Below are 288,358 nucleotides of genomic sequence, written 5' to 3' on the forward strand. Positions count from 1 at the left end.
TCGCATGCTAGGAAATTTTGCTTCAGTAGACATTTAATGCAAATTTCAGTCGGTATCCACACTGAAGTCTTTGCTTGTTGAGAGTTGATAAATTTAAATGGCGCTTGCCTCAAGTGAAAAGATCTGAGTTTTATACTGTAGTATTCGCTGTGGATCTTAAAAACAATGCATGCACAACTTACATTTAATGTATGAATTCATTTTTTCATTTCAAAAACGCAGACACTTTTTAAAGCAATGTGCAGCCATGAATTTGGCAGACTGCTTAATTCCATATACAGTAAGGATGTAGCAGGGAGCCTTTTCCATTTTGAATCAAATGGAATTTGTGATTTGCATGCACCTTTTGAGTCAAAATCAAACATTTGCCCTGGATTGGCCCTAGTTTAATTAAAATGATGAGAATGTGTGATATGCTTTTGGTCTAAGGCAAAAAGGATGCACAGCACTGAAATTTGGAACAAACATAAAAAAAATTGAGAAATGCATGGTTGGAAGTGATAAGAAATGCCAAGACTATGTATTACATGGGATCACGGGATGAAAATAGAAAATATCCTAAAAAAATTCTGGCATACTGTGAAACTGTTGTCGGAAGGTTTGGATAGGATTACATGCTTTATGGATAATGTCCCTGTAACTAGCACTGCCGAGGTTTGTAATCTTTTCTGTGGTCTTTCTGTAGAGCTGATGGGGATGCTCATCGGTGTGAGCAGATTTTCCCCTCTCAGTTTGGTGTAAGGGAAGGGGATTTTATCTTGGACTTGGGCTGGAAGAACTGGTGGGTATCTTAACATTTGCATAGATATGTGTATACATATTCATTTCTTTATGTGGTAGGGGCACGTCTCTCATAAATGTAAGTTCTAGAAAACAATTGCTCATTTCTAGTGAGTGTCATCAATTTAGGTAACCACGGGTTCTCTCTCTGTTATTCCTATCACTTATGCCTTTGTGCAGTGCAGGATTCAGGAATTTGGGGTATCAATATTTCAAGATGTTGGTAAACTGGCTTTTGAAAACCTTTAAGCATGAACTTTCCTTTTGCCTTTCAAACCACAATGTCCAGAAATGAGAAATACAGGCATGTCCTCCTACCCCAGTTTGCAGTAGCTCGCCAGCAAGGAGGAGGTGTGTGTTGTGAATTGCTCAGAAGAGCTCCATCTCAATGCGTGAATTAGTGGATGAAGGACTTAATCCCTCCTCCTGCATTGCTTTCATATGTCTGCTTCATCCAGCCTACCCGGACTTGCTTTCCACTGTCCCACCATCCTTTTGAGTCACTACTTTGCTCAGGTTGAAGGTAACCAAAAGCAGGGAAGGGGGGTAATGTTTTAAGAACACATTTTCCCCAAAAAAAGTCCATTTAAAAAAATGTAATTTCAAAAGGCTGTTAAAAAGAGAAGACGATAGAAATAGATTTTGTTTTCACAAGAAGAAAATGGCCAGTTGAACAGCTGATTTATTTACAGTCTAAAAGCTTTTCACTTTTAAGTTGCTTGCTAGATACCAGTCAAGAAAAGAACAAAGGCGGATTTCATCTGACCTAATTTTAGCCATCCAAAAGCTGGTCTCTGGTTCAGCCTAGCCACTTGGGCTGCTTTTATAGTCATCAGAAAGACCCAGGCTCCTCCACGGGATGTTTCATCCCACCTGCCCTGGACACGTGCCTCCGGCCGCGGTGGGAGACGAGGCGATGCTCTGTCGGCCGAGCGCTGGCTGCCGTGCGGAGGCGCGAACGGCCCCGCAGGACTGACGTCGCGGCAGTAGCTCTTCAGCTGGTCACGCAAACATGAAAGGAAGCAAAGTGAAGATATTATAGTGCCGATATTGGTTTAAAGGGTCATTTTTGTAATCACCGTTGAAAACTAGTGTCAGCTGCATATGGCAATTTCATATGATAAAATTCCTTCCCATATTAATTTTCCTCTTTTATGAAGAAACCCACGTTGGGTCTCCATCAGCCCATCCCATTTCCTACAGCACCGTGAGAGCTGACTTTATTTCAATTTGTAAATACTTTGATGTCTGTGGACTTGGCTCTTGTACAGTCCTAAACTACCAGCAGGAGGTAATAGTTTCCAGGACTTAACTTTACTTGATTTCCCACTATTCTTCAGGCTCCCTGATTTGCATTCGTCTTAAGGGGGAACTATTCATCTTCAAGCTGAATTTTCTTCTGCTATTTGGGCTTGTGGAGTCACGCAAGGTTCCGTTCTTGCAAATCAACCCCTCCATATGGTTTGAGAAGAATGGGTGGAAATGTGAATAGAAGGGGCCAAGCAGCAAAACTCCAGATGATTTGGGAAGAGGAGAGAAGGAAGCAGAGAGACGCAAAGCCTAAGAGCTGGGCTGGGAATTACTTGAAGAAACTGGTGAGGATTTGTCCCACTGTCACTCACCCTGCCCTTCGTGCAGCATCTGAAGGGAGAGGAAAGTGTAAGAAAACTTCTATTTTTTCCCTATATCTGCAGCAATGCTTCCAGGGGACCAGTTTTCTCACCTCCTCCTGTAATATCCCGGGTCTCACATTGAAACAAAGCCAGTCCACCCAGACAGTCGCTCTCCTCCTGGTTTCAGTCTCCAGGAGCCACCGGGTTGCACTCCCAAAAGCCACGTAACATGCTGAGGTTAAATCTGAGCAATCAGCTAATGAGGTTAAACCCTGGGTGAGGATAAAGCCCAGCTCAGCCCTGGCTCTTATCACATACAGCAAAATGCCCAGGAAGGAGAGGAGCAAGAGGAATTGGTGACTGAGAGGAGGTGTTCCTGCCCCCAAGGGCATCTTCAGCCAGGACAGGAGGGAAACTGGGCAAAACAGCTCTGTGTATGATCGCCTCGGACCCCAAGACAGGGAGTTCAGTGCCCCCCACCAGTATCAAGCATCCTTTTAAAACTCTGAGCGAGTGTATCCATAAAAACGTCAGTCAGCATTGCTGTCATCCTGCCATGCACGGGTCTCGCAGCTTTTAGGGCTGTCACGAGTGTCCCTGTCCCTTAAGGAGAGGTCGATGAGGCATCCTAGGATGCCCAGTGCAGAAGCAGACTTAATGTAGGTACAGCTTATTGCCACGGGTCAGATGGAGCGAGAGACGCATAAACATCCCGTCTTTGAGAAAGATGCCTTCTGCAGCCTCCAGGCTACTCAGCGTACCCTGAAGGACTGAGCTCTTTGCACAGAGAAAAGACAACCCCAGCACTTAATGCGATTTTAGAAGAGACATCTTGCTCCCCCTCCCTCAAACTGTTTTGGTTTGGTGCCCAGAACATCTGGTCACCCTATAGCCTTTTTTTTAATCCAATAGATACATTTTCTCAGCACATTGCCGACTGCCAACAGATGAGCTGCAACTGCTGGCACCAGGGAGCCAGCGAGACATTAACATGCACGGCGTCTCCGCAGGCAGCCCCCCCTCCCACGCTGGCACTCGGGGGTGCTGCCGCGGGGCCGCGCCGGGCTTTGCCGGTCCCAGCCCTGCATCGCCGCACGCCCAAATTAAACGTACCCGCTTGCACAGGGCACATTTGTTTCCACTTTAAATGTGAGATTTAGCCCCAGCTGAAGGGAAGGGGGGTTGTTCTATTTTGAGAATGGCGTAGGCTTTGGGGTTTTGTTTTTGGGGGAGAAGCAGCAGCGAGTCTGTACGGCTGAGCTACGTGCCCACGGCAGCAGCCCCGCACCCCAGCTGAGCCCGGGATGGGCACCGGGGCTGGCTGCTGCCACTGCCACCGGTGGTCGGAGACCAGGAATGGCCCCCGCCACCGCTGAAGTGGGTGTGCAGCCCCGGGCAGCTTTAGATCTGGAAATTGTCATTATCAAATTTCTTACACAAACAGAAATATACTTCCAAGGCTTTTACCATCAGCCATTTGCAGGCGTAGGAACTCTTTTCCTGTAGAAACTCCCGGCAGCGATGGATCCCCACCCCAGACCTCACCTGTGCCAGGGAGCGTGAAAGCTATCCATCATGGCTCGTGCCCGTGTCTGGAGCTTTGCAGAAGCAGACGTGGCTCCCCACCCGCTGCTCGGGCCAGTCCAGCGTGGCCTGAGATGACGCAGACACCTACCTCATGCCCATGCCAGGGAGCATTACTTTGCAAGGTCGTCTCCCCAAGGCGTGCGCTCCCAAGGGATAAAAACTGTCCATTAAACCCAACCACGAGTAGCTCAGGGTGGGAAGTGAATGCTGGCAGTTGCTTTGCTGTGACACACGTGTAGGAGGATGCACAGAGGCCCTCCGGGGTGGGAGGGCACCAAGGACCCTCAGGAGCTCCAGCAGAGCCCATGGGGACCTCAGAGAACCACCGCGAAGTGGCAAACATCTCTGCTGAGGACCAGGCTGAGCCTACAGCCCGTGAGTGAGGGGTCTTGGGGTGCCAGGGGCAGCTCTGGAGAGCCTCTGCGCTAGTGACAGAGGGGGAGGCATGAGGACGCCCCAAAGGCGTTCCCTTTCCTGGATGCATCACGCACGCTGCGCATCTCACGTCATTTTGGGGAAGAAATTCGTAACACGACAGCTTTCTGCTGGCCGGATGGCTGTGTCCAGCCTTGCCACTAAGCACTTGCTCGCCGGAGGGGCACAGGGTGTGCTCCCCTGGCACTTCGGGTGAGTGATTAACAGGGAAGAGCCCACAGCCCACAACTGGCTCAGTCTGGGGGTCCTCTGGCACCTGCCACCACAAAAGCCTCACTACACGCAGTCAGATGGCTTCAGCACATGCTACGGTAACCTGACTTTTTATCTCTCTTGTGTATTCCCCTACAAATTTGTTTAAAATGTTGCTATAATGTCAAAAGAGACCCTTAGGATCATCAGATTTCAGAGGTCTAACTTAAAAAAAAAAAAAAAGCCCAAGGACCTCAGCATACCTAGCCAAGCAAAATGTGTTAGAGCCAAGAATATTGATCAATCAGCTCTCTAGCCCAGCACCACCACCGTTTCTGCCAGCTGCTTCAGGGTATAAGCACCCAGCGAGGAGCACCCCAGTGCCCTCTGCCAGGCTGGGGAGGACGACGGGACCGAGCTCCACCGCAGCCATCCCAAGGGAGCATCATCACCGCAGCACAGCGTGGAGGAAACCCCTGGGGCAAGAACCGGCCGTGCCGTGCGGGAACAGCAGTCATGGACCCGTGTCCTGCAAAAAAGCTCTGAGCCCGTCGCCTGCCAAGCCCTGCCACGGCGTTTGCACTCCTTCGCCGCTCATTTGTGCCTCGGTTTGGGTTGATATTGCGCTTGCTTTTTGGAAAGACGAAAGAGGAGGCCCTGTGAAGCACGAGCCCGTGGATGGTGGGTGTTGCTGTGTGATGGGGCTTTCAGCCTGGGCGCCCGGGGTCGCATCCTGCTGCCCAGCACGGGATGCGGGAACCGCACGGCCCCGGGTCTCCCGCGGGAAGGAGAGGTGCTGGTTCACCGAGCGGCAAGGGGAAAAGCACAGCCGAGTGCAGCACTGTTTGGGTTAGCAATACGCTAATATTAGTACAAATTGTAACATTTAAAAAAGTGTAACAAAATAAGCAAATGTTTTTTTCAAACCTTACCTCAGTCATGACATAAGTATTTCAAGATGTTCACCAAAGTATTACAAATCACAGTGTGGGCTATCAATCTGTCAATGAATAGCACAAGCTTTGGTATTTTCGAGTGATATTTGAAATCCTAACCCCAGAAGAAAACTAAGTCAGGCAGTAACATCCTGTTTTCCGCAGAGAGCGTTCAGCTTCCCCAGCAGTGGGAAAAGGCTGCCGTAGCTGCACTCCTCATTCCTTAGCAAAGCATGTAATGCAAAGCACCAAGCATTAAGCCCTTCTGTTTTACACTGCACACTGATTTGGAAGCAAATATTTTTCCAACAACATCACCAAATTGAAAGCACTTTGCAAATCTGAAACCTTCTCACAATATTGTTTTGGAAAAAACCTGACTGAGCGAGCGTCGATCTGTCAGTGACAGAAGCCATCGCTGACAATTTAGCTGGAAAGTGCTAACCCACCGTGTCAAGCAGCGCTGCCACCCCGCACATCCCGGCAGGCTGCGGGCGGGCGCTGAGCCCCCCTTCCCCGGGCGCTGGACCGGCCCCGGCCCCGGGCCCATCCAAGGAGAGGCCAGATCCGGACACCCCGGCCTGGCTGCGCTGGAGCCGCCAGCCATCCCATCCCATCCATCCCATCCCATCCCATCCCATCCCATCCATCCCATCCCATCCCGTCGCATCCCATCCCGTCCCATCCCGTCCCGTCCCGTGGGGACCAGCGGGGGAAGCCGCAGCCGAGGCTGGACAGAGACGGGCGCTCGCTGCCACTGCCACCCTCCCACCCCCCCACCCCCCCACACACCCACCCCCCCAGCCCGCGTGGGCCTCTCACCCGGCTTTTTGGGGTGAAATCCGGCAAAGTGCATCTCCCGCGAGGTGGCACTCCTCCGTCTTCTTTGCCCGCCGCGAAGGGCTGGAAACCCGAGGCTGCAGGGAAAGGCATGGCAAGGCGCCTTCTTCCTTTCCCTCCTGACAGGAGCGATGCCCTGGCACTGCAATTGTGGCCGATACTTGCTTTTTACCGTTTCACAATTTTATTAGAATATTCTACTGAACGGGCCTAGAGCGCTGGAAATGCAAACGTGACAAACAGGCAAAGCCGTGGCAGAAGGTAGACTAGAGAAATACAAAAGTCGGAGGCACAATCCCGTTGCGACCGTGCGAGGCCACAGCGCGGATACAGCGCCTGCGTCGGTGGTGCCCCCGAGCATCCCACCTGCGGGCTGGCATCCTTCGGGGCACCGCCGCACCTACCGAAACGGGCACCACGCAGCGGGTGCCGCCCGGCCGGGCAGGGGTGGCCAAGGGACCTGGCTGCCGGGTGCTCGCCAATCCTGCCGGGGAAAAATCTTCACCTCTTTGCTATTTCCTTGGGGTGAATACAGACTACGAGGCCGCGTCCCGGCCACGGGCATTGCGAGAGGTTGCCTTTCAGCAGACAAAGGGAAGGAGAAGCAAAAAGAAACACAGAAAGCGGCGAGTTCTGCCTTGCCAAAGCAGCCAGGCAGACTGGTTCTTTTTTCAGCTGTTTTGTGACTGAAGGAACTTCCAAGAAAAGAAAGAAGAAAAAAAAAAAGCCCATCGTTTTGATTGAGATCACCAGTAAGCAAAAATAGTTGAAGGGCCAAGGATGTAGCCTCAAAGCATTGTGAAATGTTGGGGGGCAGGGTTTAAATCTAAACCTAGATGATTCACCATAAATAATAAAAATTGATTAAAAAAAAAAAAGAAAAAAGTTTAAAATTGCAGAAACGCAGAGCAAGACACCCTAAGCAGCAGGAACTGCGCCCGCCCGAGGCCGAGCCCGATGTCCCCAGCTCCTGGCACGTGTGATGTGCAAACAACTGGCAGCGGGATGCTGGGCCGAGGGCTGGGGCCCAAAGCCTTACCTGGGGGGGCTGCCGCTCGCCCTCCCAGGCGCTCGGGGAGGGGAGCATTGGCCCTCCGAGACTGGAATGAAATATATGACAGATGGTTTAAAAAAAAGCAATTATCAAAGGGGAAGATTTTGGAACATATCCTTTGAAATAAAAATTTGTTTAGCATTTTTAGCAGCTGAAATAATTTTCAGAACATCTGATGAGAGATTTAAGTGCTTCATTTCCTCCTCTCACTCGCCAAGCCATCCGTTTGAAGACTGTCTGTGGCACATCTCGTTCTCTGTTTTATTGCTATTGGTATTTTTCATTGGATAATGGTAGAATTAGAGATCAATGGAAGAGAGGTATGAACCACAATATTCCCGTCCGTTTGAATGTGCGGGTGCTTTTGAAATGCTCCGCGGCTTTGCAGAAGATGGAAGAAACATATTCTGTGATTCTTTAAATACAACTACGTGAAAGTATGTCTTATTACATCTTTCCTTTCTTCCCCACTTTTCTCTGTTCTTCTGTTCTTCCTCCACAAAAAAAAAAAAAAAAAAAGAAAAAAATAAAGGAGAGAAAAGGGGATTAGCCATCTACCTTGTCCGTTATCCATAGGAAGTACCAGATCACTGGAAAAATTAATAAGATCACGTACCTGAGGGTGAGAAAGTACCCTTATATCACAAGCTGCAGGCAGCTGCCCAGCAATGCAATGTAACTTCTCTTTGAGCTCTAAGACGTGATCTTCCTTTCAAGGCTAGAGAAGAAAAACAGGCACTGCATTATCTAAACGTTAAGGACAGATCGCAGTTAAAAATTTGTGACTTCTTCCTAGCTCGAGTGTGTTAATTTTCAGCTTCAAAATTTCCAGCCCTTTTCTCCACAGGCTCCCGTTGGAGTCGGAGCCATGCTGGTACGGCCGCCTTACCGCCCTGATACTTACTCGGTGGAATGTGAATTCACGTTAAATTCACCAGGGCTGCTTGCACCTGCCACTCCGGGTGATCGATGGCTGGAGATCAGTGCAATACGCATTGCTGTGTTCAGAAGATGCTTCTTAAGAAGAGTGAGAGTATTATATGGAATGCTTGCTCGTTTTTAAGGACTAAGGTAAAAAGAAATGAGGTGAGTTTCTGTATGCTGCACTTGCCCAGCGCTGATTTTCAGCGTTTTCTGAAACTCGGGACTAATTGTTAAAGTGTCCTGCTGTTTGAAAACTGCTCCAAAATATTCCAGCTTGCACAAGGAATTTGGATCGTGAAGAGTGATTTGAAGAGGAGTATAGCCTCTAATAGCTTCCATCAAAGCAGATCCTGAGTTATGAAGAGGTCTTCCAGTCTACCCACATAACCCAGCCGCAGGCAAGGGTCGACTTATCTATTACAACTTCTGGACTCAGAGTCATATTCACAATAAAATATTCATTAATAAAAACGCCCAGCAATAGTAGGCACTTCTCCCTAAATTCAGATTCAGTCCCTATGTAAACAATAGCACCAAAATTCAAGACGAGGTCCCAGCTGCTGTGGATTTTCTGCCCGTAGATGGTGGCCACCTTCCCCACGGCACCCACCCGAGCCCACACGCCACGGGTGCTGCCCGTCGGGTGAATTCGGACGTGGTGTCAGCAGCAGGTCCTCCTGCTCGGAAGCAGATCCCTCCGACGGGAGCTGCCCGTGCAGGCGGAGGGCACCCCAGTTCTCCTGGGCGGTTAACCTCCGCGTTGGGGACCCCTGGGAAACGTCTGGAGACGCTTCACGTTCCATGGGATGAGTCTCGGGAAAGAGGATAACAAGGCCCTGAACGAGATTAAAGAAGTTCGCCGCTTCTGCTGCGAATTTGGAGGAGAAATGCACTCTAATCTTCCACCGAAGGGGAGATTCAAGGCATTTAAGTCTCTTAAGCCGTGTTTGTTAGGGCTCAGCCGCGAACTCCCCTCCAGCTCTGCAGCTCCGTCCCGCGGAGGGGGCGAGGGGAGGGAGGATTGCTGCCGGCCCGGGGGGCAGCGGGGGCTCTGTGCCAGGAGGCCACTGCCAGGGCTGGGGCGTCGAGAGCTGCGGCACCCCTGCTCTGCACAACGTACCTGGGGTGCTCAGGCTTCTCGCCGCTCCCATCCTCGTCACCGCTTTGGACCTTTCCTGCCTCGAAGCCGCGGCACTCGCACGCGGCGTCCGGGAAATTACCACCTAAAAAAGGAGGGCAAAGAAAGGTAAGAAAAAATGCGCCGAACCCCAGACCCATCCCTGGGGAACCGAGTGGTCAGATGTGGTGTCCTGGTTTTGGCTGGGGTAGAGTTAATGAGCTGCAAAAGCTGCTCTTTTTATGGGAAAAAGAAGGATAACTAACCTTACAGCTAAATACGACTAATGAGAGACTAAGAATATGCATTTTGAATGTTCAGTGTAGTTATATCTAGGTTGAAGGATTTTTTTTTTTTAATTATTATTTTTGCAGCATAGACCTGAGTAGAAAAAATCCCAAATGTCAACGGGTGGATCTAAGCATCGTGGAAATGAAAGCGGAATCCAAGCGGATCACAAACTTGCAGCTTTTCTTTTTTTTTTTTTTTTTTTTTTGATAAACACTGCATGGGAATCAGAGAGGCTCGGTGAGAAAGTGTGCAATGTCTACCGGGGTTTGCTTTGGGAGGAGCAGAGGTGCTGCCGGTGGCTGTGGATGCCCGCGGGGCACGAGCCCATCCACCCCGGCGAGGAATCTGCCACGCTGCTCGTGCTGACCCCTCCGGAGGAAATCGCACCGAGAGCTCCTCGCTGCCGGCTACAGCACATGCGATAGGAATTCATCCCCCGGCATGAGAAAAACAGCTTTCCTGAAATCCTGCCGTATCCCCGGGGCGTACCCCCGGGCGGGTGGAAGGGGCCGTGCGGCGGGTCAGGATGCGGGGGAGCCCGCAGGAAGCCGATTCCCTGGCTGGCGGCAGGCGCAGCCCCACGATGCCGGGGAAACATGTGAGAGAAATGAAGCAAGTGCTTTCAGGGGAAAACTGAGGAAACGCCGCGCTGGAGTCGGTTTAGCAATAACTGAAACGCGGCCATCGGGAGCTGGGGGCTGCGGGATGTTTTGCATTCCCGTGCTCTGGAAGAAAGGTGCTAATTTTCCCGGGTGGACGTTGCTTGGGGTTTTGCGAGGGCCAGGGGTCAGTACCGTGGCAAACAGGCACATCACAGGAAGGGTGCTGCTATAAAAAAGAAAATCCTTTTTTTTTCCCCTGATTTCAGTGAGCTGAAAGTCAGTGCAAGGGTAGCGAGGAGCTGTACGGCACAGAAGTCAATGCACTTGCTTTGGTTCAAGGAGTCACCAGGGCTCCCCAGAGCAGAACTGAGCGGACACGGGGCAGCCCTGGCCGCAGAGCACGATGCTTTCTGTGCGTGCCCGCACGCTGCATCTGTCCCGGCTGAGTGAACCATTTCAGTGCTTGGGATCCAGCATCTTCCCTGGGAAAAACTTAATATAGTCTTGGGGCAACTTCCCAGGTCTGAGACTTCTTTTTTTTATTTTGTCAGGACTCTCATGTAGGCAAATCTGTGGTTTCCTAGGACTGAGATAAACTAAAATAAATGTGATTTAATCAAGGAGACTCAGCCATGAAAGATGAGTGCAAAGGGGAGTCATGTTTGGGAGTACACTAAATCTTTATGGATTTTGCTGTGCAGCTACAAGGGGACCAAAACACGCAGAGATGTGAATTGCTCCAGGGGCATGAGGTTCTCATTTAAAGTTTTCATGCCTGTCGTCTTTCCCTGTTATTTTTTATTTTATTTATTTTTTCTCTGCAATAAAGATTGAAGTGACTGTCTTCATCTATTTCAATCATAGATTTTTCTGATTAGACCCCCAAGGAAAATGAAAAATGCATTGGGCATCTAAGTGTGACTCGTGTTTCCTTAACCAGCGCGCTGCAGATGTGTGTGTGCAGCAGATCCTCTGTAAGAAACCAGGGTAGTCTGGAAAAATGCTTCTGCCATCTGGCTAGGAGGGTGCCCAGCCTTTACAGGACTTTCCTGGGAAGTTTTAAGGTTCAGACTCTGGTTTCCTTTTAACCTGACATTCCTGGTAAGTTTGAGTAGGAAAGTGCATTTGAGGAGCGATGCAGTAGCTGCTGCAGACGCTACGTTTAGGAAATAAGCAGTTTGGCACCAAGCCTGGGCCTCCGTGGGCTGGCTGAGGAGCCTCGGCGGGGCGGGAGGCATGAGGGGCTGCACCCGCCGGTCCCGAGCACCGAGGTGTAGCCAGGGCTCGTTTTCTTCCGACAGCGGCTTCCCATCCACCAGAAACTCCTGAGGCACGGTGAGCATCACTCAGAGAAACCTCCCTATTTCAGTGACCGGCTGCAGGGCATGGAGTGGGGTGACATCTCCTAAATGAGCTTTTAAGCTCTTTTTTAACCCTTATTACTGATTTCTTCATAACTTTCTTTGCATGTTTCTTATTTGTAGGTACCAGGGAGGTATCTGTTTCTCATCCAGGACCATGCCAGTCATTTCGGAAGCCTTCACCCTCAAGCGTGTGGTGCCAGTCCGGCCATTGCTGACACAGGGTAGCACCTCGAAAGTCAGAGGGGCTGCTCATGGCACTGTCCTGCAGGAAACATTTCGAGGTTCGAGCTCAATATGACAGTAGAATATTGAATATAGAATAATATCAAATATTATCTAAAAAAAAAAGTATGCCTTTAATGGTAGTGGAGGATTGTCTCCTGGAAATGGTCACCGATGTGCTGTAATGCGGTATAGGTGGCATAGAACCGGGTACACACCACTGACTCGAGCAGTGAGAGATATTAACTGTCCCATTTTGCAAAGGTTTACTGGTGTCTGATGTCTTGCTTGTCCACAACACTCAGAGCTTTGAATTGAAAATGGAAGCGTTATTAAGCAGAGAAGTAGCGCAGTTGCACGTTAGTTTGCTGATAGGGGAGAATCTGTAGAATTTCCTTCGTTCCTGCATCGTGCAGGACAGCGCGTTCCTCTTCCTTGGGTTTCAAAGGATTTTATGTGCCGTTCAGATGAAGGGACAGGAGACACAGTGCTCTACCGGGCAAATAACGTGTGTTGTACTCGTGGATATACTCAGAGCCTGGGCTGGGCTACGGCAACTCCAGCAGAGCCTTTCTGGCCCGGCCAGCCCATAACACGTGGTTTAAAGCCTGCCGGAGGAAGAAACGCGGTCCCCTTGCCAGGAGCCCACAGAAAGCCCCCTGCATCGCTGCGGTCCCACCGACACCCCTCGAACCATGGGGACCGTGGGGAAGCATCGAGGCAGGACGGGGTGGGCTCACCCTCTCAAGAAGTTTTACCCCCTTTTCCTGCAACATCCCTGCAAAGAGACGCTTCGAGATTTGCTGACGGTGGAACGGGCATCCCTGCACTTCTTCGCCAAGACCTTCCCGTTTGGACACGGCCGACCCACAGCTGCCCTCCGGCACCGCGGCAGGGGACCGTGCCGGCAGGATTACGCAGCAGCAGCGACTATCTCAGCCGGCCAGCATCTCCCGGTACCAGCTCTGGTCTGTTGTTCCTGCAGCCTCCCCAGAGACAGCCGGAGTGGCCCCGGTGGGAAGCGGCCGGCATCTCCACCCAGAACAACGTCGGCCAGGCCGAGTCGGCCATGCCCAGAAAACAGACGTGCAAAAACCAAGCGGTTTTGCCCATGTAAGAGGAACCGTTAGGCTGAAAGCTGGGGCACCCGGTGAGAAAGCTGAAAGGTGCTGCCTGGTGTGGGGCTTCCTATCTGCAAATAGTACCTTATGCTAAAAAATAGAACAGACTATGAAGAAAATGCGTTGAGTTGAGCCAATATCAGCGCTTCGGGATAAGGGAGTCCAAGGAGATGAAGCATGTTTAATGTAATTACACATCCACTTCTTGTGATGTACGAGCATGCGAAGCATTACTAATCCCCAAACAGATACCTGCAGGGAGGACGATCACGAACAGCTGTTTGGACAACAAGAAATGAACCACACGAACTCCCGGTTCTGCAGGCTTTCGGCAGAGACGCTCGGGAGTCAGCGCTTGCCTGGTAAGTGCAAGATTTACAAGGAATTAAACAGTGCTCCATAAGAAAGTGCATTAGTTTCTTATATAAATCGCACTGCCAACTCATTTATTATTGTAATAAGCTTCAGCATTTCCATTATTGGAGAGGACTTCTCCCGAAATGAAAAATGACTTCCCTAACTCAGTACATGGAACTTGCCGTCATACCTGGTTTGGCTTCCTCTTTCAGACGGCATGAAAGAAGACATAAAGCCTTATGCCCAAAGAGTGCTATTGATTGCAAACTAATGCGTTGTGTGAGTTTATTGTGTATTTGGGAGTTAATAAATAAGAGAGATAATAATGCAAACAGTATCTCTCCTCTTGGCTTACTCAAGAAATCTCCTACTTGGTGGCTGCTGAGGACAGTTAAGCTGCCAGCACCGTTGTTTACGTGTAGCCCATTTAATTACGAGAACCTATAAACTCTTTACCATTGTATTACAGTACTTTAATAATCTGTATTTTATATACACCTAGCTTCCAAGTTTATTACACTTATTATCAAGCATTCACTTAAGCGAATAATTAGAATGACTTTTGCAAATTTTCGGGGCTTGCAGAAAGCTGGCTGGATGAGGAGCGGCCGTTTCCTCGGCGGGCTGCGGGCTGCGGGAAGGATTGACGGGACTGCTGGAAACGCTCCTGCAGTGGCTTCTCAGAGCACTGAGGGAAACCCCTCTATCATTAAGGGCTGGCAACAAATGAGGGGGTTTCTCCACACAACACATCAGTGCACATCTGAACACGTGGGCGGAGGTATCGTCCCGTGTCCCAGGACTTGACCCTGGGGGCATCTGCTGTCGCTTCCCATGAGGGAAATAGAAGAAGAGCAAAATATCTGTACGTATCTGCCAACACAGATATCAGGGCCCCTGAGGACTGAGTCCAGTGGCACTGTGGTCAGACATCACGTACAGTTCTACCAAAGCTATTGGGAGGTTATTTCACAACCGTGTATAAAACACCTCCCAAGAGACCGTTTCTGAACACGCAGCAAAGCGCCGGAGGGGCCCAGGCGATGCCCAGCAGTTTCCCTCCTGCACCGTGAGCAGTGCAAGGTGAGGCTCTGCCCTGGCACACGGGAATAGCTTTCTGATGCTTCTGGATGCGTGCATTGGACTGGCTTCTATCCACAGCTGGCAAAATGGAAGTCTTGCTGCCGGGCTGAAGTCCTCAGCTGGTGAGGGCGTAGCCTTTCGATCATTTCTAGCATTATTAAAATGCTTTTGGAGCATAAGAACCACAGAAATTAAGTTAGTGGCTCTTTGAAACAGGGATGTATCAGGTATGGCACATACTTATCCAGGGTATACTTGCCACAGCAAACACGTCCCTGTGGCTAGGAAGATTTTCCGCAGGGGTTCTTCAATGCCTGGACTCGTTCAAAATGCAGGACTATGGCTGATCATCAGCTTGAACAAAATCACGTCGGTTACAACCACTTTGTGCTGCGACAGGAACGTAGTCCTCCACGGCAGCGAGCTGGCCGTGCCCCAGCCCTGCCACGTGCCGAAGCCTGGTGAAGCGACTGAGCCCCGAAGCAGGGCCATGCCCAGGGCGGGTGCGGGCACCCCTGCCACCTCTCCAGTGAGCGTACAGCACCTCTGTCACGGTCACCTCCACCTGACGCCGTATTTCATCACTGCTAACAAAAGCACATCGATATCTTCTGCCCTAAGCATGTGCAGAGAGGCAATAGCATTTTTTCCTGCCGTTATTGTCCGTGCACGCTGTAAGCGGTAGATATAGGTCAGGGAACCATTAGACCGGATAGAAATCAGAACTGAGATTGGTTTTCAACACAGATCTGATCAGTTCAGATAAAAACAAAATCTAGCCACGTTTGTATAAACAACTCAGACATAATTATTTTTAAACTATTGGCCAATGTACATGTTGCCATGTGTGTCCTGCTTTCAGGAATTAATGTCTTTTACTCATAAGCCACCTACTGCTGTTTACTTTATTAATGACATTCTGGTCATCTCTCCTGAGGGCAGTAAATGAAAGCTAAATTTGGCTCACTGTCTTCATTTCAATGATTTAGTCTATCAGGCACTGACTCTTTATAAAGCTGCGCTAAACGTGAACAAATATAAAGAGAATTATTGTTTACTGCTAATGAGCAATCATGTGGCAATAGCTCTGTTTTGCTGCAGAAGTGAAGAGAATTTTCCATTGTTCCTTCCCAAAGACAGCGCTGGTGTTATCCGTGTCTGACGGCTCTTAGTCACGACCTCCGGTAACCACCACAGAGAGCAGCCGTCACCCCACACATGTTGCAAAACACCCAGAGCCACCCATCGAGATGTTTCGGGGAGGCTGGATAGTTTCACTATGAGCAAAAACGAATGAGTCCTCCTAAAAGAAAACATATTGGCATCCACTAAACAGGTCACTGCTATACTAGACGTGATAATACGTTTCTTAAGCTGTACATTTTCTCCGGTTCTTTAGATGTTCGATAACGCGTGGACCACCCAAGTTAATTTCATGCAAATGTAATTTAACAGATTCCTCGTGGAGGTCTTCGAAATGTCTCCAGCTTCTTGCGATGCATCCATCTAAAAAGGAACGGGATTTTATGCTAGCTCAATACTTTAAAGACAGGGTTGAACTGTACAGTAAAAATGTATTATTTACACACACACACACATACTTCTCAGGGATGAGATGTTGCTAGCAGTTGGATCCTTGCAGCCTCCTTCCCACCACTGCTGCACCGGCATCCCTGCCCGGGGAAAGCAATGCAGCTCCGGGGACGGGAGCGGTGGCGGGGACCCACGTGGGTCCCCCAACGAGGGGCGGACATTTGGGGCGGTGAGAGAAGGCAGCAGGGATACCAGCTTCCATCGGCTTTTAGCGTCGGACGAGATGATAGCTGCCGAGAAGGAAAAGAAACCACGCTCTCATTCAGACGGCGCAGACAGCGCCTCGTGCCACGCGTCTCACAGCTGAGGACCTTTTCCAGCACCGTTAAACCTTGGTTCATCTCAGACAAAGCAAAAGCGTGTGGGCAGGATCCCCTCCGGGCAGCGGCGTGCCTGGGCGGGCGACGGGCGCAAGTGCGCCCGTCGCCCGCCCAGGCACGCCGCTGCCCGGAGGGGATCCCATCGGATCCAGGGCTGGGCACCCTCTGGATGCTTCAGCTTCATCCAGGAAACCATGGCAGCAAGAAGCAGCAGGGAAATGACAGCTACGTTTTTACTTCGCACAACGGAAACCAACTTGACTCACCAGACCGAGCGTTTCAGCTCAAATAACGATTCCCATTAAAGAAATGACAACCCTGCCTTATAATGTGTAGTGTATAAAGAAAGGCATTTCTAGTATGGAAAACTAATTGGTTTAGGAATCAAATTTGAAAAATGCAACATCTTCATACAGCAGTGGGAGTGCAAACACTCCTATTTTAATGAGCTTCCTCTAAAGGAGGCTAATGCGTAATATTTCTCTGTATGAGTTTGCATTAGAAATCTGCTGAGATGGGAATACTCATTACCTGCTACTATCTGAGCTTTGCACAAAAATATTGGCTTCTCCTGAGTAACCTGACGTGATTATCAATGGCTTGGGGAAGGCATCGTGTGATCGAGGCCTGAAACAACCGTCGTGATATTGCAGGTGCGCGGTGAAATTTTTGCAAAGATGCAATGACTTCTTAGAAACTATGCACGATGAATTTTAAACGGATCTGGGAAACTCTTAGTCCTGGTGTCTCAGATCAGCCCCATCTTTTCCACTCGCTTTCTAATGAGCCTCATTTATACTGTTGGAAACATATTTTTCTCATTACTTCTCTGTAATTCTGGAGTACGTGCTTCAGTGGGACTGAGAAACTCCCACGCACACGCGAGGTGCGGTTGTGCTGCTCACCGGCCGGGCTCGTGCCGCAGTCGGGACACCCTGGGTGCGGCGCCGGTGGGAGCAGCCTGGCACGCCGGCGGCCGTCTGATCGCTCAGCTGCAGCCGGGAAGGGAGCCGGGAGCTTCAGCTGCGTGCTGAAGGGTAGCCGTGCTGGGTCTGGCGTATGCAAGAGGCAGGGCAAAACGTCAATTTACATGTGAGAATAGATTTCGTCAGGGACCGTGCCTACAGGTTATTTGCTCTTATCTTCCCTGCTACAAAACCCCGTGAAGCCAATTTAGACAGTGCAATGCTGACCTTTGAAAAGCAGAACCGTAACGCTCAAGAAATTATATCTTTACAGCTGTACCCTATTGTTGCCAGCCACCTTTCGTTCAAAGGCGATGGGATCCCCGGCTTTACCGAAACTTGCAGCATCTCCCTCCGTGCGGTTCGCGTGCCCGTGCTTCGCCGTACGCTGGCATCTCCTTCACCCCGTGCCGCCTTGGGGTGATCCTGGAGAAGGGGTTCCCTGTCTGCGTGCTTTCTCGTGGGTCTGCCGGGCCATTCGAGTAGTTCAGCTTGCCGGCGTCAGAGGCCCTGCAGAGAAATGATTGAGCAATTTCTATGCCCAACAGCTCTTTTCAAGTTGATGAATTTTTGAATTTCGTTTCTGAAGGCTAACTTTTCAACAACAAGATATACTCACCCAGTGCACGCAAATGAAACAGTTTAAGACTGAGGATACGAGCGCAAAGAGTCCTGCTGTAATTGAGACGTTCGCTGCATACAGAAAACGCCGTGAAAAAGGAACCTTGAATTTTTCTGCTGGCCACTTAAGTGGGAATTTATTGACGAGCATTGAAACTATAAACACAAGCTCCTGCTGTTCTGAATCTGTAGACCAAAATGGTCTGAAGGGAGGAAAACCTCACGTAGGTGTCGTGGGTGCATGTGGCCCCAGGCGCCGCTGCCCTGCCCTCGGCAAACCCCGGCAAACCCCGGCAAACCCCTGCCCGACCACCGCTCCCCCCTCGGCCGGCGGCTCGCGCCGGGGGGACGGCGCAGTGCCACCCCGCAGGGACCGAGCCCGGCCCTTCCCACGAGGGCTTTTCCTTCAGAAAGCGAAGCCAACGGAACAGTTTGGAGCGGTTCGACTACTTCACATAGATCACAGATTCAGCAAGAAGCAAAAACCACAGGCATTTTGCCGGCAGGAGCGTGTATGAGGCTGGAAAAGGTTGGTTGTTTCTAGTGGGGTGTTTTTCTTTTATTATTTGGCTTTCTACCAGGATGAACCCCGGCGTCCATCCCAATATCCGAGCAGAGCAGGAGGGCTGTGCAAATGCAGCGCCCACGCTACAGGGCCGCGGCTCTTTCTGCGGCCCCACCTTCACGAGGAGAAGCAGAAAAGGTGATGTCTGTGCTAGCAGGGCTTTATATACATTTGTACTCCTTGCTATTTAAGATTAAAATCCCCTTCATGGTGATCGTATACATTTCCCCAAGTAAAATTAAAGAACTTTTTCCTCACCTTATCTTCAAAAGCTGTAGCCAGAACTGTTAATGAATATGCCACTATGCTTATTAGAGTTGTTGTTTGTTTGCATTCAGCTAAAATAAATTTGAAGAAAGGCTTGCCAGATGCTTTTTTAAAAACAGTGGTAGAAAAAAACCCACTTGAGCATGGGTGTTTGGGAAAGAATTTTATTTGCATGCCTTCATTTATTTTCGTTTCCAGCTTGCTTTTACAAATGTTGAAAACCACAGAGAAATCTGACTTTGCTAGGGCTCCTTCTCCAACAAGCAACACTGTGCTGAGCGGTACGTAATACTTCAGGCTTTACATGTCACCACGAGAGCTACTTATAAACCACAATAAAGAGTGCATTTACAAGGAACGCTTGAGCTCTTCAAAGCAGACACTGCTCTTCACCTGAATGCGGAGCTTGGAAGCGCTTCTTCAGTAACCGTGTTGCAAACCCAGAATAACTGCTCGGAAATAACAGGAAACCCCCCTGTGAAATACTTGTGGTCGAGCGGCTGTGACGCCCGGTTGCCTTACCAGTCACCCCACCCTCACAGGCATGGGAAAGCGCGGTCTTGCCACCCCTGCAAGCCCCCCACCATGGCAATGGGACTGGGATCTTCACTAGCCAAGCTGTGCTGGATGGTGGCCTGGCTCCTTTCAGTCACATCTAGCAGCTGGGTACGGGGGACACCGGCCCGCCTGTTCCCAGTGCGTCCCCAGCTTCTGCTCCTCGGACCACCGATGGTCCGTGGACAGCAGTGTGGCAACCTTCCTTGAAAACATGAACCTTCCAGACTGGACGTTAGGAAGCATTTCTTTACCGAGAGGGTGGTCAAACCCTGGAAGAGGCTTCCTGGAGAGGTGGTTGATGCCCCAAGCCTGTCAGTGTTGAAGAGGCATTTGGACAACGCCCTTAATACCATGCTTTAACTTTTGGTCAGCCCTGAAGGGGTCAGGCAGTTGGATGAGATGATTGTTGTAGGTCCCTTCCAACTGAAAATAGTCTATTCTATTCTACTTCTGTTCTATTCTGCTTCTATTCTATTCCTGTTGGTGGCTGTGGCCGCAAAAGGCAAGGGAGCATCTGCCAGAGGTTTTGGAAAGAGGTGACAGGGGCCGTGCTGCCCGCGCTGCCGTGTGTTTCAGAGGCTGCTGCTTCTTCCTTTCCTTCTCCAGCCAGGGAGGTGGGGGAGGCAGCGGTGGTGGGGGCTTCACCTCCCGAACAGGGCAAAGCGAGGGCACCCATCCCTCTTGGGCGACGAGGCAGCCTCACAGATGCAGACCTTAGAAGAGTGCTTGGAAAGGTCAGGAGCATACATTAAACCTGCCTCCTGGCTGCCTCGGCATATGCTGGTGGGTCTTCTGTGGCTGGTAACCTCGGGCAAAACTGACCTGGCAGCCGGGACCTGCCGCGTCCCCTCGACTCGCCCCCCACCCACCTGCGGAGCGATGCCAAGAGGGAAACGGGAGTGTCAGCTTTCCTGGGCAGAGGGAAAACCAGGCATTTTCCTGAGTGGCTGTTAGGAAAAGAGATGGGAAACAACAGCGACAGAAACAGGAGTCAGTCCTGACTGACGGTGATGGTTGATTATCTGATAGCACCCAGATACGATGCTGCCTACGAGATTTATCAAACTGCTAGGTCAGCACCTAAATATTTAAGGGAAAGGACTAAATTGAGTTATCGTTTGATAGAGAGGGTTATTATCGGTGAAGTGCGAGCAGCACCACGTTGCAGTTCAGTCGTGTAGGGCAGTGGCTTGGGGCAGGACCTGCAAACACGTGGAGCCACGCTGGCCCCATGAGCAGCCTGGGCACGGCTGCCCCTGGAAGAGGAGCCAGCAGCCCTGGGGAGCAGGGCTGACCCACACTGGGGTGTCTGTAGTGGTTTTAGGGCTGCAGATCACAGTACAAGGCTGCGAGGGCAGAGCACGCCCGGCCAGTGCTGGCTCAGCCGTCCTGGAGCAGCTCCTTCGCCCAGGAGGGCTGCAGCTCACAAGCACGGTCCCGCACCGGGAACAAGACCCCTCCAGCCCCCGTGCTGGGAGGGGGCCAGGCGGCATGCTGCGGGTGCCGGGCACTGGCCTGGCCCGACGGGACAGGGCACAGAGCCGAGACAGGCAGAGCATCACTGCGCAGGGCAGTCACCTCCGTCCCGGGAAGCCCCGAGTCCCCGGCTGCCGGAGGTGGGCAGCCTGGGGAGGAGCGCTGCTGCCTGCTTGCCCGTGTCTCACGCTGCAGCGGCGTTGGCCGTTGCCAGAGCAGGTTACCAAGCTGGACGCGCTGCTGGGCCAGCCCTTCGTGGGTCATCCCTGTGCCCTTGCAAAGACCGGCAACGCTACAGCAGCCCCGACTGCCCAGCTGCCATCACGAGGGAGCCAGAGGAAGGAGTAGGACCCGGGACGGTGCCCACAGCACCCTCCCGCCAGCACAGCGTATGTACTTCTTGCTCAGGGATGCACTTAGGCTTGCCAAATGGCTTTTACAGAAGCCACCAGACTGGGTTAAAACTCCAGAGGCTGCCAGACTGCCCTTTGGAGAGGATTTTTTTAACTATTGTCATCTTGGTGTTTAAGCCTCCGTGGTTCAGCCCCTAGAAATGCTGCTGGCTGTCCCCACAGCAGAGCGGAGCCCGAGGCACGTGTCCTCCCACGCCTGGTGGGCACCATGCCCTGCCCCTGCCCATGCTGGGCTCCCCCCCAAAAAGCACCAGCAGCCTGAGGAGGGGGCAGAGAGACCCCCCTCCTGGGACACCCCAATTCTGCCTTGCGCCAGAGCCGGTGGTGGCACTTACTGGCGGAGGAAGCCCATTGCACACAACTGCCAGCACTGTGAAGGGAGAAGCAAAACTGTAATGCACAGCAAGAATAGCAGCCTGTATGTGGGGGGACAGGAAGGCAGCTTTGAAAATGAAAAATATTCATTTAACAAGAAATAAGAGCTCCAGATCCTGCTGCCAGCTATAATTGTGCAGCCTCGCTGAATTCACCGAGGTTGCAAGGGTTAAGGGAGAGCAGAATTTGGCCAGTGGCTGAAATAGATAAGCCATATGTCTGCACACTTCTGAATGTGGAACAGAAATAATTACGTGATGTTCCCGCTGATAGTAAACCTACTATATTATCACCAGAAATTACAGTTTTTCCCAGTATTTATGTTTTCAATAAAACACGTTGCAAGAAAATTGATATTACGTTGAAGTTTTTGTTTCATAAGGAAAATGCAAATAAATTGCCATTGCAACGTTCCTCGGCTCTACGGACAGTTGAACTAGATGGCGTGGCGGGCTCTCTGCCGATGTTTCAGCATCGACTTGGAGCCAGACGGCAGGAGAGAGAGGCTCCTGGGAGGGGGACCGTCCTCCGAAACGTGGCCACGGCCAGCCCTGCCTGATCCCTGGGGGCCCGGCTGCCTGCCCGGGGTGAGGGGTGGCAGGGGAGGGTTGGGTGCATGAGTGCATGGGTGCATGGGTTTCTGCAGGGATGCCTGGCCAGGCTGCAGCAGGGGCCACCCAGAGCCTTCACCCATCCCCTGCGTGCCGGCTCTCGCACGCAATGGCAAGAGCATCCTCAGACCGACACTGCATGGCGGCTCTTTGTGCGCAGCGAGCCACGCGCCAGCTATCACCAGCTATATGTGTTTACATTCCTTCTGCTTAATATTTCTGTAATCTTCTCTGGCATCATACACTCGTAATTTTTCTCCTCCTACTTCACACTTTTGATAAGCCTTCTGGTCCCGCAGCAGATGCATTGTGAATCTTCTCCTTCTAAGTATCTTGCATATGTTTCATTAAAAGTGTTTGTTTCTTTGATCAGCTTGAAGTTCTGATGTGAAAAAAAAAAAAAAAAAAACTACCAACTTTTTGGACTTTGCTTGGCAGCACCCGGCCCCGAGATGAGTAGCAGCGTCTCGGTACAGGCAGTCACTCAGGGTCCCAATGTCAGTCATTTACTCTTTGCCAATTGATTTGCCTGTCCTCCCGACAATGGCTACAATGTGCACTGGCACCCAAAGATAGAAAACGGGCTTTTTATCCGCTACACTGTGCAACTGCACATGAAAGAACATGGTGGGAGGTGCCAAATGGGAGCAGCAGAAATCGGGATATATTTCACCCGCCGTTGCTTAGCGATGGGAAGCGCGGGCAGGCTGGCATTTCCCGCAGCGGGGGCACCAGCCCCCCGCGCTCCCACCCGGGGTGGGCCAGCCCCAGGCACGGGGAGAAGGGTGGCTGCGGTGGCCGGAGGGGAGAGGGCAGGCGTGGGGTGCCTTGGACCCCGGCAAGCGCCTGTGGAGAGGGCTTGTGGTGGAGCTGCACAGCCCTGCGCGGTAAACTGAGGCACTGCCTGCACTGGGGACAAGCCTGCCCGTACGCAGGTGGAAGTGCTGCCAGCGTGTGCCACCCCGCGCAAGGGTCCCAGTGCTCTTCATGGGTGCCTGGTGCCCTTGGGGCTTCAAGGAGCTCCAGGGCAGGTTTGACAGACTGGGACAGTCAAGCTGCATCCAATGTGGGAAGAGATGGGAGAGCGTGCTCAGGAGAGCAGCAGCTTGCAGAGGGCAAGCCTGGCCCCACATCGCCACCGCTGCCACCACTAGCACCACCAATGCCACTGCCACCACCTCCCTGCACAGCGCAAGGAAACCACTCAGCCGACGGGGTCTCACCCAACCCAGCTCATGCTGTTTCTGAGTGCCAGTGCAGGGCCCGGGCAGATCCCGGGAGTCAGCCCATCCCCGATGGATTTTGGGCTGTGCTGGCAGCTGCCCTCCCCGCAGCGTTTTATCTGATCCCCTTGTACGACACCAAAGCCTTTACAGCCTGCCCCGCAGCCAGCTCGGCGGCATGTGCCACCTCCCCCGGGCTGCACCGTGCCCCAGCGCAGAGCCCGCAGAGCGCACCTCCGGCCAGGAGCCGAGCCTGCAACGAGCAACGGGTGCATGAGTTGCAAGCAAAGACCTTCTCCTGCTGCGGGTCTGGGGGCTTGTGGGGAGGCAGCCCCATGCCAAGGGGGACGGGGGCTCGCCAGCCCCACTGCACGCCGCAGCAGGGCATCACTGCCAGCGCTCCCAGGAGCAGCCGCAGCCAAGCGGCATTGCCAAGGCATCGCCCTGCCAGGCGGGAAGCACGGCCATTCTCATGTTGTGGGTGCTCACCCCAGCACTACCACCATCCCAGCGAGGGAAAGGCTGCCGGCACGGCTGCGGTGCTGGGGGACAGGGCAGCACAGCCCCGTGGGGCAAGGGGCACAGTGGGGCACCTGCAGACCCTCTCCCCCTCCCCTCCTGCAGCTTTCAGGGCACCTCACGGGCATCCTGCCCCGTCCCCGGGCTGTGCCAGCAGCCAGGCTGGGGTGTCGGGCAGGGCCCTGGGGACGGGGTCTGCAGGACTGGGGGCCACCCTCTGCCTGCCACGCAGAGGCACAGGAACTCACCCCCCGGCACGTTTCCAACCGCGCCGTGAAGCTGCCACCTGGGGCTTCGCACCTCTGCTCCCCCATGGGAAATGGCAGTAATAATTACGATAATAAGAGCAACAACAATAACATTTTCTTTTATGCTTGTACATAACTAGACTAAAGAGTGTGGCGCATGCAGGTGCAATGGCCACGCTGCTATTAGCCTTAATATCACTGCCTGCTACTTGCCCCACATGATTTATTTATTGCCGCTTGTGTTACCATCTCTTTCACATGGTGCAGACGTAAGTCATTTCCAGGATAAACTAACTGTAAAAACCAGTTCGTTCAATTATTGCTAAAAAAGGTGCAATTTAAAGGTAGAAAAGGGTGAGCATCTTCTGTCTGCCTTGCTGGCAGAGGCCAATGTCTCCCCATACTTTCAGCCAGGAAGAGTCAAAACGCTTTCACAAACCCCCCCTCAGCAGCGGGAGGCCAGACGATCCCACGGGTTTCTGCAAGGATACCATCCAGCTAATGCACTGTAAAAACATCCCCCTTAAATATCCCCAGCATGTGCTGTCGGGAAAGCCTGGCCGAGCTCCGGCTCGCTCCGAAGGCCGGTGAGACGCAGGCTCAGGCAGTGCGAGCACCGAGGACTTTAACTCCACTCCAGACACCCTGCACAGCGCCAGCAAAATTCCTGCCTGGATTAATAGCGCCGTGCACATATTTTTATTGAATCACTCTTAACACAGCTGCCATTCATAAAATACCTAAGCCTGTACTTTTATTCCTGTTGGAAAACATATTTAGTTACAATTCCTACAAATGTGTGGATGTTAAAAATAACAGTATCCTGCAAGCCCTAACACATATGGCATTTTAACTTCCACTAAATCACGTAAGAGTATCCTAGATTATCTAATTCCACATCCCTTTATAAAAGCAGTATTACACCTTATTTCAGGACGCTTTAGCCCCGGGTGAGGAACGTGAGGCTCAGCCGCAGAACTCGGGGCTGGCGACGGGCGGCAGCCCCGGTCCCGTGCCCCAAGCCCTGCAGCACCCTCCTCTCCTGCCTCGCGCCCCTGTGGAGAGCTGCTGTGCGGGGGAATTAATGGTTTCTTACTGCTCCGATGGATCAACTTTTCGCCTGCGTAGCACTGCGGAGCAGTATGGAAAAGGAGGCGTAGGGCACCTCACGTATTTTCCCCTCCGTTTTTAACCCCTCCAGAGCCCTGTTGCTGGCAAGCAGAGGATGCCTACCTTCCATGAGACTGGCAGCTTGGGTGTAAGGTGGGAACGCTCCTGCTGCAGGAGATCATCCTCCCCCCGTGGGGAGGTGGTGCGGAGACCGGGAGCAGCCAGGCATGCAGGCAAACCCCTGCTTCTGTACGGCCCCTCCGTGGGGCGGCTGGGGGCCAGGAGAGAGGAGCCAGCGAGGGGAGCGTGCTGCCTCCCGCTCCTCCACGCAGCCCTCTCCAGCACGGGGGCTTCCCGCTGGGGAGCAAGGGCTTTTGTCCTCTGTTTGCCACGGGCAGGGGTGCCGAGGGAGAGGATGCGTCCTGTCCAGCGCAGCTTCGCATGGGAACTCGCATTTCTTCCCACTTAAATCTGGAATTGCACCTGGCAAAACCCTGTCCTTCACCCAGTCCCTACCAAACCAGTCGGGAGAGACCACACCAGTTTCGGCGGGCGTTGCACCGAGCCGTGACCAGCAGCGGCTCTCCTTGGGGCGAAGCAGGGTCTGCACCCACCGCCCCGCTCCCGTCCCCAGGCAGGCAGCCCCGCCAGCTGCGGGCACCGCGGCCACGTTTTACGTCGACTCGGTCTCACCTTGGCTTCCAGACAGCGAGAAGTTAGGAGGAGGGAGCTCCGTCCTTGGCAGTCCATCATCGCGGCTCTGGTGGGGAGGAACAGATGCTGCTTGCTGCTCATGCTGTCCTGGAGGTTGCTGAACAATTTGGGCGTGATGGATGCGGCGCTCCGAGCTGATTTCCAGCCGCGCCGCGGGCAGCCCCAGGAAGGGGCTCCGTACCCGCCCGGCCGCTGCCCGCCGCAGGCTCCCTGCGCAGCTCTTCCAGCCAAAGTCCCCCGGACACCGCTCTGGAGCGGATCCATCGGTGGTCCCCACTCGGTCCCGGCAGCAGCTCTGGAGCCTATGGCTGCTCCTTGGTGCGAAAAGCGTGGTCTGCTTCCAGCCGTCCGCCCCCGTTGAGCCCAGCCAGCAGCAGCTCCGGCGGGGTCTGCCCTGTCCCCTTCCCAGCTCCACTGCCCACTGGAAATGACCATTTTCTGATAAGGTTGGCTCAGTATTAAAAAAAATACCCATAGATACTTACCTCACTTACAATATTAAGACCCAATGAAATACTCAAGCTTAAATTTAATTAACTGCAATTATTTGCGCAGTGGTCAACTAATCTATGCCCATCCCTAAACACGTGATAAAATCCTTTAAAGCAGCGAGGCCTTCACTTGTGCAGCACTTTTCTGCTGTCTCCGGTTTTCAGCTGCCCCTTTTCCCCCTGTGCCTGGCACAGCTACAGGTGGTTTGTGCAGTGAAACGTCTGCTGCCTGTACCTGTCCCATTTGCACCCAGGACCGGGCGTTAACGAAGCGCCATGCCCACGCTGCCCTGCGCGGAACAAAAAAGCCCAAACGGCCGAGGAAAAGGCAGGATAGCGCGGTTCGACACTTGCCGACTGGCTCGGATAGAGTCCTCCCTGTCATTGAAAGTCATCGTGCCCCCAACTGTTCAGAAGTTTCACATTCAATTTTTCTGATGTCTTTTATGAAAAATGATAGTTCCTTACCCATCACAGAAGATATTTTCCCCGGCAGGTATGCTGTCGAACATGTTGCATTCACAACATGACACAAAATCTAAAAATCACAGAGAGACTAATTACTGGAGGAAAATTACACCAAAAGACCCATTTCCTGGTGATGGAGATGACAGCCCGGCGCCCGGCGCCCGGCCCCCCCCGGCCGGTTTGGGCAGCTCGCCCGCAAGATGCTGTCACACCCCGCTGCCGGCACGCCGCGGCGGAGCCGGGGAGCGAGGCTCAGCACCCGCGAGCCCCCACCGCTGCGCTGCACCCCATCACCGTGCCCCAACGCCTTTGGAGCGGGGAGGTCACGCCGGGACGGCTCCTGCTCCACCAAGCACCTCGGAAATGGGATTTTCCTGATGTCCCGCACCTCAGGGCTCCCCCAGCCCCTCTCACACAAAGTTTTTCAGTTTCCTCACGTTTTGCCGCCTTCTGCTTCTTGAACTCCGGCGATGGCAAAGGAGCAGTGATCCCGAGCGAGCTCCGGTCCCCACGCTGCTCTTCCCGCACCGTGGCCCCGTCAGCACATCCTGCCCCAGGCTCAGCAGTCCCCGCAGGTCTGCAAACCCCAGGGATCCCAGCGGCACCAGTGTTACCAGTGGGCTGAACGCATCGGTGGCTGAGGAAAGCACGAGGATTCAGACCCCCGAGGGGAGACCGCCGCTCCGCCGCCGCCCATGAGACGGGTCCGGCACAGCCCGCAGCATCCAGCCACCTAAAATAAATCTAAAAATACTTAAAATTAAAACCTGCCATGCCTCCTTGCTCTCTACTTTCCATACTTCTTATCAGAAAGTAATATTAACTCTTATGTAGATATGCAATTAAATTAATGCTGCAATAATTACAAATATAGTCAAATAATCCTTCAACTGTAAGACTTTATATAAAAGCAAAAATGCCACAAAGATAATTTATATGAAAGCTGAGGTATGGTTGATGAATTAGTTCATATTTACCTAGATTATGTATAATAAATGTAATGTATATCATTTATATCTATATAGTTCTAATTTAGTTGGAATTGGAAAATAATGCAACATGAATTCATACGAAAAACAATTTTGTACAGGAAAATTAAAATGGTAGAGCATATTGTTTTATATGAAATATTGAGCTGTGCAATCGTATTTGTTATATGCTTTAAGCAGGCTTCAGTAGGAAAAACATATTTGTTCCCTTTGGAGCTTCTTTATAAGTGTATAAAAGCTTTCATTTCATATGGTCATAAACGGGTGGAATTTCACAAAAACGCCATCAACATTTTTCTCCCTTTTTCCATCAACATTAAAATGTGATAAACAGATATTCAGAAACGCACACCACCTCAAACTTTGTTTCTTTTGTGTTAAGTTATTCAGAGAGCTATTCTCGCTTGTTAACAAAAAATAATTATTAAAAACTAATGACGATTTCTAAGAATCACTTTTGTGGAAAAAAAAAAACAACACCCAAACAAACCCAACGCATTCTGCCTGCTCTGCTGCTGCACCCGTGTCTTTGAACCCACGTCTGCACAAGGGCTCTGCTTTGGCACGCGTTTAGCCACGAAGAAGCCAAGAGCAGGTTGCATCCAACGCCGCGCTGGCAGATCCGCATCGGCCGGAGCAGAGCCCCGGCACTCACTGATGTTAAGCGCACCCGCAGCCCGGTGACCTCCTGCTCCTCGCCGCAGCTCTGCTCCCCGCAGCTCTGCTCCCCGCCAGCACGCACCGTGCTGCACTCGGAGCCGGCAGTCAACAACTCAGGACAGAGAGGTCCCAACAAGGACGGTCACCTTTCTTAACCAGATCACACCGTTAGTTCTCAGGGGTGTTTAGCTAGCTAAATTTGAGCAAATGCACCCTTCTGCCCTGTACACACGCATCGTATCATTCCAATACTTCACTCCGTGAGATGACTGCTGCCGTGAAGACCCCGCAGAGCACGCCGTGCCCCTCGCAAGCCTCATCAGACGCTTCTGAGGACAACCACCTTCCTGGCTGTACGAACGAGCAAGAAGCTGCCGGTCACCACCCGCCGCCTTGTGCTGCAGAGGTACCAGCAGAGATCAGAAAGAGCCCGCAGAGCTTTGGAAAGTTTTGGGAGATGAACCTCAGATTTTTAAAATTTGACAGGGGAAATATGGCAATAATGCTGGCTTCTGGTCCGCTTGCAGTTGAACAGAAAGTAACTGCAACCGCCTGAGCTGCCGGAGCTTCGCACACCCGACAGCGCTTTGGGCAGACGGTGCTCGCCCCGCTGCGCTCAGGCTGTCCGTGGGCGATGGAGTACCCGGTACTGGGGACACCGCGGTACCGAGGCGTCTGGGGGATTCGGGGGCAAGGTGAGCTGCCGCTGGGGCTGTAACCGATACCACGGATGGCGTGAGCACTTCTCACCCAACCGCTCTCAGCTCTGCAGAAACGTCGGGTTTGCCCGTGCCCGCGCCAACCCAGCAGAACAGCCCGTGTGGGCAGTCCTCACGCTTCCCAGGGCCTGCAGGACTCGGCTTTTAGACTAATACTATTTAAAGTAGTATTCAGATCACCTAGGTGTTCACCCGGCCGTCACGGCACCCGGGACGGCTTGCACAAACGTCGGCAGTTCCCAGGACATCACCAGAACTCGATAACCAAAACCGGCCCCTGCAAGGAGACAAAGCAAAAGCCACCCCCGCGAACAGCACCAGCTACGGAAATTCAACAGCCCGCGGAACAACTGCCAAGGTACGGCCAGAGCCTTCACGGCTGCAGATGGGTGGGGACAAAGCCAGTGAGATAAATTGCCAAGAGAAGGGTTTTCCCCATAAACTCCATTTTGAAAGCCCCCCTTTTCCCCTGCTGCCTTAGGAGAATATTGCAAGCGTTTTAGAAACAGGCTACGTGGATGTATCTGAGGCAAGGAGTGGCTTCCAGCATAGCGTAAAAAATACTAGAAAGAGGGAGCTAAAGCAAACTGCAGGCCAAAATAACACACACCAAATCCTAAGGAGACCCAGCGATTGGGCTTGCTGGTCACGTACACGCCCCATCAGACAGCCTTCGGTTTGTCTCCGGCCAATGCACATTTCTCGCGTCTGGGAGGTAAATGCACCTCTCTCTGCTCATACCAGGGGACAGGGGCACCCCAGGGTACCCAGACACCCGGGACAATGTCGCTCCTTCTCCCCGGGGTGCGACACCTCGCCCCGGCTGGCCGGCAGCCTCCCGCATACGGGGCAGGGGGTGAGAGAGGCATACCCAGGAGGAAACCGCTGACTTCTGCCAGATTTTCATGTATTCTCGGTAACATGGTGTTTAAGGGGGGGAAAAAAGGGAGCTGGTGTCATTGTTACAGCTCGCGCTGTGTGCCAAGCTGCCAGGATGCTGCCAAAGATAACGGAGTCTTTAAGATGTCTATTAAAAACTCCTGGTATTACGAGATGCAAAAGAACTAGCACTGTGCAGATGTAGAAAGTAATTATGCAATTCTTATGTAAAATATGCAAGCTTATTTTCCAGGAATGATGCATGGCCTTAAAATGACATCTCAATTTCTTCCCACTCTGGAGTACACCGGAGATGTCTCACTCTTCCAGCTCTCCAGGGCTAGAGCTGGCTTTTTCCACCACTGAAACCCAGAGCCAGGAGGACTTGTCAGAGGAAAAAAAGGATTTTCTTAGATCAAATAAATTTTTAAGCAACCTGCGTATCTGCATGCAGCGCATCCAGCTGATCCAAAACGCATGCATGTGCACATAACTCACATAAGAAAGACGAGCTTGAAAAAGAGTAGTTCCATATTAAAAAAAACCTACTAACACAGACGAAGCGTTAGACGCTGAAACAGCGCCGAGTTCAGAAGTGCCACCACCAAGGTCCCAGGCTGTTGCAGCGCGGGTGCCGTAGCTGCTGCGCGAGGAAGCACAACGGCTGTTGTGCATTAAATGGCCGGTGCCTCCGTTTGCGGAGGGAACCGTATGCCGTTTACCTTTGCTGATGACACGGTTGACTCCTCATGCCCAGGCTGCGATGGGTTCCCAGCCACCGGATCAAACTCCCATGCTCACAGCCCGGATTTGTTCTGCTGAGCCCACGCCTGAGCCGCTCGGTGAAGCCACCCTTCTGCTGGGGTTGCGGCCTCCGCCGGGACGAACGCTGTCCCATGCCACGTCCACGCACATCCTCCATCCCTTTGCACCTCTCCTCGGCCCTGACACGGGCAGTACCTCTCCACGCAATCCCAATGCTCGTTTTCTCCTCTCCCGTCCTTCAGGCTGTTGCTGGAGACGCAGGCAGCAGCTGCCCCGAGGTAGGGTCGGGTGGACACGGGGCATCGCCGCATTCACGTTTTCAAGCCCTTCAGGGGCAGCAGCAGACAGGTCAATGGCTCCTTAACGCTGTCTGGCAAGAAATGGGGAAAGAAGCGGGGTGATGTAAGGTACAACTCACCGCGGAAATATGTGCCGAACCTGCCCTGGGAGCTTTCAGAGAATGCGTATTCCAAGCTTTAGACTATAAATAACCTATCACCTGATTGTGAAGAACGTAGTTTAGCACGAGGCACTAGCTAGAGTCACACAGTGAACTAAAATGATGTACGAAAAGTGTTTCACTGGGAGTTGTAACACAGATTACTTACAGTTGCGAGCAAGGTCTAGCTCTTTAGAAAAATGGACTGATAAAATGCATATCTTAGATCTCCAAATAGATCTTGCCAGCTCTCAAAATAGTCCACAAATTAATCGCACAATTATGAATCCCTCCTTTTCTTTGATTTAGCACCATCCCCTTCAGGAAAAAATTTCCCCAAGTTAAAGCACTTCGGAAAATATTCCGCATATGTGCTCACACATAATCATTTTTTCCTCTCTCCAGTCCCTCCTTCGTCCGCTCAGTTCTCCTCACCTCGCCAGGTTAAGTACTTTCCTCTGTCAAATATCCCTTTGAAATCCATTTCATCTGAAACACCAACACCTTTTAACCAAGTAATAAGGGAAGGGCTGGAGGGGGAGCACCGGTGCAGCATACCTGGGCAAGGCACGGCAGGTAAGGTGCCACGAGCGGCCTTGGCCATGCGAACAGCCTCCACTCAAGTCAACGAAGGTCTGCAGAGAGACCTCGTAGCCATGCAGAGAGACCTCGTAGCCGTGCAGAGCGAACCCGGCTGCAAGCAGGCACAGGAGAGGGAGTTTGGGGTCCCACACGGGGACATCGGTGGCCATGGTCTACTCAACCCCTTCAGGACCCGTCCTATCAGCACGTCTTGGCTGGCTGCAGTGAAACCAACGGGTGCTCGGTGACTATGGCAGATGGTTGAGGAAGGGCAAATAGAGCAAAAACATTAGTCTGCTATTAAGAAAATCAATAAAATTCACAGGTGTTAGTTTTAAAAACAGTCACTTGCTGCTTTCACATTAGAAGTTAGCTACTCAATTAAAAATCCTAAATTATTGTTCTCCTGCTACATCATCTCCTCTCCTTGCTATCTGCCAGCTGTAAGAAGTTTCTTCTTGTTCCTCCTCCAGTTGCCACTACTCACAATTTTGCACGGAGAGAACACAACCCTTATCGTTTCTTGATGGTGTAAAGACTCAATATAACCAAGAATTATTTCCACATGCCTCATATAAGTGCAGCAGTACAATAATAGTCACAATTGTAATATCCTCCACAGAACAATATTTCTGTTCTGAATAGAGCAGGATGAAAAATTCCCATTAAAACTTTCATTTTTCAGTTGTCAACCACCTTTTTCCAAAACCACTTTTTTTGTTTTCTCTCACGGACAACTTTTTAGTCTCCAGGGTTCCTTATCACTGAAAGTCACATTCCCCTTCCCAGCCCTAGGACAGAGATCCTTTGTCCATCAGTGGGACCGTGTCACTTCCATTTATCGACCTTTTCTGGCTCGAGAAGCAGCCCCACGACATTAGCCTTTTGTAATCGTCAATTTTGCACCTAAGCGCGAACTGCCCTTAAGAAGTAAGAGCCCAGCGTGCAGGGTGGGCCAGGGAGGAAAGCCGGGCTGGACAACCAGTCACACGGTTGGGTTGATTCTGCATGTGTTTGGCTATTTAAACTTCACTTTTTGCAGGACACAAGGCCTGTCTGCGTTTTGGTGATCTGACCGATGATCAGATGAGCATCCCATGCCTGCGCTTACCTCGATACCTACATCACCACGCAGGACTTCAGAATTACAAAAATATAAACCATGAAAAACGAAAGAGCAAAAGATTAAAAATGTGAGAAAGAATAAATTAATATTTCCTGAAAGTTCACTTGAGGAAAAAAAAAAAAAGGCATTTTCCCAGTGAATGGCATACTTATAATCTCTCTGTTTCACTGCCTGAGACCACAGAGTAGAGAGGCAGTGGTCTTGGTGAGTAAAATACATGTTACAAAGGTTAGAAAAAGTCACCGAGCAATTTTTATTATCTGTTTTTTTGTCAAGATGCTGAAAGTTGAAAATTTCCCCCAGTGTTAATAATACAGTATTAGTTACACATGACTGCTTTACTGGAGTTAAACCAACATGACTCCTGCTCATTCCGACCTGAATTTCTCCAGCGGCCAGCTATTTAAGAAAACAAAAGTCTTCATAATTTGCAATACAGGTCAGTACCTAGTAGGACAGGAGCCTTAATGCAGACCAAGCCCTATTTTGAACTCTGACGATTTGCAAAACATACCACAGGAAAATCTGCTCTGTGGCAAAAATTTGGGAATTTCCAAGATAAATCTCCTAAAGAATTCCTGCTTGAGAACAAACCACATCCGAGCGTTAGGCTGATATCTTAATGCACAGATACTCATCTATAAACCAGCACAGCTCAGATGGGTCCAGATCATTTGTTTGGATGATTTGGGGGTTCACGAGTGAAAATCTACTGCTGAGAACGTCCAAGAAAAATGGGCTCTAGCAAGAAAAGGGATTTCCTGAGGCAAGGTCGGCAGAGCCGGCGGCACTCGGCACGCTCCCAGCAGCAGACCTCCTCACTTTGCAGGATCAGGCAGGTAGGTTTCCTTGGCAGCTCCTCCACGATGATACCTACCCCTCTGTAAATCCAGGGCTGTCAGGAAAGTTCACGTTATCATCATCATCATGGGAACCGAAGAAACTCAGTTTCCCTCTGCACTAGACGCTAAATATTCTCCATCTTCTGCATTTGGCTATATTGGTTTTATACCAGTGTATCTGAATAGAAAGGCCCAGTAGATTTAACAAAAGAAATTGGAAACATTTCTAGCAGAAATTAGTTTTAACTTAAGCATTTACATGCTCTTTAGTAGATACAACAATGTTATTTTTATGAGGACCAACAAACTCTGTGGCTAATATTCACTGAAGATAGAAGAGATCCTGGAAATTCATCTTCCCCAGCTTTCCATGTTGTAAAACCAGCGTTCGTATGGCAAGCACGGCTGGGCGCAGAGGTTCGTGGGCTGAGCAAAGGGTGCAACCCAGCACGGAGCCAGGCATCTCCCCTGGCTTCCCACTGGCTGCGAACACGCCATGGAGAGCTTTTCTCTCCTTTCTCTCCCTGTCCCCGTGCCACGTCCCAAGTCCGTGCCGGGACAGCTGTTGTGGGTTAACCCCAGTGGGCAGCGCAGCCCCCCCAGCCGCTCGCTCACTCCCCCCCAGCGGGATGGGGGAGAATCAGAAGGATAAAAGGGAGAAAACTGGTGGGTTGAGATAAAGGCAGTTTCACAGGTAAAGCACAAGCTGTGCGCGCAGGCAAAGCAAAAGGAGGAATTCCTTCACTCCTTCCTATCGTCAGGCAGGCGTTCAGCCATCGCCAGGACAGCAGGGCTCCAGCACGCCTAACGGCGACTGGGGAGGACAAACGCCATCACTCCGACCGTCCCCGTCCTCCTCCTTCCCCAGCTTTTACTGCTGGGCGCGATGCCCTGCGGTCTGGGACACCCCTTGGTCAGTGGGGTCAGCTCTCCGGGCTGTGTCCCCTCCCAGCCCCTCTGCCCCCAGCCTGCTCGCTGGCGGGGCAGGGTGAGGAGCAGAGAAGACCTCGACGCTGTGCAAGCGCTGCTCAGCAATAGCTGACACATCCCCGTGTTATCAACACTGCTCTGGTCACAAATCCAAAACACAGCACCGTGCCAGCTGCTATGAAGAAAACTAACCCAGGACAACCACGGACAAATATTATAAACAGGGTGTCCTCTGCTCCTTCAGGAACGTCATCGCCAAAACCAGCCGCTCTTCCGAGGAATACAGGCTCAACCACACGTGGACCGTCCTGCCGCGGTACGGACAGGCAGCCCTGTGCCAGTTCAACACAGGTGAGCCCCACCTCGCCTACACCGAAACAGGGTCAGGAGTTCTACTCTGAACAACTCTGGAGCTCCACTTTCCCGACCCAGGATTGGGGAGCATTTACAGAGAAGAGGCGGGAGCTTTGACGCTCAGAAGTCATCTGTTTTCATCCCTTTCACCATATACCAGCGTTTGCATCCAGTACAACTTTAAAAACACATTTGCTCATCATTAGCCCTGCTATTCCGTGTGGAATCCCATAAATTACAGCTGCTGCTAGCAAATTAAGATGTATATAGGGAAATCATTCACAAACCCTGTATCTGTTGCATCTGGAAGTTCTGGAGTGTTGATTAGTTAAATACATAATTATGAGATAGCCTTAAAGGCAAAAATTGTAAGCAGTGACTTTTGCTAAGGAGTCTCCTGTTGGTGTTATCATACAAAATACAAAATACTGCGAGTTTAAAGAAGAAATTTATCTTAAAGAAAAAAGTTGAAAGACTTGTGCTGAAGATACGACTTCTTCAGAACATTTCTTCACAAGTTAGATAATAATTAAATACAAATTAATTACTCCCACAAAGCATGTCATTTCGGCAAAAGCCTGCATTTTTAAGGAACATTAGCATCTTGTTCTGCAATTACACAGCTTGGAAGCATACAGTTTGGTTTCATTTTTGTACTATTGCTTCTAGACTCTATAGGTTCACGCTAATTTCAAAAGAAACCATTCATTTCCACATGTAGCATGTCAGCAATGCAAATAACATGTTGGCACAAGCCAGACCAAGAGGGACTGAAAACCGGCAATCCAGTGTGAGCACCGAGAAGCGATCCAGAGAGCCAGCAGCGTAACTGAAATGGCTCTGCCAGCTCCCAGTACGGGACAGCACTCACCCAGGCACGGAGCCCCGCCGAGGGCAGCGGGACTACTGACCAGCTTGACGTTACGTCCATGCTTACGCGCTCCCTTGGACAGAAACCTAAGGCAGCAACAGCAGTTGTTTCTAAAGTTTTTCCTGATTTTTTTTTTTTTAATAAAAAAAACATACTACCAAGGCAGATTTTTTATTTTTGCCAAGAGTGCTTGAGGAGTGGGGTTCAGTAACCACGTAGCGGTAGTCCACCTTGTGCCTGCCTTCAAAGCATCAGGCCAAGACTCACGCAACGTGTGGATGAAGGGCAGGCACAATAATGAAGTGGACAGCACGATAATGAAGTGCATCCAGAAAAGTGAAATTTTTGCCTTTAGAGGAATTCCTCCATGGCAAAATTTGGCTTTGCATTGAATCAGGAAAATCCAAATACTAAAAATATCTGTGTAATGGAAACTCCCAAATATTTCAGTTTGAAAGTATCAACGTGACCTTATGCAAATGAAGCATTTTGACCTTTATACGTTATTTTAGATAGTACAAAATGCTATCCTAAAATCAATCAGAAAGGTAATTTTCCATTTTGTTTGTGAATCCTCTCAAAATTCTTTCACTGCAAATTTTATGAAAAGTGCAACGTCCCCGTAAACCATTTCAGTTTCAACAAAAGTATATTTTCCAATGAAAAATTGTTCAAATGTTCTTTTCTGCCAGCTTTAACTGCTCTGACTTGTTGAAAAAAGCTCTGGGAATTTCTAGGGGATAATTGTTTTAACCATTCAGCCTCACAGCTCATTATCATGAGTTCTTTATCTAGAGGAAAATCTCTGCTAACATGAGGAGTCACTGGGAACTCTCAGGTGCTTTCTGCCTTTGAAAAATCAAGCCGTTTGATTGAATTTCTGAATATAGCTTTTTTTCCCCCCCTCTGCCTCCTGTGCTGGAAGCAGAATTATATTAAATTACATCATATGGTAATTTATTGTTTATGCACGATATTGGAAGTGCTGATTGAATATCCAAAATATGACATTTGAAATCACGTCTTTACCTCACTCCACGGTAATAAAGGACTATCGTACCCTGGCGTATTTATAGCCTCGAACGGAGGAGTCGGTTATGTGCCAGGTAATCGTCTACTGGCTCAATGCACAGGCCCCGAGACTCACCAGTCAGAAGCAAGCCGTACGGATCAATACAAAGCACGACTGTACCTCGCGATCAGCAAACCCTCGCGAAACCCGGCCCGCAGAGCCCCGCGGCTGCTCCGGCGTCAGCCCTCGCTGCTCTCGGCCGCTACCGTCCCTCTCCCCAGCAGCACCCGGGCAAGCAGCGGCTGCTTGCTCCAGCCTCCCAGCAATAGCCCTCTCCGCTCAACGTACACCTCCTGACTGCGGCAGGCAGAATTATTTAGCTTGCCGCAGAGGAGCATTTCTCCATCGCATCGAAAGCCGTAAAAAGTGGACGTAAGCAGGAGATCCTTGCCAAAAAAAAAAAAAAATGAAAGTCACTGCTGAAAGCTTATTCATTTAAATGGAAGATTCACAAAATAGAAGTAGTTTCCTGTCTGGATTTTTTTTTTCTTTCAGTGATAACTGATGCTTTCAGCTTTTTCAAACCAACAGCTTTTTAAGACATATTTAGTTATAAACACGTTTTTCCCTAACAGAAGAAGTCAAGATTCAAATTAAGTGCTAGAGGTTAATAAAGGAACATTTTGATAGCTTTCAACTTTTTTCCCTTCAGTTTGTTGACTCACAGAAAATTCAGTTAGTTTTTGCCCTGATTTGGGCTAACAGCATTGTCGGAACCTAGAAAAACTGCAGTGGGACCAGGAGCGTGTTCCCTGCCCAGGTTTTAAAGAAATTCACAGCTTGGAGCAGCAGCCAGAACTGCACTGAAGGCACTTGCTATAGCATTAAGAGAGACGACGAGACAGGTCACTCCGACATCGTATCAAACAGAGAGGGACTGCATGCACACAGCAGTGAGGTTTCCACAGTTAACGTGGGGTGGGGGATATTCCCCCTCCCTGGTGATGCCGTCATGGCCCACGCTGCCGCTGCCTCTCCCGGGGGCAAAAGGGGGGCTGAGCCCTGCTGCCCCCGCGCCCCCCCAGCCGCTCCCTGCCCTGCTGCCCCCGCGCCCCCCCAGCTGCTCCCTGCCCTGCTGCCCCCCGCGCCCCCCCAGCCGCTCCCTGCCCGGCCACCCTTCCTCAGAGCCGGCCAGGCGAGAGGATGCGACGCTTCCATGGGCAAAGATGCTCTCCCGCAGCACTTGACACGCAAGTGGATGTGAAGAATTCGATGAAGTGCTAGATTAGGGCTTTTAAAATAATTGTGATAAATGATAGCATCTGCATGCACTAATTTCCCTCAAGATGTGTTAGATTAATTTTATGAAATTAACGTCCAGAATAGCAAACATTAGCCATTTGCGTGACCAACGCTTTGAATCCGTTTGAGCTCTCGCAGTTTTGCACGTGCTGTCAAGCATTTTGAATCCAGGGAACAACTCAGATTTAGGGGGGAACCCAGGGAGGGAGCCCAAAGCTGGGCTTCTGACCGGGTACTTGGGAAATTCACGTTATGTGGGTAAACTGATAACTTGGGCATTTCAGCGTCTATTGGAGCTGAACTGAGCATCTAACCAGGACACCCACATTCCAGGGCTTGGCACTAATATTTTGTAATATTATTCCCATGTATTAGCATACTCCAGTTGCGTGCCATGCTGCTCACACTGAAGGGTGAGGGATCCTTTAGTCACGTTTGCTGAATCCTGGGAGCGATTCACGGCTGAGGACAGGCAGTTCTCAGAGCTAAACAGGACCCGACCTGGGCTTTTCAATACCGTGCATATTACTTATTCCCACATAACACACAGCTGAAGGGGATGGTTCGGTTCACTTTCCTTTTGACAGACTGCAGGGAACAGAAGGTGATTTTTACTGTCCAGAGACATGTGAAGTGCTGCAATCCCCTGCTCCTCCTCTTTCTCAAGATCTGGGACTAAATCTCCAATGCCACCAAGTTGACATGGGTGTTTGAATACACACCGTCTCCTCATCTGGTTCAATGAGCTTCATCACACGTAACGAGATGTCTGTGAGATACGAGCATCTGGAGGAAGAAAGCTGAGCTGAAACTCAGCCCAGAGGAAATGGAAGTTGGAAGAAATATGGTAACACTTAGCAGAGCAAGCCAAGACCATGAGTCTCTCCTCTGCTGAGGGAATCCACACTCCCGCTGCCAAAACCTGGTTACTGCAGGCAGCCTACTCTGCCGGTTGGGCTGGAGTGTCAAGAAACAAAGAGATGATCCATGCATTGGCCCCATCCCTTCCAGACCTACCAACCCCAGCAGCCCATCCAACATCTATGGGACGAACTCCAGCCGGTCCCTCTACCTGAAGATCAAACCCACCAGACCCCTGCTGAACGGCAAGCACAAGGGAAGCAGGGCAGGTTTTGTACCTGTATCACAGAGGTGACCAAGGCCTCTTTTGTTGTCCCACTTCTGGACCCCACAGATCCTTTCAGATCCCTCTGAGTAAGGAGACAAGACACCGGGACTCGGACAAGGAGGGGCTGCAGAACAGCCACAGTCAGGGCTTCCCGTTGGGCCCACGGGGAAACAGAGCGCCTTGAGCAAGCGATAAAAAAGGGGTTTCTAGGAAGAATGCAAAATTGACCCTGTTGTTCTCTGAAGTGCCCCTGTAGCTGTGTATATCGGCACTCAGGTTAAAACCAGAGTTACCAGGAGCTCACCTGCACGGTCCGAACTGCTGCTGGCTCTGCAGGTAGGCGAGTACTACGTTGTGCCCTACAGCAAGCCGCTTTGCCACCATTTTCCACATAACACTTCTAGAACCAAGGACATAGAAAACTTAGAGGAAAGGGAAAGATTGAAAAATAAGACAAGACACATTCACACACCAAGATAAAAGACATACAACAGCCTTAACTGCGTACTGCAGACATACCTGCCCCTGGAAAGGGGTCCACGTTCCACCCGTTTGGCGTTGAAGCTGTTATGGCCAAGGCCACCTCCTGAATCGCTGAAGGCTTTCCAGCTGGACACTTTGTTCTGAGGAAGAAAACACACGAGGTACTGGGATCACTTCATCTGCACTCAAATTCGCACCTCCAAGACGGACCCAACAGGACACGCCTCAGTGTCAAAACACTTCCCCCCCCCCCCCCCCCCCCCGCCCGTTCTGTGTATTTCCTCAGGAATCTCAAGATGAAGCAGGCTTCTTGCTCAGGCAGAACTCACAACTGATGCAGCCCTGAGCCACAGGCTTCAAAAAATAATGCTTAACTGCAATTATCGGTGTCTGATAACAATTATCAACTCATGTATTGAATGCATTTGGGTTTGTTTATAATTTTAAAATATTTCTGTAATTTGACCATAGGGATTTTTATTTTGTATATATATTACACACACACACAAACGTTTATATAAATGTGTATATATATATATGTATACAGACACGCAGACGACTTTCACACCTATGGGAGCACATTCTTGAGGTTGCACCACGATTGCTGTCAGCTCTCACTTCAGTTCCTGGTTGGGATCTGCGGTCCTGACCTCACCCATAAACGTCCCCGTGTGGTCCCCAACAGCCGCAGGGCCGACATTTCAGCAGAACCCCGTGCACACAGAAGCATTTGTCCCTAAGTGTTGTGGTTTATCTCTTGTATCAGCGCTACCCAAGTACTCTGCTCTTCACAAACTCACGTGTGTGTACCAAGTTAATTTTCATTTTGCTAATTTTGAGGAAAGGAAAGCTGACATGTTAGAAGAACTTGGGCTTGGGAATGGAAAGTGACAGTAGAGATAAGGATTTGTGGAGTTTTGGAGGTTTTTGGCTGGATTTGGCTAAGAACACACTGATGACGTAACACAGTGACACAGGTACCTGCCCAGCCCCACCGAACACATTTTGTTTGGAATCCCGCTCAGAGACGGCCCGACGGGTCGCTGGGATGAGCTGGATGAGCAGTTCGCTGTTAGCAGTAAGAGCGTGCTGCAGCGAGCCGCTGGGACGGGATCCAGCGAGGGCCAGACGTCCCAAGGAGCAGATCGTTTCACTGGAGAGGAGGCTGGTGTGCAGCATAAAGCACCGACATGGTGTCTGCCAGCCCCGTTTGCTCCACGGCCGGCAGCGCTGGGACTGACGGGGAGGCAAGTTTGCTTTTCTTCTGCTAGCTTGGGCATGAGAGGAGCCGCAGGGGAGAGAAATCCCGTAACAAAACTGCACGGGCAGCACGAACTAACCGGGGGGCTAGGCGGAGGATGCAGACAGCTCGTGGGGAGCAGGGAGGAGGGAAAGCTGCAGCCTATGGAATTAATCTTCAGCTTTTGGGACGCTGATGAGTTTTCTAATGAAACATGTACTTTGCTGAAGCAACCATGACTGTGGTTAAAAGTGGATTAGGACAGGAGCTGCAGAGACGGAATTCGGAGCGCCCTGACCAGCGACAGAAGGATGAAGGTTTTGCAGGAGCAGCAGCCCGAGTGCATCGAAAGAGCCTCTGTCTGTCGGGTTTTTTAACCTTACCTGCGTGGGTCGCAGCAGCAGAGGCCGTGAGCTACGCTGCAGGAGGCACTCGAGTGCAGCATTAGCCACACGCAGCTGCAGAGAGTCTAGTATTTGGTGGCCCTTTACAGCCCCAGCTCCCCACATCAAGTCACCTTTAACATCTGCTCACGGCCCAAAGAGAAAACGTTTAGAAATAGAAGCTTGTTCTACCTTAAGAGACAGGGCCAAATACAACAGAGCACGTGGTTTTTAAATGTTACTTATTATTTATCAACCTATTGCTTTCTAGGGAGTACCTCTAACTCAGTTTTTGAATGCTGGGAGCAGCAATGCTGCAACAGAGAGCTTTCCTGCTTGGCCAAGGCAAGGAACAACTTTCTCTTCTCCGATGCAATGACAACGCCAACCCCAGCAGCATCCCTCTGACAGCCCCGGACACGCCAGCATTCAGTGCTGGTGCCGGGCAGGCGTTGCTGTGAACTTGGGAAGACCTTCCCCACCCCGCCGTCGGTACCAAGGCACAGGGCAAGTCACGTACCCACCGTCAGAGCGGTCCTGCTGCCGCGGAGCCTGCCGAGCAGGGGGGTGGCGAGCAGGAGATGCCGGCGGCGCAGGCAGTCGCCCTTCGGAGGAGCACGCCAGGATTAAGCTGTCAGTCTTGCGGGGGTCTGCTCAAACCAGAGACGCAGCCCGCGAAACAAAAGACGACAGGCAGGCTGGAGGGGATCAGCGGGGAGAGCTGCTCCTCACGGCTACGTGTGCAGATACGGGAATAAAAAGAAAGTTACTTCCCCCCCAAAACACACACACACCTCTCACCAGAGGTCCTGCCAGCAGCAGGCAGGTTGTGGGTAATCCATCTAAATGTAGATTCACTCTGGCAGTTACAGTTCTGAATTAGAAAAAACAATGAGACAATCTGTCAGAGTGCCTAATAGAGACATATAGTTCAGATACCTCTGAAATTTTAGGTGAATTAATTTAAAACAACACAGACTTGCAAAACCATACAAGTTAACCTTTTAACCGGATACATATCATTTCTTCTCCTCTTCACGTCTCCGAATGGAGAGGAAATTTCCGGGATCAAAGGTAGCTGCTACAGCACGGCTGAAAGGAAATACTACAGTAATAGAGCCAGGGCTATTCAACATTCGTTCACCGATCGCAATTCTAGCTCTCATGGTGCTGTAGTTTTGAGGACTTCTATAGTTTTACCTGTGTCTCCCACTGTTTTCACCCCTGCACAGAACGCAGGCCCTGAAGAAAGCAGGTCTGCCACCTCCCTCTCCTAAACTAGGTCCTTCTTCTGTCGGAACAGCAGCATCACCCCTTCTCTACACTGACAATACTGGCAATCTTCAAAACAAAAAATAACATTTTACAGGTGTGGAAGGATGTTGGCGATGCCATCGGCTCGGTGTCTGTGTGTGCCATCCATTCCGCTCCCATCAGCGGCTGGAACTCGGCACACGTTTACGAGCATTTTGATTTTGTCTCTGCATTGTTTTCAATTAGAGGCTTTTTTGCGTGTGACGCACCAAGGGAAAAACAACACTTAGAGTTAGAACTAAGGTACTCCCGGAGACAAATATGATTAACGGGATAATCTTGTAGATTACAATAGTTAGAGGCAGTTCCTGCCATTTCCCGCTCTCCAAGGACTGGTTCTACTCGCATCCAATACAGACAGCTGCGGATTCCTCAGCACCATTGGTTTCCAATGTAGGACTACGTTCGACATTTTAAAACTCCTGTAATGTGCATCCTCTATAATTGTGTATTGTCTAGACTGAGTTTTACAAATTTAATCTTAAATAGCGTAATTTCTTGATTGAGGGAATTTTTGCGGAGCTAGCTGCATACAGGCTCGCCTTTGCATAAATATATGCACGCGCACACCCACAGTGCTCGCATCCATTGCGAGTAATATCCTTAAGTTAATCACATCCTAATTAAACAATGATCGAGTCTTACTAAACAACCCCGTTGTCACTGAGAAGATGTGTACCTGATGGGTGACAGCAGCGATGGCTCCTGACTTCCATCTGCGTTTCCATGCAAGCAGAGGGCTGCAAACACGCGGCAAGAGGCATCTACTGAACTTCGGGGCAAGTTTCTTAAGCTGTACAAGTGGACACCACAGGAGGGATTAATTGCGATAGCTTCTGTTGGATTAAAGCTCAGGTTTCTACTAAATTAAATATGGTCAAACCCCTCTGCTACCGAATTCAGGTTATTTTTCTCTGGCCCTTTACGTTCTGCAGCACTCTGAAAACAAATGACAAAAGACAGAATACGTTTTATCAGGGAAAAATTACTTTGGCAACTGTCTGGCAGACCACCAATTTCAGATTCTGGCATAAGAATACAAGATTAATATTTCCAGTAAGGTGATCAGCAAGAAAAATTTCTCTGTATACATTGGCACACATTGTCGACACTGGGCTTCCGTCAGCGGCACGGTGAAAGCAGTGAAGCAGAGCACTTGTTTCAGAGGTTTGTTTCTGATCAGCTCATAACAACTCCGGCAGCATCACCCACACGCAGTCACTTCATGGGATGGGTTTGATTGGGGGTTTTTTTTGGTTTTTGTTTGGTTTTTGAAGTGTTCACATCCAGCCACGGGAGGTGGTGGGGAAGGGAAAACAAACGAGTGCAAAACTCAACACAAGAGACAAATTGTACAGCAAATCTCACACTCGCAAAGTTTCAGAACACACAAGATTCAGATTATATATTCTAAGGTAGCAAAATTAATTGAACTTAATCACCTAAACCTTTGCAACACTCTGCTGTTCCAACCGAATGCAACAGGAACAGGATTTAAGCACAAGCCTAGCAGGATGCTGAACGACCTCCTAACTTGTCCTGACCCTGGCTCCATACGGAAGCGCTACGCAGGACGTATTTTTCAATCTGAGAACTGAGTGCTAATTTGGGGTATTTTGAACGTTTTTTTTTAATTTGATCAGCTTGCGTAAACTACTTATTACTGTTTACCATAATTCACGTGAAGTTTTTAATTATATATGCAAACAGAATCTTCGCGTGGAGCTAGACAAGTGGCACGTTGTCCCATGGTAGCACCCGCCTCACCGCTCCTGCGACTGTCCCTCTCCAACGAGGGCACTTTTAGCTTCTGCCCCAAGCACAGATGTAGGGGAACCTGGAAGCAAAGAGGTGATAGCTTTGGGGTTCCCCCCGCCACGTAGCTCACCTGTACCCTCTGCCAAAGCTGGGGGGGTTGCTAATTGAAGTTTCCCTTGAAGTTATTAGCCTGCGCATAGACGGGTTCTTCTGGCTTTCACACTAACTTAATTTTTAATTGACGTAGGCTTGTTTTTCCCTTTTCTTCTGTTGTTTTGTAGTATCGAGTACCAAGCAACAGCCCTCAGACTTTCCCCCTGCCCAACAGCCCCAGAACGAAGCGGCAGACGCTGCAACCCACCCACCTCACCGGGTAACGGGTCCGTCACCCATCCCCGCTCCCCCCCAAGGCATTAACATCACAGCCGCGCCGAGCAAGGCGCATGCCCGCCACTCGCTCCTCACACCGCTCCAGGAATTGCTGATTTTTTTTTTTTTTCTAATTATTTTTTTTTTTGCCCGTTTGGAACACAAACAACCGGAGCGGTTGTATTACCCGTGTCGTGCCCCCCCCCCCCCCCCTTAAGGCTCCCACCCACCAGGGAACCGCACAGGCGTGTCTCCCAGCAGCACCCAGAGCACCCTTCCCTCCCTCGCTCCCCGGGCTCGGGCCCGCAGCACCCACCCACCCCCGCCCCGCGCGCGGGACGCGCCCCCGCCGGGCGGGCTCCGCCGGGCCGGCAGCGCCACCTGCTGGAGGCGGGCGGCATAGCGCCGCGGGGGCCTGCCGGCACCGGCGCGCCCGCCTCCCGCCCCCGGACCCCGCTCGGCCCCGCGACGGCGTTGCCCGTGGCGGGGAGCGGAGGTCAGGGCTGCGGGGCTGGGGGCGGGCGAGGCGTCGCGAACAGCCCCCGCAAGGCCCCGAGCGGGAGGGCGGCAGGAGAGGTCCTCCGCTTCCAGCGCAAACGGCCGCATCGCCGCGCCTCTGCGCGCAGGCTGCTGCCGCAGAACCACAGGATGGTTTGGGGTGGAAGAGAGCTTTAAAGGTCATCTCGTCCAACCCCCCCTGCCGTGAGCAGGGACATCTTCACCTCCATCAGGTTGCTCACCTGGAGTGGTTCCAGGGATGGGGCATCTACCACCTCCACGGGCAACCTCTTCCAGTGTCTCCCCACCCTCACCGTAAAACGTTCCTTCCTCATACCTAGTCTGAATCGCCCCGCTTTCAGTTTAAAACCATTACCCCTTGTCCTATGGCTACAGGCCCCGTGAAAAAGTCCGCCGCCGGACGAGGCGTTTGGCGTGCTGTGAACAAGAAGCCCTGAGCAGCGCTGCCGGCACCAGCTCCTGGCTACAGCAGGGCCGGGGCAGGAGGGCAGGCAGGACTGGACGAGGCCCTCGGGGAAGGCACCCCGGGGCCAGGCAGCCGAGAAGGACACCGAGGGCACGCACACGCGCGTGCAAGGCTACCAGCAAAGCTGCCCTCGACTGCTGCAAAGAAGCAAACGTCCTGTTTGCTTCTTTGCTGGAACAGTCTGTTTCTTCAAACAGATCTCCAATAAGAAAAAAAAAAATTGTCTTTTAATGTTTAAATAAGGTCAGCCATTGTAAGAAAGCTGTAGCCACTTAAACTTAGAAAAACAGTATCCACCCAGAATTATGCACGAACAAATGAGATCTCAATTAAGCCAGCCACAGACATTAGGTAGCTGTGTTCAAGCAACATTTCATCAACACATAAATTAAAGAGTGCTGTGGTACATTATCTGTGCACCCTCACTAGGTTTGTTTCAGCAATACCCTGCATTTCAATGAAGAAAAATCAAGTGAAAAACTTTCAAAATTCTGCCAATATTCAAGGCCAATTAAGGAGGAGTTGCTTTGACATCAGTCTTGATGCAAAAAAAAAAAAACCACCACACCCAACAGAAGTTTGAAGATTATCAAAAGATAATCAAGAGGCAGGAGTACAGTTAATACCAGTCAACACAGCTTTATAAAAAATACAACCTTATCAAGCAAACTAATTTATATATATACATTCTTCAGCAAGATTCTATACTCAGAAAGGTAATTTAGTTATTTATTTCTTCCATCCTGCCCAGCTTTCTGATAAAAACTGGCATTCTGACATCAGTAAAACACATTAAGTACCTTTAAAGAATAGTCCAGAAGTAGCTGGAATAGACTCACGGCCTCCTGCGCGCGGTCACAGAGCAGCTCCCCAGAAAGAGGGTGGTAAAACTGGCCCTGCCCAGGGCTCCGACTGGCGATGCAGAGCTCAGCCTGGGGTCATCCCTGACGGCAACATCCAGGTAACGGAGAGCAGCACAAGAAAAGTGCCTAGGGATAAAGCACAGAACGATCCGGACTGCTCGGTATCCGACCATTGCAGCAAACTGCTTCTTCATACAGCCGGCTTGGATCCAACTTTCTCCAGGCATGGTTCTGTACATGCATTTTTATTTTTTAACGACAAGCTTGCATACTTTATTTCAGGCACAAAGCATGCTGAGCCATGAAGGTGGCGGTGAGGAAGAGCAGAGGGCAGGGGAGCAACACTGCATCCACAGCGTTGTTTACACAACATAAATCTCTTCTCCTATTCACCGCTAAAGAAGAAACCTTATTCTATCATTTAACGTTTTCATGTTGTGCAATTCTTCAAGGGAACTTTATTGGAGATTCATTATCAAGACAACCATTCTGTCATTAAAGGCTACAGGAGAAAAGAAATTACACATACTTGTATGTTCTAAACCACCTTTGCAACATGCTGGCATCAAGCAGGGGAATGCTCTCCTGAACTTTAAAAGAAATACTTCTTTTGAGAATTATTCACAGAACAAGTCACTCTCTTTTCAGTGCATGCAAAAATGCATGGCATGAAGGAAGACACTTGATTAAGACCCTCCAAAGTTTCAGCCACAGGAAGAGATACATTTGGTATCATAGAGTCAAATCTTTAAGAAACCTAGAAATGAATAGTTAAGACGCACAGAATACACTTTAGTTCATGCCAGACTTGGCTAGGAATTAAATTCAGTGATGAAGACTCATGTTCCCTAGCACAAGTGAATTTTATACTATGCAAAGTGCTGATATTTGAGTCAGGACCTAGGTATTTTATTGGCATATCTCAAAAATAATCTTCTAAATCCAGTTACAAACTGGCTGTTAAAGAAAAAAAAACCTATAACTTTTTCAAAAGTGGAGTTTGCTGTGGGTTAAGTTGTTAACCCTTTGGACACCAGAAGTCCTCTCATTTTGTTACTTGTGGCATTCCTTGTACATACAAAGTATTTTGAATACTATACCTAAAAGAGCACCACGTCTGCAAAAGCAGCTATGCAAGTGCCATCAGGGTATTTCCCCCTACGCAGGATTTAACTAGCCCAGGACATCTGCCCCCAAGTCCAGCCTGTGTAAGACGTTCACACAGAAGCGTTTGGGAAGGCAGCCATGGGTTCTTCACCTCCCGATTCCGCTACCAAGCCCTCTCATTGCTCCAGCACTACCAAGCCGACCTGAGCAAAAGGAGGAGAGGAGTCTACGCATTTCTGCTTCTTTATCACCTCGGACCATACTCTTGATTTCCTCCTCACCACGTTTTAAGAGGATGCGTCACATTAGGCGTCCTATTGCCTACAAAAGGTTACAAGCATCTTCGGCTAACTGAGAAGTAGGGCATGTGGTATTTTGAAGGAATCGGGCAGATTAAAGATGTACCTCCTTGACCACAAGCACTTTTTCAGGCTTTAGCTTCTAACCGTTGTTACTTCTTATACTTTCTCCATTAATTTAGCAGCCAAATGATATTTAGAGGTTAGTCTTCTAATACCTCAAACTCTTATCAGAAATAAAAACATTGAGGACTATAAACATGAAAATAAACAACTTCCCTAGTGCTGTATTTGCTCTCTCCAGCAGTCTTTAGATCAAGTCCAGCAGCTCTCTGGTAATATATGCTTATTAATCTCAATACACAAGCAACATAAAGGATGAAGACGAGACAAGCCTACATCAAAGGCTCCCAGTGTACAGTATCTGCTAGCAATTCAAGTCCCCCTTCTCAGCCTTTTCAATGCATCCACGCAGGAACATTTCACACGCCGATACTCTTAATTAAGGCATCCCACTGCGGATTAATTCTGTTATGCAGTCCCCAACCTGATACCCTGGCCAATATGCTCAGTCCTGGGGAACCCCACGGCGCAAGAGCCTTTTGGCGTTCAAAGACGCTCAGCAAACCTGACGCCCAGCTTGCCAGCCCTGAAGGAAGCGAGAGAAGGTTCCAGCTAAAACTGTTCTTTAAGCTACCAGCTGAACTAGGACATTTGCTGTAAAATACACGTGCACCCACAGATTTTCAGCAACCTTTCAGCATCTCACTGGAAGTTCAACAGATCAACCTTTGCTAGAAACAAAGCAGCAAGAGGCGGGCCGGCTGAAGGGGGACAAGGGGACAGGACTGCTGTCAAAGCTGGGTCAGACCTTGCCAAGGCACGCATCAAAGCACGTAAATAATTTTGCACGCACATACCACTTGCCTCAGTGAGGCTTCTGAGCACTACAACAGCTTATTTCACCTGCCCATCCCAAACAAACGTCAGCCTTAGGATATATCAAAAGCAGCGAACCGATTGAACCTGACAACAGTGAGTGTCAGTCATCTGTAGCCTGGACTAGCAACAAATTCCAATCATCACAGCCTCGGCGCTGTTTGAACACAGGCAGCCTTACAGCCCCCTTTTAGGGCTCCTACTCAGTTACGGAACAGATCACCTTATCAGTGTGACTTTTCCCGTAAAAAAAAAAAAAAAAAAAACCACTCAGACACCCCAGGCCAAGCAGTTGCATTGCAAGTGCTCATCCTGCGAGATCCACGTGCACCAGGAACACCACGTATAAGCGTAATGCCACTTAAAAGACAGTATTGCATCATAACTTCAGTTCTGTGGTTTTTAGCTCCTTGTGCACAATTCTACCCCGTTTTCCATTAAGTGAAACATGTGACAGTTACCTCTAAACATTTATTTAGATCTATGTACATAGTATTACCATGGAAGGTATGCATCATGCAACCAAGGAAATCACAGAAGAGTCTCATAAACAATATAAATTTGACTAATCTGTTACAAAGATGAGAATCACTAGGTTATCAAATCTCTCAGGTATAAATATTATGAGGTAAGCAATACTTAAGATGAGGCACTTAAACAATAACCCAAAAGGTAATTAGTGTACAAAATTATAAACAGGAACAGTTATTCATATTGCCCTCAATTATATTTAAAAATGATTTATAGTCTATATACAGTGTGTTACATGCCTTACACCCCCCACTGAAGCAAAACATTAAGGAAGTGTGAAAGAAACCAAGCCACCATCGCATGCCATTGACTATAATACAGGTAGACGAGTATCTTGGAGTACGCAGCGATACAGTGAAAGAAAAAAGTGCCTCTCAAAGAACGCTTTTCTAGACAATCCCCAGTTTTCTCTTTGGAGAAAATATCTACACTAACAGAAAGTTAACTTGGTATTAACACACAAATCTGCCAAGCCAGAAGAGAACCACCCTACTGTGTTCAAGGAAGGAATGCCAATTAGGACAGGATTTAAGCCTTAGTGGGATTTATGGTAATTAGAAATGTAACAAATTTAACTTTACAAAGAAATTAATTATGCCAATTAAAACACTTAGCAAGTTTTACTGGGAATTTATACAGTATTATATGTATACGGTGCTGATCAATGCCTGATTTATTAAAGTTACTTAGGGCACACTTCCAAGAAAATTTACCAAAGTAGTATAGCAATTCCAATTAAGATGTAAAATTAATATTTGCAATAAACATTTCCTTATCAAGATTCAGAGAGAGGAAAAACACCCAATAAAAAAGTAAGGAATTTATGTTCAGGTGGGGTGCACAAACATCTAAGTCCCCATAACCGCACAGCTTGCTAGAGTCTGCCTGGGAAATGAGGTCAATATTTTCTAATAATATTAAAAAAAAAACAAACACTTCCAAAAGACTCAAGAATTCTCAGTGCCAAACAGCTTGCATCAGCATGCCGTTTGTGACAAATCTGCACGTTAATGGAATGGTAACTTAAAATATGCTTCCTCCTCCTATGCTTTTTGAGGTGGGGAGGGAAATGGAAATTCCCAGAACAGGTCAGTTATTCCTATCTGAGAAGTATCTGTATTTTGTGAGAACAATGATCCTAAGTTCACTCGGTCTTACAGCAAAGTAGCTCGGATTTTATTTTTAGGTGGCCTCTGAAGGCCACCTATGTTTTACTTACATTTGCCGTTTTAAACTCTCTGAACAAATGCAAGCTACATTATGTCTTCTGTTTCTAAAGATAAGCCAGTCGAGTTTTGAAGTTTAAATGGAACAAAGGAAGAGCCACAGTTACTAGAATAACAAAATTAAACTTGGCAAAAGTAATGAATTTTATTTACAAATACATGTACGAGGATTACAACAGAAACACACTAGGGAAACTCCATCTCAACAAAAGCAATGATTTATTGGTAATGGCATTAAATGAAACAGATTGACAGTCTCTGGTTATGGTCAAGCAATTATCCAGGAGCTGTAGATAAAAGTGAAGATCTCTTTGATTGCGATAAGGCCTTCCAGTGTCTTTTGCATCCTAGTGGCTCTCTCCTTTTTTGCCAACTACCTGATAAGAGAAAAAAACAGAAATAATGTTTAACCAGAAAAGTCCTGCCAAGTATTTTTTAAAGTAAGTCTCAAAATAAACAAGTGCGACTGCATTTTCAACTAAGTTAATGCATTTAAACATGCATTATTGTAGCACTTGCAGAAGCTGTGAATCCCTTTAAAGAGTTCAGAGGGATGCAAGACACACAAGACACCTTATCTTTAGTACTCATACAGACAGCAAAGCTTCCATCTCATTTTGAGAAGTTAGTAACTGCAACAGAACAGACTACACTTAAAAAAATATGTGTTATATACCAAGCATTCAACTTTAATACACTATATAAAAATATTATAGTGGGAAGAGAACCACTGGGCGCTCAAATATAAGTTTGTTCATTTCCCTGGGCATCCTTGCCATGTACCTCACTGAGAACGTTTACCTTCTAATACAGCTCAAACCTATAAAGAAATCTGGAAGTCACCTGATTTTCAGTTATTCCTTGTCAAAACATTATTCCTTACCAAGTCTCCTTCCAATCTCCAATTCTGCAAACTCCACCTGGAATCAGAGTCAGCTTAGTGCTTCCCTTTCCTGAAAAGATCACCACTGCCACCAGACTCTGGTGAGTCAATTTGCCAGCCAACAGCCAGTGCAACTCCAGCACTCTATATACTGCTATGCAGGTTTAAAGTTAGCGTAGTTCACTGCAGAGGGGTATCCAGTCCCCCTCCTTAAGGTAACTGAACACAAAATCCTGAGAGCAGAAAACGATGCCATTTTAGTCACTTTTCTGAAAAGATTCAGACATAATTCTAGTGCTCTTGCAGACCCTCCAAAAAATATCCATTTATAAGACAAACCAAAATAAAAAGAAAATAAGTCTTAAAGCTTAAGACTTCAAACTGCAGGAGTGACCTTGGGCAAGGCACCGATTCCCAATTCATTTCCATCTAACTAGAGAGCAGCACTTATGGCTCTGACAAGGTGTAGTCAGAATTCACATGAACAGAGATATGAACATCACACTAATGGAGCATAGAATTTCCCATTACTACTCATAATAACGCTGAAAACGAAGGAGTAAAACCTTTCTCGTATTCTAACCAATTGACTGCTATAGCAAATGTGTTAAGTATTAATTACCTCTGCAGTTAAGTGACAATATACCACACAAGATTCATACAGTCAATAGCAAAATATAGAACTGAGGGGAAAAAAACAAACAAAAAACCCAAACCCCAAAACACCCACAGCCCTGAACTTGGGAAGTCTCATAGACCCACTGGAAGTATTCTTCCTGGTCCTTCCCCTTTTTTCATTTCTTGTCAAGCTTCAGGAGGGAGAATTTTTCACTATCCAGCTGCTTTTGGTCAGCTGAGTTAGCACCATCACAAGGTAATTGAGATCTACTGACAAAAAGTACTTTTAAAGACCATTTTCACCTCCAAGGAACCCTTGACCAGGAGCATTTCACCAAGCTGTAAATTCAACCTAAGGCTTAAGGTCAGGAAAATTCCAATCTGACAACATGAGGAAAGAAGAAAAGAATCAGAAGCCCAATCAGTTGCATTAAGATCCAATTAATCAAGTTAAAAAAAATACAGTTAAACTTGTCAAGAAGCAATATTTATTCTTTGTGTGTTTCCAAAGCACCAAACTGTGTTCACACACAGATTAAGCAAAAAGAAAAAAGAAAAAAGAAAAAACACAGTTAAAAGATTAAAGATTAGCTGTTAGCAAGTGTGGAACATCAATGAAAAATATTGCTATACCAGTCTGAGGCAGAAATTGACAACTCGCCCATGTGTATTATCTGTGAAAATCAATCACACCAATATGGATATTTTGTCATCACAGATCAAAGAAACCCTTTTTCTGACCATCCCACTCCACCTTCCCGAAAGGAAATGGGCTGTTTAAACTTAAACCAAACAACTGTCGTTATTCTTTTCTCAGAAGTAGGTCCATTTTCCTTCCTTTTACAGAAAAAACTGCCATCTAGTGCATTCTAAGGTAGTGGTTACAGCCAGTAATTCCCACACAACAGATGATGCTTTTGGGGCAGGCTTTTCTTCAATCGTTTGGCTTTTTCCCAAGCATCAGTCCAGAGCCTGACAGTGACAAAACCACAACCAACTCTATGGTTCATTACCAAGAGTAGGACTGGAAACACTTTATTACTGAACCTTCCAGAGCAGAGTTGGTTTTGTTTTAAATATGTATAAAGAGGTCGAGCAAGTAAAATTAGCAGGATGCTGTTGGAGAACCCTAATCAGGCCACATATGTACAAACACTCACCGACTCCTCACTGTGTCTTCCCTGAGCAGATGCCCAGTGCCACCAGAGGGACAATAAAGAGTAGTACTTTGCAGCCCATTCTGGCTTGCCTACTACTTACTGAATGGTCACAAAGAAGAACACTAAGCTCCACTAAGATACTAAAAAAAGTCAAGTCTTAGTAGAGCGTCACACAAGCTGCATCTCAAACAGCTTTATAAAATTCAATACAGTCTGAAAAAATAGTTACAGAAAATAACTTGTTAAAGTGCTGTATGGTATGTTTTAAAACTGTCAAGTTCAGGATAACAGTGGGACAGAAATTTGGTAAGACTGAAAGGTAAAGAGAAGTGTTTAAGGTAAGATTTGGAGTGGGGAGGGAGGGGCTGGATGAGTTGATGAGTCAGAAGGTAGAGAAGGCTTTTCCTGATGGTAGAAGGTGCAGAGAAGGCAGCTCTTGCATCAGTGCTGAGATTGTGGAAAGGGTGAAAGAGATGCTAGATGAGCAGAGGGAGCAAGGAAGGGAGTAGTGCAAGACCAATCTTATTATTACTTTTTAATTTCTTCTGCCTTTTTAGTTCTTTAGAAATGGGAAGTTAAGCTGAAAAACAAACAAACAAGACATTATAAGAAAAAAAAGCAGCAGCATGTAGTGCAAATAAGCAGTTCTGAAAGAAAGCCTTCATTCAAGAGGGGACAAAAGAAAATATCCCACAACCTGTCGATATTCATCTATGCCCCAACCTCAAAACTGAGCAGCAGTATGTTTTATTCATTAATACCAGAAATAAACAAGAACTATATTGGACATCAGTGGTTGCATGCTCTTCCAAAAACAAAAGCATGTTTACAAGTTCACCACAAGATTCACAGGAACCTACCTAATACTAAGCTATCAATCAATAGTAAAAAACCCACAGAACTTGCACCTTTACTCTACACTTCTAGCTGTCTGCCCACAAAGTAGTCCAACTGAGCATCTTTGAGCATCAGAAGCAGATCTCAAATGCAATCTACTACAACTCAAATGCAGTCTACTATAATAGTTTGCATGATCAGTTATGCCTTAAGTCAGACCCTGTGTGGCCAAGAAACAGCAGCATAAACACTTCTAGTGTTAAGGATTTTTTTTTTCTTTAAAAACAAACATGCCTTCAAATCAAGCTTTTCCAAAAGTATTTCAGCATATATTAAATACATACAGGAAAGGAATGTTCATCCTAGTCCTCTGCTGTTGAGGGCCTCTTCATTTAAACAGGGCAGAGAACAGGTCTCTCCCCACTACTCTCTGTGCTTAACTCACTACACTGCAGTCAGTTCTAAGCAGAAATTTTGTCCTTGGTGTCCCCCTTTTCCATCACTCCAAAGACTTCCCTCCTCCCCAGAGCATAAAAGTCAAGTTGTGCAAGAAGCAGGATACACACAACATATTAAAACAAGTTTGAAAGCAGGTTTTATAACTTTACTCACTCAATCCAACAATACCAACTACATGCAAGAAAAGGAAAGAAGTTTTTTTACAGTGAGACCAATCAATCACTGGAACAACCTCCGCAGGGATGTGGCGGAGTCCCCATCGCTGGAGGTTTTCAAGATGTGATTGGACAGGGTGCTAGATAGTCTCATTGAGGCTCCCTTTCCCATGCAAGGTTGGATCAGGTGATCTTTCGAGGTCCCTTCCAACCTGGGCTGTTCTGTGATTCTATGTATGTCCAAACTAACCTGAGGCCAAAATCACTAATGAAGGACTGACTTAACTACACCTGCTTAGTACTTTTGTTATTTTTCAGAGCAGATAAATTTCAGCATTCTATTTGATAGTACAAGTACTGGAAACAATGCCTCATTTATATTAAACACATGAACTGACTCCCTAATCAAGAAGAGGTGATTCTTCTTACAGCTCTGTTGGTGTTAGAGCACCACACAAGCAAACACAAGTTTTCCTCAACTGTCTGAAGGACATGGGACCTGCAGTTATGCACCTTAATAATCAACTGCTGAGCGGCAAGCTGCTGTAACTAAAAGCATACGTTCAGATCCCACCCCAACTGGGATGCAAAATACATTAGCCTGATCCTTAGCAGAAGTCATTCAAACCAATGTGTCGTTTTTATTTTTTTACTTTGAAACTGAATGTGCATACAGTCAACTGAGCAGAGATGTGATCAATCATAAAAACATGACTGGAATCACATTCATGTCCACTTCTTAACTCAAGCCCTTCAAATAAGATATTTAACAGATTCTTACAAACACTTCTCAAACTCAGGGGAAAAAAACATTCTCCCATCATATTGCAATACTATTTCTATCATAATTAGAGGAGAAATATGAACAGTAGAGACAGACTGAGATGAGGGAGTGAGACAGATGAAAGCAGTGAGGAGTAGTGTGGGTAACTACTCAAGGAGATGAAAAGAAAAATAAGGTTTCCCAGCTAATCTACAAACCTAAATATAATTAATGCCCAACGCTATATTAAGGTTTCATAACTGACAGGATCACTGGAAGAGAGGAAACAAAAGTTAAAATTCCTAAGAGCACTGCAATTCTGCCAGACTACACATCCCATTTGTTATGATGAAATATTTTAACAGCCTAATATTAAAACTACATGTTCAGGAAGCAAAATAGGAATATTACATACAGTGTCGATGAGTATCTGAATTGAGACAGGATTAGCCACTTCATAACCCAGTAGTGCCTGCTCCTCTATTTAAGGCTGTTCTGACCAGATCCTTAAGATCCTGATGTTACCAGCACAATGCTAACACTGTGGGACTGTTTGGTGTCTACATAGTCTTGTAGGTTTGGGCCCTCTCCCCTTCCATTTAAATGGATGTCACAAGACACAAAGGCACACTCCTTGATGGTGCCAAGACGTTCACCTGCAAACTTCAAGGAAACCAAAATTGTTAACTGGTACAGCATTTACCAGGCCATATAGCCGCTTCCAAGCATCCGCACTGCATCTAGAACTGCAAGAGATCTGTAAATCCCCTCTAACTACAGTAGAGGGCTGAGACGCCTGGAGACCCACGCTATTTTTAATGCCTTTATAGGGCTGAGAGGGGCATGTGTGAATTAAAAAAACCACTCCCCACACAAACACTGACTGGAGCTCAGATTGTTACAGCAGTCAGTTTCAGGCTAAGGCAGTACTTCAGTACTGTGTCCACCAAACTAACATTTTGTCCATGCAACTTAAAACAATGTAGGAAGCACATGTTGTGCAGACTCAACACCAGTCTCAAGCCCATGTAACATTCTATAAAAAACCTGAATTGCTTTACCAAGTGCACCCCAATCAGCATTATCAATTAAAAAAAAAAATCACTACTTTAACAGTCAGAAGGTCATATTTAAAGAGTGCACTTGTTGAAAATAAACTTTCAGTACTTTTGAAAGCAAAACTGATTTACAGAGTTTACAGAGAACTGAGATGGAGATCAAATACTGAGTCAGAGTCCCATTCCACTCACAACAATACCAGAAAGTACTGCAGATTAACGATGTTAAAATAGTAATTTCATAACTCATTGCAGGGGATGCCCTAATACCACAAGTACTGACAAAAAAGCCATATAAAACAAAAAAGTGTAAGCAGATTGTAAATCAATTAACATTTCTAGTTTGGGGAGAATTGGAAGTGCTATATTAGGAAGGTCTAAAATTGTTATCCAGTTAATTTTAGTACATTAGAACAACTTCTTCAATTACTTCAAGTTTCATTGAAAGGCAGCAAAACCAATTAAACTTCTATTAATTAACTTAATTATTACCTGCAAAGATAATAAGTTTTACATGTAGAAGTTAAGATCAGGTTTTGATGTTAAAAATTCCAAGTACATGACATGTTGGTGAGTGCTAGTGTTTTTAACCTTCTGAAGTTACGGTTATTTGTATCAAATCCTGTGGTGCTTTCAATGTTATTGGTTTGTAGGCGGGTGTTACAGCAGTATTTGCCCTCTTACAAAGGCTTCTCAGTTTTAAAGCAGTTTATTTTAATAAGACTTACTACATTTTTAAAAAGTTGCAAGTAGCTTTAAAGTTTCAATCCTTTCAAACCCGTTTCACATTCTCAAAAAAAAAAATCAATTGAGAGTGCCTTATTGTTCAGCACTAGTGTGTCTAAAGTCATACTGTAACAAGTTGTTTGCTTCTTCATTTTGTCTTTAAAAAGCAGATATGTTTAATATAACAGACACCTTGTGACCAAATATTTTTCAGATCTCAAGCTTAATGCTACCCAGTGAATAAAATCCTTCAAAGTCAAAGTCAAGTCAATCACAAGGAGTCTAATTTGTACATGCAATTGCTTCTCTACTTCCTGAACACCATCAGAAAGCAAGTTTCAAAATGAAGACAAATCTCACAGCTGTTAAAAAAACCAACATTGTCTAAAGTGTATAACTTTAGAGTCCCTCAAGTTTTCATATATACATTCTTACCAGTTATTTTTACAAAATTGATGAACAAAAACTTGTAAGCGAGACCAAAGATCTGTAAGATAAAGCTACACATTTTCTTTTGGATGCCAAAACTACCTTAAGTTGTGGAATTGTAGTAACAACCAAGTGTATTTGTTCTGTCAACCCATTTTCAATAGGTTTAAAACATTCAAAAGTGCTTTTAAGAAAGAGGACTCACTCGCTTGAAGTCATTCATATTCGTTGCTTGGACTGGAGTTCCAATAAACGTGAAGTATGTAATTCTTGTTGTCTCTTCGTCACCATGATTGGATTGGACAAACAACTAAAGAAAAAAAAACCCAAACACAAGAGTTAAGGTAAACTGTCCATCTCTGAATTAATGCATAAAATGTTAGGTGCCCAAGATTTTTGGACTAACCAAATTAACACTTTTTCCAATTATAAATGCCTCTGTAACCTTTCGAGAAGCTACAGTCCTCTTATTTTAAATGATGATTATATAGAATGCTATTATTTTCCCGGTAGTTTGTTAAAAAACCCACACTGCTTGGATTTTCCCAGCTTCCACTTCCAACCTGAGACCACATTCAGCAAGCAAAAACAGGATCTAAGAAGTCACAATTCACTATTCACTGGAATCTAACTTGAAATGAAGTTAAATATCAATTTAACTATGTTTGCTGAAGCCCCTAAGACTATTCATGTGTAGTTTACTACTACAGCTTGCATAATTATGTGTTTTACAGCATGAATACTAGATCTATGAAGTTATTTTAGGGTTTCAAACAAATATCAAGCTTCTTTTGAAATATGAACTAAGGAATTATTGCTGGCACCACTACACTTTTTTTAGAGTGGACAAATGAAAGAAAAATTTTTTTGCATGAAGTAGTATTAGTAAGGAACTTGGAGTTAGAAGAGCAATGAGGTATTTGTAGATCTTGCCACACTATTGTGAGCACGGAGAAAGGAGGAATAAAAAAGCAAGCAAGTAGTGGCATCAGAAGCAGAGGAAAGAAAGGAGAGAGAGGACAGCAGGTGGGCAAGGGACAGCACGTGTAGCTACTATCTATGAAAATGCCCTTTCTGCCTCAGGAATTGCCTGTGCCACAGTCCACCAAATGCTGGAGGGTACGCATCACTACATGCTTGCCCTATACTTAGAAATTTTTTTGTGACAACACTGGACGCTTGCAAGCGCGTGATAAGCAAGGTGGATTGCTGATCTAAACCAGTAGAGATTCACCCCTCCAAGCGGCTTCCCTGTAGTTGGAAGACTGTGTATTTTCCTGTACAAAGAAGATGCATGGAAGGTGAGGGTTGAAGTGCCGAAGAAAGTACTCTTCTGACAGAAAGAAACAGAAGAGCACGCCAAGGACCGACTTTTGTCGAACAGAGGTGAACTGCAGTGTGTTCAGAGATTCTGTCTCAGTAATGATATGAAAAGTTCAACAAGTACAGAGAAAAACAAATGTCACTGAAGTAGCAGTAATGAAGAGAAGCACACAACAAGTGGGGAAAAACAGCATTAGATATGCTGAATTACATGGATTAAAACTACCAGGTATAGAATTAATAAACCAGGTAAGTTAAAACTAACAAACCTAGCAGTGATATCTAGAAATGAAGTATGAATTTCCTAATACTGACATGGAAATGTTCAATAAGTATTTCTGATTATACATGGCAGAAAAGCAGGACAATTTGTTACTTGGTAACCGTTACGCGTGATGGAGCCCTGCTTTCCTGGAGATGGCTGAACACCTGCCTGCCGATGGGAAGCGGTGAATGAATTCCTTGTTTTGCTTTGCTTGCACACGCAGCTTTTGCTTTACCTATTAAACAGTCTTTTATCTCAACCCACGAGTTTTCTCACTTTTACTCTTCTGATTCTCTCCGCCATCCCACCAGGGGGGAGCGAGCGAGCGAGCAGCTGTGTGGGGCTTAGTTGCCGGCCAGGGTTAAACCACAACAATATGACAACTGTGCCTCCTCCAGTTCATTAGGAACCAAAGGGAAGATTTTTATCCACAGGACTATGTAAGCAAGCAAGCAGAACTTCATCACCTGCACCGAAAAGCCAGGTGGTGGACAAGATGACTGGCCATCTCATTTTCAGGAAGTCTTAAATACAGAACCCAGGTTTAGCTAGGAAACTAGGGGAGTGCTACTGCAGTGCCCACACGCAAAGAGTGCAAACAAGCAGAACATCTATTTAATCACCTTATCACTTGTCTAGTGTTTGCACATCATCCTGTCTAAAGCTGACAGAGGATGTTATTAAAGAACAAATACATAACTTGTACTTGTCAGCACAGCTTTGTAGAATGTAAGCCTATGTGACCAATCTCCATTTCATCTGGGGGAGGATAAAGTTGGTCACAAAGGTATCTCCATAGAAATAACAGACATGAAAAGGAGTTATTTAGGTTCGCCTCCCATTACCTTTAAAATAATTGCTAGTAAAACGTTGCTAAACATGAAAGTAGCTGACTGATCTAAAATGCAGTCCACAAATAGTAATTTAGAAATTTACCAGAAACCTTTTTACAGAAGAAGTGTGATGAAAAGACTGAGGGTGGGTCAATGTTTTGGAGTTACCTGTAACTCATAAGCAGCTGGTGATTTCTGTGGCCAGCCCACTAAAATATAGTTTAATTCAATCAACTATAAGTCCATACACTTGCAAACACATAATTCAGGCCACGAAAAGCATTTCCATGGAAAAGAATTCAGGGGTCGTATTGGAAAAAACAGTCCAACACAATACTGCAGGAAATAGGGCTAACGCAGTACCAGGATGATGCCAAGCATAAAGCACCAGCATCAATGTAGTCATTGCACATATTGCACTAGAACGTGTATTTCTAAAATGGAAGAGGAGAAACCACACCTGCATTTAAAGAGTGAAAAACCCTATGTGAAATCTGTGGAAAGCCTCTTCCAGCAAGAGAATTAGAAAGCTCATTAAAAGACAAAGGTGATTTGATTACAGCATTTAAGAACCCTCACAGAGAGCAGGTACTGAATTTAAAGACATTGCAAGTACTTCACTTGATACTCAGAGAAATCTGTCACTCCTGCAATCAGATTAGTGAGAAACTGGATTCCTTGTCTCCTCAACTCTTCAAATGAAGAAAAGATGCCTTTCAAGAAGGTATGTTAGTAAAAACGCAAGTTGTGTTAAACAGCACACTAGCTCATGAAGAGGTGAAAGCGAACCTTATGTCTCATACTGCATCAAGAGACATTGCATGCACATGGCCTTGGTCTCACCTTAAATTCCTGAAATACTTCTAGCATAAACATACAGTATGCAATCAGCAGAGAGAAACTAGGAACATTTGCAATGAAATCAACAAACATGCACAGTGCTTTAAAAGCCTATGAAGTGTTCAGCCTGCACAGACCTCAGAACAGAAACTTTACTTACAGTTACACTGTTAACATTCTGAAATTTTACATAGCGAAGCTGGACAATACCATCTTCTTTAATATCATCTGGTGTCAGCTCCAGGGCTTGAGTTGGTTCACTTCTTTCTGCTTCTTCAAAATCCATAGATCGAGGAAGGTTGATAAAGATTTTTATGTACTTTGGACCTTGCCCTGTGTTAAAATATAGGAGTGGTATTCCATTGTTTAATTATATTTCCAAAACTCTGCTTGAGAAGCCCTTGCTTGTCAGAGTCTCTAGACACCACTCAAGGAAGGCATGAGCTTCTATAGTTCTAGTATCTTATCTGCCAATCCTACATCGCCACTCTGGGTATTGAAGGACATCCAAAGTTGTGCTACTCATCTACGTGTCAGAGAGAATTCCGCAAAAAAATCCAATAAAAAGTCTAAAATTAATAGTTTTGCCCTGTCATATAACACTTGAACATTTTATGTAATTTTATAACGTAAACTGAGTTATCATAAAAAACTAAGCTGTACCTTTCAGTAGGTCTCACATTAATTCTCGAATTAAATGTAAGTTTCTCTTTGCAGTATATCAAACTACAGTAAATACTTGTATTTTTGTCATACCAAATACCCTTGCACAAGGTCAGTGAAAAACAAATGAGATTAATTTGTTATGTAATTCATTTACAATAAATTTACTGAAGCTGCTGTGGGATTCTCAGAAGGTAAAAGGTTCCAGGGACAACAGTGTCATTTTTAGAAAATTCAGCTAAATACGGGCAAAGCTTTGGTTTCAAAGCTATGACTAAACTGACACTTCACTCACCATTATCTGGCCCCTGAAGTTTCATAGAATAAAGCTTGACAGGTTGACTAAAAGCTACAGTAATAAGCAGCTGTGGAGAAAAAAAAAAGTTCTGTTAACCACTGTTTTCTTCAGTCTTAAAAACAAACATAGCATAATAATTAACTAGAAATAAATCAGAGCTTTGAAATAAAATTAAGTACTTACCTTCACTATATTCCACACATGCACTAGTCTGTCACTTTAAAATATCAGAAAATGCTACTCTGCTTGGAATTTTTTCCATACATAAAGGGATGTGAAACTGGAAATGCTACAACAACCTTTGTACACTAATTTTACTTACATGCTACTACCATCTCCCACTCTTACTTACACCACCATAACAATATAAAGTAGATAAGTTCTTCAAAAAAATGCTTGCAGACCAGACCATCATTGAAAATATCTCACTTAAAAATATCTACTGTACCTGCTCATCACAGTCTGATTCCAAGTAGGTAGAGTCTTTACGTAAACAATTATCAAATCCGTGCTCATCACTCTCATTAAGACATTCACAGCCGGCTTTATTGATAAATGGCATTAAATCCATCTGAAAGTAAAAGCAAGAGCATTGCTGAGTGCATGGTAAGTGCACCATGAACTCATCTGGGATCAGTAACCATTGGAATGAATGAAATTCTTCATTCAGCAGATTAAAGTAAGACATACAGAAAACCTCAGGCGTTTATATCAAAAGACTTTACAAACAAAAACTACAAGTACTATAGTATTTACATGTATCTGGTTCATAACTGAACGATGTTTTTCCCCTCCATTCAAAATCCTGCCCCCCTGGAACACATGCTTGCCATTCTGAGAATAAGAAATTGGGCACAGGGAGAATTTTCAGATACACTTTTGATAAACAAGACTACAGCACCATAAGCCACACCACAACACAGACAAACCGACATTAGACTGGAGTTATGATCAACTTAATAGAAAAAAACACAGCAGAAATGGGCCTCCCCAAAAATATACTATATATTGCCAAACAAATTAAAAAACCACCACTATAGTTCTTACCGGGCTTTATACGCAAAGCTAGTCTTATTTTACTTCTTTTTCAGCACTGTATACAAATTAACTTTATGAAACCTTTTCCTACTTCTTTCTCCATATACTTTGGTAAAAACACAGAACAACAGAAAACAGAAGCTACACTATTCACCATGAACCAGCTTGTTTTATTGCTCAGCTCTTTTGTAAAGGGTCCAACTAAAAGCTTTAACATATATGCATTCTCAGATTAAAGCAGACTGCTATCCATGCTCCGAGCCATTTAAAAGGTGGTATTATTGCAGAGGCAGAACAATCTGTATCAATTTCCAGATAACCAGGATTCTTTGCCTGCAACTAAAGTAAACCAATTCCAATTGAAGCACAATAAGCCAGGCTGAAAATCAAGTATTTCATATCTTAAGACCTGAAGACAGAGTATCAACATCTCACACCATAGCAATACAAATTCAAGATCAGTGTACAGTCATAGAACAGTCCAGATATAAGAAACTAAAGGAACTTTTAGGATGACAACCCAAAATATCCTTCTTAAAGGCATATATTAGGTCCCAAAGAATAATATACCACTCTTGGAAAAAAGCACACACTAGCTTGAAAATTACTGCGTACAACTCAGGCCATAGCTTCATGGTACCAACAGAATCGGAAAACAGGCCGCTGAGAGAACAACTCATTTCCTGTATGCCACTTCCCTTAGCTCTTGCAACTATGTTATTCTGAGCAAAAAATACTGATCCCCCTCCCAGCATCCAAATGAAGGCTTACCTTGCAACTCGCATGCTCAGTAGATACAAGGTAAGAAAAGAGAAGGAATGCACAGCTGCACCAAGAGAATAAGGACACTTTCCTGGAGTCAGGAAAGTCCAGTTTGGGTCAAGCATATCCTAAAATAGCATTTCAGCCTACCACTCACGGGTCAAATGGAATTCCTGCTTGGCTCATACAGCCCTGAACATACTCAGGACTTGATTCGTAGGGGTAAGGCACCATCTCCTGCAAGGTTGACTTTTAATAGAAGATGGTACATTCATCTCAAAACCAATCTAACTAAGCAGACCTGAACTTGCTACTTGAATGATTTGCAGTGTGTTTAGGGCTCCAAAGCTAAGCAGCTGAACCTTTGTCTTTTGACATTCCCATAGTTCTACAGAGGATTTCACAATAATTATAAATGTAAGCGTACACATTTAAAGTGAAGTGCAACGCATGCCGTGGAACAGTTAGCAAGTAGCTGAACAGCTAGAAATTCAAGTGACCTGCGCCCTTGCAGTTTATTTAAACGAGAAATATTCAGCTGGATTTGCACCCTGCTTACATTTGCCTGATAGGATACAGCTAGCTATGAATTTAAAATACTTAACCTCCAAAAAACTTGGTTTTGCATTTAACAACATAATTTTGGGTTCTATAGATACTCATCACAGCTAAGCTTAACGTATTAGATTTGCTAATGCAAAGTAATGTGCACACTACAGCAACTAGCTAAGCACTGAACTGTGACATATGATTTAGGTGAAATGTAATACACCACATAACTAACTGTGTTTATACTTTTGGTAGAACAATAGACAATCTCATTTAAGGAGTAATATTACACCAAGGATTGCTTGGAGAATACCACCTAAGACGACAGCTCTAGGAAAGTGTTTTGTCACATTAGAGTTCTCATTTACATGTGTTTGTTAGTACAGCTGTCAGACAGGCTTATGATTTGCAATGCACAATTGCCTTGAGGTAACCTGAAAACACACAGAACGTAGTGAAAATAATTTCCTGAGAGCACCAGTATTTCTAAGTGGATTGCTCCCTTACTGAAATTCTGGCCAAAAGTTCAAGTATCCCTACATAGTTTTGATTCACCTAGAAGACATGGGCAAATAATGCCATGATAAAAGAGAAATCTATTCATGAATACCAATTTTCAAATTCTTCGGAAGAAAATGTTGAAGTCAAATTTTAGTTATGAGAGATTTTGATGCAAGGTTTAAAAACCATTCGGTTTGAGAACATACATTGAGAAACATTCACTTTTCTTTTTTACAAATTACTGAAGAATTACACGTTATTTACTTAATTTACATTAGCTGTGAATGCCTGACCAACAATTACTGGAGAGATATGCAGTACCCCTACAGAAGCGAAACGATAGGCATTAAGCATTAAATTGAAAGCAAATTCATGATCAGCAAGAAGTAATTCTTGTATGCCACTCAGACGAGGCACATAATCTTTTCCAAGCATTCCTGTGACATATTTTTTACTTTATATATTTTTATACCCTTGTCATTCTTTTACAGGCAAGAAGAAATCTAAAGAGAACACTTTGTAGTACCATCCACTTTTGCAAACATTAGCAATTAGGCAGAAGAAAATATATCATGAGATATCGTTTATCTAACAATACCCTCCCAAAAGCATCCTATTTTCAGGGCAAGCTGCTATAGAGGAAGATGGAGCTGAACCGTTACGAAGGTTAATTCCTTTGGCAACAGGAATCTCTTCCTCTCTCTTTTTTTTTTTTTTTAAAAGAGATGAAATAAAGAGAATTAAAGAAAGGGTAGGGAGCAAGAAGAAAAAAGGAAAACCCCAAATGAACCTACCACCACATAAACAGAGAGGATTTCTTAAGGAAGCAACTTCTCAACGTTTTTGACAACCATGTCTAACAATGTCTTTTCCCATGGACATTTTTACAGTTTAAAAAATGTTTTGGGAAGACAGATTGGGATGTCTGAGAAGAAAGAAGCAGAATAAGCAGCTGCAGCAAAAAGTTCATCATAAAACATTAAATTAATGATTTTAATGACTAAGGGCTATGCATGGAGATTTTTCTTAAAACATTTTACAATTCTATAACCATACTTACTAAATATATACATTAGTTTTTTAATTTTGTCTGAAAAAGGAAACCCAGACAAGTGATCTTCTCAAAGCCACAGGGAACTTGCAGTTTTGCCTAAAGTAGTATTATTTGACTTAGAGTATGCTTAGAAAGCAACAGATTTTTTTTTTTTTAAACATTCAGGTTACACAAACATTAAAAAAGATTTATCTTAAGAGATGCATACATATCCTTTTGGGATATCTGTGTCTTCGCTGTTTCCAGGATCATTCTCCAGGTGCTGTTTAATTTTTTCTTCTAAACCTACAGCATCTGCTCCTTGATATTGGTCGATTCGCACTTTGTTTCGGAAAAACAGAAATGTCGGTGTTGCTGATATATTATTGGTAGCAGCTGTTCCCTAGAATACATAAATTAGTTACAAGTGTTACCTGACAGAGTATTACCAATATTAGACAGAAACATTAGCTTGCTTCACCTAGTTAAGAATGCACACACTAGATACTAATCAAGCTACATCACCTCAAACATCACAAACAAAATTGTTGTCTGAGTTAAAGCTGTTTATAAAATAACAAATATTAAGTTGTGCTTTTACACATTTGGGCACTCTTTGAATGGATTTCACATTGTCAGTAGATTTGTTGGTACATCATAAAAATCATATTATTCATTTGCTCTCAAAAGTGGAGGATGGCTTAACTTAACACTTTCATTTTACAAGCTTTCTTTACACCTGCATTCCTTCCTCTCCCAAGCCACATGCATGCACACCCAGGAATTGCAGCCTGCTGCTGTAGAAGGTGAATTCCATTTGATTTCTACCTGTATTCACACCTGTTATGCACCCATATAGTTTTTCCAAAACTTTCCATAATTTGCAAACATTGTTACCACTTTGATGTTCATCTCTCTCCATCATAATTTGTAGTAATTCAAGACACTTCCTTTCAACACACCATTGTTAATTTTTGTTAACAACCCTTAAGTCAATCAATAGCTCACCTGCAACACTGTTGTCTGTTAAAAACAGTTGAGTAGTACTTGAGAGGAATCTAATCCCACTAATCATATCAGTTTATTGCATTTTTCATTTTGCTCAATAATTACACCAATATTTGTTTGGAAAGACTTACTCTTTTTAATTCATACTGGTGCTATCTTCTACATTTAACGGTATTATCTAAATAGTACAAGCAGCAGGAATTGTTAAACTGTCTGTACACTGCTTAAATGACGGACATCACAGTGGTAACCGCAAGAATACTTTTCTAAATATAAGTGTTGTTTGCTCACATGTTTGTGCGTATCTTAATTTTGGAGAATTTCACAATATGGCTATTCGTGATTCACCAAACACATCAACAGCCACAGGAAACTACTCTTAGTATACCATCTGAACAGTTTTTCTTCAAGTTTCCCATTCACTTCATTATATGCTCTTTCTCTTACAACTGAAAATATGTTTTTGAATACCAACCTGGCATTGATGCACATCTACTTCCAAAAAAGTTGCCTGGGGATATTTGTTACTCAGAGCATTGAAAGCTGGGGCTATCCTTAAACAAGGGCCACATCTGTGAAGACAACATACAGTTTAACTTAACTCAATCTTTTTTTGAAAAATGTCCGCCCCAAATAGAATTAGCACATTCGTGTTCTTACTGATATCCTTGGTACATGTAAAAATAACCTTCCTACCTGGCTGACAGATGGTGAGCAATCCTGGTGATACAATTAAGAATGACATTTAGAAACACATCATGAAGCGTTAATTCCCACTTCCTCAGACAGCTTCAATGTCACATGATTAGCTTCACCTATTAATTAATACTAACTTCATATTTTCCATCTAATGGGTTTAGCTCCAGCATCTTTTACTGCAAGCCAAAGTCCTGCTAACTAAAGTGATGTAAGGGAGGGCAAAGGGTTGCCTGCTTTTCCCGAAACAGCAAAAAACACTCTTAACAGAAAACTAGTACTAGCACTCCACGTTACCTCCAGTGGAAAAAATAGTATCTATAGTAAAATCTACATATGACTTGAAATATTTAACAGTAATAATGTATCAAACCTTTAGCAGGAATCATAACATTCTTACTACAATAAATCTCACTTACTACAACTGTAACCAGTTACTACCATACTTATTTGACCCTGTGTCCTGGTTTCAGCTGGGGTAGAGTTAATTTTCTTCCTAGTAGCCAGTATAATGCTGTGTTTTGATTAGCGTGAGAATAATGTTGATAACACACTGATGTTTTTCATTGTTGCTAAGTAGTGTTTCTACTAAGTCAAGGATTTTTCAGCTCATCATGCCAAGCCAGCAGGAAGGCTGGAGGGGCACAAGAAGCTGGGAGGGGACACAGCCAGGACAGCTGACCCCAACTGGCCAAAGGGCTATTCCATACCATAGGATGTCATGCCTAGTATATAAACTGGGGGGAGTTGGCGGGAGGGGTGGATGGCTGCTCGGGAACTAACTGGGCATTGGTTGGCAAGTGGTGAGCAATTGCACTGTGCATCGCTTGCTTTGTATATTTTAATTCTTTTAGTACTATTATTGTCATTTTTTTATTATCATTCTTTTCCTTCCTTTCTGTCCTACTAAACTGTCTTTGTCTCAACCCACAAGGGTTGGTTTTTTGGTTTGTTTTTTCTTTTGATTCTCTCCACCATCCCACTGGGTGGGGGGAGCAAGTGAGCGGCTGCCTGGTGCTTAGCTGCCAGCTAGAGTTAAACCACAACACTCTGGTAGAACAGACCTGACTTCTGCTGACTTAACCGTATCACCTTTGCTGAAAATATATATTTGTTAATTATTATACCTTTGCTGGCATATATGAAGTGTACAGATGCAACTGTTCCTGTAAAGAAATAGTCTCACAACTCAGCTTGCTGTGAAAGAAGCAATTAAAAAGCAAAACACCGAAAAACCCCAGTAGAAACTCCCTCCAACAGCATATCAACGCAGGCCATATCTAAACCAGAGAGCTCTGTCAATGTGAATCTGCCAACACATACAGCTGTAAAACAGCACAGACGAGATCCACTTCACCTTTCCTATTCTCTCTTGATAGGGGGTGCATGGATCTATAGCAGCATAGCAAGGCAAACTCACAGATATTTATACGTTAACACATGAAGCCATTAATCTAACTGGAACCTAATATATTGGGTCGTCTGTAACCAAAACACTTTCCTGGGCACACGTGTACACAGTATTACTGAGACCACCAACACCTCTACAGTTACAGGTGAAGCTGACTTACCTAAAAAAAAACAAGCCCAACCCCATAACTAAGAAGCATCAATCAGACATCAGATGCGTGTATATCAATGCTTTTTGCAGTACCCGTTCAGATACCCAGCTAGTGATTCTTGTGGCCTCTTCGGAGTATAACATCTTTCAGCAGCTCTTTCACAACCTTAGACCTGAAGTCTTTTGAGCTCCAAACAGCCATTGGAAGTGGAATGGTTCAACTGTACATTTAAATAAGGGGTGGAAAGATGAAGAAAAAGAGTATAGGCACTAAAAGCTAGGACTTCGACAATAATGAGGTGCATTTTGAAGCCCGAGACCCCCAATATTATTGCTATTCTCCCTAATTCCACAGTGATCTGTGGATAACTGAATTGTCAAGACTTCCTTCGGTTGCCAATTCATCCAGATTACACCACAGTTGTACTTCAAATCCCTGGTGAGTAGGGAGGAAAAAGGACATCTGCTTGCCCTGGGCAAAAAGGATGAGGATCCAGCTAAGTTTTATTAAGGTGGAAGATGTTTTTAACAGAAACCAAGCAAGATGCAGATGTCTGTGCCCTCTGTTAACAGCGGCTTCCTGACCTGCAACCGGATTTTAAGCCAGCGTAGCACCTGATCGCCTCAGAGCACCTGAAGAGTGACAGGTTCAGAGGACGGGGGAAGTTGGCTCAGCTGCAAAAAGGTGAATTTAACACCAGAAATAGGAAACACCATTCCGATGCTGTCACTATATCGATACGCTACAGATAGGGAGCGTCACTAACGATAAAAAAAACAATTCGCTCGCCGCTTTTGCCCCCAGAAGCTGGCTAGCGACCAAAATGATACAGCGTTTTGCCAGCTAACCGCACTTCTCAAGCCTGAAACCTTGCCTCAAAAATAAATAAAAAAAAAAAACAAACCCAAAACCTCTTAAGGCCCCCAACGGTTCTCACCGTCCCGGGGAGCCTCCCTCAGTCCCAGAGCAGGGCGGGAACGACAAGGCCGGCTGATGGGGCGGCAAGGAGAAGCCTCCCGGTGGGTCAGGCCCAGCTCCCACTCTCCGCCGCCTCAGCGGGAACGAGGCCGCGGCGGGCGGGCGGGGGCCCAAGGGCAGGGGCGACGCGGGGCGCTCCCCGCGTCGCCCCTGCCCACCGTGAAGGGAACCGGGAGCCCATAACCCACCCTCACTCACCCCCGCATGGTGAACTTCACCACGGCCAGGCGGGAGCCGGCAGCGCTGAGCTCAGGCTGGAACTCGGTGTCGTTCGCGATCACCTTCACGCCCACCATCCTCGCCGGGCGGCGGCGGGGCCGGCGCTGAGGGGAAAGGGGAGGGGGGGGGAAAGGGAGGGGATACGACAACAGCGGCGGGGACGGTAGCGGTGCCGGCCTGCTATTTGCAGCGTCACGGCGGGAAGGGGGCGCCCGGCATGCACCGCTCGGCTCAGGGCGCAGGCGCGGCCGCCACGCCGCTGCCAGCCTAGGCCCGCCGGGCGGACATCTTGAGGGCGGAGCGGGGGCGCTGCCTCTCGCGAGAGTCGCGCCCGGTCGCCGCCATTTTGGGAGAGGGCAGTGAGCGAAGGGGCGAAGCCGCCGCCAGGCCGTCAGCCATTTTAGTTAGGGGCAAGGGGAGGGGAGGTGCGCCATCTTGGTCTGGGGCAGGAGGCGGCTGAGGAGGAGGAGGAGGAGGAGGAGGAGGAGGGCGAGGGCGGGTGAAGCCCGGTTGTAGAGCCCCGCCGGCGGGAGAAGGGCTGGGCACCGCGACTAGGAGCAGCTGCGGAGCCTGGCCAGGCTGGACGCCATCCCTTCCTCAGGAACGAGGAGGAGAACCTGCGCTCGGCCTTCCTGTTCCAAGGCCCACCCCAATGTTTTGGCCAGAACTAGTTCTAGAAACGCAGGAATTAAAAATAAGCCATTTTTTATCCTGCAAGTCTTCTGTCGACAAGAGTTGAAACAGAGGAAATTAGGCCTTACTGCTCTGCTGTGACTTTTGAGGATGAGCGGAGCAGTGCTCTGATTGACGCTAGGTGCTGAAGCCGCCTCCGACACCACTAGTACCAGATGTACAAAATCAGCAAAGAAACTCACTCGGTTGTCAAAATACCCCATATCCCACCTCCCCGACAGGCGTTGTCTGCCGCGACCGAAGCTCACTAATGTCTGTTGCGTACCGTAACAACGTAGAGCTGAGGACTTGCTGCAGCTGGAAGGCACCCTGGGAGGCTGCTCGTGCCCTGGCAGCTACAGGCGTGCCCAGGCGGTTCCGAGCATCTCCAAGGATGGAGATCTGGAGACATCTCTGGGAAACCTGTCCCAGTCTTTGACCGCCCTCAAGGTAAAGGAGTTCCCCTTCAGTAAAGGTCTCCCTGAGCCCTCTCATTAATACGTCCATTGGTGACACAGATAAAACGGTATAATTAATGTTTAAAGTAACAAGATGAAAATGTTTAACATTTTAATAAGCACCTTATTTTAAGAAAACTTAATGCTTTCCGTAAGTCAAGAAACATCCTTGAGCCTTTTATAGCAGCTAGTTTAAAACAGTCTCTCTAAACATGAGAGCAAGAAAAAATACCTACTCCTGTTGTGATATAATGCCGCATGACTTTGACCAACACTGGCTTCGGGAATTTATTATTACAGGACAACTGGAGAATCTCCATTCTCCCAGCTGAACGTAATTCACATGCTAAATAGGCTGCTGTTACAGACAGGCATCTGTTCTTCTTGGATGACAGCGTATCCATCGTCACTTGCCAGGGGTCACGTGGCTGTGTGTAATTTGCATATCCCTATACGGATATATCGATACAGCTCAGCATTGCTTTTATCATCAAAAATATACCAACATAGTAACAATGTTTATCCATACTTTTATATTCCACAGTTGAACTGAAATTGCTTACTAATTCAACAGCGATAAAAATTTGGAGTTGCTTTGTCTTTAGGGAACTGGCGGTATGGAACGTATCTGATACCAAGTCCCCATATAGGTAATGTGTTATGTGCCAACATATAGTAAAGCACATTGTGAACTAATTTCAGCATTTTAATTACTTCTGGCCAAGAGAAAGTGTGCTCTCTAGTTTCAACTGCAGAAATAATTTTCCCTTTCTGTCCTAAACAGCTGTGATGTATTGATGTACACTGTTAAACAGCTGATAGCAAAAAGAAAACCACCACTGAACTGCCGTTAGCATCAGCATCTTTGATGATCTGTATGTAACTAAAACCAATTATTCCCACACGCAAAAAGCTAACAGCAAAAATGTTGTTTTGGCTGCAAAGAAAATACAGAAATAAAGTCAATAACCTACACACCTTCTTAGCATGGTCCATTGACAAGGCCCAGAGAACAAATCCAGCTTATGTAGGCTGCTATCTGCAAGACCTCTGCTTTATTTCACCCAAAAGTTGGAAAACGTGTAGGGGAGGAATTCCCTCAAAATGTGCTAACTTAAAAATCGCCCTAGTTTTGTTATTGACTCGTTTTTGTGACATTATGGGGATGACACTTCGCTTCTGCAGACAGAAATTACACAACAATTTTTTTTCAGTTTCCTGATACTGTTTTTTTATAAAGCAAAGCGAGTGTGATAACAACTGAAAAAATTAGGAGGCGTAAACGCTCAGAAGCAGTAAGGGGGAAAAAATAGAGAGAGATTAGCGAAATGTTTGTATTAACCACGTTCCAGGATAAACGAAGTAAAAATAGAAATTAAAACCAGAACTTTCCCTACCCCGTTTTGCAATGTCATTACCGACAACTTACCAGCACGCTTTATACGCCCCGCACGTGCTTTTGCATAAATTTCACCTCGAGCAGGCGTCAGAGAACAGCACTTTTATGCTCAAAACCAGAAGCATTCCCACGACACTGCCGTACAGCTTCTACCACTTATGAAGCCCTTCAATAATTGCTAAACGTAAGTCATTCCTCACAGCTCTCCCCCCAAGCTTCCTCGAGATCTCTGATCCGGCGCCCCCTGCCCGCCCTTCTCCCCGGGGGCTGGGGACGCGGCGGGGCCGGCCTTCCCCTCAGCTAGCCGTGAGGTGGGCCCAAACCGCCCCGGGCCGGGGCAGGGGAGAGCCCGCTGCCCGCTCCGCTCCGGCTCCCGGCCCTGACGGCGGCACCGCCACCCGGCCGTACTCGCCGTGCCCGGGCACGCCTCCCTGCGCCCCTCGCCTGGCCCAAGGCCCCAGCCCGGGCCGCCTCCCTCCCGGGAACCCCCTCCCCTCCCCTCCCCGCCGCCGCCGCCGCGCCCCCCCCTCACGCAGCCGCCGCGGCAGAACGGGACCGCTCCGCCGCCCGGTTTCCATGGCGACGCCGGCTGTCTCTGCCTGCCGTCAGTCACGACAGCCGGGGGCTTTGCGACAGTGGTGGTAAGAGTCACGGCAGCCGGCGGTGTCAGCTGGTCGCCGCACCGGGCGCGGGTGAGGGAGCGCGGCGGGGGCGCGGCGCCCGGGGACCCTCCCCACCGCCCCGGCGGGGACAGGTGAGTGCTCACCGGCTGCCGACAACCTTCGGGCAGAGGACACCCTCTCCCGCGGGCGAGGGGGGGGGGGCGGCGCCCGGTGGGGCTCGCCGCCGGCCCCCGCGCTGCCCCGGCCACCGGCAGGCTGGCGGCGGCTCTCGGCCCCCCCCCGGGCGGCGGGGCGGGCCGCCATGTTGTGCGGGAGGGGGCGGCGGCGGCACCTGCCTGGGGGCGATAGCAGCCTCCGGCCCCGGGGGGGGGTGCGGCAGCAGGTGGCGGCCTGCGGGCTCCCGCCCCCCGCCCGCTGAGGCGGCGGCGCGGTGTGAGCGGGGGCGGAGTGGGCCTCGCCGCAGGGCTCGGCCTGGCGTGCCCTCGCCGGGGGGCGGATAAAAGGGGGGGGGGAGTCGGTCACGCCGCGGAAAGGCCGCCCGTGTTCCGCGGGGAGCGGCGGTGCGCGCCCGCCCGCCCGCGCTTGGAGGGGACCCTCCGCTCCCCGGCTGCGCGCCCGCCCGCCCTCCGCAGCCCCGGCCCTTCCCTCCGTATCCACACCGGCGCCCTGGGAGCCGCCGGCACCCTGCGGCAGGAGGCTCGGGGGGCTTCACCTGCGCGGGCGGTGCCAGGTACCGGCTCTCCACCGTAAGGCTTGCAGGTCTCGGGCTTGTGCTTTCAACAAGTTTCAACCCAGAATGCGCCACCGTCCTGTGCGCACCGTGGGCTTGCGCTTTTTTGTAATGCCTTGGATGTGTCACAGGACTCGGTAATAAGCGACCCATTATTAAAGGGATGGAGAGCTCCTTCTCTGTTAAGGGGAAGCTGTCTGAGAAGTGACTCTTCATACAGAAATAATCCTTTGTAGGAGCTTGAATTACTTTTAACGCCAAATTTTTGTTACATCGCGGCCTAATCTGTTTCCTTTTTTCTGTGACATTATTGGCAACTAGGGATATGATTTAGAGTTTACTTTGCAGCTGCTTTGGATAACTGGTCTTCATGTGATCATGACAGTTTTAAACAGGAAAAATATATGCGGATTTAATGTGTCATCAAAGTAAGTGCCAGAAAAACCTGCAAATGGCTTTCAAAGGCATCTGTTAATGATAATGAAGGATTTGGAGTCCCAAATTATTATTTCCTCTCTTGTTTTATAACCTTCTACGTATACAGGGAGTGGTGGGTTTTTCTGGGGGGTAACCAATCTTACCTTCATATTGTTAAATATTTTTAAATCAGACTTTTGTAGTCGTTCACTCAGCTGGGGCAAGGGGCAAGCAATAATCTTTCATTGGGTTGTCACTGTTGTTATTGCCACCTAAAGATTAAGGAAGAGCTTGTGTCTCAACTAGTTACTTTTCAATTTCTGTTTTGGAACACAACTTTGTATTTGTTGCATTTATTTTTGATCTTGAGTGTATTGGGAAGGTTTGACAGTAACACGATCTTTTTATTTAGATTAATGTAATAAGTAATGGCTAATTCAAGGTAGAGCGTCCTGTGACAAGTATTGTCTCGGGGTCCTTGAAATACAGGTATGTTATATGATGCAGCACTGCAGTTTGGAGATAGCTGTTACAGATAAATTGACTTAGGGGGATGTGGAGGTACTGGCTGCTCAATGTTATAGAGAAACTCCCAATTTAGGGAAAAAGCAAAGAAGACTTGAGGTGATGAATTTTGAATCAACAAAGTACATGGGGATAAAAGGCAGCCAGGTGCCGTTAATTTTTCAATCCTTGATGAGCATAATGAGAATGAGGGTCTGGTTTGTTAGTCATTATTACCTGGATTGAAATCACCTTTTCACTTCACATAAATTTCAATGTAGCCTAACAGTTTTGACCAAGTTCAAAATGGTAGGTTAGTTCTCTCCTGCAGAAACGCTTAGCTCTGTTTTAATGAGTAGGGTTAGTGAGGTCAGTGTGAATATTCATAGTAGTAAAATTAAGTGTGCCGTGTTTACGAAATTGGGGCCTTTGAAAAGTCCTTGCACCTCTTGGTTCTGTAGGGATGCATCAGTTCTTGATAGCTGTTGGGGGCTTTTTTGTGTGTATTGAAACAAGTAAAGTTGAGTATCAAAATGAACATAGTTGCCAGTTTAACTCCCCAGCTGCTATCCCATTTTGTGTGTGTGTGTGCATGCATGTCCATGGGGGTGGCATTAAAACTTCTGGTTTACCTATCTTTCTTGATTGTATGGCTAACAAAATTGGTTGCATTCTTCACCTGTTTACTCATAATACTCTATTAGTGAAAAATTACATTTTTTAAATACTTCTTTTTATGAGTAGTTTTTAGCATAGTGTTGCAATAATCTCTTTGTAGCTGCAAATCAGAAAGGTGTGCTGTTAATTGGATGAAGTATAAAGGTACAGTTATTGTTCTCTAAGTTTTGTATTCAGTGCTTATCAGATGCAAGCTGAAATGATAACGATTTGCTGCATGTGTCAAAGTGTAAGACCTGACCTTATTGTTTTATAGTATTTTGTATCCTGCAGATATGGTCCAAAATTTCTTTTAGCTAATAAAAAAAAAATTGAGGATTTATTTGTTGAAAAAGCATTACCTTTTTAAAAGGTTTCTCAGAATTCTCAGTTGGCGTGAATTTACAAAGGGCAAGTTGCGCATAACCAACCTGATAGCCTCCCACGATGAGATGACTGGTTTGGTGGATGAGGGAGAGCAGCGAGTGTTGTTTATCTTGACTGTAGTAAGGCTTCAGCACCATTTCCCGTAAGATCCTTACAGACAAGCGGATGATGTATGGGTCTGGATAAGTGGACAGTGAAGTGGATTGAAAACCCATGGAATGGTCGGGCTCAAAGGGCTGCCGTTGGCGGCACGAAGTCCAGCTGGAGGGTAGCTGAGCACTGGAACAGGTTGCACAGGGCGAGGTTGTGGAGTCTCCATCCTTGGAGATATCCAGAACTCGACTGGACACGGTCTGGGGCAACCTGCTGTAGCTGACCCCGCTTTTGCAGGGGGTTGGAGGGTATGATCTCCCGAGGTGCCTGCCAACCTCGGCTGTTCTGTGATTCAAACTCATTTTGTTAATGATAGCTTAAGAAAGGGATCAAATGCAAAATATTTTTGCTTTGTAGTGAGTCAAAAGTAATTCCAAAAGACTGACAATTACTGATAGACCTTCAGAAACCAGCAGAATTTGGTTGACATAGCAAACTTTACTGACCATTTGTATTTAATAACAGAATTGTTTATTTATCCACCACCTACTTAGGTGTGATTGTCTAAATATGTGGGTTCTGATAGTGAAAGGTTTCTGCAGCTCTGGGTAAAGTACTTAATTTTCTTCTCCCTACCTCATTAATCCTTTTTCTCCATTCCCAAGTATTAAATGGAAAAGGTCATTTGTAATTAAACTTAAAATAATCAGATTTTTATAAAATGCATTTGATTATTCAAATGGAAGCCATGATGTAACAGAAATGTATGATGTTACCATAAATGTATGATTGTCTTTATGTAAATTACTGTAGGAGGGGTGTTACAATGCTTAATTAATGTCTTTTTGAATGAGAGATCCCGTATGTGTGAAAAATATTAGGCATAAAAATTGCTGTTCACTTGAAAATATGCAGTCCACTTAGGTTTGTCCTGATGTCATGGATGGCAGCCATCTCTACTTATTGGTGGCAAATCTGAATAACAATGTAATTTAAATTCTGCTGAAAATACAGAAAAATGGCATTAACATGTGGTAAACATTGATAGGGAAAAGAATGATTTATTCTTAACCTTTCTGAGTTGCTTTGTTTGAACGTAAGCACAGTTACATTTATTTAAAAGCAGATGTTTGTTTGGCAGCCTTTAATGGTTCGTTTTGGAGCTGTTACATACTGAGAGCATATACGATAAAGAAACAGTCAATTCATAGATGTATTTTTTTTGCAGGTTCTGTTAGTGTCCACACATATCCTAAGATTAATTATTTATATGCATGTGCTTTAATTGAAATAAATGTGTTTGGAAAGAGCTCTTCTTGGCTTTCGCTGTGCTCTGTTAAGACAAAGGTAGATTTATTTATCTTTCTACTTCTTTCCCAAAAGACACGCTCCTTTCTCCTGGCCTGCCTTGTATCCTTCCCGTGCGCCTGGTGTACCTGGATCCATCTCCCCAAGGAAACGGGCTCGAGCGCAGCACGGGGCTCGCTGAGCTCAGTCTGGGCAGCGTCATGCCACAGTGCTGTAATGGGACATGAAAGTACTGAAGTACTCCACGAATCTGACTGGGTTTATGTACAGCTGACACTCTCTGTTTCTGTTTGAGAGATACCACTGCGATTTGCTCCAGACTTGAGCAATCCATAGCACTTAAGGGTGCAGTGCTTCTGAAAGCGCCCAGGTAACTGTGGATTCCAGTGGGGTCACATGTGGCAGATCAGCAACGTGATGGTTGCTTAGTGTTCATGCACATAGGCTAAACCTAAAACAGGTTTCTTTTTGGTGACGGAACTGAAGTTACTCTCCTGGTTTTGTAGTTTAGCAATATTACTGATGTTTTAAAGTTATGTGTGCAAACTGTTAGGGCTAAATGCTGTAAGAGAGTGAAGAATTTGCGTGCTTCTGTCTGCCTCGTCTGTGCTTTGAAAGTCATCAGCAGATCAAATGAGTTGCGCAGTGTGTTTAGTTGTACTGAAGGATGATGTTAATCGTACCTTCTGGTTATCTCGCCTGGAGACATCTCCAATCCCGTGTTCTTCCTTCCTCTCCTTTAGCTTTGCTTTCTACTTGTGCAGTCTGCAACATCATTATCCCTGCTTCTTAAAGCTTTCCTCATGTATCTACCCACTGGAATACATGAGGGCAAGGAAATCTGCATACGTATCAGATGCTGTACTGGTCACAACTGTTTCTCTTTCCCTGCACACAGGTCATGGAAATACTCCCAGCTAGAGGATTATATCCACTTGCTGGTGACAGGCGCAAAAGGAAACTGGTTTTATTGTCCCAGGGCAATGCAGAGGGGAAACGTAGCTTTTGCTAGCTGCTGGGCTTCCTACCATAAATTAATGTTGTTTGGGTGCTTTTTCTGGCTGTAAAAATCCTTATTATGGATGCTGTTTCAGAGTAAATAAGTTGAGGCTTACAAGGTTTAATGAGGTCTCGAGGTTTCCCATCATGACTGAAAGTTGTGGGAAAACTTGAGGCAATTGCAAATAAAATGTTCCTGTTTCAGGAACAGTTTGTATACAGGTGGAGGAAGGTTTGTGGATTTTTTTGCCTGTCTGTTGCTGTCACTTGGAAAGATAAAAGTATGTGCAAAAATGAGATGGACAGGAATGCTAATGATTTTTTAAAATACTGGAATTAGTTTCCAAGCGTGAGTTGTGGCAGACGGTAATAACCCATGTGATAAAGGCTTTGAGTCCTACTGTGGTTTGTATGCAGAATCTTCTTGTTTAGGTGTTATTCTGATTTGCTGCATATTAGGTTTATTTTGCATGACAGATGAGGCAGAGGACCAGAAAAATTACATGACTCTACCTTTAATCTGTTATAGAAACAATTGTGTTAAAGCTCTCTGACCGTGCATCTGACCTTTGTCTTTATACCCATGGCTATCCTACCTGGTCATTCCCCTGATCATATTGAACAATAAGCTACTGTTAACTTTAAAATTTTCTATGCATCTGCCTTGTAACTTCATCATCAGACTTTGATTTGAAATTACTATTATGTTTTCTGATTGTAATTTGGTTCAATAAGTTAGCTGTGAATAGTTTGCCATAGTTTACTAGTCCCGAAAGTGCTAGTATTTAGAGGACTATGGCTCAATAAAGATGTTATGTGAGTCTTTGATTCAGTATTTAATATGTTGTACTTAAGAAATCAGTTTAATAGCTTTACTCAATTAGGGATTTATCCCAGATTATGAAACTTGCCTAAATACCAGCCTTAAGCAGTGAAGTTGAGAGTCACTTGACTATTCTACCAGATTAGCATATTTTTAATTTTTTTGGATCGTCTGCTAATCTAAAGAATCACTTTCTCTTTAAATACAAAGAACATAACTGAGATGTATGTGTCTATAACTCTAACTGGCTTATATTTTGGCAATATAGTGGACCTAGTAACAAAATCATGAAAAAGGCTGAGGTACTCGGTGACATTTTTGCCTTGGTTTTTATGGGGAAAATAAAAATCCATAGGACCAGACAGTGGCTAATGTGGTTGGGAGACTGCTTTCTATGGTTGGAAGGTCGTGGTGACGGGGGCAAGCTCCTGACGACCATGGAAAGTCCCGCATCTGAAATGGCACACGGGCTGGGGGACAGCGGGCTGGGGGACAGCGGGCTGGGGGACAGCTTTGCGGAAAAGGAGCTGGGCATCCTGGTAGATAAGAAGCTGTGTCTCCTTGAGGCCGAGAGTGAGTTGCGTGCTGGACTGTATTAGCAAGACTAGCCAGCAGGTCAAGAAAAGGAGAGGAAGGATTACGCGTCTGCACTGCAGTACTGTGCACGGTCTGGGGCTTCCCGGTACAAGGAAGCCATTGATGTGTTGGAGTGATCCAGTGGAGGGCTATCGGGGTGGTTCAGCATTTGTGTCTGCAGTTAGGTAAAGATATAGCAGCAGAAAAATGGAGATCTAAGATACTTTAGTTTGAATAAAAAAAAAAAAACCCAAACCCACATCTTTAGTTTATATTTTTCTAGTCATCATGTCGGGCGAAACATGCCCCGCCACTCTGGACTATTCTGGTACATCCTCAAAGAGATCACAGCTTATGGGTATAAGTAGTAGCTATCCGCTGTAGGCGATGAGCGGAAGAGCCAGCGTTATTTAGAGGGAATACGAGAGACTGTATGGGTTTGGGATACTAAGTGGCACCTATCAGGGTTGTGCAAAGGGACTGAAGAAGTGGGGCTTTGAGTCCAAAGATGTGAGTGGAAATAACTTCCTAAGGCACTGCAAATGATAGTGATGTTGTGATTTACATTGCAGCTTTCACCTTCTGAAAAAGCAAACATGAGAGAGAGAAAAGATCCTTTGTTGTGGGGCAGAGAACGAAAAAGAGAGCCTCTGCGTTTGTCAAGTCTTTTCAGGAACGTCTTTTCCCACATCCCTGCGTCTGTGTATTTCTTGTTTCTTTGAGAGAGGTAATTTGAAAGTGAAGCAGAATAACTACAAGTATGCTTTTATACCTACATGTATTTATACATACATATATTTATATACACGCATACACCCCTACATACATGTAATAACACCAACTCATTCTTTTATTGGGTGTTTGGAGGAAGGAAGCTGGGATTGTGGTGCTCGTGGAAGTGATAGAGAAAAACTTAACAATCCTAACGAAGACAGAGGGGTATTAAGCAGGAAGAACTCTACTCGGTTTCATGTCTCCATTTTCCAGTTCAAAGTTCCAGTTCCCTTTTCTGCAAAAATAGTTTATTCTAGAAAGGTATAAATAACTAGAATGTGGGATTTCATTTGTAGTGACTCACTGCATACTTTTTGACCATTTGTCAATGGTACAGTGTTTATTTGCTACTGTAGTTTGTCATCATTGATGTAAAAATTATTGATTTTTTACAGACGATAAGTGAGTTTTGGTTTTTGCAGGGGATGTATTCAGTGTTCGCCAATGATAGAGGAGGGTTGTTCTTTGTAGACTGAATTCTTCAGCTGTTAAAATGAGCTTGTGTTACTTTCTGAAAATGAAGTTTTTAATGAAGGCATTGCGGTACCATAATAAAAAACTAGACGGAAAGAGGTAGTTTTTCTTTTTGCTCTCTCTCTCCCAAGGGTTGATATGAAATATTGTAAGAATTCTGTTTCTCTTGGATAGAAGTTTTGAAGTATGAATATCTGTAAGCCTTTAGAAAATATTTTGCTGTTAATGTTTCCAGTGCTTTCTCTCATGTTTTTCTGCATGGAAAATATAAAATACATTAGATTACTTATATGTGCTAATACTTTTGTGTGTTGTAATATCCTAGACGTTCCTTTTGAAAATTCAGTTTAAGTATATATTTATAGTGCTATCGATTTTTAAAGCTTTTATAAATAGTTTGGAAGAGCATTAAACTGACTTCAAAATTCAAGGAACAATTTTGTGCCCTGGTAGGGGAGCTTCTGTATTTATTCAAAAGTGCAGCCGTTTGCATCACTGAAACAATCAGATGGCATGTAAATACTGTGACTTGGTCCCTGAACTGTGAGCGATAGGAAATGAAAGGAATGAGAAGAGATTTTTATGTTGCTTATCAGCTTTTTTACTCCTAGATTTTTCAGCTCTGAAATTAGTGATGGATTACTGTATCCATTAAAACTTAGTGCGTAGATTACACTAAAGATCAAATACCATTTACTGTTATGAAAAAAACCCTTGGAAGAAGTGTGGTCAAACAAGTACTTTTGAGATGACTTCTAGGCAGTGTGTCCCCTAGTCAGGGGGTGAGAGGAACGCTCTGTGTGTGTTACCTGCGGGGGCTGCGGTTGTGGCATCTTTCGGGATTAATCTGGGCAGTTTTGCATTTCTAGTCCACAGTAGTGGAGCTGCTGAAGGGAGCTTTTTGCAGGTAGCAAGGGAAGAACACTTTGTGAAGAATGTTGTGCCCTGATTGGTATTCAGGTGCTTCAATATACATAAAGCAAAGAAATTTCCATCTCTCCACACCTTTCCTAGTGTGTCCTTTGTTTTATTTCATTACAAAAATTGGGTGGTAAAAGAGTTAAATGGGTATTTTTTGTTTGTTTTGGTGGTGGTTGTTGTTTATGATTTCATTTTTTTGTATTACGTCTCAACAGTTTATTTCTGTTTTTCACTATACTTTTATGGTTATTTCACTCTAAAGCAAGTATTTTTAGAATTGTAGCTCTTAGTAAGGTCACCATATTCTTTCCAATTTTTTAATTATTTTACAGTTCTGTATTGTGATCATCCAGACAGAACAATTGATCTCCCATTGCATAACCATTAACACTACATTTACAGGCATGTTTTACAACTACTAATTCCAGGGTAGCTTTTAGTATGTTGCAGTAGTTTAAATGCTTGATTGTTGGTCTTTATTTATACTTGTACATTAAATAACAACTCTGACTAAAATAAGTAGTTGTTAATAAAGATGGTCCAATCGGATGCAAGAAAAGAGTTGGCATAAAATGACACTTCAAAGTAAGTGAAATTACTGGTTTTATGATGTGGATTTTGTGAAAAACCATAATGCATCTCTCACTTTTCAGAAGTTTGAGGCTTGGTACAGCCAGCTGGCCCTGTAAGCTGTTTTACAGTTTGTAATACTTAACTATTCATTATTCTGCTCGTGCTGTCTTCCTTTCCCCTGTTTTTCCATGTACATTATCAGGTTCAATTTCTCTGGCTGCAGAGGTTGGTTGCACTAGGAGTATAGGCAGCATTGGTCAAAATTAATAAAAAAACCTACTTTCTTGTAGAAATTGCACTGTAATTTTTATGTAGATGAGAGGTGACATTAATTTGTGTTGAACTCCATGTAGTATAGTAAAAAAACAATGTTTTGAAATAGAATGTATTTTTGATACAAAAAGCACTTGTTTAAGTGTGGCAGTCGCCACTGGAAATGGCTAGGGTAATGAGAGATCAAAAGGTCAAGTTCGCGGCTGATGCAAGCAAGATCTCTGTGGTTGCCTCTGTTTATATCAAATCCGAGTTTGTCTCAAAGGGGAGACACTAAACCTTGCATGATGGTTTTCAGTGGAACTGCAGATTATTTGATTAAATTCCCACAACTTCCATGGAAATCTGGAGCTCACGCTTGTGCTTTCTTTGAAAAGGAAGGGGATTGTTTTGTGGTGTGGTGTTCAGCAACGGCTGGGCGGTGGGTCGGCATGACTCTACTCGTGTGCTAGTTAGTTCCTTATAGCCATCGCTGTCGTCTGATCGGAGTATCACGGGGACGCAAAGGGGAACTGTGGTTATCGCAGTGGGGAAGTGGAGTTGTAGTGAACCTTACTTAGATTCAGGATGACCTTTATTTTTCCTCTGTCATAATTCAGAATTTTTTCCCCGCTTCTGAAGTGCTGTAAAATAGGTTTATGTATCTGTGAACAAATGGAAATATTGCTGGATCGCCCAAGCTAGAAGAATACGTATGTATCTATAGAAAGACAGGAAAATATGCATTTTTAAAAAATATTTCTTCAGTGAATCCTGCATGTGTTTGGTGTGTTTACGCTCCTCTAAATCAGAAATTCTGCTCTGGTTTGAGCTGTGGTAAGTTCAGAACATAAACCTCCACAAGGTAGTACATAAGGAACATTTATTTAACACAACCGTTTCACCTGTTCATTTATCACAAAATGCTCCAAGCAATAACTTTCCATAACTCAAACTTCTACTGCGGCAGAATAGAGTAATTCCTACAACTCTGTTTGAATCCAGAATAAGAGACCGATAAGAAAATGTCAGTCATTCTTGACATATTTTCTCTGCTTGATGGTTACAAGTACCATTTTTCAGTTGTTTCTGAGAGAGTAATAGTAACTGGAATAGATCTAATGTATGTCTTATATGAACTTATCATTAGTACAATCAAAATACAACTTAAATTCCGGCATTTTTATTTATTAAATGCAGGATATACCCCAAAAGTATACCCCAAACAATCATGAGTTCAGTTGGTTACCTGGAAAGCAAAAGGAAGTCTTGTATTTACAGTTTCCTTTTCCTGCACTGGATTTTCTTGTGTTCCCTGCCACAGGGGTGCAGGCAGGGGGTGCAGGCAGGCAGTCCCCAGAGCTGCTGCTTGCATTGGCCCTTGCCCAGCGGGAGAACTGACAATACGTTGACAAGCTCAGTATAAGCAAACTCAGATTCAAGGATTGTACGTAATAAAAACATTTAAGTGGTTGGCAAGCTCAGAATGTTGCTAACAAAAACAGTGGTTGGTTTTGGTGTTTAAGTCTTGTGCTAAACCTCCTGGTTTTTATTACTACAACTTGAGTTTCTATGATGTTTTCTTTTTCTCTGAAGTTGATTCAAACACGTTTGTTGTTCTCTATTTCCCAGTCACCAAGAAAATTTATAAGATACTAAGAGTTGCTATGAAGATAGTGTTGCATCTATTTCTTGTTGGATAGTGGCCACAATCTAGTCCGTATGGCAAATCATGGTGATCGAAACTACCTTCAGATATTAAATAAGCACATCTAGTGCTACTGTAATTCCTCAACAGACTTCTATTTGAGTAGCTGTCTGGTCAATTGTTGCTTTCTTTTTCAATACAAATTGACTCTTTAAAAAAGAACAAAAAAAAGGGAAAAAGGGCGTTTTAAGTCCACAGATGAACTTTGCAACGTTTGTCAAATCCGCTGAGTCAGCCGGTTTGGCTGAAGTCATGCTGCAGTGCCACTGAGTTTGACTTGCAGGGCGCTTTTTCTTGTCTTGGGTTTCAGCAGTGTAGCAAAGCTCACACAACGGCACGCTCGCAGCCTGTCGTTGCACTGTGCCACGCTTCCCCCTCGGTGGGAGCTGTAGGTGGTCTGCGGGAGAAAAGTCTGCTGCGGCTTAAAGCTGGCTGGGATCGGCGGGGCTGGGGCACAGTGTCTTGTCGAAATGGGGAAGGGGAGAAGGAGGGGTCAGTTGTCACAAAATCATCAGCATCAAAATGACTGGCTTACATGAGACTGTCAGCTTTCATGCAGAATAAATAAAAATGCAACCTTCATTGAATAAAAGGTGACACCATGGATCCTGAAGTGCCATAGTGCAGGGGGTCACCAGAGTAAGTCGGTGCCTACTTGTCAAGTCTCTTCAGCTCTGGTTCGGGATCCAGCTCATGGCGGTTGGCAGCGGTGGAGAAATGAGAGAGCATAAGAAGTGGTCTGCACTTCCTGTATTTATTCCTTTCCTAGCTTTCTTTAGTTCTAAATAGTGTAGATAATGCTAGTAAGGATTTTTTCCCCTCAAACCATATCTTTTGATATTGCCTGTTCTAATTCCTTTTCCATCACCCCATCTAAGCAGCTTCTGTTTGCATGTGGCTCTGCCTGCCATAGAAGGCAGGCTATAGAAGTAAATCTTGAGCCACAGATATTAGAGAGGTGACACTTTGAAAATATTTACCACTCAGGCTTAGAAACCAGAAACTGAAAGGTTCAAAACTAACATACATTTAGGCTATTTCTAATTAGCTTTTGTTTGTTTAGTTAGCCTCTTCAGCTGTGTGTGTGAGGTGGTATGAACTACCAGAGAAAGAGTATGAATTAAGGAATGGCATTAACCTTGAAAATGTCTTCTACCTCTAATTTCACCTAATGCAGGATACTACATATTCCAACATAAATATCCATTTGAAAAAGCTATGTCAACATGAGAGTGTTCTAACACAGCAGTATTTTTGAAAAGTGCATAGTCATCTGTAGAAAGCTCCAGAGCCTATTTTTGACTAAAGGTTGTTGCATTTGCAAACAGGGATGAACTCTACTATCGGGCATATAATAGCACTGCAGCCCTGGGACTTAAAGCATTTGTTACTTCAAAATTATTTGAAAAAGAGTGATTTTGGCAAAAGTACCTGCGTGCATAGGGATATGCTATTTGGTACCTATATGTGTAGGGAAATGCCACTTTGAAAAGTATCTTCTGCAAAATGTGTAAGAAATCAAAATGGTGAAGTCATAATACTACCACAGTTCACCATATTTTTCAAGTGACTGTTTAAAGAATGTTATTTAATCCATATATGAAGATGAACGCATTCCCTGATGAGAGGTGAGATTGTGTACTCTAATTTATTTGAAGAATGGCATATATAGTGACTATGTTTCTTTTGTATAAAACGTTTATGAAATCACTTCAGACCAATTTTTTAAGTTTTTGTGAGGATAAGAATGTGCTAAGTGCAGGAATGGCATACCTGCTGAGACATAATATTTATTATCTTGATTAAATTGACAGGCGTGAAAGCAAAATGGCAGGAAACAGCCTTGTTCTGCCCATCGTCCTGTGGGGCCGTAAAGCCCCCACGCACTGCATATCCACCCTGCTGCTCATGGAGGACGCGTCAATGATCGTCACGGGGTGCCACGATGGACAAATATGCCTCTGGGACCTTTCTTTGGATTTAGAGGTAAGACTAAAGTCTGTATAATCCTAATTTTGTGTTTAAAGTGTGTATCATTGTTGCCAGTGTGACTTTATTCTTCGATATTATAGTACCCATTCTGGTCTTCAGTTCTTTCTATGCCCTGTTCACTTGTCCTTTCTTCCTCCCTCTCATGAGGCCTGGATTGACACTATATGCTTCCCATAGGGAATATTTCAGATTAGAAAGAGACGTTTTTGCTCTTGAACTTTGTTGCTGCTCCTGCAGTAATTTTTTTAAGTAATTACTTCCTCTTTCCTGGAGCTGCTCTAGACTAGTTGTTACTTTCAAGTTTAGCTGCTTGATATTGTTTTGTGAAAACAGATTCCAGTGATCAGAGGACTGTACTTAGAGAACTTTTTAAGGTTATTATTTTATTCAACCATTTTTTTTTCCATGAAAACTGAAAGAGGAAAAAGGCTAGTAGCAGAGATAAAGGTTGATGGTTAATTGTTTTATGCCAGTGGCTGCCCTAGAGTTGAAATCTGCAAGTGTCTAATTTGAACATGATCTCGTAGTTTGCCTTGGTACAAAGAGTTTTAAACTCTTGGAATGGAATAGCAAAACAATCCTTTCTTGTAAAAAAAGCAGCATGCTTCAGGAAAAGTTTATACTGAATACCTAAAAATCTCAATGTCTGTGAGACATTTACCCCCATAAATTATGTTTATGTCTGGTATTTTTAAAAAGAAAGAAAGGGAGAAAGCAACTAGTTCTTTCTAGAAAGGACAAATAAAGGGCAGTTTTCTTTTTTATCTTTAATCTATGCATGGGCTTTATATAAACTTACTTATGAATATATAGGGTTGTGAACTATACTTGATGGGGGGGGGAGAAACTATTGTTGCAGTACAACACAAGTTTTTAATTCAAATTGGGCCAAATTCTGCTTATGATTTAAAAATATTGATCGTGTAAGTTTGCAAAATGCATTTTTTTTTTTTTTTCACAAATTTGCATTACAGTATTAGGTAGAAACTTTTTTTTACGTACTATGTGCAAACTCTTTCAAGATTATATATTCGCTGCTATGCTGATTAAATGTGTGTGTATATTAACACATATATTTATATAATATGTAAAATGGAAATCTGGAGTACGTATATTCTGGTTAAGTAATAGTGCCTATGTTATTTTTACTTCACGTTTTATTTCCCTGATTCTAGATTAATCCCAGAGCTCTGTTGTTTGGTCATACAGCCTCAATTACTTGTTTATCAAAGGCCTCTGCTTCCAGTGAAAAGCAGTATATAGTGAGTGCATCAGAAAGCGGGTGAGTTTCCCCAGGATTTATTAATATGCAGATCTGTTAAATAATGGAACTTGAGGGTAGAGGAGAGATCAGGTTGTTTACATACATGGTATTTTTTACTTAGTATAATGTCTATAGGTATTCCAAATGATGGGACTTCTCCACCGCAGATACTGAGCGTGGTGTGAATTTTGGATTCGTGGCCTGAAAGGAGCGTAGGGAAGTGCCCGAGGTCCCGGCGGGCTTCCTCTGTTATTTGTTGTACCGTGGGAGCCAGTGGCAGGACACCGCACGGTTGTATGTAAAGCAGTATGTGGAGCACTGGATATGATTTATGTTTGGATGGGCAATGAGATGTGCGACGACGTTTCCTTCAGTCAAGGCACTTCTGTGCTTTCTGTCATGTTTTTGCTTGTGCGAGTTTGTCAGTTCAGTTGACAGTAGATGCGTATTTTGCTCCTTTTTCTCTGCTTATCCAAGATCTGTTTCTTGAGTGAAAGCAAGCTTGAGTGGTAGTGTAGCTTGCTGGCAGGAAATGATGCGTAATACCTGTTTTAAAATGTGGAAACCTGTCGCACAATTTATCTGTATTTCAGTTACAGTGTTTGATTTTTATCCTTAAGAAAAAATATGTCAGCAAATACATTTTGTTTTTTAAGAGGTTTTATTTACTAATCAGAGTAACTGTTTGGAGGGCAGCAGGGGGAAGGATTTCTCATGCAACTGACATCAATGAGGATTGCAGTCAGTATGACTTCTTTCCTTTAAATTACCTCTAACTTTTCAATAAAATATACTTTGTACATTCACATTTTAGCCTAGATTTTGGGCTAATTTATTGAAAAGATACACAATTTGATAAATTACAAGTCAAAGCTTTGGGGCCAACTAGTTTTGTCGTTCATAATTCACATGTTATCTCCCCCCCCACCTCTTCTTCCCATCCTCTGCCTCAGGCTGAGTACAGAATCTTTAGTAACCCGACCATCTCTACTGGGAGGGCACTTTCAGCTGGCTAAATAACTTGTTCTACTGCGGTTTCATGCTGTAGCTTTTGCTGTCTGAATTCAGTTCCCCTCCTGCTACCCAGAGCTTTTCCCCCGTGCCCCTGGGTGTTAGCGGCCGTCGGGAGCTGGGATCAGGCTCAGTGCAGCCGGGCTGGCAGTGCATCTCAGGCAGGAGGGGGAAGAGGACCCAGCTTAAACAGCCTTGCAGAGACAGGGAGCCCCTGCCGAGACAGCTTCCAGCATTTTCTCAAGCCCTTCAAGGCCAGACGGCAGCTTATCTGAGTTGGCTGTGAGGCCAGGCTAGCCCTGGCAAGTGAGGAGGATGCATTCCCCATATCCCTGTATCTATGCTCATACTCTGGCTGGCTATATGAAAGTGAGTCCTTGTTACCAGCAAGCCATTTCTAGGAAACAGGCCATGGACTTGCTCTTCTGATAGAGTCATTCGGGAAGGCAGGAGCTTTTTTCCCCAAAATAGAGCCTAGTTTTTGTTCAGGGAGTTGGAGTAACTACTCTTGTTATCAAGAGTCTAGAATAGCTTCTGAGTTTCTAAGTAGAGGTACAAGCATTTCAGTTATAAAGTAATCATCTTCCTCCATGGAGCTGTATTGAACAAGATGGGTTGCCCTTCAATTCTGTCCTATGGCAAGCCATCTCGTAATACTGCTGATTTTTCGCATCTCTTTCCTGAGTCTTAACAGCACAGGGAACACTGCGTATTGAGGTGCGGTATAGGTTTAAAATGGATTAGCTCTCTTTGTGGAGACTACTATTCTGGAATAACAGTAACTAGTTTGGAAAGAAGTTATAATTACACATAATATTCCTTCTTAAACTAGTGGAGAGTTTGAACACTCTTAGATTTAATGTGGTATGCATGTGTAATTAGTTTTTAAAGTATACCTTTCCACTTTACCTTTTCAAAGCAAACTTTGAAAAGTTAACATTTCCAACTCAGTTGTCTTTCACTAGGCAAAATATTTGACCTGAAAGTATTTGCAAAGGTATTTCTTCCAAGAGCATCAGTCTGTTCTTGAGGGCTTTTTCATTCATGTACAGAATTTACTGTTTGAATGACAGACTCTTCTGGTATGCAAAACAAGCTTATAAAAGGAGAAAGAAGTTTGTGAGTCTGGGTTTGTTTTTTTGTTTATTTGCTTTGTTTTTAAAAGGCTGTTTACCGAAAGGTGGACCTCCAGGCTGAGGCCGATTTGATCAACTCTGGTTGAGGAAGAAATTTCTTAACCTCTGCCTATATAAATATAGCTGGCCAGGTATAGGTCTGTTCTTTATTTTATTTGGATACATAAGGGTTTTTTTATCTGGAAAAGGCGGGGAACAATATGACTGAACAACCTTTTAACCTGGAAGTTGAGAGTGGAATGTGTCAAAACTTAGAATTTCCATCTTGTAGTGATTGCAGTACTAAGTAATCTTTTCCTTTGGGATTTAGAACCAAAGTATGTTTTCATTGTGAAATTATATATCTGATGTAAAGGGAAAAAAGGTGAGAAAGCAGCTGACAGATTCTGTTCTGATTAAATTTTAATATAAAATTTTAAAAATGGGGGGTTTAAATACTGTAAATAGAGGGAATGGCTGCTAATTGGAATGAATTTATAGAGGTAACTGATCTTTGCGCATAAGGCAAGTCAGAAAACCATCTACTGGTGCTACTAATAATTTGTTGTTCAGTGCTTTCAGTTTGGTCTTAGAAGTGCTGAAGAGTACCAGGTGATGCTTCCACCTCGTAACAGCCTGGGCCCTCAGAAAAACCCACGGTGCTCACTGCCATCTGACACAGTTCTGTTTTCTGTAATGCTGTTTTCTTCCTCACAAATGTGGAGAAGGCAAGCTAATCTTCGGATGACTTAGGGGATGCAGTAGAAGTATATAATGACTTGAAACATTTGTGGGAGAAGTGAGAAATTCTTAGTTATGTATTTGTGTTTACTTAGTATTGATTGTTGAACCTTGGCATTTCACTTGTTTCCCATTATCTTTGTAGGGAAGAAGAGGTTGTGTAGATTCACGTAGAAGGACTGGAAATTCAAGCTGATTTTGAGTTTCCTTTATCTAAATACAATTCATATTGTCACTAGAAATGGTTCAAATGGTTAAGTTTCTCCCAATGTAAATGATTTTTAGACTCTTGGAAGATTGAAATATTTTCCACATGGTTTTAATCTACCTTTTATATTTTAGGGAGATGTGTCTGTGGGATGTGAATGATGGGCGATGCATAGAGTTTACTAAACTAGCCTGTACACATACTGGCATACAGGTTAGTACTTTGTGTATGTTTCAGAGGTCCTATTCTGTATTGCAGTGCATGGATAACTATAGATCAGTTATCAAAGCAAGGCTGTTTTGTTTCTTTTTAAGCTTAATAATGACATTATATGCATACTTCAGTATCTCATAAATAGTTTATGCTGAATCATCAAATGCCCTAGAGCTGGAAATATGTGCTGTACTTCAGCATTTGAAAAAATGTATCACGATTAATGAGAGAGGCTGGAAAGAAAGGAGGAAAAGGAGACAATTTTTGGAGGAGTAGTGCCAGGGGAGGTGGAAGTGTGCGGACGATCTTAGCAGGGGAGGCTGAGGCAGGCTCCTGTCAGCTGCAGGAGCTGGGTGTACAGGGTGAGGATTGCCTTGGGAAGATAACAGGAGAAAGGGGGCCTCTGCAAAATGCTCCCCTCATCAGTGCAGAGTAGTAAGTTTTAAACATATAGGCATTAGAATATATTTATGAAATTATGGTTTTGATTGAAAATGAAGTAGTCAATGTCTCACAGGGAGTATAATTTCTGTATTTTGTTAATATCCATTTAGTTCTATCAGTTTACAGTTGGGACTCAGCGTGAAGGGAGACTGTTATGCCATGGACATTATCCAGAAATTCTTGTTGTGGATGCTACCAGCCTTGAAGTTCTTTATTCTTTGTTATCAAAGATATCTCCTGACTGGATCAGCTCCATGACTATCATTCGATCCAATAGAACACAAGGTAATTATTTTTGTTGCTTTTATTATGGCTTTGCCTCCCTGTAAGAGAAACACTGTTTTCAACTTTTTCAAGAACCTGGGGTGGAACTAGAATGTTACTTCTTGTGATCTTGGGCAACACCCAGCAAGCACTGACCTTTCTAAAAAGCAAAGTATACATAGTTGTTTCTAGTCCCTGAAGAAGAGTCTAGGTTAATACCTATGCAGTATTGTCACTGTTGTTCCATCAAATGGGAGTTTTGGCTCTGGCTAAAATGTAACTGCTTTCTCATGAACAGAACCTAAAATCTAGCCAAATCACTCTGTGAATGTGTGCTTGGCAGGATCCAGGCTCACCTAGTAAATAGATTTCATTCTGTCATCTTCAGTGTGTGCATGTGCTGAAACCTGAAGGACAAGGAACCTTCCTACGGGAAGAGTGACTTTTTTTTTTAAATTTTGAATAAAAGCGTATCCCACTAGGGTGATAACTTGTTTTCTCTTTGAGAATTGAGAAAGAGTTCTGGAGAGCACTCTGACAGCAAGAGCCTGGAAACTGGCACAAGACTGAAGGAAGGGGTGCAAGCACTCTAAGTGCTAAGGCTGTCATCTGCGTTACTAACGTGATGTGTAGTATATATCGAGATCATTTGGCAAGCTATACACTGTAATTTTTGACAAGATATATACGTACTATGAGTATTTCTTGTGATTAGTAGCTCTATAAAAAGCTCTGCCATAACATTTTCAAAGCTATTATTGTAGGAAATGTGTTTAAGGAAAGTGCTGATTAAAGTACACAACAGGATTAAAAAACCTGAAGACTATAGAGGGAGGAACTTCTAAAAGTGATGACAGTCAGTTTAGGGGAGAGGTATGTGAGCAGGCTCATGTTTGGTGGTGGATTGGTTGACATGGTTTGAAGTGATACCTGTCCGCACATCTGTGTTGCTCTGCTGGTTTGTGTTAATTGCTAGGCTTTAAATTCTGGCAGCTGAGGCAGAGAGGTGTCTCATTCAGGTTTTTCTGCTGTGGAGACTGTAATTCCTAAGAGGTTTGAGGAACACTAAGGAAGAAGATCCTGACAAAAGGAGAGCCTTATCTTGAGTTAAGGCTGACAGCAGTTGTAAACTGAGTGTTCCCAAAGTCCTGGAGTGGGAAAGCTCAATTGCTATCCCCACAACTTCTAAGTTGCTGGAACAACTGGAGATGAACTCTGGTATTAAGTGTTTCCTGATACCGCCTTTAATTTGAATTTTATTTCTTGTTTTGTAATTGTTTTTATATTGTAATCAAGAAGTTACCCCTTGGATTTTCGTCTTGCACCAGGCTTGTCTGGTAGAAACAGGAATGTCTAGAAGGTTTGACTAGCACTTGATATGTTTTGGTTTTTGTGAAGGTAATAACTCTAATGGAGTAATTTTGCAGAGATGCCCTTTAGGAACCCGCAGCCAAGAGATGCTTGGGCAGCTGTACAACTAGAGTATGCTTCCCGTTAAACTTCGGTGTCCTCGCAGGCTGGTGTGGGCAGACAGCTAGGCATAAGCAACAAATCTCTCCTCTTGGGAGAGTAACCCCTTGCCTTTGGGGAGAGTCATGGGACAACCCACAATGTCCGACAGCAATACTAGAAACAACTGTGACTTCCCTTCCCCCCATTTAATTTGAGCCCTGAGTATTAATTGAGAGATGTAAACACAAGCACATGGAATATGTGTGTGTGCGTGTGCATATGTGCTTCTGGAATACTGCTTTGCAAATAAATGTTTGATTCTGAAGCAAACACTTCACGAATGTTTTGATAAACTTTTGATGTTGAGGTGCTCTCAGTATATTTTTGTACTCGGATATGCACAAGTGTGCAACAAAATGAAGACGTCCTTGTACTTATCAGCCTAATGTTTGTTTTTCCCCAGAGGATACTGTTGTAGCAGTTTCAGTGACTGGCATCCTGAAAGTATGGATAATAACCTCTGAAGTTAGTCGGATGCAGGTAAACAAAGGCTTCTGAATTAATGATGTTTCCTGTTGTGATGAAGGGAGAACTTGTATTAATGCTGTTTCCTGTTCTAATGTTGTTATGGTTTTTTCCTCTTTGCCATTTGAAAATCAGCTTCCTTAATTTTGCTTTACTGAGCCTTCAAGTTACCAGCAGAACTCCTAATCTTTCTCATGTTTGACTTGGAGAACTTATTTCAAAATTAAGAGTAGGATAATCTCCAATTTCTGCAAATGTGGGGTTTTTTATTTGTACCATGTAATGATCTGTGTTAATATACAAATATTTTTCTTTTAATTTTTCCCTCTTTAAAAGTCCTGTTCTTTCATTAAGTCATATTGTACTGCATTCCACAGGAGTTTTGAGTTCCAAAGGGAATTTAGTAACAAAGATTCTTACAGTAATGTTTAACTACCCAAACTGATACAGATGCTGTAGTGCATGCATAACTTCATTCAGTACAGGCAAAACTTTTATATGCAGGAGCTTGCAGTATAAGTACTCATTAGTTGAAAGGGATGATGCTAATAAATAGATGTTTACTTTGTATAGTACAGATAGAAGAAATAAGTCACAGAGTTAAAGCTTGCCCTGTACTGCATAGGAAGTGTGTGTCTCTTAATATGGTGGTGGCATTATAGAAGTGACTTTATCACAATACTTCATTTTTTGAAGATTAAGTTCTCCAGCTGCATTTCTTATGCTCTTAAAATATCTGTACTTAATTTTTTAAAACTTTTCATTATAGTTTTATTATATCATACTATATTACTATTATTATTAAATCTAGTATTAAATTTTATTTAGTATTAAAACTTATTATTAAATGTAGTATTTTCTTTGAGAAAGATAAGTGAGATGTGGAGATGCTTGAAGGGTTTGCTGAGCAGAGAATACAGTTTTTAGGAATATTCATTATTAGGGATTATCTACAGCGCGCTCTGTTATTTGGCAGTTCCTCCCTTCCTGTGTACTAATGAATAAAAGTCTTAAAGGAGATTTGCTACATGTCTTATAGACCTCTGGCAAATTAACTATTCACAGAAACCTCGTGTAAAAGATAGACCTTACTATAGATGTTTAGCAACTATGGAAAAATAACCTTATGGTATATAAATGAACAGTTTTTTGATGAACTTGTTTATTTCCAGAATATTTACAATGCAAAAGCAACACAGTTTGCGTTAGCTTGGAAGACCAATATAATGGAATTCCTTGCTTTTGACCCCATCAGGGGACAGAGGTGTGCTATTCATGGTTTTTTGTTTCATAGTTTGAAATTTGATGAAATTATGTTTGCTCTCAAAGTATTTTCTGGAAACCCTTGTCGTGCAGCTAGTAATGTTGTAGCTAACATCACATTTAACAGTTACACTTAAAAAAAAAAGGCATCTGTGAGTAGTGGAGAGTATTGGCTGTTATGAAAGTAAGAAGCACAAAGACATAACTAAACAGGAGCTTATCACAGTCTAGTCTATTTGGGATATGAGGAACCTTGAAGGAATGAAATGTGAGCTGAATCTGCTTAGTTTCAGCTGACTATCTGGATGCAAGGTAATTCATTGACAGTGATGATACTAAATAGGCACCACTAATCTGTCCAGCTGGGGAATTTGTTAGACTTAAGTGATGAAAGAGGCTACCACATACTCTTGCAGATCTCCTTATGAGGAATAATAGAATAAGAACTGCTACAAGTTTGGTTTTTCCTCAGAAGTTGGCCATCTGGTGTCTTATGAAACGGCATAGTCCCTTTTCCATTACGTGGTCTCTGTCATGTTCCTAAGTTCAATTTGAGCAAGAAGAAAAATCAGCGGGGTTTTTTCTTGTTACCAGATTTCCATCTGCGTAGAGACTCTCAGTTTCAGATGGTGGTTGCTGTCACACTGTCTGAGCACTTAAATGGTTTCTGTGTAGGACAGAATGCTTATTCCCCATCTTGAAGATGAGGAAATAATATTTCAGGAAAATACTGTCTTGCCAGAGAGATCTGTAACAGAGTAAGGAGTTGTGATGACATCTGAGTCCCCGCTTCTGCCTTAATTGCCTGGCTATCCTGATTTTCTCTGCCCTGTCTCGATAAATAACGTTGCTTTTTATGAAAGTGAAGAGCCCTGTGAAATCAGTTAAAGTGAGTGGCATTGCAGACAGGTCTTTCTGTAAGTCTCCTGTTTATACCCACAGCAGGGTATCTGCATTCTGTTGTTTCAGCCAGGTTTTTATAACTGTAAGCCAAACTTTTCAGATGATGAATGGCATGGCTGTCCCTCCTTCCTTCAAGGTATCCCAAGTCAGAGTGAAGATGGACAGTTAGTCAAAGCGAGGATTAGCTTGGGAGCTAGTTCATGTGTGTTCTGGATCTGGACAGGTTAGCAGTGACCACCCTCAATACAACCAGAAGAGAAAGTTTTGCTTTGAGGCGGGCCCAAATTAATCAAGGTACAGCACCGATGTGATAGACCAGTCTGATACTCACACTCAGCAGAGGGTGTTCAGGCAAATGGTTAAGATCCTGTGCTATTTGATAGTGCTGGTTGAATCTCAGAAGAATGTGGTCAGTCAGCAGTGACTGAATCTTAACCTCTGGGCAAGGGTCAGTCTATAGCTGAGAACTTTGAGATGTGATCACGCCAGTGGACATGAGGAAGGGAATGGGCTCGTGTATTCAGCAGTTCAGCTCTCCAGCTCTGCTGGTGTGCTGGTCAGTACTTGTGCCTGATTATGGCTACATACATATGGTCTCTAAATAAAAGTGATAACCTCCTGTTGGTGTCATTTTTGTCTGTCTCTACAAGCCAATTTCTTACCTATCACTTCAGTTCTACTCTTCTGCAAACTTGCTACTCTTGTACTTGTGACAGAGTCTGCAGATTTGACTCTTTATCACAGGAAAATTGGTATTTAGGATGTAATATACCCATAGGAGCATCAAAATAAAACATAAGTGTTTATTTCAGCTAAAATTTACAGAAACATTAACAAGCTCATGACTTGAGCAAATTTAAAACCATCAAGAAATGCCTTTTTTGAAGATGTTGTTATTACAGAAGGCAATGCAGCTCTATTAAATTTCAGATTTATAATTTTAAATAAAATGCAGCTAATTTAATGTTGGTTTTGTTTGTTTGTTTTTAGGACACAACACCAGTATTTGAAGAGGAGTCAAAACCTATTTATTGTCAAAACTGTCAGAGCATTTCTTTCTGTGCATTTACCCAGCGGTCGTTGTTGGTAGTGTGTTCCAAATACTGGAGGGTAAGGCAAGCTAGCTGAACAAAACCTGGCTGCTTTTCACTGTAGAAGCTGATTTAATTAAATTGCCAGTAAGACATTTAGATCAAGATGCTCTAAGTCCCTTTAATGTGTCTATATCAAAACTGAAATTAGCTGCTGTCTTGGCATTTTAATCTGTAATTGGTTAAGGACAACAGACTTTTCTGTTTCTTTTCAGGTTTTTGATGCCGGAGATTATTCCCTCTTATGTTCAGTCCCTAGTGAAAACGATCAGACCTGGACTGGTGGCGACTTTGTGTCAGCTGATAAAGTGATTGTATGGACAGAAGATGGACAAAGTTTCATATATAAATTGCCAGCCAGGTAGTCAACAATGAAATACTCCATTTATTTATTTTTTTGAAATAAAAACATGAGCAACTTTAAAGAAATATTGAGTGTCTTTGGCTTTTGTTTTGTTACAAAATCATATGGATGTTGCAGAAACTAGTATTCCATGAGCATATTTTAAACTGTGTGTCCCCTAAATGTATCATGTTGAAGCAATGCTCAGTAATTTAGATTGCCTCAGCCAAGATTGCTTCACTATTTTCTGATATTACACTAACTTTTTCACTTCCTAATGGAGCTGTGTGGTGGGAAGAGGTACATTTTGCTGTTGAACAAGTGTCATAAATTAAAATAAAATATAATTTAAATATTTCCTTAACCAGGTCCAAATACGGAAGAAATAAGATTTTGCTATATGGAGTAGAATGTAAATGATGGTTGTATTATTGTAACAGAGTACTCTTTCAGCCCATTAAGGGAAGGCACGAACAGCTGAGTTTGTGCATGTAAATGTGAAAATATAAAATTAATTTAAAATTAGGTATCAAAGAGGTTAAATAAATTTAGAATGACAGAAGTAAAATAAAAACCTTTTCTCATTTTCTTCTGACATCTTCATGACATGCAAACATCTCTTTGTTCTGGGTAGAGACACAGTTTTATCTTGGAGATCCTTGAATATTCTCACATAAATCAGGCGAGAACTCCTTTCTCACCCTCTTGTGTGATCAGAGCGTAAGGATGCGAGCAGATCTAGCTGGTGATCTGTTGGAGGAATCCTTGGGTTTGGTGTGTTTTGGTCCTGAGTCTGAGGCCAAATGTGTTGAACTCCAAAGCAGACCGAAAGCCAGGCTTCCTTCATTCTTTTTTCCTTCAGTTCTGAATGTGCGGGGGAACTGAGCTGTAGACATTTGGAGCAGTTATTAATTGACGAAGTATACCCTGTACATTAAAATCAGAGTAATGATCTGCTATACACTGTATTAGCAATTGAAAAATGTAATGTTTAAGGGCTTGAGGGTTGCTTTTGCTTAGTATTATTTAGTTAGCTAGTGATGTAGGAATCACTCTAGTAATATAAGGAATTTTATTCTTTTCTCTTTGTTCTTAAACCCAGCTGTCTACCAGCTAGTGATTCATTTCGCAGAGATGTGGGGAAAGCAGTAGAAAATTTAATTCCACCTTTATTGTACAGTGTGTTGGACAGAGCAGATAAACAGGTAAAATATATTTCTTTGGGGTTTCTTTTACGGATGTCGTTTCTCTTTTAGAGACTTGAAACATGCATACATCATGACCAGTTCTTCTCTTTCAAAGTAGACCTTTAGGATTTTTAGGATTTCTTCTTTTCCTAGAGAAAGTAGACGTTTAGGAGGATAACATGCAATATCGCTGCTGTTCGGTTTGGTTCTTGTTGGTTTTCAAATAAATGCAGAGATTAGTCTTGGGTCAAGTGAATCATCAGTTCCTATATACTAACAGTTTATCATTGATCAATGCCTGGAGAATTAGAAGTCAAGTTGTAATGTGCATGATGATTAGGCAATAACTGAGCAAGAGCTTTTAGAATCACAACTTTGAATCTGAAAGCTTAAATCCTTGCAAAGTAAAGAAAATCCAATTTTGTAGGCCAGAGTTCTCTTTGAGCTATACTTTGTTTTCATATTGTACTGTGAACTGTATCTGCTGTAAACTAATACATTTAAGACTGCTGTATGATCTCTCTAGTGCTCAGACCTATACCACTAGGTATAAGTAACTGTCTGATTTACAAATGCTGTTATTACGAGACTGTTGTAGGAATCCTGTTTTATTAACTTAACCATTTAATCTGTTGCCAAATTTGGACATTGAAACATTTATGTATTTGATTTTTTTCTACATGTTGTCAATTAACATTAAAACTTTTTTGCTTCTGTTGTGGACCATGTTCCTTACTGAGTAGTGTATCTTCAGCTCACCATTGTAGTTAGAATGTTAACAATTTTAGAATACACACAAATATATAAAATATTCTAAATATTAATGTATTTAGAACAAAACCAAATATATGTAAAAATCTTTTTTTCCTCTCCCTTAAACCTGTGACTTTTGTAACTAGCCACAGTTTCTTCTGATTTATATTGCTGTATTTTTTCTTTGTCCTGTAAGAAAAATAAGGCATAAAGTAGCTAGTTTTTGTCCTGTTCTTAAAAGGTACAGTGGATTATGTGTGGAAAGTAAATTTTGAGGTTAGTACATGGTTTGCATGTGTTCTGAAGTTGTTAATTTATTTTTTTTTTAACAGCTACTAATATGTCCTCCAGTTACTCGATTCTTCTATGGACATAGGGAGTTTTCCTATAAGCTGTTAATCCAAGGAGACTCTTCAGGGAGACTGTGTATTTGGAGTGTGCCTGATACTCTTGAACAACAAGATAGTGCAAAAGGTATACCTAACTAACAGTCTTTGCCAAGTCTTTTAACGGGCACCTCTATTTTTTTGTTATGTGTTTTGTTGCTGGATAAAGCACTGCTGCTTTTCCTACAGATCTATGAAGCTGGTTTTTTAATTGTTAGCTTCTTGTAAGAGTTATAGTAACTTCATTTTTTCATATATGATCAAAATCTTAATTCACTCTGAATATCTTTTTCCAGTATTAAATTTTAACTGCTTTATTCCAAAAACTAGCTATGGTCGTTGCTGTCTGCCTGTGTAACTTCTTCTTGTAGCTTAAATCGTATACTTCTCCAGTTCTCACATATATGGTTCATGTGTTGCTGTAGCTTCACTCATGTAGTCAGTAAATTAATCTCCAGTATGTACATTTTACTTTGTTAAAAGTGTTTTAACGTGGTGTATTTAAACTTTGAGATCTTTTCAGAAAAGCATTCCTAATTTCTGTTCTTGATGGTTTTGTTGTTTGTTGGTTTTTTTTTTTTTTTTAAATCCTCCTCCCACCTCACCCCTTCCTTTATTTTCTTTTTAAACAGGACTGCAAACAACAACTTCAACATCCCTCCAGGAAGCTTTTGATAAACTTACTCCTCGCCCTGCTGGGATTATAGACCAACTAAGCTTAATACCAAACATCAATGAACCACTTAAAGTTACAGCCAGTGTGTATATCCCAGCACATGGGCGTTTGGTTTGTGGCCGTGAAGATGGAAGCATTGTTATTGTGCCAGCAACACAAACTGCTATAGTTCAGCTGCTGCAAGGAGAGCATATGCTTAGGAGAGGTATGCAAATAAGCTTTTGAAAAGCACGGTTGGATGACAGTGTGCGCCTGTCATGAGATATACTGAAGTAAGAAATAGTTTCACAAAGTGAGCCTTAAGTCATTTTACAGGTAGAAATCATACAAGCGTTTTCTTAACAGTTCTGATGTTCTATTATGTAATGAGAAATGTGGCCAGCTTGCATCAATGTTGGGGGAGGTCCCTTCACTGGAAAGCCTTGGGTATTTCTCCTGGGTTTTTGAGATGCAGTAGCAAAGATGTGGCGGGGGACATCTCCTGTCTGTCTTCCAGAATTGTTCTGGGCACTGCGTTCAGCTGGGGTATCGGTGTGCCTGTGAAGATCACCTTGGGAAAATAATGCATCTAACAGAGAATTCCTGTTTGTGTATTGTGTAGTTGAGTATTATACATTGGCCTGCTGTTGTATATTTTGGTTCCAGATAATGTTGTTTTAATACTTTTGTGATCGTAGCTGCAGAACAGATATTTGGGGTTTGATTTTTACAAATGCTGATAAATGAAAAAGACATTTAAATATTTTTCTGTAAATATATGTATGAGCTTGTCAGTTATATACAAGGCTGTTGGCTGTACTGTTTCCTTTATATAATAGATTTACTTTATATAACTTTAAGAAAAAAATCATTTTTCTATAATGTGAAGTTGGATTGCCTCGAAGTTGATACATTATTCCGCAAATAAGTGTTGGTGATTCGTACACTCATAAAAATACAGAACTGCCTGTGTATATTCTACATAAGGTTTGCTGTGCTTGATAGAAAGCATAATCATGTAGAGGAAAAAAAGTTCTGCTATATCCTGCAGGTGTTGCATAGAATACTTCATTCTGGTATTTAATTTACTGGGCCCATTTTGTCAAATTTGCCGTCTAAAAAGACAGTTTTTCTAAGCATTTTTGCAATAGTTAAATCATTCTCATTCTAACCTTTTAACTAATGTATTTGATCTCAGTGAACAGAAGACTCACCATTCTTGCTCTGTGTTCACAAAAATTATTTTCCTTTGTAAATTTAAATTTGATGTCATTAACCTATTCCACACAAGCACCAAATGCATGATACTGCAGACCTGCACGTCACTGTTGTGGCCACTGCAGAGTAAGATTATGCAATTTTTCTGGTACTGGTCATTTTGGTAATAACCTTGGATAAATTCATGTTTGACGGGGAAGGGCATCTATTTTTTCACATCTTTGGCCTTTTAAATTTTTTTTTTTCTGGGGATTTTTTTGGGGGGAGGAGACTGTTTTAAGACAGCGGAATTACTTTAAAGTGAGGTTGTACAGCAAGACAAAAGGAATCATTCAGTCCATGTCCAGCAGAAAAAATTATGAACACTTTAAAAAAAAAAACAAAAACAAAACCAAGGCTAATTCTATAAGAACTTCTGTCAAAAATTGCAGTATGTCTGTTTGGGTTTTTTAATCAAGAACAATGTTTTGAATTGTTAACTGTTCTATTGAATTACATTCTCTCTCTCTCTTTCTCTTTAAACTTTTTTCCCCCTTTCACCCTTACCGAATTTCTCAGGTTGGCCACCTCACCGGACTCTCCGAGGCCATCGAAACAAAATTACATGTTTACTGTATCCTCATCAGGTTTCTTCTCGTTATGATCAAAGGTATTTGATCTCAGGTGGTGTGGATTTCTCAGTCATCATATGGGATATATTCTCTGGAGAGATGAAACATATCTTCTGTGTACATGGTGGAGAAATTACACAGCTTCTAGTTCCACCAGAAAACTGTAGTGTAAGTTTTACATAATATGTCTGATAACCTGTCTCACACTTTGCATAAATGGTACAGCTCCTCAAATGCTTCTTGAGAATGTGGATGTAATATGAAGTACTGAAGATGTAGCACTGAACCAATGTATAATCTTGGTTTTGTTAGCATCATGTTTTAGCTACGTAAAGGATTAAAAATAGTGGGAAAACTGGATATTAAAACCTAGTTAGCTAGGGAAATGCTTGGCATTTTATGATGTACCGCATTAACAGTGGGAGAGGATTTCCATGACTTGGAAGCAGTCTTTCCCGTGAAGGTGTTTGCGAATGTGATAGGCAAGCATTCCCCGCCAGTTAGCCCATAGGTTTTAAAGGCAATTTTGTCTTTTGTAACTTGGATGAGCAGGTAGAATTTAATGAACAAAATGGTCTTGATTTATTTGAAAACGGTGGTTTCTCTTTTTTTGCTCAACGATAACAGATTCTAATACCTGTTTGCTCTTTATGATATGCAAGAGGTTGGATTCAAGAGAATTTCTGCAAGTGAAATACTGTTTCTAGTGACCTCAGTGAGTTTAGCCATAGACTTCTGTGCCTGGTTTTTGTTTATGAAATCGGTTGTTGATCACCATGCTTGGTCCAGTGAAGAAGATATTATTAAATGCAAACTCTCTGCATTATGATTAAGATTTCTTTTCTTTTTTCTTTTTTTTTTTTCTTAGGCAAGAGTCCAGCACTGTGTTTGCTCTGTTGCCAGTGATCACTCAGTAGGTCTTCTGAGTCTGCGGGAGAAAAAATGCATCATGCTGGCATCCCGTCACCTTTTCCCTATTCAAGTAATAAAATGGAGGCCTTCCGATGACTATTTGGTGGTAGGATGTTCGGATGGGTCTGTGTACGTCTGGCAAATGGATACTGGTAAGGTTAAGTTCAAAGACATTGATTAAACAAGTTTTTTTATATATATATATATATGGTTATAGTTCTGTATAAGTTGCATCTGAGAGAAGAGTTAAAATTTTCTTGCGCATTCATATTTGGAAATTTAGCACTCCACATATTCCCAAAATTTGTAGCTTACTGTTAAAGACATATTTTAGTATTTGGAATAACTCATTTAGTTTTGGAGAAGTATACCTTACTGTGGCTGTCATCCCCTTAAATGTTTTCTTAGTTATCTTTGGAGAGACCAGTTAAAATGTTGGCTGCACATGTAGTGTTCTCTCAGTTTATTAGTGACCGTGCTTCCTCAGCAATTTTCTTGAAAGCTCGGTGTAGAAGTGCAGCACCTTGAATCTACAATAATTTCCTCATCTGCAGAGTGAAGAAAGTGTGTATCTGGTTTTTTGTGTTGTTTGTTTTGTTGTTTGGTGTGTTTTGTTTTTTTTAAAAGGGACTAACGCTTAGTTTAGAAGAAACTAAAAATGAGCCTTAACAGAATGGGCAACAAGGCATAAAATAAAAACAGCTTTGTTGTAGAAAATTTTGTGATATTTGACAGGGAGGAAGTGAGGAAAAAATGAATCAAACTATATGCAGTATGTAATTACCTTTTAACTCCTTAACTCACTTAAGAAAAAAAAAAAAACACAATCCTGCAATAATGTCTGAATATTATTTTCAGCTTACTGTGAAAAGTAGATGAGAATTGTTTTTTATTGAAGCTCTAGGAAGCAGAGAGGAACCTGAGATCATGGAAAATTTAATCCACACAGGTAGTTGGGTGGGAGAGGGAATTCAAAATGATTGAAAACAGTCTTCCACTAAAAATGTTGAGTAACTGCAGTCATCACTCTCTGGTCGGTACAGAATCACATTGTGGGTTTTTTAAACTTGTCTTGATTTTGTTAATGTGTTTTTCCTTACACCCTTCAACTTTATGGAAATTTAGGAAAATTCCATTCCTTTAGGAATATTAGTTCTAAAAAAAGCTGTTAACACAACAGAAAGCTTTATGCATTGCATCCTGTGGTGTAAATTATTTTCGCCCGTTGCTGTACTTGTGATATTTTGGACATTCTGAATTGTTTCTGCTTAAACTCATGCTTTTCAAAATACTTGCAGGTGCTCTGGACAGGTGTGTGATGGGAATAACAGCCGTGGAAATCTTGAATGCCTGTGATGAGGCAGTCCCAGCGGCTGTGGACTCCCTGAGCCATCCCGCTGTCAACCTGAAGCAGGCCATGACTAGGCGTAGTCTGGCTGCTCTGAAAAACGTGGCGCATCAGAAACTACAGACTCTTGCCACTAACCTACTCGCTTCCGAAGCGTCTGACAAGGTAAGCTGTGTTTCAGTTTGTCTGGTTTTAATGCAGTACCCGAAACATTTATTTCCATAAATAATTGAATAAAATATGGGAAGTCTTCATCACTGTAACTGAAAGGTTCTTATCCAAAGCTCTCTGAAATTTTAATAGAAAGACCTAAACTAAATGCATTTTTTGTGTTGGCCAAATATAGAGGAAAGGTGAGTCCTGACCTTGTGAGGATTTTATGAACTTTGTCACAGAAAGAGTATGACCCCTGACTTTTTAAAATTTTTATCTTTCTGTTAAAGATTAATAGAAGGAAGTGCAAAATTATCTTGAAGGAAACTGGGAAAAATATCCTTCGAGTCACGTGTTAGAGAAGTATGTAAGAGGCTTTCCTTGCCCTGGGCGACTTGCTCCAGTGGATCCTGCTTTGAGCAGGGAGTTGGACTGGAGGATTGCCAGCCTTAGCCATTCTGTGGTTGTGTCCTCCTTACATTTGCTCTTATTGGTGATTCCAATGTGCTACCATTCATCATAACTTTTTTCCTAATAAAGACCTGTCAGAGTAGACAGGTATTTCATTTGTTTAGTCTGTCAGCGCCATTCAGAAATGTTATCAGAGTCCAAAGAAAAAGAGCTTGTATTCTTGCTTTTGTTTTCCTTTTCATTAAGCAGACTGCTAACGTTCTGGTAGCTGGGGCTGTGACCAGCAGAGAGCAGCAGAACCCTGCTCCCAGCGGCCCGCTGGCTTGGCTTTTGTCACTTCTTTCTTTATTTTGCCTTCTTCTGTTCTCTTTGGAAAAGAAATGTTACTTAGAGAGAGCATTCCTTAGAACAACACCATCATGTTTCCACAAATACATGTGTGCTCAAACTTGTGTGCTGCTTTTCCTGCTGCATCCAGTATGACTGCTCACATACGTAAGTATGAATGTTGCGTTTGTACGTGCTGTGCAAATGTACGTGTTTTATGCGCAGGTTCCACACATCTAACGAAGGTATTGCTACCTAGAAAGTCATGATACGTAGCACAGCAAAATGCGTTCTATACCAGAGGTCAATGATGATTAATAGCTAAAGTATTTTGGTTATATTGTTGCTTTTAATTTTACCATTGTGACCATTATCAGAGACCATTTAATAAAAAGTTACCTACATTACATTCTGAGAAAATAACTATATTTTTTTAAATAAATAAGGAATATGTGAACCAATCAGTGCATTGTAGAACATAATTTGCAGCTATTATTTATTGACATTTAATTATTTCTATTCTGCTTTCAATTATCCATTATTTGCTTCTCATGGCAAATTTATTTAACAAGCATAGTTTGTTCATTCTCCAAGTTGACCACAGGGAAAGGAGCAGAATTTGGCTATTTGCTCTACTGCTGATTGTGTTAGGCCCTGGCTGTTTGTCTGGCACGGTGAGCCAGCCCGCGCTGCTGCAGCTCCTCTGAGAAATGTAAGAACAAGGAGTAAGGAGGATGGTCTCGGTTTAATTTTTCTTTCATAATCCCTGTGACCAAATGCGAATTTCCCTTCTGGTAGTGCCTTAACTTCGTTACATAAGTGAAATGAATTTTAATTCGAGGAAAGACAGAAATTAAAAATTATTTGATTCTAGTGGAATAGCAGATGGTATTGAAGATTTTGCCAGGTCTGCATTTCATTGTTGGAGAGTCTTTTGGTATGTTCTGAGTATTGTGCTGTGTGCGCGTGTGCTTTTGGTATCTGGTTTGTTTGTTTGTTACAAAATGAGTGCATTGGAATAATGTAAAATATTTGTTGAAAAGCATCCTCTGAAAGTGAGCAAGAACTAGTGAGTGCAGCAAGCAAACCAATAATTGTACTTGCTCTTCTCCACTTCAACACCATACAATAAAATACATGTGGGTATTCATTCTAACTAAGCGAAATATTAGCAGCTTTAAATTAAGTCTGCAAATTAAATAAAGTATTAGTGAGGTAGAAAAATGAAGATTACAATATCAAGTAAGACTAACATAATGGATTGCTTTAGATAAATACACTTTGTGCATATTATGTTCAGACAGGATTAAAGGAGCAGTTTCTTACTCTATTTTTTCCCCTGGGCCTCTTGCTGTGAAGCAGTCAAGGGGAGAGGTTATTCTTGAGTTGCTCCAAAGTAGCAGTCAGAAATGAATCGTGAGGAAGCTGTGGCTGGATCATCAGCTGCTCTTGACGGCAGGTCAGGGTACTGGAGCCTCTTTTGGACCAATTGGTTTCCAAATATAAAGCTAATGTAAAACTTTGGAGAGAGAAGTTTTTCCTCTGAAAATTTTCTACTGTAAGAAACAATCTTGCGCTTTTCAGGGATATACAGTAACTAATAGCCACAGAAAAAGCAGAGTGCTTTACGAGAGACAAATCTGTGTGAATGAGAACCTTGAAAATTAAAATAATATGCTTATTTCAAAGCCAGGTTCATACACCAAACAATAATTGAACATGATGTGGTGGATATTCTTTCATGCCAACAGCATTTTGGGGGTCTTTACAGCTATAATGGAAAAGGAGTATATAAAAGTTACTTCAGTTTTCAAACACGTGCTATGAAATTTGTACAAAACTTAAAGCAGCCAAGTGGTGTAGGACTAGAAATGCTTACTGTCTTGAAAAAAAATCCTTGAGAAAAAATAAATGGTACATATGCATGTCCAATTTCCCAATTATAAGATGTTAAGTAGAATATACATTTGTTTCTGTGATTCATAGTGATAAATATATTTGTTAGTGTTCAGAAATAGAATGAAAAGGGTTGAAAAATGCAAGGTAATGGGTATTGGTAGCTCAGCACATTTTCAGTGGTGACCACTCCTATGACCCAGGGTATTTAAGGCTTCGTAAGATGTGCACATTGCTTCATGTCAGTGAACAAAGAAAGCAGTTTCTACGCTATTCTACAGACATCATGATATACTATCACGAATTAGTGTATAAATACAGAATGTTCAAATTTTTCCATGATATATAGAGTATGTTATTTGCATAGTCTGTATATGTCTAGTGTGTGTGTGTGTATATATATGCATACCTGTTTGTAAATATATATATACAGTATATATAAAAACTGCAAGCCTTGTTAATTTCTAAATAACTATCCAGCTGTAAATTGTGCTTTTGTGGTTTAAAAAAGACCACAGAGAATGGAAATTTTAGAGACTACCAAACTGAAAGAGTTTATAGTCATGTTAAGGCTGTTAAGTTATAGATGAAAAAAGACATAGGAGCCTTGATTTTATTGCTCTTATTGGTGATATATTAAGAACTTTTGCATTAATTCTCCTTTCGGTAAAGATTGATGTTTTCTGAACAAATCATTCAGGCTATATCAGTTGTGGAAGAAATACCATTTCTCCTGCAGCCCTTCTTAGGCTTGTGTAGGGTAATGGTTTTTATGTGCTCCCTTAGACTTAGCTGTCAGCTGAGCACAGGGTTTAACTTCTGCAGTGACTAATACAAGCATCAGGAATGCTGCTTCATCACCGAGCCTAGTAACTGCTTCTCCTGTAGGTTTTTCTTGCTCTGACTTTGTAATTCTGTGCATCAAACATGAATATTCAACCTTATGTCTTCCAGGATGTTAATTAAATTGTAAAAAAGGAGAAATAATATTTTACTTTTGAACAGGGTTTATTTCTGTTAAAAGATTCTCTTTTTCACTTGTTTGAGGAAACTAAGTACTTGAGCATAATTTTGTGTTGGTTATGGAGAGAATAAAGTTCTCACAATGCTTAAAAACTTATGTTAACGTTCTCTTGTCCAGTCTCCTTTTCTGACTTTTTTCAGCTTTTATCCCATAGCATTTTAATTTTCTTTTTCCTTCCCCCCCCCCCCCCCTCCTTGGGAGGAAGGGAAGGAGGAAGAAGATGGACTTAAGTAGTGGAGTGAACAACAAGTGACACACTAATCACACTAATTGCCTACCAGAACAAATTTATTAGTAGCTTATTTTCCAATGGCATAAATTGATACTATACTTCAGTATCCAAATATGAAATATTTAATGTGGTTTAAGTTTAATAACAAAATATTGAGATTTTATTGTTCCTTGGAGTATAACTATAGTCTTTTAGAATTCATGAGAAAGAAGTGTGAACTTCTGTCTTATCTAGAGAGCTCTATTTATCTGAAACTTCTGTATTGTAGGGGTATAGCACCTGATCACAAGTCTGACATTCCTGACATTGTGAAAAGTGCTGTAAAATTCTTCTCTGATGTTTTCATAACATTTATCATAACATGTTTTATACCCATGTGAGTTTTCAAACTTTGATCATTCACAACTTCCTTAATTTGTGAATTAACTTTTGTGAAAAGTGTTAAGAAAGTAATCCAACTGAAATTTCAAAATTTTTTCTTTTTTTCTTTTTCTTTGTTCAGGGGAATTTACCTAAATACTCACATAACTCCCTGATGGTTCAAGCTATAAAGACTAACTTAACAGATCCAGATATACATGTGCTCTTCTTTGATGTAGAAGCCCTGATTATTCAGCTACTGACTGAGGAAGCCTCCAGACCCAACACTGCACTCATTTCTCCGGAGAATTTACAGAAAGCCTCTGGTGGGTCTGACAAAGGAGGCTCCTTTTTGACTGGTAAGCGAGCAGCCGTCCTCTTCCAGCAGGTCAAGGAAACAATCAAAGAGAATATAAAAGAGCATCTTCTTGATGACGACGATGAGGATGAAGAATCGATAAAACAGAGAAGAGAAGATGGTGACCCAGAATATCACTCTAGCAAATCTAAACCATTAACTTTATTAGAATATAATCTAACCATGGATACAGCAAAGCTTTTTATGTCCTGTCTTCATGCCTGGGGCCTGAATTCTGTTCTAGATGAGCTTTGCCTTGATCGTCTTGGGATGCTTAAGCCACACTGTTCAGTGTCCTTTGGCCTCCTGTCTAGAGGAGGCCACATGTCTCTGATGCTTCCTGGCTATAATCAGCCTGTAGGCAAACCGTCGTATGATAGTGTGGAGTTAGGAAGGAAAATGTCCATTACAGAAGGACTCGGAAAGGGGACATACGGTGTATCACGTGCCGTCACCACTCAGCATCTCCTGTCTGTTATCTCACTGGCCAACACACTGATGAGTATGACCAATGCAACTTTTATCGGAGACCACATGAAGAAAGGTCCAACCAGGTACGGCAGATGTTCACCTGAACTTGTGATACTGTCTTTCAGAGTCCCTATTTTAATACAGCATTTTATTTTGTTTAATTTTACTGTGGGGTTTGATGTATTAAATGGCTATGAAAGTCTTTGGTACCTAGATGGAACTGTGTGTATTTCTTCTTTCTTGAATGTAGTAATTTTTTATGCCAAGATAACTGTATTGCTTTGAACAGAGCTACGTAATTTACAATGTTAATAGAACATGGAGTTGTATTAACATATGTGCCAGTAGGCCATTTTTGTCCTCCTGTTTAGTGCTTATTGTTTTTAAAGAGGTTTTATAATGAGTAGGTCAAATTCTAAATAAATCAAAACATAGAGATGAACTTTTTATCACCAAAAAATAAGCTTACCTAGGAAATGTAAAGGAGATACCCTTTTTTTTTTTTCTTCTGTCAAACTGACTGTTTTTTATAGGGCTGCTTTTCAAAGTGTGTTTAGTCACAGTATCTTTAGCAAATAATCTTTTTTTTTTTTTTCCCCCCCCTCCCTCCTCTTCCCCTATCCTACTTCTTCTCCCCCTTTATGTATATTTTGTGTTTAGGCCACCTAGGCCAGGCACTCCTGAGATGTCAAAAGTGAAGGCACCCCCTTCAATTTCAAGTCATGCAGCCCAAGGACAAATTAAGCAAGGTAAAAATCACTTGCTTTGAAACAATTTGGTAACTTCAGTGTCAAGAGCTGAAATGATATATCGCCTTACTATCAAGTGATAAAAATATTGCTAGCTTCTACGTGCAAGGAAAAAGTGTAATATTCTAGATAAAAATTTTAATGACTAAGACCTTTTTAAGAATCAATATAAGATGCTGATACTGTCATGAAGTCATTCCCTGACAATGAATTTTTGCATATTTTAAGTGCTGCCAAACATTCTGGTGTTGAGGTGATAGCAAGAGGTTTAAAGTCTGTAACTAAGGGCTATACAGACTAATACAAAAATGCTTCGGGATGTAATAAACTAAAGCATAAAGGTAAACACATCTAAGTAGTATGTATACATTTCCTCTGCTTTTTATGAAGGAGGAAGAAATTATTTTATTTTAACACTACTTCTACCGCTGCTGCTATTTTCATCACTCGTAGTTATGAATGATGGCAGTGGATGATACTGAAGGATCCTTTAATAGTCTGCACTGTGTCTTTCCTTTCATAAGTATAATGGTTAAGTACAGGATATATAGAACCACATGTGATGTAGAAGAAGGATGTACACAAGATCAGACATGAATTTCCTGCTGGAGTGGAGCGGGGACTAGAGCTTCCTCTGGGCAGCAGCAGCAGCACACAGAAACAGTTCTGCTGGGACTAGAGAGACGGAGGAGGAGGAGGAGGCCCCTTCCTGCTCGCTCTTTAAATTAGAGCTGCTGTTTGATGGGGCAAACGACCTGCTACCCTTAATGCCAAAAATAAAGTAAATGTAAACCACCGTGATGTGGCCAGTTCTGACTTGAGCTCAGAACGAAGGAGCAAGTGAACTGGGAAGAGTGTGGGGCGACTCCTGGGGAGGCAGCCGATGCGGGCTGGTGGGGAGCGCAGGCAGCACAGCGCAGGGCAGTGTGCCTGCCGTGCCCAGAAGAGGAGGGACAGTACTTAGCCGCTGGGATAACAGGGGAGTAAAACCTGCGTGGGGCCAGCTGAGGGTTGTTTATGGCTTGAGGGGAGTGTATGTTTGTAACCTTTGTCACACGTGTTTTGCCGTAGGATAAAACGAAGAGGAAAAGTATACATGTCATTGCTCTTTTTACAGTTGTTTGGGGTTTTTGTGGATGTGAGCCCAGCTGCGTGCATATACTGTAGGGCAGAAGAGGAGGTTTTTCTTTTTTCCATAATGTGTTTTGTTATTTTTTTCTTTTAGCTAATCTACAAAGCAGATATCCTTCAGGACTTATTTTAAATTTCCTTTGAAAATGGCAGTTATCTTTTATTTTTAACTTTTACCTGTTAACTATTAAAACTTTGTCTTTTCAAGCTATATGAATATGGAGAAACTTGCAATATGTAGAATGATTGCATTTTGCAGAATACAAATACTTTGTGGTATTTACTACAATGTACAATCTTCAAAGATGTACAATGAAGATATATGTACATCTTTAAAGATGTTTTTAAACTGTGGAACTGCTCTTGTGTTAGAGAGCTAGTAAGCACAACAGGTAACATACATCAACTGTGTAATTTTTCTTCACTCACATGTGAAAAAGAGGGATGTTTATATCTGAGGAGGAAGCTTGCCCATCAGCAACATTTGTGTGTATTTATTCTTTTCCTCAATATAAATATTAATTTACTGTGATTTTTTGGTTGGAAAGGGAAAAATCAGTTTCAGGAGTGGTATGCATCAAGCTTTTTTCATGATCAAGTGTGCTACATAAATAGAGAAGTAGCAGTCAATAACAAAAAGCAGAAATAAAAAAAAAAATCAGGGCTCTTGTCTCAACATGTGGGGCTCTTTTGGTTTTGGTTGGGTTTTTTACAGCTATTTACTTTTCCTTTTTGAAAGATAATTATTTGAAAGGTCGGAATTTCTCAAAGATGGTGCCTATATGGCAAATTCAATGCGAGAAAAAACATATTAATCACAGAGAGGGTCTGTGTTTTGTTTTTAAAGATATAGTTCCATTATGGTCTTTCTTTCCCGAATGACAACTATCTAATTTTTCTTTGAAATAGCTTTGCTAATTTTGGGGATAGACTTAGTTTAGTTACCCGGTGGAAATATTTATAACTTCATGAGAAACAATAGATAAAAATGAAATTCTGTGTGCTGTCAAAAATACAGAAAAATACTCCTGTTCCTAAATGGTCATCTGTTTGTGTGTCTGGTGGCATGTCTTGCATGCTCTTGGGGGCAAATGGGTTTGTTTCTAAGTGGTGCTCTTAGGTCATAAGTTTCCTCAGTGTCTTACCTTTACATCCCATTGTGCACTACTTGCAGTATCTTGCTACTCATAAATTTCTAGTGATATTCTTAAAAAATCAGTTAGAGATACAATTAATGCATTTTATGACATGCTTGATCTCCATCAATTTGACCTGTATTTGTCCTGAGATGAGCACAGCTCTGTGCTACTTGGCTCATGGGCCAGCTGCTTCCATTACAGTGATTGTTGCAATTACTGACGTTGCAAGAGAGTGAACAACTACAACAAAACGAGGCAAAAAAGAAACTTCAGAGTAAGACTTTAGTTTCAGTATGGGGTGGGTTTGTGTTTTTACAAACAATCTTGTTCATAAAATAAATAGCTTTTTTTATACTTCTACTGAAACTAGGTTTTGCTGTCAAAGTGATTTACACTGGTCATCCTGTCACTGTACACGTGCCATCGTGATGCATGTGTGTGGAAAGTATGGAAAAAGTAGATTTGATGCAGATGTCCCACAGTGACAAAAGAAGTTCACTGCATGAAAAGCAAACAGACCATTCAGAAGACAATGCTTAATCGGTTCAGGAGCTTGAGCCTATTGTTGTTCTGCAACGGAATAAGAGAGGGGGATTAATTTGAAGATGCTTGTGCATGACATATGGTAATTTCTCTATAGGAAGGAAGTGTCAGATAGCGACCTCTAAATCTCCATGTTGACCTCGGGTTGTAGCATGTGTATGCCATAAGGTCTGCGCATCTTTTCATGTGATAATATTAAGTCATGAAGCATTAGTGGAAGTATAACATTTAGAACTGCTTTTTTTTCATTTGCACCAAGAAATGATGCAGTTTACAAAATAAATGTTGCAGATACTGCTTTGAGTAACATGCTTTAACTGTGCTCTTCTATATTTGCTTGCCTGTAGCACGCTTTGTATGCTTCTGCTTTAGATTCTTAGAACTTTCTTCAGTAAAGGTTTAAAATTATTTGAAGGGGGACACATTTAAAATGAACCTGTGTTAAAACTAGCCATCAGTAATACATTCTGTGACATTTTAGAGTGACAGCTGGGACAGCCCAGGTTTAAAAGGGGTTATTTCTGGGGTTATTAATGAGTAGTGCAAATTCCAAATCTATCTAAATATGGGAAAAGCACAAGAAGAAGCAGCAAAACTCCTGGTTTTAAAATTCATAGTCAACTGTGCTGTCAACCCAAATCTAGCTATCTAAAGACACATTTGTAATAGTTTTATTTACAGGTACTTTTGTCTTTTCAAAACATGCAGGTTTCTGTTAGTGTATCTGTGTTTCTCTGCAGTTGCATGTCTTCCTCTCACTGGCATTGCACTTCTTGTAAAACCTAGAATTTTTTTTAAGTTTAATATTATCACAGTTTCCTCCAGTTTTGTTTTTCATTCTTCAGTGATACTAATCTGTTTTTCAGAAGCTGCTCTCCTCACTTTCCTATTTTTTTTTCTCTTTATTTCTTCTTCTTTCCTCTGCAAGTTGCTCCTGCTGTTTCTTCTAGCACTGAAGCTGGTCACTCTGGCTCTGACACTGCTCCTACTTTACATACCTGTTTCTTAGTCAATGAAGGTATTCTTTCCTCACTTTTGTATCTATTTGTCTTTCAACTGATGTCCCTTATCATTGTTATGACATGACTTTAGTTTGATCTATGTAGGGATTTTTCTTTGCAAAAAAGAGAGGCAATGAGGGTTTCTGTATACTTTGCCGTTAATGCTGATAGAGGGTGAGCAGATCCAGTCTGTGTGTCTTGGACTGTGTGTAAATTCAGTTCTCCACTAGTGTATCATAGATGATATTTTGGATCTTGTTTGGGTTCGCTGTTGTCTTTTGACAAAAAATCTCAGCCCTTTTTAAGTAGGGAAAATGCATGTGCCTTTACCCATTGGTAGTATATGAAGGAGAGAAGCCGCAACACGCATGGTGTGTTCCACGCGGGTGCCGTGTCCCGTCTCTCGGCTGCGGGTGTGAGTGCCGCTTCTCGGTGCGAAGGTTCGGCCCCATCCAGAGCCTTCAGAAGACCTGCTGGGAGGAGCATGGGACAGGTCTTCTGCTCCTGAGACGAATGAGCACCAACACTCCGTAGTCCGCGTTATAAATTGAAAGACTAAAAATTTAATGCTCCTTTTAAAATGAAACAAACTATCAGTTTCATGTCATTTAAATTTTATTTTTGGTGCTTTATGAAAACTTAATGTTTATTTAAACTACTTGGGTTTTGTGTTGGGGATGATTTTTTTCTAATAAATATTTATCCACGTTATGAAGAATGTCTTTCTGCCAAAAAGATTGGCTCAAAAAAACCAAACAAAGAAACAAAAACCCGTTGTATCCCTGTTGGCAATTTGCTTTAAATCAGAATTTTTATGCCCTTACTACTAAGCTATAAATTCCTGCTTTCATGCATCTCAAGTAGTAGAAACAGCGCTCCCTTAAATTGGAAATTCCTCTTTTTAATCCATTTTTCTTTAAGGAAAATTGACATAATGATTTTTTTTTCTTGTAGCACCATGAAGAGCTTTATTAGTTAAAATATTTAGATTTTTATGCTCGGTATTGCTGACAATTTAAAAATACAGATCTATATGCTCACCTGAAGTATTTCTCCAGTTTCTCAAGTCAATGTAGAGCAGAATACTCGAATTCTTTTGTGTAGAGTACTCTACAAGCATGTTTACAAGCTATGTTGTTTGAGCTTGGTATGCTTATCTTTACTGGTTTTAACTAAGCAATATTGCAGGCTTGCAGTATGAATGCACCTGAAGTAAGCACGTTGAAGTAAGATTTAGATGGAAAGAAGAAGGATAGACAAACATGCGCTTGTACATATTTGCATACCTTTTAAAACGGGACAGAAAATTCTATGTAATCTTTCTAGTGGTAATTCATATGCAAAGTTTTCTGTAATTGAATTATATAACACTTGCATGTAGGACATTAAATATGATAAGTAATGCTAATTATGGTTTGAACAGGGCTTCTAAATCTTGAACTCGGAACCATGGCTTATGCTTTTGCAAAAAAATTGGCCATAATATTTTTAGGGACTTTTTTTTGTATTTGATATGTATGTTGAGTATATTCTTAAGGCTGCAAGTTTAAAATCCAAGCATGCAACTACATACCGAAGTCTTTTTGAGAGGGGCTGGGGAGGAAGAGGGAAGTTTGTGTTTAATCAGGACTGATTTGAGGCAGTCTTCTGCTGATGTCTCATTTGACCCTTGCATGTGTTTAAGAGATCTGACCAGCTAGTTCACAAGACATGATTTATGCCTGGAAGAGCTCATTCCTGTCCGATACAGAAAGCACATGCACTGTACAGCCTGCCCTGAGGTCAGCTGGAATCAGTAAAGACGGGGTGCAGCCCATGACAGGGTGAGCCCCAGGTTCCCACAGCAGAAAAAACAATTCTGTTGCTCTGCTGCAAAACTGGTTCTTTGTTTGTTCTTTTTTTTTTTTTGTTCCTCTCCCTCTTTCTCCCACCTTCTCCTGAAGACCTACTGTGTACCAGGCCAGTGGCCAATGTAAATTTACTTGATGGCATTTTGAACTTAAAATTGCTTCAGTGTTTATTATGCTTATCTTCCTGTTGTGATGTGTTTTAACAGGGTGGAGCCAGCTTGCTGCTATGCACTGTGTAATGCTCCCCGACCTGTTGGGACTGGATAAATTCAGACCTCCTCTTCTGGAGATGCTAGCTCGCAGGTGGCAGGATCGATGCTTGGAGGTGATTTCAGTAGTAATTTTGTACTGCTAGGTTTTTGGGTTTTTACGTTGTCTTTTACTGATCACATTTTCCCTTAATATAAAAAAAAAAAACAACAATTCTTGTCTGACACAAGTTCCTGCAGTTGTTACTTATTTCAGATTCAGTAAGTTAATTTTCCAGTTAACCTGTCAAAATGTTGAAAAAGTGATCATGTAGATATATTTATTTATTTCACCTTCTGGATGCTGTATGTATTTTTTAAAAATAAATTAATGGATTAAAAACTTTCATGATTCCATTAAGAATCTTATTAGGAATAAAAAAACCCTACCCTATATTTTCCAAGAGACTGCTGAGTTGCTTTATTTTTTGGAGCGTGTATACAGTAGCCAGTAAATGGTTTGTCACCCAGCTGTTTGATAAATGACTGGTGGGCCTTAACACTACACCTGTGCTGTAGTGGCAAAAAAGTTGTTGAGTGTGCAACTTTCCCAGTGGGAAAGGAGTGACAGAGCTGGGTTGTAGGCTGTAGGTCCTCAGCGGTCCTCTAACTTAATTGGGTATAGGTTTTTTGCTACCTGATTGCCTGTTCTTTTGCTAGATAGGGTATACTGTGAGATGGTTTCCTGAGAGGGTAATTGCTTTGAAACTCATTAAAATTTGTAAGCAACGGAAGTCCAGTTAAGTGTCAGGGTAGTGTATTTATACTCTTTGTCCACAATTTTTTATTTTACCTTGATCAAATCATTTCCTTGTGCGTTAAGTCTTTTAGACCAAAAATGATGTGTGTGTTTATGAACACTTCAGGTGGAACAAGTGATATTAACAGGGGTCATATAGTAAAAGATAGTATTTTGTATTTGTTGGTGTAAAAACCCGGATTTTTTTTTTCTTTTGAAACTTTGGGAAACCTTATGTGCATTTTCCTCTGCTTTCATTGTTCAGTCTTCCATAATATGTAGTAAATGAGTAAATCTCATGGGAAAAAATATTTTTAAGTGATTTTTTTTGTTTTGCTTTTCTATTGCAACATTCGTGACACCTAGAAAAACTTTATTTATTGCACATTTGGAATTTTGGACCCAACTTTGGAAACGCTGTAGAGAAGGGTGATCACAAATTGTTTCTAGAAAACAAGGATTTTGGTGGCCTTTCAATGCATCAGCGCAAGCATAAGGTTCACCCTTATTTCCTTGAGTGAGAAACCTGTCTTGCCGTTCACTTTACGGGATGGGAGACGGCCTCGGTCGGTCTTGCTGTCTGTGCTGAGAAAGGCACGTCCGGGGAGGCCGGGAGGAGGTGGGACAGCTGCTTAGTTTATGCACTGCACTCGTGCCAGGGACTCAGTCGTGACGTTCATCCCCTGGTCTTCTCACGGGGCTGTCCATCTTTGCTCTGTCCTGTTAAGAGTCATCATAGTTGGGGCATGTCCTATATGCATAGTTATTTTGCTTCTGTGTTTAAGGTGGAGAGGGGTGGGGAAGAATGAATGGCTTCTAAAAGCTTAGTTTAGTTTTCTGTAGAAGTTTTTTCCTTTAAGTGGTGCTTTTTGTTCTTCCTAAGTTATACTGAAAACATACTGATAAATATTTGATATTTGAGTTTGTACGACGTTCCTGTTGGCTTTACAGGTAAGAGAAGCTGCCCAGGCCTTATTGCTAGCAGAACTGAGAAGAATTGAGCAGGCAGGTCGGAAAGAAACCATTGATGCTTGGGCTCCTTATTTACCACAGTACATTGACAGCGTTATATCACGTAAGTAATGCTGTGTTAAACCTGAAAATAACTTGGTTGCTAGCTAAAAGAAAAAAAGGCATTTTGTACACAGAATTATGAACAGTACTGCCAATCTAGGGGAAAAATCTAGATTTATATAGAAAAGTTTCTTGAAACTTTCCAAGTAATTTCATAATCATGAAATCACTTCAGGTCACTAATGTTGGTTAAGTAAATTGAACACTTCAGTGCATCTCATTGGGATTGGAGTGTCTTTTGCAAAGGCTGTCCCTGCTGTTGAGGGGCTAGGCTGTAGTTTGGAGTTTTCAGGGAAGAAACCTGCTATGAAAGGGGCTGATAAAATTACAAGGTACTGGTGGTAAAACACTGACGTTCCTTTTCAAAGAATGTATAATTAGATTATAGAAATTGTTATAAAGGGATCCTTTGGCATCCCGAGAGTATAAAAGGATTCTGAAAGGAGCTAATGCAGGGTTGTGCAGTATATGTCCGTCAGTGTCTGTTAAACGTTTGATACAACTCCTGCCCAGTCAGGTGTTCAAAGCCATTGGTTACCAAGTGCTGCAAAGAGATAGTGGGTAAAGATTATTCTCCAAATAAATTAAATCGCTACTGACCACTATTTAATCTGTTGTATTTTTCTCCAAAATACCTATTTTCATTTTATTTGTTGTTATTAAAGCAGAGGTTGTACAGACTCTAAGAGTATACTCTTGGAAGATCTGTCAGCATCATGAGATACTCTATTCAATTATCCATCTAGAAACTTGCCTTATAGAATCACGTCCAGACGCATCTGCCATATACATAACAAACCAGGAAAAATTTATATTTTCATGAATAAGAATGTTTGCTTTTAAGTTGTGGGTATTCATCTTTCTTAAAATGAGATTCTTTTTCCACTGAAGAATGTGGTTTCTATTCAGAGAAAGATCTCTTAAATACCAATTGATTTTTGAGATGTGTAATAATCTTATTAAATCTAAATTGAATGCATAAATTACATGGAACACAATACTTTAAAGTGATGTTGAGAATTTGTTGGTAAGACTAAGCTGTTGTTAATTAGAGCCTTTAGCAGTGTAGCATTTGCCTTATTACGGGGACGTTGTTGCACAGTTAGATGTGCAGCCAAGCAGTGAGTAATAAGTGAAAGTATGTTGTATACACATGTTAAAGAGCCTTGATTCATACTGATAGACATTTGTGCCATTTTGTGTATTAGGATGTATTTTTTTAATTGAACTTCTGAGGTCACTTATACTCAGATTGTAGAATACAGCTATAGTTGCCCTTACTGTCAGGAGTAGCTGCTATAGCAGCTGTTGATGATTGCTAATTTCTTTTCTCTGGAGTGATACTGAATGACCTTGTTGGGTACAAGGTTATGGACATAATTGTGTTGAAGCGTATATAAACCACTCTGTAGTGCCTGCTTTAGCCAGTTGACTGTTTCCAAAAAAAGGAACTTCTTTTTAACATACTTGAAAACAACCAGTAATTTGTGTTTCAGTAATTTGCTATTTCTGGTACTCCTCATTACTTAAACAATTACATTTGAAAGTTTTAGAGAAGAGTATGCACTTCTGTTTTACGTGTGTGTCAGCTGGAAGCATAATATTTTGTTCTGCCTCTTGTGCTTATGTTTGTGCTCAGGTTAGAAGCGTGGCATGCATTTTTATAGCAATAGTCAGGGACTGACTGGTTTAAGAAAAAAACTTCAGTATTTTGTATGCATTCAATTTAAGTACGTATACAGCAGTCTTTTGGCCTCTGTTAGTCATTAGCAGATCAAAGCATATCGTTTGTTTTAACACTAAATTAGGATGTGCTTCTCTGTCAGAACAAGAAAGTTTTAAAACAAAGGAAGAAAATATAAAATAGAGAAATCAGCTGAGCGTGGCTGAATGAGTAACTTGAATGTAAATGTTCAATATTGTGAAAGCACTGATATTGAAAACCTTTCAAACAGGTAATGACTAGCAAATTGGAATTAATTTTTTTTATATTAAGTGTTGAAAACTATGTGAATTAAGGTTACAGAGTTTGTGGTTCTCCTGAATGACAGGGCTGAGAAGACATTTAATAGTGTTATGGTCTGTATGAACGTACACAAAGATGCTGACACTCTGAAGGAGAATAATAATTAGGATATCAGAAAGGAGAAACAAAATAAGGAGCTACAAATGTTGCTGTTGTGGGTAAAGTGTGTATATTAGTTACATTGTAAGACATAATTTAAAAATGACATGTTTTTTAAAGGTCTGGGGAGGAATTGAAGGGGATAAGAATTATTTAGGATGGCCAAAATGGATGCAATGGACTTCTGGAAAGTATAGTTTTATGCTAGAAAGGTAAGGAGAAGAAATATGAAAGATAAAGAAATATTGCTTTGATTCCTCCACTTCTCTCAATTTTGCATCTTGATATAGGGGCATAAATTATTGTCAGCATATTTTTGTGTCCAGCATATGTTGTTATGCTGCAATAGTTCTTATATGCATGATGTAGAAGTGATGCTTCTCTTACACATTAACAGGTTTGTTTTAATTAAAACAAGTGGTAATCGCTAATAGAAAGCTTGCTGCTGATATATTTTGTCATGTGCATTTAATTGGCTCTTGAATGAATTAAGCGTGTAGTACTAGCAAACAGATGAAATCTTTTCCCGGTTTGCGTATTTGGTGCTCAGATCCGATAGTAATTCTGGGACATGACCTTACTCGTACAGATCAAGCAACTGGCATGTCTCCCAGCGTTTTTGATAAAATGTGTTCAGGGGACTTGAAAGACAGGCAGACTTGCACAGGGCTATCTCTTAATAATCTTTTAACTGATGCAAGAGAGATTATTGTCCCCCTGTAGATGGTGGGGTGGAGGAACAGGGAGAAAGCCAAGCAGATCTTATTTTCTCTTTTATGGGTCTGCCAGCACACCGCCAGCTTGCGCTGCGGGGGCCACCTCGAATGGGCCCCGTTACGCTGCCACTGCTCCGAGCAGCTCGCTTGCAGCTGCCTGCACGGCTTCCGCATCACACGATTTGCAGTTCAGGTGTTCGGACGCATTAGGCTTCGTTTCACAGCGCCTTGTAGGGGGAACAATAAATCTTTGTTTTATTTGGTCCTTCAAATCCAAAATTGGCATGTCAGCTTGTTGACCCCACATCGAATGGGGATGGATGTATAAGTGATGCTATGAATTAAACCTATGAGAGATGTTGCAGGTGTTGGTATTTTTCAGGCTCCCACAGGGAGGAAAACAGTTAAGCTTTCAAAGCTTCATCTTGTATCTACTAAGATTATGTCGTGCGACTGTAAATATCTGCCATGGCCTTGTCTGCTCCTCATTTTCACAGCACACAATCATCTCTGAGATGCTGCATAGTCCGTGGGGCGTTTGCCACGAGGACATGTTTTCAGGTGAAGTTTAAAAAGAGAAAAATGCTACTACCTTTTTCTACCTGCTTATTTTTATGAGCAAGGGCTATCTTCAGTGCCAGACGGATTCTTCAAATTAAATTCCCTTTTTAAAGGGATTCCTTTGCTGAATACTATGTTTCTGTTTTGTTTCTCGTATTTATTTATTTTACCTTGGCCAGTGTAACGTTTTCTTAAAACACCAAAGGCATCGTTTCGGGGCTCTGTGCAGTGGGACACCTGCAAGCTCTTGGTGGTGGGTCTGTCTGCCAAGCCCTGGAGGGACAGATGTATTTTTAAATATGTGATGTTACTGCAGATATAAAAATGGCTACCATGGCTTTAATGGAAAGCAAAAGGTTATCTTGCCCCGGCCTTTGTGTGCGTGTGGGATGCGGATGGAGCTGGCAGACAGGCAGCGCGCAGGGCGGCTGGGAGCTGCCCGGGATCGATCGGAGCGGTGTGGAGTGAATTAATGCGAGGCAGGCAGGCTGCCTGTCACGGGCTGCCAGGATGCAGGCAGTGCTGGTCAGTCTCTGCAGAAATCTGTTTTCAGTACATTCTGTCCAGAAATTAAGTATAGACACTTCTCTTGCTTCCCACATTGCTAAAACCCAGTTCATTCAGGTAAATGTTTGTATCAAATTACTGTTTATTTTTAAGTGAAAAATGTGGCAGCACAAAATTAAAGAAACTTAAATAATATTCTTAAATTGTGTCTCTCTTCAAGCTGCTTCAAGTAATAATCCGTGTTATCACTGGAAAGCAAAATAAATATGAAAAGTCTATAATAACGAATATGCCGTTGTCAGTTTTTATGAATGTATTTCTAGTAGACTTATATTTCTGTTAGAAAGTTTTATTTAAAGCCAGATTAATTGAGTAAAACTTAATTAAACTTCCATCGATTTAAATGGAAGTTTTCATTGAGTAAGGATAGTTTGATTGGACCCCAAAGACTTTGCTATTTATGTATGTGGTTGATCATCTTACTCGTGCAAGGTTTGGCTTAAAAGAGCACAAAGAAGTAAGGCAAATAATTTTGTGCTGCAACATTTTTAATGTATTAAATGAATAATGAGTTTAGGATGCTGCAGTAAATAGTAAATTGTAATAATGGCGTAAGTTTCTAATACAAGTATATCTCAATTTTCCAATATTTTCTAATATGTCGACTGGCTTATTTCTAATACATTCAGGGTTTTATGATCCTTTCACTTCTAAAACGTTTTTGGTGAATTATGTAGAAAACACTTGTGTCCAGGAATACATGTTCCTTCTTACTGGATTTTCATTGAGAGGAGATGATAATTTATTGTCTGACATATTTGTGTGATGGCTATTTTTCTCCCCTTTTGGCTTTATCCATTCAGTGTTTTGGGGGGGAATGTTTAATTATTCTGATTAAATAGATTTTTACTTATATTTTTATTTTAATTGTATAAAATTATAATAAACTTTTCTAATTTTTTATACACTACTTAGAATCAATTCATGCAGAGGCACTTATTTCCTTCCTTTGCATTATAACTAGTCTCGCTAAGCTCTTTAGAAAGGTTTAGCACATCTAATACAGAAAATCAGCCTCTTTTCAGCAACTCAGGGCTAGAAAGCAGGGAAAGAGGTGAGGTAATAACTAAATAAGGGCTTTGAATTTTGACCCAGCCTAAACCCGCTGTTTAGGGACTGCTAGACCCTTGGCTTCTGCCAGCTTGGGTGTTCAACCACAGAAAATACTCCCTCTGAGATGAAAGCTCATCAGTCAGAGCCTTCATACTACAGTTTTCAAAAGGCATGCAAAAACTCTTCACCCTTCTCTGGGTGTGGAAAGAAATCAAAGACTTTTAGACTATGGAAGTGATATTTGGGGAACAGCTAGATGCTTGCTGTACCTGCAGAGATTAGCAGCTTCTTGCAATGCAAAACGTAAAGCAGTGTTTAAAAAAAATAACTTCCTCTCTTCCCCTCAACACACTGGCCGACTCCAATGGGTATACACAAATAGATAGTAGTGTTAGAAAATAGTTGGTGCTTGAAGGCGAAGACCAAAAAGTATTTTGGTGAAGTGGTGCGGGAATCCTGGTGTCTGTGTGGAAGTGGTGAAGCCCCCACGGAGCGATGCCCAGGGGCTGCAACAGCGGCACCGTAACAGTGGACTCCTCATCTTTAAGTGTCCTGAATAAGGTTCATGGGCGGTTTGTGATTGCATGTGATCTCTGTGCAGTCATGCCAGCATGCTTAATGAAGTGATATGCTATTGATTTGGCAGTATGTTCCAGTCTGGTTGTATATTTGTTGTCACTGTTTTTTATGTGTGTTGACACAATGGGAAGGATGTTCAGAAAGTTATTTAAAGGTACTAGTTTCTTTATAGAGAGGTTATGTCAGAATGTTAGAAATCGCTGTCAGACAAAATCGCTGTGTTATCACAAGGTATAAGTAATTACTTTGCTGTGAATACCTAGCATTTAAAAACAGTACTAAAAAAGTAAAATCTGGAGCACTCATGAGAAAGATAAATGAAAAGACATTTTCATTGGTATCCTAATAAATCACAGGGGGGGAATCCCTGTCACTGTGTACAACAAGGTTTGTGAATCCACACCTGAAAGCCATTTAACTCTGGGTCATCTTTAAACCAGGTCGGAAACATTGACAATCACATTCATATGTTTGGAGAAGACTAGCAAGTTATTACATGACAACTACTGAGAACTGAAGTAGGGCACGCTAATGATTTCATAAAAAGATCTAAAAGCAGAAGAAGAGCAGCAGCAGGTAGAGTGGGCAGTTCTCCGCTGCCCAGTGCCCGGCTATTACTGGTGCTTGTGTCGGTCAGCGAGAGCTGTCTGCCTTCCACAAGGCAGGGTCATTTACAGACACTTAATTTCTTGTTGGAATTTGGCTGGTGCTGACAAAGGGCTGTGGCCCTTTTTTTAATGGGGACTTAGTGCCCCTGTGGATTGCAAACCTAATGCCGCAATCAGTAAAGCAGCAATCTCTTCATACAATAAGATTTTTGATAGTGTAGGCTGACATAGAGGATGTATTGGGAGGAAAGAATCTTATCAGGGCATCCCTTCAGCCTGCTTTTTAGCTTTCCTAAAGCTCTTTGGGAAGACTATTTGTGAGGCTGTACTTTTCTACCCTTAGCAAAACCCTTCTTTTGATAATGCCTTGATTGAATTGTGGTAAGGCGCATATAGGGAATAATTAAAAATTATAACTGGGCAGAGTATAAATCGGTGAATTACAACTTTAATCACGTGGTGTTATGTGGCATGATTTGGTGTTCATTGTGTAGTTTCTAATAGCAACTAACAGATGCATCCCAACCCAAATGACATGGAATGAGGCAGCTGAATTAATATACTCCCAAGGTCGCTTGGAAAAATGGCACCTTTTTGGCCAGAGAAATGAAGTATTGAGAGGAGATGTAAGAGAAGTTTTGCTGGAACTGTGTATTTTGTGGCTAAATAAGTTGTTAGTGTGTAATATGTGTATCTAATATTTTTAATGATGCTAGAAGACAGCAGAAAAAGAGGCAAATATGGAAGAGATATTTACAGTGTGGAAAAGATTTTTTTTTTTAAAGGATAGGTTTGAAAAGTCTGCATACAGTATGAAGGGAAACCAGAAAATAGTTGCTCTTTGCTTTTCTAGGTTTCATAGAGTTACTTTGCATGGTTCAGAATATCAAAAGATAATTACTTTTTTTTTCATGATCTAAGGATGTTATTTACCAAAATCACTGACTTTTGTGGGTGTTTGGTTGTTTCTTTCAGCTGGAGTAACCACAGAAGCCATTCAAACTGGTAGCGCAAGCCCAGATTCATTGGGAACAGAAGCAAAAGTTCAGGAAGAAGAGCATGATCTGGTTGATGACGACATCACAGCAGGTGAGCATTAATCTAATGAAAATGTTATTTTTTGACATACTAGGTACTGTGCAGAGGAAATGGAACACTTTCTGCCAAATAGTATTTCGTTTTCTCATGAAAAATATGCTAAGGCTGCTTATGAGGAAATGTGTGCTATCAGAAATGAAGTTATTCAACAGTAGAAAAGAGCTGTAGACAAAAACTAAATACCTGCTTAAATGCAACTACTACAATGTTATTGTGTTACTTCTGAATCATTATCTATATTATGTGTTTTGAGCTTTTAAGTCTGCCTGCAACCAACATGTTTAGCTTGTAGTTCTTGAAGATTAAAGGCTTTATATGATTCTTTATAGTTATCCCTTAAATCATTTACCTTGGTGAAAGATCTGATGTAAAGGTGCTATCATCAGTGTGCATGATTGACTTGAGGGGTTTTTTTTTCCAGCACTGCTGGTTTGTTGCACATAGAATTCAAGCGTATTTCATTTTTACAATACTCATATAGCCTTTTACTGTTGCTCTAGTTTATTGTAGGCTGGCAGGTAAAGTCAAGTTCTGGTCCATCAAGACATATTCTGAAATGACAGACCATACAAAAATATGCGTATGATTATAAGCAATTATCTTTTGATTCTTTTTTCATGCTTATTTATGCAGTGTTGTAAGGAAAATATCTATATGCTCAATATCAGTGTCCTTCGAACTTGAATGATTACAGTATGTATTTTAGCTTAGCGTACTGAAGATTATAGAGTCTGAAAGCTATCTTTTTTTTTTTTTTGGGGGGGGGGGGGGGGGGGGGGGGGGGGGGGGGGGGGGGGCTGAGCTTTGTATAGATTTTTGTGAAAGTCTAAAAGAAAACTAGCTATTCCTATTGACCTGAAGATGGTTAGTATGGCAGATCTAGTTTTGGGTCAAATCTCTGGCTGAAGGTACCTGAGACAGGATCACTGCTGGTGGAAGAACAGCCTGTCTGGAGTAGGGAGCATTAACACAGGTTGGGGGTAAAAGGCTAACTGGAAGTAGCCAGGAGGGAGGTAGGATGCTGGGAATGCCTTTAGCAGCTAGGGGACGATGCAGGACTTGTCAAGAAACAACAAAGAATAGAGGACAGACCCTCGGAAAAAATAGATTAATGAATGGGCTCGGCATACACTGAAACACAGGTTTCCCTAGCATATACGTCAGATCAGTGTTTCCTTCAGGAACATATACCATCTCCTTGGCTCCACATCTCTTAGAGACCTTCTGGTTCTTTTTCTGGAAGCTTTAGCAATAGCAGTATTATAAACCAGTGTGTGTTGTATCTGGGACAGCTTTCTGCCCCTTCGATGTCATATGTTCTTTTCATGGGAAAGATTGAAGATGGGACACTTTAATGGAGTAAGTTCCAAATTATGTGTGGTTTTTTGCTATGTGCTAGACGGAGTTTTGAGGGTTTCAGAAAGCTATCCACTGTGTTGCTAGAATCTGATGGTAGTAACAATTTTATTTACAGAGAAAGTGTTCCTGTTATTAAAAGCAGTTGAGCTTTAAAAAGGTATCCTGAGTAAAGATGAAATTTCAGTCTACAACTGAATACAATTAGTTTTGTGTTGGTAGAATAGAAAAAAAAAAAGACTTTTGAGACAATTTAAACTTAACCTTATCTTAAAAATATGTTGCAGCTCCTTTCTGTAGTGGTCCTATTAAGGCTAATAATTATTGATTTGACTGCACAAAGTAATGCTGGTGTGCAGTGGTCAACAGGATTTTTTTCAGTTCAAATTGAGATTCACCAAATGCTTTCATTTATCCAAATAATTTTTTAAAAGGATCACTTTCACATCAGTCCTTTTAAAGATTAAAGCATTTTAGCTTAGTTGGCTGAAAAGCACTGAAGCCTGTTTCTGGAAAATACTTCAGTAATACACTACAGTGCCTCTTAAGCATTTAAAAAACACACATAGGAGTTATTTAGAAAATTGGGTCTGTCTTCAAATGCACTGAAAATACATGCATGAACAGTCTTCCAGTGTAGTAGTGGTATGTATTGCTGTCTTTAATGCCTGAAAGGCTTTTCTGGATAAATAAAAGCAGAGCAAACGTTTTGCTTAAATAATTCATATGTGGACAACAGCATTTTTTCCTAGTTGGGCATAAAATCTACTGGCTTCAGTGGTCAAAATTTTGGAATTCATCATGATGGTAAATTGGCTTTTTCAAAATTTATTTTAAATTTTTTTAAATTTTGTAATTTGTAATCTATTTGTATTCTCTGTGTAGTTTTAGGCTTCAAGTTAGCATCTAAGTTTTCATTTAGAAATGCAAATATGTTTTTGCAGTAAACAAAGGAAGAGCAAAATACTTTAAGAAAAACCCACCACAACATAGTACTGTTACATATTTGGAAATACAGATATACGTCTTTATGTTTTAGCACAGATGCAGCAGCATCTATAGGGGTGGTAAAGCAAGGACATGGCTGAGCATGTAACAGGGATGAAGGGTCAAATGTCACCGATGCTGTGAAAAAGGCTGCTTTGTAGTGCATCGCTACCTCTGACAGATTTATTTACTTACAAAGAAAATGATGTAATAGCATAAATAGACTGTCTTTAGAAATCCACTGAAGTCACCCTGTGGAGCTGTTTTGGAAATGAAGAACTTCAAGGAAGTAACTGTTAGGTTGCAAAGTGTTTGCCTCTGAGCTGTGCAATGTTACCTTAATAATGGAAATAAGTAACATATTGGGGCATAATATGATACATATTCTGAATATTGTATGGATTGTTCTTATACCTAATCAACAGAAACTTCTAGCAAGTTCAGAATTAATTTAGTTCTAATTAATTCCCAGGGTGACTGTAGATGTTACGCAAATGTCCTGTCAGTGGCATTTGGTATTGCTTGTGGTTGTAATAGGAATGCCAGGTTTCAGTTAAGACTTTGCTGCTGATGGTATTTCCATAAATAAAACCAGTAACAGATACATTTTCATTCTATTCTATGTGAGCCAACATAAATATTTATCATTTTAGGAAAGGCTGTGATGCAGCATAGTCAATTGCTGCATCAGGATAGTGGGGAATTGAAATGCAATTTATTCCTAAGGATCTGTCATTCGAAAAAGCTGTAGCTGCAGAGGTCAGGCTTACTATTGGGTCCAGTCCATTTTCTCCTGCATGCTGCCGTGATGTTAGTGCACAGAACGGGAAGAAATAATGGTCAGCCTTCTCCTCGTCCCTTGGTGATCCCTTGCGCAGAGAGAGAGAAAGACCTGTTTGAAAATGTGTTGTAGCAGGTTAAGGCAGTAAATAGATCCTTTAAAAATACTCTTTGTTTAGCCGTGTAACCAAAATGAGTCTCAGTCAAGCACGTGCTTATGTATGACTTGTGCATTGTACAGACACAATTATTTCTGATAGGAGAGAGTTCGAGCAGTTATAGTAGTGCACATACAAAAGTTTATATAGAAAATAAAATCTAGGAATGCTACTGATAAATGTTTGTCAACTTGAAAATTTACTCTTTTAAATCTCTTCCTTCAATTTTCACAAACCTATTTTTGAGCATAACGAGTAGTATTTTTCCAGCAATAATTATGCTTTATCTGGCAAAGTCAGAAGTAAGAAATATTGCTAGATTAATCCATACTCTGAACTTAGAAATAGCTCTTTAATCAGTGACAATATTTGTCTGTGTTAAAGCTCCAACAGTGTAAGGGCAGGGATTGTGTTTCTTGTGATTTGTCTTGTATCTTACTGCATCACTGCTGTTGAAGTGCAGCAGTACATGGAATGCATTTGCAAACGTTTTTAACTGCCATCATTTTCTCCTATTTCGAGCACTTCTTATTTTACCTGCACTGTCTAGACTTTCTGATTTTGGTACCATCTAACTATTTGAAGTAGTTTTAAATTAGTTCCTAGGTGATGTATTATTTTTCTCTGTGTGTTGTTACAATTTTTTACTCGAAAGCTTATACTGTAACAGAAGAAAATACTTCAACAAACTGTGAACTGAGAGTTGTGGACAGTCATCTGTTAAGTCATATACTATGCTTTTTTTTCTTTTTTAAAATTTAATAATATATTGAGCTTATGGACTACTTTGGTGGTTTCTCTCATTCTCTTTCTTACTGCTGGAGCTGGACTTCTTTAAAGGGGGAGCGACAGGTGCCGTTGCCCATTGCGTCCCTCCCGTTACCAGCCGGACTTGCACTGAAAATTTGGGGTGGAGTGGAGGTACACAACAAATGAAACCATCTGCCATCCCCAGCAAACAAGCCAGTGGCCCACTGTTCAGCACAATGAGGGTGCCAAAAGAGTCAGTCTCTGGACAAAGTTCCTGCTGGGTTTCTTTTAAGTAGGTTAGACGGAACCTGAGCACCTTCTACAAACCCTGTCACATACATTTTTGTATCTCCAAAGCCCACCATAGAGAGATCAAAAAAAGCTTTTAATTTGTATTTAATCACTCATTGGAAAACCATCTACCATATCATGCACTGACTATTGTGTAAAACACCAGAAAAGTGAGGTTTTATCATCCAAAGCAAACTTCATCCCTTTCAGATGCTAATTAAGAAAACAGAGAAAATACACGCTGACTCGTCTCTGTCACTTGGTCTTTTCTCTTACAATTAAAAGTTGAATGTGAATTCACAGACACAGGTTATTTAACATGTGAAAGTTAATTTTTCAATGGAGTTGTCGTGTGTACTAACAGGAATTCTGAAGCACCTTGAGAAATGTGTCTAACAGATAACTGTATACCAAGTTAACTGAGAATCTAGGTTCCAACAACATGTAATTAGCTGTCTATAGGGAGCATGAAATTAGGGGTAAAATTCCGTTCCTTATTTTTAAGGAAACATAATTCATGTAAAAACACAGGGTTTTCCAACAAAGCTGCGTGTATTTGAAAATATATGGGCATCTGCCAGTCAAGCAGATGTCGCCCAGTAAACGCCATTAAGAGCTCTGCTCTCTGCGAGGGGGTTACGGGCTTGACATCTGTCTGAGTGGCATCTGTCAGCGTTGGGAGAGTGCTACGTGTATTCATTAAGGAAGTACTAATTCAAGACAACTGGTTTGTTTGGGGGGCTGGTGGGGTGGTTTGTAATTAACGGAGAAGCGCAGAGCAGTTGCAGAGTTGTGAGCTGTGGGCTGTGCTGAGCGCTGTGGGGTCCGTCCTCAGCCGGGCAGGGGCTGCCACAGAGCCGGCTCCAAACCGGGCTGCCAGCTTGTGTTTAGTTATAACGTTTATATTGATTTAGAAATAACTGACACTTCAAAAATGACTGTAGATTTCAAAAAATAAATTAAAAGTGCTTTGGCTGAAAAAGCTAGCAAACGTGAATAATAATTTCAAAAAGATTTACTTAACAAAAGGCAATATACGTAGGTTTTAAGCTCTAACTTGGATTGCAGCATTGTTAAATATCTTTGTCCTCTGTGGGAAGCAACATCAGTTTTTCTTCAGCTTGAGAGCCACGGAGCTGAAAACAGAAAAGCTTGGACGCCTGGACGCGTGTGCCAGCGTCACGTTGTTCAGCAGCTGCTTGTCTGCCGGCCCGAAGGCGGCATCTCGGGGAGCTGCTTTGGAAAGGGTGTGCAGAACTTGGATTGCAGTTACCCCTGTGCTGCAGGTTTTGTGTAGTTGAGGACTAACAATTCTTGCTGCTCGCCAGTGGCCGGCCGGGGGGTGCAGGACACAGCACCTCTCCTACCTCCCACGAGGGCAGCAAATCCGCTGAGCGTAAAACCTGGCAGAGCTGCCGTGTCTAGAGGGTGGACGTTTTGGTGTGTTAATTAAGTTTAGCATTCTCTCTCTACCTATGTGTTTACACCATGTCGTACTAATTTAGAGGCCACAACTTATAGGAGCAAATAACTTTTCAAATTTTAAAATGTTTACTTCATCTATGACATATTTCAATGAAATCAGTATATTACATGAAAGCCATATTCGCAGACAGTGCAGTTTTGAATAAAGACTGTGTTAACTATTGATTTCTTTAATGTAGCATGAGAAGCAGTCTCTAACATGCATTCATCTACAAATGCTTGCTTTTGTATTTGAAAACATAACTTTTTTCATTTAGTTTTGTATACTTTCTGATAGCTGTACTTATTTGATGATATACAGCTTAATACTAAACTTCGTGTAATGTATCCAAGTAGTATCAGTCCCTACACAGTCTTATTTTTGTGTGTGAAAGTGGGAAGTCAGCATCAGTGTGTGCTTTATACGTCAGTACTTTGTGAAAATCGATCTGGGACTCTTGTCTGAAATTCTTTTGTTGTTTTGGTGGCAGATGTCTTCTTCCAGCGCTGCACAGTCTCCCTTTGTGCTGCAGTTACTCTGAAAAATCGTATTAACTTGGGAAAAGTTAGTTCTCTTTGTCTTAAAAACATTTATACCTTAATAGTATTCTTGTGGCTGCTCATCTTCTCTCAGTGACATTAGGCAGAAACGCTTCAGCGTAATGTTTTCCTTAATTCAATCAAAGACTTTTGAAAGATCATTACAGTCAAAAGAAAATTATTTAGAAGAATTTCTTCAGGTGTAGAAGTGGAGTTTTAAAGAGGCACAGGTTATAAAAGCAATGTATTAAAATGTGGCTTTTCTAGTATTCCTGAGAGTCCTCATTTTTTGTTTTCTTTTTATTCTGTTATGTTTAATTTTTGGTTAGCGTTGCAACCAAAAGCTTCGTAAGTCTCATACTTTCTGGGTTTTCTTTTTGGTTCTAATAATAGTGTAATGATGTTAAAGTGTGTGGTGGGAGTATGCTTAAATTTAAGCAGGTGTTTTCTTTGATGGTTGAGGCACATGAGTGTATAAACAGTTTCTGTTTTCTGTCACTGCTGGGCAATGCGTTGGGGACATGGCAAGGCCACCAGTTTTGCTACAGTTCTTAGCCAGCTTCTTTACAGCAGTTGTTTTGCCTAAAAAAAAAAAAAAAAAAAAAATTCTCATGTGTGTCTTACATTTGAAGAATTCCTTCAGAGGCACAGCAAGTCTTTGCGTTTTAGTGTTCGACAGAGGAGTTTTACTCCCCACGTGGTACCCTGAGGAGGCAGCGGGCAGGGAAGTCCCTTGCAATGCGTGCTGCAGCTCTAGCAAGGAATGCAGCAGCTCTGAGGCCTTTGGTAAGGCACAGCTAACGCAGGTAACGCCGCTCCCGTGCTGCCTTCGGGACGTGTGACAGCATCGGTACAGCTCCTTCTAACGTCCGGCATTTCAGAAAGGTGTGTGGTGACAAACAGGTGCAAACATCTCTCCGATTTCCCTTAATCCACCTCAGTAAGTTTTAAGTTAGCAGTATTTATTTGCGTAAATTAACCATTTCCATGTGGAAGACAGTTCTTACAAATGTTGCCATAAGAACTACTGGAGTCTAGGAATTTCCATGTGGAGATTACTTTCCCAGAAGCTTGTGCCGGTTATTACTACATGAATCCTTTACTTGACGACCAATATATTGTTAAATATAATGTACAACTTCTTTAAGATTTCCTTGGAAGCAACTTCTGAAATTTAGGAAGATTTTTTTGTTTAAGTTTGCTGGACATCTGTAGTTTGAGATCACTGTCTACCATTTTATGCAATGTGAGCTGTTTTTCATCTGTAATACAGTAAGTTTATTGCAGAATATGAATTTACTGCATCAACAGCAGTAATAATAATTCTGTTTAATAACAATTGCTGTGTTGAATTTAATTGTTACTTTTTATTACCTAGATATCTGAGTGCTGTTGCCCTGAGGTTATACTAATTCCTGGGGCAATGAAGTAGTGATGTAAAGCAAAGACCTGAAATCTCTGTGCTTTTTTAATTTACATTTTTGGGCTTGCTGGTGGAAAAATAAGGTAGATGTTAAGGTTTAAAATGTCAAGCCACAATTTCATTTATAATTACATATAGCTTATTAAAAGAACCAAACATGGGCAGAGTTTACTTGTGTGGATACAGAACATCTCTTATAACTCAGAGTTAAACTGCTGGTGCCTCAGGGTCTGCTTTAATTCGTGAAGGAAGAGATAAGGTCTGCATGGATCTAGTGGTCTCCTCACCCCTGGGTGCATAAGCCTTTCATGTGTCATCTGAACACTTTCTATAACCCTGACAATACGTAGACTACATTTCAGAGGCCCCCACTTCATCAGTTTAAAACACACTTGCTCTGTGTACTGCTCTTGTGACTTTAATGCCTTATCGCCTCCTCTGACCTATTTTCCTTCTCAAAAATATCAGGTGGTGTCTCAGCACTAAGTCAGTCTATGTTGGACTTAAAAAAAGAAGAAAATATTTCTCTGTGTTGAAATCGCAGAACTAGCTACGGGCACCCAGCAGCACAATAACCTGCTGAGCAGAAATCGTTGACCAGGTAATTGTTTGTGATAGCAGGATTGTGGTCTGTAGCAGTCTGCGTGGTATGCCAGGATGGGATCATAAATATTCACCGTAAAAACCCCCATCCTTCACCTTCCTGCCCAAGGAGAGTCTTGTGTGGTCACCTGGACATAGCGAGTAGCTGTTGCATCTTATTTGCCCTAAACATTCATCTTTCTTGCATGAATCAAAGTGCTCAGTGGAAGCTCTGCTTCTCTCCAGAAAACCCTCCTGGCCCATCTTCTTTTCATGCCGTGTAATGAGCTGCGCTGCTCAAAGCAAGCAGGAGGTATTCGTAACAGCATGAGACCGGCAGGTTGGCCCGTGCCTCTAGGACCGTCCTGGGCTTCGTCTCCTGCGCTCTCTGTGCCGCAGCCTGCGGCCGGCCTCTCCTCTCCCCTCTCCAGCACCCCAGAGCCTGAGCAGTCGCTGTAGCAGTGGCCTCTTTCTCCTGAGCTCCAGCTGGACTTTCCTCGTGACATGGGACACCTTGGTGAACAGCAGGTGTGAAATGCAGGTGTGAAATGAGACGTAGTCGTAACCACATCATTTCCTTACACGTGGTCTCTTCCAGTGCTGGAAGAGTAAATTTTTGACAGACTTAGTTTTGGTTACTGTGTTCCATCATTGGCAGATCTTTTTCACTACTTCCCAATAGTTGTTTGAAGGCGTGTTTTTGCTATGCATAGTTCTTCAGGTTTTACATGCAAACCACACTACTTCGCACAAGTTTTGCAGGACCTGATGATAGGAAGAACATCAAACATGGAGGGTTTTGACTGAGGTCAATCTTAAGTGGATAAGGGAGCTGTTATCACAATTTCAGATTGTGAATCTTCCCCCAGGGTGACAGGAGCAATGAAAAACAAAAGGCATACAAGGTACCAGGCTGACATTTAGAACAATAAACGGCGGTGCCAATCTGCACCTTTCGGCTCCTGACTTTGGTGTTCTGAATTTCCTTCCCTACCTCTTTCCAGTAACTCAAGGTAACTAGGGTCGTGGGTTGTCCTTCGGGTACCTAAAACATGGGAAGGGAATTCCCCCAGGCTGTCTTGCTCTGTGAGTGGGATTTGAAGGGAAGGAGAATACCTAGTCAAAACCTTGCGTCATTTAACAAGTGAAGAATTGCAGCTGGTTGGACTATTTGTGTTTGAAAGCAACTTCTTGTAGTTAGTTACAAAAAGAGAAATTGTGTCCATTCATTTGTAATAATTCTAGACTCTACTGTTTGGTGTGTGTGTATGTATGTATGCATTGTGTTAAGAAACCAGCTGGACCCTTTCTATGGTTAACTGTGTATTTTAAGCATAGGATTAGTCACAGCAAAGTTAGAGGACGTTATTCTTAAAATTAATTAGTTCTATTGATACATCTTAAAAATGGTATTTCCTTAGTTTGCGTTGCAGTTTTTCTAGGTAGATGGATGAAAACAACTTTTAGGTTCTGAAGACCCGTTTCTGTGGGTGCTGTCTGATGTCATTTTATTCTAAACAAAAGTACTTGTCATGAAGACAGAGGTCTGGTATGAAATTTATAGCAGTTTTTTGTAACATGTTTTAATAGCAGCTGGTTTTATAGCATTTTATAGTGTTTTTCTTTTACCTTCTGGATAGTCAGGTTTTCCAGCTAGCAGGTTCAAAACATCAGTTATCTACATAGTATATGAAAAACCTGATGGAAGTTTAAAAAAAAAAAAAAAAATAGCAATGCCTTATTGTATTGGAAATTGCTTGTTTTTACATTTCAGCTGTAGTTTGGACAGCTGTAACTATTAAAAAGTAAAATATAATGTGAACATATTGAACTGTGTTAAAAGATTATCATTTCAATAGTACTTCTTATATGCAAAAACTTTAATTTTACCTACTTACGCAAGAGAGAAGATTATTAAAGTTCATACACTTCATTCTTTTACCAGTCTTTGCACTTTGATAAATAAATAGATCATCTAAGATTCAATAGGCCAATTGCAGCATATAATAGCTATTCAGAGGCAATTAAACTGCCTTTTTTCATGCCGGCATGTGAGCGTGCCCTTTCACAACCTTCAACTTGATTTGTGGTGATTCAAAATTAACTTAAAAGTCTTGTTTGCTGACAGCTTAAAGCTTAATTGACTGAAAGCCAAATAGAGTGTGTTCTGTATTCAGCGCTGGAGCCCTCGATAAAGCTGTGTGTAAATCGCGCGTGCTGAAAGGCAGTGCCGGGTCCCTCTCTGCCTGTACCAGGGTGGGAACCGCTCCGCGGGGTCGTGCATCCCACCGGCTTGGCCCTGGGGCTCCCCGGCCCCGGGGCTCCCCGGCCGTGGCCGCGGGCCTTCGGCTTCTGCAGGGCCGGCGCGGTTCTGGCACTGCCCTGGGGCTTCCTCCCTCCCTGCTGCCGCCTCTTGCTCCTGCACAAACCTGCACCTGCCTTCCGAGGAGATGCTTGTTTTTCCAGTTTCTAGCTGTATTAGATGATAGTGAATCAGAAAATGAGAATTACATCTTGTTGGTTTCACTATTTGATTAAAATGATCCCACTGAAAAGTAAAGTCTACTGTGGTTTAAATAAAATTTAAGTATTAAAGAATGTTGGTCTAAAGACTCTCTATATTGCTAAACAAGCAACAAATAAATATTAAAATGTGTTTCACAGTATCCATGGAATTCCTTTCCATCTGTAGGCACAGGGGGGATCTGAAATGTGTTTGTGTACGTATACTGTCGTAACAGGACATACCTGGAGTGCAAAGGCTATATGGGAAGGCTCTGGAACAGTGCTGAAAAGTAACCACCGACGTGTTTTTTCTGGGTTAAGTTGGGGGAAAAAATTCCTGATGAAATATTACCCCCATCTTCATCTAAATTCTCTTTGTTATGCTGCTAAAAGCTTTCCTTTTTCTCCTTTTTCTTTCTATATTTCTATATAGAAAAGCTTGTTTTGTTGTGGGGTGCTGCTCAACACTACCCGTCGTTCTTGTGCCACAATTTACTAAGTGCAGGTTTGGTGCCTTTGCAGCTGTAGGTTCCCCCCACTCCTCCCAGTGATGGTTGATGCAAAGCATCATAGGAGGTGCCTGCAAATAAGTATTTGACAGTGATTTTTTTTGTGTGTGTGTGTTACAGAATGTTCTTAAGGATGTATTAAATCATTTGAAATTAAATGTCTTTAAGCACTGGGAATGTATTTTAATTTGTCAAAATCAGAAAGATCTTAAAAGCATAATACCTTAAATTGTCAGACAAGATATGATAGATATGTCACAAAAATATAATGGCACCTCACATGTTTTCTCCTGTAAATTCTTAAAGTTCTGTTCACATGCAAGTCCAATTTTAATATGTAAAAGTTAAAGAACGTGGGTTCTGATATTGCTCTATTTCTTATTGATTTCTTGGCAAATCATAGCTATCTAATTTCTTCTGCCTTCTTATTGATTTCCAATAGGAACAACATCTTTTCATAAAGCATCAAAAATGTTGCCATTTGGTTTCAAAATGACTATAATCTTAAATAGTTTTACGTTCCTTTCAGTAAAATAATAATCATACTTAAGAATGTGAAGTCCAGATTTGTACTGGTTTTATTGGAGTCTTACCTATGTCTAGAGAGATCTGGAACTCAACAATAAATTTCTTTCATTGTCTCTTAACAGCTTATTAAATGCTGTTAAAAAAAATCTTATGTTTACATTTATCTGGCTTTAGTTATGTGCAAACTAGTTACTTCTAATACAAATGTTAACAATACAATCTTTCACTGTTCTGTAATATTTGGTTTCCCCGATGGAATTACAAATTGTGTATAATTTAATGGTAGAGTTATTTAAATGCTCAGAGCTGTCATACATTTAGAAAGCTGTAAGACAGTCATCACTGTAATTTTCATAAGGCTGCTGGGCTCGTGTAGAAAATGTGCTTTTCTATATAGAGTAAGTACTTTTTGCAGCCACCATTCTCATCTGTTGCAGTTTACTGGAATTTTCTCTTCTGCTGTGCCATTCCTTTTATGACGGAATATTTCACTGTGCTGCAGCATCTGGGAGCACAAAATGGGTGAGGATGCTGCTTCCTTGCAGGGCTGAGAGCAGGGAAATAGTCAAAGACAAAATGGATTCTCTGCTGTTCAGATGGGGAAATATCAGGCATGTTTTAGTGAGTGTGACTTGCTGTTTTTAAAGCACTGAGTTAATGCATCGAAACTTCCCTTATTAGAAGTGACATTAAAGTGATTATAATCAAAATTTTGAAAAGGTATGATGAACATTTAAAATGCTTTTATTTATGAGTCACTTATGTAGACAGTAGTGAAGAGAAATACAGATTACTGGAGATTGCAGCATAAAACAGAATCTAAAAATTGAAACAGCAAGGTTAGGGGACAATTAATACCTAACTGATGTCTGGTTTTTGGATGTTGTATGAAACAATCAAATGTCACTAGTAAAATTTATTCTCAAGTTATTAAATACTTTGGGCTATACGGCTTACAACAGAATTAAATTAGCTTAAGATGATGATTGCTCAGTCGCTTGTTGGTGAAAACACGTGTGTACTGAAGAGAACAGCTAATTTGTTTGCTTGCTTTTTGAAAGTGAACAGATGTTTTCCTCACAAAGTTCACAGAGCATTGGTGAAAAAAGGAATGTTTATTGCTAAGAGAAAACAGGTTAACTTCTATGCCTGTATATTCCAAAAGCAAAATTTATTATTGTTGTCCTTGCTTCAGGTATTCAGTAACTATTAAATGTCTCTTGGGTTTTTATTGGTACGTTACAGACAGTGACTAACAGCAACCTCAGTATTTGCAGTTACATAGATGAAACCAGTTTGCTGCTAGTTTCATATAGCCTCGTTATAAAGTAATAATTGGCACTCAAGTCAATGTTTCCTGCTGCAAAAAAAGTTGCCGTGAGGCCAGATAAGAATCTATAACTGCATGAATGTAATTAATACGTCATCTATCGCTGGCTTTAATCTGAACGTGTGAAGCAGCCTGGGATTTACGCAATGCTATTTGGCTTTTCCAACGTTGTAAATCCAGAGTGCACAGGTAAACAGAGAGAGCCGTACCACACATCTGTCTTTTCTCTTGTTGCAAGATAAAGCCAAGTAACTTAAACGCTCATTTGCAAAATTTTTAGGGTGTGCTTGGTGCATGAAATAGGCTTGGCAGGCTGGAAGGTGTGGGAGCCCTGCCTTTGCAGGGGAGCGGTTGTTCCCAGGCGTGCTGGACGAAGGCAGCGCGTTGTTCAAGAGCGGTGCAACCATCCCGAAGCGCTAATGAGTGCGGGGGGGCTGTACGAATGCCTAGTGGGTACCGAACAAGTTCAGGCGTTGAGCTTTTTAGGAAGAATGAACGATGGCTAATGATTATTTAATGACAGATCTCTGGGCTGAAAGGCACTTAGCACTCGGTGTGTACTGCAAAGCCTATTTCTCAGAGCTTCCGACAGGTTTATTTGGTCTCACCTTGAGTAGAGCAGTGCTGTATTGATTTCATTGGTGTGGGTTTAAACACACTATTGGCTTAAAATAGCACCACCTATGCAGAAGAAAATCAGTGTCTTAACCCTTAAGGCTGCCGGTAGCTGCTATGCAATGCTTTGATTGGAGGCTAACAGATTCCTGACAGGTTTTGTTATCCTGAAAGCTACCATTTTTAATTAACAAATACATTGCCATTTTTCAGTAGCGCATGTTTCAGTGTACCGCATGGTAAACTACGGGGATTTACATGTGGGCTCTGACCTCCCCGGGTCTCTGACCTGAGGTCGTCGGTGGGGTCAGACCCTTTGATTTCAGATAGGGTCTTAAATGAAAGATCTGACGAAGATGAACCTTCCCCCCCCCAGTTTTTGTAAATGTCTTGGTGGCTGCAACAGTCTCTTCTAAAAATAATACTCTATACTCACCTAATAAATATTATTATTCACCATGAGAGGTTTTATAATTCTCCTCTCTTTCGAAGTTGCTGCAGCTGGCTACCTGCATGAAACCATATTACTGGCATCACACAGGGAATATGTTATCAAAAAGTAAACCAGAAAATGTCCTGCCTTTAATAATACAAAGCTATGTGACTTACTGATGTTTAATAATTAAACTTGTCTGTTGTAAGACATCCTATGAAATATTAGAAAAAAAATTTAAACGCTTCCAGTTTTTACAGCAGTAACAATACGCCATTATTTCAAATACTTTGCTGCGGACACGAAAAGAAAATAACAAGACAGGCATTATCAAATAAATCAGCTCAGCGTGCCAATAGGGAGGAGACCTTTGTGGGAGGAAAAAAAGCAAAATGAAACAAACAAAAAACCCAACAACCAAAACCCAGCTTTTGTTTTGATTCCAGAGCAATTCTTTGCATGTCCTTACCTAAATTTATTTTCAAGTGGTGTTATCAAGTCCTCTTTCATTATCTAAACATATACATATCTCTTTTTAAAACACATGTATCTTATCAGTAAGAATAATAAAAATGTGCAGGAAAATTTCATAAATATCTTGGTTTCTTCTTATGTGGCTCTCTTCCCTATCTAATAGTTTGAAAGCAGATATCTTTATAAGACACAGCAAAAGATTTAATTTAAAATACTAATTGACACTAAAATGCCTGTACTACTTCTCTTGAGCAAATTTAATTCAAACAGTGTGCATTTGAACTATATATAGATAATACTGCAGTGTAGTTTGTTTTTAATCTTTTATAGTTCTGGTCTCAATTATAGGGATAGTAAAAAAATTGATTACAAAATGTGTTATGTCTTAATGAGCAAGCCAGTGTTTGAAATCTGTGTTTGATTCTGCATCTCATATGTGCTTCCTGGAACAGCCCAATGTGAAGTACAATGAAAACAGCAAAAATGAAAATGATAAAAAAATGCTTAATAACGATAGAAGATAAATATTAGATTTCAGCATTAGCAGTCACAGATAAGGTCTCTTTAACTTGCCACTGTATCGCCAGATTTCTGTGCTCAACCACCACGTATTGACTGTCATGGTGGCAGTCAAGTTGGAAGATAATTTTTTTTTTATGTGGGAGGAAAATAAAATTAATTTCACAAAATACCTGAGCTTTCCATCTGCACTCATGTAAATCTCAGAAATATATCGAAGACACTGGAATTGCTCTGGTTTATAAAAGGTAAGGGCCACAACTTCAGGAATGTGTCAGTTTTCCATAGTTGCAGATATTTTTTCACTATCAATGAACAAAAGACTGAAAACAGGAATAAGTTGCTCCAAAGAAAAAGCTTTATATATTTGCCTCTTTCTTGTAAGTGGCGGGAGAATGAGTGCGTAAGTTAAATCTTGACAAAGGTGGCTTTAACTTCGGCAAGCGCTGGGCAGCTCACGGTGGCGTATTTCACCCGGGTGTATGTCCTTTCACAAGTTTTCTTTACACGTTATTTTATCAGAAGAGGTCTTTCCGTGGTACTCAGCGCTAGCTTTAGTACCAGCGTTCTGAGTGCATGTAGTGACCGAGGAAATAAGGAAGGACGTTGTGAGACCTTGCTGCCTTGGGGATGGGCTGACGGGGCTTCCTGGGAGAAGTTCCCGAGCTTCCCGTTGGCGTTGGCACTTCCAGGCAGGAACTTCAGCTCCCCAGCAGAGGCTGTGCACAGCGGGAAAGAGTCAAAGAAAAGGTAGCCTCAGACACAGATTTATTTTTCCTTCTATTGGACCAAATTTTCTCATGTGTGTGGCATTTACACTCTGATAGTAGGAACAAATAACGTTTAAGAAAATGTAACTTGAATTTCCAGAAGTGTATTTAGCAAAGACCACTTGTATGTGAAAGACCCGCATCCAAAATCCACGCTGTCTTTTTGGGGTGTGGTGGGGTTTTTTGTTTGCTTTTTTTTGTTGCTGCTGCTGTTGTTGCTATGATGGGAGGGTGCTTAATTTTCTTAAAAAACAAGGCGGTTATTCCAAACTAAGCCAAACCGCAGAGATGAGAAGAAACTGTATGGAGTCACTTAATATTTTTTAGTGTATATTGAGAGTAAGCTGCAAGGAGCTCAATCAGGTGAGATGGGTCAGAGCCCTGCTCAGCTCCGCGCTGGGGCTGCTGCCTCTCCCCACCCAGAGCATCCCTCGCCGCTTTCTGTGCTGGGCTCACGAGGACCCTTCTCTGCTGTGCCAGTGGAGGGAGCTGTGTATATAGGAATGGCTACACTTTCAAGCAATCAAAATACTTTTAATAATGTGAGGTTAGTAATGAGTAACCACAGTTTTCATAAGGTTAGATAAAATAGATTGTTTCCTGTCTTTCCGCGTTTTCCTCGTGGTCACTTTCTGTTGTTGTTATTTCTTTATAATATTTTTCAGTTCTGATTTATTGTGAACTCGCTGGCTTTGTAAGCTTTCAGGAGGTGCTGAAATTACTGTAATTACTCTTCTGTCTATAATCTTAAAAACTAGAAATGTAGGCAAACCCATAGCATGGCTTTGACTGGTTTAAGAATCCTGAGCAGTTAAAGGTAAGTATCTCTCACAGGCACACTTAGTATATAGTTTTCTTAAATTTTTTTGCCATTTCCTTTTTCGTTCACAAGCAGAGCATTATGTAAATTTGTTTACTGTAAGAAAATAGTACAATTGACACGAAGAAATATTTTAAATTATTGACAGCCAAGGTGAATGTAAGCAAAATTGCATTTCCCCCCATAGCTCTTGTGCGTTCTTCTATAATATCCCATCTGGTACAGAGAAACATTTACAGTTGCAAATGTGAACGGTTTCGGTGGTTGTTGCCAATAAGTTCTGTCTCTACCACATTTTGGTGTGTGTTTGCTTCCTCCCTGGCATCTGATGGAAGGACTGTGAGGATTCTCTGAATTTAACTAACTATATATTTTTTCAGGCCTGAAAGAGAGAGAGGAAAAGGAAGGATGGATGGAAATCCGTATCCCAACCTGCCCAGTTACAAACCTCCCCTTCATAAATAAACAGAAAACTTGTCAAAAGAAATGCAGAGAGAGGGACTTGGCAGACAGGAGGGAAACGTGACGATGCTTTTCATGGAGTTCAGTTTGCAAGCTTTCATCTATAGATAGTGAATTCTGACTGTGTGCATTCAGTGCTGGGAAATATGAGCTGTGACAAAAATCGAGAGGGCTTTGGTTGTCGGTTTTCTTTGTACCCTTAAAATACCAGGTTGGGATGAAAGGTCTGACTTCTCCAGCACATTTGATACGAAATACATTTGTGGTCTTGAGCAAATTACTTTATTAATTTCAAATATATATTTCCAAAATTTTAGATATTTTAGCGGGCTTACGCCTGCCAAAAGCCCGCAGACCCTCGCTGTGGCGTTCCTGGTGCTGTGCATCTCTGCTGTATTTGAGCTCAGATGAGGATTCTCTCTCGGCTGTCAGAGCGTATGGCGGTGGAAATGGGGCTACTGCAACATCTTTCCTAGGTTTTTTCACTTCAAAGAATTTTATGCATGTTAAATGTTACGACTAAATCTCAGTGATTACGCTTCCATTTAAATTATTGGATGCAATTACAGCCCCATAGTTAATTGTGTTGGGTTGTTGTTCACCACGCTGTGGCTGCGTGGCTCTCCATGATGATAGCCATTTGATGGAGCTTGGCTGGGCATGGTTTTGGTGGACTGGGGCCGCCGGAGACCAGCCTTCTGTGCTCAAACCACCGCAGCAGTGCCACAGGTTCAGACAGTATGTTTGATAGTAATAAATGGGTCTGGCACCACTTCTGCGAGGCTTTGATACCTGATACAATACGGGACTACCATCAGTATGCGCCTAATAGCAGATGTGAAGTATCTGGTAGCAGTCCATCTCTCATAAAACCACCTTCAACCTTAATTCAAATCCATTGATTCCTATTCCAGTTAAACCTGGAGAAGTTAATTTGTCTTTTAATCCTTTTATTGTAAGCTAGGGTAAAATTAATTTTACCCAAGAACTGTGCAAAGCCAGTTAACATGATCTGTAGAGTTATTTAGTAAAGTGCTTCAAACTGTTAAATTTATCCTGACCTCATGGCTGCACTCTCTGACTGCTTTTTAAATGAAGTAATCAATATCTCACAGCCTTTTAAACAATTTAAACTTCTGAAATATTTTACCTATATTTTAAACACTTCATAAATATGCTTCGTGCTATCTGTAAAGCTGTCTCCTCTAAGCAGTTGTGGATGTTTAATTCTCAAAAACTGAGATATTTGAAATATTTAATATCGTCATTTTGTCTAAAGAAAACCCACCTGGGTAAATGCATGGACACGATAGGTTTCTCTTTTGGTGTGTGGATCTGGAAGTGTGTTATTTTTACAACTAAAATGTAGAACATTTTTGTCCGTTCACCAGTGTAGCTTCTGTTTTCCACATAGAGCTATTTGAGGTTATTAATTTTCTTACTGTGATAGGGTGATCAACCGTCCTGTCAAGAAAATGGATCTCTGTGTCACCCTTTAGCATGATTAAATGGAGGCACGTCGCTGTGAGAAAATACCAAATTTTCATGAGACAAATGAAACTGTAGGAAGGACTACTTTTATAGACATTATTTCATTTTAAAATCTCCCAAATGACTGTCAGTTTATTTGCAGGAAATCATTGCAATTAATTGTGTGTTTCCGCTAGTAATTAAACAAACAAAAAAAAAAAGTAAAGGCAAAAATATTTAAGGAGTTTTTTCCCTCTCATCTAGAGGTTTTGGGGAGGAATGTTTCTGGGGGGAGGGTTGGGATTTCGTTGTTTTGGGAGTTTTTTGGTTTGGTTTTTTTAGTTTCTTGGGTTTGGGTTTGTTTTTTTTTTTTTGAGGTAGAAAATCCTACACTGCAGCAGTGAGCAGGATAAAGACTATCATATGCCAGATTGCTAATGAAACACTCTAAGAATATTTCCCACCCTGTTCTGGTTGGAATTTATTGTTTGGTTAACAAAGAGTTATCTCCTTGACATCTGGGTGCTGGAGTCGCGGGGTCAGCGGTAGGAATTAGCTCAGCTGCGAGTCTACGCCGAGCGCGCAGCACCGTGCTGCTGCAGGCCTGGGAGCTTTCTCGCTGGATCCTGTATTAATTGCCGATGGAACGTATCGTCGCGTGCTGGGCAATGACAGTGCTCCTGGCTCTCCGTGGCGTGACGGAGGCGCGGGTTGAGACGGAGTTTGCGGGTGCCCGCTAGCTCCGATATTTGCTGTTTAAAGTTGCGATGCGAAAGTTCTGTTGAAGCAGGCCTCTAATTTGAAGGATGCTCTGAAATCCGTCCTGCGGCATCTCGTGAAGGGTTAACTTCATACTGCTCTAATCAAATGAAAGGCGGGCGGGGGGAGGGCGCAGCGCACCGCGTGCCCCCGTGGTTTAATTTCCTACTGGAAGCAGCACATGTGTTCGCTCTTCCTTTCTTCCTCGCCCGGGAGCTGTGGCCGGCGCGGGCGGCGCAGCCGGGGTCAGCGCCTCGCCTATTGATCAGCATCCCGCCGTCCCCTGCTCCAGCATCTGCTCCGCTGCCTGCTCCCCGCGCCTGCTGCAGCACATTAGAATAGAAATCCATAACCAGAGCTGTGCTCATCCAAGCAGGGGAAGAAACTAAATTAAATGGTATAAAACAATCTTGGATCAGGAGTTTGTGCCAATCCATCTTGATCTAAGATGTCACGCCGGGCTCTGTCTGAGCACCTGGGCTAGAGGCGGCCGCAGAGAGCAGGGAGGGAGCCGCCATCAGTCATTCGCAGCGGTGCCCTTCGGCGGGGGGCACCCCCAGGAAACGGGGTCTGCTGGGCCACGGTGTGCACGGCCGTGCACCCGCTTGCGGCCCTCGTGCTCCCCCGGCGCCGGGGAAGAGAGGCTGCAGCAAGGTGTAACGTGTGAACGGACTGTATGCAAATGTTAATGAGAAACTGGTGTCTGCAGATGGCGGGAGTGGGATAAGCGATTGCTCAACAATTAAAACTGTTACATTTTTTGCTTTGTCTGTTACAGCCCGTTTTCATCCTTCTTCCTCTGAAGGCAGTTACTATTGATTTTTTCTTTCTTTTTTTTTTTTTTCTCCCCTACCATTGTTAAGCTTTCTGTTGGTTTTCTCTCCCTTTTGGCTGGCACGTCGCTGTCGCAGCCACAGCGTGGTTGCCTGAACAAGGATGGCCTTCTAACACAGGTTCTAAAATTTGGTTAGCTTTCTTGTAGGTAATGTTTCGTTTCCTGTCGAGCCATGTGAATGTCATTAGCAGAGAGAGATGTACAGTGCGACTCGCTAATTCACCCTTCGTTAATCCATGAGCCCGATAAGTCTCATTCAGTGCCGGGTGGTGCCTTCCAACTTCTCGGCAAAGGTTTAGCGGTGGAGTGCTGTAAGAAGGATTAAGACTTCATTATTTTTGTAGAATATATGGTAGGGCGTTTCCTAGTATGCTGTGAATTAGTGTTATAGGTAAAAGTGAACTGTACTTGTCAGAGTAAATGAATACGGTATTTTCATTCCAGTCAATTTCTTCTAAGATTTTGTTTCTTTACTCCAAAAAAAAATAAACTTCATCTGCTTAGTGAAATTCAAAATCCCTGGGCTATATTGGACTAATGATGTAAATTTCAGTTTTATTTAAATTTCCTAGTACAGTGAGGTTTTTTCACTGTTTTTAAGAATGTTTGTTAAAATACCATATGTAACATTTTAGTGTACAAAAATACTAGTTTGGTTTAATGGCATATACTGTTATGCTAAAATTTAGTAAGAATCTGACTGTGATGATGGATCCTAAAACAAAAAGGTGCTTTTATATAATACAAATAAGCTATCCTAAAAAATCATCTTCTTTTAAAAAAAAAAAAAATTACAACTTGTTATGCAAATTTAAAATTAACAAGAAGCAAACCAAAAATCACCTTTCACAAAAACTAGACAAACACAGAATTCCACGAATCTTTTTTCAACTGAACAAATAAAACTAGGAGATTAGACAGTTTTGTGGTGGCTCTTTTTTTCCCCGTGAGATCTTGACAGATTTTGAAGGGTGGGTTTCATTGAAGACAGACCTTGCAATAGGTGGTATTTAGACCTTTATTGTGCATTGTAGGTTTTGAGAAGTAAAATGGAATCATCTCCACCAGCCGAAAATCCTGGTAAGGGCAGTAACAGTTCTGAAGACATGATTTAAGTTAAACGGAAACCTCTTTTATTTTCTCTGGGAGACACAATGTTGTTTGGAGTATTAAAGAACAACCCTGCTTTTGATTTTTCTCATATTTCTTATTTTTCATTTTAGGTTGTCTGTCTGGTCTCCCACAAACGAAAAAAATGTCTACATCCTATGAAGAGAGACGGAAGCAAGCCACGGCCATTGTCCTGCTGGGGGTGATCGGGGCAGAATTTGGAGCTGAAATCGAACCTCCAAAACTTCTCACTCGGCCACGTAGTTCCAGTCAAATTCCCGAGGGATTTGGTTTGACTAGCGGTGGATCAAATTATTCCTTGGCAAGGCATACGTGTGAGTAACCCAGGATACTATTTTCCCTTGCACTGGTGTTTGGGGCAGGGGGGTGGGGAGGAAGGGGTGTTATTTACATTTCGGTACAAACCGGTTCACTTAAAATATCCTCTCACTGGAAAAGGTAGATTATAAATTTTGAACGTACAATAAACAGCTCCACAATAAGAGGTTGCCAAGAAATCAGTGCTGGTAGAGCGAGTGGAATGGAGTGGTGGAGCTGGTGACTGGGTGTGGGGTTTGCAGCGGTGCTGCTGGGAGGGAGGCACCGACCGCGGCGGGGAACCAGGCCAGCGCTTTCTGGCATCAGCCAGCTCTTCTGCTGAAATTCTGACGTCCTGTATTCTCCCAGTTAAACCAAAACACTTGTGTTTAAGACTGCATTAATGTAATTCTTTCTTTTTTTTTTTTTTTTTTATCCTGAAAACATTCCTTGGGTTAGTAGAGAGAGAGGGGGGACACCATCAGTGCTAGTCCTGCCTCTTCCATTGACTAATCTTCATTTTCAGCACTTGGTAGGTCTTGCTCTTAGTGGGGTCGTTCCCCCTGTAAGTGAGCACTGGAAAGTTTTCTTACTTCACACACGTACATTTTGGGCTGTGGATCAGTAGGCTATAGAAAAACATACTTGGCAATGAGGAGAGATGAGGGCAGGGGGAAGTGTGTGAGATGTCCTATGTAAAAATCAAAGACGGGAATTTAATAGAAAATGGTGGAATTCAAGGTGTGCTGTATGAAGTGTTACATTCTGGTCCTATATCAAAGTTAGTACTGCGGTGTTGACATAATTATCCTTAGTGTGGACAGTAAACACGATCTTATTGAAGACGGTTACATATCTATGCATTGACTATTTGATGTTAATAGTGCAAAATCTACTAGAAGCAAATGCAGCTAGAGTGCCTTGGTTCATACAATTATTTTGGCCAGGTTCCTGAGCATGCTGGTATTTGTTTGTTTTATGTAGAGTCTGGCAAAAGTCCCCTTTGTCATCTCTGTAAGATCCCTCTGAAGCGCTACAGACTCGTTGCCAGTATCGCTTGAAAAGCCATCCACTATCTGGTTAGCTATAAGATAATTCCACAGCAGTGGATTTCTCCTCCTGCACTAGTTCAGTCTTCACCTGCTGCCCAAGTGCCTTTGAGGAAAAGTGAAAAAAAACAAATAATTGAAAGCCAGCATATTGTCTCAGCTCAAAGCTATTACGGGGGAGCACTGGTGGCAATGATAAAAGAGGGGGACTGTCCTTCCGTCTGGAGCCCTGGTTACGTGAGCTGTGCACGCTTACTTCCAAAGTGCGCTGTTCAGTGCCTCAAACCTGAAAATGATTTGGAGGAGCTGATTGTCTCACAGAGCAGTATTCTGTCCCTTTAGCACAAGAAGTCTTGAAGGCCTTGTCTGCCACAGCATGACTGAGGAGATGCTTTGTCTTGGTTTCATTTCTTGTGTTTCTGCTTGCTTCTACTGGAGAGTAGTCTCTCTCCCAGGGTCTCTATCAGGCTACAAAGACTGGTCAGAAAAGGTGCAAAACTCATTCTGGATTTTTCTAGTCATTTTTTACTCCCAACTCACTTTCCTATAAAATATGCAGCTAATGAGTTTCATAATGATGATAAATTTTATATTTTTGTTTTAATGAAGTGCAGGGAAAGTGCTGCCTTTTTAGTAACACGGTAATGTAATGCTATAACAATGATAGATAAACACAACTTTATTATTATACTAATAGATTAAACATATTGTGGACCATTCCCTTCTTTTGAGGTCTGTTAGCCCAAGGTGGTTTGCACCCATGCTGATAAATTCCCTTAGCCTCCAGAAAAGGTGGTGGTGTGCAGTCTGCCCACGGGGAATGGTCCATTGCCAGGCAGCCCTGAGCCCTGCCCATGACCTGTCCAGGAGGGTGTTAGCTGGCACGCCACAGCACTGAGCTAGCAGCCATTTCAGCTGACCTGTAGAAGAACATGTTCAGAAGCTCAAGAGCATCGTGGAGCACTGCTTAAGTCACTGGTGTAGGCACAGCCTACACATCTTCCACACAGTAGATGGTTGAAATTCATCTTCCATGAAGCGTGGTGCTTCTTCCACTGATTTTTGAAAGGCAAAGGAAAGGCTGGTTGAGAGAGCGCACACACAGCACAGTGCTCACATCTGAAACAAGTGCCGTCCTGGTTGTGACAGCGTGGAAATGCAGGGTTGGCTGTGCAGCACTTCACAAACCAAGCTGTATTTCTGAGAAACCTAGGGAAAGGTCTGTCATCTTCTTCAGCTGACATCCCTGTGTAACTCGTTTGTAGGTCCGCTGCTTTAGTAAACAGGACTATTCTGTCAGCCCTTTGCAAACTGAAATAAAAAGTCTGGCAGTTCTCTGCTTCCTCTCCTTTTACAGTTTCTTGCACATATACGGAACTCTGCTTTAAATACAAGTATTTTTAATTTTTTTTTAAACTAGGGTTATTGGGGGGGTTATTTTGTGTCTTTATTTGTCTTCTCGTGTTCTGCATTATTGCCCATTTTAAGTTTCTAAGCTCTTTGTCTCTGCAAACAGTATCAGGAAATGAAAGGAAGGAGAAGACTTTCCCATGTCTCTGGATGAGCCAGCACAAGGGATTGTCTGTCCTCAGGTGGACAAAACAGGTTCTTCCCTATTTTGCTGTTACAGTGCGAGGCTGAGACAGATTTCTTATCTTTCCAGACTGATATTTGGGCACAGAGTCAAAATAGACTTTGTTTGTATTCTAGAGTTTCCTAAAATAAGAGGGTGCTGACATCTTTATTAGACTCTAAGCAGTGCAGAGTGCTCTCTACATTGTTTGGAAGCTGTTGGTGATGCAGAGATCAGCTTTGTCTTCTCCAGTCTTCCAGTGGCATGCTCCACAAGTGAAATTGGTTTCATTTATGCTTCGCTTCCAAAAGGCTATGGAGCCTAATGTTGCCTAATCTTCCATGGAAAAGAAGTCAGATCATTTCCATCAACAGTGCCTTGTCTTTGCCGTTCTCACAGTTGTATAGGTCGGATGTGAGCCCGTAGTTGGTGGTGTTGCTTTGTCAGAAGCATGGCTGAGACACTTGGACCTGTCTTTGATCCTCACAAGTTCTTTCCTCCAGTGTGTATCTTTATCTATTTGCATGTTATTTTTGTTACATTAGGCTTAGGAGAGTTATAAACTCCAGCTTTGAACTCCTATTAATCATAATTTCAGAAACACTGCACAGCTGTCTGGCTGACTGATAGGTCGAAATTCAGTCTTTAATGTAGATGAAGCTTGACACGTTAAATGCTGAAAATTTAGATCAAGGCTGTAAAGTAATATCTGAAATAGGTGAAGAGCCAGAGGAAGATCAGAAATAAAGACTAGTTGGAGGAAAAAAATACAGGAGATATGCTGGGTTATACTTTTGGTTGATGATGGCATTAGCAGTAAATTTGATCTTCTTCATCACATTTTACATACAGCCCTTCCTTACTGTAAGAATTTGTTGTAAGTCAGTATTGCTCTCTTGCTGGTGTGACCTGCCCTGAACCCGCAGTACAATGTCACATTTCCACAGAGGTGAGAGGATGTTATTTCCTCAGATATTCTGCTCAAGTGGAGCATGATATGCCAGTACCTCTGACAGCAGGTATGGTATTGGGAAGAGCTTTGTTTCTGAGGCGTTTCCACCATATCCATCTGTGACGCATCTCACCTAGAGCAGGTTCTTCGGATAGCGGTGAAGTAGAAGGGTGTCAGCGTGATGCCCCAGACCGACATTTGCTGCTGGAGGTCTGCTGTGGTCTTGCATGAACCTGGTCCCCAGCAGAGCTGTGCAGGGCTTGTACCACAGCAAGGTGCCCCCAAAGGGGGACAGGGTAGGCGAAGACTCGCTGAAAATGGAGATATCGCTTGCCAGGAAACGCTGTTCTCAGGATGTTTCTTTTCTCTATATGATCGTACTTGTTAAAAGGCTATTCTTATCTTTGCTCCACATATGTAATACTGCAGAAGGAATTACTTTGACAACTGGACAGTTGTTCAGAAATTCAGTTCTTTGAACAAGAAAAAGCAAAATTCCTAGTATGCACTCAGACTTACAGTTTTTCTTTTTGATGTGTGTCCTATTATGACTTTCAGACACCATACTAAAGTACATACTGGTTATTTCTTTGTCTTCCGGCAACACAGAAAATATTTTTGGCCCTTCAGAACAGATGAAGAGTTGATAACATGTAGTCTGGTCTTGTGAAAGCTGGCTGTAGGACGTAAGTGATGGTGTGAACCAGCAACACTTAAAGAAATCACTGCTTTTCCTCCATTTCAAGTTGTATATTTGACTTGCTGGTGCTGCAGCGTGCGGTACGTGCTGACCGAAGCCCGGTGCTGGGCAGCTGCCCTGTAACCACTCCCGGAACGAGCACCGCTCACTGCCGGGGGATGCTAGGGTCGGGGAGAGCTGGGAGCTGCTCCAGCTTTCTGCTGGCCGCCTGTGTGACAGCCTTTCCAAAAACTGTCCCTGATGATGCCTCTCCTCCCCTTCAGTCTAAGGTGTGATACCTTTTTAATCATCATATTTTGTTGTCATACACTGAAACTGTATGCTGTGAGTTATCCAAAGTAACGAGAAAAATTGCATGTAGCCTAAAGCCACAATATTTTCTATTTCAAAGTAAGTTATCAAAACTGCTTCTTCATTTATACTGTTAATGCATGTGGAGTTTTTGCTGTGTAAGTTGTGCACATTGTGATTTACTCTATTTAAGAAAATAATAATTGTGATAATGCCTTTTTGAGAGGGTGGAATTCTCTAGAAATCCACGCGGTGACCTTGCCTGACATCCTGCATTAATCTCTGTTGACCTTACAAATAGTTCATGAGATATTTAATTATAAAATGCCACCCAAAGAATTTCTCATTACAGATGCACCACATCACACTTAAACTGCAGCTAATGCTGTGTTTATAAAGTTAATGGGCTGATAAATCTGAATGACTGTTCTGTCCTGAATATGAAAATACTTGATTCTGTTGTTAATGCAGTGTATTTTTCAAAGCATCTGCCATCAATATAGTTATTAATGATAAGCGTTTTGCCCTTTAACTCAGTCAGTGTCATATGCGACAGCGTGTTCACGGCCTTGAGTTATTTATATTGTTTTTGCAGGCTACATGTACAGTCTTCCTTCCAAAGCGAATTTTGGGGTTTCCACATCACATAATCCATGGCAGGTACTCCAGTTTTGCTGGTTTCTGGATTAAATAAACTAGCCAGCGGTTAGGTTCCTAACACAGACTCATGATACCATTTTTCATTTTTTAATTATGATGTCCCAAATTCATAGCAGCTGACCTTCTTGCCTGTTGGGCAGGAGGGGAAGCAAGTGAAATTTCTGGACAGAAATAGAAATAGGCCTGTCTGCATAATTGTGTAGGGTTGTACTGCCTGGTGTTAAGACACCTTTTCCATTACAGAGCCATGTTTGTGAAATGTTACACCTTTGAGCAGTTACCTTCAGACTGTTCAGCCATGTCTCTGGAAACCCTCAGCCAAAACTACTAACTCATTAGGTTAGGATGAAGAAAATATTTATTTTTCGAAGTAAATACAATTTCAATAACACTGGAAATTTAGCCGATCTATGTTTAAAGCAGGCTTTTGCCATTAAGGAAGCAGCTTTTGCGTTAGGTGTGTGTCCGCCTTGTCCTTTTCTGTCTTCTCCCAGGGATATCTGTCAAACCCGAGGATGAGGGCAGCGCTGGCAAACCTGCTGGGGGTGAGCTGGGCAGTGCGGGAATGGGGCTGAAGTGGAGGAGGGTGGGAGAGGATAAGCAGCGTGCGATGAGGATCACAGGTCAGGTCTGTAGTTCTAGTACGGGACCGTTGCCATACGAAGTGGATGAGATACTGCACATGTTATTTTCCTCAATTTTGGATTTTTGCTCTTTTGCGTTATTTACTGTCTGGTATTCAGGCTTCACCACTCAGTAGCATCTTCTAAAAGTCTCATCGCTGCAGCCTATGAATGCCTTTTCTAAGCAATATATTTATCTTTACAGTATTTCTATTGCCACTGGAGTTGTGTCTGTGTATGTTAGAGATTTACCTTTCAAGATGCGCTGTGGCTTTGCAATCCATTTTTACACATATGTAGGCACACAAAAAGTAAGCAAGCACAAGATTACTTGGGGTGTGCAGTCAGGTATTTCCTGTGTTTTGTTAAATCGGGGTTTCCAGCATTACAGATTTTTGTATGGTATCCCAAATGTATTTCATCTGAAAACAGAATTTAACACAGGATAAACTTGAGATTCTTGGTGAGCACGGGACTTTTTGCTCCATGACCTACCTTGAAACCTTTTCTAATGCCTTTTGATCCATTAGTTCTGTATTGTGAAAATATTTAAGTTGCCACTCCAGCAAGGAGGAGACAAGCCCTGTGAGGAGGAGGTTGTTCCCCGCTAATTGTATGCACCCACTGCAGAGCCGATAGGCTGAGCTTGCAGCAGCAATTAATACAGACGAGCGAGCGCTCGGGATCATCACTTACAGAAGCAATAAATCAGTTGAGCACCTGAACAGCAGCCTTTCAGAGCAAATTAGGCAAACTGGCTCAGTAACTTAATTTAAACAAAACCAAAAACACAACAGCGTGATTAAGGCAAATAACTGATTTTATTGTTCATAACGAGCCTGCTAGCAGTGTGTGCCGTTTTGTTGGCTGTATTTTTATATCAGTTATGTGCAAAGCTACTCAGATTTGCATGGATCCTGTGGTTCGTGACATTATTCTCCTTATTTGGATCTGTACGTTTCGGTCAGCATGCTGTGAAATTCAGTGTACTAGTAAGTCTAAAGTGTGCTTTTTTTTCCTTGAGTTGGTGTGCTTAGATCAGTGTCTCGAGCAGAATTTTGTCCCTGAAGGAAAAAAAAAATGGAAAAATGGTGGTTTATGAAAATCTATATCTTAGCCTCAGAGATAATATTTAGAAAAAATAGTCAATCTGTATGGCAGAAAACAGTCAATCTTTGTGGCAGATACTATGCCCTAATTTAAATCTGGTTTTTGGCTTTAGCAACAAAATCAAATCTTAAAAATTATATTCACCTTTTTCCCCAAATCCTGTAGGGGATCAATGATTTGAATTATATGTTTTTAATCAGAGATTTCTTTTTTGCATATTTAATATTCTGGCTATTGTAATGGGTCGTATCTCAACGAACTAAGGTCTCCCTTCTTTGTGTTTGGACTATGAGGAAGCCTCAGCACCAAACAAGTCCCCGTCAGTTGTGTTTTCTACCGGTCCGTACGCCTCTGTCAGTGAAGGCTCAGCTTTGAGACTGATACCCCATTTGGGGGTAATAAAAATTCAAAATACTGTATTTTTTCCTCCAACTTCAGCTTTCCGGAGTCCTGCAGGCTGCTTGGACCAGCCCCGGGTCATTCCCCAGGAGGACGTCAGACCTGCTGAGAAGTGTCTCAGTGATGGCTGTCCGTAACCGCGTTTGTGTCCATGGACATTGTCTCTATCTGCTTTCTGTTTCCAAATATTCAAGCGCATGCCCTCGTATGAAATACTGGGCAAAATGCAAACGCTTCCTCCAGAGAACGCTCATGTTTTCATCTAATGCGAAAGAAACCAAAACAGCCTGGTTTTTCCAGGCTGCTTGTGGGGCAGCAGCACTGCGGGACCCGGCGTGCCGCTGCATGCGAGCAGACAGAGCAAAGCTCCGTTAGCTGGGGCGGGGAGAGGCTAAACCCAAGGAAGGTGCCTTGGGAAGGTGCCCGAGGGAGAGCTGAGCCTGCGCGGGGCCGTGGGAGCCGCTCTGCCCACGTGAGCGATGGCAGCACCGGTGTGCGCGCCGCTGTGTGCGGGCGGAGAGGAGGCACAGACTTGTTTGACGAACACCGAGGTTGTAAATTCAAGCAGTTAAAGCTCAGCCTGGAGAAGAAAAACAAAATGTGTATGATTTTGCTGCTGGTCTGAGCGTGCCGTCCCCTAGTACCCTTTGAAAACACTGCTGATGCCACCTGAGTCAGAGTTTTTAGTTTTCTGCAGTTCTTGTGAAAATGGATGGTTGGACAGGTGTAGGGATTGTGTTGATGTCCGATGGGAAGGTACGGAGAGCACAGCCCGAGTGACTTTTAGCAGTCTGGATATATGGTGTTTTATGGTGAGAGGCAGTTACAGTGGGATTCTCTCTTTTTGGTCCAGACACAAGAACTCCCTTCTGATGTCCCAGAACCCCTTCCCCACTCTAGTCATGTCTCACTTTAGCCCCTATTTCTCCGAAATGTGCCTTGCACAACCGAGTGCCTCATGTTGCACAGGGTACCTGAGGGATCAGCCCTTTGGGGTTAGATCCGGTCCCACGACGGTGCTGTTCCCATTGCTCTTCACAGCCCCTCCTCGAGCCGGGGTGAGATACGTAACGTCGCTGAAAACCTCACAGCATTTGTGAGGTGTATAATTCCTGATTTAAGCTCTTACGACTTCAGGCTTACAACCGTGTGTTTTAATGTCCTGAGGGAAATGTTTGTACAGGAAGCAGCTGTAGCTCAAGAGGAGAATACCTGCCCAAGTAAATGTAATAATAGGCTAGTGGGATGTACCATGATTAATTTGAATGTGGTTTTATTTCCACATGTTTGCGAGTGTATATGCATTTGCACTCCTTAGGAACAGCATTTATGTAAAGAACACAGTCCAGTGGCAAGCGTTTCTCAGCGCTGAGCAGATCTGCCGGGGTTGCTCAGTGTGCCACCCCAAGGCAATAGCAGATGGTACCCACTCCATCAGCCGGGCTCGCCTCTCCTCCCTGTCTCCCAAAGGGATTGTCTTTATCAACAGTCCTTGCCTATGAGTATCTGAATATTTAAAAGCAGTTTCTGTAATACCAATTTTTGCATTTAGGTGGGAAATTCAGAAAAACATATATTCATTTTTTTGTTTATACAGCTATTCTGCTTATTTTTTATAAAGTTTATTGTCAGAGAAACAGAACTGATGCTGCCAGTACTATGCATATCTGAAGGAAGGTATAGCTTCAGTTCCAGGGACAGGTAACAAAGAGAACTGAGAGTAGGGATGCTTACCTGTTTGCTGTGCTAGATAATTCTTATATTTTGCAGCTGTGGTTCATAATTGCAATAGATGCTTTCTGGCCGCAGAGCGTTGTGATCAGGCGTATTATCTGAGATTCATTCTTTCCTTCCTGATGTGGGTGGTGAAAGGTCCTCTCTATTGGAATCTGATTACAATTTCCATTTTGCACAAATAGCCAACCGGTTGGGAGGCTGATGAAATGCGCTGAGTGCCATTGATGGCACAACAAGCAATAACAGTCTTTAGTAAGACAGATCACGCGCAAAGTCTAGATTATCGTTCCATATCGGTCACATGCGTTCTAGCGGGGATAGCTGTGCTGAAGGGAAAAGAGGAATTCTTTCCCCGAAAAAATTATTTAAAAAAATTGTAGTTTTATTTTGCTATGTTTTATATGGCTGATACATGCTCTTAAATTAATGTTACATTTAGAGTTAGTGTTTGACACGGCAGGTGAGTTGTATTTAAATGTTACAGAGGGCTTAACCAGCAAACAATAGCGTGTTTGAGGATTCCATTACATTATCTACATGCAATGTTACCAACTTAAAATATGTATTCTTCGTATGTCAAATGGGAAAACCAAAGCTACATATGCTTTTGTTGTTCAATGTCTGTATCTAAGAAAATAGTGCCCAAACATTGTCAATCAATAGTTTGCATGTTTAAAAAGAACACTTCAGAATAACTTTTTTATGAACTGCTGCTTCATAAGCTGTGACAAGTCAATAAATCAGCCTGTGCTTGCCTTTGTAATGAGCGAGATGAAGAGAAACTCAGAAACTAATTTAATTCATTGTACAAATTAATATTACTCCTTCGTTAGGGTTGCAGATGCCAAGCATCCTTACCTTAAAAGAATAGGAGAGGAATCAGTTTTACTGTCTCAGATATGTGTGATAAGAATAATCACAAACCCAGGAAAACACCTGTGAGACATTAGACTTGGCATTTTAGGAAGGAGAAATGTGGGAGAAAATATACAAAAATAATCGGCATAATATTGCTTTTGAGGCAACTAGCAGGTATTTGGATTTACAATGGATGGGTTGATTAATGCTTAGGATTATAATTATTGGAAATTATTTCTCTTAACTGTTTTGGAGTTTCTCTTGACCTTTTTTCTAATTAAGTCTTTTCTGGGAGCTTTTGCATTCATTGGGAAGAAGATGGGATTTGCTGAGTAAGAATGTGTGAAAATCATAGTTGTCTTTTTGTTGCCCTTGTTCTTCAGAGAAGTACCAGCTGCGTGTCACAACAGCAGCCAAGCAGGAGGGCTCTGATCTCAAGCTACGCTCCTGCTGCCAGAGCCACTCGAGCATTAGAAGCACAATCGCTTCGGGGTGCTGCCGGGGCTCCCCGCTTACTTCTCTGGCTCCCCGCTTACTTCTCTGTCTCTTCCCCCAGGCTCACTGTGCTACTCCAGCACGTAGCACATCGGACTGGCCTGGGGAACTCATTGCTTGAAGATGTAAGCAGGGTTAAGCATTTATGCAATAACAAGGAGTAGTGAAAACTGCAGTAAACATAGGATATGTTGAAGGCTATAACCCTTAATGCAGTCCAGGCTGCTGACAGTTAGGGAGTGGGAGCCTGGGGGGTTTTGGGCAGTTCCCCTATCTACTTGTCTACAGCAGGAACTTTTTTAATAGCTACTATATCAGTGGCTTACGGTGATAAGATTGGATGAGCAGTCTTCCGTCTAATCCAAAATGGCACGTCCTACCCTCACAGATATCTGAGTGCATATGTGTGACCATAAATTCTGAAGTGTTTTATTTTACATATACTCTATCAGTGTTATTTTCCAACTTTTCATCATATATGTGCTCTTGCGATATAGGCAGCAGAGTTGCGTCATTGTGCAACTGGCTGTATTTAGCACTTACAGTGTAAAAAAAAAAAAAAAAAATCTTGTTTAAATATATACATCCCTTGTTAACTCGAATTTCTTTAATTTTGTGTTTCGTAAGCATCTGCATTCATCTTTGAAATGTCATAGCATAGGAGCACATGATGAACTCAAACATGTATGACAAGTATCATATTGGGGTTTGTCTCTGAGATGATGGTCTGCAGCTGGTTGGAATAAATTGCTGTGGAGAACAGCAGGAAAAATTATAGAATCACAGAACAGCACAAGTTGGAAGGGACCTTGAAAAGATCACCTGATCCAACCTTTTGTGGGAAAGGGAGCCTAGATGAGATTATCTAGTACCCTCTCCAATTGCATCTTGAAAACCTCCAGCAATGGGGACTCCGCAGTGTCCCTGGGGAGGTTGTTCCAGTGATTGATTGGTCTCATTGTTAAAAAAAACAAATAAACAAAACTTTCTTATGTCAATATGAAACTTTTCACGGTACAACTTGTACCCATTGCCCCTTGTCTTCTCCATGTGGCTCCTTGTGAAGAGAGAGCCTCCGTCCTCTTTGTAGCTGCCCTTTTAAGTACTGGAACACTGTGGTGAGGTCCCCCCGAGCCTTCTCTTCTCCAGGGAGAAGAGATCCAACTCCTTCAGTCAATCCTTCAGCTAGTCCTTGGGTCCCTCGCAGCATAAAGACGATGGTGCATTGTCTAGGAGTACAATTTCAAACTGTCAAACACAGCTAGCTGCTGCCAGGGTAGCAATCCATCAGCACCGGCACTGGGTTGACACCATAGTAAGCTGGTTTGGAGATCTATGTGTTGGAAAACTAATTGCTGCTTGTGTGGTTATCTTTCTGTTGCTGTAGTTACCAGTTTAGCATAAGAGATGTTATTGCCAGAGTCTTTGTTTCAAGCTATGGCTTGAACAGGTTGTAATTCAAAATGTGTAGCAATAGCCAAAAAGAAAAGGAGCTGTTTTTACCCTATGTCCTGGCCTTTGGAGAGCTTTGATTTCATCTTCAAAACTACTCAAGTACATGCAAACATAACCCCTTGTTCCAGTAATGCCCAGCCAGTCGGGTTTTATTTTCTCCAAAGATCAATCTGGTTGAATCAATTACAGGGTTGCCCTGTAAAGAGCCTCATGACAATGACATCAGCTGCAACATAGACCCAGCTATGGGTGTGCTGCCAAAATTGAGGGGACAGGCACCTTGGGGGTGACAGAGCCTGAGGAGAAAGGCAACTTAAAATAGCTGGACTGCCCTGAGATTTTGTTGCTCACGTGGCTTTGCAGCAGTTGAGAATCTAATACACATTGTTGGTGTGGATATGTTTATGTATCAGACACCGGTGCTATGGAGAAGGTTAAGTTGTGGCCCCTGACCCCTGCAAGTTGTTGCATTGACTTGACTTATTTCGTTGATATTGTGCATCTTCCACTGTCACGTAGGTCACGAGTTGTCCAAACTGCTTAAGAAAATTAGTTGCACTTATGTGTAACAGGAGAAAACTTCTGAGATTAACATATAGTTTGGTCAGCACTGTGATGGAAAAAACAGCTACTTCCTATGAAATGATGATCATTTTTATGGAAATAGCTTTATTTAGAAAACATTATAGAATTTAGATTAAAATAAATAGTGTGGTTTAATGGAATTACGCAATTAACAGGAATGAAAATACAAAGTTTAATGCACAGTTATGACCAGAGTCCTATTGGCTTTCTCCTTCCTGCTAGATTATAAACAAATTTTGGATTAAAATAATGATAGTTTACTCTTTCTATAGCACAGTAATATAATTTCATAGTTAGAGGAAGAATGCATTTAAGCCAGCATAGTTGGGTTCTCTCCGTAAATTGAAACAAGTCTGATCTAAAACTCATTTACTGTCTTGGAACAGAATTGATCTTGCTTTCACATTTGATTCCCCCACTGCAGATTTTGAGAGGAAGAAAAATGGCATTGTTAGGTCAGTTTAACTAGGCCAGAGTTAGACAGAAAAGACTGGGAAACCAGCTATTATAAACATTTTCTTCTTTTTCCTTTGTCTCCCTTCCTAACAAATTATGCAAAATCTTACAGAATTTTAAAACAGCATAGGGGCAGCATTCGTCTGGCCCCACTTACAAATATTCTTTGCCGTCTGTTCACTTAATGTAAAAAACAATATAAATTACGCTATTTAATAGAAATGCTGGGAATTTACTGCATCTAGGATTGGTTGTTCTGACCTGTTAAACCTCTGTTAAATTTCCAGAATTTACATAGATAATTAACATGGAGGAAATGTTCCCCTTAAGATTAAATAACATTTCTGATGTTTTTAAGTTTTCAAAGTGGATGAGGACACTTCCTTCCTGATCAGATATGAGACAAAAAAACCTATTTTTTTCTTTTATTGTTAAAAAATGAAATCTTAACTGTCCAATAAAGCACCGAGTTATATACGTGCTGCAGAAACACGTTCGATTTAGGAAGCATTTAATTTTCAACACCCTGAGAGGCCGTTACAAATTTCAGGACAAACTTTGCTTCCTGGTGCGGGCTGGGAGCCGTGGCACCGGGTGGGACGGCGGAGCGGGCCTAATGGCGTCCTGCTGGTGCGTGCTGCGTGCTCACCTCTGCTGTGCTCCAGTTACCCAGCTTTTAGCATCTGTACATTTACAAACATTCACCTTTTCAATATAAATGCAAAAAAGGACTTACGGCAAGTCATAAATGCCGTTTTAAACGTACATTTTTGCTAATCCCAACTCTTGCTCTTTTTTCAGCCAATGGGAGCCTCACGTAACAATTTAAATGTATGGACAAAATAAGCAGGGACTACCTTTCTCTAGCTATTTTTCAAAACTGTATTACTTCTTGAGTATTTGTGATAGAAGGGGCTGTCCCTCAGCCCTCAGAAGAGCAAAGCCAAAACTACAGCGGCTGCGTGCCAAGCGGCGAGCCCGGCGAGCGGGAATTGTTTCTCTCCCTTTGCAGTGGCTGGGAGGAGCGGGTGGGGGCTATCGATTGCCTGCACAGTCAATGTCCTATTGTTCTCGGCCGCCGGCAGGTAGGGGCAGCCTGCGCCGCCCCTGGAAAAATCTGACGGCATCGGGAATATCGAGAATTAATTTTGAATCGTTGCACAGCGAACGAAACGGCACGAAGCGACCAACCGGCGACGCAATCCCACCGTCCTCGCGCGAGCCGCAGATGGAGACCTAGCAGCTGGCTTGTCTGATGTGCAGAACAAAATGGCTGCAGAGCAATCCAGGCTTTCTGAAGTGATGTCTCTGCCTTTCCTAGGCGGGCATCCCCTCGGCTGGTAACGCAGTGCACAATGACAGCACCCCTGCCCCGGCGCTGCAGCTTGCCTGCCGGGGGATTCTGCAGGATTTTAGTGGTGTCACTCGCTCTGACGTGTAGGAATCGGGGATTATTTATTTTCAGCCTCTTTGCTTGTCTCCTTTTACGCAGGAGCAACTCAAATTTAATTCTGAATTGTTTTTTACTTTGAATAAAATGCAGTCTTTACTGTCATGCGCAATAACTACTTAGCTTCTTAATATACTCTAAGACTGTACTTTTGAAAAGAAATTTAAAACCTACTTATTCCTGTAAATTCTGAAATTACCTTAGAAGTTGCAGGCATTGCCCCTATTGCAAGAATGGTACTTAAATGACTTGAAGAGGTCATCGGCAAAAAGGAAGCCTCTCCTAGCGTAAGTTCAGTTGAAAAAATTTAAGTGTCAGAATTAGATTAAAGGCCAAAAAAAACGTTGAAAATTAATTCTGTAGAAATTAGGAAATGTGACATTGAGTGATTGAAAAAAAAAAATCTTTTCATCATTACGTCTTTAGAAAAAATTCTTCAAATAATATGACTAGTTAATTTTTCATTTAGACCTAAAAACATACCTGCCTGAAATATGAGAGAAGATATGTAATAAAAATGCACTGCACTAGAAGTAGGAAGGGATTAAAGGATATGGATTTTTAACCCAGCTATCCAAATTTATTTTTCTGTCTTTCTGTGGACATTTCGTACAGGTATATGCCAAAACAGGACAAAATCATCCAGAAAGGGTCACAATTTGGCTTAATTTCTTGTAGAAAAACACTATACCCATGGACACGGGGAGAGAGGGCAGGCTGAAAAAAATTAGAGCTATGATTCTTCACTTTTTTTTAAAACATAATATCAGAAAAAGATGCAAAGCAAGTTAAATCATATTCTTGGAGTCCATCATTTTTATTTAGTTGGAACTTGATCTCGTGGCAAATTATGAGAATGGGTATCAGAGTTATCAGTGTCTCGTTCATGCCTGTGTTATTGATTTTTCCTGAGCAAATTATTTAATTTTTTTAAATCTATTGGCAAAATGGGGATAACAATGCTGACTGATGTAATATGGCCGAAGCTCTTGAGATTCAGCAAGGAAAGACATTTTAGGAATCCAAGGGGCTATGTGCATTGAAAATAACTGATAAGTTTTAGTATTCATGTCAGATTTTCATTAATAAAAATGACATAAGGAGCAAAGACTCAAACTTTTATTTTAGTGTTCGAGTAAACTCATGAAAAAGTAGGCAGAGTTTTAACTACACTACTGTTTGCTGGATATAGCTTTTTGTGGGAGTATCTGTGTGCTGTCACATAGGGTGTTTCCTGTGCAGGTGTATAGAAATAGCTTCAGAGAACTGGCAGATTTGCTGTCTCTATCCTAAATGTTGAAAGCACTTCAATACTTGTGTCCAAAATTTTATCCTTCTCTACTGGTTGAGGAAAAAAATCCAGTCTGGTTTTGGTACTCCTGATAACTCCCTTGTACTGACAAGGTGGTCAGCTTTGTCCCGGGATAAAATCACTACCTTGTGCGCTCTGGATTAGCTCCTGTACTGCTTTTTTTATTTCTGTATGCTTGTGGCATACGTGTACCAATGCAGAATAAAACATCTGGAACAAAATTATATTTTAATACAAATTTATGTAGGAATGTCATTTCCTGAGCTATGTTTCTGCTAAGTTACTACTTGAAGGAATTCTGTCTAGTAGGTTGCACCCTAATTTGTAATGAAAGGAGCTTTTGTTGGTTTGTTTCTGAATGACTTTTTATAACGGAAGGTACATGTAAATCATCAAAACTTAGTTTTTGCCAGGGCAGATTTTTTTATTTTTTGTTTAAACAGTATGATGTTAGTTAGATTTCCAGCAAGAAAGACAACACCCCCTGCTTATAGCAATTTCAGTATGCATTGAATAGACGAGCCCTTCCGAAAGCAGGAGGAGCACACTGAAGTGCAGTCACAGGCTGCATTCGGGTTGGGTAGGATCTTTTCTGTCACATCACCGTGTTGGCCCAAGCTTCTACTAAAATACCTTTAAATAGATATTCTCTTGCCCGTTTGTTGCTAGCACGTGGGTGTGTAGGTTCACTAAAAGATGCCGAATCAGCGCCAGGCGTGAGCAGGGACCTGTCCTGGGCTGCGCGGGTGAGGCTGCGGGTCCCAGGGATGCACGTTAGCCCGGCTGCTCCCGGTCCTGCTCCGCATAATGGACTCAAAGGTTAAGAGCAAAGGATCTGCGCAGCCCCAATCAGCAGAGCTTTTCCAGGGCTAATTACCTCTTTACTGCGCTGACTCTAATGTGACATGTTTATTGCCTTAACTAACAACTCATTAGCTTAGTTGATGTTTTTGTCAATATTAATTCGTTCATTTAAGCCAAGTCAAAGCTTAAACAAAGATGTCCAGGCTGAGAAACGGGCAGCAGAATGACTTTTGTTTAGTTCATCTTTTTCCTTAGCTCAATTTACACAAGGTAGGTGTCAGCAGGAGCAATGCTAGGAGGATTCCTATGAAAAAGGTAGGCATATTTCATTGTAGTAATGTTTGAGTAGTCACGCTTTTTGATAAGGTTCTTGTATTTGAGACATAAAATTCACACAAACTAGAGCTCCATGGCCTGCTATGCGCTTCAAGAAGAAACTTTCAGTTCTTTTGTTACACACATATAAGGGGTTAGTGTGAATGGACTAGAAAAGTGTGTCTGTCGTTGGCTTTTCTGAATGCTTCAAATGACAGGTGGTTTATTTAATAAACAAAACAAGCAACTCATGGAGGACAGTTCTGAAAACTAAAGAAAAACCTGTTAAAATTGATAGGTTATCTTTATCACAACAGCAAGCTAAATGAACATTATTAAGAGGTAACAAATAATCATGTAGAGATAATGATAAATTATCTTTATCTGGAAGCGTTGCTTGTTTTAGTCCTCCTACACATTTATATATATGTAATTATTTTTATAAAAAAATAGTCTATTAAATGAAATTATTAATCACATTTCCTCAATACGCAGAACCTGGATCAGAATTCAGGTATGTTGAAGTTGTTTGGGACATCATTTCTCTCTCCCTCCCACCCCCTTAAGCTATATTGCTGCCTAAAAGGAAAAAAAGGCGTTGTGGGGAGGAGGGAGAGTGAGTTAATGAGGATGGACACCAATGCTGTGAGGTAATCGTAGTAAAAAGCATGAGTTAGGCGTGCAGCCCTCGGGAAGGGAGGCGATGCTGCGGGTGGGTTACCGGCACGGTGGGTACCTTTCAGGGCAGAGCCCCCAGCCCCAGCCGGCTTCCTTTGCTGCCTGTGGTCCTCTGCAGCGGTCATGAGAGTAATTTGAATATCTGGTGCTCTGATTTGGGGAATTCATTTGTCTTGTAATTCTAGATTCTGCCGCTGCTTTCAGTAAGGAGGGGATCATTGCCAGCTTTTGTTTGTTTTCAAGAGGTGACCTGAGGAACAAGGCTGATGGCAGAGTCTCTCTTTAACATAAATGTCTGAATGGCCAGGACACTCAAATGTAACAGAAATGACCCAAAATTCAGTTCCCCCACCTACAAGAGAGAAATGTTTGAGCTTACATCTCTAACTGACCTTAACCACCAAATACTGAGTCCTTCAAAGGTGGAGACATGTGCAGCAGTTCCTGAAGAAACTCTGCCATGGTTATTCTTTAAAAACACAGAGTTACAGGTCAAAAAGCGAGTGTGGCTCTTCAGTGTAGGGGTCTGGAGCCTCTCCCGGTACTGGGCGCTTTCTGCCCTTTCCTGAGAGCTGCCTGTTTTATCCCCCGGTGCTCAGCATCGGGAAAATGGCACGGCTCAAAACAAACCACAGTGCTGTGACAGCCGTGCCCCAAAACTTGAGAGCACTGCATCAATAATAATAATAATAATTAAAAAAAAAATCTTCATGTGTAAAATATGCATGAGACAAGACTGGCAGTGGGTCTATAAAAAATGGACTAAAACGGACTAAGTACCTTTCCTATTTGAGAGCCAATTCTCAGTTTTAATTGCTTTTTTAATATGTCTAATGCTCATTTACTGAGGTGCGACACTGGAATGATGAAAATTACACATCTCCTTGTGAACTTTCAGGCAGCTCTTCTCAACATATAGCTTATTTGTGGGCCCCACACCAGGGAGATTTCTGCTCAGGTATGTAGGGTGGTATTGTTATTTAAATGCTCACGTGCTGTCAAGTGTTTCCTTAGCAGAAGACCCAGGCACGGTTTTGGAGGTGCTGAGATGTGGGAGCAGAAGCGGTCACAAACAACATCCCATTGTGCATCCCGAGACAGTGACACGGAGGCTTTACCAATAATTTCATTCCCTTTCCCAAATAAAGCATTACTAATACCTACGCATCTGACATTGAGGAGGTGTCAGTGGGAAGTATATTTCGCAAGGAAGAAAAATCCTTGCTGTAAAATTGGGTATCTGGTTCCCGAATCACCCACGTCTGATGCTGCTGAGCATCTCGGTGACAGGCCAAGGAGCTTTGTTGGATTATCACCAATGCTCTCTTCTCTGCCGTTTCCCCTTCTCAGCTCGTCCTGGGGCAGGAGCAGGACAAGTAGGCAATTCCCCTGAGCTCTTCATCCCAGTTTATCAGCCTGTCAATACATGTTTTGCTTCCTGTTTCTTTTTCTGGTTTGCGAGAGGGAGCTGCCTTGCCGAAGATTTGCTGGGAGAGAACACCAGGGCGGCTCCCCAGCACTGCCGGCAGCACCGGGGCGGCAGCTCTCCCTGCGGTGAATGGCCCCGCTGCCGGGGAGCCGTGCTCGCCGTGGGCTCTGGGGAAAGGGCACAACATCGCACTGAGACAGCATCGTTCTTGTGGTGTTAGTCACTGCAGCTGCGTCCCCAGATAGTTAATTCACTTAAATTAAACGTCATCTCTGCCGATTACTGAGGTGATGTCATCATGGTGTAGCACAGGATTTTAAAGAACAGAGCTGGTTGTGCCACCTCCTCTGAGCCCCCGCACGGGCAGGCGCATGGCACGTTCGGAAACGAGCCGTTGTTTTGGTGGAGAGTTTTGGTGACTTTGGTGACTTATTTTTGCTGTTCCTCGCTCAGTTCAGCACCTCTGGCATGAACTGCTTCTAGCTGTAGCCAAGATACTGAGGAAAAAGTGTGTAATCTCAACATGGTTTATTTTAACTGATATTTTCCCAAGTTTAATCTTTTAAGCTTGTTTTTCTTAGACATCCTTTCAAAATGGTGTACCTTTTTTCTGAAAACTTTATTACCTATGTTAATATTATTATAAACTTTCAGGGTTTTCTTAGCAACTGTCTATTGAAGGGAGGATTTTGATTTATCATTTCCATTTTGATTTATCATTTCCATTTTGATTTATCATTTCCATTTTGATTTATCATTTCCATTTTTATTTATCTTATCATTTCTGTTTTGATCTATTCTGACTGTTTTTGCACAATTTTCAGGCAGAAATATTTAGGCCTGTAGACTTCTTGTATTTTTTCCAAAAATACATTTAGTACTATTTCTTTTGTAGTGAAAATACTATGTTTAAGACTCAACACTGGCAATATTGGCATGGGCCTGTTTGAATCAGATCACTGTGGCATGTAGACTGATGCATTCCAGAAACAAACTGGCCGTCGTTGCCATTGAGAATGCTTTAAAATTCTTGTAGGCAGCAACTGGCGGGGTTGCAGCGTCGCTAACGGGGTGCACGCTTCTAATCCGTCCTATGCTTGTGAGTACCAGAACAGCCTCCCTGCCTTCTGCCGTTCATTGAGCTAAGAGTGATGACAGGGAGTGTGGATACCGTTTATCTGAGACAGTCTATACTAGTATCCCCTGCCTTTCGGAGTGCCGGTAGTGTCCACGTTTGAGGACTGCTGTGGGTTGCCATCCTGGATTCTGTGTGAAATCCATGGCACAGGGAGTCTGTGGCCATCACGTACCCTGCAGTTCATTAACATAACCGGTACCCACAGAACCACGTCTTTCTCTTTTTCGCTGACTTTGGGAAGACCCTGCAGTTGTAAGCTTCTGCACTTTCTTGGTGAGATAAAGCCTTAATATGGTGACTTACGAGCAGGTTTCCATACTACGTGTTTCTCAACAGCAAGTATTTGGAAACAAGGCAAAATCACTTCTGCGGCTCTCTCTTCACTGTCCCATTCTCTCCCGCTCTGCACGGCAGGCAAGGCGCTGACGTTTCTGCTGCTGCAGCCGCCCAGCCCCAAGCTGCCCGCGCACAGCACCATCCGCAGAACCGCCATCGACCTCATCGGCCGCGGCTTTACCGTCTGGGAGCCCTACATGGACGTCTCCGCCGTGCTGATGGGCCTTCTGGAGCTCTGCGCTGACGCCGAGAAACAGCTTGCTAAGTAGGTATCTCATGTATTCACTTACAAATACTTCCTTGCGTCATTTCCGACCTGTGGATCTAGGTTTTGCAGCAGATGGTTCAAATCCTGACGGCTGTGGTACTTGGCAAGAAAGTGGGACAAGGAATAACTCCGTGTTTCAAGTGTTGCATTTGAACCAGTACCGTCTAAATTACAATTTCAAGTCTGCTTCGGTCTGGCTCGGTTTGCAGTCTCGGGCGATGCCGGTGGGCGATCTCGGAAAGGAGAGGGTTTAACCGCAGTGAGAGAGATCCAGTCACTTGTGTGCGGTGGCACTGGGGTGCTGGCTTCTCTTGGCACTGTGGGTCACCCCATCTAAACTGGGAGACACCAAACACTTGGTAGGCATTGCCTAGGGCTGCACAGCATTAATCTTCCGGTCATGTTGCTAGTAATTTTGAGAAAAGAAGCTAGTTAAACATTTTTTATATCTAAAATATGTCTGTCTGTCTTTAACGTAATATTTTTTTCCCCTTTCTTAACTGTAAAAATAGTATTTTCAGAAGGTATTTTCCACCAGTGTGTCTGAATATGTGGATTTTTTTCCCATGGTTTTACAAGCCATCCCATCAGGATGTGAATTGTTTTGGAAAGTACGTTTTGGAAAGGTGGTTATTTTATCAACAGCATCGCTATTAATAGCATCAAGGTAACTTGTAGATTTAAGGATTGGTAAGAAATCATAAACTCAATAGACCACAGCCTGTCTCTAGGGTCAGAGAACAACTTATTAAAGTGTCCTAAATCAAGATTTATATGGTATGCTGTCTTGTACCTCTGTTCTAACCTCCTTGAAATAAAATCTTCTTTCAATTAGGTATTTGTAATTGGAGTGGGGGAGATGGAGGGCAAATTTCATGAGGAAGTCTGATACTGTGACATAAAATGCACAGCAAAAATGTAATACTGTTTGGAGGTTTTTTGTGCATGGAACTCTAAGTGCCTATTTGTTCCATTTCTTAAAAATTATTATAATTGTACAACTTTTACTTATGTATACACAGGTATGTATACAAGTTGTTACACTTGATAGCGCCATGTACTATCAATCAGGCCATCAAATAATTATGGCTAAATCAAATAAATATGGCTAAATGTGTAAGTGAAGTCATTAAGATGATTTGTGCAGTAAAGGTAGCATCTTGCCTTTTTTTAATGCATTTTGTGTTAAGATAATGGGATTCTTGAATATCAGCACTTGGGGTTTATTTAATGCGTGCAACTTTGCAGGACATGAGTAGCATTTTTGTTGAGTATCCATGAATTTTATGATCTGAGGCCTAAATGTAACAAATTTCAACTGGGGCCCCGATTCTCACGTGAACAGTCTTTACTCACGCCATTAATCTGGTTAATGACAACAGGACTATTTGCACAGGAAAGGGTTTTGCAATATAGTCCTTATTTTTATTATTGTTTGTTGTAAAATTGATCATCTCATCTCAAATTTATTCTAAATCTTTATCTGAAAAATTTTTTACGTATTTAGTTTTTATAAAAAAAGCAAACCACTTAAACATGCAAAAGGAGAGGCTCAGATTTCTGTGTGTAAATAAAGAAAAAACAAGAAGGCGCTGCAAGAAGCAACCGCAGTAGGCTGTTTATATGAAATAAAACAATGATACTATGCTTTATGTAATTGGCTTTGAAAGCTATTTCAAGCTTCCTGCTTTTAATGGAAAACCTTGAAAAATGTAAGTGGATATACATTAGTGCCGCTGAGACAAAATTTTCATTCGTAGGTACATGGCTCTTGCATAGGAACAAATTAGTCCCCAGTTAGGACATACAAAACAGGTAGCTCCTGCTCTAGGTAGGGGATTGCCTTGAGCAAATACAAATTTTGTATTTATGTGGTTGTCAGTATGAATTAATACTGTGGTATTTAAGTTCTGCAGACATCCACTTGGAAAATGACTGTTACTAAAAATATTTAAATTTATTAATAGTTTTTATCACATAAAATATAGAAATCATTGATGTTTTTTCTAATAAAACCTCGGCACATTTTTGTTGTTAAGCAAGTTTATGTTCTTAAAAGCATAGGCTGTTACCACGTTCGCAGCCCCGCATTTTGAATCTGTGCTGATGGGGTGCGTTTCCATGCAGAATATAACTAAAACCTTCAGCCGGTGTGAATCGCAACGGTGCCGTTTATTTCTGTAGAGCTTTCTTAATCAGCACCAAGTGCAATTTTAGTGCTTTCTAAGTGTGGCATCTCAAGCACTGTGTGAATATTCCCTGGGTTTTTTTAACATACTTTGTGCTTAATTTTTGATTTATGTAGTGCTTTCTAAATAATATTTTCATTAGTGGTGTTCCTTAAGAGTTAATCTGTAAACCACTCAGTAATTGATAAACCATTTGTTAATGGGGAAACAATTTCATCCCTAAAGGAAGACGGCTGACTGGTCTGTGACATTTTCTTTGCCAGGTTTTTGCTTGGGGGAAAAAAAAAAAATAGTGTCTGAAATTGCCAAGGTCATCATAATTGATTATATGGGTATTAATTTTACTGTATTTCTTTTCATAAAATGTAGAGATTCATTTTTCAGCAGGTCATATTTTGTTTGATGGCATTGCTAACGTCTGTCAGGCTTTCTGGGTATATCCTGAAGTGTGCGGGAGGAGAGTTTTACGGTAAAGAAGGAAATGTCTGCAGTACTTTAAAACTATTTTAAAACTGCAGTAGGCCTTCAGTGGTCAGGTGAATATTCATCTACGTATAAAACGGTGTGTGGAAGGAAGGGGTTTGCTTAGCTTACAGATGTTCTTGTTTACAGTGTTGCAGTAATATTACTTTAGGCATTAAAAAAAAAATCCTTAATTAGCTAGTTTTCTGTTTTATTCTAAGGCTATTGTTTGCTAAATCACAGTAAACTGTTCTTCTATGTCTCACTATATGAAACTGTAGAATACTCTTCTAATTAGAAATTATTCAGGTGTTTAAACTATATATTTATATTTTTAGTTACTTTTCTATTTTAGTTAAGAATTGCTTTTGCTTGTAGCAATAACATTTAACGCCATGAGCACTTTTACACGCCCGTAGCATTTCACCTTAGAATTCGGTTTCAAATCTTACAGTTCTGAAAACTGCTCTATTATGAATGGATTTTACTTTACAAATGTATTTACAAATGTTTGTAAACAAACACACACATTTTAAATGCTACAGGCAATAAGGAACTGACCAGGGTTGTCTTAATACCATGTATGCGTATTATCATCCATCTGTGGAGGTGTTAAGGTTTCTGACTTTTTACATTATAGTAAGGTGGATATTATCCATTTTATATTACAGTTTTAATTTCCTCAAGATTTAAAGAATGAAGGATTGCTGTGTGTTGGGGGGGTGTTAATGGAGAAATATGTACAAACTGGATTAATATTGTTATTTGTCTGAACTGCAATTATTTCTTGTAGTGTGACAAAAGAAACCAAACTGTTTTACCTTCCCAGAGAATCTCCTAAGCCCTATTGTATGTAAATGTAGACTTACAGAAGCCAAGCGAACGCAGTTCTTCAGAAAGTCATTTTCATCTTGCGATTACATCCTTAGCTGTCATAAAGATTAGTATGGCTCTCTATCCACAGAGCACTGAATAAATGAATGTATCAGCATGTAGCCTTGAGGAGCCCGATGCAATTTTCATCATGATAAATTGCATAATAAGCGAGAAAGTGTTTGCTTATTAATCCATAACAAGATTTAGATTGAAAATGGCCTGTTACATTCATGACAGATACAGTACCGACTGCAGACAGACGAAGATGGAAAGAAATAGAGCAACAATGTGTGCAGGGGGTTAAGTGTGCATCTTACCCTCTCGGTGCCCTGCTGAGCTGCCCCTTTTTGTGCCTGATTTACCGTGTACACAATAACAGCGCACAGCTGCCTGGCTTCTCTCCCTGATGTTAAGAACATTTTATGAAAGAGCTTTTATGTCAAGCTTCTGCTTTAAAAAAAAAAAAAAAAAAATCACTTCACATATATTGACCAAAAAAAATAGCAGTGTTTTTCTTTTTTCCCTTCTGAATTAAATAAATATGAGCTGTTATCCAAAACTCTGGTATTTATAACTCCTCCACTCTCCCAGTTCATCCTAGTCCCCAAAGGTTATACTGTGCTAGCCTGCCATGCCGAATGAAACTGCTCAGTTGTGAGGATTAAGAGTGTTTTTCTAGCATTTGTTAGGCTTTGATTTCTTGGCATGGATGGTGGTAGGGATCATTGCTGTCTGTTATTTTTGCTCTTTGAATTACAAGCTACAGTTTGATATAGATTATGATATAATATACCAAAATCAGCAAATTGCATTCTGATTGATCTGTATGTTTTTATATATATGTGTGTACTAAAATAATTAGGCTAAATCTCTTTAGTTTTGATTGTGTTTAGTGGAAAACTTTACTATACTTTTATATTCTTATGGATTCTATCTGTGGAGCCATAGGAGATATAGTAGGGATATCCCTAGTTTTCAAGTACAGTGGAACATTTTTAGAACGTAGCCTAAACAATTGCTGAAATAGGGAGTTTTAAAGGAGAAATGTGAGCTGGGTACTTGGTGCTAAAGGTGATGTGGCAAGCTACCGCATGCTGCCACTTCAGAAATTATTTCAAACTGGAAACCGCAGGGATTTGTGTCCATGTCAGTTCTGGTTTAGACCTTGGATCCCAGGAGGCTGGAGCTCAGCCTAGATGAGCTGCAGCTGTATCACGGACGAGCAGTGGTCCGTTGGCACCCACAGCCTCTCATGGAGGCCGAGGAAGAGGAGTACCACACTCGCTGGCTTTATGCCACGGCGGGAGTTTGGTTCCTCCCGTTCGTTCAGCCATCGCTTCAAGACTGCCCGTGTAAACAAGGGTGGGTTTGAGGTGTATTGATGTAGAGGTTTCTGTTGAGAGAGATGGGGTGTATACCCATCTTCCCTTTTTTCCCTTCCGCTGACCTCAGAGCATCAAAACGAAGTCTCCAACCAGAGGAGAGAAAAGGGGCTGAATGTCCATTTTGCAGAATAGCGGCTTTTCCTGAGAGGCCAGATGGCCCCGTCTCTACACCCTTCAAAAGATCCCTGTGGAATCACGTCCTTTGTGAGTTGCCTCTCGGATCGCTGTGCGACCAGCTGGGTCAGTGCTTGGCTTCCTTCTTTGAGTCCAGTTAGCAAAGAGATATTAATCACGATCATTACCTTTTACGCTGAAATTTCACATTCTTAGTCCCATGAAGATTTCATCTGGCGTTGCTTTATGGAAGTCAAGAAATGTAGAGATTTGATCACTACATTTTCGGTTCATTGCCATCGAAACCTTTTCCATCTACCTTTTTCCTAGGTATGATGTACAGCTCTTCCCAGGTAGCTTATTGTTTTCCACTTGTTTTAAGAATCGGCTTTTTAAATGCATCTTCCTTATTTTTTTAGGTAGTGAAGTACATAAACATTACTGTGAAGTTGTGATAACTTGTGCTAAACATATAAACAAGTTATCTATTTAAAAAGTCTATATTTCATTGAAAACATTATTCAAATAGCATATTGGTTCCCAAGAAACTCAAGATGTTCAGATGACTGGCGTGGGGGAAGTTGGTGATGAATTTGGGAAAAGAGAGACCATCATTCCCTGATGATGCAGGGTACTGGCCACTGAGAATGAGCCTTCTAGAAATGAGCTAAAAGGCACAAATCAAAAGCACAAATAAACACAGTAATAAATCCAAATTTTTTTTTACTGTTGTTAGCAGGTAGAATATCATCTCTGGTGTTAAAGGCATGCATTACAGCACAGGCTGCATCCATTTTGTCTGTGCTATGTGTACAGAAATGATTCCTCAAATGTCTGCTTACAGTGCAGTGGGAAGTCAGGGGGCAGGATGAGGACAAGAGGGACAACACATGCTGCCGACTCTTGCTGGCCGTACAGAAGTCCTAAAACTCATCAATACAAGAATAGAAGTCTGGGTGTGAAAGCCAGCATTTCCCTCTGTACGTTAGTTTTGCATCTGCTTTGGTTTTGTTCTGGGTTTTGGTGCGGTGTGCCTGTCCCATCTCGCAGGGCTTTCCTCTGAAAGAGGACGTGCAGAGCAGCTGGCCCAGCCCCGGGAGGGGGTTAATCTCTGCCCACATACTACCACTGCTGAGCCATGCTAATGAATTAACAAAAAGCCTGTTGCTTTTCAGGAAAATGCACGCTTTACCAAGCACCCTGTAAGGAAAAATACTGCTGGCAGAAACACGAAGCCTTTTGACAGAAAAAAGTACTGAGGCGCTGGGGGCTGGTTTGCTTTCGGGAGATAACGAGCCCCGCTGAAAGCCTGACTCTGGTACCACCTTCTTCCTGGTTCATCACTTTTGTCTGTAACATCCGTACAGGATTTTGTGAAGTTATATTCGAATATGGTTTTACAAGTAAAAGGCCGATGGGGACATCTTTATTGTTGCAGAGACTTTATTGGTTTTCAAATTCAGTAGTTTTAATGCATACAATGATGGTGAGGAATGGGAAGGAAAATTATAATAAACTTTGGTTTGTATTCATGTGAATTCAGGTCTGTAAAATGATGATCAATCCATACCTCATCTTGCTGTTGCTCTGGAAAAACAGTTAATTTGGCAGAGAATGGTTTAACCACCCTGAAGTTCTTTGTTGCAAAGTATTCAATTTGTAAGCTTTCACAATATTAAATCAGATATTGCACGTAGAATTATTTTTAAAGACACTTTAAAAAGAAAACAAGATAATGTGTTGTCTTCTATAGACACCTCTCCCTCAAAACCTAGAAAAATTAAAGAAATAAGTAATGTAACTGTTCAGTTACCACATGCTACCTAAATCCTCTACAAAATCATAAACAGACTTTGCAATAAGCTAGGTGGGTTTGTAAACTTCTGTTACTCTTTACCAAAAAAAATTCAGTAAAGAAGCACAGGGGAGGAGGAACCCCTTCAAATAGTGCCCGAGAGGAGATTTGCAGTGCATCTGAGGAAGTGCCATGTCACACTTATTTTCTCTTACTCACATTTGCACATGTGGTCTCTTGTTGAAGTGCTGGGGGCGGGGAAACGCACCTTTTGTGCTCTCCATCCTGGCTCTGAAAATGTAGATTTCCTCCTGCCTCACTTCCAAATAATGTCATTGTAAAGTCTGGGATAGGAAACATCAGAATAACTTCTGTTGGAGATAAATAATTTTTCTGCTTTAGCCTGAAAGAAGAGAAGCTCTCAAATGTTAATGTCACGAGGTGAATAGACAGATTAACCCACATGTTTTTGGTGTGTCAACAAGTGAACTGATGCTTTTGCTTGCTGTTTTGAGTCCTATGGGTTTGGACTTCACATGGGGTTTGTGGCATGGCGTGATGGAAATGCTGACGCTGTATTGTTTGGGGGGGTTTGGTGCGCCTGGAATGCAAGACGTGTGTATTGTGATTTCCACATCTTTAGGGTTGTTTCAGTTTCTCCTTTCCCTCATTTATTTTCAGAGCAGGTTGTGTCCGACTGTTTTCAGAGCAGAATGAACTTTGTTGACCCTGATAAACCGGTTTTTACCAATTTGGAAGCACACAGAGATGCTAAAGCGATAGAAGTGTGGAATGATTATACTGTTCTGCATGACTCTGCTTTTATTTTCTGTGGCTTGCCTGCCATAGAGGTTGCTGGTTCTTTCTGGTTTAAAGAAGTCTTGAGGATCCTCTAAGGTGTAAGTAAGGGCTAAGCCAACTAGCCCAGCGGGTCCGGAGGATTGAGAAGAGAGATCCTTTGGCCCTTCACCTCTCAGGTATGCTGAGCGAAGCGGACACAGCTGAACCTCTGGCCAGCAGCATCTGAACTAGTGCAGGCAGGCTGGGCATTTGGAGCAGTGCGTTCCCGTTCGGCCGTTCCAATAGCACCAAGCGTGTAAAGCGAATGCAGTGGGAGAGCTGGCAGTGGCAGCCCTTACGTAAATGAGTAATCCTCTGGCAGCGGATGCCTAAAGGCTGCAGAATGAGAGATGTCTGGTTATGGTTGCTGTTGGTGCAGAGCCGCTAACAGCTTTCTGGTGCTCTGTTGTCACTGTACTGTGCATTGTAATGAGCCATAACTTACCCAACTGGGCCATCCTCGGCATTTAGAAATGCATGGTATTCTTCTGAAACTGCAGATTCTAGATAAGATTATTTCACTGGACTAGTACTCATTTTATTGAATATATTTTTCTCTCGTGTACATCTGTCAAAGTATTAAACCATCTGAAATCATGTTGATAGCAGGGAAAGCTGCAGATATTATCTTTTTTCATGTAATAAAACTATCTTGTATTGTTAACGTGCGCTTGAATGACATAGTTGCTTTAACTAAAAGCTTCACTTTTATTAACATTTAGCATTCACATATACTTGTAATATAACCAGCTAAGGTGTCAAAGCAGCTTTAAAACTCGATGCCTCTGTGTTGGCCAGTTAGTGCCGTTCACTTACACGTGTTTGGGAGCAGCAATGTTCCTGTGCAGCGTAGGAGGATCTGCTCCCTCTCTGAGCCTCAGAAACAGCAATTGCTGCCTGTTGTCGTATGCAGAAAAGTACTTCATTTCCACAGAAAAAGAGTAAACCTATATATGTTGTTTACAGGTTAATGCCTTTTTTTTTTTTTGGTAAGTAAAAAGCAAAGAGAAAGAATAGCTGAGGAGGGCTTTCAGTGCATTCTCAAACACAACTTTTCATGACTTAGTAAAACCCATGGGGAATTGCCTCATACTCGAATGGTGGACTGATACCAGGAATGAGCAAAAGAAACTATCTTCCTTTTGTTCTGTCTTTATTTAAAAAAAAAAAAAAAAAAAAAAAAGACTTCTAGGGTTACTGCTTGATGGAAGTGTGGTCATAGCAGCAGGAATGATCAGTCTATATGTTATAGGAAAATTTTAAAATGTTTTAGAGCTGGCAAACTGGTTTGTGGTCTCTCTTTCCGTGCTGCAATAGTCATGTCAGAGAAAGTTTTCTTTGTGGGGTAGGTTGAATGTTTCAGGTTAATCCCAACACACACTGGTTCCCAGGTGCTCCCTCCCTTTCTGTAAAAGCCGGATTCCATATTGGAGCGTGTTCATCCCTGATTTCCCTATAGCTCTTTCCCCACCATTTCTTCCCCCGGCGCTGCTGCAGTTTTCCCCTGGTGAAGTGTCCCCTCCCAGGGAGACCTGTGTGCCTGCAGTGCATCGAAGCCAGCGCTTAAACGCTGCCTTGCCACAGCGCTGCTCTTCCCTTATCTGTAACCCTCGTTGCCCGAGTGCCTTTCGGTGCTGCTGAATTCTGTACTCTTGTATTTAGGCACGGATCAGGTAGATCTTTATGTATTAGCTTGATTTACTAAAGGCACAAAGTTGTTAGCCTGGAGAGGTACCTGTGCTCTGGGCCCGTGGGCTGGGAGCGCTTTGGGTGGCCCGTGGGTGGGAGCGCAGGAAGGATTTGTAGAATTGCTGGGTAATGTATAACTAGCCTAACAAAACTGGGCTCTGCTGTGACATACACAACAGTGATAGTTAAAATAGTACAATTTTAAGAAAGGAAGCTTTCAGGCAACGATTAGCCTATGTGTCATCTTTGTCAGGTACATATGCTCTCAATTACCAAATACCAGATTTTATTTTTGCTTAATGTAGCTATTGGGTACTTACAACCTTATTGTTTCTTGTATTTATCTTGTCATAGCAAATAAAAGCATTGTATATGGAAAATTTAGATGCCAGTTAATCCCTTACTGTTATTCATAGAGTTGCAGTTAAAACCTCAGTGTTAGAAATTCTGAAGAGCTTTTGAATAATTTCGGTAATTAGAAAGCATAAGGTGTGGGGCTGTCTGTCATCTCATCATGCTGCTGCAACTGAGTCATGCAGTAAAGAAAATCAAACCGAATAGATTTGGTGGGTTTAGTTCTTCAAGAAGCTTCTTGCTTTTCTCTCCTATAACCAGTGCTTAGCCAAATTAAGGAGAATTACTATGAACAGGGTATTTTTCAGCCTGCGTTTAAAATGTTGTGAAAGAATAAACCATAAATTCTTGGGAAGACATTCTGTGTTTGCCTTGTCCTCAGTTGGGTGATATGTATTCAGCACATACAGATAATTTGTTAACAAGGCCTTTTTAACACTTTGGACAGATGCACATACTGTTTTCAATCTTCATGGTTAATTATTCGATTTTGTATTTGATGATAGAACACCCTGACTCCTAATCATTGCTCATTGTTGGAAGTCCATTATATTCTAACTGTTTGAGTGCTCCCGTTGACCTTGAACTGACATTATAAGCTGTTTCTAATCTTTTCACTCTATATTTCTAATGCTCCTTTTCTTTCTCCCCTCTTTGTCTGGTGCCTGTTTAGCATCACAATGGGGCTGCCCCTGAGCCCAGCCGCCGACTCTGCCCGCTCGGCGCGGCACGCTCTCTCCCTCATCGCCACCGCCAGACCACCCGCCTTCATCACCACCATCGCCAAGGAGGTGAGCAGGGCCGGTCAGCTCGGCTGCAGCAGCTTTTCCTCCGAGCTTTGAGGCTCCAGGCTTGTGAACAGAGACAGAGAATGAAACGTCCCTCCCTTCCTCCCAAAAAGGGAAACAGCAAGTGTAATACTTGTATTCCTGCAGATATCCAAACCACCCATTTATGACAGGAGCAATATTTAACTGAGCCCCATGAGTTGTGTCTGTCTTCGTTTGTTGTATCCCGGTTATATAAACTTCCAGTAGCAATGCGTAAAATCCTGCTTGCTTTAGGCAATGCAGACATGACCCCATTAAGTATGAATTAAAACGGAGTGGAGACTTAGCCATGGGGTTTGGAGGGTGAGGAGGGAGGGACACTGCTGTGAGGTTAGTGTAGGCTGGGCACGGTCTGCCTGAGAGTCGTCGGAGTGAACCCAGATACAGCCTGGAGCTTTGGCTGAGCTAAAGCGATACGATGGGCAATGATCAGCGGCCGGCCAAAAAAAGCCTGTTATAAAGCAGCAATCCAATACCTAAAGAAAGATGTACAAGTATGTGGAAATTATGTAATCAAGACCCAGATATTTCCTTTAGTTTTATGAGATTAAGAATTACTTAAAGCAGGTAAGCCCTTGTTTAAAAACTACATCAAGGGTAACCATTAGTGGCTCTACTGATGATGAGTAACGGGCGAGGGAGAAAAAAGCCATAGGTCTCAAAGTAAAGCAAAGCATTCTGCACGGTACAGGCTTTCTTAGTGTAACGCATGTGTATAACAGTAAGCACAGATGGAGAATTATTTACAGTCCGAGTCTCCACCTGTAACCCTGCTCTTTGGTAGGTGCACAGACACACTGCCCTCGCAGCGAACACCCAGTCTCAGCAGAATATTCACACCACCACGCTTGCTCGGGCTAAAGGAGAGATCTTGAGAGTCATTGAGATACTTATTGAGAAGATGCCTACTGACGTTGTGGACCTTCTTGTGGAGGTAAGGCTCTTCGGCCGTATCTGCTTGTGGGTTTGATGTAACAGTGAATAATGTGTTGGCCTGGAGTTGAATTGTAGAATTTTTTTCTGTGTGGACCATAAACCTTTTTGTGTGTGAAGAGGATTTGTTTTATACCACCCAGCTCATTTTTTTGAACTTTAAAAGCTTGAATTGCATTAAAATTGCATTAAATTGCATTGTTGGGGGAAAAATCCAAGCAAGAGAATTTGCTGGAGGTACGGGTGTGCTCATCGCACTGGTACTTGGACACGCTGGGGGATCACATGGATGTTTTTATCTATTGCATTCGTTGGTGCTGATGAATGTTGTTGAAGAATGGTACAGATGATGTAACAGATTTGTAACTTTGATACTGATGCCCAGAGGCCTTTTTCACACCAGAGCTACTTACAGAGCTCCAGTAGCTTATGTTTACCAGTAGTTTGTTGTTTTAGAACTGTTTACGGGTACTCTGAATGGTTCCAGTTGCCAGTACCATTGCTGTTGTAAACTCTATCATATGCAAGACAGTTCTTGTTTGTTTTATCCCAGTTGTATTTTAAAGTTAGATATCAAAGATGCAGTCAGGCACAGAAATTCTCTATTGTTGCCTGTTAGAACTTTTATTATGAAACACAAAATACAGTATGTCAAATGATTTTAACTTTTGTTTCCAAGGTTATGGACATCATCATGTATTGCCTTGAAGGATCCTTAGTTAAGAAAAAGGGTCTTCAGGAATGCTTTCCAGCCATCTGCAGGTGAGCTCTTCCTCCAAGAATACTGTGAAGTAAATTGTAGGGTCACCAGCCAGGATATTTCTCACTTAAGAGTGAAACAATCTTTTACATGATGCTTGCCCCTTAAAACAGCAAATGTGAAGAAAATTTTTAGCTCACCTTTGAAGGCTTTTAGTTCTCTGCCACGTCTGAGAGATGTGGATCAGACAAGAAAAGCATTAACAACTCCTTGAAGTTTGCATATTTTAAAAGTCCAAAAAGAGGAAAATATTGTGTAATGTCATGAAAAACTCTGTCCTCCTACCCCTCCATATATCCTAGCTACTCCATTGGAACCGCTGCACAAGCTGAGCAGCTTCCTCCAAAGGATTTATCAATATCTTTGTTGTTACAAAAACGAGAACAACGTACTTGAGTAACAAGTTAGATTCCAATATGCACAACCTGCCCGAGTGAGTTAGTTGCCACCATCAAAGCGACTGGGGAAAAAAGAAAATGGTGACAGCAGAAAAGAAGGACGTGGTTGGGGGGGCGTGGTGGTGTTCCCAGACACCCCGTGCGGGGGGCTTGCATCGTGGTGGCTTGCATAAATGCCTTGCAGCCGACTGCTGTCCATCAGTACGTTCAGACCAAGCCATGAGCAGCCGGTGTAAGGTATGTGTCAGAGTGAGATTTCCCGGTGTGCTGAGGACCCAGGGCTTGTCAAAGCAGGAGCTCTTTACTTGCATTTCAAGATCTGTTGTCAGCAGCACAGTCCTTCAGCAAAGCATGCGCTCGTACCAGGAGTTTAGCCAAATAGCAAATAAACTTTTCATTCATAGGAAGCTTAAGCCTGACTTCGTTTTGTTCTCCAAAACATCCTCTAATGGAGAATTTTGAGAATAAATGTTACCTCATTTATGGCAATAGCTAAATGCTGTAATCCGCCTAGTAGCTGGCAGTAGGGCATAGTTATTGGAGGAGATCATCTCCTGACCAGCCACTTCCAAGCCCTTCCGAGCTGTTCACACAGGTGCGTAGCAGTGCCATCCCATAGGAAAGGTCAGTGAAATGGAGATAAGAAATACAAAGTACCAAATACCTTCCTGGAACGGAGCCTTGCTTTCGCTGCCCTGTGACTGTCTCCCAGGCATCCTCCAAGGGAGCAGGTTGTGCTCCAAAATTGTTGTTGTAGGCAGCGAGTAGCACCCTCGCCCTTGTGGTAGGTTTTAGAAACGTTTTTGGGACACTTGCACTGGACACAGGAGGTTCAACTGAAATTAAACCTCGCAAAGTGTAGAGAGCACTGCTGGTTGCTTAGAGCTGCTCTGCACTCTGCAGCGTGTGGAGACGTTTTGGGCAGGGTTTAAAACTCTCCGTCTGTGGTGACAGGCAGCTCGGTAAAATAACAAGTGAGCATTTGCACAAGATCATAGGGAAAGAGAAGCGCGGTGGCTGTCTTGTGCTCGCCTTGTCAGTGACTCGGCGGTTCAGAGGGCGCCGAAAGGCACGAGGGGCAGTTGAGGTGCTGGCTCCTGCTGACCTTCGTTGGGAGTTCAGCATCATCCGTCGTCTTTGTCTTGGGCTAGTTCTACTTCACTCTTAAAATGGTACTTTCAAATAGTAAAATGTGATTTATAAAATGGGAACATTTACAGTATCCTTAGATTATGATAAATACCCCAGTTATACAGTTAAACTGGTACAACCAATAAATTATAATAATCATCTGTCGACCATTACATTTTAATTTAATAAGCTATTAAAATATTGAGTAGTTTCAAGAAAAGAACAATTATCCTGTTGACAGGTAGGATACTGATAGAGGTAATCTTCCTTCTTCCTGATACTTTAAAAGGCTTACCTTAAAATATAAATGCAAGGGTAAGTGGGAATTAGTGCAAAAATCTCCCTATTTCTGTTATATTTTTATAGTGATACGTTATCTTAAAATTTTGTTAAATTACTAGTAATATTTCCTATTCTACATAGTTATAGCCATTGTAAAAATGATACAGCACCCCGCTGATGTGATCATTCAGCCCAATGGAAATTTTCATCAGATTTTAGCAAATGGTTGAATCTCTGGAGAGATTCCAAGTGGAAGCACTTTCGCATAATCCTATTGTTAATTCTTTTAATATCCCAGTGCTCTTTCTGCTGTACTGCATTATGTGCAGGCCTGTTGTGGCAAAATCATTCAGGTGTCTCCGTGCTTGGTGTGCAAGCTCTGCTTCCTCGGAGGACATTATGGAAGCACCTTACTCATGGCTGTAGTGGCACATGTTTGTTGGTGCCTCTGCGGTCTCTTGGAAGCGACGTTCCTGTTTCAGCAGAACATTAAACCCAGGGCTGGGAGCAGCAGTGTGCTGGGTTAAAGTACCTGATTATCATTCCTCTTGGGTTTTCAGCTTTTTTTACTGTTGTACAAATGTAGCAGTCGTGCCGCTAATTGCTGTGAGCGTGACTCAATCCTGATGGGTGGTGATGAGGTAAATCCATCGCTGTGGATATTTTTGGATATCATCTCTTACAGCATATGATTATGGTGTCTATTTGTTTTTCCCATAAGTTATTCTTTATAGAGGATCATACTGCCTTTTGGCATGCTCCGTGCAAACCCATTTCTTATTAAAATAAAATAAGTATTGAAATACAATGCAACAAATACAAAATATTTCTGAATTTCTTTAAAATTGCGAAGGATAATATTGAAGGCTGCAAAATTCTGTTTGACTTGAGCATTTTCCAGATTCAGCGGTTGCATTGCAGCTGAGTGGTCCCTGATGGACTCTGCTTGGTCAGGTCATGTATTTAGTACAGTCTGCTGAGTTAAAGCAGTCTGTGTAACAGCATAGTCTCACATGGGAAGATAGATTAAATTTAAAATAACAAGTGTTTTATATGGCTTTTTACTAGGGAGTAGTCTTGCAGGAGGAGTGAGAATTTCAAGGACTAGACAAAGCAAGGCTGTACAACAAAATTTTATACCTTGAGTATTTCTAGGATTTTGGAGACTATAACTGAAGGAATTAGAGTCCATCAGGTGGAGGTGCTGTTGTGGCAATGCTCAAGGGAGCCTAAAGCCTCATTCTGTAGAAGGGAAAGAAAAAAGATGAAATGTGAAATAGGACTGAAGAATATCAAAATTATAATCCAGAACCTCTCTGGCTATTGCAAGATACTGAAGTTTGAAAGTGAGATTTAATGAAGCTGTGATATTAATCAACCATTTCTTTTTAATGGACACTTAACATTCCGTTTTTGTGTTGTTTTTAACTTAGAATGTTAATTTTCAAAAAATAATGTTTTATAACCCCTTAGATACTTCAGCAGTCACTAATTCAGGTTTAAAACAGTTGGTGGGCCTTCACTGAACCACAGCATTGCTGCTGCTGGCCTTTCCAGTATCAGCCTAAACCCGAGCCAGCCCGAGCAGCCCCATTTCCAACTGGCAAGTGTGCTTGCTAGTATTTGGTGGAAGAAGGAAAGATCATTTTCCTACTAAGTCCTTAACCCAGCTTGCTTACACTGCATTCCCACCCTGCAGCGTGGCATCCGGGTGGTCAGCCCATTGCATGATGCCAGCTTTGGCTCAGCTTGCAGCCTCTGCAGCACGTTACCCCCGCATCATCTGGCTGGTGGCGTGTATTGCGGAGGACCTGAAGGTACGCGTGGAAGAGACTGGTGAGGGTGAGGAGATCAGCGGGGAGAGACTGGATCATCCTTCTCTTTCGCTTTATGTACCCAGTTTTCATTTGGAAAAGGTAGGAGGGAAGGCTATGTGCTCATCCTTTAATGTGGAGGATTAGCTGGTACCAGCAGTAGCAGCACGATTCTGTTGGTTCCAGCAGAGTTCCTCCAAAAGCTGGAAGAAGTGGTCTGCTGGCCAACGGGAGTTTCTCTGCAGAGCAGTAATGGGGCAGCACCCAGAGCAGGGTCGCCGTTAAGATGCCGACTATGGATATGGATGCACCAGCTAGGCTTGCAAAAATGAATTTGTAGCACAGTCTAAATATATGCTGGCGTATTGTTCTCTGTTGAACTCTACCATATAGAGGTTTAGAAAGGGGTGCCAAGGAATAAAATCTTTAAATCTGTGTGTGGTTGTAACAATGCTAAGCTAACTAAAAGATAAAGAATGAGGCTCAAGAGCTGACAACTGAATGTCAGTTTAAGGAGTCATTTTTTTTTTTTTTTTTAGAAAATTAAATTCAAAAACATCTATTTCCTTGAAGCTTTTTTCCCCACAAACACTCTGTTGTTATGTAGTCTGATGGATTCTTCTTTTCAAAGAAAAATACTGACTCAGCGCTCTGTCTAAATGGGCATTTAAATGCAGTAAGGAGAGAAATGCTGTTTGCTTACATATAACAGTATGTGATACTCTCTTTCTAAATCTATTGGAGGAGACAAGTGGACTATGACCATTCAGTAGTGTAATAGAATTAATGAGGATATAAAACATTCTATATAGAAACTTTCTGTTTTAGTCCATTTTACTTGTGATGATCAAGCAGTGTGTGGTTTTTTTATAAGTTTATATATAAATCCTGAGTTTGCTGGTTATATGAAATAGCCTTAAAAATAGTCCCCTACCTGTTCACCTGGGGCACTGCTTTAATTGTGCAGGTGTTTGCAGTTTGGCATGAAATGATGAAAAATGCAAATGTTCTCTTATTACGGTCCCATGCCCTATTCACCATGTGCGGTGGGCTTTAGACCCTGCGGGTACCTGTTTGCCCACAGCATTATCCCTTTTCTCTTCTTTATTCTCATGACTGGCTACTGTCTCTCCTGCTCCCAAGCTATTTACCTACAGCTTTTGACTTTTTTCAAAGCACTCCTTTTTGTCGTCTTAATAATAAATGAGAAACTATTATTATTATTATTATTCAATAATAAGTAAGTTGTGTGGCCGCCACTGACCAAAGGAATATGAAAAGCAGATTGATGAGGCAGACGCTGGCTGCAAAAGAAAGTAACAGAGATGGTATGTGGCCTGGAAATAGTTCCATATCCCAAGAAAAGGGAGTGTTAAAAAGCTGCCCATCATCCTACTTGTACGCTTTGGGAAGGGATGGTTCCGTGCTGGCCACAGCGCGTGCCAATGTGCGATAGCGCGTCTGATGGCTTGTAGGCTTTCATGAAGGTCTTTGCTATATTGGTTGGCCGTGCCAGGCAGAGTAAGAGTTAGATAAGGACATAATTGGTGTAGCCTAAGTAGGTTTTGTCTTTGTCTCGTCCCCTCGAGTGGGAATTACCAGCAGAGCTGTCAGGTCTTTCATGGTCAGCGCCTTCCCTTTGGTCTTGCTTGAAGTCATCTGCGTCCCTCTGCTGCAGCACCTTCTGTGCGGGTGCAGCTGGCGAGCCTGGTCCGAGGCACCCGGGTGCGGGTGCTGGGGGGCCGCAGCACGGCCTCCACGTGTCTGTGCACCCGTCCCCGGCGTGGGGTGGCACCCCTTCCACCAGAAGGGGATGGGGGGCTCGCGTGAGGTGGCGGACGGGGAAGGGCAAGGGAAGGTGTTTTGTGGAAGGTACCCCTGAGAGTCCAAGAGCAAAACTGAAAGCGGCGAGCCGGGGAGGGCTGATGGGCATGGCAGACGTCCTCCGGGATGGATGGACAGCGATGCGAAAGCGCATCTGAGCGACTTAGTCTTGCCCTTTCTCCACAACAACTAGTGATTTTCTTTCTTTTTTTTTCCTTTTTTTTTTTCTGTAACACCATGTTTCGTGCTGTTTTTCTTCCTGACTGCCGTCCTGCGCTGTAGAAACAAGTGTATCATACCTGTATGAGAGCAGTTGCTATGGCACTCTGGGAATCCTGAAGAACAAGGAGATAGATCATTGTAAGACTTGTTGTTTGAAGCCATAAATATGGTCAGCAACGTATTTTTATAGACTCATTCCAGAAATCTCTGGCAGACTTTGTTATAGTAAAATTTAACTGTAAAATTAAAATTTAATTGGAAATGCAGTCGTCAGTTTTCACAGGTCTGCTCTCCCTTTTATAAGAAAGGCACAATGATATTCCCAAAGATTTGGATTTGAAACAAGGATTTTGACTCTCTTGTGTTTCAAGATGTGGAAATTCCTTGAATTTTACAATTGTTTGAATTCCAGTCGAGGCCATACAGTCACACTGGACGTTAAGGACTATCGCAGGCTTCTCAGTTCCTTTTCATCTGAAGGATGTTACTGGATTAGAGAGCGTTTGATGAATTTTCCTTTTTTTTTTTTTTTTTTTTTAATGCCAATCAAAATTTTGAGTTTGCATATTTTTCCCTACACTTTCTTTCATTCTTTCTCATTTGATTTTCAACTAAAAGTGCTCTGAAATCATTTGGGGTGTTAGATTGTCTTGTTTAACCATTTGACATCCAGCATTATTGTGGTGTTCCACTGTAAACAAGATATGCCCGTGGACATTCAGGGACCCGGTGATAATCACATAGATTATTCCCAAACTCAAAGGAAGTGTTCAGCACTGTAATAAAAATAAATAAATCTGATCTGATTCTGCGGTAATGTATCAAACATCAGTTGGCTTTGTTTGCTGAATGCCAAGTATGAAAACTGGCAGCTGATGGATTTTTAAATCAAATCTCTGTTCTAGCACTAATGTTAATTACCCAATGGCATTGCAAATTAATTTTAACATCATGCAGGCAGGTCAGATCTCACCTGTTACTTGTTATAATGTTCAATTCAGGTTCTACATGGTCAGCTATTACGAGCGGAGTCACAGAATAGCAGTGGGAGCTCGCCATGGTTCAGTGGCCCTCTACGACATCCGGACTGGGAAATGTCAGGTAAATAAATCATTGTGACTTCCTCCCCATAAAGTGTGGAAGTTATTGAAAGGAAAGAGCAGTGAGCTCTGCATCAGTTGACATGCTGAGCTGCTGGAACATTATGGATAATGCTGAGGGGATCAATAGTTTAATGAAGGACTCAAAGTATATAGAGCCCTACTGTCTTCATTCACTGGAACTGAATGGGTGCCACAGATGGGTTAATAATGAAAGCCTAAAGTTAGGTGATACCCCTGCTCTGAAATAAATGAAAAATCTGATTTTTAAAAGTTAGAGTTTATAGCAGTACACTTATCTACTAGAGAAGTCACAGAAAAAATCCACTGAGGGTTTTTTCCCCCCCCCCCTAAAACTCCTCTCTACAAAATGCCATGATGCTTATGTTTGAGGTATTTACAATTTTCTGATGTTAAATAAGATACATATTTTCTTACCAGTTACCTGTGACCTAGAAGAGGATATGCTTAAGGATAATGTTGAAATGAGTGCATGGAATTAAAAATGTTTAAATGACAAAGCATTTGCCTTATCTTTTCAGAAAAGTTCATTGGTAATGTTCTTTATTATTCCTTGTACTATGTGATCAGCTATTATTTCTCATTGAATTTCAATAGTCTTTATGTAAAGCTTGGATAAAATATCTGTATTTTGAATCTGCCTTATTCTTTTGTGTGTGTGTAAATATAATTTTTTGTTGTTGTTTCTGAAAGCTGTTATCTTTAGTCCTTACAAAACGTGCATTATAGAGAAGGTAGCATGGATTTCTTCCTGCTAGATCTGCAGCGTCACTCATACTTTGCTGGCAGAACCACATGCTTAGGTGTACATGGCCGGTTCATTGTCTGTTCTGAAATTCTGGGGTTTATTTTCCAAATCTGGTAGCTAAAAACATTGTATGTTCCGGTATTTTTTGTTTAGACAGCTGTCCTCTGGAAGCTAAGATGGCCAGATTTATCTTATAAATAGCTATATAATGCAGGCAAATAGGCAATGTGGACTGCTCTATCTTGTTTTAGCTTTGGATCATGATTTATTAATTTAACTATAAAATGGGTCCACAAGAACTGCTGTATATTGATACATCTGACGTCACTGAGCATTTTTGCTGTCCTGCGGTCCTAGCCAAGATGACCACCGTGCTGCAGAGCTGTGCGTATCCCTCCTTCCAAATACGCTTCCTCGATTGCCTGTGCGAGGAGCCTGCGCGCGCTGCCTGACTCTTTTCCCACCTATTCAGCAGCGAGTGTGATGAAGCAGCTGAACATCTCCCACTGGCCCTTAGGAGACGCTGGCCACGATCCCTTTCAGTGTGCCTCGTCGCACTGAAAATGGAGAGTGCAAAGCCCAGATAAGTCCGGGAAGTCTTGGCATCTCAAACTAACATCTAATTCCTGATGCTGTTAGAGAGGGGGAGCGGTGAAGAGCACAACTATACACTTCCTTACATCTCTGTTTTCAGAGCACAAGGAGAGTGGTGACAAAACCCGTCCTTCCATTTAGCAGCAGCATTTAACCAGTGCTGTCATCCTTTTAACTTTGTCTAATTCATACTTCACCTACTGAGCTGGCTCCAAGGTGAGCAGAGGAGTTTGTGAGTATATGGGGTAATTCTGGCACGTCTGGCTTCGCCGTGTGAGTTGCGGGTGGGTCTGTAACACGTCTTGCACAACCTGGTGATCCGCAGCCGTTCTGCAGAAGCCCAGAGGTGCTGGTCAGCAGGACAGCAAAGTGCGCTTACAGCTGCACGTATGTCTAGGGCTAAATCTTCCATGAAAATCACCCCTCTGGCACCCCTCTTGCCCTTGGTTTGGCAGGCATGCTAAAATACCCTGTTTTTCTCTACTCTTTCCTTCAATTCTTTGAAAGTGGATTCTGTGTAATGCCCACCAGCTCTTTGAAGGGGATTGTGCGTAGCTGACGTTTGCCAGCCTTTTCTGCAAAGCGCGCTCTCCTTCTGTCAGCTGGCAGTCTGTTCTCTGAGGCTCCTGGAACTAACTCCAGATTTCTACCAGTAAATTGTCTGAATGATTCGCTCGGTTAATTTGATGTGTTGGTGAATATTCACAGCACTTGTTTTCTTACTTTCTTAATAAGCTTCCACATAGATCATGGAGAGCGGAGATGGGTATGACTGAAGGGACTTTCAGGATAATTAGGGCAGGGTCCTTTGCAGATTTTATTATTATTCATGAGACAGAAAAATTTGGTGAGTGCCAGATACGTGATTATTAGGGGGCAACGCCATCTATTGGATACAGGTTTCTTATTCCAAATCTGACCTTTTAAGTTATTTCTCACAGTTGCAGATTTCAGGCTGCTCAGAAGACGTGAAATAACTTCAGGATTGTGTAGATGAAAAAGTTTGAAATCGGAAAAAAGCTCAAATTTTTAATTTACTTTTTTACAAAAGTTAAAGCCTTTCAAAATGTTTATCAAAATATTTTAATTGCCTTGGTATGTTTAAATTGATCATGAATTAGGACACGTATCTGGGGAGCACCCGTGGGGATCAGGGCCCTGCTGTAACGCAGAGCGAGAACTGGGGGAGCAGTCGCCAGCGCTGGGACGGTGCGCTGGAGCCCTCGGCCAGCCTCCCTCCCTCCTGCGCTCCTGTTGGGACCTTTTCACTTTCTGTACTTATTGCTGCTTCATTTCTACCAAGAAAAACGTCTGTCTAACGCAGGCCATGGTCTAGCTTAAGCTTGTTCTGTTTCTTTCAGTTTATAATGTTTCTTGGACAACGTTACCAGAAACACACTATCAAAAAATTGCTTAGTCATTCACTATTTAAAAAAAGAATGATTCTTTGAATCTTTTCCTGAAGCCACAATCATAATTTTGCATTTAGTAAATATGTTAGTGTTTTGAAAGTAAAAGTTTGAAATACCTATGAAAGTTTTATTAGTTGCCCCATCACAACTCACACGTAAGCTGTTTTTAATCAGGGATCAGAATTACTTACTGGATAAGAAGAGGGGGAACTGCTTTCCCCTTCCTCCCCCCCCCATTTATACTCATCATTAAGGATATACGTTAATTGAGAGTAAAGCTGAGATAAGCAGAAGGGGAGAACACTAAGCTGTGGGTATTGCAGGTGGGACCTCCTTGGGACGTGAAGGCTTGTTCCTGCTGCAGCAGGCATGGCATCTTCTCTTGTAACAGCTGAGCAAGCGCCGTTTGAAAAAGCCTTGGGTTTCTTGACACCCAGTGGAAGGTTGTTCCAGAACATTGATGGGTTAGAATATCACGGGTTAGATTTTTTTTTTTTTTTAATTCCCATACCAATATTGTTATGGCTGCCTAGGTCTTTGTACCACCATTGACCTTTAGCTTAAATAACCAGTTCCTCTCCTTGGTTTTTACCCTTCTGCCTTATTAACAGGCAGCCTTAATGCTCACTTTCAGCCTTTGTTTTGAAAGACGAAAAGAACAGAGGACTCTAAAAACTCCTTTTCTATAACGTCCTCTCCATTTTTCTTAATCCTCCTTAGGCAAAATACTCATTTATGTTCTGAGCTGCACACAGACTGACTTCAGTGTTTATTCCAGTCTTACTGCTGAGCTTCCCCAAATCTTCTTTCCCTTCTCGCCTTCTATGAAACCACACAAAAGCAGAACTTTGAAAGGCTTTTTATCGGAATATTATTTTGCCAGATGAAACGGCACATCAAAGCTCACATTTTTGATGCGTCCCTGTTGTGCCTGTGTGTGTTCCTGTAATGTGGAACCTCCTCTTCTCCCTTTAGATTTGTTACTCGCTCCTGATACATTTTTTTGGTGGTTTGTTACCAAATTACCACAAAGGCCGCCCCTTAGCGTAGGGTGTAGGTCTCGGGTTGTCGAACCCCCACGGCTCAGGAACTTGCGTGGGGAGGTACATCTTTGAGTTTTTCTTTTCTTTCACACCAAAGCCAGTCTAAACCACCATCACCTTCTGCATCCCAGGGAGTATCAGGGAGGAGCAGCTGTGAAGAGCATTGGGGAATAAAAGCTCTCCATCAATTAAAGCATTGCAGCTTAAATTAAAACCTTGGCTTATGCCAAAAGGTGTTGTAGACAGCCAGCATCCTCCTCGGCCGAGGGCGTGCGTGTGCTGTCCTGGCCCCGCTGAAGCCGGGGCTCGGTGTGCTATGGCCGGTGGTACTGTCGGGATGTCACCCATCTCCCAAGCAGGAGGGCTGCGCGGTGCCCGCTCCATGTCAGCGCGCGGTCCCCCAGCTCAGTCCCGGTGTCTGTCCGGATCTGCTGCCTCTGCCCGTTGCCTCTGGGCTTCACAAACACCTTTGGAGAGCAGCGCCAGAGGACCTGCTGGTAGCATTTATGAAGCACTGAATTCAGTACATCATGCGTGTATAAACCAGAGTTAGGTATATTATCGCTAAAAAATGTTGTTGTTCATGTTTCTCAGAAAGCTGAGTGAACAGTGGGTTTCTCCAAGCTCGCCCCAAGTTCCCCATGCTTACCTTTCCCAAAAATGGAGTAGGGTAGTTTTACGGGCTTGAAGTGCAGTAGAGGACCATGCTCCAACAGCCGTCTGGCTGATGGTCGTGAGACTGTTCAGGAGGGAACCTGTGCCTGTACTCATGTGCTCCCATTCCTTTGGGTCACGTGCAAAAGTAGGCAATCCCTCCTGGAAACGGAGAAAGGCTTTCTGCTTCCTTTTTCCTGGAACTGAACATCTTTTCCTTCCTACTTGGTCTGTGCAGCATCTCTGCTCTGGTGCTTCAAACTGGAAACCTGCTTTTAGGGGCAACATTTCTCATTTCTGAGATCAAGAAAGCAAGCTCAGGTGAGCTGTGGGAGCTTGGGGGAGCCTTGTTTGCAATGAGGTGTTTGAGCCGTGTCTACTAGAGCTGCTGGGGACCCCTCTGTGCAGGTATGGGCAGGCAGGGAGCAGCCATGCGAGGGGGCTGCGGGCAGGAGGGCAGGCAGGCTCCTCATCCCCAAGACAAGCCAGCGGTTGCTGTAAGACCCGTCCGCTGGCTCCGTGCAGAAGTGAGATGAGTTCCTCGCTCTGAGATCTTTGCTCCCAAGCCCCGGAGGTGCCGCTGTGCGGGGGGACGAAGCGGGCAGGTATGGGGGCGTCACTGGCATCGGCAGCGTGCCACCCCAGTGCGCCGAAGCTGCATTGCTCTGGAGATGCCTGAAGAAAATATCAGAAATCCTCATAAAAGAAAGAGATTTCTTTGCTTGCAGTTGCTTTTGATTTTGTGATGTTTGCGTTGAATAATTCATGAAACTATAATCTGGTAACTTAGCACTGTGCATACTAACATAGTTATGGTGACGAAAATAAAGCTTAAAATGTTAGTTTTTCATATCGTGCAGCCATGCTAAAAAATATAAAAATCCCTTTTAAGTTCAGTTGATGGCAGGATCTGAGCAGTGTGGGGTTTTGTGTTACTGAAATTGTCACAGATTTAACACAGTTTATAGTTGGTAGAAAAATTTGTAGTACTTATCAGCAGTAGAGCAAACTGCTGGCCTAAATAGGCACTCTAAATGTGGTTACTTTATTTTTACACTATAGGTGAAATAGGGTGCTAGTGAGAGGAATTTTATGATCTGCTTGAAGAAAAAAGGGAGGCATTTTAACTGGAATAATAAGAAACAAAACCATTTTGTATGGGTGTTTTTCCTTCCAGCACATGTTTATTTTGTTTTCAAGAAAGGTGATTATGTACCGACTGAGAAATTACACCTAATGATTAATAGAATGATGGATGTCAAGAATCACCTTTTTTAACAAATAATAAATCAACATTTATATATGATAGGTTTTTTCCAGTAGAATTTGCTGTATTAGTATCACTTATTTAACAAGGTGTCAATTATTAATACTACCAGTAAAATGTTGCCTCAAAGCCAAAGTTTGCATTTCAATATTTTGCTTTTGGTTTGCATTATTGCTGTTGTGCAGATATGCGTATTAACATGTGAATTCTACCTAATATTTTAAAAGATAGATTATTAATTATAATATTTAAAAATTTTAAGACGTTCTACATTTGATCTTACTTTCAAGGAAATACCTTATTCATTTCAGGGGTTTTGGATTTTAGTTTATTTTTAAAACATTAAATCAGAATGAAAATTGCAGCCCCTTTGTATTATATCATGAGTACTCCAAATACACATTTTTTTTTTACCTAATTTTTTCCATAATTTAATGTAGAGATTAGGTTCTCTCTCTCTTTCTCTTTTCTATTAAATTATTGATTAAATATTTTCCAAGTGTTACTTGGTATTCCCAGTGCCCAGCGTTAGACACAAGCGAAGTTGGAATTCATTTGGGTTTTCGGGTGCTTTCCTGCAGTAGCAGCGGTGTATTGTGGGGAGCGGAGCTGGGCAGTGTCCTTCCCATGGCGGTATTGATTTGCCCTTCAGCTGTTTGCAGCGCAGAGAGAACCCAGGGCCTTGTTGTTGATTATCTACACAATGTCTCGGTGAACAGTATTGACCCATTGCCGCTCACTGCCTATGGCTCTTGATTTTTCGCACCGTCTCCATGACACTCATAATAAAACATACTATCTTATTGCTACGCGGCTCTGGAAGCCAACCGATCTACCCGTAGAACAACTGCTGCCTTTCTGGAGAGCATTTCATTATGTGGGGGCAAGACGTCAGAGCCATTTTAGGGTTGTCTTTGTACCCCGTTGCAGCGGGGACCCGTGCCCTGCGCTTGGCTCCGTCCTGCACGGCGGCAGCGGACTTGCAGGAAAGGGGGCTCGTTTGGCTGGGCTTTGTTACTGCAAGTCGCAGGGAAAGGTTATGTGAGGCTGTATCAGCACGGCTTTTGAAACGTTTGAATAATCAAAACAATTCGTGAGGTTTTTAAGGAAAGAAAAAAAAAAACAAAAAAACCTGTTACGAAAAGTAAGATGATAGAAAATGTCAAGATCACTCATAAAATTTTAAATGCTTTGATAATAAGTTCCCAAATAATTATGACAAATGGAAATATCAAACACTTTAGCTGCTTTGTTCTAGTTAATAAGTTACGAGCTTCTTTCAAATTCTTTACGTTATAATTTACTATTAAATAGCCACATCTTGGAGGAGATTATGGGGAGGACAGCTTTGCAATAGTTTTGTCTTTTACACTAGTATTATTTTACACTGTACTTTATTACTATGAACTGCCGCTATGAGGGGATTTCTTTGTTTTTTCATAAATAGGACTGCTCCACAATAAGCAATTTTCTAGTATTAAACTGCACTAGGAACTCTGTTCTGAAGCTTAAATTAGAATTATTTAAAATACTAGCTAAACTTTGGCATATTTTTAGAAATAAATTCATACAATATTTGCTGTTGAATCCATTTAGTATTTTCCGTTGCTGGAGAAGTAGTGGGTTTGTGACCAGAATATTTTTAAATCCTTCAAAAACACGGTATGCTGAGACAGACGATGGGAGATGAAGGCTCTGTGGGAGGGTTTCCCAGTCCGGCAGCATGCGGAGCAGCCCTCCAGGAGATGCTGAGCCCACTCCACACCTAGGGAGGACCCAGGTTCCCTGTAAGAGCAGATTTTTTTATTTTTTTAATAGTGCCTGGTGCCACATCCATCAGAGTGACATCGGCGGTCTCCAGAGCGGCATTTAGCAGTTCAGTGTGTATTCATCACGGGTGATGTCTCTCTCAGGAAAGCAAAATTGTAAATGGAGGGAGCCGATGACTGGCGGCTCGCGGGCGGAGAGAAGGAGAGAAGTGAGAAGGGATCTCTGCGATCATCAGCTCTGACCTCCTGCATGGGGCAGGGCGCTTAAATCCAGCATCGCTGGCCAATGGGTATCTTCAGAAGGTCATCTCATCTTGATCTTAAATTTTCCAGTAATGGAAAATCTGCCAGAATTGTCATAATTTGTTTCAGCAGTTAATTATTTTCATTATTAAAGCTGTATTTTGTTTCTAGCTTGACTTTGCTTTAGCCTCAACTTCTGACCAGTAGGTCTTGTTTTACATTTAGCTGTTAATTTGCATAAGAAATTGTTAATTTATTTTCTGCATGTGAGTGCTCTAGACATGGTCAAAGTCCCACCGTTGTACTTGATAAATCGAGGAGATGAGGCTCCTCCGGGCTGGAGGGATGCTGGCAGGCCCAGCCAGCCCAGGATGCTCTCAAGGATTGTGCCGTTCTGTTTTTTCCTTCCCAAACCCTCTTGGTGTTCTCCTCAAGCTCTATCAGCAGCAGCTTTTGCATGGCTTTTAGGTTAAGATGGGCCCTTCTGGGACCCCAGGAGAAATGCACGAAGTCAGCAGTTTTTCTGTTTACAGCTGCATTCCAAACCACACCGATGAACCAATATTTAATCTATCTAACAGCCAACCTGTTTGTTATGTATCACTTCTATTTCTCCCAGGAATGTATAAGACTGCACCAAACACCTTTCAGAAGTCTTGCCACATGGGGGTTTCGACTTTTATCATCAAAACCATACATTTCAGTAAGCTTGCTTAATACAACCTCTTTTCTATAAGACTATATTGTTGACAATGTTTATATTATATAAACATTTCATTAGTATCAATTTCATATGAAACATACCTTTCTTGGGGGTGATTTGCATCAGGTAGGTAAGCCTATAATTATTCAGGTCTTTCTCTTTGCTCTTTAAGGTACAACTAATACCATGAGCTCTCTTCCTTTCCCTGGAACATCGTTGTTTTTCTAACGACTGGTGGGAGTCCGTGTTAACGAGCTGTGAGCTCTTTGGCTGCTTCATTCAAAGCTCCTACATTTGGCTACGATTATCATTGCACATCTTGTGAAGTTTTTTTTATTTGGAAAAGCAAATGATTCTATTGCAGTTTATTCTCTTGTCTGAAGAGAAAATTCAGCAGTTTTAAGCAAGGTTCTGAAAATACCTGGCAATGGCTATAAATAAGTCTTTAATCTTGCATATCAGTTCTGGTTTTGCGAGGAAATAGACATTAATCATCGTTTTAGTCCTCCAGTGTCTTCATGTGTCTCTTAGAGCTTGAGACAGATCTTGAAATGGGCTAAACGATGTAACAGGGATTCGGTGTAGGAAGGGGACCACAGATTTGGTGTTTTGACAATAACTTGCTGAATTGAAATGCAAATATATTCTGCGCTGATTGTTGGTTTTACATCGGTTTTCATGGCCTGATAAGCCTGAGGAGTTAATGCCCAAGAGGTAATTTTTTATTTTTTTTTTTTTTTTTTCCTACTGAGGCCAAATGGCTGTTTTTGAGCCGAGCTGCAATTCTGTGCAGGCAGACAGGGTAGCTGCCTCCCTTGCAACTGAGGCGGGCAAAAACTTGGCACCGCCGCAGGGCTCAAGAACCTGCATGAGCAGAAGGTGGGCTGTTGGCGTAGCTGGGACCCGCGGAGACTGCACCAGGCTGTGAGCTCATGGAGGGCCTTCTCCTGCCCCACCTCGTGGTGCAGCTTGCCTTCGGCAGGAGTGTCCCGCACGCAGCCGGGTCTCTGCACGGCCAGCTATCCTGGTGGAATTTCCCTGGGGAAGAGCTGGGACTCACTCCTGAGTAAGGCGGGGTGAGGGCTGGCTTGTCCCGTCGGGGAGGTTGTGGTGGCCTGGAGATTTATGGCTGATTTTTTCAGTGATAATGCTGAAAGGTGTTCCCAGATCCCACAGAATTTGTTGAAGCGTTATGAAGGCTTTCCAGCTGTCTAATCAAAATGCCAGGCAGTTTTTGTGTTACTTGCTCAGTCTGACCAGCAGTAAACTTCCACAGTTGTCTTGAGTGCTGAGAAGGCTGGTCAAGGTGGTGGAGTTTGGTTGGTTTGGTTGTGTGTTTGGGGTTTTTTTAAGGTAGTGAATATAAACACAGCCCTAACTTCGTGCTTACGTGTGGTTTGTCTGGTGCCCTTTCTGTTTCCGTGCTCTGCCTAAACACTGTTCCAGCCCAGAAAATTAGAGATGTACATTCTCCTTGAAATTCCCATTCTGCTTGTTCGTGTGACTTTTGACAAATTTCCTCAAATTTCTATTTCTAGAGAAACTGATGGATAGCTAAAAGGGAAAATGTGTGGCTGAATCACCTCTCCGTTCTTCACAGGGAGGTTATATTCAGGTTGCAGATTACTCATGCTATGCTCAAAAATGAAAACCCGGTACAAAATGTTTACAACCTTATTCTGTGCCTTAATTCTATTTTGAAAAGAAATTATCATAAGAAAAGGGCTGAATAAGAATAACAACTTTAACAGAAAGGCTGCTATGTGATTAGCCTAATGCATGTATGTCTTTATGCTGCTTTTTTCCTTTCTCTGTGTGATCTCATGCCACTTTTATTCTGGATAACAGAAAGCTGCCTACATTTAAATGGACGAATACTTGCTGGCAATTTTTCTCTTGTTCCTGTTTGTTGTTATGCACAGGTTGTTCTTTTTAGGCTGACCTTTTACTGGTACAGCTTCAGGACCGAGCGTGGTTCTCCCTTCTTGGAAGACAAGGGTGTGTGTATAAAAATCCCCGAAACAGGTTTGCGGTGGTTCTGTGTCCGCTGACTTGCTCAGTACCAGAGGGTTGTTTGATGGCATGAAGGTGCTATCCACTTCAACCCAGCGATTCCAGCGGGGTTTTGAGCAGTCAAAGCTTTTAAGTGTATGCAGAGCTGCCTTTAACTGAGTCATAGTTATCAGGTATTGCAAAGGTTAAGCTTTATCAGCTGCACAAAAAAAGGTTGAGGTTTCATCAAAAACTTCCATCCTCACAACCTGTCGACCACAATTTGATGATGATTATTGATTATTTCACAGCCTTTCACTCACTCTGGCACTGCGGCCAGCCTTGATATACAGGTAGGGCTGCAGTCCAGCTAAAATAAGACTCCATCTTGATAATGGACCGAGATGAGATACTGTTATTTGATAAAGATAATTGATGTTTCGCAGTGAATTGGAAAACAGTTCTGAGTGCAGCAGATCTGTGGCTGCTCCATCTGCAAATGTGGCCTTTGTTTACAAAACATAGCAGAAGACATGCTGTTAAACTGCTCGGCCACAGGGCTCTGCACGAAACACACTGGTTTAGCGTGGCTGGCAAATTTTAACCAAAAATAAAACGCTTAAACTGAGAAGCACGATTTGTAATTTTGCAGTCACAATGAAGTTTCTCGAACGTGTACGTAGCTTAGCGTGCTTCTGCTGAGACACCCCGGAGATCTTTCTTCTGCTTGGGATGCACTTGATAATTTATTTCAGGTGAGCTGGTATCCTAAAATCCTTCCTTTTTTTTAGTATTTATACATGGCATTTGAATTAGGCAAAATGCTACTTGAAAAAGTTGGAATTTGTCAAAGGAAAATAAGACCTAGCGTATGTCTAGATTTCTTCATTCTCCTGAAGTTTTAGCTCATTAATTTAAAACATAATGCATGCTTGTGGTCTCCCAACTATGCCTTTGTTGACTACACATGTGCAGCCCCCGGTTTTTAATTGATTAAGGTATCACTCGTTGCAAGTTCTGTTCGCCCAAGTTCTTTTAGTCCTATTACAACCTTTGTAACCTCTAATTAAGCAATAGGAGATGGCAGGGAGTGGGGTTATCATGAGCTAATGACACCCCAAGTGTGTTGTGTGGCACAAGGTTCATCTGTGTGCTGCTAATCCTCTGGGGGAGTGATTATCTAATGATAAACGTGCCACATTGCAGCTCATTGATGCCGCCGCAGTGTGCTCCTGCCGCTGCCGGCATGGCTGAATTACGCTTCCCATTCCAAAAGTCATCTTTTCCATTGATTTCACAAACTGACAGTTTTGAGGTTTTCTGAAATGACTTACTGTGCAAACTCACGACCCAGGAGACATGCTTCTTTCTTCTTTTTTATTTTTAAAGAAATATATTTATTAAGATTATGAGGAAAAAATGCATAGTCATTTTTGCTAGGCTAGAAGCAGTCTCAGCAGGTTGGACGCAGTTAAAGGTTCATGTTAAATTCAAAACAAATTATTAATATTTTGCATAAGATTTTAGATTATCATCAACATGCAGTTGAAATTCCTGTATTTAGAGGTGCAGTAATACAGAAAAGGAATGATGCTGTGCTACTCTTTTTTTCAAACTGAACACTAAATCAGTGTTATCAGACTGTAGAGATATATTTCAGGTAACTAGATTTTAGGATACATGATTGTTGTTGGCTTTGGAATGAAGGGAAAATATTAATGTCTGAAAGTTGCTTAATAATATTTTGCTCATCGGAGCCTCTAGCAGTATTTTATAGCCAAAACAGATTTAGTGTCATTATTCATTAATTCTAATCATGATAATCCATAAGAATTAACTCACCTACATTCTTTCTTTGGGGGCTTTTCTTCACTGTGCAGGTAAGCAGCAGGCATTTCACGTAGCTTGTGTCAGGTATCTACCACAGAGGGATGCCTGAGCTCCTGCACAAGACTTTCGAGGATCTGTTTCTCTCATTGACTGTACATGAAGCCCAGAAACTTCGGGTCAATGTGATTATCTCTGTTTAAAGTTATGTCAGGTAAATTCTTGCTGAGTAACAGAGGCCGGTCCAAAATCCCCCAATTAATCCATACATACAAGCTATTTGATAATTTTTCTTTTCCTTTAGAAATGTAACTGCTTGGGTGTATAAGGAGAGACTGGCCCTTACAGAGTCACTAATCAAAGACTTTAGTTCAAGCATGAGAACTAAAGCTACCTGCTGCTGTTACATCTTCCAGGCCTCTTACCAGTGTAAGAGGTGGAGCCTCTTTCAGAAAAAAGGTTTTGTGTTCTTCCCACCGAGAGGGCTCAAACTGACCAAGTCCATGAATTTTATGGGAAAATATCAGTGTACCTCCAGTGCTGTTCTCACTTTTTAGGGGATTTTTGGCTGTTGACTTCAGCCTGAGTATTTTGCATGCCTGTCCGTGTGTTCTTGTTGGCTGGTGGCCCCAGTTGTGGAAGCGTGGAGAATTCCCTCTGAAAACAGAAACTCTTCACGAGCATTGAGCTATAGATGATATAGGGTTGTATATACGGCTGTATATTGTGATGTGTAATTTGTGAAAGCTTTGTCTCCTGTAAAGAAACCTGCTGAATCCAATGTCATTGCTATTACTGATACGGTTACGTGTACACCGAGGGGTTCCCAGGGTCTGGACACCAGCTGGGACTTGCCGTCGGGTCTGCGTTCCCTGCAAATACAGAATGGCTTGGTAAAGTGCACGCAGAGAAGAGCACACAATATAGTCAAGAAAGCCATAAAATATTCTGTTTTCATTGATTAAATCTTGGGTTTCGTCATAGATATTTAGAACTGCATTTCATAGAGATACTTGTAACTGATACTGAAGTGAGCCATGCTTAGTGTAAACCTGCTGTACACCTGTAGTACTGGATGCGCGAGGGGCTCGTCATGAAAACAAATGGTTCGTTTAGCTGAGTCGTAGCTCATTCTTTAGATGTTTTCCTCTGTAATCACTCCCTTACCCTGGCGCTTGCTCCTGCCCGGGCGGGTGTCCGTGGGGAGAGCGGCCGGTGGAGGGTGCGTAGCTGGGGCAGCCCCCGGCCCCCTTTGTGGGATCGCTGCAGTGAGCATCACTTGGCTTTGCCGCCTCAGAGTGCCTCCCCGGGAGGAATCTGCAGATGGTGCAGATACGAGGTTCTGTGTGTAAAAACTCTGTCATTTTCACTGGAAGATTAAAGAGAAGCCTGAGTTTTGCTTCGGTTTATTTCAAAGCAGAAGATGCTTTTAAACACTGGCTAGAATCAATACTGTTTGGTCCGGGGTACTTTATTTGGCTCACTGCAGAATTAAAATCAGAGCTTTGGCAGCCAAAGCAGTAATTGAATTGTGCATAGTATTATTTTATTTCAGTACCTACATGCCTTTGCAAATTTTTATTCTTATATAAGGCAGACAATGTTTTCATATTATATTTGGAATGAATAGTTGCTGATGTCAGATGGCTTGTTTTAGTTAAGTTCGATTACTGAATAAAAGACACTGTTCTCAAATATGGTATTTTAAAGGTAGAAAAAGAAAGATAGCTCTCCTACAATCTGAATCTGTAAGTGCATTTACTGACACTGTCGCACTGACAAGTTCAGATGAGTCAGGAAAACTTGTTAGTAGAAACACACATCCTCAAATTGCAGATAAAAGATAATTACTGAGTATAACCTTTTAATTTCATAGGCCAAAATCCTTTTCTCACTGGAGGCAGGAAGGGAAGGGAAGCCGTTAGGCTGCGGCACGAATGCCATCGTGCTGTCCTCCAGGCACATAGCCCACGTGGAAGCGCATTCAGTGCAGTGTACTTCTGCTCTAAAAATACCCTGTTGTGCCCTGTCTGTGGTACAAACAGCCACGGTAATGTGCAAGGGGGGCTGGGGATGCTTTCTGTTTGGTTTCCTTCAGAATCTGACTCGCATAAGCGATAGCAAAGTTCACAAGGGAAAATCCATAGTAACGTAATACAAGGTAGTAATAAGTGCATCGCTGGCAGGGGGGGCAGGAATTTAAGAGGACATGCTTCGGCTGCACCAGGACTTAACATTTTCATGTCCTCATTGGTACAGATGCAAGCCTCGCTCTTTGGTTCTTCTTAAATTGCATTTCCAGTGCAAGATAGCCTCAGAGCAGAAGGAAGGCATCATGCTATCCTGTGTGTGGCAGACCTGTTTTCCCTATAGGCTGTAGTAGCTTTACACTGATTTTCTAAACATGCCCAATAATACAGTTGAGGGATTTTATTCATTTTCATTGTAACAAGAAATGGTCTTATCCTATCAACAGCAAATCCCAGCCACATTAGGGATGCAATAACAAAATAGCCACTTCTTTCAAGTTTCTCAAATGTCTTTTAAAAACAGTGTTTAATTATGCCCAGTTGGTTAGCTGGTGGTAATTTAGCAGTATATTTTATGAGAGTAAACTGTGCTGATGTGCTTCTACACAGGAGGCTGACGGGGATTTAGCCAAGGTGTGAGTTTACAGCACACTAACTCATCTGCATTAACTCTCCACTTGGATATTGTTGATCTGCACCAAATCTGCCTCTCTGCATCACAGATAAATCTGCTTTGCACATATAAATATATGCATTAAACTCCAAGTAACAAATGCAAACTGAGAATCCTCACGTACAGCCTAGTGAGTGCACTATAAATTCATACCGTAACTCCACTCCAACTTTCCAGCCCCAGTAGGCTAAGTAATGAGGCCTTGGGAATCACTAAATTTGCTTTTTAGGTCATGCTGATCAGCAATGCTAGTTTGCTAAAAGGCAGGTTTTTTCTTTTTCTGTACTTTTTTTCTAGTTGATTTGGAGACTGGTGTAAAGGAGCTTGCCTATTCCGCCTGTGCGGGCATACCGCGTTCACACATACAGGAACATCGTGTTGGAAGTGGGAAGGCAGGGATAGATGCCAAGCGAGGACTGTGAGTCCAAGAGCAGAAACCAGGACTGCTCTTGAATAATCAAAGCTAGTAAAAATTAAATAAAAAATTGATTCAGCTACGGCTTTCTACTTAACTCTTAGGCCTCGGCTGTCGGCTTCCAAAGTGGAGAGCCGACAGTGTAATCCATTCCAGTAAGGGTTTTTTCCTTTTTGAAGTGGTACAATTCAGTATACAAAAGTCAAATAGACTGGAAAAAGATACTAAACTTACTGACCAGCCTCAGAGGCCACAAGCCCCCCGCTGAGTTACAGATTTATTACAGCACTGAGTTAGTAGCATCCCTGGGAGCAGTGACAGAAAAGTAGGGATACAGATTTTATACTGAGATCTGTAAAGAAAATTGAGTTTCTGTGTATCTAAAATTATATCTAATGTAGCTGTTACTTCCTATTCAGACACTATTTCCTACACAAAAACTGGCCTCGACTCTTCTTTTTCCCCCTCTATAAAAAGCTTTTTTTCTTCAGGCTACTGCTGCTAAAGCGGTTTTCTGGAGCTGTCCAGGGAACCATCCAGCTGGGAAGGGGAATAAGGATTTTTTTTTTTTACATTGTTCTTATAACTTTCATAGGAAATAATTTCTCAGAAATGCTATTTTTGTTAAAGAGAGAATCCCGAGATTACCCCACGCAGATTTGGCAGTGTTTAGCCAGATAAATTGTTGTCAGTCACCTCTGCGTGCAAGAACTGTCATCCTTTTTCCTAAAGGACTATGACTTCCATTAAAGAAAAGCTGAAACAAGAGTGTATGCAAGTATCTTTTAAAACCAAAATTTAAGTCTAATATTAACTCACAATTCATAACTTGCAAAATCACATTTAATTTATATTCCATATTTTAAGTATGAATAGAGCACTAATATGCATTAAATGGTGATGGTCAAATCTGGGTTTCTCCCTTTAGGGTTGCCTGTGGCCAGCAAGCACATATTTAAACACGACTCTGTAGTTCTACAGAACTGTTTAAAATCACGTTGCTAACACGTTTTTTTAACTGACCTATTTCTCCAATCTAGACATGACCTCTGCGAATGCATTTTTGCTTTCGGGAGTTTGTTCTCTGTTAGGGATAAACACGGCCCTGAACTCGGGCTTTGTGCCCGACTGCTTTCTGCTTTGCTGCTCGCATCCGTAAGCGCAAGACCTAAAGGTGTCCGAGCACGGGGAAGGGCTGGAATCCCGATGGAGCAGGGACTCGGTGAGACACGCTGAATCCAAAGGAGAACTCTGCTGCCAGGACTGCATTTCTCCTAGAGGCATCGGCATACCTGCTTGTGATTCAGCCCCAGCATCGCTGCGAGCGGCTGCGAAATGGCTTTTCGGCTGTGAATAGAGAGGGACTTAGAAAATCTGCGATGAAACTAAAGCTTTTAATCCAGATATCAAAGCACATTTCGTAAGGAATTGAAACAATTAACACCAAGCAAGGAGAATCTGTATCCCTGACACATTTAATAACTCATAACCAGGAAAATCTATGAACATATCATCTCTTATACTTTGTCAATTATTGAGTAATTATCGATCACTAATTTGTGTTAAGATTTTATAGCTAAACAATAGCATATAACGCTCCAGGTATTATTACTATTATCATGAGTGAATTTTCCTAAAATTTAGAGCAGTTGTGTGAATTAAGTGGCCCTGATACTATTCACAGGGTTTCTGAACATGCAGATGCATTTTGAACACAAGGCCCAGAGCACTTCACCCTCTTCTCCACCTATCCCACCCGTTGTTTAGTGATGTTTTAATCGCAAAGTATTGCGGAATATGCTAATGCCCATGATCTGCATAATATAAAGATAATGCTTGTTTGACGGCAGAAAAGTGAGACTCTTGTTAGGTGGAGGGCTTTTTTTGCAGTAAACTGGAATGTAATGGCAAGGAGGACTAGTCATTACACGCTGCAGTTCTGGTGTTCCTGTCTAGCACTGCTTGCGGTGACGAGAGGGTGGCACAGTGTCCTGGTGGAGATCACTGGATGTGGCGGGGCCTAGCCAGTGTTCCCAGTTAGGTAAGGTGGGTCTCGAAAGAAGCATAAATTATTTAAAAAAGAAAAAAAAAAGTCAAAAAGCTGCTGTGTTTTTCAAATGCAATGACATTGCATCACTAAGGGTAAACCATCATACACAAAGTACTTGTAACAAAGACTTAGTCTTGTAAGAAAATGTTCTCCAAAAATTTTAAAATTGAGGACTGCAATTTCCAAGTTTCCACTTGTTTTGATAATCTTGTGACCCTTGGAAGAGGATGCGAGTGGTAACTGTGGGAAGAACAAGCAGCATCGGGGAGTTCTGCAGCAGGTGACAGTTTGCCCAGGAACTGCTAAAGATCTGGAAATACGGCCGGTGCTGATTAGAGTGAGGAGCGGCAAGAACCAGAAGGCTGGCTTCAAAAATGACAGCAGAATTGCTTTCCCAGAGTCTGCAGGGCAGAAGACACTTCTAGAAGGATAATTAAGTCCCCAAACCCCACCGTCCTGGCGGGAAGCACTGATCTCGTTAGCTTTTCCTACTCCATTGGAGTTGCTGAACGCTTTTCTTTAAAGTCTCGGGTCACTTGGGAATTATGGATTTGTGTGTTTTGCAAGTGCATTGAAGGCTGTGAAGTCAAAGGTTAAAAGTACTCTGGTGCTCCAAATATGACTCTGACATCGTTCTAACTAGTTTTCTTTAAAACTTGGGTGAATAAAGCTGGAGCTGAAAGGGAAGAGCTGCATCTTAACAGAACTGTTTGAGGATGAGTGCTTCTCGCTGTGCCAAAAATCTCATAGCTCTCATAGTTTCATCTATACTGACACAGCTTAGAATGAATTTTAGCCAAAGGGCACCTTAGCAAAATGTGCTTTGACTGGAAAGAGTGGGAAACTTATGGGAATGTCGTGCCTGGCTGCAGATCTCGTGACAGTTGCTTGAATAGGAAAGGAGAAAAACCGGGATTGCTGCAATCACAACTAGCTCGTCACTGGAGAAGTTTTAGAGGTTGGAAATGCTTCGTGCTCCAGCCGCTACGTACTCCGATTATCAACTATCAAATAGAAGTCAGCATATGTAGGCAGGGGAAAACCAGATTTTTGATCAATTTAACTTTTATTATTAAGCAGTATTTCCCTAACAGTAAGTAACTACATAGGAAGAGGGGATGCTCCATGTATTCCCGTCTCCTGTTAACTCACTGTAGGGCAGCATTTCATTCTTAGTCTAGTTAGAATTTTTAATAGCTTTTTCTTTCAATAGGGACTGATTTTTAATGAAAATTATGAGGTTTTGACAAACAGTATCTGTAAGAGAGCACGTTCTGTCTCTCGTTGTCTGGTGCTGAGAGCCACACTGGGTTATCCAGGTGACGATTTATTTCTTTACCTAAGTTTCTTATGTTTAAAATGACTGTTCTATGACCTCGGTTGTTTCAGTACAGTTCACTGATTAAAGTCGTATCGAACTTACGTGTTTGCTGGGAAAATAACGTCGCCTATCCTATCTGCTCCTGAAATCTGTTTTAATAATACTTACTTTTACTCTCACTTTTTAAAATTGCAAATCACGCCTGAATCATGTAGGCAGAATCCGTTGTTCTGCTCAGTTCATGTCCGTGGGTTGTGTGTTCTCCCGTGGCTGAATAACGGAGTTGACTGGGTTTTGCTTGGAGCACTTGCCGTGCCGTGGCAGGAGTTGTGCGGGGCGCAGGGGCAGTGCTGCTGCTGCGTGTTTTGTACCGCGGTGAGGGTACCAGTTGCCTCCACAGGCTTCCTTCCTTCTGCCAAAGCTATTAAAAAGAGTACCTATTTTTCCCTAAGGCCTTCAGGTAGTCACTAGATGAACTCACTTTGTTGTCTTTAGAATTGGAGACCTGCTAGATTAATTTTTTTAAAAAGTTTCTCATGCTCCGTCCGACCAGCGCGCTCCTGCCCTTGCCTCCCTCCTCGCGGTGCTCCGCTGCGATGCAACCTCTGATCAGCCTTACACCACGCTGCTTGGATTGCTGTCATTTGTTGTGGTTTAATTTTGTCTTTCTAACGATTTATACAGCTCTTCCCATTAAGGATATGATTTGCATGTTGATAGTTGGTTAGATGAAGTCCATGTAATAAATGGTAAATCTAGTCCATGTTGGGATTTTTTGAAGAGTGCTCAATGTCTCGTCTCCCTGTAAAGTGCTTTCTGGCGCTGGGATACCAGCCCAAACTTCCTCACTACCATTGTGTATCAGCCTTGAGGGATTTGTGGTTCAAGGTCTAAAGCTTTACAGGGCTTCTCAGCAGCAAGCATGTGCAAATCCAGAGCCCTGGTGTTTGTCCAATATGAACTCTTGTCTAGATTCTTATCTATACTTCCTTTTTTTTTACACAAACTGCTTGCAATTATTATTATACCCCTTTAAATAGTGATTTAAAATAATTATTTTATATGTCACAAAATACTATTTAAAAATATGGAAAAAATATTAAGCACTTTCTTCTTCCATTTTCATTCGTAAGAGCATCCTAATCGTACTCAGATTTCATATATTAAATTATTTTCCTAGCAGCTAAATCATGAAGCTTAGCCTACAAGCTGTTGAAACCTCTTTTAAAACAGTAATTGTCAAGGAGATATGAATTTTAATAACAATACCAAGTTGTCTGACACGTACTCATGCAGATGTTCTGAGGTTACATTACAGTATTATGAACCTTTAAATAAAGTACAGCGGCATTAGTTTCACAGAGGAAAAAAATCACTGCTGATATTACGGACTGGTTGTTTATGTGTTTGGGGGCGATTCGTTGCCGTATGGATGTTGATGGTCCACGTGAAAATCTTGAACTGACAAGTACGTTCCTAAAGCGAGAGCGTAAATCAAACGTCTGTGAACGTGGGGGTGTTTGCAAGGCAGGCTGGGTTGATTTTTTGGAGATCCAAGCGCACACTTTTATTACAGTGGTGGTTTCGGGAAGAGAAGGCCAGTTCTCAGCTCTTCTGTGCGGCGTCATGAAGTGGTTTGGGGCTGGAGCCGTGCGGTTTGGGGACGGTTTTAAACCATCCCATAACACTTGGGTGGCTGCAGCTGTCATCTCATTTTTTCTGGATTAAGTTCGGTCGAGAAAGAAGCTGCCTCATTTTCTGGTTGTCATTTGCCCAGGAAGTAAAAGCAAATTGTAATGAGGGACTCACAGCAGGAGAACCTCCTAACAAATGAGAGGCATATATTGACTGACAGCCGGCCTGCCACTCCAGTGATAAATGTATTTTTATACACGGCCGTTCAAGGGCACTTTCTGCTCCCATTGAATGCTGCCTGTCAGATCATGCATGGCACATTTGAATACTGAGTAATTGTAACGGCTGATGCAAAATTGTATTACTGTAAGGTTAAAAATTAAGTTATATATTTTATTAAGTTAAAAAATGTAATACATGTGCTTTGGCTTTATCTTGATATTATTGAGAAGCCACTTGAAGGACAGGAAGAAAATTAATTTAAAGATGCAAATATACTCTTTTTCTCAGTACGGTCCTGAAATTTTTACTGCAATTGTTAGTGTTACTGGAACTAACATATAAATTAAATTATTCAAGATACTGAAACTGTTTTAAGTTAATAGTATTTTAGATATTTCCACTCAATTGCTTGGAAAGTAGGGATTTATTTTTTAAAGTGTTCATAAAAACCTTTGAAGGGCTATCTTGAAAGAATTTACTTTTGCTATGAAAAATGAGGCAATATTTTAGGTATCTTTTCAGGCGAAGCCGTTTAGTTTTGTATAACTTTGTTTTTATAAAAACAACCAAAAGCTGAGGATGCCCTGCCCCTGCCTGCCCACAGCCAGCCGTGGCTGTGGCCGTGGCCGTGGCCGTGCGCGGGGCCCAGGGCGGTGGCTGGGGGGACGCCTGCCCTTGGCCGGGGCAGTGCACATCTTGAGGGGAAGACTTCACTTGGCTGGCTCATCCGGTGAGGGCAGCTGTAAATGAGTGGGGTTTCTTCTTTTTTAAACACAGAACTTAGTATACTTTATATTATTCAAGACTTTGAAGCGTAGGACTTCCAAATTTCATGTTATTTAGAATCCATCATATTTCTATAAACACAGAATTAAAATGTAGTAAAAAGTTACATAAATCCTACTTATGTTGGGGGCATGTGAGTCGATTATGTCTGCTCTGTTTAAATACTCGCTTTGCATGACCCGCCGTGGGTAGGGTCCGTGCTGGTTTCCGTGCTTGCTGTCGTACGCCCGTGCTGGCCAGCCTGGAGACCCGGGGCTGTAGGTCCCAGAAACCTTTTGACTGCAGGTTCGTATTAGAGAGGCACAGCTATAGCAACTACTGCTGGAAACGAACGCTCAGGAACGTAGTGGCAAGTGGGGACTTCCTACCATCTGTTGAAAATCCCTGGTACCCCCTCCATTGTAAGTACTGATCTTAAGTGCATATATTCTGAAATAAGTACATTTGTCACATGAAAGTATGATGTGAAGAACCATATAGCAAAAGATGATGGATGTGCAGGAGCCCAGGAAGGAGTGCTGCTGCAAACAAAGATAAGATTCACAGTCTCCGAAGAAAAACGGGTCCTGGGCATAGCACATCGCAGCCTGGCGAAGGTGCTGTTAATCTCCTTGTGACTGAAGTGAGAGCAGCCGAGCAGGCACTGCGGGGGCTTGCGTTTACCTTTGCAGCGGCTGTCGTAAGTATTTATTTTTACACATTCACGTCGTAGGTCTGCCATTTTTATCATTATCTCAAAGGCCGATATTTATTCCTCTGCACAGTTTGGGCTATATATATGTTCCGCAGGGTTTTGCACCCTACGTTAGCATTAAAATCCAACTCCTAATTTTTATTTAAAAAAAAAAAAAAGAAAACTTTTGTTTCTGTAATGTAGAATCATTCAGCGTATGCCACTGCCGGGGGACCTCAGAGAGGTATATGCATGTCAGTAAAGTACTACTAACCTGTTTTTTTTCTTTGTGGCTCATTTCTGGTTATGTTATTTGTTATATGATTCTAAAAAAATAAAACCTCTAAGTGACTGATCTGTCAGACCTAGCTCAATTTATTAAGATCTATTCTAAACTTGCATTATTTTTATTAGTTGGGAGGGGGAAGTAGAGGGAGAGGTACATTTTTTCAGTAGTGCCATCAACACCAATGATTTTCAGCTTAACATTTCAGTTGTTAACTATCTGTTGTTAGGCTTTGCCTTTAGCATAATGAGTTTTATGTTTGTGATTTATTTACGTTCTTGTATCATGCTGCATTTATGTCTAAGAACACTTCTAAGCGGTTGCTGTGGCAGATCAGCCCGGGTTGGCTGCTGAAATTGCCCGTGAAGTCATTGCCAGTGACTCCTCACTGATCCATGAAGGAGTTACAGAATTGCCTCCTTCTTAATTTTCAAATAACCATTCCTTGCCCAGAGATGATTTGTATCCCATGCAAAAGTTGGAGCTGGTATTTTCCTACTGCTCCAAGCTAAAAGCAGGCGCATCATTTTAAGGGTATGGCTTAGCTGTGGCAAACCTCTGCTTTTGTATCTTTCGCATGATGGGTACTGGAAGGGCAGTGCTTCTGGGGATGCATTAGGCATGCTGCTTTCTCAGTAAGTGAATTTTTTGTTTCCCTTTAGTTAAGGTACCCCTAGAGACTGGGGAAATAAATATCAAATAGTAAGGGTGATAAAATATTAGTGTGTCTCTATAGCGTACATACTTTAAATTGATAAAGTAACTTATGCATTTCAGTATATTTATGAAAATAAAATTGCTGCAGTGATACAGTGTTTATTTTTTATGTCACCTGTAACAGAATATTGCAGTTCAATGTAGAGTTTACCAAATATTGGACTTAGAATTAGGTTGTCATAGCTTCAGTATATCATGTGTTACAGGACGACGACGGTGGCAGGTGCAGAAGTCAAATAGTCTCCCAGGAGCATCCTCCCATTAAAAAACAATTGCTTGGGCAGAGGGAAGCTGCAAACAGCTGCACTTTGTCCCACCGTCTCTGCCAGTCAGAATTAAGACTATTTCCAAACCAGTATCGCTCAGATTTTTGCAGACTTTTCATTGTGTGCTAATATAACTGCTTTGGAGCTGAAAAACTGCAAATAGTAACTTGAAAGCAATCCTAAAGAACGAGTGTTTGGCATGCATTCTCTGTTGAGGCATTAGTGCTGTAATCCATTAATGCAGTGTTCAGCACCACAGCAAAACGGTGCCAGCCAGGGGAGTCTAGGCACCAAATGTATGGGTGCAAGCAGAATATTTTGAATGAGCAGCAATAATTTGTTTTTGTTACGCTTACTCGTTGGCCTCGGAAACACAAGATGAGCATTGCAAAGCACACATTTAGATAGTGCACCAAAAAATAAATCTTGGCTTGAAAGGATTAGCATCAATTAGAGAAGCACTTCCTTTAAATAACAAAGCAGATTAATTCCCTTAAGGATTGTACTTATTGGAACACATTTTCAGTAGTAAAAAGAGCAACAAGTGTGCTGGTACTATTGATTTTCTACCTTTGTATTACCAAAACATATTTTATTGACAAGTATTACTTGCTTGTTAAGTGCTCAAGAGTTTGATGGGTCTAAACACTGGATCATCTAATTAATTGCCCTTTCAAACTTTCATCCTAAGCTGCAGTGATTACATTAAAGAGATAGGTTTGGGGTTCTATTGGAGTTCACTCACCTTTTACATGATAAACAAGAAATGAATATATTAATGCATTCTTAATATATAAGGCTAAGTTTAGTTGCAGTGTACTGTTCTGAGTAGGTCTTCACCTTTTAATGTGCCAGTGATGGGTACAGGAGCACTACTTTTATTTTTGCAGCCTAATTGTATTCAATGCATATTTCAAAGTCTTTTTTTGCACAGTTAAGCCCTGCCAATTTGAAGTTGGCACAGAGCCTCTTAATGCAGAAAGAGCTGCTATTGCGTATTTTTGAAGAAGGACTTTGTGCGCTTCTGATACCGGTCCCGGTGCTTGCCGGCGCTCTCCCCAGCGCTCGCTGGAGCCTGTCCTCGGGCCGGATCCCTGGGGAGCCGCGCTTCTTCTGCTGGATGGGAGAAACCAGCCCTTGGTGCTGACCGGAGCAGGGGTACCAGCTATGGGAGAGGCTCTCGGATTTTGTACCGCTGAGGTATAAGATGGGAGGGTAGGTGAGCTACCTGGGTTTGCCCGTTTTAAGATCTCCAAAGCATTAGAGAAGACGTAACACAAATGAGTCTGTCTTGTGTAAAGCATCCACGTATTTTGCAGTTGTTGAACAGTAACCTCAGGTAACGAGTAAATAAGATCTTAACGGTGACTCTGACTGTGGAATAAGTGAGTAATTTTTCATGGTGTTTCTGACATACATGTTTATATTGTTGGATATTGTAAAAAAAGAACGATTTAACACTGGTGAGACCACAGCTGTAAGTGTGGCCTGTGAGCAGAAGGACTTGCGACTTGCTGAGCTGACCCAAGCGACCGGCGGCACAGCCGGGGTGGAGTGCCGATCTCCTGCCTTGCCTGCAAGGACCCCGTCGCTGCCGTAACGCTGCGCAGAAGGGTGTGCTCTAGGGGAATGATGGTAGCGGGGTATGTAATGTTAAATATTGTCAAAGATCGTCCAGAGCTAGGAGTCGATTACTTGCCCTTGGAAAATTTTTTGATGGCAGAAGATGTGCATCACGAGTGTGTGGTGCCTGTCTATGCATTTGTGATGCACTGCCGTGAGAAGTATGTGTTTCAAATAATAGTTCAAGCTCTCAAAATACTAGGTACCTTCCAGTTGTGTTATTTCTGAAAAAAATACCTTACGCTTCATCTACAGTATAAGGTTTGAACTTTTAATTACATTTATTATGGCAGTAGTCCAAAGGATTTTAATTGCACGCTTCTAGTTCAATCAAGACTGGGGATAAAGGATGCCCTCGCTCGGTGGGCAGGCGCAGCACTGTGAGGGGGAGCTGGGCCTGCTTTGTCAGGACATTTCCACTCCCCGTGTTCGGGATATGTTCCGTGTAAGCATACCTAGGCCCTTTACATCGCAATGGAAATATTTCTGGTTTTCGTTGGAGTAGAGAGGACCCTCTCAGTGAAACGGTTGTCTGTGCACACAGAGGTGCAGCTGTAAAGGACGAGCCCGTACGGCTGCGGGTGGACGTAATTCTGCAGTCCGTCGTCTGCCTCTTGGGGAGGTTTTTACAAAAATGGGATTACGTTCCTGTGCCATCGGAATGGAGTTTGTGGTCTTCTCGTTACTGTTCCTGTGTAGAGTACGCGATGGCTATCCTGAAGAAAGAGCAGTGACATGAGTGCAGCAACTGAAACCACCGTGGTCGCCCGGCGGTGGGGAGGCGGGTGCTGGAGCACCCTGGGGTGCAGCCGTGGCTGCTGCCCAGCTCTGCTCCCGGCCTTTCAGCGGCCTCTCATGCTGGTGCCGGGGAGCCAGCTGAAGAAGTTTAGCACTCTGAATGGAGTGACGTTTCTGTAAAGACTGTAAAGGCCGGGGGTGCAGGGGGGTTGTGCTTCTTACCGTTCCCTGCCTGCCACCTAGCCGGCTGGAGGCTCCTCAGACATCCAATTTACAGCCTCCTTTGGGGAGTGTAAGTATTACATTTTTTTAAAAATTCCCGTTAAAGACACATTTATGTTCATAGACCTGACAAATTACTTTGGTTTAAAAACTGCATTTGGCAGGGAATGTGTTCATATGATGATTTAATTCTGTCTTATTGGCTAAGCAGCTATTAGAACACTTAGAAGAAATTGTCATGGTATTTAATACCGAGCGGCATGTGCTGAAGTCCCACCTGATAAGACATTTCTGTGGTGTGCTTTCATGTTTCGGGTTGTCCGGAGGCATTTAAGTGCCCTGAGGAAAGGGCATTCTCTGTGCTGAGCACAAGTCCCTGCGTGTGACACAGCAGGAGTTACATTTCGTGCCGTTCCTTCAGGTGTGCGGGAGCAGGACGTGCCGCCCTCCTGTCCTCCCCAACCTACGGGAACCAACCTCTGCAAAACAGCTTTGCTTTGCTTCTCAGGGGTATTTGCTGATTGACACAATGACAGTCAGAAAATGAGTGCTAGAACAACAGAAAATGCAGGTGAAAATGAAGAGGCATTTCCACCCAGTATTTAATTTTTACTGACGGTAATGGTCTCCCTCAATTTTCCAAAAAAGGTTTCTAGAAGTTCATGTACGCCTGCGTTTGTGTTTACTTCAAAAGTCTGTTCAGCATCATCGTGGTGAATGGGTAGTGAATCTTCTACATTCCTGTTCTCTCTCCCTCTTGCCAGACTATCCACGGCCATAAAGGACCGATAACTGCAGTGGCTTTCGCCCCCGACGGCCGGTACCTCGCCACGTACTCCAATTCCGACAGCCACATCTCCTTCTGGCAGGTAAGGACGCGTTACCGTCTGTCTGTCTGCACGCACGTGGTTAATGAACTCACGCTTGGGACTTTCTTCTGACATCGTTCAGTAATGGCGTAATACCTAAGGAAACGCTGACAGCAGGAGAGTCCCAGAAGTTAGGGCAGAAGCTGAAACCTCGGCACAGAGTTTTGTCGTTCACCTGCCCGCCCCGCCGCGAGCCCTGCGCTGCCCTCCCACCTCACCCCGAAGCAAGCGTGCTCCTCTGCCTTCGGGCACCGGCAGGGCAGGGTCGGGTGTTGGACCAAGGCTTGGTCCCTCTGTCCCCGGCGCCTCTGCGCTGTGCAACAATTCCCTCGCCGTCCCTGCAGGCTTGTGAAGGCAGCTTTGAGTAGCGGTGTCCCTGTAACACAGGAGGGGTTTCCTATCATTGTTTCTACTTAAGCATTTCTTGCAGCCCTCCCTGGGTGAGGGATGGGGCTGTTTGCATACACATCGGTACGCCACTTCTGGGCAATCAAAGAACATTCTCAAATGATAAACTTTCATATTTGATGTTTAAAGTTTGAGTATGATATTGTTGTAATAGTTCAATTTCACATACCTAAAATGTCCCCTGGATAAAATATAGAGCCATGTAGGAGATCCCTAGCTAGTTCTGCCCGGGCCAGGGCAGCGGCTTCTCCCCGGTGCCTGTCCCCTTCATACCGGCAGGGATTCTTCTTCTCTAACTCCTGCAGCCCCATCAGTTCCAGCAGAGAGTGAGCTTCGGGAGCATGTCTCCTTTTTATGTTTTTTAAGCCTGATGCAAAACTCTCAGGACAAACACTGGTTCCCAGTACCGCGGTGCCCGTGCCCCTCTGCCCAGCTCCGCTCCGAGCCCTTGTGTGGTGGTAGCGTCGGGGACCCCTGTGCTGGGCTGTGCCGCGCAGCGTGGAGCTGTCTTCTGTTTCCCTAATCGTACTGAAAGCGGGAAAGCTGAGATATAAACAATATAAAGAGGGTCTGGAACACAAGGAGAAACGGAGAGTCAGGCCACCATTGTGTGAAGTATCTAGAGGTTTATTTTCTTTAACATACGAGCAATCTTTTTCTTTGTAATCTCACATCGGTAGGAATATTTTTTGTCAGTTGTGGGCTGCTGCCTACATTCCCCAAGCAGGATTTTTTTTCTTCCTTCAAATGGCTTTAGACTTAAAAAATACTTTATTTGGAAGCAACTGATCTGATCGAGCAATGTGCGCTATCAAAATCATTGAGTCTTACAGTAATCAGGCTATAAAACAGAACTCGGTATGCCCATAAGCACCAGTTACACTCTTTAACACACTTCCCCAGTTTTCTGTGTCATTCAGTAGTTCTACAGGTGCCATAAAAAATTCCTGAATTATTATCTATCACTATATTGTATGCTTTCTGAAACAGTAAATGAGAACAGCAAGAATCTTCATCCATCAGTTACATTTATTCAATTTAAGCGCTCAGGGAAAATCTGGAAAGCAGTCAGACCAGATCTTTTAGAATTGGCAGGGCAAAAAAGTCAGGCACGAGTTTTAAATTGTGATCTGCCACGCTCTTCCAGATATATAAACGTTCACGTTAAAGCGGCTTTTACATAAAGAGTTAAATATACCTACGCATTTAGTTTTAAATGTGACCTCGTGCACTAGTGATTTTTCCCTTCTGTGTTCTATTTGGCACTATTATTAATGCAGGAAAATCAGTAACATTAGTCATCTTAAAAGGGTTATTACTCAAGATGATTTAAATTGTGAAAATGTCAGTGGTGCTTGCATGCTCCCTGCTAGAGATGCCATGATTTACACTCTCTGACACCGCTCCGCTGCCGAGAAGAGCCAGGAAAAAGTAATGGCCTGTACTTTGTACTGATCAGAATTCAGGACGTGGCATCAGCAATAACGCGCCTTAAATGTCCCAGGATTTGCCAAGGTTTCATGGGGCACGTCTCAGGGATGCAGCTGGCCGGCCGGCCGCCTGCTGATGGAAATCCTAGGGTTGCGATGCATGCAGATAGAAAGGTTTTCGAGAGTAAAGCAGCGTTTCAGAAAGCGTAGGATTTTGTGTATCTCGGTGGGTTAGATCAGAGAATCTCGTTTTTAAAAACATGGAGCTAGACAAGATGCATCAGCAATAATTGACCTGCTTTCCAAAGTGTGTAACTCAACAGATCTCTTCTGAACGGCCTCTTCATCTACCAGACAATAAAAAAGCTCTTGCTGTTGGGTTTTTTCTGTTCATACCCATCATAATGACTGCTCTTTATTCCGCATATCTTTGGCTCTAGTGTTTTTATTATTTTGATAAATAATATTCTAGCATAAATATAATCTTATTAATATTTCATGGTTTTTCCTTAAATTCTGATTGTGTATGCTTATGCTTAGCGTGCCTTTATAAGTTCCCCCAGGGAGCGCAGTAAGGTGTGCCCACTGAGTTCGTCGGCTCTTCCGTTGTGCTCAGTTGCGTCTCGCGGTCATTAACCACCATCCCGACCACCCAGCGCACCGCCTGAACGCTCAGCTACCCTTCCAGTGAACGGCGTTGCTTGGCCCCAGTCTAATGAAATTTTAGTTAAGCCTGGTTTGAGACAGCGCTGATCCTGGGGATCGCAGGGATGTTGAAGTTTGGGAGGAGGTCCGGGTGCGCGTTGCGGGTGGTGACCCTCCCCGGAAGCCGCAGGCAGGGTGGGTCACCCGTGGGGTGTCTTTGCAGATGAACACCTCTCTCCTGGGGAGCATCGGCATGCTGAACTCGGCGCCCCAGCTCCGCTGCATCAAAACCTACCAGGTGCCCCCCGTCCAGCCAGCCTCGCCGGGCTCCCACAATGCCCTCAGGCTGGCACGGCTCATCTGGACCTCCAACCGAAACGTCATCCTCATGGCTCACGACGGCAAGGAACATCGCTTTATGGTCTAGGGTAAATCCCCCGCGCCAGAAATCCGTTTCTGTTTCAAAGTTCCTCGTAATTCTCCCTCTCTGTCTCTGTGCTCCTCACACGGGATGCCCACACCGGTGCCTGCAGGCTGCCGGTGGGCTCAGCCGGGCTCTGCGGGGCGGCTGCGCTGACGCCGGCTGGTTTTTCCTTGCAGCCGGGAGGAGGAAGGCGACGGCGCTGGGGAACGTGCTCCTTGCGTGGCGCAGCAGAAGCGGGGGATCAATAACACTGTGACGGCGCTCCTCGGCCAGATCCGCAGCGGCAGGAATCAAACCAGGCTTTGCAGCCGGGCTGAACCCGGCCCCTTCCTCGCTGGATGTTCAGTTCACGCAGCAGCCCTCATTAAACACCTTTTTCCTTTGGGGACTCTCGCAGAATCTCAGTGTTTACCAAAAAGGCTCGTGTTTACATGTACTTTCTCCTAGTGACCACTGAATGATGGCGGGTGATGCATCTTGGGGCTAGGCACTTGGGTTTCTTAATGAGGGGCTCGTTGCCTCGGGATGGGGAGGGATTGAATTTCGGCGGGTGTATGGCCTGTGTTCTGATCCGAAGGGGATGTTTCCTCATGCAAAGTCTCAGTTTTCAAGAGAATTGGAAGTGCTGCTGTGCCCAGTCACTGTTTGCTGTAGTCTGGAAGAAAGAATAATAGTCCACATGTAAATAATAAAAAAAAAAAAAAAATCTCTTTAAGATGGAATAGCAAACTTGAAAAAAGGAGTATTTATATATAAAGGCATTTTTTGTTACCAATGCAGGTATTTATTTTAAAAAAAAAAAAAAAAAGATAAAAAGCTTTTTGTTCCTGAAGCCGCTCCCATTTGTGCCGGGACGTGCAGGGCAGTGAGGCCGTGCACCCACGCCGTGCCACCCTGCCCTTGTGTCACGGCCACGGCTCCCGCGGTGGCTTCATGGGGGGACCAGAGGGGAAGGACACGGGCCCCGGAGGGAGGCGGCACAAACGGCGTCGGTGGGGAGCAGTTCTGGCTGGAAAAATGATGAGAAGTGTGTAGAAGGTAAGTTATTCGAATGGATCTATTGAAACATTTTCTTCAGTAGGAATATTCCTGTGTAACATTAGCTGTGACTGTGTTTCCCTCTTCTTACATATCTAATTTTGTGAAATATTTAATAGTGTGAAAGTATGCTGGTTTATGCTCACAGTAAAGAAAAAAAATCTATAAAATACTATTTTATTTAAACATATTGATGTATATGTTTGTATAGGGGTTTTTTTGCCATTTTTGTCTGAAAAGCTCACAGAACTAAGGCGGCTGTCTTTACATAATAAAGTAAAAATGGTACTTATAGAATCTTCCCTTCCCCAAAAAGGAATAAATGAATTTTAAAAATGGCTTCTAAATATAAAAAGCATTGATTTTTTTTTTAGGTGGTCTGTGTAGTACACTGTACATGAAAGTGAGATTTACAGTCCAGAAGCTACATATCTGTTTGCTGTTTAAAAATAATTAATAAAAATTTAAAAAGCAAGAAATTAAGACCATTAGGAATGTTTAACACAAACTGCCATGAAGCTTAATCTTTTCTCTGGCGGGAATGTAGTGTATAGTGGAGAACTCTGTAGTAGAATATCAGGGTCTTTTCTAAGTGAACTAATGCAACATGCATGTACATTGTGTTTATACAGATATATGTGTAACCTTGGAGATTTAAAAAAAAAAAAGAGGAGAGCTAACAGAGACTTCTCATCCGTAGAATGAAATGCTGTAATTTTCAGTGTAGGCTTATGAGCAGAGTGCTAAGGTACCCTGTAAGCCTTCTCCCACCGGGATCACGGGATCCTATCCGTTAGGTTACGGTAGATATCACGTATGTATACATGTTTACTTTCAAAACAAAATGCAGCGCCGGCAGGCATGTGGACCATGCCCCTGCAGTGATTTCCTTTGTGGTATAGTGAACAAACACCTTGAATTATATATGCATTAAAATGTTTGATTTAAGCTAGAAGTGTAATGGATTTTCTCAAATGCAGAAGAGAGCTGGTAATTTTCCTCGCGGTCCTGAAAATCGGGGCGTGTAGCAAGCGCCGAAGCATTAGCGGTGAGAGACCCCTTTGAGGAGTCGCTGAGCCCCGAAACGTCTCTGGCCGGAGCTGGGGCCAGTCCGCCCCGCGCCCCCGGCCGTCGGGGTCCCGGAGGGAGATACCTTCCCATCTCACTGGTATGTGTGCACTAGCTAAACCGAGCCCTCCGCTTCGGCGACTCTGTTAAGCCCGGTCCTGAACTTCTGCCCAGCCTCGCGCTCTCAGCACTGCAGCGAAGTGTGTATTGTCATTCCAGTGTAAGCTTTTAGTGCTTTATTGATCTGTTAGTACTGTATTTGGACTTGTCCTTGTAAATGTAGAGACGTATGTGGCTTCATTGGCAGTTTACAAGCAAAAGATGACATGATGAGACACCTGTATGAAAATGTTGTGATGATTGAAGTCACCATGGATGGTGAATGGTTCAAGTGTCTGCCTCTCCAGCAACTTCTTGACGAATCCACTCCCCATCCTCTGTATGTACTAAACTTCCCCGTGTAAATATGCTTGTGAAATAAAACTGAATTGTATTGAAGAGTGTTGGTTTCATGGTGTCAGCCTGAGGGTGTGTAAATAACTTCCTGCTGCTGATTTACTGGCCCGTAATCTGAAGTCTTTTCACCATTTAAGAAACGTCTTCCTTTTCATTTGAAAATCAGCATGAATGAGAGCAGAATGAGTCACCGTCAGAGCAGGCGGGGGGTCACGGCAAAGGGACTTCAGCCTTCGTTACAAATGACGAAGGTAGGAGGGTGCTGAGAACAAAGTTCTCTTAACTCCCAGAACAATGTATCCAAGCAAACAAGGGAATATTGATCTTCCAGAAATTCACCGACACCGATGTGTGCCAGGTGATGCTCTTTCCTTGTCCTCTGGTTTGCATTCCCCCAAAGGAAGTAATTGAAATAAATTAACCACTGAGATTTTTCTGAGGTGGCGTGCAGGATTACCAAGTGTATTTAATGTAAGGTTGTGCTTGGGTTGGAATCTGCGAGATGCATTATTTTTAAAAAATGGCAGTTGTGTTTGCCTGCAGAGGAAGCCGCGGTGCCGTGCGGCTTGCGGAGGGGCGCGGGGTGAGCCAGGGACGGCCGGGGCCGGGTCAGACATGACCTCATCAGCCTTCAAAGCGAAAAACCCACAAAGGGATTGCGTGAATCCTCAATTTCGGGGTGCGTGAATGTGTTAAAACATCAGTGGCTCCGGTATTCCCTTACAGGTAAAGCGTGCTGGTAGCGGCTCGGCGGGCGATCCCGGGCCGGCTGCGAGGCCGGCAGGGCACGGAGGCACAGCCAGGCAGCGCCGGGCGAACTCTCACCTCTCCCCTCCTCGGCTGACAGGCAGAGCTGAGCCTTGAAAAATCAATACGTGGGAGCCAGGAGGGAAATATTTCCAACCTCTAACTAGAGAATGTATTTTGACAAGGCCAAGATAATCCAGGCTGCAGAGGAGAAAGAGAAAAGAAGACTCATTTTTAAAGCTTGACACTTCAAGGTGGTTTTGTGCAATGGTTTAGAGAGAGCATCGATACGTACAAATACCAAAGGTCAAAAAGAAAAGCCAGAAGAATTTCAAAAATTAGATGTGCTGGTTTTGCTGTTTACGTCGCAAAATATAAACTGTTTGAATTGGGTAGAGAGATGGTCAAATGTAGTGAGCTCAGTGTTCACTGCCGTCTCCTCATTTAATAGAAATGAAAATGTACTAAAGCCTAGATTATACCTTAAGCAATTTACCTATAAAAAGTATGTGCCTATTTCCTGCTATGTGTCTGCATTCAAGGACATTAATTGTTTTTGATTTGGCATGATTGCATTTTGATGCAGAGGGATCAATATTTTTTTCATTTATGCAGCATCGTTTTTTGGTAATTAAATATCTGGCTGCGTGCTCGGGTGCTACGCAAAATGGGCAGAAGCGCTGCGGCCCTTCTTCCACTCCTTGACCAAGGTTTTGTTGGCACCGAGCACCTGCGATTTCTGCCGGGTGAGTTAGGTCTGGCCGAGCTGCGTCCGTGCCGGCGCTGCTGCCGGCGTTCCCGCGGTGCGCGGCGCTGCCGGTGCCTCCACCTTTGGTGCATTGCACGGGGCAAAGTCGAGCGAGCGGGGGGCGGCCAGGCAGTCCCCAGCCGGGCGCTGCGGTCGTGGCACCGACCCCTTCCCGGCCGCGGCGCTGGGCAGGGTGCGGGCAAGGGGTGCGAGGGAGGAGGTCATCCTCCTTGGCTTAACGCCGCGCTGGCTGGGAATGTCCGGCCCCGTCCTGGCGCTGGACGTAAAACCGCACCTTCGGCCGAGAGGTGTAAAGTCACATCGAGGGTAATTTCACACGACGGGCGCGATGCAGAGTAGCAGGAATGATTAGGATGTTGCACTGGATTCGTTTAATACCCATCCAAGCAACGAAACCGCCCTGACATGTCACAAAGCCGAGCAGTGTCCTGCATAACCTTGGGAGGAGGAGGGAGGACGTGATGCCTGCACCACGGCTGGAAACGTGAAGGACCGACCGGGATGTTTATGGCAGCAGCGAGGAGCTCGCGGCCAAAGGTAAGGATGGGCAGGGGTGCGGGCAGGAGGGGCAGGAGTAGAAGCAGCCACATTATGCATCGGAGCCGGAGGAGGTGTAGCACCGGGGCCCGAAGGAGCCATCGTTAGCGATGGAGCGGCTGTACCAGCCTTCAGAAGGTGCTGGGGAGCGGCTGGGCGGCACGCGGGGGACAGACTGACGGACAGCTCCTGGCACAGAGGAGCGGAGGCAGAGGAAGGGGCAGATAAGATCAAATGGGAAGGTGCTCCCTTCTCTGGCTTGAAAGAGCATGCATTAAGGCTGAGGGAAACGAGCCAACCTGAGAGAAGGTGATTGAGATACGGAGCGATGGACTTGTACATTATTAATTGCATATGCGCGATTGTCTCCAAACTGTCACACAATATTCTGCCTGAACTGATGCAATGGAGATTGCCTGTCCACTAATTAGCATTATCTGGAGTAAGATACTGGAAATGAGAGGTCACTTGAGATTTACAGGAAAAAAAACTCTAGAAAAACCATACCAGGCACTTCAAATTTGCTGCTTTTGGTTGCATAAAACGTGAGGGAGGGCTCCCGCGCTTTCCCAGGTCACGGCTCCGTGCCCAGGGGCTGGCGGGGGACGTGCTGGGCCACGAAGGGGCTCTGCCGGCACCGTGTTCGTGCCTCTCGTCCGGAGGAGCGGGGAGCTGGTGCGGAGGAGCCCCGTCCCGCCGGCTGCGCTGCCGCAGCGCTGCCGACCGCAGCAGGAGCCAGGTCGCATTCGAAGCGTGCGTGTGTGTTTGGTTGATGTCCTCCTCAAAGTCTGTCAATCATGCCTAAAACCAAAGCTGTTTGAAAATGCGGACCACTGAGGTCAGTGTAAACTCCATCAAATGTATTGATCAGAGATTTTTTTTCCAAAGAGCATAATGGTACAGCTGCCCATGGCGTGTGTCTTGCCGACGATCAGCATTCCTTGCAGCTGACTCAGAAATCCATCCACATGCATCTCGCTCCCTCCAGCCTGATGCGAAGGGGTGGGTACGACCTCTCCTGCTGCCTGGCAGAACTCCCCGCGCGTTCAGGCAACGCTGTGCCCCGTCGGGCGCAGCCAGAGCTCGGATCTTGGTGTGGTCGGTGTTCTGCAAGTTTCTGGGGTAGGCTCACCTTGGGATCCCCTGATCGCCAGGCAGGCATCTGCTTAGAGCAGCCTGATCCCTCTGTCCCCGGAGCAAGGCTTCCCGTCCCACGGAGAGGGACATGGCTGTGAAATGCAGCAGCGCTGGGGACGTTCCTGCTGCACGCTCCCCGCGTGCTGGATGTGCCCCTTCAGATGCAGGCAGGGTAAGGCCAGCGCTCAGAATAAGAAACGTTTGGGAGTCAGCTCAGCTGGGTTTCAAATAGTGATTTTTGTAGCCAAAATACTTTTTCAAATTGACGAGTCGCAAGCAAAGAAGTGTAAATGGAAGAGCTTTAATGTGCTTAGCAGTAGCTTACATATTTAAAAGCCAATGCATTAATAGCAGAAATTAGAGAGGACCCAAAGGTATTTCGTCCTCTGGATGCTGCAGGAACTTCCATGAGCAACCAATGTGCAGAAGAACCCAAAGTTGAATGTATCTTCTGAACATCACCTTGCAAGCTCCAGAAGCTGTGCGAGTTACTTCTCCCTTTAGAAAAGAGAGTTCCTGGCCAGCTGCAGCCCTTGTCTCTCTCCCTCTGTTTCCACTGTCGGGAAAGCACGACCAGGGAAAAAGTTCCTCTTCCTCCTCATTCCCTCCTGTGTAGAGGCAGCAAAAGTGACGGCCAGGTTTGCCGTGTCGGGAAAACAGGAGTCTGTGCAGGAGCTTTGGAGAGCTCATGGGCACCGAGGAGCACACAGCAAACCAAGATGGGCTGTCGCGTGTATTCAGTCCCGAATTGCAGTTCTGAGGTTTGCAAAATTGTCAGGACCCTTTGTGGGACTTGTGGGACACCGACTCGGTAAGAAACTCAAGAGCGTCTCAATTTGTAAATTAAACCTTTGAGATGGCCCTTCCTGTGTTCAAGGTCTTTCAGCACGCGTGGAAGGAGCGCAGACCTGATAACATCTGTGCCACGGTGACTTCGTGCCAATGTTCCCTGGCACAAGGTGCCGTAAGGGAACTCTGAAAGTCCCAGGTACCCACGGCTGGGCAGGGACAGCGCTCAAGAGGGGTTCCAGGGAGCTGAGGAGAAAGCAAAACAGGGGTTTCTTCTGTTGTCTCAACAAGCTGGCTGGGCTGTGCCTGGCTTTTAGCAAACACTGAAACTTTTCCAGCGATAATACTTCTGTCCGAACAAAAAATACCGGTAAAAATCTGCGTCAGAGCCTTCAGTGTGATAAATTGACACTTGATGGCAATAGTTGCCTGGAGTGCTCTTTGAACAGGAGGGCTCCTGGGGAACTTCCCTCTATCTCTGATGTCTGAAAATTAAAAATTAATCCTGTATGAAAAATTAAAAGGTGAAACTTTCTGCTGCAGCAGCATAGCTTTTTGAATGTTGATTTTGTTTTTAAAATGAAGGCTAAATGACATCTACGGGAAGATCATTGTTGGTTGTTACATTTAGAATATATGATTTTAATTGATTTTTGTAAATTGGAAACCTATTTGCAAAGGACTGGAGTAGCTTAAAATGGGGGGGGGGGTAGATCAAAGGTGCCATCAGCTGGCTTGGGCACAAGGCTTCTGTCTTGGGGGTCTGGCTGACTTCATCCTGGCATTGCTTGCCAGTCCAATCTGCAAAGGTACAGCTGACGAGACGATATTCAAGTGACAGCTCTGACTACGTGTGGTGGTAGATCAATTTGGCCGTGACTGCCAGACTACCCAAGGTCCCCTTCAAGAACCCACTCGGGACCTGACGCGGTGTTATGGCATTTACATCTTCAATATCTCCAAGACTTCTGGCTTTATTTTTTCTGTTACTCTCTAATAGACCATGTTCTTACAGAGACGATGTTCTTACACCTTGGTTTATGTACGCGTCACCTGTGTTTATCAGTTGAGATCTGGTAGCAACGCGAGAAATACGGCAACTGTGTGCAGGTACGTTGGGGCCACCGATGCTCGGTCCAGGCCAGCAGAACAGAGCAGTTGAGGGAGCACCCCACCGTGTCTGAAATACGACGGCGGCTTTGTCCAAGAGCACAGCCACCGCCCCGACCGTCGGACCGCCGGCACCAACCTGCCTGAGACGAAGGGAAAACCAGAAGAGAAGTTTCCCCACGGTTGGGGTTGCCACGACCGTCGCTGTTGGTCGAGTTCCTGGAGGTGCTTTTGATGGTTAATGAGCATCAAGGATAATGTTTTGCAGTTCTCAGTGCACCTGGCTGCTTTTAGACTATACATTATGAAATATTGTGCATCTTATTAAATAGTGACATCGTAAAACCAGCTCAGGCTCTGGGTCCAGCCGCAGCCCTCATCCTCTTCCACTGAAGGGAGTGGGGTGATGCCATTTATAAATTTAGCCCAGACTGTAGTATGAATGATACTTCTTTCATTTAGGTCTCATTAAAAGATAAAGTCTTCTCTAGCAGCCTGCAAGGGCTAGGAGCCACAGGGAGCCGTTAGGTCCAGTTTCATGGCCATCTCGGTCCATAAATATATGTAAGCAGTCGCCCCACTGACGTACCAGTGCTGAATCTGGGGCACCTGGGGATCGGCAGGGGTGAGGAGGGAGTGGATGCTCTGGAGGTGACCTTTGGAGACGGGACCGTCGCTGCTGCTGTGCCAGCTGCTTTGCAGTCAGCTGGCCGCCCGGCAGCGCGGGCAGCTGTGGGAGAAGGTGTTTTCTACCTTTCTGTCTTGAAGGATAATGTTGACCCATTTTTAATTATCTTGTTACTCCAGGAGGATCTCAAAGGTGGATTTTATGATATATCAAGACAGAGATTGTATGGTAATGAATTGCAATGAAATGCAAAACAGTACGGAGCCAAACGGGAACCTGTTCAGCAATGCACGGCACTGCTGCAGAGTCACAAAAAATATTTATTTCTGCTTTAAGGACAGAGAAGTTATTAAGACAGGCTGCATATTATCACCGGGTTTGCAGTTTAGCCAGAAAGTGGATTAAAATCCATTTTAGAGCGGTCCCAGATTTATTGCGGAAACAAATGCAACTGCGGTTCCGCCAGCTGCTGGACTGCCCAGCTCAAGGAGAGGGGGAAGGCAAGAGGGAGGAGGATGGGGAGCAGAATCAACCCTGGGAGCCAAAGACCGTGTGAGAGGGAACCAAACAATCAGAGAACGACTGCAAAGCACGTGCGGCTGAGCAGGAGCCTTCGGAGCGAGCACCAGACGCTCCGGGGCCAAACTCAAATCCCAGCGCGATCTGCTGAGACAAGCAGAGCCATTTCCCTGGGCTCGCCGAGCCGTGTTTTCAAACCTGGGTAATGTTTTTTTTATGAGAGCGGACTGCTAGGCCTCCTGTTAGCTCTGCCAAAAAACTCGGGCCAGGCAAAGTTGTTTTGGCAAATCATTGTTTTTCTGGAAAACGCTGTTCCACGCAGCCAGGTTATTCAGATAGCCAAGGCGACGCCGGCAAAGAGCGCTCACCATTGACACCAAAGGCAGAGACAGAACGAGGAGCGTTGGTGTGGGGTGTTTGGGCTGGTATGGGACTGGGGAGGAGGTGCGATGCTCTGGTTTGGGGCAGGTACTGGGAGACGGGAGCCCTCAGCCTCCTCCTAGTTTGGAGAGGACGCGTGGACTGCAGCGTCCCGCGCAGCAAGGTGGGAATGAAGCGGAATGGGTATTCACGCATTTCATATGGCTGGAAAGTTTTCAGGAGGAGCGGCGGCGATACCTTCTCAAGGAAACCTTCTCGCCCAGTGCTTGCTCTGAAATACAAGGCAGCCCGGTTTGTCCTTGTCCCCACCCGGGGGACGTGGGGGTCTGAGCCCGGGTTTCACATTCAGGTGAGCTTTCTGGCCAGCGCCTGGTAGCGAAAGAAGGGAGAAGGGGAAGGGGGTGGCTGGGGGGAGCTCAAGCCCCGGCGCAGGCTGCCCTGGCAGGCAGTGCTGTCTCCATCCCTGGAGATGCTCCAAACCCGACTGGACGTGGCCCCGGGCGGCTGGCTGTGTCTTCTGCGGGGGTCACATCAGGTGGCCCCTGGTGCTGGATTTTGGGGTGGGTGGCTCCGGGGCGGCCGGGCCTCGGGAAAGGGTCTCTGATGGCGCCCGGGGAGCCGGGATGGGCAAGGTAAAGGCAAACTACAGGAGGAGACGAGATAGCTTTTGGGTAAGGACGCGCCTTGCTCTGCGGGTGATCGCTTGGGGATGGCGACTTGAGAGAAAGCCCTCGCTCGCACGAGGCGCGTGTGTAAATGTACGGCGGTTGTGCAGCGGGGCGTGGGGCCGTGGGAGAGGGCAGGCAGGGGCTGCCCGCCGTTAGGCAGCGAGAGGGCAGGAGCTGCCGTAGGAGGCAGGGCGGCATCTGCCGTGGAGGGGGCGAGCTGCAGATCGGATCTCAAGGTGACGGTCACCTCTGACCTCCCCCAGGTCCTCTGCCGCTGGTCATCCATCTTGCGGCCGCTCTCCAGCAGCCCCTTCTCCCTTCCCGCAGCCCGCAAGCGTTCACCATCGATCTCATTGATTAAAATCTGCATCTGCCCCGGAGTGAAGGAAACCATCAGCGTGCCCAGGGACTTCGGGCTGGGGTTTTCTTTCCCCCTCCTGGTGTGTTTGTCAAGAACAGGTCCGTTTTCTGCCCGGAGGCTGCATCCGAAGAAAATTCGTTTGGGGGGTGTGAAAGATGCGGTGTGTTGGGGGGTCTCCGCGACTCCAGGGCCTGAGGAGAGGAACCGCAGCCAGCAGCACCCTCTCCCAAAGGTTGCTCAGCAGGAGTGAGGCACTGCCCAAGGGGTGCAGGGAGGTCTTACACCCCGAAACCATCACTCTTAACTCTCCCCAGCACAGGCTGACATTTAGCCGTGCGTGTGTCCAAGGCTTCACCCTGCTCTGCCCGGGCAAAGGCAGAGGTGGGAGGCTCACCCCCGAGCAGCAGCACGCTCTGCCCGTCCGGCCTCGTGGCAGCAAGTGGCCCGAGAAACGCCGGTTAAACAGACGCCAGGGAGCCGGCCAAGCCCAGCCAGCCAGGCTGGGAAGGGGAGGCCTGCCCCCGGGGCGGGGGGGCGATTTGGAAGGAGGCAGGAGGTGGGAAGCAGAGCCAAAGGAGCATCGCTGGGGGAGCAGCGTCGTCTGCCTTACCAGAGCGCGGTGCAAACGCCCGTCTGTTTAACTTCAGGGACCTGGAAAACAAAGCTGGATGTGCGGCGGCAACCGGAGAGGATGCACGAGCACGTGAGAGTCCTCCGGGCTGGTGCTGGAACGGGGACCGGGGGCGGAGGGTGAGAGGTGCGCGGTGGAGGGGACGGGGGCAGAGGGGGCAACATCGGGGTCGGCAGGGTGGGAAGGTGGTGAGGCTGTGCCCGAGGTGGGGGCACCTCCCTGGGGTGGGGGTGCACCTCCCTGCGTGTTGCAGAGCAGTAGCTATGAGCGTCTCTGCTACCTCTTCCATCCAAACAGCTTTCCTTCCTCCGTGGCCGTTTTCTCCCAATCCTTCCTCAGGAGGAGCAGCGCCGGTGGCGGCGGCACGGTCCCAGCCTGAATCACAGATGTGTCAGCAGCGGGCAGGGAGGGTCAGCAGGCAGGAGCCATCTGCCCGCGCACCGTCACACGCGTGCCCGTGAGCGTGTGCGACGCTGGAACAGCATCCTTTAATCACAGTTATTTTAAAGAATGAAGCGGACCAGAGCAGAGATTAAAAGCTAACCTGACAAAACCAATCAAAGTTATCAGCAAACCATTAAATTGCTTCTGGAAATAAAACTCCGCTCGTCTCAGCAGGGAGAGAGGTGAGACGGAGGTGCCTCCCTGCTCCCACCTTTCCCACCCCCATCCCTGCTGCTGTGGCCGGGGATGCCTCCCACCTCCCGCCGGTGCCTGCTGGACCAGCCCTGGCCGGGCACCGGCACTGCCAGCCCCCGCGGGCCCCTTCCCACGTTTCCACCGGGGCAGGACCCTCAGCTCCAGGCTGAGACGGAGGTTGTGTTTTCAGCAGGGTCTCAGTGCGGTTTGCCTCCTCGCAGGCAGCATCCCCGGCTCCCCGAGGAACCGCTGGGGAACCACTTGGAAAGCGATTTTTCCCCAGGTAGTGCTTGAGCCTCTGTGGCCCCGGTGCTGCGTGGCACCACCTGATGCGCGGCACCGCACGGCTCACCGTGCTCTTTCGGGTTTTTAATGCCACTAGCTCCGCCGAGCCCAGGCAGCACGGGTCAGGGAGCTGTGCAACGTCCCTGGCCAGGCTTCGCTCCCAGCCTTCGCACACCGAGCTTGCCTGTGTGCCGCTGCTCCGGTGTAACTATGCTGGTTCTGGAGCTTCTGGGAAAAGCTCTTTGAGCGGAGCTGACGGAGGTGTGTGTCTGCAGAGCTGCTGCTTCTGCCTGTCCTCTCTGGCGCAGTCGGGGCTGGTCTCATACAGGCGCACCGTGGCCCGACGGGAGCAAAGACCGAACCGGGGAGAGGAAGAAGCCGAAGCGCCGTGATCTCGGTCTGCCGTGGCCACTGCGGCGCTCGGCTTTCCTGAGAGACCCTCCGTGAGCCCCATTGATCATTCATGGGATGTCAGGTGGCGTGCAGATGGGAACACAGGCCTATTGATTTTTACTAGCTTACTAAAAATTGAAAAGGGGGGAGCAAAAACCCCTAAAAAGCTGGGGTTAAAGCATCATTTCCTGAGCGGTCGTTTCCCCAACATGGGTTTGTTTTAAAGGAAACACAATGTACGTATCCGTGTCTTCCGCGGGACCGAGGGTAACACCGTTTATTTCACAGGCGAGGTCGTCTGCTGAGCTGCAAGAATGGACACAAACAAATAAAGCCCGGAGCCCAAACCCAATCCTTGAAAAGCTGCATAAGGGAAATGGATTCAGCCAACTCGAAACGGGCAGCGGTCCCACCCCTGGAGATCGGCGGGGTATGTCATCGGGGGAGAGCAGCAAGATGAGTTCCCATCAAGTGCATTGGCTTGGAAAATGGGGAGAGTTTAGGGTCAGGCGCACGCATTCCCGGGGGAAGGCTTACCATGGGCAATGGGAAGCGGAGCGAGCTTCAGCCAACGCCACCGTGATTACTTGTTTCAGTGTCAATTTTTTGTACGTTTCAGTTTACTGAAGGCGTCCACCTGCCCGTGAGGTGTTGCAGAGCTCTGGCTGCGGGAGGGAGATTCTTCCCTTCCATGAGCCAAACGTTAATTAGCAAAGCCTGTATCCCGTATCCCGCCCCACGGTTAATGGGAGCACAACGCGCCATCCGCAGGTAAATTAAATGAAAGCATCGCTCGGTGTTCTCATTTTCCTCACTTGTATCCCAGTGTTGTTTTTCCCGCAGAAGAGATACTTTGACTATGTACAGCAATTCATCTTCGCGTATAAGCCTGCAGGTAAGGCTAATATCAACTCCCTAATGGTCTGCTGTCTTACAAATGATATAGGGTGTTTGGAAGGAGCATAAACGGGACTCGTGGACCTGGAGCCACAAGCCGCCTATCAGGGACAGCTTATTTATTCCATCCGCAATGACTGGTAATTATTCTGTTTGGGAGGGAGTGATGGCGCCGGCTCTGTACCTGCCTGTCGCACCTCTTGCAGACCTTCAGTACCCCAACCCTCACGATCCCCAGGGCATGGGTTTGGGCACGGGCGAGGCTCTCCCAGCGGCTTTGGAAGAAATCCCCTTTCCCATCACTTTGGATGGATGCCCTGGTATCAAGAGGATGCAGGAAAAACTGTATGGGAGGAAAAACCAGATCATGCCATCTTTTGTTATTTTAAAAAGAGATTAGCCTAAAATTTGAGTGATTTTTCCAGATTTATGTTGGGGGGGTGGGGGGGGTCCAGAGCTTTTACAATCATTCATCAAAGTCTATTTTTGCACAGCACCAAATAATAAGCCCCTGCCCTAGCTCTTTAGCTAAATGAGCAGAAGGCAAGCAAAGGGCTGTGCTAGGAAATGCGCAGCAGCCCCTGCCCCAGTGTATCCGGGTTTATTTTGCGCAAAGTAATGTCAGCTTTGAGTTATGCGGGTGAGGGACAATACAAGTCGCTAGAATTGATGTCAATAATACAGCTGATGATGCGCCGCGAGCAAGGTGCATGCAGCACCAAACCACCAGCTTCCAAATCCTGCCATTGCTCGATCGGGGTTTGATGACCGATAACCAAAACAGCAAACCCCCAGCCTTGGGCATGCCGGGCAGATCCCAGCTGCCCAGGCAGCGGGCGCGAGGGCTCCGGCACTTGGCGGGATCCAGGATGCTGCAAGTCGCTTGCTTCCATGTTGTATTTTTAAGAGCCCATCTTGTGAGGCAGCCGACAGCAAAGCTTTCCTGGGCAACGCTTCCCGGGATTTGTGGAAGGATTGTTTACAAAACAACGGTCCTTAGTTCAGCTCTGTCCCGAGGGAGGCAGCGTGGGATGCCGAAGGTCGTGGTTTTCAGGTCAGAGGTCTGAGTCACAAGGGATTAAAAGAGATTAAATATCTTCTTCTCCAAAACTGGAGGTTTGGATAATTAATTGCTCCCTAAACATGAAAGCTTTAAATGATTGCCCTCCATATACACCAGATTCATTCTCCTGCCCTCGTTATTTGTCTCTGCAGGGAAAAACACATGCGGATGTTAAAAATATTTCTCTTTTTGTAAAACACGGTCAGCATTATTCAGAACAGGGACTGACTCTAAAAAGTTAAAATTTTGCTGGTTACACTTACTTGATTTTCCAGGTAAATCAATACTATGCTTTAAATTAAGAATTCCTACAAATTCTGTCCAAACTGCTTAGAAGTGCCACTGCGGAACAGCGCCCTGTGACAGGCAAGGGCCAGCAGCCCGCTGCCAAGGAGGGGACAGCAATCCCTTTCTGCCTTAAATACCCGACCCCCACCCCCCCACCCCCCCCAGCATCACCACCCTTGAACCTAACAGACCTCTTCCCACGGGGGAAAAAAAAAACACAAAAAAATCCCCCCAAAGGAGCATCGGTGCTGCGGGCCGAGCTCTCGGAGGCGATGGCATCCTCAGGGATTAGCCACAGCGGCCGCGTGCCGGGCGTGAGCTCTCCGGCGATGCGATAGCCGCTCGCCGGCTGTGCCGTGCCTGCACGCCGTGGGGCTGAGCGCTCCCTCCCCGCTGTAACCCCCCGGCGTGGACTCCGATCCGGGCAGGGACCCCTCGCCCCGTCAGGGCCACGCTCTTGTCCAGCCAAACTCGGTGCTTGTCAGGAGTGGATTTTGGGGAGCAGCGGGGGCTGCCTGCCGAGGGGTGCAGGCTGGCCCGGGAAAGGCAGGGACCCCGCGCCCAGGGATGCTTCCAGGGGAGGGTGCAGAGAGGAGCCTCCGGATACGGAGCACGTCTGGTTTGGGATGCTGTGCAGTGCCGGGAAGGTGTGCTGCAAAACAGAAGCTGTCTACAGAAAAATCCAAAGATAAATACGATGCAGCATGGCTCAAATTTACTGGGCCTCCTTCCTAGACCTCTCAGAGAAATCCAGTGTTTTGACAAGAGATGGTTTTTATCTCCCCAACCCATTTATGGGCTTCCCCCTTCGGGTTTCCCTCCAGAGCCGGGCAGGGCGAGGGATCGGGCAGGGCGGCCGCCTGGCCAGCCCCCGGGAGCCCCCACAGCTTCGCCTCCGAGCATCTTGTCCAACTCCGCTAAGGATTTAAACACACGTTGAAATTAATCTGCTGGATAAAACCTTTTCTTCATAGTCTTTCATTAATACCCGTCCTTCCCATATTTCCTTGTAGGAAAATAGATTTTTAAACCTGTCAGATGTGGTTTTGTGGGATTCATTTTGTGCCTTTTCTGTCTGTTCTTCCGTGCTGCCAGGGAGGAGGGAGACAATTAACTGATGTTTTAAAAATGCAGAGCACTCATTACTGTGCTTAGCTAATAGATGTATTATGTAACTATTGGATGTGCTTAGGGTATTAAATATAGATTTTTATTTTGGGATATCAGGTTTCCCAGCAAGGCAGGGGATCGACATGGCTGAAAATTCTGTTCCCAGTCGTATACAAAATAGGTAGCTGCAAAATCTGGGCCCAAATTTGGAGGGGAAAAAAAAAAAAAGGAACAACCAGCAGTAAAGCTGGCATTAGAAAGCCGCATCGGCTTTTTTCAGACAGGGCCGCCCCGCCGCCTGCGCTGGGGTAGCTGTGCTGGGCATTTGCAGCGCGAGGCAGGGGCGATGCTGCTGCGGGGAGCGGGGCGATGCTCCGTGCCCACCCCGGGGACCGTGCCTGGGGGCTCGCCCTGGCTGCCTGCGCTGCGGGGACCCCTGGGTCCCGCCGGGACCCCCCCAAAGGGCCCATGCCGGGGGTCACTGCCAGGGGCAGGCGCTTTCCTCGGAGAGCCTGGGAGAAGGAACGCTGCTATGAAAAGGCCAGACCGCGGCTCCCATCGGTCGTGCCCAGCTCCTGCGCGCGTCCTCCCAGCGCGTTGCAATCCTGGCGGCCGATCGTTGCCTCTGGGATGCCCGTGTCCCCCCCCGAGGGCGGCCAGGCCACGGCCACGTGCGTTTCCAAGCCGGGGGCTGGCTGGGCGCTGTGCCGTGCCGAGGCAGCGCCAATCGAAGCCCAGCGCCGGCACCGGGGCCGTGCCGGCCGAAACCCCCGGCAGCCGCAGCACCTCGTGCATGGCCCCCACCCCAGGCTGCCGTGGGGTGCTGATGCCAAACGTGGGGGCTTTCGCCTTTGGACCAGTGCCTTCATTAGACAGTTTTTAGGCTGAAGTTTGTAATTTGCAGCTAAACGCCCCAATTCGGCGCTCTCAATTTGTCCACTCTTCTTTCTGGGTTAATCTAAATCCCAGCTGGCTTAAACTGCCCCGACCAAATGCCATCTGCTCCGCTCGGCGGGGCCCCGGGGCTTTGGCAGGCATGGCAGTGGCAGCGGGAGGTGGAGGGGGACTTGTCCCCAGGGCCACCTTCCAGGGTGGCAGCGGGGGTGCTGCCTGCCACGTGTCCTTACGTGCATTTGAGAGGGGGCGAGGACAGAGCAAGGAGGGGCTGCGGGGACAGGGCTCCCCGGCAGGACAGTGGCACCGAGGGGCGGCCGCCCCGGCGCGGGGCTGGTGGGATGGCCATGTCGGGGTGAGCAGCCCCAGCCAGCCATGTGTCCGAGCCCTTTTCAAGCCCGTTTTTCGCTGTCGCAACATCCCCTGGAAGCGAGACCCGAGGTTTTGTTAGGCACAGGGTGAAAAAGGTGTTTCGTTTGCTCACAGCCTGCTATCTGCTAATCTCCCCGAGCTCTTGCAGAGCGAGGAATAGCCGCTGGCACTCCCGGTGCTGACGCTCAGGCCAGCAGCAGGGTCCCCTCTGCCCTGTGCCTTCCCCAGAGCCTGCTCTGCCAGCTCCAGCGCCGTGCTGGGACATCGTGCCCCGTGCCCAAGCCCTTCTTCCCGCCCCAGTGCCGGCTCTGCCGCACCCGGCGCTTTCTGGGTCCTTCCCAGCACATCCCCATGTTGGGCTTGGACTCAGCACAGGTTGTCTGCCTGGACCACATGAACCACGAAGGCCAAACACCAACCACCCAGGGTCCCTCAAACATGTTGGAGGCTCCGCTGACGTCTACCACCGCGTACCTATCCTCCCCTGGCTGGCCACTCGACTTGCACATCCCGAGGTGAAGCAGCTCCAGTCCCCGAGCCTCATGGTTTATATCAGTCTGTGAATAACGAGCTCACTGGAGGCAGGTTTCTATACAACCATACACACGTCCGTATTACCCACGTATGTAAAACGAACACGGTGGGAAGTTTATGTGGGTGGTTTCTGGGACCAGGCAGGATGCGGTCCATCACCCGGCCACACCAAAACACATGTACACCAAAGCTCAGGTTCCGCGCCGGCGGGGCACCTCCATGCAAGAAATCGCACCCTGGTATCAATTACGGATTGACGCGAAAATGCAGAGGTCAGGGGCGGAAAAACTTCCAGGAAAGGCGGCACCGGAGCCCCCGGGGAGGGGTGCGATGTGAGGGGAGGGAGGCTGCCACTGCCTAACGAACTGGGAGCGATTAGCGGCTGTTGCTGACGGGAAGGGCGTCTGCTCTGCCAAGCCGGCACGGTACCAAGCAGCTGTAATTTGTCAGGAGTGTGAAGCCATCCCCTGAACAAGCTGCTGGGGGATGCGCTGTGGGGGATCAAGTGGATCCCAGAGGGTGCGGAGGGAGGGGGTAGATCCCAGAGGGTGCAGAGACGGATGAAACGGTGGCTCGCAGAGGCAGCGGTGGGGGCTGCCCGCTTTGCTGCCAGTCCCCTGGGCTGGGTCTCACCCACCTTGCTCCAGGCCAGGTTCTGGTTTAGATACCGGGCATTTTACAGTTACTTGTTAACCTAGATAGTTATATTTCTGCAAAGTAAAGCTGAATTTGCATTTTCTAGAGAAAAAAAGCCCAACTTTTTGGGCAAGAAAAGGCTTTGGGGCTACTGGTAAGCTTTGCTGCCTTGCTGCGTCCCTTGCAGTGAGCCTCTGCCAGATGCATGCCCTTGGGGAACAGAGGCAGCCGTGCTTTTGGCTTGGGAGATGCCTCGTTGCCTCAGACAGACATAATGAATGAAGACCCTGATGATGCCAGCAGAGATGGGCCTGAGGGAAAACGCGCGATACCAGCCACGTGAAAATGCGCACCTTCTGAAACAGGAAAGCTGGTTGAAGAGGCTGAAAATAATGCCGGTGAGCGCAGACGAGGATACGTACCCGCTCTGCCGCCCCGTACGCACTCGCCCTCCAGCTGGCAGCTGCTTGAGGAGCGCGACGGAGCTCAACCAGGGGCCAGGTCTGCTGACGTGCCGTGGTCCCAGGCACGCCGCCCCGGCCGGCGGAGGCACGGCCTCCAGCCCTCCTCCTCTGTGCTGCTGTTTGGTTTCTATTGTGGTTCTGCTAGTTAACGTTTCTGAGCTCGTCCATGGAAAAATCTGTAATTTGTGGTGGGGTAGCCACAAATCCGAGTTGTGATTAATTTAAATCAAATGAAGTGTTCGGCGTACGGGAGGCCAGGAGAATTGGTTGTCCTTCAACATCTCTGCTTACGGCCATAGCACACCGGGGGGCAACAGGGTGGAAACTGCAGTCCAGAGCATCCTAGTGTTATTAACTGCCGAGGAGATGACAGACTCAGTGTGAGATGAAATATCTGAGACAAAATATGAGCCAGGGCTGTCCTGTGGAGGGTACAGGGCAAAAGAAGTAGTACAGAGGCTAAGGACAACTGGAAGTACAACTGGAGGGACGGAGCGGGCAGGGTGTAACAGAGGCTTCTAAGGACCCCAGGTCCACGTGATTAATGGGACTAGGAGTTAAAACCAAAGCAAACCAAACCTGGCTGGGAGAAAAAAGCAGCTAAAGACCTAACACAGCTGGAAAACATACAAGGCTTGAGGTCGGAGCTAAGAAAGAACAATGCAGAAATTGGCACACACCATGACAACCAGGATGAGTCAGGAGAGCGTGCCACGAGAGGAAGGATGCAGGGAGCGCTTTGTAAAGGTCTGTGCGCATCTTGCAGTAGAAAAAATGACGTTACGGCAGTTACAGCACCGTTAGCCAGGAGGATTTGCTGCTGTACACAGCTGCAGCAGCAGACAAACTGGAGTGTCACTCTGGAAGGGAAGGGATCATGCATTCATTTCAACTGGGATGCAGACACGCAAGCCCTTGTGTTAGTAGGAGCAGCAGCGTTGCCAGGAAAGGAAAAGCCACAGGTACTCGAGGGTAAAGAGAGAGCTCTCACTTCATGGTGGTGATTCCAGCTAAAGGAGAATTAGAACTAATTCAAGGAGGAAAATACGAAACTTCCTGTTTCAGAATAAAAATCAGCATGAGAACCAAGGGAAAAGCACCTGCTGCAGAGAAAGTCAAAACCTCAGCCAGAGGGACCCTCTTTGGGGGAGAATAATCATGGAGGAACGCAGGAACAGCGGGGAAACCCTCAGCAGGGCACGGAGCTGAGCCAAGGTCCCGACGGCCCCACGCTCCTGCCCTGAGCCAGAGGCTGCAGGAGGGCTGGTACCCGGAGTGTCAGAAGGAACACAGTGGGGTATACTGGGGTGTGCTGGTCTGTCGGCACACACCACCGCTGCCAGGTGAAAGAGCAGACCCGTCCCTCAGCTGCGTCCCGAGGAGAGTGCAGTAGCCGTGTCAGGAGGAGGCATTCCCCAAGCCTTACAGGCAGAGTCAAACGTTGTCTGTGCTGGTGCTCTGGAGCTGTCTCATGAACTGCCAGTGCCACCACGGCGACCCAGGACGGCTGTAACATCATTGTGTCCTGCCTTGCTCCATGCACTCCCCTGCTGCCCGCAGCGGGGGACTGGGTCCACCCCCCAGGCTGCGCTGCTTTTATTCATTTTTTAAAATGGCGCATGAGGTAGAATCAAGATTTATTTATTTTTACCCCCCCGCAGGAAGGGTAGGTGGTGGGGAGCATCCCCCGGGCTCGGCTACTGCGTAGTGAAGGCATAAAAAAAAATGAAAGAGTTTTAACCTAATTACCGTATTTCTGGCACAGCTCTATTAACTAGCACGTGTTACTGCCTGCTCACTGCTTTAGGTGGGAGAGGGAGTCCGAATCCTGGGCAGGAGCAGTCCAAAGACAGGAGCAGTCAAAATTTGTCAGCTAATCAGTGATTAGGAATTATTTGTTTGGCTTTGTTAACCACGGTGGTGCAGCCTGGGATGATGGTCCGCACAGAGGTTCAGGGATGAGAACCAGAAGGTCAAAGGAGTCAGCAGCCCTTTTCGGGTCTGACCTGGTCTAAGTAAGGAAAATGCAGACGTTTCTAACACAATCTGAGATTTAAAAATAAAGCAAATTAAAAAATGTAGATCTTGAATTGTAGATTAGCAAAATAGAGCATGCATGAATTCCGATGCATCTGCCCTACAGCTATATTTAGGGTGTTAGATGTAGGGCAGCTAACCGCGCACATCGCTTGCTTATGCATTTCCTAGCAGGAGGAATATCGAGCTTTGCAGGAATTGGGGATGCGCACGCGTGTGGCACGTGGGGGCCCTGGCCCCGTGGGAGCGTTAGGAGAGGGCAGTTGGTGTGCCCACCGCCTCAGCCCTTCCCGGGAGAAGGCTGAAACCCACTTGCTGGTCCTGCCCCGGGGAGCAGCTCCCAGAGGCCAGGGCACCTCCGCTGTCGCCCAGGGCGAGGGGGACGGGCGTCTCATCAGCCCTCGGCCAGCAGACAGCAGGGTCACCCCTGGGTGGCCGGGGGCACTGCCGGGTCTAGGCCAGCCCTGCTTTGAGCAGGCAGTTGGGCTGGAGACCTCCAGAAATCCCTGCCAACCTTAATTATTTATGAATCTATGATTTCAGCCTTGCAGCGAGACCGTGCCTCTCAGCAGTTTTGCCTTGGCCATGGCAGAGGGCTGGGGATGGCCAGCTCCTCTGCTCAGCAGTTTTTCCAGGTGGGGTTTTTCCACCTCCTGCTCCTTGGGGTAGGAGATGGTCCCTGGTGTGGACGCAGGCAGAGCTGCAGCCTGCACCCAGCGTGCAGCTACAGCAGAGGTTTAGTGTGCCACATGGGTGTAAGCATGAGCTCTCAGGTGCAAAACGCCCTTGCACCCGCAGCTGGCGTCTGTGCCGTGCAGTCCTTGTGCATGAAGCGGTTTCTCCCCCGGTGTTTGCACGTCAGGGCGGCACCCAAGACATGCACAGTGCCCCGAGAGAACGGCTGGAGGCATGGACCCCGCTCCAGCCAGGCTGCTCGGACCCAACGATTATAAAAGAAAGTTTAGATGCTCACAGAGATGTTAGATTAAATATTACAGCTTCTGAGGCGCTCCTGTAAACTTTACAAAGAGGCCTGCCAGAGCGGGCCATGGCTAGCAGAAGGTGCCAGCAACACGCAGCTGTGCCAGGGAGCAATGGCATGCCTGTAACGGTGCAATGCCGCTCTGCAGACTGGGGAGCGTAAAGGGTATAAAAAAAATCCCACTGGCATCGCTGGTGCTGAAGGATAAACTGCTCTGTGTGGTGACACCCATGTTACAATGTCAATTGGTGGAGGGGTTTGGTGGTGAATTGTATGATGAAGAAAGTGCCATGATTCAAAAGCTGTCACCAAGAGGAACCTCTGCTCTGTATAAATAGTGCACAAGTCATCCGCTTTAATAGGATGCAAACAACGTTGTCATGTACCAGATGAGACAGGTCGCAAGTCAAGCTGTCATATTCTAGGACAATTGAATTGATTTGTGTTTGCTATCTTGTTTTGTTTCTAAATGGTTTGCATGGAAAAATATGAGGACACCGAAGACTCCCGCACACTGCAGCAGCATTGGCTTTCACAGGCACCAGCCGCAGCAGGGCTCGTCGCTCCCACTGAATCTGGGCAGAGGCGTTGGGCCTCTTCATTGCATTTAAATTTAGCATTTGGCCAATGCTGAAACACGATAGGAGAGAGGGGAAAAAACTGGTGCACAAAATTAATCCACAGAAACCTGCCCCACTCTTCATTCTCTGAACAATAAATGTAATTCATGGCTTTGTTTCATAGACTGTAACATCTGGGAAGAGGAGAAGACGTGCTGCAGGCGAAGGCAGGCATTCAGTGAGCACCAAGGAGACCCCCGGTGCAAGTAAAAGCATGGGTTAGGGGCTCTTGGGGACAGTTCACTGGCACGTTTCATTTGTTTCCCATGTTTTTTGAGATAAATCCCCGAAGTCCTCAGCGTGAGGTCCCCGCGTGAGAATCCCAGGGAGCCGCCTGAAAGCCAGAGGTGTTTCCCAAAAGCAGCCGTGCAGTTTAACGCAGCAGCGAACACCACCACAGCCCCCAGCGAACGGGCGGCGGTTTATGCCACCGCTCGTTACTGGGTCACTGGGAAGCGTGGGGGAGGACGGGAGACGGTGACAGCCGACGGACGGCTCCTGGGGCAGGCGGGTGAAGGATGCAGGGAGGCTGTCGGGGCGGGTAAGGAGCCCAGGGGTCTGCGGTATTTTGAACTGAGCTGGTTTTGCGTCTGCTTTTTCCCGCCTTCGCACGGTGCTTCTGAGAGGGGGGCGACCCGCAGCGAGGGTGTTCAGAGGAGGTGCAGTCCGCCCCAGGCGCCTGGGCCCGGGGGGGCACGGCCGGGTTTCGCCCCACGCCTGCCTTGCCGAACGGCACTGCCGCAGCTCCGGCACTGCCGCAACCACCTCAACTCCCCAGCTTTCAGCAGACACATTGGGCTATATCAGGACTCACAGCCCCGGGGGCACAGCTCACGCCCTGGCAGAGCATCGCTGCACAGCCGAGCCGAGCCGAGCCCAGCGCGGGGACGTGGAAGCTGCAGCCACCAACCCTGACCCCCGAGTCACTTCTGCAGGCTTGTACTGCGAAGTCCAGGATTTCAGCTAACTTCTGCATTTCCTGGCTTTCAAATATTAGAAAAGCTACTTTTTGCCTGATAAATGTGTAAATGTCCATGGGTGATGCTATGTCTTTACAACTTTAGCCTTGTTTTAAGTGCACTTCCACTATGCAGGTGTCTGCAGCCTTACCTTACCCTATATTTTCTACTTATAATCTGTTTTCTGCCCTAGGTAAAGATTTTTCTGCAAAAATCTGACAGCAGGTAATCCCACCCGAGCACCCTCTCCTTCTGCTGGAGGTGTGACGGTCGGGCTGGCATCGCGGTGTCTGTCCGTGTCCGTCTCCGGGGCCCTGGATGTTCCCGCCGGGGGCCGTGGGGTCCTGGGCCCCCTCGCTCCGGAGGACGAGCCTGGGAAGGGCTCCGAGGCTGCTCCGGGAGAGAAGTAGCTGATCGCTGTGCTCGTTTTCAATAGAGAGAAACCTATACATGCATGGTGACGTTTTTAGGGCACGCTATTTTTGCCTTATGAGTGGGCTGGAAAAATCAGAGTGGCTTTCAAGAAATGAAAGCACCTTATTTATTCTGAGAAAATAGCTCTTACTGATTAACCTCAAGCTTTTCCACAATGTCTCTCATGACATAAGACTTAATCCCATGAGATCTAAGGTTAAAAGGACAGGTTTAGGGGGTAAGTTTGAAGATGCTGTGGTGGAGGGCCAGAATGGGTTTTACAGCTGAAAACCTCTTGCAGCTGCTGAATGTGGCGATGTATTGTAATGCTATAAAATGGTTACCCTGAAGATTAACCACCCCAAAGCTGGAGTTCAGTAGCTGTTCATCAGCAAAGAGCAACGTGGCACAATAGCGCGAGAAGTTATAAAAATATATTCTCCAGTGGAAACTAACTGGGGGTTTAGATGGACAACTGAAACTGGACAAAGGGGCAAAAGGCAGAAAATGAATTACCCCAAACTTCTTCTTATACTTCATTTGCTCCGGAGTTTGCAAAATTTCTCATGTGCATTGATTTTTTTATGCATGAGATTCCATGAAATTTATGACAATTCTGGGAAGTGAAAAATGGCACGGATCGCCCATCTCTGGGGGCGTATATACGGCGAGGGGAATTTAGCTCTTCCAGCCTTCTTGCGACGCAGAGACATACAAACTGTGGTGTGGAGAGGCTCCCAGACTTTCTTTTTCTTTTTTTCTTTTCTTTTTTTTTTTCAGTGGGGATAATAATAACAGTGTCAAGGACACCATTCAAGTTGATGCCTGGAGAGCTATTCAGTATAGACCTATTTACGGCCATTATAAAATGCCTGTGGATAGTTCAACGACCGATTTTCAAGAGTCTTTTTCTACCTTTTGAAGGATCAGGAAAATCTATCAAACTGGAGAAATTAAGCTATTTTTCTTCAGGGGAAGAGAAACAGAGTAGGGAGCTTCTCACATTAAAATGCTGCCGTAGATTCCCGATGAATGAAAAATTGGTCTGCATAATAATGAGCCAGGAGATGGATTTTTAAACGGCTTAAACCCACTCTTCACAGCTGCTGCGGCGGCGTGGGGGATTTGGGGCGACCTGCCTGGGTTTTGCTTTATGAAGTTGAAAGATCACCCTTCTCCGGGTGGCTGGCAGCGGATTTTTCTGCTCCCGCCTTCCCTCCGAGCAGGCAGGGAGCAGGCAGGGGAGCAGGCAGCGCTCGGGGGACGCAGGCAGGCGCAGGCTGGGCTTCAAACGAGGGTCAGACATCGAGTGCGGCGCGACCAGGGCCGTCCTTCTCATCGCGCAGGGTGAAGGGCAGCTTCTGCCGCCGAGGATTCCTCTCGGCACTGGTGGTGGTTGAGCAGCTATCCCCGCTGGCCGGCTACAGCGGGCTCCCTGGGTGCGGACCCATGGCCACGGGGAGAAGGAAATCGCCCCTCACGCCTGTGCACGCATGTACCTGTGTCTTACGAGGGGCAAGTATCCTAAAGGATGGAAAGCCGCTCGGGATGGAGCATGCCTCGGCGTGAGCTTGCCCACCGCCCTGCCTTCCTTGCAGCTCTTCCCCTCGCCGCTGCTATCTCCCTCCGGCTCTTTGCTTGCGCTGCCAGCCGCTAACATGCGTCACTTGAAAACACCATATGAAGTAGTTTGCTTTAGAAAAATGTGGAGTTTGAGTAATGCGTGTTAATTACTTACACGATAAAAGTCAATCAATATGCTAAACAAACAACTCACTCTCCGCTCAAATGGGCTCCCATCACGATTTTGTTGTCAAATGCTTGCCCTCCTGCCATCCCGAAGCCGTAAATGGAAGCCCACTTCCTTTTCCAGTGCCTTAAGTTACGTTTAATTGAGTGGGAAAGGCATTTATTTTTTCCCCTTAAAAGATGCCAACTCCCTCCTGCACGTAACCACAAAGAGCATCATCTCCCCGTCCTCCGGGCAGGGCAGGAGCCTCTGCTCGCCCCGGCTGGCGCAGCGCTGGCTGAGCCACGGACCCAGCCCGCCTCCCTCCAGGGCTGCGGCATCTGCCCGGGAGGAGAGAGCGGCATGGGGCTTCGCATAAATGATCTAAGGACACGTCCTTGCCTGCGTGTACAGCACGTGCCCCCTCCACTCTGTGTTGGTGGCGCACAGGCTTTCAGCCGGCGGGCAAGGATGCTCGCAGTGCCCCGCATCGTTAATTCCCTGCATCTTTATTAGATGCAGCCGCCTTGTTCGTGCTCAGCGATTCTCCACCGTCTGTTTTGCTGCTTGTGCCCTCTTGAGCTGGGGGGGGACGGCGGGTCGCCCCAGAGAGGTGGCACGTCCCTGCCTCCTGGGGCTCCCAGGAGGTTGCACGGGGGCTGCTGTCACACCGCTCCCGTGGCACCTACTGCCGCTACGATGCTGCGGTACCCGAGCCCTGGCGATGCTGCGGGACACGCTGTGTCCTCCTGCCCCACGCGGCTGGGTGTGTGGCTGGGGGTTGGAGGAGCTGCCCCCGCAGCCCCGGGCAGGGTCTGGCCCTGCTCCCCGTGCCCAGGGAGCTGGCTGTGCTGCGCTAAGGGGACAAGCACATCACAGGGAAGGTACTATTTGCGGGCTAGATTTGACCGCAGGCTTAGAACAACAGTACTGGTTGTTATTCTTTTTAATTTTTACAACCCATCAGTCATCGTTCACGTTTCTTCTTTTGCAGAAAATCTGAAATTTCACTTTCAGTTTTCAGGACCTGGTTTGCAAGATCCCGTTGCCATTTCTCCTTCACTTTCCAGCCTAACCCTGCATAGCAGGTTTCCTTTTTTTGTGCTTTATGAGAGGTAGCAATCGATTGTGTCTCTCTTACAAATCAACAGTATGTACAATGTGAATATTAATAAATAATGACATTTGGATGAAGGGGATTTGGATCTGCCACATGCTCTTTGGGTAAAATTCTTTACTTTAAACATTAGCCTTTGCATGTGCCACTTCTGCATTTTATTTTCTGCTGCGGAGGATATTGCTTCCCGTTAGACTGTGTCTAGGAAACATTTTCAAGGCATTCCTGTGGGACGATAACTTGGACGGTGAATTTCCACAACTGACATTATGCTGTAAGTGCTCCAGGACCTGCAGCCTGATCTTTGTTTGCTTGCTGTGCTGCAGCGACGGCTCCGGCCGGCCGCCTGCAAACGCTGAGCCCCGGGCCCTAGGCCGACAAGGTGCTCGGCAAGTCCTGTACCTAACGCGAAGGCAGGGAAGGGCAACTGTGCCTGGGGCTGCGCTGCGGGGTGATGCTTCGCTATAGGGGCTTGGTTTTACATGACAGCAAGCATACATTTGCACCAGTGTGGGTAACGGGAACACTGGGTCGCTCTGCCGGGGCGTATCCGGTTGCCCAAATGCCGGCAGGGGCGGCGGTCGGGGTAACCATCACTGCTGGGGTGGGTGCCCGGGGCAGAGCTGCCTGTACGGCCCGGGGGAAGAGGTGCCTGCGAGAAGGTGCTGCCCGTGTCCTGCCCCGCGCCGCTGCCCAGACCAGGTGCCGGAGGGATGGGGAGCGTCTCACAGGCAGGCAGGACCGTGGGCTTCACCAGGCTTGTCCAGGGCTGTGCCTACAAAGGGCAGGCGGGGAAGGGGTTGCACTGGACTGGGTTTGGGGACAGGAGTGTTCCCGGTCCCACCAGACAGGTTAGATGCATCCCGCACAGCAGGGTCCTCCTGCAGCACAGGGCTCCCAGGGACTGCTGTCCCAGCCCGAGAGCTCTCGCCAAGGTCACAGAAAGGCTTTTAGCTCCTGGCAAGGTGAGGTTATCTTTTCTTTATTGTAATTTCTGCCACTGCTTGCATAGCCTCCGGATGCATTTACTCCAGGAGAAAGTCAAAGCGAAGTGACCGGGGGAAGGCTCGACTGGGCACCCTTGGGCAGGACAAGGCATTGCAGCCGAGCAGCTGGCGGCGTTTGCTGATGCCAGGCTCGCACTGAGCCGAAGCTGAGGTCCCAGGCCAGGTCAGAAGCCACGCTCGTGGCTGGGCACAGCTCCCACGGTGGCACAGGGCCGCTGGGCATTAAGCAGAGGAGTGGGACAGCGCCTGCTGGGGAAGGTCTGGAGGAGATGAGGTGTCTGGGCTCTGCCTGCCCTCGCTGGGCAGGCAGGACAGGCACGGGCAGACCTTTGCGGCGCAGGGCACAGGCATGGCTCAGCGAAGCTGGCCCCGTCCCGCCGGGGCGCGGGGCGGCAAGAGCTGCCTCCTGCCCCGTGGGTGCAGATGTCCCCGTGTCCCACACAGCCCAGCCCCTCAGGACGGGGGCATACCTGGGGTGCTGGGACATGTCACCACTGCTGAGCTTTCCTCCAGTTTTTCACCCTCTCCCAGCTGGTGAGTGGCTTGCCCAGGATCTCCAGCGGCGATGTTAGACACTTCTAGCTTGTCTTGACCTGTAAAGAAAGGGAAAACCCTTTGCTCCTCGGAGTCAGGCAATAAAATGTCATTGTCACCAGCTGTTTGCCAGGTGCAATGCAGCAGCCAGGGCAGATCTCCCTCCTCCCTGACATGCAGCAATAGATACACCCGGTACCACCCAGCCCATCTCAGGAGCAGGTTTCAAAGCCCTGCATGGAGTTCTCTCTGTCCAACGGCTAGAGAAACTGAGGCTCAGGGCAGGGCTCTGGCTTTCCTGGGGGCAAGAGGGGGCTGAAAAATCCCCCGTGCCTCGCAGCCAGCCCCTCTGCAGCGAGCTCTGCCCTGCCGGAGCCACGGCTGCCCAGCAGTTCCCAGCAGGATGCTCCCACGGGCGAGGGCTGCTGCAGGGCAGGGGCTGCACTGGGGGGAGCGGTTTGGGGGCCCCTCCAAGGCAGCTTTCGCCGCCCCCAGCCCGGTGACGGTCCCCGCGGGGCAGCAGCTGGCCGCTCCCGTGGGAAAGGCGCGCTGGTGTGCGGCCGCCTTGGGCTGCCGTCCCCTTTTCTGCCTCCCTCCCGTCGCATGACTTTGTTCTTTGTTAAAAGACACACAGTTGAGGAGATGCAGCCGCTCTTTGTGCCAGCAATTTGAATTTGACCCTTTCCAACACCAAAAATCAATACTCCCGTGGAGAAGCAGTGGGTGCTATTTTTCTAAACCCTGTTTACAGCAGTACAGTCCTTTAAGGCAGATGTTATCTGCTCCAGAGTCCGCTGCATACTTTACCAAATTTTACAAAGCATTTTCTGAGCACATAATGACAGTATTATCTTTGTCCACCTGCTGAGAGTAGCAGTGGGCTTACAATAAATATCTGCTTCCAAGACGTACAAGTAAGAGTCCATCTTATCTGTCCAGATGGGGAAAAAAAGCCCCTAATTTACATCCCGGAAAGCACTGGGGTGTGACAAAGGTCATCGGCTGACACTGTACCCTCAACTGGGATGAAAAATATATGAGCCAGGACCGCATTGTTTGAAGGGGAGATAACCAACACCAACTGCTCCTGCCGCCTCTCCTGCTCTTCCGCCCAGCGATGCCGCCCCCGGCCCCGCGCCCGTGTGCCACCCAACCCGGTCTCCCATGGCATCCCCTGGCCGGCGAGGGGTAGGGACGCATCCCCGCAGCAGCGTCAGCCTTGCTCAGGACGTGTCCCCAAGGCTGCCCCGGCCGGGGGCGACCTCGTGGCTGGGGCAGCCGAAGGCAGTCCCGTGCGGCACTGCCTGCACCCCTCCTGCGTCTGTTGCACGGCCGGGAGCATCCTTGGTCTTCATTCTGAAAGCCGCCTGGTGCTTTAGCAGCGCTGCTTCGCTGAAATCCCAGATGGCTTGGGTTTCAGGGTGGCAATGCCAACAAGAGGGAGGGAGCTCCGTCCTTCAGGAGTGCCACCCCTGCACTTGGTTTAGCAGAAAATCACAAGTGCGAAGGGCTTGACCAAACCGGCGTTCCTCCAGCGCACAGCTCGGCTATAAGCACTCTCTTTTATTCCTCCACTTGATTTCTTACCACATGCCATGTTTGCACAGGTCGTTTCCTACGAGGCTCCCGGGATACCTCTACGTGTCAGCGACGGTGGAGCAGAGAGCAGGTCCACATTCCTGGGTACCAGGTGAGCTGTTGGCATCTGCACCACGCTTAGCTGGCCAAAGCATGGACAGCCCGGGGACTCACCCCTCCTCACAGCAGTGATGACAAGGTACATTTTGGACGGTGCATTTCCCTTTTTTAGGGGATAAGACCTCTTCAGATCTTCCCAGCACGTGTGCCACCTCCCGTGGAGCATGTGGGACCTTGCTGCTCCTAGCTAGGGCGCTCCCTCCATTTCCTCCATTTCCAGGAAATTTTCTGGGCTTTACCAAATACCCCGCGATTAGCTAGTTAATGAGCTAATGAGGCAACTCTGGCTGGCTTCCCCCGCGTCTGAGAGCCCAGCAGCATCCTCCCTCCTCCGGAGGCAGACCCCCCTGTTCTGCTTCTCAGCGCCAGACCGAGCAAAACCGCCCCTGGCGAGTCCCCGGAGGCAGCAGCCCATTACGGTGCGGCCAGGTTCCTGGAATTAGTCGTTAGATTAAGAAATGCGGCCCCGGAATTAGCAAAGGCGCGTGTGATGCTGAGGCGGGCCCACGCGGCAGCGCGACGGCTCCTGCGGGGCTCGGAGGAGCTGAGTGAGCCGCCGCGTGCCGTCCGGCAGAGCCGGGGCCGCCGGGGCGGGTGGTGGGTGCTCTGCCCCGAGGGGCCACGGAGGCTGGCGGCCGCTGGGCTGCCGCTGTGGGAACGCGTCCTGCCGCCCCGTTAGAAATGAAAAAAAAAAAGGACAAAGAAAAATGAGTAGGGAGTCAGGGGGGAATATAAAATCATTAACAAAACTCCTAATACAGTGGGAGAAATGTCAATACAAACGCTGAACTAATGGGCCAGTCTCCTCAAAAATTTTATCATCTCTGAAGTTTTAAATAATGCATTGCATTCAGATTGCTGATGTCCCTCCTGACATTAATCTTTGATCTTCCAATTCAGCACAAGGAAAGTGGTAAATCAGAGATACTGACCCTTGTCTACACATTTTGCAGGTAGTAATTGATCAAAGATTTATTTATTAGCCAAGCCATGATTGATTTATAGGAGTTTTGCTTGATCGAGTTAATTACAAACAATAAGTTACTGTCCTGGCTGCCTGGGAAGCCCAGCAGCCAGGTCCTGCCGCCGCTGTTCGGGGGTTGATAACGCCGCCAAGGTGATAAGATACTGGTTCGTGTCTTGTTCACCCCGTGGTTTGGGATCAGTTACCTGCGGCAGATAAAATAGTTATCACCATCAATAATCAACTTGACGCGGAGCCGGAGGATCTAGCGAAGTCAGAGTTAAAGCGTTACCTCCTTGGGACGGGCTAGGTCAGGACTTCATTGTCAAACAACAGAAGGAGATGGTTAAACAGTGACTTATTCATGACGCTACAAAAGGAAAAAACACCTCGGTGAGGTTATGCTACTCCACAAGAAAAACTAGTCCACAGTAGCCCTTGACTGTTGTTTTCAACATAGGAAGCTGGCTGGGAAACTTTGCTGAGCGGCAGCTGCGGGACGGCTGGCTGCAACGCCGGCGCGAGGGGCAGCCCAGGAGGGGACAGCCGCACGCGGCGGCTCCGGGCATGCACGACCAGCCCTTCGGGAGAGAGGCAGCAGCTCTGTACACCCTGCAGAACATGGCCAGAAAGGGTCATTAAAAGGTAAAGACGGGGCTGCCAGGGGTCCCCAGGCTGCTGCATCCAGTCCTCGGCAGCAGCAGCTTAGCACGTCCCATGATGTCCCTCCTAGCCTGCTGCCAGCAAGGGCAGGGTCCTGCCCCTGGGCAGCGTCAGGTCTCCTCTCCCATCTGAGGGCCACCCAGGCTTCCCAGAGGACGTTTTGGGAAACCAGCCATTGCTACGTGAGCTCGGTCGTCCCCCTGCGCCAAGGCCAGGCACACACAGCCCGAGGGTGGCTCCCCCGTTCCCACCCCCCCCAGGCACAGCCGCTGGCACGTCACCAAACCGCTGACACAAACGCAGGGTCACGAGCCGTGGTGCAGCAGCCAGGAGGGCGCGCTGGGGCCGTCGGGTGAAGAGCCTGGTGTTGCAAAAACCAGACCTGGGGCCAGTCCTGCCCGGCCCCGACACTGTGGGGACATGGGCAAGCACCCCTGTATCCATCCTGCTCCCAGCGTTTCTTCCCAGTACATGTCTCTTTCCAAAAACAACACAAATAAAGAACTTTTACATCACCTTCTTGCTCTCACCTGAGCTTGTCAGCACAATAACCTTCCAGCAAAGTTGCCGCTTCAGAGAAGCACCCACCCCCGTCTCTAGCATTTCGTCCCACAGCATGGGTGACATCCCTTACAGCAGTAACTGCCAGTCCACTAAATAGGGAAAAACCCATGTGCGTTTGATTTTGTCCACCCTTGGGGACCCCGGCTGGCTGCAGGGGCAGGGAAGCCCCACCGGGACCGCAGCACCGTGCCGAGACCTGCCAGCCGTGGCACGGAGTATGTGCCCACGGCCAAGGGCCCGGGCAGGCTCCCTTCCCTGGGAAAGGGGGGCAGAAAGCAAAAGCAAAGGAACTGCCTTGTTTCTGAGCCAATGCACATCTAAAAAATTAATTTGGGGCTGGGATTTTCATGATCTTGCGGGAGCTAGGCACTTAACCCAAGTGAAATGCTGGCGGCTTTGACATCTAAAAGCTCTTTTAAAGATCCTCGTCTTAATTGTTCGGATTTTTTTCCTACCTCCCAGCTGTAGTTCAGGCTTCCAGCCTTTTCCAAACAAGTTTATCCATCCTTAATTACCGCTAAGAAAGTGACCCCGCGCGAGCCCCGCCGCTGCTCTCCTCTTGGCTGACAGACAACTGCCAGCCAGGCAAGAGCTACTAATTAGTAATTGATAAATATAAGTACGCTGTCTTCCCCGAGCAGAGTCCCGCTTGATGACAGTAATTAATTGTTCATTGATCCCCCCAGGCTGACGGCAGGTCTGCCGAGGTGCTTCTCAGCCGCCGCGGCTGGAGGTGAGTGCTGCCGGCGGGGCCGGCCGGGGCAGCCAGCGATGCCCAGCCCCGCCGCCGGAGCAGGGACACCCGCCCTGCCTGCCCTGCCTGCAGCGCCTGCCCTGCCTGCTGGCGTTGTCTGGCAGATGGCTTCAACCAGAAGAGCGTGGGCCAAGCGAGGATACCGAGGAGCAGCCCCCAGGCCGGGAGGAGGCCAGCTGGAGACCCCCCCGCCCAGGGGCCAGCACTGCATCCCCCTGCGAAACTGTGATGCCCGAGGAGACTCCCGCAGCTCGGTTACCCCGTTTATCGCAAAATCTGGGTGTCATGTTAAAGCTTAAACCGAGCGCTTATTTTAATTCTTCACCTTTCTTCACATCCTTCACCGTTGCATGTATTAAAAGAATGAGAAATTAAAACCACTCAAAAAATGAATAGATACATTAGAAAGGATGAAAGAGGCCCTGGGCTTGCAGATGTTTATGCACAGACTTTGCTTGGTACGTGTGAGCAGTCCCAGCGCATCCTTACATGTTCACAGGCTCAGGACCTGCGGTAGTGTTACACGAGCAGGAGGGAGGAAAGCACGTATGTGAAGAGGAGCTATTCCTGTGCCTGCTGCAGTCAAGGAGCATCTGCCTTCAGCAAGAGCAAAAATGAGGCCTAAAATGCTGACCCAAAAATAGATTTGCGTTTTGTCATGACCCAAACACAATTTTTCCGAGAGGAAAAACAATCAAACCACTTTAAAAAAAAAAAAAAACACCAAAACAAAACACCAGCTTAACTAGGTCTTTAAATTACATCTCCCAAGGCAAATACTTGAATGTCAAGTGTCAATCCCAAGGTTTTTTTGATGCTCATTATCACCCTATAAACTCCCTGCAAGAGGGGATATTTCCTGCCCAGGCGGTCGGGTTTGTCATGGAAAAGCTGACCCAGCCGAGCAGGAGCAGGGCGGACAGGCCGTGCAACGTGCGCGCTCCCGCTGGGAAACCGTCCCGACGTGTGGCTTCTGGGGACGTTGCCGTGCTCGGTGATGGCTCAGCTGGGTGACGGCACGGGAGGGCGCGCGGTCCTTTCCAGGAGGACTTTCGCCTTCCACCCTGGGCCCGGCACCCCCTCGCCCCAGCTGCAGCACCGAGGTGCCTCATCTCGGCTTGGGACCACCCGAAACGTACCCCGGGCCGCCCTCGAGAGCGGCACGTGCACAGCCGCCACGCCTGGGTCCGTCCCCTCCTGTGGCTCTCGGGGGATGTCGCTCTCTCAGGTTTTAATTAATTGTCTTTCTATTTTTTTCGCCGTTTGGGTCAGGCTCCCAAGCGCCGATCTGTTTGATAGCACCCCGGGGAGCCTTTTGTTCTGAATAGGTGAAAAATTGTACCCACAAAAAGAGTTCCCCCTCCGATCAATTCCCTCTAACAACTTTATTGATTAGCTGCAGTAACATTTTTCATTTATTAATTATGAAGAAGATGTTCCAGTGATTTCTTAAAGTTAACTGTTGTGCTTTTCCCCCTCCCCTCAGCCCTCCCAGCCCAGCCGGGGCGGCTGCAGGGCTGCAGGAAGGCTCTGCCCGCGCGGACCCCAGCACGGCAGGGACGGACACCTCTCCTGCACACAAACCGGCTCGGTGGGACCTCAGCTTGCTCATCTCCTAAGAGCAACAGCGGCTTCGGGTGCTTTTCTCCACCTGGAATGACTTATCCAATTCCTCCTCTTTCCGAAAGCAGCCAGCAGCAGCGGTAAGCCCTGAGCGGGGCCACCACGGGGCTGCTGCTGGCCCCGGGACGGTGCAGGGCAGCCCATGCAGCGGCTGCCCGGGCACCTCCACCCTTCGCCCGTCCGCAGCTGGAGCCAGGAGGTGACGGAGAGAGAAAAGCAGGAAAAAAACGCACCCGCCACAGTTCAGATACGCGAAATCAGCTGGGGACGTGGGGGTGAGGGGAGAGAGCTGGACAGAGCACGTTGGCTCCGGCAGCTCTGGCCATCTCCGCGATGATGGAGGCACAGCACAGTGAGGTGCCCTGCCCTGCCCTCGCCCCTGCCTTTCCCCTGCCCTGCCCTGCCCTCGCCCCTGCCTTGCCCCTGCCCTGCCCTGCCTGGCCCCTCTCAGCATCAGCAGCAAACCCCCCCAGCTTTCACGCAGCTCAGCCCAGTGCCACTCCAGCAGAGCCGGCCAGCCCAGCTCCCAGCCCAGGTCCTGGCTCCCCCAGCACCAGCTCCCGCCCCGTTCCCCACGCCTCTGAGCAGCAGCATCGCTGTGACTCTCTTCTGGGTTTTTTACTGGTTTGGAAATCCTAGGCTAGGTCAGGACATGACAAAAAGTAGCATCAAAAGACGAGCTCCACCCTGGAGTATGTGCCATTACTTGGGCATGGCAGAGAGAATGGCTGGCACCATTTTATAGATAAATTAGGACTACAGAATGATGACATGTTTTGGCCAGTGTCACAGAGGAGGTCTGGGGCAGAGCTACGGATTAAAGCTGCTGCCCCACGTCTGCCAGCCTAATGATTTAATTACCACGCTACCACTGGTCAACCTTGGAAAACCAATTTTGCCTCCACGCTTTGAGGGTTTCCACTGGATGAACACAGAGGGAACAAAACTCGTCTTGATAGAACCAAGCAACCCAGCCGGCACAGAGGGAGAGACAACACTCGAGCCATCTGCAGGCAGCACGGATCTCCCCACGTTCATTGCAACCGCCGAGGCTGAAGCAGCTCACCACGAAGAAAGCAGGATGAGCACGCGGGCTGCTGCACACTCCTCATTTTCAAAAGCTGCCTGCTCTTTCCCAAACAATCCCCCATTCCCCCCCGGGATGCACATCTCCATCACAGCAGGACGCTGTCAAACCGCTCATTGCAGCCGGTCAGAAGAGGGCCATAACATTGTTTCCCCTCCCTGTTATCACTAACGAAAACTTTTTAGTATGCATCAAGCATGTCCTCCTTGATCCAGGATCCCAGAGCTGGCATGCAGAACCCGGCCGCGGGCTCGGCGGCATCCCTGCAGCGCTGGGACCAGGTGGTCGCTTTGGTCCTCTGCACACCGGGCAAGCGGGATGTCTCCATCGCTTTTGTTGTTGGGAGTTGCTGACATCAGAGGTGACAAATCCCGGTGCTGAGGTCCGGAGTCATTTACACACAGGGAAGGGATGCCGTGGTGGTTTCAACGCCCCGAATGAGTGACCCTCCACATCCTTCGCTGCGGGTCTTTATCAAGCAACGTGCCCGGCTCCAGCCCTGCAAGGGGCGGCTCCTGCCTCCGCTCCAGCCTCGGGAACACGCCACCCCCCAAAACCCCAGCATCACCGGGGCTCGAGGGCATTCGTAAACTGTGCTCACACCGTAAATCGAGAGAAGGAGTCAATGGAGGGCAAGAAAGCCCAAGAGCAAGCTGGAAGGAGGAGTAAGGAAGGAAAAGGAAGGTCAGAAAGAGGGCAATTAAGGAAATGCAGCAAAGAGAAATTATACAAGAGAGGATTAGAAATGTACAATTGGTGTCAGTACCTGGGAACATAAATCACACGGAGTTGGAAGGAGATCGCACAGTGCTGAAGGAAACCTAAGGGTGATAGTGGACTGATTATGAGTTTGAAATATGGCATGTTGGCAAAAAATCTGCGATGATTTATCTTCTGTCACAGGCTATCCCAGGAAGGTGGCAGGCCTTTCCCATATAGCTCTTCTGAGACTGAAACTCCAGCACTGAATTGATTTCTGAGTCTACCAGTCTGTGCTCGGCTGAAGTTGGTAACAAATAATGCAGAGAAGAGAAGGAAAAATTAGGAAATCAAAAAGGAGATTACAGTCACAGGAAAACAAATGCATCAAGCACACCCTCAGCACAAGGGATGGAGGACAGAGATTTGGGTACCAGTTTGCCATTTACACCCCTATAAACAAACATAACCCAGGCGATTACCCGAAATTATCTTTTAACTTTGTATCATGGGTATACAAAGGTTTAATAACTCAGTTTTGCAGTCCTACCTAAACCCACTAGTGATTACCAGTCCACATGAAAGTACAAGGTAAAAATCTATACATTTTGCAAATATCTATATCTGAAAATAAAAAAGGAATACAAATCTAAGTAATAGCGATACGGAGGGGTTAGAAGATGAATTAGATATCTGGATTAAAATATGAAAGGCTATTTGAACATGTGCTGTGCAGTAATTACAAATCTGAGGCACCAACATCATAAACCTGCGCTGTTAGCCGCTCATCGGCACGGTCTGGGGACCGAACCCGAGCGGCCGGGGCCAGGGCTGCATGAGGAGCCAGCAAGGAGGACCTGGAAAGGGCTGCAGTGCTGCAGTGACAGTGGGAGGTAAATCAGGAGCCTGAGAAAAGCTGCAGAAGGAGCTGCTGGCAAGAAGCATAAACCAAAAATATGCAGTGGCAGGAATAAAGCTGAGAGTGGGGAAAATGGAGATGATGATCAATACCTGAAGACCAGAAACAAAAAGAGAACTGTGAACAATTTTTATTCCTGACCTATGCAACCAGGGTCCTGAACTGAAGACCTGTTTTCTCTTAGAGAAAGTGTAGGCATAGTCAAAAAATGAAACAGATTTAAATGAGGGCATCGACTGCAACGTCTCTCCAGTGCATTTAGCGCTCCTGAACCACTCACACTGCCAGTCTGGATGGAGGTCCTGACACAAGGGGCAGGGTGGCCCTGGGGCATCTCTGCAGGCTGGCCCAACCGCGCGGACACAGTCCAGTTCAGGGAACAGGGAACGTGCCTCCGTCCCAAAACAGTGACCGGCTGATGGCTGCTGCTGCTGCTGCTACTGCTGCTGCTGCTGCTGCTGCTGCTGCTGCTGCCCTGGAAGCGGCGAAGGCGGCACGACCTCCCTGAGCGCAGGCAAGGTCCGGGGTCCCACAGCCAGCTGTGACCATCGCGTTCACCCAACCCTGCCCACGAGCCACAGCACGACTGTGCCTACCGCACCGCGGCACATCGGGCAATACAGCGCTGAACCGGTCACATCAGATAGATACAAGGCAACAACATACTTATTTTCAGAAAATGATATATAGAGATCAAGTTAAAGAAGCAGTGCCTAGAGATGGTAGTTGTGCCTTGCGTGTGGTTCACCATCATTAGCCTGCGGGCCCATGAGGTCCTGGGCATCACCAAAGACGGTGAACAGGGAACAACCATTCTCCATCACTTCCACAGTAAGAACTCGGGGCCTCAAACAAAACCAGCAGGGGAGAGCTCGAACCAGGAGGAGATGTGTCGTCACACAGCATACAATTACAGTGCAGGACTGGTTACCAGATGCTAGGGACCTCGATCAGACCCCATGCTGATGGCAGGCTCCAGATCTCCAGCTATGGGATCCCGCAGCCTCTCCAGGAGACCTTAGCCATCCTTGCCATTAGGAAAATTCCCCACATTTCGCAAAATATTAACCTAAATCTTCCCTGCGCTTCATTAGCAGCAATGCAGCACCTCAGTTTTCGTGCTGTCCTACTTCCACGCTGGCTCCATCTGGGTGACAAGGAGGTCAAGGGACTGGCTTGTTCGGCATCACCGAGTGCCTCGTTGGCACAGTCAGGATTAGAGCCAGGGAGTCCCAGGGTTCACGGTCCTTCGCCTGAACCAGTCTAAGCACAGGACTCCTGCTGTAAAACAGATGGTAAGGAAAAATGATTGGAGGAGATTAATAATAACACTGATAGAAAACTAGATCGAAGGGATCAGGACATAACAGAGGGGCTGAACAATAATTTGATGTCTCTGCGGTAAATGAAGAGGACAGATGCTTGCTTAAATTTGGGGATTAGATTTTGTAGACTAAAGAAGATAATAAATGAAATTATTGCAGTATTAAAACGTTGGTCCTCCAGTGGAGAAGCAGTTTAGAAAGACCGCTGTCATTAAGAGCCAGGGATGAGGGCACAGGTCCTCGGGAAAGGCAGGGTTGAGTTTCAGGGCACTGCTGGCCGGGTGCAGTGGCAGGACTGGCATCCCCAGCCCGCTGGTGCCACCCTCGTCCCCCCCAGCACCGCCCGGCCCTGCCCGCCCTCGCATGGCCTCTTGGCTCTTTAGTGACAGACACTAAATCCCATCATGGAGAACGAGTCATGTCTGGCAGCGACAGCTCGTGCCGTCCGTGATGCCCTGCTCCGTGCCGCTCGGCCCCTGGCAGCCTGGAACTGCCGAGGGACGGCAGAAGACTCCCGCGCTCTCGGCTCTGCTCCCTGCTGCCTGCAACAGCCCCCGGGCAGCACCCAGACGCCCGCTCGCTGCCTTCCTGCCTGGGCTTTTGTGCAGGGATTTGCTAGAAAAGCTGACCGAGCTGGGACTGTGGCAGAGCCATCCATGGCCCCTCTCTTCTGCCTCCTCCCGGGTCCCAAAAGGCACCGGAGGACGTGCACTGTGCCTCCCATCCAAAATCCGGGAACCTGGGCCCGAGATGGAGCATCCCAGCATGTGGAGGATGCTCGCGCCCTGGGCTGCTGTCAGGCAAGGCAAACAGCCACTAAACGCTGCCGCCTTCATGGCCTTGAAGCGAGTCAGATCGTGGGAATGGTTCGAACTGCATGTGTAAAACTCTGAAGCATGGGCTGGGTTCCGCAGGTGTTTATTTAGCGACTTGTTTGAATGCTCATGCAAATAATAAAATCGTGAATAAGAGATGTGAGAGAGGTACTTTAGCCCAGTGAAAATTCATTCTTCAGGGGTTCCATGGGGCATGGGAGGAGGATCCTTTTGCCACAATTTTCCAGGAAAGTTTAGCACAACATGCCTCTTTTTCTTCTTTTTATCTGGCTCATGCACTATTTGGGCTTTGGGCTTCGGGCTTCGGTAAAAGCCATGTTATTTTAGTGGGATAGTCTAGGTATATGATTGTGAGGCAGCTACAGGAGCACCTTACCGGCGTAACTGAAAGGGGGAGGACGCGTGGAGCCCCCGAGCCCAGGCTGCACGGGCAGGAGCGGGGCGATGGCGCTGGAGCCGGCGCAGCCCCACGGGCAGGCCCAGCCGGCTTTCGGGCAGGCTCTGGGGCTGCCCCCGCTGCACACCCGGACCCCCTGCTCCCCGCAAAGCAAGCCTCCCGGGAACAGACAGGGCACCGTCAGCTCGGCTGGCCGTCCCCAGTCTTTACACTCAGCGAGGTGCCCTAAAGAAATAGGTGCTTTTGGTTTTTTGGGTTTTTTTCCTTGCTTTTGTCACAAGCTTTGGGTGAGGAAATGGCCTGAGCGGCACCGCTTGTCATCAGAGGTAGACCCAAGGTGGGAACCCAGCCCCAGACTTTTGCAGCTCACTTTCAGGGGTGCCTGGACGGTGGTGGAGGTCTGGCGAGGCTCCCGCGGGCTCGGTAATGCCTGCCGTGCCTGAGAAGGTTGGCGCTGCCCCCGAGATCCGGAGGGACGGCTGCTTAATCCCTCTCTTGTTCTCCTTTTTGGCTCTCTGCTTATTGTTAGTCTAATTGGTACATCGAGGTTTATGATAAAGATCAAGCCCACCGGGTAATGGCAAGTACTGTAGCTGCCTGGGGTTCATTTGCTGCAGTTCCTGTGTTTATTATTGCTAGAATTAAATAGTTTCCCATGGAGAAATGGCTAATGATGTCACTAAAATATGAGGAGGGAGGAGGCAATTACAGCCGCTCCTGACCTCGCTGTTCTTGCTCAGGCAAACAAAACAGCCTCCTCTGCTGTGTGCGATATAAAAGGCTGCGGCGGTGGGCTGCGCCTGGCGAGACGGAGGAGGCAGGAGGAGGAGAGGGAAGTGCTTTACGAGGGGAGAGTCTCCTCTTCGCGCACAAATATCTAAAAACTATTAATTTCGGGCAGCAGCTAGGAAGAAATACATGAAAGGGAAATTGATTTCTATTTAAATGGTATGTTTTCATCACCTTTTTTCAGAGCATGAACATTCATCTTTGAGTACCTGTGCTAATTGATTTCAAATGCAATTCTACACAATCACTGCAGAATAATAAATCTAGGGGCGAGAAAGTAAAAGGAGGGATATCGGCACGACGTGGCTGGGGAGAGGGGCGAGCTGCAGCACGGGGGGCAGCCCACAGCCCCCGCAGCCCGTGCGGACCCGGGTCCCCATGCTGACAGCCCCATGGGTGCAGGCAAGCAGGTACATCAGCCTGCCTTAAAGACAAAATGTACGCAGCCAGCCTGCAAAAGGTGGGTGCAATCCCGTTAGAGGAGTCATTCGGGCAATCAAGGAGGTTTACGGCTAATACAAAGAGTGCTGCTAATCCACGTAAGCTCATGCAGAGAGAGGAGGTTATGAGGGAGATGGGGCATAGGACTGAAATCAGGAAACGGAGCCTGAGCTGGCCAGGCGATGCCCAGGCTGCGGGCTGGGGAGAGCCGAGCATCCCCGGGCACCGCAGCCACCCAGCCGGGCTGCGCTCCCCAGCCATCCCCGACCACGAGGCCGGGGCCGCAGGGCGCAGGGCAGAAGGAATTGCCGGGGCTGGGAGAGGGCCTGGCTTTGAGGGCAGGCGGAGGGGACTGGCAGATGACCGAGAGGGCTGAACCGCTGCCAACTCCTGGACGCGGCCTCTCTTTTGTTAAGGGTTTTGTGTGCTCCCGCACGCTCCTCGGCCGCGCCGCTCCGTGTCACGCTGGGTTCCAGCACGCTGGGATGTAAAATGCCGTGATGCACGGCGCTGCCAAATGGAGAAAGTTGAAAGGAGCCCTTTGAACGCTCACAGTGTGAGCCGCTCCTCTCAGGAGCACTGTTAGTCCTCACAAGCACCTGAATTAAATTTATCGCCGGGGATATTGGCTACAGTGTCTCCCCGCGCAGGAGAAAAAGTAAATAAAATTTCCTTCAGGCACATTGATCTTCACCATCAGCCGTCTGATGGTTACAAAGAACACAAGAAATGAAAGAGGCGACCAGCCCGCGGGTGAGGCGGTGACCGTCGGTGCAGGGGCAGCGGGCTCTGCCCACCCCGGCAGCACCCAGCCCGCCCGGCCCAGCAAGAAGAAAAGCAGGGAGAGAGTCGAGGAGCTGGAAGGGAAAGAGCAAGACCTGGAGATGAAAATAAGCGTTACGTGCCGTTAAACATTTACGATGTGCCCCAGCGAGGGCTCCCGGCAGGCGTGCGTGGTGCCAGGCACAGCCCTGGGGACAGGCAGCCGCTGCCGTGTAAAAGCATGGATCTCCTGCTACGGCAGGGTCACTCGGACCAATGCATTTCGACATCGCCTGGTGCAAAGGACGCGCGTAGGAGGGTACCACAGAGGAGGCTACTCTGGGGAGCAACGGCTCTGAAAAACATCTAGCTTTTAGGTGTTTATCCTCAAATAAATAATGGAACATGATACCCAAAAAACTGCTGTGGAAAAATGGGCTAATGGAAGCCCTGGCTAAATGTGAGCACAGTGGGTGAGAAGGAGGCGAGCTGCTCCTATCTCAGCATGTGGCACTTGTGGACAGATATTGCAGTGCTATAGCCTGTTGTGGTACTTAGGTCTCAAAGGGCTGTTGAGAAATTGGGGAGGGAACAGAAAATAGCCATAAAAATTACTTGCAAGCCAAAAATACACTGCACAGAAACCGGCTAAAAGAGCCTGACATGTTGAGCTTGTCAAGAAAAGACTGAAAGATGCCAGCATTACAGAATATGGGAACTTCTGCAGGAAAAAACGATGGAATAACAAGACGTCTTTAACCTGAGGCCAGCTCCACGAGGAAAGAAGGCCCTGAATTAAAGCCATGAGGACAAACTGCCCGAGGGGGTGGTAGCTTTGGTGTCTTCTGCCCTTCCCCAGCAGACCTTCTACACAGCCACAAGCTATCGGGCACGATGTAGGATTAATGAGTGAAATTCAAAGACCTTTCAAAAATGAACAATCTATGAACTTCAATACAGCATTGTAATATAAAAGCTCAATAGCAATATTCATATTGAGTTATCTTCCGATTTATGCTGCATAAGATTGACTGGTTTGACTTTCATTTAATCTGAGTAATTTCATACATTCTTGGGAAGCAGACGTACGTAGGAACTGCCCAAAATTGAGAATATGCTGCAAATTATCTGTTCTTTTGCACTCTCCACCGCTGGGATGGAGCTGTGCATTTTTGCCCACGTAATAGCTGGACCGTTATGAAGCAGTATTGTACGGGCATCATCTTTTCCAAATATACTTGGCTCGTTCATTCCCATGCATCCTTGATTGCAGTGAGGAACCACGCCGGACAAGGCGAGCCGGAGCCCGGGGCTGTGCGGAGCCGCGGTGGCAGGAGGAGGCTGGTGCTTCCAGAAACAAGGAACTGCTGTGAGTCAGGACAAAGCTCAGGGAGTGCATTTCTCCCTCTCTGTCTTCCACTGCCTCCTTCTCTCTAGATGAAGGACCTGTAACCTTGCCAGGGACAGGGTTAGAGCTTAAAAACAAGCCCCAAACCACCCTGATCACTGCTACCACAATTAAACCCAGAAACACTTGGAACGCTTCTATTGATGCAGCTGGGACCGTAAGCAAAATAAAACCAGTAAAATAATGGCCAGTGGGCAGTCAGAGACCATGGGAAGCCTATTGATTGACAGGGTCTCTGTTCTGTACAGCAGAGTGATCTCAGAAGGGCTGAGCTTCAGGTAATTTCTAGCAAACAATGTATTATACACCATTATTTGTGGATCCTGAAAATCAAACCGGAGCATCCAGGTCTCACTAGTACACGCTTATTTAAGAGCAGACTCTGGTAACAAGGAGCTAGTCGCTGCCAGAGCACGTCGGTTTGGTGCACAAATGCTTTTGGTTTATTTCCCGTAAAAGGCAGATCAGGCAGGGAGAGGCCACGCAGAGGTGAGCAGAGACCCTCACCGGCGCTGCCGCCGTGCCAAGGGGCTCTGGGGCAGCGGGCACGGCAGAGCAGGAGCAGGAGCAGCCCGAGAGGTTGCCTGTAGTTGAAAATAAACCCCTTCTCCTCAGTTTCACGTGAGATATTGGGAACAGCCAGCACCGAAGCCGCCGAGCACTGGCTCCAGACGGTGCCTGCAGCCCAGGTCCCGGCGCTGGATGCGTGCCCGAGCCTCCCCGGACCTGGGCTCAGGGGCGCAGGCCAGGAGGGCGAGTGTGGGTTTGTTGGGACCGCACAGCCTGGACGGACAGCAGCGGGAGCTCCAGGAGAGCTCCCCTCCAGGGGCTCCCCACCGCAGCCCCACGGCAGGGCTGGCCGGGGGGCACAGCCCCACGCCCGTCAGCAAAGCCCCACGCCTGCCAGCACGGCCCCACGCCGGCCAACACCGGCATGGTTTAAAACGTGTTTATGGCTTCACCCCGCCAGTCAGCGCGGAGGAGGCCAGCACAAATTTACAGCAACAAAAAGGAGAGGCCCTAAAACACAGGGTGAAACGCAGGTGTAACAGTGTCAGCAAAAAGAAAAAGCCCAGATCAGGTATTCACACCGTTACACATTCCCTGTGTCAACAGAGGGAAAAGCCTCCAAAGTTTCACAGTTAATTTGTATACTTTACTGTGGATGCCGTGGAAAGTACAAAACAACCAAAGACAACCTCAGGGTAAGTGTAGGAAATGCATAAGCGTATTGCCAAGCAAAAACTTCAGCGTGATCTGTGCACCATGAACCAGGTTCTGTGTTTTCTGCAAAACTGGTGATCAATTCTAGCAATTAGCTCCGTATTTTTTAGGGCTTCGTGACAGCAAGATCTAAGCTCAGGCCCCCACCATCCCTGCAGGGCTGCTGCGGGGCAGGCAGCACCATCCCCAGGCAGGGACGTCCCGGCGGGACGGCTCATGGGGCCCGGCGAGCACGGCACAACGAGAGCCGTCGCTTACGGTGCAGCCAGCGGCCATTCCCCTTCACGTGCTGTGCTGGGGAGGAGATTGCCCTGCGGCTGCACTGGGCTGGTTCAGAGGAATGATCTATCAGCGAGGTTGTATTTGGGACTGTTATATACGAGCGGTTGTCTAACCGGTCTCCGTAGTTACAGCCAGTAGCCAGTGCCTTGAGAAAGGAATAAAAGCAACAAATCAACCTCGAAACAAAATTAAAACCAGCATGCTTCGCAGCGCAGCGAGGGCCGGTGCTCGGCTGTGCTTGCCCATGGTGGTGGGGATGGGACGTCGGGGTCCTGCCACCGCTGCCGCAGCCCCAGGGAGCAGCAGGTTCTGTATGCCAAACTCTGCCCCATAAAACCCTCATCAAAGCGTAAGTGAAATAAAGTTTTTCAGCCACAGAGGTGCGAGGCAGGGCTGTTGGGAAGCGGCAGGCTGGGCAGGCCAGGCACGCTGCCACCGCCATGGGACGGCCAGGAACGGCAGTTCCTAACTGCGAACCTTCCTGGGATCCATACACCAGCGTGACAAAGAGAGATGTATTTATTTATAATATTTACTCGAGCTGCCGACACTTCCTGCCAAAGGATTTTGTGGGCAGAATACGTCTGTCCGTATCAGAAAGGCTGTCAGAAGCATCACTAACCCCCGGTCCCGAGCGCAAGCCCCGGCGCCCAGCCCCAGCAGCCCACGGGCATCCCGGCCGGCTGGGCAGCCCCCGGCACCGCAAGGCAGGCTTCACGCTGGCTGCCTTCTGCCTCATGGGTAACGAAGAGATTTCACTGCGAGTTCAGAGGTTGTGAATTTGATAAACTGTCTCATATTTTTAAATGAAAAAATGATACTTCATCTTTCTAATGACAGAAAACTTGGAGATGGTTTACAGTAATATATGCCTTTTTTAATACATGGCTTGCAATCTCAGGCCAGCGGCTGTATGAAGAATGGAGTAGCAGGCAAAAGGTTAATAGAGCATTGGTCCTTTTTTAATTGAAAAAATGACTGAGGGACCATGTAGCAGACCGAGCAGTAATATTATTACAGGCTGTAAGTACTGTTCCAGAGACTTACTGTTCATCTGGGAGCAGAGTAATGAGCACCGGGCTGTGTCTCCTGCCTTGGCAGGAATGCAGGCTCGCTCTCAAACAGGTTCATAATCAGCTCGCCTTTGAAAATGGAGACGATTTCATAAATGTTCGTCTTCCTTTGCAAACTTTGCGTGTGGCACAGTCCTGCAGAAAGAAGTATGCTGAATCACTGGCAAAATTGATTCCTCCAAATCACACCTCGGTAGCATCGCACCCGATCTGCATCGGCGTGAGAAGGGGCTCAGGGATGAGCTGGGCTTTGTGTTTATGGGGTAAGAGGATGCCATGTGGTGCCTCCTGACCTAGCGTATTTGGCAACACTCTCCTGGGTGTAAATCAGCATTGCTGTATTGATCTCAGGTAAACTACAGCAATTTACATCGCCTGTGGATTGGGCCCCCGTGCCCTTCCCTGGCACTGCCCACCCTTGCTGCTGCGGGTCCACCGCAGTGCCCCAGCACCGGCAGCATCCCCACGCCACGGCTGTGCTCCTGCCGGCCACCCTCCCCAGCCATGCTCCGGGGGTTACGGCACACACAGACCCTCCTGCAGCTCTGCCAGGGCTCCCCGAGCAGCTCTTGACCACTCGTAAGGGTGGCCCCATGATTTTTTGTGCAAATTCACCCTGCTGGGTAAATAAATGCGCGCTGTGTGGAATGATGCGTGGGGAGAGACCCCCCAGCCCTGCACCTCGTGGGGTTCGGCTCCGCTCCTCTGCGGCTCTGGCCGAGGGAAGGGACTTGATTTGCACAGACAAAGTGGAATCGCTTTGCTTTTCTGCTATAAAACAATTACGAAGCTTTTATACACGGGTCTTATCAGGCTTGACGTGTCTTGTAGAGCAGGAAAAAAATCACGGCAATTTGGCTGGTAAAGCAGCCAGCGCGCTGCAGGCCCCCACCCCGAGCCCGGTCCCGCAGGAGTGCCGGCGCGGGGCAGGAGAGGTTGTCTGCGCGTGGGTGAAGCGTGGTCGTTCCCCGCAGCTCCCCGGGCGGGCGCCCAGGTCGGCGACTCACAGCACGGACCCGTCGCCGTGCCCAGCAAGCAAGGCTGCATATACACCTATAGGTGATGTGTGCGTATAGGCTACGCGGCACAGACTGTACCTGCGCTGAACGAGGCGACCTCGGTGCTTAAACCGGAGGTTTCTCCTCCAGCGGTTGGGTTTGAAACCCCGGGGAAAATCTGTGTGCACCAATAGAAGAACCAAAGATAATAAATGAAGCCAATAACATGGGGAAAGCTCTCCGAAAGCCTGCAAAAATGGGCCTTGAGACTAAAACTACCCTGAAATCCTCTGGGGGAAAGACGCTCAAACAATAAATAAAAGATGAAACTTGTATAAATTATGGCAGTAAATTATAATGTGAAGAAATACTGAGCTTAATGTCCTGCTTAGGCTACGAAGGGGAGGAGCAGGGCTGACAGTCATGAGTCGCTGAGTCCCCCAAAGCTGGGGGTGTTGCTGAAGGCATTAAAAATAGAGGAGCTGGGGAGGACGGAGGAGCGGAGGAGGCGGTAGGGACAGGGATTACTTTCAGAACACATGGATGTAGCAGGAAGCCAGAGGGCTGGGGTCTGTGGGGGCAGCCGGGCTGGGCAGGGACCCGGGGCTGGGGTGTCCCCATCCCCACAGCCCCATGGCAAGGGAGCACGGTGGAGGCAGAGGCTGGAGAAACTAAATAGCAGTGATAGAGGGTTTTGGTGCTGCGCAGGAGGTCGCTAATTGGGGTAGATGGCCCTCAGGACTAATTGCAGCGGGGAGGCTTCGGCGGCCGTTGTGTGGTGCTGGTGACGGGGCGTGCAGCCGGCCGCTCAGCCCCGGCATCCCGGGAAGCACCGTGACCCCACAGTGCCGTCTTCTCCAGAGGTCTGCAACAGGGATAAATGGCACGTCTGAGAGTCTGCGAGGGGAGAGAGGAAGAGGGGGAGGAAGCTCTCCTGGAGAACCTGACAGACAAAGGAAAACCACATTTCAGCCTGCCGGGATGAAGGGAACCCCATCCCTCTGGGTTGGTGAGCACCGGACTGGCCAGAGGAAGAGATGGGTAACCCTTGGTGGGAGGTTTATTCGGGAGCTGGGGTCAGTACCCGGCTCACACCAGAGCGGCTCCCGAAGCAGAGGCTGCGGCGGGGAGGCCCAGCGGTGCAGACAGGGCTAATTGATGAGGAATTGCCATCCGAGCGCTGTGTCATCCAGAGGAGTTGAACTCTGGGCTGGCTGGGAAGCAAGGCTGTTAAACAGGTTGTGGTGGTACTTTGGGCTGGTGAGGATTTATGCTCCGGAGGAGCAGCTCTATCCGTCATCTGTGAAAAGCCTCATTTACAGAGAGACACCGTGAGGAAAGGCAATCAGCTTGAAACCTGCTAAGCTCGGAATTTATAACTGTTCTGCAAGGGACAGCTCGTCCCTCCGTTCAGCAGGAGCCGCAGAAGCGGCAACGGGAGGCAGCCCCGGGAGCTGCGGGGACCCCCTGGGGGCACGCTCCCACTGGGGGCTCCCCTGTCCCCCAGCAGCCCCCCTCAAAGAAGCTCTAAGTCCAGAGAGTAAAAATGGCCATGGACTTCCTCACCAGCCTCTGCTGGGAGACGGCCGTCGGTGGAAATAGCTGGGAGTGCCTCCGTTAGGAACACGCCTTCCTGTCTCCAGTGGGCAAAAGGGAATTCTCAAGGAAAAAAGAGGGGAAAAGTGCATTTGGGAGGCACTGCACAACCCCTGGACCTGGTGATGCCGCCCGGGCTGTTGCCTCTTGTGCTGGAGAAGGGCTTGCAGGCGCGGATGTTTGTGGCTGGAGAAGTCTCGCTGCAGCCCGGTGCAGAGACCTCCTCCCTCCCGCGGGGACACGGACCCCTGGGACCCCCCAGCAGGGCGCAGCGCCCGCAAGGACCTGCCGCGCTACCGGGAGCACCGAAGCCGGGCTGCTGCTCTCCCGGGGCGCCCACTCACGGTCTGCACCTGCTGCCCACATCGGGGGGACATCTGCACCCACCAGTGGAAACCCTCCGGTTCCTGCGGCACCGCCTGGCCTGCACGGAGCAGGGTGTCCCACCGCGTCCCCGGCGCTCCCCGGGGAAAGCCTGCGCGCAGCAGCCGCGTCTCCCGCCCGGCTCTGCCAGCCACCGCTCAGGGGAGGGAAAACGGTGGTTGCACATTGCAGGGATGGCGAGTGCCCTCCCCTCGCTTTCTGTGGCCCTCTTCATTCCCTTCCCCAGCCTGGGGCTGGACGGAGGAGAGTGATGTGGCATGGGGTTGCAATGGTCCCCCGGTCTGCTCGGTGGCACTGCCCCCCTGGCACAAGTCCTTACAAAACCCTGGCCCTGTCCCCTCGCTGCTGGGGTGACAGCCTGGCCACAGACACCAACGCTTCGGGGGAGAGCCAGGGGACCGGGAACAGTCAGCCCACTTCCCCACACAACCCTGGGGGGATTTTAAATTTTTTACCATTTGTGAATATTCGCTGGCAATGGATTACTAAGGTTGCACAGGCACCTGCATTAGCAGAGCCCACACTCATCCCCCACTCAGGTCCTTCAGTGATGGGCCTCCGTATAAAACCCCTGACTGAAGGATGGATAGCTAACATCATCATTTGTGCTGCATTTTTCTCCCCCGTGGAGGATGAGCTCCAGTTACTCCCATCCATCTCATTCTTTCAAGTCATCTTCATTCTGCAATTTCCCCTCACCCCGAAAAGAGTAAAAAATCAATCCATTTCTTTCCAATTTCAGACCGGGAGAGGGAAGGAGCCCGGTGAGAGGCAGAGGATGCCTTTCGCCACTCTTAGCACATGCCTCTCCGCGTTCCTCCCCACGCCCCCCATGCACTCCCCATTCAGAGCGTGCGAGCACGGCTGGTCGGGAGTATTGATTCCTCCCCGGAAAGTGCAGCAGGCTGCGCTCGCACCCTGACCTCCAGCTCACCCTGCCAGAGCCAAAAATACACAGCTTCAAGTCTCTGCAAGACAAAAAAACGCCATTTCTCCACTCGAGAAGGTGAAGGCTGTCCCAGCCAGGACAGCAGCTTGCGAGCTGGCGGCTGCCTGTGCCCCGGGGCTGCACGGGATTGCCACCAAGGCCGGCAACCCAGGCGAGGGCCAGAGCTGCTCCGCCTTTCCCGTCTTTCCATTATTTCTGCATTTCGGTGACATTCCTGCACCATATTTACATGCACCTACAGGAAAATGATAGATCCTGTGAAAACCATCTTTTCCTTTAAAAAATAAGGAAATAAACAAACAAATAGAATTTAAAAATAAGTGCATTTCTCAAGCAGTCACTCCTGTCTGTGCCAGGGGGACAAAACCTGACGGGCATGAGCACTTCAAGAGCTTCATCCCATCCCAGCCCCATCATATGGCACTGGAATGGCCTGGTGAGAGGGAAGGAGGCCAGCTGGGAGTATGGAGCAGCAAGGCTTCCCGCTGCGGGGCCGGAGAGCAGAGCCATCCCACGGGAGAACAGGGAAAGGGGACGGTGGAAGGCAGAGCCAAGCCCCGGGGCTGTGCCCAGCCCCTCCTGGCGCGGCGGCAGCCCCAGACCTGGCCGTTCTGCAGCACCATAGAAAGGATTTAGCAAGTGTATGAAATCCCTTAAAGGTGAAGGACGGGCCCTGTCCCCGTCTTCCATGAGTTGTGTTTGATTTCAGCTGCTCTGTACAGTTTCACTGCAAGGTGGGATGGCCGATAATGCCGGCAGCGCGTGCTCTGGCATTCCGCGTGACATACACTTTTTAGAGGGTTAACAAAAGTCAAATACACAGCAGCATAACATTCTGGAAGCAAATGTCTTTGCCGTAGCGTGGTTACTCTTACACTAAATTTATGCTGCAATATATCACTATTGTACCCTGTGCCATATCTGACAACAAATATGATTTTAGGTGTCATGCAGCAGGCATTTAATTATTGGAGACATGGGCTTAATGGTATTTGTGTCACAGGAGTGAACGGTACAGATGTATCTTGACTCAAGGAGACTGAAATGCTTGCTTCAAAGCTACCTCTCCTGATAATAGGTAATTTTAGAAAAATGGTTAAATGAATCAGATTCAAACAAGGTCTGTTTTTTTCATCTGATCAATAGATCCGAAAGAAACAATGCCAAATATCATGAGTTATTGTTCAGCACTGACGACTGTCAGGACAATGGGAATAGCAAAGACAAATACACACCTTTTCCTCGGTTATTACTTTAAGCCTTTTATTATCATTATTATGGGTGATTAAAAATCCCATTAATCAGATGCTAAACAGATTAAACTCTATGAATTAATTTTCTGGAAATAACTAAGACAAACATTCTGTGCAGAGCCCATTTAATGAAATAGAAGCTGTTTATCTGCAAAATTAGGGCTTGCACATATCTAAGCTTCAGCTGGAAAAATCCTACCGTGTGGGCACGGCGGGCGCAGACTGGAGACGCCACCTATTTTTTACCCATTCTAAGTAAAAGAAAGATCTTGCTCTAAGTAATTTATGATTCATTACACAAAGAGCTCATTAGCTAGGACTAGAAAATAAAATTACAGTCATTTAAGAAATAATTCCTTGATTTAGTGTTTAAGAAAAGGAGGCTGCAGGACAGAGGAAGCGTGTGCCGCCCGACGGGGACGGCGCAGCTCTGCCCGGGGAGGGGGCTGCCGGGAGGGGGCTCGGCGCGAGGCCTGGGTCCTCAGCACAGCCATGCCTCTTCCAACTGTGCAGCCCTGACGAAGCTGAGCCGCATCCTCCGTCGTCCAGCTCTGCCCTGCGGTCACCGCATCCTCATCCGGTGCCGCGTCGCGCGCCCCGTGTGCGGCGGGACGGCACCGGGTCCCCTCCGCGGAGGAGCCGCGAGCCTCGCCAGCGTCCCGGGGAGCATCATCGGCTCCGCTTGCCAACAGCCGAGCTGGCGCCGGTCACCGTGTGCTGGGTGAGGGATGGCGTCCTCCGGGTACGCCTCCGCATTTCGGACATGACGGCTCACCTATAAAAGCCAGCGCCGGGCATTGCCTCGGGACTAACGGCGGCTGAGAGAGTGCCAGCCTCAGCTCCAGAGTCCTCCTAACTGTGAGCCTTGCAATGACTCACCAACGCTAAAACTCTAAGCGTCGACTTTATTTCACCTTTGCACTTACCCGTGCTATAAAACTACCATAAATAATTTGTTAAAAGTTGTGGATAAGAATAGGTAATGTTTTAATTGTACACACACATCTCCGCTGGTTGAAGTTTGGCCTGTTACGCCTGAATGTAAACAAAAAGGTGGGGAACAATCACAGCAGCCGCCCAGGAGCCCACGGAAATACCCGTTGCCTCATCAAAGACCAGCGCAGCGCCGTCGGTGCCGGCAAGTTCAAAATCCCCTCGCTCTGCACCGCCCTGACGGACCCAGCGCGTTCGCTGGCCGGGGCATCACGGCTTCCTCAAAGCCGCTGCCCGACGGGACTGCCAGCAGCAGGAGGACTTGGCAGAGGAAATCTCTACGACGAGTTATGTTTTCTCGAAAGCAACTTCATCATCACGTTAGTTCATTATCAGGAATAATTGCTGACACTTTTTTAACATGACTGTATATTGCACAGGTCCTCCTCATCCACCTCCTCATGGGTCCAAACAACCTTGTACCTGGTACTGCAGTGGGGACCAAGAAGGATGACTTTGAAGGAGCACCCTAAAATAAGATGTCTTCTTCTGGTACATCAGCAAAACATAAAGCTAGGGAACTCCAGGTTGGGGCTGGCTTCAGAGGTTGAGATTTACATAAAAGGCAACATGTTTTTCTCTAGGCTGAATTGCATGAGGCAGCAGAGGAGTACAGAGTTTCATCAGATTAAATTGCTCAACGGTCTCGATTCAGCCCCTGAAGCCCACCGACTTGGCAGTGGTGAGACTTTAAGTCAATCTGAGGATTTTCTGGTTGGTTTACCTACATCTGCACTCCTGTGCTAGTCACATCCTCAACCTCTTCTCTGTAAGCAGGAAGTAAATGGGAGCCAAGATTCCTGCGTAACCATCTTTACCTACTAAAAGTTAAACAAGAAGATGGTTCTTATCAGTTTTGCCATTAATGACAACGATACAGGAAATGAGCATTAATTGATTTTTCACCCATATCTTTCCCTCCCACAATTATGGAGCTGCCTTTGAGTGTAAAATATTGGAGCCAATGTGATTTTAAAAGTTTCATCTATGGTGAAATAACGCCCAGGCCAAGTGATTAAGCAGCATGAGAGTGACATCGTTTGCCTTTATAGCTTAGGTATGCACATGACGCATGGAGCCCCTGCGTGATCCCGCATAAAAAGATCAGCAGAGCAAGCAACGGGGCCCTGCAGTTCCTGGGCTGCCCCCAGCCCCATGGTGCCCCGTAGCCCCCGTGCTGCCCCATAGCCCCCATGCTGCCGCGATGCCCTTCTCTGCATCTGAGAATGCTGGAGCTGGCAGAATGCAGGCGCTGCATCCATGGCCATGGGAGAGGGGACGGGAGCCCTCCCTGCCCCGCTGCTGCAGCCCTGCCTTTGCCACAGCCCCCCAGGGCACCCAGACCCCCCGGTGCTCGTTTGCCGCTGGTCTATATGATGCACAAGCGTGTTTACACTCCCGGTCCTGTCTGCCGTGCAACCGTGGTAATGTCCTCCTCCTGAAATTATCCAGCTACTCACTGCTGTTATCCCCATCCCTGGTGTGACGAACAATCCCAATCTCTAAGGCATTTCTCTGGTTCCTAAGTAATGCTTTTGTGTTAAAAAGAAAGCACTGGAGGAGCTTTTAAATCCGGTATCCAACCCTTAAAGCATCATCAGAGACAAGTGGACCTTCTGTTTGCATTCATTTATAGCCTTCTCTAGAAATTGCCTATTGAATTACTATTTCTTGTGCCTGTTTAAATAAATAGGCATATTTGTTATTGCTGTTGAAAGTTCCATGTTTGGCCTTTTTAAGTCATTTGATTAGGAAGTAGAGAGAATATTTTAGCAACAAAGAAGGCACTGACAATCAGCACTGGTAGGAATAATCCAATTTTCTTTGCGAAGAAGGGCAAGGGTCCTCCTAGGAGGTCAAAGCTCCCTTAGCACAATTAGAACTTTAATTAATGAAATTGGTTGAGCCTCCGCCAGCAGAGGCAGCGTATTTGTCCCTGCCCAGCAGAGATCTAGGAGCGGAGACACAAGCTCCCCGTGCCGCAGGGCGCTGGGCTCTCCTGGCTGGCACAGCCGTGGGCAGAGCCGTGCAGACCCCACGCTCCCCCAGCTCCCCCCCAAATGCAGCCGGACCCCCCTCGCCCCGCCACGGCAGCCATTTACTCTAGAGATGCGTCTTTTGGGCTCTTTGTTTAACGTCAAGAGCAAAATTGGCCTTCTTCAGTGGCTTTGTGACGAGCGGCACGACTCTCGGTATGTCGTGCTGTTCAGACATGCTGTCTGCAATTAATATTGCATAATGGCCTCCTGATTCCTACATTATGTATTTCTCCTTCTCAGCATCGTGTGTTTTTTACAGGGTTAATTATTTTCCATTATTCCGCCTTTAGCAACAGTCGTCTTAATTAAGGGGACCAAGTTCCGCTCTCATTTCTGCCTGGCGGATCCTAATGAAATCAATGGAGCCCCATGGTGTAAATGGGAGAGGGACGGTGGCCATCTATGTAAAAATAAAATGTTCCCTCTCTTGTTAATTAACGCATAAAATTAAACCAAGGCATAATCTCCAACTTCTGACTAAAAGTCACTGAGTAAATTACTGCAACTCGGAGTGGCTTTTCCATGTGCAGTCCAAATCTTGCTGCCCGGACCCTCCGAGGAGGGCACCGAACTGAAGCGAGATGCTCAGATGAAACCCTGCCTCTGTGGAAACCAGCAGCGGCTCTGCCACCGCACCGGCAGGTGCTGGGTTTCGCGTCTTTGCTTTTGGGGATTAAAAACAACTGCAAAAGTTTGCAGTGAGACTCCAAGGTCACTGTCACCTCTCCTTCCCCCCTCCCCCTTGCTCCCTACCCCTCCGAGCTGTTGCACGCTCAGCCCCTGGAGCTGGGCACCCGCCGGCTCCCCACTGCCCGGGGCTGGGTGCTGCGGTGGGGGCCACGCTGGCACCCTCCGTCCCTCCTCATCCCCACCCAGGCTGTGCCGTGGCTCCAGGCAGGACCGTGCTGGTGGTCCCCGGCCCCCCAGGGCTCTGCCAGCGGGCAGCTCTCCCAAACCCGTGTGCGGTTTGCTTTAAGGCTAGGAATCAAACAGCTGGGGGAAAAAGGTTTTAAAACAGCCGAGAGCGCCCATGCCTGCCAGTGTCGTCCCTCCCCAGGGCTCAGCACAACGGGGAACCCACCACTCTCTCCTTCCCCTGCCCTGCTGCTCACTGCCTCTTACCAGCCCTCCGCTGCTGGCAGCAAAAAGGCTTATCTCGAACTATTCCTCCCTTGCTTGCATTTCCTGACAGCCGCCTATTAAACCAGACCCAGGCATCCATGCAGCGGAGGCTCCAATAAGTGGATCCACTTATGCAATATTCATGGATCACTTCAGAATAGTTACAGATCCATCACACTTGGCAGCAGGACGGCGCGCGCTCCTAATGCTGGGCTTAAGCACCTTTTTGAACCGGAGCCCTGAGGATGACCGCACAGCTCAGCCTGGAGAGCGGCCGAACGGGCGGCGATGCCCGTCGTGGCCAGGTGGTGCCTGGGGGACACGGGCAGCCCGGAGTCTCCTCCGACGGTGCCGACGAGGCCAGAGTCCCTTCTGGGATGTTTGCTGTAAGAAAACACAAAGGTGTCCGGGAGGGGACGAGGACCGCCAGACAGTGTCATCCGCCCGTCTCGCCGGTGTCCCCATCAATACTGCATTCAGCACCAGAGCACTGGGGTGCCCCGCGCCGTCCCTGCTGGTGGCATGGCTCTTTCCCATCAAAGCCCCCTGCCCGCTCTGCAGCCCCACACCCGCCTCTATTGCAGCCTCCGGGGAAACCCTGGAAAGCCCTTCGGAGACCTGGGGCTGTAGGGCATCCCCAACCCGCCCCGTGAAACCGCTGCTCGTGCACCCGGCTGAAGCGATCAGATAAGTCCCCACAGCACAGCAAAACCAAGGGAGCCCGGCTGGAGCTTAATTCCCTCGCCCTGGGACAGGTCTGTTTACCAGCTTATAGTTCTGGCCAGCACCACACTGCAGCTCCAAAACCGATCTCATCCCCCAGGATTAATTTTTACACAATCATTCTGGAGTCTATGATAATCACTCCATAAAAAAATGAAGAGATTTGGGGTTTTTTTCAATGCAGAGGATTAGGTCTAAATACAAGTAATCTGCAGGAAGCTCAGCTGCATGCACACCACTAATCGCTCCCTTACTCCTCCCAGCTTTAGCCCTTTCATTAGTATTTTCCATGGTAGGGCTGTTTGTCCTTGGTGAGGTCAGGCCGACGCAGACAGTCAGACACGTCCCGAGGGCCACGGCCATGTGCCAACCCACGGGGATTTGCACGGGGGGCAGAGGACAAGATCTGCAGCAGCAGCTCGGGCGAGCGGCAGTGCCGTGCATTTCTGCAGTGCCATGCAGTGCTGCAGCGCTGTGCATCGCTGCAGTGCTGTGCATCGCTGCAGCGCCCTCCATCCCTGCAGCACCCTGCATCCCTGCAGCACTGTGCATCGCTGCGGTGCCGTGCATCGCTGCGGTGCCATGCATCACTGCAGTGCCATGCATCACTGCGGTGTCCTGCATCACTGCGGTGCCATGCATCACTGCGGTGCCATGCATCCCTGCAGTGGCATGCATCGCTGCAGTGCCGTGCATCGCTGCAGCGAGCAGTGGAGCGGGGCTGGGGGCACAGCTGGGCTCACTGCCTCTTGCTCCGCTCCAGAGAGGAGCCTCTGGCGTGGGACTGCTCGTGCTCTTCACTCTGGGATCTTCCTGGTTTGCTTTGGGAGGGAGGTGCAGTAATGAGCATGGGAAACTTCTAATGCAGTGCCACAAACCAGCTGGTGGAATCTTTTTAAAACAGTAAAGTATTGAAAGAGATGACTAGCTTAAATCCTGAAGCCTTTAGTAAATTCCTGGTGGTTTAACTAGGTGAAGCGTGAACAATAATCTGGGAGCTGGCGAATTCCCCAGACTCAGGGCTGCTGTCTCCCTGTTCCCCTGAGTCCCCAGGAACCTCCTTCGGCTGTCACAGGCAGCCGCCGGCTGGGGAAAGGCAGCCTGCCTGCCTGCCCGCACCGCCAAGCAGCCGTCCGGTGGTGTCCCTTGTTTTAAAGCTGGAGGTGGGGATGAAGAAATGGAGCCCACCACACCGGTGCAAACGCCTGCAGCCTTTCTGTTCCCATCCCCTGCATGTGCATGAGCTTCCCCCCGTTGCAGGGCTGTCACCTCTGCCTAACTGTCACCTGCCAGGCTTGCAAAGCCCCGCTTAACTAACCCTTGTCTTGCGTTTATAGCAGCAGTGAGTGATGGAGGTAACTACACACACACTGCTCCCTCCCCAATGGCACCCCAGGATTATTCCTGGGTTTTGACGTTGTTTCCCGCTGAGGCTTGGGGCTGAATTCCCACGTGTTCCCGCTGGGACACGAGCAACGCGTGGGGCAATGCGTGGGGCAACACGTGGGGCAACGCCTGTGCCTGGGGCTCGGGGGACGGGCAGCGGGCTCCTGCGGCTGCCAGAAAGTGAGGGCTCAAAGGCTGAAAGAAAATACTGTACATAGTGAAGTCAGAAAGAGAGGCATGCCCTTTATGTCCAGCAAGCGTTTTTGCAAATATAATTAAAATAAATACATATCTGGGACTGGTCTGACCGCAGGTATAAGGATGCAGTGCCAGATTTTTAAAACAAAATAACTTAAGCACTTAGAAAGGACTCGAGCAGACTTTGGGTACTTATGTTCAAAATAATTGTCCCAGGAAACCCAATTCAGCAGCCACCCAGGCTGAAAGCACTTAGGCACACTCGGGCAGGCGTTCAACAAAGCATTTAGCTACCCCGGCGCTGCATCAGCAGAAATCTCCAGGCCTTCGTTCAGGGGAGTGACTCAGGGAAACCGCAGGGGCTTGGTGCTGAGACGGCCGGGGTCCCGCCTGGGTCCCGCCGGGGTCCTGCCTGGGTCCAGCTCTCATGCTTATATGGCCACTAAGCACCAATTTTTGCAGGCGTCCTCTGCGGCTGTCACAGCCCGTGGCTGGTGTCATGTCCCCAGCAGGCAGAGGTGGCAAAGCCTGTGGGATGCCCACCCCATTTCAGGTACCTCTGCTGCGTCCTCCTGCCATGACAGCCCCAGGCCGGGCTCTGGGTGTCCCTGCCGGAGCGAGGGCCGGGCCCCGAGCACCCACCGCGGTGCTGTCCCCCGTGCCGCTCCGTTTGCAGCTGGCTCCTGCCTCTGTTGGCTGCTGCAACTGCTTTAAGACTTGGGGAGAGGGTGGTTCATTAGCACGGCAGCGTGAGAGGAGCCGCAGGTGGCTCGCTCCTCACCGCCGTCCCCGGGGAACGCGTTTTCAGCACAAGTGGAGACACTGCAAACCGGCAGCCTTGGCTGCTAAACGCGGCTGAGGAGGGAGAATGCTTCTGGTAATAAATTCATAGGTCTTCACACACCAGCAGGCTGACAAGCACCTGGTTTTAAAGAGACTTTAAAACTATTTTGGGTGCAGTCAGTCAGACCGAGACCCCCTTATGCTTGGAGACCCTAAACACCAGCTTCAAAGAAGGGAGGGAAACCGCAAAGATAGCCCGGAAAAGGTTGATTTCAGTGGGGGCAAACCTTCAAAGCACAACTTTCCTGTAGAGTTAAAAAGACCATGTCCCATTTCCATGAATAAGTAAAAAAGCGGGAACCTTTCCTCAGCGCACAGCCAACCCAACGGGTGCTTCCTCCGTTGGGCTTGAAAGCGAATCGATGCTCCTGGTTCCTTTTATGTGGTGTAGCTGCGCTTCTCCTCCGCTGAAAAGCCGTCTCTCCTCTGCTCCGGCTGGTTGAATCCTTGTCTCTGTTTCAAACACGTTTCTTCTCTTCTTCAGTCTTTTCTAGCATCAGTAAAAATCCCATCAGATGCGTCTGCTGGATGTTGCTTGCTTATTGGCAACAAGCTGATGGCCGGTGAGGGTCTCCCGGCTGGTCCTCCTGCCCTGCCCAGCACCTACCGCTCCTCGGCAGCTGCCCTCGACACGATGCTAACGCTGCTCGCAGTTACAGCCAGACCCTTTCCCTCTCCCAGCCCCTGCTCTCTGCACCCACCACAGGCTCCATGTCTCGTTAGAACAAGCAGCCCCGGCAGCCTCGGGGCTGTGCCGGCGCTGCCGGCCCCCATGCCGCTCTCCTCCTTCGGCCGCAGGGAGGGAAGTCGTGGCCGGGTTGTGTTTTGCTGCAGCAGATTTGGGTTCGTCGTGGCTTGAAAGAGGCCCAGCGCTTTCCAGGCATGCGTCGGCTGCAGGGAAATCCCAGCACCTCCTCATCAGGGCCAAGCACGTGGATCGTGTCAGAGCCGCTCACCCCTTACTGCGAGCCGCTCTGGGCCGGCGGTGGCATCTCCTTTCAGAAGTCCCCTGCCCGGGTGCCGGCCGGTGGGGCAGGGTGTCCGTCGAGCACCGTCTGTCCCACCGCCGACGCTGGGGCACTGCAGCTGCAGGAGGAGAGGTTTCATACGGAAGGCACATTCCTCCTTGGAGAGCCTCAAATCTAATCTAAACAGTAATTCCTACAGATTTCCTACTGTGTGCCACTGTGTATTTTCTAGCAAACACGCTCACTTAAGGACGGGTATTTATCACCAGCCAAGGACTCGGTGCAACCTGCACGCCAGGGCTTTCACCACTATTGCAGGGGCGGTGGGAAGCCGCTGGCAGCATGAAGGCACAGGAGGACACGTCCTTCTCTGCCCCTCGTCTTCAATGCAGCTTGCAAAACACCCTGTGAATAGTGAAAATACTGGCTCACCAACCCACCACCTCCTTCAAAGCTTCACACAAAAAATAAGCCACCTAATTGAGGGGAAATGTTCCCAGGATCCGGGGCAGGGAGCTCTGTACCTGGGCCTCCCCACTCCTCTCGCCCACAGCCTCCGGCGAGCCGAGCTTCTGTGTCAATTACAGGAAAATCAATGAAGATACTGTTCAGGACTCCTTTTCACCATTCAGCGCGGATGATATCCTTCACTTTCTAGCACTGATTCATTTACTTTCAGCCTCTCCAGGGGCTCCTGACATATTGCTATCTCTGAAGAATCTGAAGCAAGAACTGCCTTTGTTTCCACTGCAACTTGTTGGCGTGCGCAGGCTCCGGGGACAGTGCTGCTGGGGCTGGGGCTCACAGCGGGGTCAAAAGGAGAGCAGCGGCGGCACACGGCAGGGTTTTTAAACGTTTCTTGCCAAAGCACCTTTCCAATGTCCTCTCAGATCTCATTTGCACAGGGATTGGGCAGGATCGGGGGGCAAAATGGGCCCAAAACCCGGGGTTGGCGTGCCATCGACCTCCTTCCTCCAGCTCCGCACTGTTCTGGCTGAGCTGTCCCCAACAGCAGTGACACAGGAGCACTGCTGCTCCTCCCGCCATCCTGCCATTGCCAACACATCGCCCTCCGAGCATCAAAGCCCTGCCTAGGCAGAGTCTCCTGACAGGGTTCATCTGCCTCTGCTGCCAGGGGCTTTGCCTGGGCCAGCAGGACAGTGCGTAGCCTTCCCATGCTGCCCACCCACGCGTGACAAAAAGCCTCTGATCCACTCACAGCCTGTGCCTGAGCGCCGGGTGACACATTTAGTGTGGTCCAGGACATCGCAGGGCCAGCTGCAGAAGGGGGAAAACCCCACTGGTCCAGCAGCCTGTTGGCAATAAATACTCTGCTCTCGCTCGTTCGCTTTCACGGAGGCAGTTGGGAGTTTTGTACAAAACCCAGTGGCTGGGAGTTCTTCTTCTGCCTGAGCAGTGCTAGAAAAGTGCAAAGGTATATGACACAAGGGCTGTACTGTCTTGCTCTGGGGTTTATACCCAGCCCCAGGACACATGGTCAGAAACTATGCAAGACAACATTAAGTATTATGGAATTGATGTTCAAAATATCTGAAGGCAAAAAGTTGTGGATGGTATATCCTGGGACGCCCGGGTGGACATGTTGAAGCTGGGGACACCATGCACTGGGTGGACGACAACAGAAACCATGTGAAGAGTCATGTAAAAAAACTATCATCTCCTATATCAAAACAGTGTTGTTTCCCACATTCCCATCCTTTTCTCTCTCCACCAAAGCCACAGGCATCCCACAGGACTGGGATATAGACCTCCAGGCCGTACTCAGGCCGAGCTCCCACTGAAGGCTGAAGAACCACGCTGTGACGTAAAACCCAACCCTGCAAGCTCCTCATGTTCCTCCTCTTCAAAGAGAGCTTCATGCATGGAGAGCTTGTAGGATATAGCCCAGAGCAAGGATGGTGCTACAAAGACAGTATTTATTATTTATAAGGCACTTCTATGAACTCCGGGCTCAGAGGCAGAGCTGTCTATGGGGGCGAGCTTTATAAGGAAAAAAAACATAGCTTGAAGAAACACTGAAAGTATTGCAGCATGCAGAAGTCATGTTCATAGGAGGCGTTCCTCAGGTTACAGAAGTCAGGCTCTCTTGGCGTTGACATGAAATTTGCTGTGTGATTTATGGGGCAGTTTAATTACTGGTAGGGTCCTTTTAGGTGGTAGCATGCCCTAAACACCAGGCTTTTAAAGAACGGGGGGTCTTCTGAGCCAGCATCGGGTTTTGCGCTGCCCAAGTGCAGGCTGTGGCATAGGCTCCCGCAGCGCTGTACATCCCATATGGTGATCTATAGTGTCACAGGGAAGTGCCACGGTCCCATGGCCCTGTGCTGGGGAGCAGGGGGACATTGTGCACCCCCCCAGACACTGGTCCCCCAGCGAAGGCACTGGGTCCCAAGCAGCCCGGGCTCCCCGTGGCTCAGCCAGCGACGCAGCTTGCAGGCATGCTCAGCCCCCACATGCACCCATGGGGCTGTTGGGGGGTCACTGCAGGACTGGGGCTGTTGAGGGGGTCACTGTGGCTGCCAGGCTGGGCCACCCCCAGTCTTTTGGGGGGTCACTGCAGGGAACCCCAAGGCGGTGGGAAGGGCACGCTGGGCACCCCAGGGTTGTCAGGGGCACCCTGGGGATGTCGGGGTGGGCGCACTTGGGATGCCAGGTTGTGTACCCGCTGCTGCTGGGGGGACACCCGGGGGCTGTCGCGGAGGAAACCTGGGGCTGTTGAGGGGCACGCTGGGGCTGTCGGGGGGGGCACACCGGGGCTGTCGGGGGGGTACCGGTGCTGCTGGGGTGGCACAGGAGCTGTCCGGGGTGCACCGCGGCTGTCGGGGGGCACCGGGGCTGCCGCCGCGTGCGCCGTGGCTGCCGGGGGCGGGGGGGGGGGGGGGCACGCCGGGGCCGCCGCGGGGGCACGGCGGCGCTGCCGGGGCTGCCGGGGCCGGGACGGCGGGGCGGCCGCTCCCGGCTGCCATTTCATCGCGCCGCCGCTCGGTCCCTCCATTTTCTCTCCGGCTGCCGGCGGTGCCGGCCCCGTCCCCGCCGCCGTCCCGCGCCCGCCGCCCCCTCGCCCGCCGCCCCCCCCCCTCCATGTAGCCCGGCGGCAGCCCCCCCCCCCTCCCCCCCCCCCGCTACACGCCCAGCCGCGGGGCCGCCTCCCGGCATGAGGAGCTGCAAGATGGTGCGGGTGGCCAGCGTGCTGGGGCTGGTGATGCTGAGCATCGCGCTCCTCATCCTCTCCCTCATCAGCTACGTCTCGCTCAAGAAGGACAACATCTTCGGCGCGCCCCGCGCCGCCGGCCCGGGGGGCCCCGCATGTACATGTTCCACGCGGGATTCAGGTGAGGGCGCGGCGCGGCTCGGCTCGGAACGGCCGGCCCGGGGGGGGGCACGGCCCGGCGCGGCTCGGGGACGGGGGTCCGCCCTTCCCATCCCATCCCTTCCCTTCCCTTCCCGCCCCCCCCCCCCCCCCGCCGGCCCCGCTGCCTCCCGTGCTGTTCCCGGGGAGAGCCCCGGCTCGGCGGGCGGGCCCGGCAAGGCCCCGCGGCCACGGCCCGAGCGCTCGGCGCAGCCCCTCGCCCGCAACGGGGATGCGGCTCCCCCCCCGCCCCCCCCCCGCGCCCCGCACCCTGCCCCCGCGCCCAGCCCCGGCCGTGCTCCGCGCTCCGCGGAGATGCCCCGCGGCCTGCGGGGAGCGGGAGGGACCCCCGGGGACGGCGGTACCGGGAAGGGCCCGGGCCGGGTGTGGGAACCGCAATGCCCCGGGGGGGTGCTGAAAGGCGGGGAGCAGCCCGACAGCACGCTGCCCGGCCCGGCATGGCTCGGCATGGCCCGGTACGGCCCGGTACGGGCCCGGTAAAGCCCGGCCCGGCGGGGAGCGGCGCGGCGCGGCCGGCGCTGTCCGCGGTGCTGATGCCGGCCGAGCCGGTGGGCGGGTCGGTCACGGCCGGTAACGGGCTGCGGGGGGGTGTGTGTGTGTGTGCGTGGGTCTGTGCGTGTGTGTGTGTGCGTGGGTCTGTGCGCGTGGGTCTGTGCGTGTGTGTGCGCGCGTGGGTCTGTGCGCTCGTCCCCAGGTCCCAGTTCGCGCTGAAGTTCCTGGACCCCTCGTTCGTCCCCATTACGAACTCCCTGACCCACGAGCTGCAGGAGAAGCCCTCCAAGTGGGCCTTCAACCGGACCGCCTTCGCACATCAGAGGTGAGCGGGCGGCCGGGCGCTGTGCCCCCCGCGGCCCCTTCTCGCCCTCCCAGGGGTGGTCCCCTTCCCCCCAGGATTTAAGAAAATACAATCAGGGACTGCTAAATACTCTGAGCTCGGAGTAATTTGCCAGCGGTGAGAGACAAAGGCTGAATCAGAGCATTTCCCCAGACGGTTACAGCTATCTTGGAAGAATTGATTATTTCAGAGCAGGACACCAGGCTGCAACACGCATTATTTTACCAAACAGAACGTGACCCAGTTTCCCGGGGTGCAAGTGAAATTGTCATTACTTCAAGATAAATGGCTGGCGTTTTAAAACTTGAAACAAATCGGGCTGCAACAGCCATGAAATGCCGTGCTCATGGAGGCCAAAACACGCCCAGCTAAACTTCCCAGCTAACGGCAGCTCTGAGCAAGTGCAGTGCTGCTCTGCCTTCCAGCTCCGCTCCGGCTGAGGGGGCGGGCACAGCGAGGGGTTCGGGTGGGGGCCTTCGAGCCCGGATCCACCAGAGACACTCTCCTTGTGCATCGCCTTCTGCCTCCTGTCCGCAGGTTGCGCTGACTTCCCTGCTGTGCGGCAATGGAAAGGGTTTCTGGGTTCCTTCAGCTTCCTCAAAGCTGCTCCGAACTTAATGGGAAGTAAAACGTGCTTTTGATTTTCTCACTGTGATGTGAACTTGGTGGTGTCTGGCCAGCCTCTTTTATTTATTGGCTTTACTGATATATATATATCAGTAAATATATACTTTATACACTTTATATATGTATATATTTACTGATACATATATATTAAAAATTTCTCTAAAAGAAAATAAAAACACTTAGGCATTTAAGATAGCTACTACCATCTTGGACTGTAATTTTGTCCTGACAAATGCCTGCTGTTTTAGAGACCGCCTTGTGACTCAGCTCACGTAGCCCACCGGAGCAGCAGGAACCCAGGCCCCTCAGCTCTGGGGCCGGGCAGCCGGCAGAGTCAGGATGGGGCTGCCGCGGCCCTCGGTGCTGGCGGGCAGGGCTTGGGCTTCTCGCCTCCCTTCTGGTCACCCTCCAGCACAGCAGGACGGGTAATGCCCTTCAGTGCCGACAAGCGCTGCCCGCTGCCCCTGAGGAGCCGTGGCCCGCAGGGAGGAGGAGGTGGCACTTTGCCTGCCCCATCCTTTCCCCGGGACCTCCCTGGCTGGTGTGACAGTGGCCACCCCTCAGTATCGCTTCATTCCCGGCACCACCAGCTCATCCTTCAGAAGTCTGTCTCTGTGCCACCCCTCCGATGATTTTAGCTAATGCCTCAGGATCTGCCTTTGCACTTCTCCGTCAGCCATGACCCGTAATTAGGGCACTCAGTGGGACTCCATTAACGCTTAGATATTGGAGGATGCGAGCTAGAAGAAAGGTTGTTTGTTTTCCATAAGCATGAGCAAATAAAGTGGTATTGGTTTTCTAATTTTATGCCCTGCTAGGGAAATTCCTGAGCAGGGTTGGTTTTGTTTGGTGTTTAAGTATCCCTAATAACCCTTGTAAAAATGCCAGCGTGCTTGCCCAAATAAGACATTAAGGAATTATATTTACGTAAACAGAGACAGCGACTGTCGCTTGTTTTTGTGATTCAAAGCTTCTTAATGAGAACACAAAAAATATATGTATTTAAAAATCAGCTCCTGTTAATTCAACTGAATGTCCTGGACCGCTTGGTTTTGCTTCCCATACCTCGTGGCAAGCACGGTACCCATCGTTACCAAAGATCCGCGGTCCGGTTCCAAGAGCGAAACGCAGGCGGAGGGCACCAGCAGAAAACCCACCCGGCAGGCCTGTATCCCAGCACAAGCAGAACTGGGTTGCACAGCACCCCTCGGCAAGGTGACTGTGGGAGGGGTGTGCTGTTAGCTGCACCCCTCGGACTTACACAGCGAAGCCAATGTTTTAATCCTGACACTGTTCCAAGAGACACGGACACATCCTTAGCTGGCGTCGGTCAGGGCCGCCCAGTAAAGCCAAGCGGAGCTCTAGGTGAGGAGCCAGCTCCATAATTCCTGTCTATTTATATTAATTTAAAAGCCATGGCACCACATTGCTCAGGAAACTACTTTACTACATTAAAAAAAAGAGAAAACTGTGAGTCTAGCTGGAAAGAAAATCTCTCCACCGCAGAAAGAGGGGAAATATAACTCCGTGTTTTCTTTTCTTTTTCTGTTTTATTTTAGGCAAGAAATCCTTCAGCATGTCGACGTAATAAAAAATTTTTCTTTGACCAAGAATAGCGTTCGGATTGGACAGCTGATGCATTACGATTATTCCAGCCATAAGTATGTTTTCTCTATCAGCAATAACTTCAGATCACTGCTTCCCGACGTGTCACCGATCCTGAACAAGCATTACAACATTTGCGCCGTGGTTGGAAATAGCGGGATCCTGACCGGGAGTCAGTGCGGGCAAGAAATAGATAAATCTGATTTTGTTTTTCGTTGCAATTTTGCTCCAACTGAGGCTTTCCAAAAAGATGTTGGAAGGAAAACCAATCTTACGACCTTCAACCCCAGCATACTGGAGAAGTATTACAACAATCTTTTGACCATTCAGGATCGCAACAACTTCTTTTTAAGTTTGAAAAAGCTTGATGGGGCCATTCTTTGGATCCCCGCTTTTTTCTTCCACACATCAGCAACGGTCACGAGAACACTGGTTGACTTCTTTGTTGAGCACAGAGGGCAACTAAAAGTCCAGTTGGCTTGGCCAGGAAACATAATGCAGCATGTTAACAGGTGTGTATTTTTGCCTTGCATTTAACTTGTCAAAATACGTCTCTCTCCTCTGTACAAATACAACTCTATTTATTTTTCTATTCATGCCTGATCCGGTAGGCACTGTCTAGCAAGTCAGGACCTGATACTGCTTGTTTTTAGAGCAAACGCAGTTTTGTTGTTGCTTCAGTAAGTATTTCAGTTACTTCTTTACAGATTTATACAGGGCGCAGCAGAGGTGGGTCGGTTGTTCGCCCCGGGGCACGGTCCATCACTGGGCTCTGCTCCTGCTGCTGCTTCCGCAGAGCCAGGAGGAGTACGGGGGAGCGGAGTGAGATGCTGCATAGGCAAAGCAGCGCTGATGGAAGAGCTTGCTCTTCCCGGCTAGCAAATAGGGATGCTGACAGACAGCTGCAGGGTGGTCCAAGGAAAACTGTAATAAATCAAAGGAGGATAACGTTGCCACCTCTTTAGCAAGTGCACACGTGAGCAGGAGCCAGTGAATCGTGCTTTTCTGGATAAGGCACTACCTCTCCTGATGAAAAACCAAAAACATTCAGAAGGGAATGACAAGAGACTATCGGTCAGAGTGCTGCTAAGGTTGTTTTGCACTCCCGGTCATTACAGACTGACCTGAAGAGCCATCTTTGCCTTCTTCAGGCTGTCAGCTCTCAGCGCTGATGGTCGCCAGGCAGTAACTTTTTTTTCTTACAGCAAACCTGTGGCATTACTTGCACCCCAGACTAACATGCTTTCATTTTTTTCACAGATACTGGAAGAACAAGCACTTGTCGCCCAAGCGGCTGAGCACAGGTATTCTCATGTACACCCTTGCTTCTGCCATATGTGAAGAGATCCATTTGTATGGATTCTGGCCCTTTGGGTTCGACCCCAACACGAGGGAGGACCTCCCGTACCACTACTATGATAAGAAGGGAACAAAGTTCACGACCAAGTGGCAGGAGTCCCACCAGCTGCCTGCAGAGTTCCAGCTGCTCTACAGGATGCACGGTGAAGGACTGGCCAAACTCACCTTGTCGCATTGTGCCTAAGAACCTAAATCTTGAAGTGCCAAATGATTGTCTAAAAAGTGCCCAAAACCGAATTAAACATTCTTCAGATACAATTCTAAAAAAAAAAAAACCCACCCTAAAATATTTTCCATAATATAAAGATGCTTTTTAGTCACCCTTGTCACTGCTCATCAAAGGGTTTAAGGATATTTAGCAGTGCAGAAGCATTTATCAAATTCTGTGGATGCTATTCATGCAGCAGCAAAGTTGAAATATTTTGCATTTCTAGATATGCCACTAAGTATGTTTTAAGATATCTTCATATTTTAGCATTCCACTAAATGCCCTAAATCTCCTAATTTTATTGTTCCTTCCCGATTAGAACTAGACATGCTAACTTTAAAAGGTTTTGCTTCTTTTGTATATGTTGCTATCAATAGCTCAGCATACATATATTGCCGTGGCCGATCGAGAAGGCCACTCTGAATTCCAGTTCATCGTCACTTGCAAGTTCTTCAGTGTGGATCCTGACTTCCACCGCTTGCATTTTTTCGTATTTACAGAATTTTACATTTTTTAAAGAAAAAAGTGGAGAAGAAGGTCACAATATGGCTTGTACCTTAGCTAGGCTTTTATCGCTCTCAGAATACTTCAGCGTTTTAATTCAATTTGGGCCAAATCCTAGTCCAAATGAGACAGGCTGAAACATGGTCATTCCCATCCGTGTGGTACTATTTGGTCTTTTGATTTTAGAGTTAAACCACCATGATAAATGGCGTTAGGTTTCTCTGGAGATGTGTTGGGTGAGAAGAGCCCCAGACCCCGGCGCGGGCGCACCTCCCTCTGCGCCTGCTCTCCACACCCTCCGACGATGGGGGGGGTCCTTTGGGAGGACGATCCCCCCGAGCAGGGAGCACGGGGGCTCCCGCCCATCCCTTTGCACCCACGGAGCCCGCCGGCGCTCCCCGTTCCCCTCTCCCTGTGTGCATGGCCCCGCCGCGGGCTGCACCCCACAGCGCTGGGGGGACAAGGAGCGGGCCGGGCGCCGCGGCCGCCCCGGTGAGCTCTGCCGTGCGGGACCCGCCGTGGCGGTGCCCGATGTTTCCCCTCGCAGAGCTGCAAGAGTAGGCACTCTCTGTGTTTCAGTACATCCCACCCAAAATGCCGCCCATCCCGCGGTGGCGATGGGGTGTATTGCCCAGCGATGCCGGGTCTGTAAGGAGCAGTCATAGCCTTCATTAGCCCAATTAACGGCGACGGGGCAGATGGGCCGGCCAGCCCCCCGGGTCAGCAAGGCTCCGGTTGTCCCCCCGCGGTGGTCGCGCCGAGGGCAGGGGTACGAGTGGGGCTGGCTGGGCAGGGACCGACTGGCCGGGCAGCAACGGCAGCCTAGGCACCGGGATTTTTAACAATGGTTTTTAAAGGGAAGTGAGCATGGCAGGAGTGCGGGGAAGAGGAAATACAGTTACCAGATTTCCCCATTTACATCTCTAAATCCATGGTCAGGCAACTAAATTAGTGGCCCCATTTTCCGGTCACCAACAGCCATCCAAGGCAGCCAAGGGAAGTCACGGCTTCCTCAGTACCGCCGAAAATCGGGCTGTTTGTAGGGAGGACAAACCTTATGGTTTGAAAATGTTGGCCATTATGTCTCAGGATAAAGGAGTCTGTAAAATAACCGGGTTTCTTATTACAAGAAGTATACTTAGAAGTATTTTAACATTTTTCTACTATTCTGTATTATGCCGAAAACTGACTATACACTGAAAGAAGATGCAAAATCCAATTTAAAATCATACTTTAAAATGGCACATTTTAATTTTTCTCAGCCTCTTTACCTACAAGCAGACATAGGAGGTGAGGAAGGAGATCTCGAGTACAACACCAAACCTGAGTGGCCCAGAGCATCTCCCGGTGCCCGCCGCGGCACCGCAGCTCCACCGGCCCCTGAAGCTGGGCCCCTGCTCTCCCCCATGCCCCGGGTGGAGAAGGAGCTGGCAGCTTTCTTCCCCATTTTAATTATCCCACGTTTTCTGGCTTTTGCTTTTTCAAAGGCTGTTTAGGGCTGGGGCGCGCTGTGGAGGGGCTTGGGTCTCTCCCGTGCCATGGCGTGCACAGACCCGCTCCTGCAGGGAACCGCCGCGCTTCCCTCCCCAGCTGCCAAGCCTGCCTCAACGTTCCCGGGAGCTCCGGCTCTCCGTGCTGTCGTGTCGGTCCTGCGCTCATCACCCTTCCTACAGCAGAGTACGACCTCTAGCAACCGTTATTATGAAGACATAGTTGTGCCGTGATGGTGGTGTCTCATGCCATATGGTGCCATATGAGTTGTTCTCGATATTATCACGTATAATTTGTGTCGTAGTCGCGCGCGAGGGCCCGGGCCGGGGAGCGGAGTTCGGCTGTTGCTGGGTGCCAGCCCCCGCAGAGCACAAGGACAGGCTGTCCCCATCGCTCGCAGCTGCCCGCATCCCCGGGGGAAGGACCCAGTCCCCCCGAGCCCTGCGGGCCCTGCCGGTGAGGGTTGGGGGATCACACCCTCTGGATGCCTGGACCGTGTGTCCGAGCGGGCAGCAGGGAGCTGTGGGGCCGGGAGCAGCCGGGCAGCACCAGTCCTGACCGAGTCCTGCGGGAACCCTTCTCTAAGTGCTGGAGCACACGGATTGTTTTTGCCCAAAAACAGAAAAAGAGAAATTGCACAGGGAAGGAAGAGTTCCGCACTAGTTGTTAATGAAGGACAGTAATTAATCATTTCTGGTATCGTTTCCTGTTGAGCTGTACAGCAGATGCATGTTCGCTAAGGCAGGCGGATGGCTTCGCAGGGCACTGAGGTGCATGGTGAAGGTGTGCCCAGCGGCCAGGAGCCAGCTCGGCAAAGAGCCCACCGGGGGAGAAGGGTCACCCCGAACCCCGAGTGACGCCTGTTGGCTTGTGGTTAATGCCAGGTACTTAAATTAAGAGGCATTTTATCAATTTCATGGAGGGAGCGATCATTTTTAATCAGCAAATTAAAGAAATGTGAACTATTATCATTATATTGGCATGAAAGCGGAGGCCAATGTGCTCTCTACAATTTTCGGCTGCTGGCTCCCAATGGGAAATTGCACTGCCAGATCCTGCTTGGCTGCTGCACGGCGTTTACCTGACATAACTCGTTTAAATTAGATATAGTCGTAAGTAAACAGTCATTAGCCTGAACAAACGTATTTCGGTCCGTGCACCTCGTGTGTCTCCGGGAGGCGATGGGGATGCTCAGCTTGGGGCGAGGTGGTTCATTGCACATCTGCCCCGGCAGCTCCACGCACCTCCTCCCCGATGGCAGCGGGACCGCTGGCGGGGCACGGACACCGGCAAGGGCACTGGATGTTAGCACATCCAGTGTGGAAACGGATGAACCTGCCGTGTAACTGCACCGTGAAACCGGGATGGGAAGGTCTCCAGAGTCAAACTGGCCGCGGGTGCACTGTGAGATGCTGGGAAGCCATACGGGATGGGCCACTTGCTGTGACCCAGCCCTGTCCCCAGCGTCCCCAGAGAGGGCTGGTGGCAGAAGTGGATTTCCCCGTGCTGAAGGCGCTGCAAGGGCTTGCGTGGCTGCTGCACCCGAGCGGCAGAGCTTGTGCGGAGCTGGCTCGGACAGAGCTGCCGCGTTCTGCCTCTCCCCGAGAGCCCGTGCGGGAGGAGAAGGGGTCAGTTCTGGCATGCCCGAGGGCCTCGGCCGGTTGTTCCTGAGCAGCGCACACCTTCTCTCCGCTCCAACTACTGCTTGAGAGCACCTGGGAGAGAAGATAAAACGTAAAAATTAGAAGTTGAAACCAAAAACCTGCCCAGGGGTAGTTTTTTAATTTTTCATAATTTGGGGGTTTTTTTGCAATTTGATTTCCCTTCCTAATCACAATAGACTTGGGAAAATTGCCCACAGCTGGAATTTCTGTTCTCCCCACAACTCGCACCGCCAGCCTGTTGCCCGCAGCCGTGCTTGGGAGGCCTGCGACGCCCCACTCACCCCCAGCCCAGAGAGCACCGGGGACGCAGTGCCGCACGTGCCCCCAGACTGTGGAGAGGACGGCGGCGGAAAGGTGTTTTAACGGACGCTACCTTAATGTGGTCTTGCTTAATTTAAGCAAACGGAGTGTCTCTCTCAGGTTCATCCCGCTTGTGGCGAGGTCCCATTATGACTGGAGGCAGCAGAGCCCGCTGGGAGCGTCTCTGGGGTGAGCCCCGGTGCCCTGCAGCCCCCTCCTGCCCCCGGAGAGGGACGGGACCCCCCCGTCGGTCCCAGGGGATGGCCCTGGCAGCACAGCTGGAACTTTCCAGAGGCACCAAGTGCAGAGAAGGAAGCACGAAAACAACTGCAAATATTCGGAAATGGGAATACAGAAAAATTATTGACAG

The 288,358-nt window shown here is 45.7% G+C and overlaps 3 protein-coding genes across 9 annotated transcripts; 2 read left to right on the plus strand and 1 right to left on the minus strand.

Moving 5' to 3' along the window:
* Nucleotides 1-51,350: 51,350 nt before the first annotated feature.
* On the minus strand, nucleotides 51,351-70,997 carry TXNL1 (thioredoxin like 1). Of its 3 annotated transcripts, XM_050913229.1 has the most exons (9): nucleotides 70,786-70,997; nucleotides 67,827-67,923; nucleotides 66,573-66,746; nucleotides 62,909-63,031; nucleotides 62,458-62,527; nucleotides 61,660-61,832; nucleotides 58,444-58,548; nucleotides 53,285-53,325; nucleotides 51,351-51,527 (listed from the first exon to the last, which is right to left on the minus strand). In XM_050913229.1, the coding sequence occupies exons 1-9, from the start codon at nucleotides 70,881-70,883 to the stop codon at nucleotides 51,524-51,526; spliced, it is 885 nt and encodes a 294-aa protein (XP_050769186.1). In that variant the 5' UTR covers nucleotides 70,884-70,997; the 3' UTR covers nucleotides 51,351-51,523. The 3 variants fall into 3 exon arrangements, with proteins under 3 accessions (XP_050769186.1, XP_050769187.1, XP_050769185.1); XM_050913230.1 differs by lacking the exon at nucleotides 53,285-53,325 and having other exon boundaries at nucleotides 70,786-70,993; XM_050913228.1 differs by lacking the exon at nucleotides 51,351-51,527 and having other exon boundaries at nucleotides 53,263-53,325.
* Nucleotides 70,998-74,073: 3,076 nt separating this feature from the next.
* On the plus strand, nucleotides 74,074-219,825 carry WDR7 (WD repeat domain 7). Of its 5 annotated transcripts, XM_050912501.1 has the most exons (29): nucleotides 74,074-74,089; nucleotides 86,969-87,140; nucleotides 88,322-88,428; nucleotides 91,620-91,698; nucleotides 92,253-92,427; nucleotides 94,322-94,398; nucleotides 97,540-97,659; nucleotides 97,856-98,001; nucleotides 99,086-99,188; nucleotides 100,256-100,397; nucleotides 100,942-101,190; nucleotides 102,741-102,961; nucleotides 103,662-103,857; nucleotides 105,004-105,218; nucleotides 109,599-110,368; nucleotides 110,946-111,034; nucleotides 114,776-114,865; nucleotides 116,905-117,023; nucleotides 118,637-118,760; nucleotides 125,944-126,057; nucleotides 147,650-147,871; nucleotides 168,338-168,524; nucleotides 178,905-179,022; nucleotides 179,846-179,995; nucleotides 180,674-180,756; nucleotides 187,427-187,526; nucleotides 214,220-214,324; nucleotides 217,031-217,235; nucleotides 217,408-219,825. In XM_050912501.1, the coding sequence occupies exons 2-28, from the start codon at nucleotides 86,982-86,984 to the stop codon at nucleotides 217,232-217,234; spliced, it is 4,464 nt and encodes a 1,487-aa protein (XP_050768458.1). In that variant the 5' UTR covers nucleotides 74,074-74,089; nucleotides 86,969-86,981; the 3' UTR covers nucleotide 217,235; nucleotides 217,408-219,825. The 5 variants fall into 5 exon arrangements, with proteins under 5 accessions (XP_050768458.1, XP_050768459.1, XP_050768460.1 ...); XM_050912502.1 differs by lacking the exons at nucleotides 74,074-74,089; nucleotides 114,776-114,865 and adding an exon at nucleotides 81,049-81,179; XM_050912503.1 differs by lacking the exons at nucleotides 74,074-74,089; nucleotides 114,776-114,865 and adding an exon at nucleotides 81,049-81,179 and having other exon boundaries at nucleotides 92,262-92,427.
* Nucleotides 219,826-279,179: 59,354 nt separating this feature from the next.
* On the plus strand, nucleotides 279,180-284,005 carry ST8SIA3 (ST8 alpha-N-acetyl-neuraminide alpha-2,8-sialyltransferase 3). The gene is given in 5 exon segments (XM_050913472.1): nucleotides 279,180-279,312; nucleotides 279,315-279,357; nucleotides 280,090-280,212; nucleotides 282,417-282,974; nucleotides 283,723-284,005. Coding segments are annotated over 5 exon segments (1,140 nt in total).
* The last annotated feature ends 4,353 nt before the right edge of the window (nucleotides 284,006-288,358 follow it).

Source organism: Gymnogyps californianus, chromosome Z (genome assembly GCF_018139145.2).
Source record: "Gymnogyps californianus isolate 813 chromosome Z, ASM1813914v2, whole genome shotgun sequence".
In the NCBI taxonomy this organism is placed as follows: Eukaryota; Metazoa; Chordata; class Aves; order Accipitriformes; family Cathartidae; genus Gymnogyps; species Gymnogyps californianus.

Coding starts and splice junctions, on each gene's coding strand:
- TXNL1 (XM_050913228.1), bottom strand. CDS start 70,883: ATGGTGGGCGTGAAGGTGATCGCGAACGACACCGAGTTCCAGCCTGAG. Junction 67,924..70,785: donor GTGAAGTTCACCATGCGGGG/GTGAGTGAGGGT, acceptor TTGTCTTCACAG/ATGTGGCCCTTGTTTAAGGA. Junction 53,326..58,443: donor ATATGAATGACTTCAAGCGA/GTGAGTCCTCTT, acceptor TGATTTTCACAG/ATAATACACATGGGCGAGTT.
- WDR7 (XM_050912501.1), top strand. CDS start 86,982: ATGGCAGGAAACAGCCTTGTTCTGCCCATCGTCCTGTGGGGCCGTAAA. Junction 94,399..97,539: donor CTGAAGTTAGTCGGATGCAG/GTAAACAAAGGC, acceptor GTTTGTTTTTAG/GACACAACACCAGTATTTGA. Junction 187,527..214,219: donor TCCGGACTGGGAAATGTCAG/GTAAATAAATCA, acceptor CCCTCTTGCCAG/ACTATCCACGGCCATAAAGG.